General features: G+C 47.6%; 5 protein-coding genes and 1 long non-coding RNA gene across 12 annotated transcripts in view; 4 read left to right on the top strand and 2 right to left on the bottom strand.

Annotated features, from left to right (window-relative positions):
* Positions 1–57,775, bottom strand: part of LOC125946933 (uncharacterized) — a 127,180-nt gene extending 69,405 nt beyond the window's left edge. The window contains exons 1-5 of one of the 3 annotated variants that reach the window (XR_007468004.1): positions 57,644–57,775; positions 45,702–45,838; positions 45,565–45,632; positions 35,506–35,616; positions 27,493–27,701 (exon numbers count right to left, since the gene is read on the bottom strand). Coding sequence is in view for 2 of the 3 variants with exons in the window: in XM_049671133.1 (XP_049527090.1) it covers positions 27,553–27,701; positions 35,530–35,616; positions 45,565–45,632; positions 45,702–45,838; positions 57,644–57,745 (543 nt within the window). In the remaining variant the exon portion in view is untranslated. Of the gene's footprint in view, positions 1–27,492; positions 27,702–35,505; positions 35,617–45,564; positions 45,633–45,701; positions 45,839–57,643 lie in introns of those variants that run through there. The other 2 variants (XM_049671133.1, XM_049671134.1) reach the window with 2 other exon arrangements.
* Positions 57,776–70,044: 12,269 nt separating this feature from the next.
* Positions 70,045–116,493, bottom strand: LOC119458367 (uncharacterized). Of its 2 annotated transcripts, none has more exons than XR_007468005.1 (5): positions 116,357–116,493; positions 108,589–108,725; positions 108,453–108,520; positions 77,891–77,977; positions 70,045–70,297 (listed from the first exon to the last, which is right to left on the bottom strand). It is a non-coding gene; the product is annotated as an uncharacterized LOC119458367 (long non-coding RNA). The 2 variants fall into 2 exon arrangements; XR_005193491.2 differs by having other exon boundaries at positions 70,045–70,222; positions 116,357–116,492.
* Positions 116,494–126,051: 9,558 nt separating this feature from the next.
* Positions 126,052–160,518, top strand: LOC125947185 (uncharacterized). Its single transcript, XM_049671576.1, has 6 exons — positions 126,052–126,056; positions 132,766–132,798; positions 137,086–137,198; positions 139,319–139,456; positions 146,747–146,842; positions 160,123–160,518. Exons 1-5 carry the CDS (start codon positions 126,052–126,054, stop codon positions 146,839–146,841), a joined length of 384 nt encoding a protein of 127 aa, XP_049527533.1. The 3' UTR covers position 146,842; positions 160,123–160,518.
* A 3,229-nt stretch (positions 160,519–163,747) lies between these two features.
* On the top strand, positions 163,748–207,217 carry LOC119458366 (uncharacterized). 4 transcript variants are annotated; one of them, XM_049671129.1, is made up of 4 exons: positions 163,748–163,963; positions 173,175–173,338; positions 184,711–184,970; positions 199,076–207,217. In XM_049671129.1, the coding sequence occupies exons 3-4, from the start codon at positions 184,728–184,730 to the stop codon at positions 199,454–199,456; spliced, it is 624 nt and encodes a 207-aa protein (XP_049527086.1). In that variant the 5' UTR covers positions 163,748–163,963; positions 173,175–173,338; positions 184,711–184,727; the 3' UTR covers positions 199,457–207,217. The 4 variants fall into 4 exon arrangements, with proteins under 4 accessions (XP_049527086.1, XP_037576128.1, XP_049527085.1 ...); XM_037720200.2 differs by having other exon boundaries at positions 163,748–163,970; XM_049671128.1 differs by having other exon boundaries at positions 163,748–163,974.
* On the top strand, positions 171,299–181,052 carry LOC119459088 (uncharacterized protein C14orf119). Its single transcript, XM_037720920.1, has 3 exons — positions 171,299–171,339; positions 173,175–173,338; positions 180,826–181,052. Exons 1-3 carry the CDS (start codon positions 171,299–171,301, stop codon positions 181,050–181,052), a joined length of 432 nt encoding a protein of 143 aa, XP_037576848.1.
* Positions 207,218–220,694: 13,477 nt separating the features above from the next.
* On the top strand, positions 220,695–225,126 carry LOC119459087 (putative nuclease HARBI1). The gene is made up of 3 exons (XM_037720919.2): positions 220,695–221,226; positions 221,300–221,441; positions 221,939–225,126. Exons 1-3 carry the CDS (start codon positions 220,771–220,773, stop codon positions 222,430–222,432), a joined length of 1,092 nt encoding a protein of 363 aa, XP_037576847.2. The 5' UTR covers positions 220,695–220,770; the 3' UTR covers positions 222,433–225,126.
* Positions 225,127–225,863: the final 737 nt, after the last annotated feature.

Raw genomic sequence — 225,863 nt, 5'->3', positions numbered from 1 at the left:
TATACCGATTCCTATATAGAGGGATCAACCACATTTTTTAAAAATCTGCGCACTGCAGCGAAAGAAAAACGATGACCAAAACTGACTAATATTACATAAAAAAACAATAAATGGCAACAGGTGTCCGAGTGCAGTTCGAAAGCGGCCAAATTCGAATTTGCAATCGTCCATAACGGGCTATAGATGGCGATAGGCACGGACAGGCAAGCGTTAACCATGTTGCATTTGCCTGCAGAATGAATCAGCAATTTGGCCCATCACGTGGATCCGCCTTTAAAAGTTAACTCACCGGTTCAGCAGTCTTCACAGGTTCAGCAGTCTTCACAGCTTCAGCATACTTCAGCAGTTCATCAGGGTTCACGGGTTCGGCACGGTTCACCTGTTCAGCAGGCCTCTTGGTCTTCGCTGATAATGGACGCAGTGAGAGGGCGTATGGTTCAGTGAGAGCGCAGAGAGCCGTGGTGACTTGCGGATGGCACTCATGTTCCACTTCGGAGTGGTACGGCCATCCTGACGTCGCAGTGGTGATGCCGAGGATGGCGTCTTGCGCAATGTAGGCCAGCTGGCATTGGCAACACGAACGGCACTGCGGCTAACACTCGGTGGTTGTGCTCCGTTCGCTCGAGTCGGTGTATTGGCACACTTTCTGTGGGATGCAAGATAAAAAAATGTAAAAAATTAAATTAAGCTATGAAGTCATGCTTCGAAGAACCTTCAGTCATACCATAGAGCAAAATATCCTTTCCGGTAGTGCTCGTACTATAGCAGCATACAGTCTCATTCACGGAAGGACTTATCAGCTTTTATTAGGTGACAATATTGATTGCCACTACCTTTGAGCACCTTCCTCATATGCAGCATCAGCATCAGCTTCACCATATGGTGAAGAAAAAATGCAGATACCACACACTGTGGAAATTAATGTTATGCGGAGCATTTTGGAGGTAACCAACTATACAGCACTGTTTAGGATTCTGTGAAGGGTTACCAGGTGAACCAACATGCTTGTGCAAAGCGAGCAGTTGTCGTGTGCAATGCAAGTGTGCTTAATGCGTGACAACGGTAGCAAGATGACGGCAACGACTGTAATATCATGGTGATGGCACGACTACTAACGTTTTCTGGCACTTTGGTGAAGAAATGTTACAGCCTACACGCCGTGGTTGCTCAGTGGCTATGGTGTTGGGCTGCTGAGCACGAGGTCGCGGGATCGAATCCCGGCCACGGCGGCCGCATTTTGGTGGGGGCGAAATACGAAAACACCCGTGTACATAGATTTAGGTGCACGTTAAAGAACACCAGGTGGTTCAAATATCCGGAGTCCCCCACTACTGCGTGCCTCATTATCAGATCGTGGTTTTGGCACGTAAAACCCCATAGTTTAATTTTTTTTGTGTTACAGCCTGTTTCATTACAATCTAGGCCAATCTCGAAGGTGGTACAATGTCGCACGGTGTCTACATAGCATTAGCTGTTACAAAGATGGTGGCTGGGTAGTGTGAGCCGATCCTGGAAGTGGAGCAGTCTAACACAGCGTCTCCAAGAGCTAGCTGTCATGAGTGCAAAATGGGAAAAACTGGCCTGCTTCCACTTTTATAAGCAACTTCTGCAACATGATACAAATAAAAGACACTGGCAATTCTGTAACCAAGTGGAAACTGGCGCGCGCACACATTCTCACTCGTGCTATGGGATGTGACGCACGCGCACGTCGTACCAAAGAGCTGGTTGGAAGTGGCACGAGATGCGTATACAGTCGACTTCCATTAATTTGGCCCTGATGGAACTGGCGAAATTGATCGAGTTATCCAGTGGGTGGAATTACAGAAGCTGCAGAAAAAAAGCCAATACATTGCAGACTCACTTGGCAGATTTTCCCCTTTGTGTCCAAAGGAGAAAACTAATGTATGAATGACATTAAAGCTCCAAAACAAAGTATAACCCTTTCAGCCACGAATTATGATCGACTGTCGATAAATGTATGAAAGTTACATAATTTTATGCCAAGTGTGCTAGCACGCAGACTCCATTAAGGGCAAGTCAAGGTGGTAGAATCACCCTTTCTGCATTTTATGATGAGTGATTAAGTATCTAATTATTGTGCACTCAGTAATGACGTGTTTCTTCAGAACTACAGTTGATTACTTGCATAAGTTAATTATTAGTTGCAAGCATTACTAGCAAGAAAAATATTATTTCTCACTTGCTCCAGAAACGTCCCACGTCACACCTCCCATATAACCCTGTAGCGCCTTCCCCAAAGCAATCTTGGCTAGCGATACATTTCCCTCATAAGTAAAATGAAGGTAGTTGAGGTAAGCAGACCGTTCAATTTACGCTAAGCTTAATATTTGTGGTCTAATCTTTGCCACAACTGCACAGAAATGGCAAAAATAAGTTGCGTGCACAAATGTGTACACCGTGACTGAAGGGAATAAATCTAACATGCACCCAATTTTTCAGCATCAAATATTGCTGCACAAAGGCAGCCGGTTTCCTAAAGTCAGCTTTGCCACACGCTTTTTTTTAGTCAGCTCCACCGCAAAACGTCCGTATTATGCAGTAAAGCATACGACCATTGGAAAGGTGGCTTTGGTTTCATGCCCGATTAGACTGTGCAGGCAATTTTCGGCCCAATTCTCTTTGAAAAAGGCGTGCATTAGAATCAGGTAAATCATGCATCCCCACAAATAGACATTCTTTTGCCACCAAAATAAGTCTTTTGTCACCAAGATCATACTCAAAAGGGCAGAACTCTCGTAAACCCAAGTTTATCTCCACACTACAAAATAAACCCTTACAGTTTTCTCAGAAAAAGGAAGCTGGACAGATTTCAAAATGTATATATATATATATATATATATATATATATATATATTTGGCCTGGTGTGGAGATGAAACTTTCTGCAGCAGTCGCCCTACCATCGCAGCTAACCAGGCCGCAGTAGCTCAGTGTCTAAGGCGTTGCGCTTCTAAGCACGAGATCGCGGGATCGAATCCCGACCGCGGCGGCCGCATTTCGATGGAGGCGAAATGCAAAAACGCCGGTGTGCTTGCGTTGCAGTGCATGTTAAAGAACCCCAGGTGGTCAAAATTAAACCGGAGCCCTCCACTATGGCGTGCCTCATAATCAGAACTGGTTTTGGCACGTAAAACCCCAGAAAGAAAGAGAAGGAGGCTAGTAGAATTTTCTCCAGAGAACGTGGAAATTGAAGAGCACTAGCCAGCGGACACTGTTCACTTCCACTGGTCTATTACCTGGCGGGCGACGACACGTCAATGTCCTGTGTTGCAGCCACCAAGATGCTGTCGTCACCTATAAGCCACTGGTCGTAATCGTCTTCTTCTTCAATAGCGTCAGCCACTGACTCCGCTGTTGCTGTGTCCTCCGCAACGGTGTTGGCAGCATCCATTCTGGGACACCACATCCTCTTCCGCAGCAGTGGCATCCACTCTAAAGGGCCACAAATCAATAACGACGTTTTCATTGCTAACAGTGGCGTAACACCAACTGGAAGCAGACAAGCAACATCAACAGTAAACCGTACCAAGAGCGGGAAAGAAGACGCGGCAACAGAGATAAAGACTACTATTCTGTCATTCTATAAAACCTCAACCAACACATCCAGACTAACAACAAACATTACATGACCTTCATGTAATGCATAGATAGGGTCCTTTGTTTTCAAGTATTATATATATATATATATATTAACTCGGGGTTTAAGAACCGGGCATTATGTTTAAAGAGGAATACTGGGGAGAAATCTGTGTTTTTGCTGTCTGGCAGGCTAAAATTATGAATTTTCCTGGTAACCTTCAGAAACGTTTAACACATGCAATGGTCACTTTTCAGACTCAAACACATTTAAACAAGCAAAACCACTCATGGTAACACGTAATGAGAAATATAGCTGTATGCAAGTGATGTGACGAACTCATTTATGCAAATCCTCGTTGGCAGGCCTTATTTGAAGTTTTTAACGAAACTACATAAACAAAAACAACAAATAGAGACGTGCTTTTGCAATCCCTTCTTTTGTTTTTTTTCAATCAATCAATCAAAGGGTAATTTTATTACACAATAATATAAAAGATGCGTACAAGGATATTTGGTCCCATAACCTAAAGCGGCTAGTGATGGGTCCAATACAAAAAAAATGTATTGCAATAATTAGCAGTGTTATACAAACAAAGTAGCGAAAGTATCATACATAAGCGGTTAATACTATATATATAGCTTGATAAATTTAGCAAGCAAGTTAGACAAGGGTGAGTAGCCGGAGCGTGTTAGAACAGAAGCCCACAGATCTTCAACACTTTGTTCCTGTACAAGACCACAATTGTACAAGACAAGTGTGCCGTAAGTTATAAGAAAAATTATATGTATTAGACTTGAGGCATTCTGTGCCTTTCGTTTATCCGAAAACGGAAGAAGACACTTTCCATACATCGAAACAACTTAAAGAAAAGAAAAGAGTCAACCAAGCAGTGTTGCCAGGTCCAACGAGGTGGCGTAGCCAAAAGCTAGAGAGGTTGTAGCCCAAATGTAGCCAAACAGAAAAAAAGTACAAAATATTTCGTAGCCAAATATAGCCACTTTTATTAGCAATTTTATTTGTGTATACATTTTCACATTCCACTACGCTAATCCTTTTTTGCACAACCCGTTGTAACAAAATGTCCGTGCCGCCGTGATGGTCGGCCCTTTACATCAATAACAGCGACATCATGCTTACGCAGAACACTTTTTGGTTGGCCCCGGAAGCTCCCAAGTTCCAGCGAATCGCTGCAGAGAGCGAATCAGTGCTTTTATTTTATGACAGATAGTACTAAGTTATTGATTTTTAGTTATTTACAGTAGTATTAACTACGAACTCTGCTTTTTAGCTGTCGTGAACACAAAATAATGTTCAGCGTCATCGATCTCTCACGTTATCTCTGCTACGGCGTAGAAGTTCAGCTGTCCAGCGATCTGCGAGGGTGACGTGCTCACGGGTTCTTTTTTGATGAGCTATAAGAAGTCTTTCGCGCTATGATATCTGGCGCTATTTGTCTAATCGTCATATCTTGTTTAGGGCTTTTTTTTTCAATTAGCTTGGTCCGGATTAGCTTGGACACATCTTAGGCCTCTAGCACGCCAAGAACATGCATTAAGAAAAGGGACAGGCAACAGATTCCACTCAATGTCTGAATCATTGTAAGCGGAGCTTTAAAAGATTACTGCGCAAACCGGCACACTAGTGTAAGAATTAAGACTTAGAGATTGACTCCAACCAAATAACGAAATTTACTAGCCCGACGTTTCGGAACCAATTCGGCTCCTTCTCCAGGGGGTATTCTTCGGAGGTGGCGGTGTGCCATTTTAAAAGGTCCGTCGTAACAAAGGAGAGGAAGGGGGAGAGAGCGTAAGGTGCGGAGACACTTGGCAGGGCACCTGTTCTAGACAGACAAAATAGGTGGTGGGGGTGGGGGTGGGAGGGGGGGCTTCGGCGTCGCTGGTCGGCTGGGTTGACCGATGCTGGGCGCCCTTTCGTCGCGAGATTGCGTTGACGAGGGACAGGGGGGGGGGGGGGGGGGGGAGAGTTGTTTTGGTGTTGCTGACCTAGATCAGGGGGTCCTTTCTTCCCTTCGTCGCGTCTGCAAGGCCATGAACATACAAAGAAGGAAGAATGCCCTTCCCGCGGTTTATATCACCCGCCGTGTTCTGAATGTGCCAAGACTCGAGTAGTAGCCTTTTTCGCCAGTTTGTCTCTGTTTGAAGGTTTGTCTCTGTTTGAAAGCGGCACACCGGCACCTCCGAAGAATACCCCCTGAAGAAGGAGCCGAATTGGTTCCGAAACGTCGGGCTAATAAATTTCCTTATTTTGTTGGAGTCAATCTCTAAGTCTTAATCAATTTTCCCAACCAGACAGGTAATTCTGTCGAAATGTTTAGCTACTAGCTTAAGAAGCGCGCAGTTGTTTTCGGCGACGAGCACGTCCCGAACTAACTCGCTCGAAATGGTATAAAAGCCGCGACGGCTTTTAATTGATAACAGTGGTAATGCTGTGGAAACCGGCTACTGTCAAAAAGCAAACCAGGTTGATGTCTAATAACGTTTTAGAATAGGGGCCCCTAAAGTTTGGGGCCCCAAGGAGCTTTGCAGGTGTTAGCGTTGCGGCATGCAGGAATGAAGAGTTTTGGAATAGGCCTTTTGCGTTTGCGAATAGCGTGTTGCATTTGCAGCGTCACTACGGCGTCAAAGAAAAGCTGTTATAAGTATTAAAATAAAATATACCATTTTATGATAAGAAAAGTAATTTAAACTTTCGTGTGCTCGCCTTTAATTACAATTTAGAACTTATTCTATTAGCAGCATGCACCTTATTGCGCTTAGTTTTGAGTAAACAACACGTGTTAGTTGAGAGAAAGCGATAACCACAACTTCACGTGTTACCACGAATCGAGCACAGTTTTGTGCTAGGTTGGAGCCATCGCTTCGATGGGTGCCGCCATGCTTGTTGACGAAAGCTTTTGGAGTAGCTTTTGGGGCTCCCGCTAAATCGATGAAATAGCGTGCCCGACGCAAAACCCAAACACAGTTTCCGTCGTGCTCATGCGCAGTGACTTCAACGCTATTTCTTTGGGGCTCCAATACACTCTAACACTCTAATAATTGCTGGGGTTTTACGTGCCAAAACCACGATATGATTCGGAGCATGACGCAGTGGGCGACTCCGGGTTAATTTTGGCCCACTCGGGTTCTTTAACGTGCACCTTAATCTAAGTACACGGGTGTTCCTGCATTTCGCCTTGATCGCAATGCGGCTGCCGTGGACGGAAATCAAACCCGCGTCATTGAGCCAGCAGCACGACACCTCACAAGCTAAGCTAACACGGTGGGTTAAGTTCACGTGACGTGGTTCACTGATGTCATCGTGGCAAACATGTTGCGATATTGGCAGAATGAATATCTGCATCCATGACGTTACGGGCAAACCATCTAGAAGTAAAAGCACTAGAGCCCACCTTTGACTCGGGGTCTTGCTCCCATTCTTTTTTATACGTTCTCGCATACTTGGCCCACTTCCCCATGTTTGGATTCTCCTCTCCGAGGAGGAACCGATCTTACGACCAACCTATCGAAATGAATCTCGAACCTAAGCACGAAGAAAAATTCATCTAGCAGGAGAAGGAAAATGGCAGGAAAGCTTCGCGCGAGGAACGTGGAGTAGGTCGGAAACTGTGCCCAGCACTATACTTCATCCGGAAGACATGGCCATGAACACACTAGAGCGTGTCATAAACCCGTGATTCCCTTCTTTCATGTCGGCGCCATGATCACCCGACGGCCCCGACTCTATGTTATTGCTCTCTTTTCCTGCGCATAGCCATGTTAGTACAGTGTACTGTGAAAAACCCACTACTCCCAGGTTCATCCCGATGTCCGGGGATCGGGTGCCTAACGGTCAAGCAGAATGTAAGTGTAAGTGCATCAAAGATCAAAGCCACCAGCTCAGATACCAGCGCAGAGAGGGAAGGAAAGGTGGGGGGAGGGCTCATTTCGCGCACGCACACACGCACAGCCACGCGGCCGGCTCAGCCAGATAAAACACAGCCTTCTAGATTTGCTTCTACCCGATCAGAGCCACCTTTGGAGCGTGGATTATGGCGTCACTTATAGCCCAAACACCACCAAGTCGCAGATTTTCAGTAGCCCAAATATAGCCACATAGCCAACTCATCCAAGTCGACGCCAAAAAAAATTTATCGTAGCCCAATTTGGCTATATATAGCCAAACCTGGCAACACTGATTAAACAACGGTAGATGCTCACAAGTGTGTGTTATTTTGATAATTGTGTTCGACTAATATCAAGTGTAACTTTACTTTCCCCACTGAGGGTTGCTTTTATCCATCAGCACTTTGACCGCGCATGTACAAATTATTATGAGCAACCCTTCCCATCGTGCAGGGTTTTCAGTCACGCAATAGTACACAGTCGATTTCAGACCGACCTTTGACCAAAGCTTGACTAGTTTTCTGCTCGAGCAGAAAACTGCTCGAGCACATAATCCTAAAACACATAACGAACCACCTTGAAGAATATAATATTTTATCTCCTTTTCAACACGGTTTCCGCCAGGGCATGTCTACGGTAACTCAACTTACCGAATTGGTCCATGACATCTCCTCAAGCATCGATCACCAAAAACAAATTGATCTCATTCTCCTGGATTTTCTAAAGCTTTTGATCGGGTCTCGCATAACAAACTTATTCTTAAACTCCAATTTACCCTCGGCAAGGGACAAATTCTTGACTGGATCACCAACTTCCTCACAGACAGATATCAATACGTAGAACTTAATCATGTGAAATCCTTAGTCGTACCGGTGACCTCAGGTGTACCACAGGGTAGTGTCTTGGCGCCGGTATTGTTCTTACTCTTTGTGAGCGATCTGCCTACATACGTTAATGCTGGATGCAGAATGTTAGCGGATGACTGCATTCTGCATAAAGAAATCAATACTCATGATGACCACATCACCTTAAACACCGCGTTAGAGACAGTTTCAATGTGGTGCAGAGATTGGCAAATGCATATCAATGAAAAAAAGTCCGCACTGTTATCCATAACTAGAAAAAAACATTCATCCGAATTTAATTATACCATTAATTCAACCACCCTGTCCAAGGTTAAGGAGCATAAATACCTAGGTGTCATATTGTCACAAGACCTACGATGGGATTCTCATATTCAATACATCACATCATCTGCACTAAAAAGACTGCTTTTTCTAAAAAGACGATTGCAGCTAGCACCACCCGACACAAAGTTACTGGCCTACAATACACTTATCAGACCCATCCTGGAATACGCAAACACTGCTTGGTTTCCGTACACAAAAAAAACTAACCAACAAGCTCGAAGGAGTTCAAAGAAAAGCACTTAGGGTCATCTTTAACAAATTTAACCGAACAGATTCGCCTACAGAAGTACTTAAGAAGGCCGGATTGCTAACCATAAAAAACCGGGCGAAATTGGCACGCTTAAAGGTAATGTACCAACTCTTACACAACCACATAAATATAGACAAGTCCCGTTATATTAAGCAATCCGAAGCAAGAACTACCCGCCAGAAACACTTTCATACACTTGCTCCTTACAGATTCCACACAGATGCCCTCAAATTCTCGTTTTTTCCCCTGGCGATCAGAAAATGGAATAACCTGACCCCCTCCATTACCAGTAGCACATCCTTAGCCCATTTTTCTAAACTAATCGAAAGCGATTTGCTAGCGTCACAATTTTAAAACAGTTTTATAGTTTTGCCTTTGTTCTCATTTACCTCAAGTGCCAGTGTCTTTTTGTCATTTTGTCTGTACAATTTACCTTTGTAGAACTTGCGGTATAACTTGCACCTGTAGACTGGACGACGTCTAGTTGCACCATGTTTGCTTGTTGTTGTTTTTTTTTTCTTTTTGCCTTGTACTAAATCCCTGTCTCCTTTTGCCCTCCTGTTATAATCCCTATTGGGATTGACAGTATGTATAAATAAATAAATAAATAAATAAATAAATAAATAAATAAAATAATCTCCTACATTTTGGAGACAGCCTGTGCAAGTGCCCTTATTCATGACTGTCCAATATTGTGCAACACTACTACAGCACAGCACTGTACACAAGACCACCTTGCTTGCACAGAAAAGCTGATCGATCGCAATAATCAAGTATGCGAAGGTTTCTGCATGTTCCCTGACCTGAGAACCATTGTTTGCGAGCCTCAAGAATGCCATAAAAAACAAACCAGGTGCCTGCTGCAATGAGAAAAAACAAATGCTCCCTGTACAATAGGAACTTACCGATCTTCATATTTGCAAAGCTAATGCTTTCCCGCATAGCATGGACATCGCTATGGCTAGTATTAACGCCAACAAATCTTCACAATAATGTTTTTGCATGATCTGATTTACAAAAGTTGGAGACTAGGAACCAGGCACATATTTTGTATATTTCGGATTTCTTTTACTCTTAGTACTTGTAATAAAAATAGCAAATTATTGCTTTCATTTGTGTTCCTTGAGGTGCTTCTTTGAAGTTTCACATATGAATTCTCAAAAATTGTCTGAGCAATTATGACTGCCATACATCCATTCAGAACATCGGTGATCAGGCTATAAGTTTATGTACCGCAGTATACGTTATGGCTACAGGGTGCGTACAGGTTTCCAAGGCAAAAATTAAAGGATATTCCAGGACTTTCCAGGACCTGCCCCAGGTTTTTCAAGGACTCAAAGCGGCATCCAAAGTAGGATTTCTTTATTCTAAAATTCCCAAAAATGACTAGTTTTATTGCACTGTAATGAAGAAGAGTAACCTGTGCCTCAGCAGCATCGCCACCGGCATGAGCTCGTGGTTGCTGTCCTTGGCCGAACGCTTGTGAGTGCTACCCGTTCGCCTGCATCCGTTGCTAATAAACCTCTTAGCAAGTGGTGGAGTCAACTGGGTTTCGACCACCCTGGAACTTCGGAGTCGCACTCTACCCCCCATCATGCCCGAGGACGCAAGCGGGACTCCTCCAACTCCTCAAACGGCGCCGCCCACCCTGGTTTGTGCCGGCGCCTTACATCTGCGAGATCCCCCTATCTTCTCCGGCACAGATGAAAAAGACGTTGAAGATTGGCTCTCCTCATACGAGCGAGTGAGTGACCATAACCATTGGGACGATGCTACCAAGTTGAGAACCGTAGCCTTCTATCTCTCGGGCGTTGCGAAACTGTGGTTTCTAAACCATGAAGGCGACCTCACTTCGTGGTTGGTCTTCAAAACCATGTTTACCCAAGTTCTCGGTCGGCCAGCAGTAAGAAAGCTCCGTGCAGAACAGCGTTTGCACACACGATCTCAAGAGATCGGGGAGAATTTCACGAGCTACATTGAGGACATTATTGACATTTGCAAACGGGTGAACGCGTCGATGTCAGAAGAGGAGAAGATCAAACATATAATGAAGGGTATTGAGGACGACGCATTCCAAATGTTATTATCGAAGAGCCCTCGCACTGTCGTTGAATTATAGAATTGTGTCAGAGTTACGACGAGTTGCGTAGGCAACGGCTTCACACCAGACGTGCCCCTGCGCCCGCCGACTCTGTGTCCAGCGTTGGTGTCAGCGACGACCATGCTACCCTGTTTCTGAAGATTCAGGAATTCGTTCGCGCAGAGGTCGCTCGCCAGCTGTGTGATGTCTTGCGTCCCGGAACCACCACCCGCTTTGGCACCTACGATCCGCGACTTCATCCAGGAGCAAGTTTCGCAAGCCATTTTTCCAGCACGTGATCCGACGCCAGTCACTGCACCTCTCACGTATGCCGAAGCAGTTGCCCGACCTCGCCCACAAACGCTCTCGCCGCCCACTATGCATCGACCACCGACTTTTTCGCCGCCTCCTATGCCGTTACCAGATCGACAGCATTTTCCGACTTCTCAGCCACGAGTCGGAGCTTACCCCCAACAATGGCGCACCTTCGATGACCGTCGAATGTGTTTTGCTTATGGTGGTGCTGGTCATGTGGCGCGCCATTGCCGTCGTCGCATGCTTCCTTTCCCGAACATCTGGCGAGCGCAACCGTTCCCCGCTCAATTGTCATCTTCGCCTTCCAGCCTTCCTACCTCTTCCTTTTGTCCTGATCGCTCACCCGCGCCTACCCGCCGCTCACCATCTCCACGTCGTCGCTCGCTTTCTCCGATGCGTCGCCGTGCCGGACCCACCGAGCAGGAAAACTGATGGCCGCAGTTCCCGAGGCACGAACTGCGTCTACGTCGAAATGCTCAAGTCCTCGTCCCTCTCCAGCCAACGTAATTGAAGTGTATGTCGAAGGAGTCGCCGTCCTGGCACTTGTCGATACAGGAGCCGCAGTGTCTGTAATTTCCGCCAAACTCTGTCGCATACTAAAAAAAGTTCTGACGCCTTTATCCGACCTCTCCCTTCGAACCGCGACCGCTCAAAACATTACGCCTCTCGCTACCTGTACTGCGCGAGTCTTCATTCAAGGAGTTCTGTATACCGTCGAATTCGTCGTGCTGCCCTCGTGTTCCCATGACATTATATTAGGCTGGGACTTCCTTGCAACTAACAACGCCGTTATTGACTGTTGCCATGCCAAACTTGAACTTTCTGCGCTTCACGATTTCGAGTCAATCGACGACCACCCTTCTAGTGATAAACTGTTTGTGTCCGAATACAATGCCGTTCCTCCATGCTCTTCCCTGCTTGTCCCTGTATCGTGCGCCGCTATTTCTGAGGGCACCGTTCTCTTTACGCCCTCTAAAGTTTTCCTTCACCGCAAACTGTTCTCCGCTGCCCTTTGCTCTCCTTACTCTTCGCAGTGGCGCCACAAAGATGCTCGTCGACAATCCCACGGCGTGCCCTTTACCTTTATTTCATGGCGAATGCCTAGGCCTCATTCAGCCGGTCGACACCTTTTGCACCTTTGATGTTCCTGCGGCTTCTGCTCCTACGGACCTTAGTGCACTTTCTTGTAACCCCGCGCTTGATCAGTCTCTCCTCGACGCTTTCAACCGCTCCATCGACGATGAAACGTCGTCTTCACAAAGAAGCCAGCTGCTCACTCTGCTGCGGAAGTTCCGCGCCTCTTTTGACAGCCCTGCTCCCGGTTTGGGTCGCACATCAACCGTTTTTCACCAGATAGATACCGGCAGTCATGCACCTCTACGGCAACGCCCTTATCGGGTTTCCGCCTCGGAGCGCCGTGTAATTGATGACCAGGTTGATGACATGCTCAAGCGCGGCGTTGGACAGCCTTAGAACAGTCCCTGGGCGTCAGCGGTCGTTCTTGTTAAGAAAAAGGATGGCTCTATCCGGTTCTGCGTCGACTACCGACGTCTGAACAAGATAACGCGCAAGGACGTTTACCCGTTACCGCGCATCGACGACGCCCTCGACTGTTTGCAGGGAGCGGAGTTCTTTTCTTCGCTGTATTTACGTTCCGGATACTGGCAAGTCCCTATGGAACCATCTGATCGACATAAAACAGCATTTGTGACACATGACGGATTATATGAATTTACCGTGATGCCTTTCGACCGGTGTAACGCTCCAGCCACTTTTGAGAGGATGATGGGTAATATTTTACGCGGTCTCAAATGGAACACATGTCTCTGCTACCTGGACGACGTCGTTGTCTTTTCCGCTGATTTCCATACACATCTCAGCCGTCTCGAGCACGTTCTGAAATGTCTCACTGACGCGGGACTTCAACTCAACTTTAAAAAATGTCGTTTTGGTGCCCGAAAGCTCACCATTCTTGGCCATGTTGTCTCGCGAGACGGCATTCTCCCGGATCCAGCCAAGCTCCGCGCCGTCGCTGACTTTCCAAAACCGACGAAGTTAAAGGAGCTTCGAAGTTTCGTTGATTTATGCTCGTACTTCCGACGTTTCATTCGAAATTTCGCATCCATAAGTGCACCCCTGACAGACCTTCTAAGCGGCGACAACGAACTTTCAGCTTGGTCACCCGCCTGCGATGACGCCTTCACGAAATTACGCCGCCTGCTAACCTCGCCACCTATCCTCCGTCACTTCGACCCTGCCGCCCCCACCGAGGTCCACACCGATGCCAGCGGCGTCGGACTCGGTGCCGTACTCGCGCAACGAAAGGCGGGGTTCGATGAATATGTCGTCGCCTACGCGAGCCGAACTCTGACAAAAGCCGAAGCTAATTACTCGGTTACAGAGAAAGAGTGTTTAGCCATTATTTGGGCCCTTGGGAAATTCGGCCCTTATTTGTATAGTCACACTTTCGACGTCATCACTGACCACGATGCCCTTTGTTGGCTGTCCACCCTCAAGGACCCATCTGGCCGACTTGCTCACTGGGCCCTTAAGCTACAGGAGTACGACATCCGCGTTCTTTACCATTTTAACACACGGACGCTGACGCCCTTTCTCGATCACCGGTCGCAGCTGACAACGCTTGCCTATCCGCCCTTGAGCCCGCACTTACATCACATGCACTGCACAACATGCCGTCGGAGCAGCGCAAGCATCCCTGGATCAGTGCTCTCATCACCATCCTTTCTGATCCATCCACCTCTTCATCTCGCGCTCTTCGCCGCCAGGCTGCCCACTTCTGTATTCGCGATGGCCTTCTTTATCATCGTAATTACCTTTCTGACGGGCGCAAGCGGCTTCTTGTGATACCCCGACATCTCCGTGACCTTATCTGCGACGCTTTCCACGCGGACCCGCAGTGCGCGCATGCCGGCCTCTTCAAGACCTACGCTCGACTAAACCTCCGATTTTATTGGCGCGGCATGTATAACTACGTGCGAAAGTTGGTTCGCTCCTGTACTCAGTGCCAACGCCATAAATTACCTCCCGGACAAGTCTACCCGTCAGAACCCCTTCCCTGCCCAAGTCGTCCCTTTGATCGTGTAGGTATTGACATATACGGACCGCTACCATCCACTCCAGCAGGGAACCGCTGGATTATTGTTGCCGTGGATCACTTGACCCGTTATGCTGAAACCGCCGCTCTGCCGACTGCCACCGCCCGCGACGTTGCATCGTTTCTGTTACACCATTTCGTCCTGCGCCACGGTGCCCCTCGCGAACTTCTGAGCGATACAGGCCGAGCCTTTCTTGCCGATGCTGCCTTTGGTCCCCTTGCCTTCTTCTTCTTTCTGGGGGTGTTACGTGCCAAAACCAGTTCTGATTATGAGGCACGCCGTAGCGGAGGGCTCCGGATTATTTTGACCACCTGGGGTTCTTTAACGTGCACTACAACGCAAGCACACGGGCGTTTTTGCATTTCGCCTCCGTCGAAATGCGGCCGCAGCGGCCGGGATTCGATCCCGCTGCCTCGTGCTCAGCAGCGCGACGCCTTAGCTGACTGAGCCACCCCGGTGGGTATGTCCCCTTGCCTGAAAGGCACTCATTGGAAGGGGTACACAGGTTGAAGGCACAGAAGGACAAAATCGCTCCTATAATCGTTAGATTTACAGAACAAGCAACCAGAGACTTGTGGCTCTCCAAGAAAAACGTCCTTCGAAAAAACAAAATTTTCGTCAATGAAAATGTTAAGAAAACGCAAAAAGAACTTTTTGCGTTTTCTTATAGTCGAGCTCTTAAAAAGAGCTCGACTATAAGTTTGTCTGGACGCGAAACGGCAAGATTCTAGTTCGAAAGGCGGAAGGCGCGAATGTGATAAGCATTACCACTGAGAATGATCTTGCAAAATGTACTAGATGGCCTCGTTCGGATCTTTTCATGATTGGGACCTTCATATTACAAATACCTTAGCTGATAACAAAATAAAACAAGAACTTGGCTTAGTACACATAAATGTGCACAGTATAAAGAAGAATTGGGATCAATTATGCGCATATTTACACGCTAGACTCTTTAACATCGACGTAATTGTGATCACCGAGATTAATCTGAATGCAAGCGAACAAGGCAGATATAGGCTCAGGGGTTATTCCCAGATTGCTGTATGTCGAGAAAATCGAAGGAGGAGGAGTTCTGGTATTTGTAAAAGATAACTGGGTTTTCAACAGGCTCGAAGTAGCTTTTGATTATGCAGAAGTTATTGTTGTCACCCTAAGTAAAGTAGATGTCACCTGCACCGTATGTGCGATATACAGGCCTCCCAACATGGACACAGATTTGTTCCTAGAGGAGCTAAACTCTCTGTTGAAGAAGTATATGAATGAGTGGCAGCTTATACTGGTAGGCGATTTGAATATTGACATAATGCAACTGTCGAGGAAAGCGGTGACAGATTATCTTAATTTACTAGTAGAATATGGACTAGTAAATATAATTAATGAATACACCAGAGAGGAATATTTGGGTTCAAGAATAACGAAAACCTGCATTGATCATATTGTCATTCGGCTCAGACAGCAGTGCTATGCAAGTGGCGTAATTAAAGTCAGATTAGCAGATCATTACTTTATATCACTTGTAGTCATGTCCGATAATGACACAGAGGATTGCAACGTAAGAACAAAGAAACAAATTATAGACAACAGAAAAAAGTTGACATGTACATAAAGGACACGGACTGGATTTCACTTTTACATTTATACCAAGCCAGTTTATATGCCAAATTTGTTGAAACTTTCAGGATGATATACGTAAAGTCGTCTAAAATCATAACAATTAAGCAAAGAAGTCATAATACGAAATGGATAACGAGTGATATTATTGAGTTGTGCTTTCGAAAAGACAAAGCATGGCAAAGGTGTAGAAAATAACAAGGCAACGAAAAACACAGAGCGGAATTTAGAACTTTACGAAACGCGGTGACAGCTTAGTTACGCCTGGAAAAAAGAAAATATTTGATGTGCAGATTTTCGGAATGTAAGAAGGACGTGAAAAAGACTTGTACTGCAGCAAACAAATTAATGGGCAGATCCAAACGATCTAGCGTCGATGATACGATAAAAAAAATTCTCAAATGAAAACAAACAAATGTGCGATAAATTTAATGAAACCTTTATTGGTGCAGCAGAGAAGCTGAAAAGAACGGAGTGACAACATTAAGAATATGAACCGAAACGCACATGCGCGAACTCAGCTTATCTTCCAGCGATGACCGAAATTGATCTTTCGACGATAATTCAAGACATGGTAAAGTTCAAGTCACCAGAGTTTGATAAAATTCGTCCTCGAGATTTGTACTTCAACTTTCACATACTCAAACAAGTACTTTTAAATATTCTAAATGGAATTTTTTAAGCAGGCATAATACCAAAATAAATGAAAATTTCAATCGCAAGACCTGTCTACAAAAACGGAAAGAGAAGTGATTGCGCAAATTGCTGACCGATAGCGATCCTGTCTATACAATAGCGCATATAATGTAAAAAAAATGTAAAAAGTATGTGGTCTCTGTAATTCAATCATTCTGCGAAAAGTATTCGCTGAATAATATGGCGCAGTTTGGGTTTACAAAGAATAAAAACACAATTTCTCTGCTAGAAGAATTCTTGGACTATCTTAGTACATCAATAAAAAATAATAATGTACTTTTAGCCCAATTTTTAGACCTATCAAAGGCTTTTGATACGGTAGTACATGAAATATTACTCAAGAAGCTAAAGAATCTAGGATTCTGAGGACACTTCTATAATTTTTTTCTAAATTATTTTACTGATCGACTACAATCCCTACTGAAAATTCCATATGCCCCTTAACTCCCATATCCAATAATCCGATATGAAACATATAGGATCCCATACAGAAACTCGTTTTTCCTATATGCCATGTGATGTTATTGGATAGGAGTTATGGGGAATACGGGGTTTTTTCAGTAGGGATGCGTTAAACTAGATGATAGCTACAGCAATCTCCAATTAATAAAGTGTGGTCTGCCCCTAGGGAGCACGCTAGGGCCAAAACTCTTTAATATATATGTCTCCGATCTCGGCCTCCTGCAACTGAAATTAAACTTTATCAGTACGCTGACGACACTGCGATAGCGCTACAAATGAGTGACTATAACTCGGAACGTCAAATATTCCAAAGGGACGTATCAGTAATCGTAGACTGGTTCGCACATAATTCAATTTTCATAAATCATCAAAAAACTAAACTTATCTGCTTCAGTAATCCACATAAGAGGCTTTCATTTAACATGAGTGTATATTTGCACGCCCCACATTGCAACGCATGTATTTGTCAACCATTACAGTTCGAGCGTGTAGTTAAGTATTTAGGAATTTTATTTGATCAGCACCTTACCTGGAATAACCATGTGATACACGTTTGTGGAAAGCTAAGAGCTGTCGCGGCCATGATGTATAATCTGCGCGGGAAAACGCCTATCAACCTAAGAGTTACTATATATAAGGCATTAGCAGAATCAGTAATTACATAAGGTATAACGTTATATGGTACATGTTCTGACTATAAAAAGCAAGCTATTGATGGCGTAGTTAAAAGAATAGTCATTAGCATAACTTATGGAACCGGACTAGAACAATCAGACAGAGGAGAAAAGTATAATATTCTCGGAATACTTCCAGTACAGGAGCTATTTAAGTATGTGGTTGTAACACGACATTATTATTGTAATTCTTTTAAAATATTGGTAGAAAAAAGATTTCGCGTTACGAAAAACAGAAAGGTATTTTAAGCCAAGAGTGTTCACAAACTATGGAAAGAAAACAAGAAATTATGTCCCCGATATTTTTAATGAACTTGAAGCAACACTGTATGATATAAATTCAAAATGTAAAATGATGAAACAAGTGATGAAGTGGTATTCAACTGTTTATTGTAATACAGTATAGACGACTTATAACGTAACCGCTTATAGTGCAGGAACGGATATAGTGCGGTCTTTTCAGACTCCCGTTAATTTTCCCATAGCACTCTATGTATACACATATCACTTATAGCGCAGTTGCGGGAAACGAAATACCAGTTACAGTGCCGCTGCCTGGGAGTACGGAAGTCAGCGGAGACGGCGAACGCTCCCCTCAAACGGGCGCCCCAATGAGTGCTCGAGGAAGAAAGACGAAGTGGAGGAGAAGCGCACGTGGTGCGAACGAACGGCCAGTGAGGCTGAAACCAGAATCTTGAGTGCGAGTCGTGAAATATCACGGGACGCATAGCGAGCGAGGGCCACGAAACTGCCAACGCCGGCAAACGCTCGCTTCACAATAGCGGCAGTAAACGAAACTTCAGAGAGCGGGCGGCGCCGGCATGGCACTGCGAAGGGCGCACGCGGAGACCGTGGAATGTGAGGGAGAAGGGCGGCAGGGAAGCGGATTTCGCCTCGGCAACTCCGCCGCTTTGGTGGCTCCCCTCGCCCTCCCTCGTAGCTCCCTCACTTTCAACTGTCAGTGACCCGTTCGCGCCTGCCGCCGTGCAGGCGCCGCCGCTCCAGCCGGCCCGGCGCCAGCTCCCCGAAGTTTTGTTTTCTGCCGTTATCGGGACGCGGGCGTTTGGCGGCGTGGGCAGTTTCGTTAGCCGGCCTTGGACCCCGCCGCTGCTTCCCTCTGTACCGTAGCCGCAGCGTGCAAGGTCAACACGTGACTAGAACGTAGAGGAAGCATAAAGGAGGAAGAAGGGTTCACTGCCATTTTAGACGCGTGACTACGTTAGCGTGGCTAAGGCGTCGGCACGTACACGCATGTTTCGGCGCAACGCAGAATCGGCGACCTTGCCATTTGAGAGCGGGTCAAATTTCCGCCGCGTTTTTTTTTTTCTTCTTGAAACGGTGAACAAGCTCGCGGGCAAAGCGGCCGCGGCAATGAGACTCATCAAGAGGGTGTCCAACAGAAGAGCGGGGATGAAGGAGGAGAGCCTGACTAGGCTCGTTCAATCCTTTGCAGTTAGCCACATAACGTCGTCGCCGCCTTCCACAACTGGAGGCCGAGTGAACGTAACAAGATAGACGCCACCATACGCAAGGCGTATAAGGCGGCACTCGGTCTCCTCGGGAGCACGAGCACCGAAAAATTCATGGCGCTGGGAGTCCACAACACGCTGGACGAAATAGCCGAGGCACATAGAACAGCGCAACTCGAACGTCTCTCTGAAACGAGAACCGGAAGACAGATACTGCGGGACCTTGGCCTCGAGCTGAGCGAAGGCAAGCAGCAGAACAACGTACCTATACCGGATAGCATGAATAGAAAGCTCAGGGTCTGCCCGATCCCGAAGAACGTCAACCCCGAGCACAACAAGGAGCGGAGGTTGGCGAGGGCCAGGGCTCTCGTGGACCTCCACGCCAGAGAAGAAGGCGCCGTCTACGTGGACGCGGCGGAGTATCGAGGCAGCAGCGACGCATACGCGGCTGTGGTCGTCGGAGCATCGACGGGTGCAACGAAGACCGCAGCGAGCGTCCGGACTCGAGAAGCGCACCAAGCGGAGGAGGTGGCTATCGCCTTGGCCGTCTTCGACCCCGGATGCACTACAGTGTTATGTGACTCTAGAACGGCAGTGAAGAACTATGCCAAGGGTATGGTATGTAGTGAGGCCGCGCGCATACTGCGCAAGGTCGAAGACATCGGGCGCAAAAGTGCTGCTGTGATCAAGTGGTTTCCGGCCCACATGGGCAGTGACGTGTCGGAACGCGGGAACGCGAACCACAACGAGACGGCCAACGCGGCCGCGCGAGGACTAACCAACCGCGCGGCTGCAAACACGGCCGACTCGGAGTGTTGGTCGCGGTACAGTGCCAAGGACAAGATGACCACCTTCAACGAAATAGTGAAATGGTACAGACTGAACAGACAGACTATGCCCCCACCTCACCCGGGCCTTACCCGGAAGGAGGCAGTGTTATACAGACAATTACAGACAGGGTCCCTGCTCACCCCGGTGCTAGCTAAGCACGTGTGTCCGAGTGTGTACACGAGTGACGTGTGTAGACTGTGTGCGAAGGAGAGAGCTACCGCGGCTCACATCCTTTGGGACTGTGGTATAAATCCGAGAGAAGCCAGTGAGAAGACGACGATCCCGCCGCAGCTAGAGGCTGCAACGAGGATCTACGATCAAGAGACACAACTCAAGGCCGTCCAGCAGGTCTCGGCAGCTCTAGGAAGGCAGCAACCTAGCGAAACCGAGGATAAGGGGGGCGGCACCCCCAGGAAGGGGGCGGCGGCCCTCTCGGACCCGCGGAAGTAGCGAGGGAGCAAGACCTCGAGGAGCAAACGCACGAGACTGACGTAGTGGCCGCGTCGCGATGAAAGCTCGTCCTCCCTGCGTGGAGGGAGCCTAATCGACTCTGCAGGCATTCTCAATAAAGTTATTCTCTCTCTCTCTTTCTTTTTTTTTTCGTTCGCGCGCGACATTGAGGGGTCTCCTAAGCTTTTACTCTATGGCGGTGCCGGAGCAATGCCGGTCGGAGGCGCCGCCGCGTGATTTGGTTCGAATTAACGAGATTCGACTGTAAATTGAATGCAAACGTTCTAGCCGCATTCCTCGACTGTCGCATACACGTGGCGGCTCGGTGCACATGTTTTGCATATGTGCAGGCCTTCAAAATTGTTGCTTTGGTTATAGTGCGGTACCGCTTATAGTGCGGATATTTGCGACTCCGGTTTACTTGCGTTATAAGCGGTCTACACTGCACGTGATTTTTTATTTGTATGCTTACGTGACTGGAAAACGTAGCATTTATTCTTTGTGTGCTTGAATATTTTCTTTGCAGTTGTATAATTTTGAACTGTAATTCTATAATGATTCATATCTCTATTCAAAGGTGTACCACCTGCTGCCTGGTCTTCTAACAAGCACAGCGTGCTTAGATTGACCAGCAAACATTATCTGTGAAAATGTATTTGAAATAAACTTTGACTTGATTTGATTGATTTGATCGCATGTGCGCTTGGATGGGTGCTAGTAAGTTTAAGTATCTCAACTAAAAGCTGTCACTGCGTCAGGGACGCTTAACAGGAAGCTTTACCTCAGGTCCAACTCCGTTGCCGCTTAAGTATATATAAAACGCGGAAACGTTTGTCTGAGATAACCCCTGAATCGATTTTAATGAAATGTGTTGCAAACAAAATTTCGACTAAGGCCCTGAATTTAAAAAAAAAATTGTAATATTTCCTCGCCTGTATTCCGATGAATAAGGTACAGGTGCAGCAATATGCAAGTTTGAGAAAAATAGAAGCACGAAGTTTACAAACTCGTAGCTCTGCGCCAAGAACAGGTATCGCGGTTGCAACAAACCTCATCACATTTGGTGCAGTAGCTGCCGAGAAAACCGGTTTCTCCTTTTTATGTATTTAATTAGGAGCCCCTGAGACCAAAATCGACAGTGCGCAGTAGACACAGCAAACGAAACAAAACAGGAATTTAATTATGAATGTGCTGAACATTGTGCTTACCTCTACCTCCACGTCACAAACAACGTCGTCTTTGACTTGCGAAACGCACTTCCTCTTGGCGAGGACGATGTCGTCTCCGGTGAACTCAACCTCGTCAACTACATGGCTAAGGAGAAGCTGCCCCTTCGCCACATTGCAGCCGCGAAAATAGTTGTCCACCGCACAGATCCTCTTGAAGGCCGATCTAAGCGTGAACATCGTGCACGTGCGCGCTATGAGACCTGCGCAAACACGTCCAGTACAGCAGGCAATCAAGGCGGTGGGAAGAAGACACAGGAGAGGGTGTACACCCACTCGTTGAGATTTTTCGCCGCACGCGGCGCTCACGCCGGCGCGCCAGCGCCACTCGGCGGTGCCGTTGTGCCTAGCGTGAAACACGCGCAAGCTGCCCGTCCGCACGAGCTCAAGGCTGCGGCGAGGCGTCTGCAGTGGAGTGATGATGATGATGATGATGATGATGATGATGATGATGATGATGATGATGATGATGATGATGATTTATTGGCATCCCCTTTGAAACGGGGTGGCGACAAATAGTCACCTAGCCTGCTGAGTGCGATGGAACGGCACCGCCATCTGGCGGCTGCCCAAGGAGCGGCGACAGCGGCGGTAAGCGCACGGGCGGAGATTTTTACAACTGAAGCTGGTTTAGTAACGTTGGGCTGAGGATACCGGAAAGGCCACAGGAGGAGGACGACATTGCTTTTTTTTCTTTTTTTTTGTGGCGCGCCCGCAGCGCGTAGCGCTGCAGCATTTGCCATCGTTGATCGTGTGGGCATTCTGAACTCGATGCACGTGTTTACTTTAAATGTTCAAAAAATATCTGGGGTGGTTTAGGGGCACTTTAAAGAGACCGCAAACATTCCTCGAAGATCATGAAGATTTACCCTCAACAGTGTTCGGATTCTGCTCGCACATGTCTTCGCAAGACTTTCTTCTCGAGCTCAAGGAAGAATTAATACCACCCGCCAGGCGCAACTCATCCACAGCCATCCTTGCTCTGGACCTCAAGCGTCGACCTCAACCGCATTCTCTTGCAACTTGATACCCTCGACTGGGGCCTGAGCCCCCAAAAGTACATCAAAGATTTTCCTCGCAGGTCACAGGGCAATACTGAAGGTGGGACAGCTCGTCAGATCCGATCCTTCTCGGCAGCCGCGGCAGCCGTCAAGTGACCTTACTTTCTACTTTGTTATTTAAAATGAACTCATCCGTCGCCCTCCTGCATTGGACTCGATTCCTGGCCGATGACATTACGTTCTGGTCAGGCACGAGATGCCCAGCAGAAATGTAGCGCCGCCTGCAAACCGGAGCCGCGCCTACGTGAGGGATGATTATGTCACGTCCAGCGGCCTCCAATGTGCTCCACGAAAATCCGAACTATCTATGAAAGAAGGAACCTTCCGTGCTCACTCACTGTCACTATTTTCATCAAGGACCACATCATCGTTCCCTCTCCGCATCTCAAGATCCTCGGTATGACCTTTAGGGCTAACAGCGTAATCTCTCTCCTCATAGATGAAGTCAAATACACCACCCGCAACACCCGCCACAATCGAGTCACCCTCATAGCCCGACGTACGCGTATACGCACCAAAACGGATGGAATGCGCAAGGCAGGCAAGGCTCGCCTAGTCCAGACATTTATGATGTTCCAAATGCATTCTTCATCGACATAGAAACCGAGAAGGTGGATGCTACGATCAGGAGAGCTTACAAATAGGCCTTCGGACTTCCCGCCAGCTCAGCCATCGACAAACTTATAAAACTCGGCCTGTTCATAAAAGCCGATCTTCTGAGTGAAAAAATGAGTCTGCGAGCCACAGGTGCAGGGAGGATTGTCCTCTCTCGTCTTAAGCTCACAACCCCTCTGCAGCATCACCCTTCCGAAATAATTAGTATCTCTCACAAGATCAGGAAATAACTTTCCATCTCACTGCTCCCCCGCAACATGCACCCCGAGAACACGGCGGGCGCAGCGAAGTGATAGCCAACGACACATGCAAACGCAACCGCAAGGAACCAACCACCGCATATACGGACGAGGTAAACTATCCCGACATAAAATATCCCGGCCATAATTGTCCGACACAATCAACATGTCCCCAGACTAACGCTGCCTTACAAGCGGGAGAAGCTGCCATGCCTCTCGCCATCGTGCCAACTAGAGCTGAAGTAATCATTACGGACTCGCAGGAAGCGTGCCGGAACTTCTCGTGCGGACGAATTCACTAAACATCACAACAGATCATTTACCAACACCCGCCAGACAGACCTATCAGGCTCACATGGGTACCCGCTCACTCTGCCATCTCGAGCAGCAAAACCTCCCACCTTCTGGCTCGATAGTTATTCTATCGCATCCTGGGAGGCACGCAGTAGAGGATGATCCCCATTGATAACGTATCAAGAGATCACGCAGCACTATAGGTTAGAACGACTCACCTACCCACCTGCGCACAAACTATCGAAAGGGCAAGAGCGACAGATATGTGCCCTTTACCCGAGAACCTTCACCCATCCCACTAAATTCCCCACCTTATCCCCGACCCTATATCCCCGCTATGACGGATGCCCCGGAGCGCTCTTTAATATGGTAGGGGGCTGTGACAAAACCAACTACATCGGCATAATTCCTTCTATTCTCCCCACGAGCTTTGGGAGAGAGCACTGACGAGCTCCAACCTCGGTGATCAGCGTCTGCTGGTCTTGAGGGCTGTAGAAACAGGAAGAGATAAAGGCGTATAGGACTAAAGAATCCTCTCCGTTGTTTTGTCTCAATACACACGTTTATTCTCTCTCTAGCTTTGTGCAGTGCCGGCCATTGTCTTAACATTTATGATCGTGCGGGATTTTGATCGTGACGATAAAAGTGGTTACTTGCGCTGGACGCAATAGCCAATCGCTTTCTTGTGCGATGGGCACCCAAGTTTCGTTGTATCGAAACCAATTAGGCGGTACCCAATTAGTAGTGATTATGCATCTTCTCATAATCTTAGTGCATTGTGCATTGAGAAAAAAATTAGAGGCAGCTTCACACTAGTGGTGCGAAGACTGGGCAAAGAGCGAAGCTGGCAATCCCACATAGCCTTATCTCGGTTCGCCCAAGTTTTTGCGCGGTTATGCTTCGAAACTCGGCCACGTTTTGCGCAAGATCACCCCGGAATCATCGACAGCCTAAGGAGCAACGAACACTCGGTCATTAAAGTATCTGGACGCTCAAACGCTTTTGCTCTGTTTCGCGGGCTCGTAACTCCGGATCTTCTGCGAATCGCCAGCGTTTCGCCGCCACTTCGGCGGCGCGATACTCGGGATTGGACCGAAGTCTTCTCACTCGCTCTCTCGAGTTCTTTTTTCGGCCGCCCCATCTTCGCGGCGATGTGCTCGGTGTGGAGAGGGCGGGGTTGTTCTGTCGCCATGGTGGCGACGCGGAGCTATATATCCCGTGGGTCGGCGCAGTGACGTCACGGCTTAGGTCCGCCTCCACGCAGCCGCGGCAACAATTATGCACGGTGTGGCGACGTCATGGCTCAGCAAAGCTGCGCGCGCGATGATGACATGGCTCACGCAGCTGTGGCGAGGCTCGGCGCGGTCGACGCAGCTGGAGCGAAGCGACGCGAGGCGACGCAGGGTGCCGTCATCGCCAGGCGGAGGTTTTGTGGTGTACGCTCGATGGACTATCTTCGAGCTTAAATAGCTTCGCTAGTTCACAGGAGCATGTGCCATTGGGCTTGGACCCTTTCTGCACTATCACCAGGATCGGCCCACATTTTGGCGTTACACCTGACGGCAAACGTCCAGGTTAGACAGCTTCGCTGTTAAAAGCGTTCCCGGTAGTACCAAAGGTGACCTACCAGCGCAACGGAAACATTAAAGACACGTTAGTGCCCCCAAACGTAAGAAAACATTGTTCCTCCGTAATAAAAGCATGTTCTCGCCCCGGGTGCACAACCTGCAGGCACCTTCAAAGTGACCCTAAAATTAAGAGCCCTGCAAATAGCTATACATACTATAAGTGAAAACTAGCTTTACTTGCACTAGTCCCGATGTAATTTATATGCTTGAATGTTCCTTCTGTAAGAAACAATATAGTGGTGAAACGGGACAATCAATGAACGTCAGGCTAAACGGACATCGCGCGGACACAGCTAAAAAGCTTCCCAAAGCCTTCGCTGAGCATTTTAATCAACCAGGTCACAACTTCGATGAACCTAAACTCTACATCCTACAGTCAAATTTCTGTTCTGCACGGGACAGAAAATGCAGAGAATCATACCTCATCCACAAGTTGAATCCTCATCCGCAACCAATAGGCATAAACTTTTCAAAGGGAGCTTTAGAATCGTTTCGATATGCTAAATATCAAACTATAGGCAACAGCACTTAGTTAAATTCAATTGGGTTGCTTCAGTTTCCTTGTTATTGGGTTGTCAATACTATTCCAATCTCCCACCTCCCTTTTCTTTCATTCATTTATATGGATTTTTTTTCCACGGGTACCATGTTCTGTCACTACTTTTATTCTCTCCTTCAGAGAGACGATAGTTCACTGACCTCCGGGAAGGAGATAATCTCCCCCCCCCCCCCCCCCGATGTCCAGGACCCTTCCACGAAAAGGGGAGCCTACATTGATACGTCAACTGGCTGACACAAGGCGCTACCTCACATTCCGCCACCGACGTTGAGTAGCAGAGCTTTTCTATTTTACAACCTCGCCGTTAACGCACCCTCGGTCGCTGCCTCGCCCACTCACCTTAATCGCTCTCTCCTTTAGAAGAACCGTACTTATATACACTGCGCCGAGGAGAGCATATATGTCGCCTTGAAAATACGAGTCCACTTGTCGAAACGTTGGCTCCGGCTTTCACCTTGTTCTCATTCCTCTCATCGCATTGAATGTCCATCTCCCTCCTTCCCCGTGTTTTCTACGGCCAATGAGAGGCATACAGGCGTTCCGCCTCTTGGCCCGAGCATCGAACACTCGCGCCAAGCACTGATGACCAGGCAGACTCAATTGCTGTACTGCAAGCATATACGGTTTGGCTAGGCCTTGTCTGTGCACTCCTCCGCTTATCACGATTGCAGTCGAACCCGGATATATCGAATCTGAAGGGGATCACAAAAAAGACCGACATATACGCAATTCGATCAATAAAATAAACATTATATGCAAAACTTTTCAAGGGGACTTTACTGCTGTTCGTTATACAGAGTAATGCGTTACATGTGGGTTCGGTATATCCGGGTTCGACTGTATCCCCAAAGTACTGCAATTTTGAAGACAAATACTACGCTATAGTGGCGTAAAATTAAGATTAACTCAAACCATTTTATATTCCTCTATATTCTATATTCCTCCTTACAGAACAAATTTACATAGTTATTGCACGCAACGTGAAGTAATGAGGAATGTGAATTTAGTCATACATTTAACAATGATTTCACTCGAGTTTAAATGCACAAAATCAAAATTTATTTGAGGGAACATAGTCAACCAGTTCAAGTAGTTCCAGCTGAGCTTAATACAGCTTTCAGAGAGGAGGCACTGCACCTCTTTTTAGGGTTCGATGCGTTGAATCCTTTCATGACTACATTTTTAATGTAGACACGTCCTAAATATTCCCGGTAACCAATCAAACTTTGTCAAATCGTTTTATTCACGGCTTCCTCCTCTGTCGTAAAGAAAATTACTTTTAGTTGTGACCAAGTCTGCCGTTGCAATTCGTTTTATAAATCGTTTGTTCTTGAATCCTATACTTTACAAACTCCAGAACACATTTGGCACTAGGGCCTTGGGTTATGTAGGAATCCTTAACTCGAAGATCATAAACGGGACGTCCATCTAAAAAAGAAAGAAAATCCAGCAATAAAATGTTTCAGTGGTTTAAAATAAAGGCGTGCGAAATATCTTTTTAAAATATGTGTTTTATAGTTTTATAAATTACGACATTACCGCTTCCTGCCGTTACTGCTCAGGCGCAAAGAGATCCTTTCACAAATGCCTGATCGTAAAGTCAAGGCTGTCTTCTACATGAAATTCCTTTGCATCGCTATGGCAAAAGCATCAAAAGTGGTTAGTTCCTAGCTACCAGGTTCAATATTTCATTGTACAAAAAAATTCCGGTCTATCAACGCGAAGGTCGCCACAAACGTGTCTACATTTAAAATATATAACATACTATTAACGTGGAATGATATCCTGAAGAATTGCGAATATACCAGTTCGCCATGCGCTGCACCCACTTCATGTGTCATTGGCTAGTATACTGTAGCAATTCCTTGCACTTCAGTGTGTGCCGTTCCAATCATCCGCTGGTCAGGACCGCCAGATTCTAGTGATAACGTGGGCAAAGCGCCGCTCAGACACTGACGAAGCGGATAAGCAATGACAATGCAAAGAATCGTTACATCATCTCGGTCCTTCTCACAGTAGTTGACCTTCTGTGAGCGCGGCCGAAAATTCAGAACATTGACAACTCCTGTATAACTTCAGGGAAAAAATAGGACACGGAATTACGCTCAAAGCCGGTTATAGAAATTGATCCACGCTGCCGGAATATTTTGATACATCACTAAATTCGATATATGTAAAACCGCGGGTATAAAAAAATTGCCGCAGTTTCACCCGAAAGGCGAAGCACCAATTGCAATAGCAAATTAGTAGAGAGCTATACGGAGTAAGGATAGTAGTTTTAATCAGCTGTATAAACTTGGACATGCAGCAGCAACAGCAACGCGCAGAACTGTTGTCGACGCCGTCGGCGTTTTGCCCGCGTTCGCACCGAACGCGCGCGGCGTTTTTACTATAAATACGTATTTGGTGCCGCAGCTAAACGTCGCCTCCCCTCCCTCCCTCCCGTCCCCCACAGCCTTTCGCGCGACGGAAAAAGTTGCGTTTGCTCTCTATATATGGAAAGGAGGAAAGAAACGCTTAATTCTGCAGCTTGGCGCTGAGCCGTGCTCCCTCAAGGGCTGCAGAAGATAGCGCCAACCTTTCCCTTTCCCTCAAGAACCACTTATCATCATCATCATCAGCCCTTCAGGGAGCACGGCGCAGAACGCGCGTTTGCTCTCCGACGTGCGTTCGCTCCCCGTGAAAGCGCGCGTCCCTCGCGCCCTTTCACTCGCACATACAGCGTCCGGAGCGCGGCGACGATTTCATCGCCGTTGACGTCATACGGAACCTCACGGTGACGGCGATGGTGACGAGGACGGTGACGCCGACGGCAGAAATCTGCTTTGGAGTGTCCATATAATTGCTATCGCAATAAAATAAATACATATTCAGGTTGTACAGCTACAGATGAAAAAGATTAGCACGAGTGGCCGATGACCTGACCAGGGAAATTGCGGTACGCGGCACTCTTATTTCAGCGCACACTGGTACCTAAATTTCCACAAGATTCATGATTCAAAGAGGGGTTGCCTGTCACTCTCGTTTTCGGCGTGCTAGGGCATCATAGCGTCGCATGCCGCAATTTCTCTGATTGGGTGATCGGTGACTTGTGCTAATCTTTTATTGCGAGAGCAATTATATGGACACTCAAAGCTGATTTCTGCCGTCGGCGTCGCCGTCGTCGTCGCCGTCGCCGTGGCCGTGAGGTTCCGTATGACGTCAATGGAGATGAAATCGTCGCCGCGCGCCGCCGAACGCTGTATGTGCGAGTGAAAGGCCGCGAGGGACGCGCGCTTTCACGGGGAGTGAGCGCACGGCGGAGAACAAACGCGCGTTCTGCTCTGTGCTCCCTTAAGGGCTGCAGAAGTAGGCGTCTCTTTCCTCCTTTACTATCACCATATATGTAGAGCAAACGCGCCTTCTTCCGACGCGCGAGAGGCCGTGGGGGAGGGGAGGGGGAGGGGGAGAGAAGGGAGGCGACGTTTAGCTGCGGCACCAAGTGCCTATTTATATCAGAGGCTCCGGTAACAGTCACCAACGCCGCACGCATTTTGAGCGAACGCGGGCAAAACGCCGACGGCGTCGACAACAGTTCTGCGTGTTGCCGGTGCTGCTGCATGTCCAAGTTTATGCAGCTGATAAAGCTAATATCATTACTCCGTATAGCTCTCTACAAATTTGCTATCGCAATTGATTCTTCGCCTTTCAGGTGAAACTGCGACAACTTTTTCTGCCGCAGCTGTACGTGGCAAAATCTAAGATACTGGGTAAGCCGTAGTGTAGAACTCCGATTCTTTTCACCACCTAAGGTTGTTTACTGTGCGCCCAACGCCAGGTAAACGAGCGCTTCAATGCTCTTAAAATTCTTCGTTGACATTACCCACTTTGTGGTAGGTCACTTTGTATCGACCTTCTTTGGCCCCGTGGCCCCATTTGTCTACTAGTTAGGGTCACTAAGTAATTTATGGTTGCTGTCTTGCCGAGCAGACAACATTGGTCAATGTGTATGTGTCCGATTAAACAACTTGCTACTGGCTACTGTCCGGCTTACTGCACAACTTTGGTCACTTAGTGTGTGCCACTGGGAATGGGGCCCGAAGTTCGGCACTACGCATGTAACGTTAGTAGGCGCCCATTGTTGGCCAATCCACCAGAATGGATGAGACACAGTGACACAATGGCTTTGTGTCCTCAAATAATAAAAAATCGATAGCTGTGAAGTTTTCGTTACTAACACGTCACGGAAAGTTATTGTTTCTTTTGTTTTTGAAGGCCTTCTTTTGAAACAAAGAATTTCAGCACCTTTCTGGATCTTTCTTTGCATACATGCTTGTTTTAACCAATGAAAACAATCGCAAAATGTTGGTTGTTTTTGCCGAGAGTGCTCGATAACAAAAGCACTCTACAAATGACGGAGTTTTCTTTTGGGGTGCAGTGACCACCACAAAATATGCTATGTCGTATTATATTTCGGCATTGTGTTTTATAGCCAGGTTGCCACCTCGTGTGCCTAGGGTGGCAATATGATTCGTCTCTACATTGCTTTAATACTAATGGCATTAACGTGAAGATGCATTTGGTATAAGTTATGCTGGATTTTCTCGCATTCTGCTCCCACCAGGTCGTGGCTACCTTGACAGACAACGATTCCGCGACGTCGTACTCAGTACTCCGCAATGATATACCTTAGCTGGTAACCGAGGGTAATAAACTTGCATGAATGAATATAGTTAGTTCATCATTCACAACAGAACGAAGGTGAGCGACAGCGCTAGAACACCATGTGTGCACCTCACTCTTGTAGCAGCTCGTGCAAATAAACACAGCCAACCAGGAAGGATTCATGGCGTTAGGCAGCTCTATATTTGTTTGCGTTGTGAAACATTGGCCTCTTTGCCAGCCTTTTTTGAAAGTAATCTTGTCTCGAGTTCCCATTATTAAACTGACATTTTAAAGCGCAGCTTTTCATGTCTAAATGCACTGCAGGAAAGCCAACTTGAACAATGGAACTATCTGCGCATCTGCGCACGCAATCGTAGAACACTACAGTTTACATTTGCAGTTGTACCGATAAGAACAAGGCTATCTGCAAGGCCACGCTACCCGGACGAACTGTTTATATATGCATTGAATTGCGCGCGTCACGCAATGCATTCCCGGCCATCGTGATGGGTAGGGCGCGGGTGCAGCGCACGGCAGAAGAGGAGGCTGCCGTACACCAATGTAAGCGCGAGCGCGATCGTGGCCGTAAGGCCGATCCCGTGTATCGGCAACGGCATGCAGTCCGTGAAAGTGAGAGAGAGAAAGAGAAAGATGCTTTGATGAGATGCTGGAGATGCATGTAATCAACGGCTACATGATAAAAGCTATGCAATGTAACAAAATGTTTTTTTCATTCAACGTCAACGTTCAAAAAATACAATCCTAAACAAGCAATCAAATCACATATGGATCGCATCGGGTCGCTCAGCATTTCTTCTGTTCGTTGCGTAGTCGTTGGCTTTGGACTTTGACTTTGATTCAGTTTGCATGGGCGAAAGCTTCGCGTTCAACCTTATTTCCATAAGAAAGAGGCTTTGATTTCTTTGTCCACTATATCATCGAAAACGTTTAAGTATGATCTATGATGGCTTTCTTGTCGTAGGATTTCATTGACGAACTAAGAACGGAACTTATGCTATGCCTCTTTCCTCAAGGAAGGGGAAGAGGTAGTGGGGTGTTTTAATGAATTGGGGTGGCGAAATTCGCAGGGTATATTTCGAGCTGTTAAACGTACAAAAGCTACGGATTTTCTACAAGGCGAAATTCGCAGCGTATATTTCGACCTGTTAAACGTACAAAAGCTACTGATTTTCTACAAGGCTTTCAAAAAAAGAAATTTTGGATTAAGCGTAAAAGAAAAATGCTACAGAAATTCTGAGAATTGTCTGCTAATGCGTAAGCATCCTTGGGCCAGGCTGTTACTCTGATTTTGCTTACTTGCTTTTATAGCTTATGCATGTCTACCCATCGGTTTTCCGGTGCAAAAGAATGCTTATGCCTTAGTAGAGAATTCTCAAACTTTCTGTAGCATTTTTGTTGTTTATCATGTCTATCCACCTTAGACCATATCATAACGCTCCAAACATAATTCCATTCCACACAACCACGGGATTTCAATCTAGTTTTATTGATACGTTCTGTACAATTTTACTACTGTAATTTTTCTCCTTTTATTTTCTTTTTTATGACCTTAGCGCAGTGATGTCAGCATTTTTTTAATTTTTAAGGCTACCGATCATCTACTATTTCACTATTATCCCATGTACCCAATCAGATATTCTATAATTTTTTATACTCCTCAACCCGAAGCAGGCTTCTTGTACGTACACCAGTAATGCGGGAAAGTAAGCTGTGAAGGGTGTGTGCCGAGAATGGTTTTCTCTAGGGGTGTGCGAATATTCGAGTTCCCAATTCGAATCGAATAATATCTAATCGAATAACTCGATTCGATTTTCGAACAGCTAGTATTCGAAGTTTCGAATAATTTATCATGACGAATATTTAAAACGCGACAAAGACCAATGGTGCAACTTGGTTAGGGTGGTGTGGTTAAAACTAATGCTAACGTCGTTACAGTAGGCCTTTCGTTAAAAGTTTCACCGGTATCCTGGTTCAAAAGCGGCCGCTTGTGTATATTAAATGAGATTTTGTGTCATTTCAGCACGTACAAAAAGAAAAAAACACATATGAGAAACCTATCAAGCCCTTCACAACTTCGCTTCCGAAACAAAGTCACGGACTTTTGCATAGTTCGGTCGCGTATGCCGCAAGCGCCGTAAAACACTTTTACACAAACATCTTCCTTCACATCCTGTCATAACTACCGTCGCAGCGCGCTTATATTGGGTTGCATCCGGGATCAGGAATCAACATGACTCAGCTGCTCACAGCACAGCGAAGGCTTGCGGAAAAGACGAGTTCCTCCTCCCCAATTGTGCCGTTTATTTACGGGACAGAACCGATCCTTAAGAGGCACACCAACAATTAAAACGAAGCAGCTTTGTTTAATAAGAACTTGCTGAACAGCTTGGAGTCACGGTTCCCTCTTTGTGCAGAACGAAAGGAACTGGTGCTTGCAACACTATGTGATCCGAGGTTTAAATATATTTGCTGCACAAATTCATTCAGTCAGTCACCCGCTGCTGAGCTGCTGGCAGCCGAAATTACTGGTCGACACGCTCGCATGAACTCTCCATTGCAGCACTCTCAAAATCCGAAGCCAATGACAAGTCACGCCGCAAGCAAAGAAGACAAGGGAACAGTCTGCGAGAGCTCACACCTTATAGTCAAGAAGTTAAAAAATACTATAATGTGCCGCTGATCGCAAGAAAGGATGACCCTTTGAAATATTGGAAAGAGCATGGAGCTTCACTGTATCCAGGAATCTCCAAAATTGCTTTGCGATACCTTCTCATCCCTGCTACAAAGATGTCCATTGAGCACATGATTTTAACTGCAGATAACACCGTAACATCGCAGCGAGACAGCCTGAAGCGAGGCCATGGGGAACAGATTGTGTTTCCGCATGACAATTTGTAGCCTTTCGGTAACAGTCACTCACCGCTTTGTGTGCTCGAGGACATGAGCAGACAACATTTATTTGTTCTGTCTATAAATTTTCAATAAAATCTTGTGTATTCAATATTCGGTTCGATATGCGATATTTTTGGCCACTATTCGGCACTATTCGACTCGAATTTGATTCGAGATGAAATTTCACTATTCGCACACCCCTAGTTTTTTTCTCTTTTTTTCCATTTTGCATTCCTTCGTTATCAATTCTAAAGCGACCACTCATCTACATTTACAATATTATAACGATTAAATGTCTTAGCTTCGCCATTTATGCATTTATTTTGTAAATAAAGAGTGTGACACTTTTCGCGGTACCAACAGACTTTGCGGGGGGAACTCCAAAGAATGCTTACGAATTAAAACATTGTACAGAAAAAGCCATATACGTGCTTCTGGACATAAGTACGCGTACATGACTAAATGACGGTGAAATCATGTAGCAAATGTTTGCCTTTAAAAGATACCCATTAATTTTTCCCCCATTCATCTGTAACCATTCACGTAGCTTCCCCTCAGATGTCTACCATTTATTATTGCTGCTGATACCTCCTGATAGATCATCAATCATTATCCATATAGTACACGTTAAGCTGATCTTTCTCGTTTTACGTCATTTTATTTACGGCTTTACTAACATATTTTCTTTTGCACCACTTTGCCAGCACAACATACCGCTTTCATTCTGCAAAACACACCTTTGTTACTTGTCGTCTGTGTTAACGCGTCCTCAAAGGCTTGCATTTTTATTAAATAAAAGCCTGCAAGGCGGAGGAAGTTACATGAAAAGCACATATGCGTAGTGCATTGAAGGTAGTGTAAATCGACTTGTCAAAGTAGTCATGCGAATAAATTGTACTGTGCGAAAGCATAAAGCCCGAGATATGTATTAACGGAAGTGGAGCAAAATAGTGAACAAAAAATTATTTCGCGCCATGGCACTGAAATTATTTTTCGAGCTTCTTAATTACCACTTGCTACCACTTTCTAATAAAACAACAATAGAGCTGGATGCGTCACCATTTTGTATAGGTTGAAACAAATTATACAGTGTATAAAATTTTGCTAAGCCGTTATCAGGACTGCGATAAAAAAATAATCAGGTATATTGCAAATCCTGTGGCCTGATTTGCTATATAGGCTGAGTGGTATAAGTTCAGTGTAGTACATTGCATAGTGAACTGGTGATTCAGTCACAAGCATCTTAATGATGAATACTAAAATAGATTCACGTTTGTTTTAAATATATTCATGGCTTTTTGAAGAGCGCGACAGGCCTTTTTAGAGTATTATATTTCTTTAAATTATATTTTGACTTCCATCACAGCTAATGCACAAATGAAAAGATCAAGCAGGCACATATGCAAACACTGATTTGAGGTTATGAAATACAGTATATTCCTACAGAAGATTACTTCCTTAAAGTTTCTGTTGTAGAGGCTTTGTGCAACTTTTCCTCCTATAGTCGGCCATTAGCCCATATTGAAAAATTATGACATGCGAAATAAAGGTGTTGGCTAAATATTGTGAAATGACCATAAAACTCGTCGCAATTTACATTTTTCTTTGACAAGACCTACGTTTTCCTGCCTTAGCAGAAAATAAATGATGAGTTTTGAGACTTAATGCAGCTTACGCTTTCAAGATCATAGAAACGCACCGTGGTTTTGCGTCTTCACTCTAAAAACCGCGCAGCCGCCATTCTTATGGTAATAAAGCATATACTCTGACTCCATGAAACTGCCACCTGTAAAGAAAGGGTGCATAATTCAGGCCTGTATACTCAGCGAGTATGTCATTGTCATGGGTTATGCATTCAACTCAGACAGGCCGGGCGTTGCCCACAAACTTGGTTTTTTGACGTGGTGCAATACGCATGGTAATAGACACATTGGTGCGCATCGTACAGTGCTCAGCGATTGAAATGCGATACTCGGACCCCATGGCAACGGACGCTTTAAGCGTTACCGGTGAGCGCTGGGTGATCGCTGAAAGTGCTAATGCATGTTACAATGCATCGCAAACACTCTCGCTTTCACGTGATTCAAAAATGCATCAGGTTGGTGGCGCGAGTGCCCGCCGGTGGTGCAAAAATTGTCAAGCAGCCACGCTCTCCGAGTATCGCGTTTCAATTGCTGAGCACTGTACACTCCAGGTCGCACAGCTAGCACCTAGTGCGATCAGCAATCAGAAAAAAACTTTGCTGATGTATGCGAATTCCAGGAACTCATACCGTATGTCCCAGGTAACCCGGGCCAAGCTGTGAAAAAAATGGAGGCGGGGGGGGGGGGGGCTACGAGATACGACCATTTAACCAACGGTGCTTCGTTAGCAGTGGCCTTGAGCATGCTGGTGAATTTTGCGCTTATGACTCATTAGGAAATCAGCCAACATTATTCCTCCAATTTTTAAAGTATACTTGAATAATTGCATAAGCTCGAATGGCAAAGTGTACATCGTGTTTCTGAACATCACATTTAACATTCTTCAACTAGATAAAGTTTTACCTGTTATTTTTTTCCGTGTTTCAGTGTTGTTCCTCAAAGCGCAAAAAAGCAATAATGCCAAGTAAAGGTGGACGCGCACGGTGCGCGCGCGCGACAGCCCCACTTTTAAAACGGGTTTCAAAGAATCAACACTTCTCAATGGCTGAGTTGGTGACCGCGAAAAAGTGACAATGCGACGGCGTGGCTGTTGGCTACTGCCACTAACAGGCAGCTGCTTTACGGTGTTTCTTAGAGCATTTCATATCACTTGGGGGCGGCGATAAGAAATAAGATACGACTCAAGCGAAGCCAAAAATACAAAGAGTATAAAGCAAGCCGCGGCTGCTTGCTAGTTTGTTTTGTTTTTTTACGAAAAGAACGTTCTTTATGAAACTCATACATGTCTCGTTCTACTCCTTTTAGGTGCATGAGAAATCAAGCGCAATATGTGGGAGGAGTCGAATGCCTCATTAATGGTAGCCCGGGCCCCATGTCCAATTCCTTGAGTTTCCCATAATACTTCTCGCGAAGCCTTAAACGGCCGAAATAGTTATCCAAATCTGTATGCAACTTTTTCCCGTGTATACCTGGGATACAGGTATAAACATAAATATATACAGTATACGGATGTTTATCGGACGGCACTTGAAGCAGCGCAAGGGCGACAGTCCAAAAAGCGCAGCACAGACTCTCAGTACGAGCGGCTCTCGAGACTTTATTTATTTATTTATTTATTTATTTATTTATATCGTTAGAAGCCTACAATACAATGACACCAAGGGCAACATAGGTCAAATTCCTTGTAGTCCTTATTTGAATTAAAGAAATGCTAAATAAATGAAAATGAAAACGGATGGCCGTGAGTGGTGGCGCTGTCTAACACTCCTAGGCTTAGTTGCTCGATTGGTAAGAGCATTGCAAGCGTGATGCGGAGACATCGCTTCGTATATGCTGCTTGCGGTCAGTTATTTTATTGGGATAGCAATTATATGAGCACTCCAAGCGGATTTTTGCCATAGGCAAAAATCCGCTTGGAGTGCTCGGAGTGCTTCGTGCTTGGAGTGCTTCGTCGTCGCCGTGATGTTCCGTATAAAGTTGAAAGGCGATAAAATCGTCGCCGCGCGCCGTATGCTGTATGTGCGACCGAAAGTGCGCGAGGAACGCGCGCTTTACCGGAGAGTGAACGCACGGCGCAGAGCAAACGCGACGTCTTCCGTCGCGCCAAAGGCCATGGGGAGAATGGAGGGAGGGGGCCGACGTTGTGCTGCGGCACCAACTGCGTATCTTGCGACCGGGCGCAAGGCGAACTGGCGACTCAATATCGCACGCGAAAGGAGGAAAGCGGGAAGGCAACGCGAGAGGGAGGGAGTGCGGCTTCAACTCTGGAAGCAACCGCGCACTTGAACTTTGCGCATCTGCGGGCGGTCGCGCCCACCGTATCTTGAAAGCTATCTGCACACGGCTTCTACCTTTGTATGCGTTGTGCTTTTCGCCGCTCAGTTTCCGTTGAAGCGATAGACCGCACGAACCCTCGCTCACTGCTGCTGCAGCGCTTGCTCACGCCAGCGTTTTGACAGCGGTTCTCTGCGGTCATCGACTGTGATCTATTCACGTTTGCTTGTGCGCGCTGACACCATGCTTGTTAATTCAGTCAGTAAGCGAATGTGTTCAAGTTTATACAGCCGATAAAGCTACTATGCTTACTTCGTATAGCTAGCTACTAATTTGCTATTGTAATTGTTGCTTCACCTTTCGGGCGGTACTGCGACTTTTTTTTCGTCCACTTTCATTTCCATTTATTTACCATTTCTGTAAATCACTTAAGAACTACAAGTAATTTTCTCTATGTTGTTCTTGGTGTCTTTGTTTGTTGGCTTCTTATGATATCAGTAATAAAAATCGGGCCCCTCGGTTTCCTCTCTTCTCATTCATATATACAGGGTGTTCATGTTTAAGATATACAGAATTTTTAAAAATCGCCTGTGGCAGGTAGTATAATTCTTATCGTTGTGAAAGGTTATTCGAAGAGGCGAAAAATAGTAGCACGAAAAATCGAAACACATATTCAACTAATTAACATAAAATTGACTACTGAACTTCTTAGTTAATTACTTTACGACACATATTGCAATTTACGAATAGCAAACTAGCAAAATAGCAATTTACGGGAGCAAACAAGGCGGCTTGATGAAGTTAGGAAATTTGCAGGTGCAAGTTAGAATCAGGTAGCACAAGACGGGTAATTGGAGATCGCAGGGAGAGGCATTCGTCCTGCAGTGGACACAAATACATGCTGATGGTATATACAGGGTGTCCCAGCTAAAAGTAGCCAATGTTTTAAAAACGACGGAGTGTGCTAGGAGGCTCACACCAACTCAGTGGTGTTGAGGATCGCGTGACCTAGTCTGCGTTATTTTTTCCGGTATGCAAAGTCAATTAATTAGCATAAACTAATTGCCAAACTTCCTAAATATTGGCTTTACCACGAAACTGCCAAAACAAAATTGTAGATCACATTTAAAAATGGCCGACTGAAGTGTTTTTAACTAAGTACCATTGATGGAGCTTCTTGTAATTGCCTTTAAGGAACGCCCGCGAAATACAAATACAACCGCGTGATAGCACCCCTATAGATAGTGTTCATGTGACGTCACGCAGCCATACCTCACCGCGCTGGTACCCAAAGATGGCGACTACGATGACGTCTGTGCAACGTATTATCACGCGCAAACTGTTTTGCTTTTTCACGGCGATTGTTTTTCACCGGTTTATCATTGTTATCATTCTGACGTTAGACGCAAGACGCGCTTTTTGTTGCTGTCATGCTGTCATGTTCTTTGCTTACGCCCCTTCTCGACCTGCTGGTACCCAAAGATGGCGTCCGCGATGACGTCCGTGCTACCTATGTATTCCAGCGCTCCCAGACGACTGATCAAGAAATGAAATCCGCATATCTGTACAGCTGTTCCGGGACGGGCTTGGCGTTTGGAGTGACCGCAAAGTGCACGCCAGCAACTCTGGCTAGTAAGATATGATCGCGAACGAATCGAATAACATGACAACTGCATTTTCCTTCCCGATTAAACAGTTCTGTGGTCAACATTTGCTCAATGCCGAGCTCCTTTTCTTTTTTCTTGCCTTGTGTGTTCGGGCTTCATTCCAGAAGAGGAGCGAATGATGTTTGTGCCACGTCACGTCGAATTGTGACACACTTTCATCACCGCCGCTCGCTCTGTGCGCTCGATCGCGACAGGGCACGCGAGTGAGTCTCGAAAAAAAGCCATGCAAACAATGCCCTTTACTGATCTGTCGTCTGGGGGTGCTGAAATAGTGGTGCTATCACGCGGTTGTTTTTATATTTCGCGTGCTTTCTTTAACGGCAATTCCAAGAAGCTCCATCAATGGTACTTACTTGCGAACACTTCAGTCGGCCATTTTTAAATGTGAACTACAACTTTCGTATTGACACTTTCATGCTAAAGCTAATATTTACAAAGTTTGGCAATTAGTTTATACTACAGCTAATTAACTTTGCAAAACGAAAAAAATACCGCAGACTAGGCCACGCGATCGTCAACACCAATGAGTTGGTTTGAGACTTCTAGCACACTCCGTCGTTTTTCAAGCATTGGCTACTTTTAGCTGAGACACCCTGTAAATATTGTTACGGGGATAACGTTTATTTAGGGAGTGAGTACGGCTATATACAAGGTTTGGGACAAGCAGCCGCGACGGATGCAAGGCTGTCGCGCGCCTCTGGCCACTTCGTCGCCGTCGTCTTCGTCCGACCGACAGTAGCAGCCCCTTCACTGTCTCGTGGCACTACCCCCCCCCCCCCCCCCCCCGGGGCGAGAGCGCCGACCCGGTGTTTGCTACGACGGACCAGAGGGTCCAGTTACGTATGGCTTAAGTCTCGCAACGTGCACGATAGCAGAGGGTGGGGGCGTAGACGGCGCTGGTGCGGTGACTGGCTCGATCTCATACGTAACGTCGGTGACTTGACGTAGCACCCGGTAAGGACCATCGTAGCGGGACAATAGCTTTTCGGAGAGACCGATGCGGCGGGACGGAGACCACAGTAGCACGAGAGCGCCGGGGGAGTAAGAAACGTCTCTGTGGTGACTATCACACAGGGCTTTCTGGGAAGCCTGAGACACTGTGAGCCGTTCACGTGCGATCTGGCGAGCTGTGTCGGCGCGCGCTAGGGCGTCGCGAACGTACGTGGTGGTTGAGCTGACAGGAAGTAAAGTATCGAGAGGCAGAGAAGGTTCGCGTCCATACAGGAGATAAAACGGGCAGTAGCCAGTAGTGTCATGTCGGGACGAGTTGTAGGCGAAAGTAACGTACGGCAAAGTAGCGTCCCAATCGCGGTGATCGGCGGAGACGTACATTGAAAGCATATCGGTCAGAGTTCGGTTCAAGCGCTCTGTGATGTCATCGTTTGGGGGTGATCAAGCAGTTGTGATTTGTGGGTAGAGCAAACGAAGGATGTTCTGACGCGACAAAAATGGCGTCTTGTTCTCAGAAGCTTCGAGACACACGATAGGCATGCTGTCATGAAGGATGGAAAGTCGGCTTTCGGCGGCGCAACTGGTTGGGAGGGCACGGTTATAATGGCGTCTCGCGTGCGTAGTCGGTCGCAACGGCGACCCACTGTGTCTGCTTGATTCGAGGTTGGAAGGGACCAAGAGGTCGTGGCCCAACACAAAGCAGTTGCTAAAGGAAAGCAAGGGTGAAGAGACCGGCGAAGACTGTCTTGCGGCGCTGCATTTTCAGCTAGCGATAGTTGGACGGAGCGATAGAGACCAGGCCAGAAGAAACGGCGCCTGACGCGATCATAAGTGCGGGTGACACCAATTGTAGACCGCTTGCTCATCGTGAAGTCGAAGGACATCTGTGAGATGGGCGGACGAAAGGCGTTCAGGGCCCCGGATGCATATTATGGCGGTATAAGGTGCCGTCCTGAAGGAAGAACAAGTGGAGGGAAGGGTCGGGTGTGGCGGAGTTGAGACTGTCGATGATAGACCGTAAAGCCGAGTCGCGGCGTTGTTCGTCCAGTATATTAACGAGGTCCGAGATAGACAAGACGCAGGCGTCGGTGTCTTGCTCGGAGACGTCAGGGGAATCTACGGGATGCCGTGAGAGACAGTCGGCATCTTGATGAAGCTGACCGGACTTGTGCACACTGAAAACCGAGTATTCTGGGAGGCGCAGAGCCCAACGACCAAGGCGTCCTGTAGGGTCTTTGAGCGAAGAAAGCCAACAGAGGGCGTGATGATCAGTTACGACGGTAAAGGTGCGGCCAAACAGGTAGGGACGAAATTTGGTGACAGCCCAGACAAGAGCAAGACACTCTCGTTCCGTGATGGAGTAATTCTTCTCCGGTGCGGACAGGAGGCGGCTAGCGTACGCAATAACACAGTCGTGGCCGCTCTGACGCTGAGCGAGGACGGCACCGATTCCATGGCCGCTGGCATCTGTGCGAAGTTCCGTCGGTGCAGTCGGATCAAAATGCGCTAAAATAGGGGAAGTCGTCAGGGCATCTATAAGCGCCGAAAAGGCAGCAGCTTGGGGTGAGTCCCATGTAAAAGCAACGTCTTTCTTGAGGAGCGCAGTAAGGGGACGCGCAATGTCGGCGAAATTACGAATAAAACGTCGGAAATAGGAGCACAATCCTATAAAACTGCGTACGTCTTTGGCCGAACAAGGTACAGGAAAATGCTTCACGGCGCGAACTTTTTCAGGATCGGGCTGAACACCTGTCGCGTTGACGAGATGGCCAAGTACGGTTATTTCACGGCATCCGAAACGGCATTTTGAGGCGTTGAGTTGGAGACCGGCATTGCGGAATACCTCGAGAATGGTGGAGAGGCGCTGAAGATGGCTGTCAAATGTTGGCGAAAAAACAATGACATCGTCAAGGTAGCACAAGCAGGTTGACCATTTCAAGCCACGAAGAAGCGAATCCATCATGCGCTCGAATGTGGCCGGCGCATTGCAAAGGCCGAAAGGCATCACTTTAAAGTGATAGAGCCCATCGGGAGTTACGAATGCGGTTTTTTCGCGGTCCAGTGGGTCAACAGCAATCGGCCAATAACCTGAACGAAGGTCAATAGATGAGAAATATTGGGCGCCGTGAAGACAGTCGAGTGCGTCGTCGATACGGGGCAAGGGATAGACGTCCTTTTTCGTGATCTTGTTGAGGTGTCGATAGTCAACACAAAATCGCCAGGTGTTGTCCTTTTTCTTGACCAGCACAACAGGAGCGGCCCAAGGACTCGAGGACGGTTCGATGATGTTCTTGTCCACCATTTTATCGACTTCCTTTTGGATTATGGCGCGTTCCGCAGCGGAAACGCGATAAGGGCGCCGGTGAACCGGTTGAGCATCACCGGTGTGGATGGAGTGCTGAACAACAGTTGTCTGGCCTAAAGGGCGAGTTTCGAGATAAAAGATATCGGAATACGACAGCAAGACCCGGCAAAGATCTTCTGCTTGCGTATGCGAAAGGTCGGCTGATATCATTTTCTCGAAATTGGCACATAGCGACGAGGTGGCTGTGAGAGAGCCGGAAACAGTTCGAGGGCCGTCGACGGCTAACACAGAAATCGCGCATTCTTGCAACGACGACATGGTGGCAAGCGCGATGCCAGCAGGTAGCACGTGGGTAGAAAGACCAAAGTTCAAAAGCGGCAGGCAGGTTTTGTTGTCGCGTACGGTAACCACAGTGTGCGGGAGAACGACAGAGTGCATCAGGACCACGTCGAGAATCGGGGAAACAACGTATTCACCATCGCACACAGGAGGAGAGGGACTTAATGGGACGTACGTGGAGGCTTGCGGTGGCAGGTGGAGAAACTCGACAGAACATAAGCGGCTGGGAGTGTCCGATAGTACGTGGGAGTCGAAAGGGAGCTCCAGTTGAAGTACACCTGTGGAGCAGTCGATAAGGGCTGAGTGCGTCGAGAGAAAGTCTAGGCCGAGGATCACGTCGTGGGGACACTGCGCAAGCACGGCTAAGAAACCAATGGTCTGATGGCCAGCAATGCACACTCGTGCGGTGCACATACCAAGAACGGCAGACGAGCTGCCATCAGCGACCCGTACTGTGCTCTGAATTGCGGGAGTAATCACTTTGCGGAGCTGAGTACGGAGAGCAGCGCTCATTATTGAAATCTGCGCTCCGGTGTCTATGAGGGCCGTAACGGTGACGTCGTCCACTTGAATGTCCAGAAGGTTTCGGCGCGTAGGTACAGTCAACAGAGGATTTGTATATCGGGTCACTGATGCAGCGTCACCTCCGGGAGCTGCACGGCTTAGTTTTCCGGAGCGTAGGTCCCAGTTGGTGCAGGGGACGATGACCGGTATGGTCGCGGCGATCGAGATCGACGGCCTTGTGGGGACGGTGAGCGGCTGAACCTGGAGTGTGGAGCGGCGGCATCGGAAGTATCGGAAGCATGTGGATCAGAGCGAGGCGGAAAACCGTCGAATGTTGCCTCCAGGACGACGCCAAGATCCAGTGCTCCAGTTTGAAGGCGACGACCAGCTACTGTGGCAGTGACGGGCAATGTGTCCAACGCGAGAGCAGTTGAAACATATGGGTCGGTTGTCTGCCGTCCTCCAGTCAGCTGGGTTTCTGTAGCGCGAAGGGTAGACCTGGTTCTGGGTGCATTTGCAGGGGTACGTTCGGATGTACGAATGGAACAGACGGCCGATGATAATCCCATGTTCGCGAACTCCTGGCGGACGACTGCTTTTATGAGTGACACGGTGGGCAGGTTGGCTGACTGAACGTCTGGAAGAACAGCCGTAGGAGCTAGAGCTTCAAGTTCGCGGCGGACAATACGCGTTACATCTTCTGACGCTGTAGCCGGTACAGGCGTCGGTGGGTCTTCGCATGATGATGTGGCGGCAGTGTTAGGTAGCCGAAGGAACTGGCGGGTGATGCGGCGACTCTTCGCTTGTTCAAAGCGCTGACATTCCTTAACTATGGCGTCGACCGTCGTACAGTCCTTACACACCAGTAGATTAAACGCGTCGTCGGCTATTCCTTTCAAAATATGCGAAATCTTGTCATCTTCGGCCATTTGTGCGTCAACTTTTTCGACAAAAGCCCCAGGACGTCCTGTATGTACGAAATGTACGATTCAGTGGTCGTCTGGATACGAGATCCCAACTCCTTTTTAGCGGCCTGCTGTCAGGTCAAATGATCTGCCGAACAACTCACGCAGCTTCGCCTTGCAAGCGTCCCACTTGTAAGATCTCTTCATGCGTCCGGTACCACACGCGTGCCGTCCCTTTCAGATAGAATATCGCGTTGGCTAACATAACCGTGGGGTCCCACCTGTTGCGGTTGCTGACGAGTTCGTACAGTCGATCCACTCTTCGACATCCATGTGCCATAGAAGGTTCCCGGGTCTTCTGGGTGCAAAAGAATCACAGGAGCCGGTGGCTGCTGCACCGTCGACACTTCACTGGTCATCGCGGAGCAACCAAGACGGCGACCGCTTCGAAGTTCCGTGCTTGGGTGACGGAGCCGGCACGTTGACAGGTTTACCCTGCACCTCCACCAAAGATGTTACGGGGATAACGTTTATTTAGGGAGTGAGTATGGCTAATACAAGGTTTGGACAAGCAGCCAGCGACGGATGCAAGGCTGTCGCGCGCCTCTGGCCACTTCGGTCGCCGTCGCCTTCGTCCGACCGACAGTAGCAGCCCCCTTCACGGTCTCGTGGCAATATATATATATATTATCATATATATATATATATATATATATACAGGGTGTTTCAGCGAACACTTTCAAAATTTATCTAAGGTTGCTGTGGTAGATAGCCCAATTCTGGTTAACGAGCTGGTCTACTCTAAGAGGCGGGCATTACTTGCGCAAGACATTGAAATGCATAATCGAATAATTAACAAACATTCACTAAGTTTTGCCCCTAATGACCTGATGGCCCATATTGTCACCGCAATAACAGGACAAGCAACAGCTGGCAACACAGCAGAACTGCTCCGATCGAGCAGCACGTCTTCATCGTTCTCTTCGTCTCCCCTCACAGAGTCCTCCGCGGCGCGCAAAATAAAGCGCCAGCGAACGGGAACCGCACAACACACGTAAATGCACTGAATTGACGTGTCAATGTATATATATATATATATATATATATATATATATATATATATATATCCACGTCTATTTACCATACCTCCACGACGAATAGCCATGCGGTCCTTTTGCTTCTCAAAAAACTGTCCTTCTAAGACATCATGAATCCTAGGAGGAAAAGAAAAATAAACACTTAATTTCTCTGTTTAACTCGCGAAATTCAAGAAAACATCGTACCTTTCTGTCCCTATGTAGTACGACCTATTAAAGACGAGCGATGTCTTGGTGGCTGATACCTTTGCGTCCATTTTGCACTCAATTTGTCTGCAGTCACTCGTACTGTATGTCCAGATGTGTTCTGACGTATTAACGAACTGAAATGAGAGCGGAAAATAAATATAGTCGTTGCTATACTTCGCTACTACGTTTCTAGCTCTCAATACCACCTTGTGGTCATGGCAGCGCATATGAGACACTTATCACGCGCTTTTACAGTTCCTATGAAATTTATTTTAGCGAAGGTCGGTGCAGTAAAGAATTTTTTTAACGACTAGGGGTAAACCTGTGAAAGTTTCACCAGCGAATTATCATATAAATTGAGCAGCTGTTATCTAGCAGTATTTTATTCTGCAACAATATTCGCCCAGACTGAGCAGTGCTTTTGCCTATGTTACTCCGCAGAACATTTATAAAGGACGAGCGATGGTTTCACACTTTCCCGCACGACCGGGATCAAGCTAAGGTGGCAATTTCTAAACGCGCTCGTGACTTATTTCACCATTGTCCTTCTCAAACATTCCCCAACCTCATCTGAACTGGACAGACAAACTTACAGATGCGCAAGTAAACTAAATAGACGGAAGCACGAGACGTCTAAATCTAGAGGACTCGCATGAAAAGAAAGCAATCTCTGAGCTCTATCGCTCTTCAGAACACGCTGGGCTACAACCAAAGACTCACTGTTTATTCACGAAAAAACGCCGTCCACTACATAGCCAGTAAAGATGGCTCCTCTGAATCGATGCAAGGCTTGGCATCCCCCAGTATACACCAGAGATACTGAGATTACCCAGGCCGTCAACACGCACTTCGATATATCTTAACACACTACATCAAGGCCCCACACACATGAGACTTATCCAATACCTGCTGACGCAGTCATGTGATTCCCCAATACACCCAATCCATACCGAGATTGCCCAGGCAGTCAATATGCAAACTAATCCACCTTTAAGACCAGACCTATAGACGTCTCTATAGACACATCTGCTGATATTGACCCAATATCAGCAGAGGTGGTCGCAATAAGTAAGCCTTACCATGGTCATTTGGCTCACAATACCAGAGAACAGCGACCAAGTCTTATCCAAAGACTACGCCATCAGCTTGGTACCCTCACCCCCGCCTCGTGTTACCGATCATGACGCAGTGGCAAAGAACAGGGGATAGAGTCCAATTTGTGGTTTGTATATATCTTTAGTACTTTAAGAGCTTCGCTTTAAAATAACATTCATCTTCAATTCGGCGCATCAGCTCTTGGCTCTTTTAAGACTTTCCCGTGAAGTGTAATGTCAGCTGGAACGAGTTACCATCATTGCTTCATTGCATATGTGAAGGCGACTGTATTTTCAGAAGAAGGAGCAGGCTTCATTGCAGGGTACGGGAAAGACTTCGGAAATATAGACAGAGAGCACGTCACCTCGTCTTCGCCTTTGTGCCAGAACTCGTGCGCATGCAGCGCACGGTGCATTGCCCAGGCGCTCCTGTTCACCTCTTGTCCAATTCCGTTCGTCACCCATATAGCACACGATGCTACTTCACAACCTGAAACAAACATTTTCAACACTCCCGGCCCCATATGTGTTAGAGGCGCATTTATAAAGTTACAAACGCCTGACCCGTCGCGAGACTACTCGGCCGTTCGACAATTTCAAGCTATAAGTACGCAGTAGCTCTTTGACAACCGGACAACTCTCCATCACGGTTCTTAATTTACCCCGCACTTTTGGTAAAATGTCACCTGGTGTGATAACCGTGTCATTTGTTCTCATTTGAGCTGGAGCCATAGTAGGTCTTTTTTGGGCACTTCCGGAGCGAAACCAGGTACTCGTTATACCATAAGTTTTCTTCAATTTCTCGTCGTTGAGTCGACGTTTCAAGCAGCTTCCCTATTGCAAAAACCAGCGTCTTCCACTGCCTAGTAAAAACTAGTACTTTTTTTTTTTACACTGCATCGCACTGGGAACGCTGGCGCTCACTCGGAGTCACTGGGACACCAGTGAGGTCGCTGGATGTGAGTTGGCTCCTAGTGGACGAGACGCTGGTTTCCCTGCTATGACGCTGCCACGCAGTGGTATGTGCTGCAAACGCACTGGTTCTCGCCTGAGTTCGCCGGCTCGTACTGGAAACGGTGCTGGTTGCGTTTGTGCGCACAATGGTTCAAGTATGCAAGGAGTATAGGCGCTATTGAATATTAAATGATGATACACTTTTATTGGGAGATACGAGTCTCATGCTCTTTTCGAGGTCATTATTGTTATTTTCGTGTCGCAGCTTGGAATAAAAGTGCGTGAGCTGCTCCTTTTAGGCATGTGTATGTGACACTGGTCAACGAAGGCTCATTGCTCAGCAGTAGTGCCTCCTGGCCTTTCGTTCAAGTTCGCCGCACTTCTTATGTCAGTGTCCGTGACAGTGTTCCTGTAATTCTTTTATATTTGTTTATAAGCGATGAGACAACCGATGACTGCGAGTTGTCCGAGTGTTGTGTAGTCGACAGGAAATGAACAATCCCAGCAATCGCACCAAGGAAGCCTGCCGCTGATTAATATTATCGGAGCGATAACAAAGCGGGGAAACTCGAGCGCTTCCGTTTTTTGTTAGTGTACTAAAAATTATAGCAAGGAAAGTTGTGAGGCTCACATACAGACCCGTAATTCACTAGTTATCCAGGCCGAGATTGTTCCCTTCCACCGAAGAATAGGTCCCGCATACCCACTCAGTCCGTCTAGATGCTATCGGCCCGTCTGGGCTCAGGGATAAACAAATCTAACAAGGAAAAATCACTCCATATTTCAGCTTTATCGTCAGTGTTCTTAAATAAAAATTTGTTTCGTGTCAGCCATGTAAGCACAAGAAGCGATGAGCGCCGATGTGACGCGTTATTAGCATACCTGTATGTGCTGCCGCCTTCTGCTGCCAGCTGTATAGTAACCGACGCTTCGCGGACGGAGATATGTGACTACACAGATGGGTCGATTGAAACGCATTGTTGAACTAAGAAAATATTGCATTTCCCTCGCGCGAAGAACACGAAATGGCTCCTGGCTCCCGGGTCAGTGCTTCATCTCAAAGATTTTTTTGAAATTAGAATTCTAATTGTAACCGAAAATCAGTGTTGCGGCACTTGTAATACCTGTTGTTTAACACGGACAACTTTTTCTTTCTTATAGAGGCATCAGTTTTACTTGCGGGGTTAAAGCAAGGTAGATATACCTGGTAGCGAAGCTTCCATAGAAGCCCATCCGTTCAAAACATGGTTGCTTACCGGCGGTTCCTGGGGCTTAGCGCCATCTGTGTGAGGAGAGAACACTTCCGGCGGAAGAAAAAATAATTTGACGTCATATCCGTCAAAAACAGAAGTGACGTCATTTTGTTCTCATAGGTGCGAAATTTGTTTTCGGAGGCCTGCCACTAGAGCTGTATATTCAAATGCCCCGCCATTCGACTTCATGGGCGTTCCGAGTTTTCAGCGCCAAAAGCGATGCCGGAAAAGATCAGCCGTACGGGTGTCGAAGTCGCATCGCTGTACAGAACATACTTTCTTTGGAGGCCGACGAACACTTTCGGCGTAGATTGCGTAGAGTGCTCGTCCTTTCGTCGGACGCCAAGCCCGTCGGCCAGCGCTGTTGCACGAAAAAAACTAAACAAGTATCTGACGGTCGCAACTCACTACTTTTGACTGCACAGGTTAAGAAACAATAAAACTACCCGCGTCACCTAATTCAGACAAACGTCGACATGCAGCACAACACATATGAGGGGGGCGTATTGTAACAGGTGAACTTTACGAGCGCGCCTTTCCACGCACTCCCAGAGTTGCATAGCATTGCAAGTGATAGCGGCGTCAAACGCCCGCCGCTATCGATGGGCGCTCTCACGGTGGGCCCTGAAAAAAGGTATATATTGATAATGATCTAGTAAAATACAGTTGTATCTTTTCTCGCCATGCATATATAAAATGAATTAGGAATTTTATTTTCGTTGAATGAATCTAACTGCGTCTCGCTTTATTTTAAAAACGATTTTTTTTCTTTCCTAGTGTTTATTCCCTCCAAACATAGTCGCGCTTCAATCGCTGCTCCCATAACCACCCTTGCTGATGTCAGTGACAATTGGTTCTGAACCGCTTTTCGCCCGAAGCTTCGCGACCTATGTGGATCGACCTTGGTTAAAGTGCATCTGCCGTGGGTGTGCAAAGCAGCATCTAAAACTGCCGCATTGGAGTTAACATGGTAAATTATTCGTGAGTCATCACGTGTTGGCGTGGCATAGTCGCAACGTACGGCTTGAGATATCAATATTGCTCAAAGGATCGAATCCTGGTTGTGGTGGTAGTTTTTTTTTTTTTCTTCTTCTTTTTCTTACAACATTCAAATGCGTTGTGTTTTCTTTTTTTTAATACACACGGTAGCCAGGTACCGCATGTTACTCGCTCTAGAGCTGCTTTTCGCACCCGTGCTCAGCGCCTTCCAGTATGCCGCACCGGCAAGGTGCTCCAGCACCCAGCGCGTCACACTGGGACGCGCTGGATGCTGCATGGCGCTGGACACCGAGTACCGGGTTTTGCAATAGGGTTTGTATGCGTCGTGTCTTCTGTCTCGAGCGTTTTCAAGCTCGGAAAGACAGAGATCCTCCGACACGGCAAGAAAGGAGCTGGATTTACTTCTGCTTCCTCAGATGTTATAAAAAGATAGGTTAACGGGTGACTGTTTATGATGGCTCCAAATTTTGTTTCCAAATTCAAATATAGCACATGTACCAAGTTGCAATTGAATGGCTCGTACTACGCCACACGTGAAGGGTACATGAGCTTTCTCAACGAATTCACCCCCTTTTACGTATATTGGCCCAGCAAAATCCACTCGTACTTTGTCAAAAGGCTTGGCCATTTGCGCGCGTTCTGCCGGCAGTGTTGCCATTGGGATTCTGGGAGGTTTCACATGGAAACGAGCAACTCACGAGCACTTTCCTGACAATTTCTCCACGCACTGCTTGGCGGTCACACTCACAATCCGAAGATCTGCAGCCGTCATTGGAATTCTAGCGTGGAAGAGTCCCTTGTGGGCACTCTAGACGATCTCCGTCATCGGCATCACTTCATGATCTTCACGAAGAAGTAGAGGGATCTGAACTCTAGGCGGGACAACTGCGATCTGACCGATGTCGCCTCAAACCAAAGGATGCCATTGTATTCCTTACCTAAATCAATGTAATTAATGCTATCAGCGCGGTGCCAGCGCGTTCGCAACTTGCTGATTCTTCAAAGGCGAATTGGTAAAACGATGACTGGTAAGATAAGATAATTCGTCCCGCAGCTAAAATATGGCACTGCGTCCATCTATGATTGCAGGCGTGTTCTCAACCGACCGCCTAGCAGCAGCGCAATACGCTGCACCATGGAGGCAAGGGAAGCTTTCTTTCTCCATTTACTCCATCCATGCGCTGCGCTCACGACCGGTTGTGCTGCGCTTCGGCTATAGTGTACTAGAACACGGTTGAGTGGGACGAGCGGCTGGGGCACCACATGCTTTGCAGTGAGGCGCCCGACGTGGAAAAATACTGTGGCGGCGCTGCGATATTTATTTATTTATTCTACCCTCAAGACCGAGGTATTACAGAGGGGAGTGGGTAAAAAAAAGCAAAAAAAACATACAAAAGTAACTAACAAAGCAGCAAAAGTGGTTTAGTTATTACAGAAAAACTGATTAGTTAATAGTATCAAGGAGCGATTATGTCGGATATGGCCGAACGAAACTTTGAGTTGTCCTTGATTGCAACAACTGCGCCGGGAAGGTGGTTCCATTCTTGAGAGGTCCTCGGAATAAATGATTCTTGACAGGTTGTGGTGTGGCAATGAATTGTTCAAACCTTATGGCTATGGTCAATGCGAGAGGAAGTGTAGGTAGGAGATGATATAAGATTATCGCGCAGGTAGGAATTATGGAAATATAGTTTATGAAATAAAGCAAGGCGAGAGCACTTACGTCGGGCGGAGAGTAGAGGAAGTAGCAAGGAATTTTTCATCGAAGTTACGCTTGAGGTGCGACTTTAATTACTACAAATGAAACGCGCAGCATTGTTTTGGATTAGTTCAAGTGATTGAATAAGGGTTTGAAGGCGAGGGTCCCAGATGGATGAGGCGTACTCCATTTTGCTCCTAATAAGCGTTTTGTATAAGATTAACTTCAATGACATAGGAGCAGAAGAAAAATTTCGGCGAATATAACCTAGCGTGCGGTTAGTATTGTTGATTACCTTATCGATGTGTAATGACCAGGAAAGTGTCGAGGTTATATGGACGCCTAGGTATTTATAGGATGTTACGGCTTCTAGGGGAGTATTATTAAGATAATAGTTCTGCGGAGGAATATTGCTACGAGTTACACGCATACATTTACATTTACTTACGTTAAGTTGCATTAACCATACGTCACACCAGTTAGAGATAGCGTTAATATCGTCTTGTAGGAACTTGTTATCAAAACTGTCCGAGATTTCACAGAGGATAACACAGTCATCTGCGAAAAGGTAAATGCTAGAAGAAATATCATTGGGTAAATCGTTAATGTAAATTAGCAAAAGAAGAGGGCCTAGAACTGATCCTTGGGGCACACCAGAGTCTACGGGGCTAAATGGGGATATATGGTTATTTGACGCAACCTACTGTGACCGATTAAGAAGAAAATGTTCGAGCCATGCAAACAGGTTAGGATCAAGATTAAGTTTGGTAAGTTTAATAGAAGCAATCTATGACACACTTTGTCGAAGGCCTTGGCGAAGTCAAAGAAAACAGTCAGCGAATGAACCTTTGTCAAGAATAAGATGAAGGCTGTGAGTAAAAGAAAGAAGTTGAGTTTCGCAAGACAAGTTTTTTCGGAAGCCATGTTGTACTTTAGTTAAAAATGAATTATTGTCTAAGTGCTTTGCTAAATGCGAGTAGAAAATATGCTCAAGAACCTTACAAGGAATGCTGGTGAGGGAAATGGGGCGGTAGTTGAGGGGCGAATTTTTGCTGCCGGACTTGTGAAGTGGGACCACCTTCCCGACCTTCCAATCTGCAGGGAGCTGATGGGTGTCTAGAGATTGCTGAAAAATTCTTGAAAGTAGAATAGATGAATAAACAACAGTATTTTTCAGAAATTTTGCGTTAATCAAATCAGCACCAGGACTTGATGACAACTTTAGACCTTTAATTACATTTTCGATCCCAAGAGGTTCAATGATTATAAAATCCATAGCTGGGTAATTGCAACACTCAAAAGTTGGAAGCACAGGATCAGTACATGCGACGAAGTTGTTACAAAATACAGAATTAAGTACACGGGGACATACATCATCGGGTACCGGTGAACCACTGGAATCGATCAGCGTGACCGCATTATCTTTTGAGGGGTTAATAACACGCCAAAACTTTTGGGGGTCATTCGCAAGCATTTTGGGCAATGTGTGTACGTGGAATGCCTGTTTGGCAAGTTTTAAAGCCTCTATGTAGGTATCGTTTGCCTCCTTATAAGCATCCCATTTCGAAGCCAGCGCACTTTTATTTGCTATTCGATACAGTCGTTTTTTTCCGGTTGGAAAGCCTTTTTAACTGGGAGTTGAACCAGGGCTTCTTAACATTACATGATATTTCACTTGATGGAATAAACTTATCGGTGAGCTCGTATATTTTATTTTTGAAAACGATCCAGTTCTCATCAACAGTGCGATCATCAAATTGGCTGAAAAAAGGATCAAGAAAGTTAGCTAGCTCAATATTAATATCGTCAAAATTTGCCCTGTCATGTGATAAATTACTTTTTTTTCAATAACTGGTTTTAACACAGGAGACAATATGTTGAAAGAAAGACCCAGGTGATCGCTTAAGCCCGGTAAGCATGAAACATTGGTAACCATGTCAGGATGAGAGCATAAGATTAAGTCAAGGATGTTAGCAGCGCTGGCTGAGAGCCTTGTTGGTTCCAGTACTAAGTGCGATAGGGAAAATAAAGAGCAGAGATCAAGAAAGTCATTACTTTGCGAAGAAAATGGAGAACAGCGCGGAGGATCAGTAGTCCAGCATATGTTGGGGAAGTTGAAATCCCCCAGTAATATAATGGGGTTTGAAGGATGCCGCAAAGTAAGTGTGTTAAGCACATCGTGAAGCTCAGCGGTAAAAGTGGGTGGGTAGGAGGAAGAGCGGTAGCAAACAACGATCGTAATTTTACGATGACCGATATCAACGCAAGCACACACAACTTCAAGGTTACAGTGAATGTGGACTTGATGACACAGCAAGGACTTTGAAATAGCGAGTAGTACGCCTCCGCCTTGGCGAGCAGTGCGATCGCAACGGAAGATACGGAAACGGGACAGGTCAAATATTTCACAATCTTGCACTTGAGGTTGTAGCCACGTTTCTGTTAATGCAATAATACCAGCATCACAGCTATCGACGAGCGAGTCAAGTGCTTCGCGCATGCTAATAACACTTCTGGCGTTAGCAACGAGCAGTGGATTGGGCCGCACCAAGGTCGCGCCCTTGGAAACTGCTGGCGATACTGCTCCTCAGGGTACTTCGTACTACTTCGCGCGCTGGTATTGCATTCAGACGGCTCAAATGGTGTTCATAATTGCATATGACATGTGTTTATGCCTTAAGAATCAATTCCTTTCATTCTCTTCTTTATTCAATTTTTTTTATGCTGCTCGGTGATCTTTTTCGGTCTCGCCCCGCGTTCGGGCCGGTTTCGAGCCGGGCTCGGGCTTAAGGTAAAGGGTGGCGGGCCGGGCCGGGCGGGTAACGTAGATTATTTCCGGGCCCCGGCCGGGCCCGGGCTGAAAACATAGGCCCGTGCAGTGCTCTAACATACATAGCTTCCGGAAAGTGCAGAGAGAATGCCAAAGCACTAGAAGTTACAGAAGCAATTATTGCGTATCTCTGAGGAAGTTCATAGGCCACATTTCCTATTTTACCATCAGTGTCCACTGGGTTCACAGTGGCGGTCACAACCACAATAATATTGTATTCGACATCTTCACCTGGTAGCCTCCTAATTCCGTTCCCTTCAATGCCCGCCCCATCTTTGCAGCCTAAAAATTTCTTCTCCGTCAGCCGGTACATGCTCAGATCTACTAGTGTGTCTCCTCTCGTCTTCATAAGCTCACTCGGGTGAAGGAAATTCCTCGACGTAATCTTTGAGCTGGGAAGAGGGGTCTTTAGACCACCTGAAACCTGGGGCAGGGGTGGGCCCCTGAAGGCATGGTCACATCCTGATGTGCTCTGCCCCCACGTCTGTATCAGGTGCTCACTGTCGACTGTGGTTCGGCACAGGATCAATGACCACATCAAAGTGCTTAGAAGTGCCGGGATATTTACATGTCATCTCAATGACTAAGAGTGGTCAGTTACGAACAATAAATTTTACAGGCACCTTTTTTCACAAACAAGGTCTCCACTCTTTAATTTAATATATGTCATGTGGTGACCCACGTGGTCAAACCAACAGTGCCTTCTATGAGAAGTAACCTATGCACCTGCAATTTAGAACATAACAAAGACATTTGTACGGAACCTAATGACAATTGAAATGGCGGTGCAATCAAAAATAACATGTGTAATGATAGAGCTAGGTAAGGGGCAGTAGCATGCGCGAACCAATTGGGTTAGTTGATCTTTCAATTAAAGGTTAGACCAAACCGTGGAGTGGGCAGGTCATGCATGACGCGAATTGCAGACACCCTGTATCTTTTCGGAGTATGAAGATAGGTGTCATAGGAAAAGAACGTGGTGGATTGCGGCAGAGAATTAGATGGTGTGAAGAGATGAGGAAATTCGAGTGTCCATGATTGAGTACCCTGGCTGAAGACGAGGCAATTGGGAAACGCTAGGAGTGACCCTCATCGTACATGCGACATATTGTCACATTGTAGGGACGATGAAGGCGACGCAGTGTCGAAAATATGATTTACAAATAGAATACCCGTGTGGCACGGACAAAGTAAAGTGCACTTTGAGCGAGTGCACTTCGCGGCTAGTGTCATTCGCAAGCTGCCACACGGGAACGCTTAGTGATACTCGCTGGTGACTGTGTTCGGCGAACTCACTTCGTGGCGGCGAAGTGTATAGCCTCGTTAGCAATGAGTAAAAAGTAGGTAAAGTATTATTGAAAGAAGAGACAGGAGTAATTTTTAGTAACATTGTTTTGAATTGCTAAGGTCACAAGTAGATAATATAATGTGCCACACCGCAAAAAAAACAATAACAGCAAAAAACTTCTCTCATACTCTCGCTTTCGGGCTGTTCACGACCACGCCGGGTAATGGCGGCGCAGTCGTTTGACCGATCGAGTCGTTTTGTTTGACTGTTGCTGGTCAAGTTTCCGTCGCATGCCGGCGCTTGTAAAGGTGGATTGTAAATGTTGTTTCTAACAAGAATAAACTGTTTTCGTGCACACATTTTTATATTAACAAATGTATGCTTTCCCGTCTGACTCCCGATCCCCATGGCCATCAATTTGAAAGAACACTTTTCTTTCTCATATATAGCAGCGCGAAGCCAAAGTGACACTCAGCGCGCTGAAGTGCACTCGCTCAAAGTGAACTTTACTTTGCCCGTGTGGCACGGTTATAACTCCTTATTCGGCGAACTTGTGCCCAGCAACAAAAGTAACACTCAAGCACAACGATAGCGGCGAGCAACGTCGGCGATCGTCGAAAATCTAATCAGCGGGTCATGCGTGTCGGCCTTCATACATGACTCGTCGAAGGTGCCACATAATTTTCCGCGTGCATGCCATAAAGTGCTACACAATTCGCGTCGCGTATACAATCAGATTATACAAGGTTCAGTGACAACGGACAACGGATAGAACTATCGATAACGTTCGAGAATCTTCCCATCGATGCGGGCGTGTCCTGCGCCGAGCGATTACGTTTAACATTTGTTAAGGTACGTTCAGACTACGTACGTAATGTGCAGATATTTCGCAAGAAACGGAAGCGCAAACGCAAAAGGCGCAACTAAGTTGTTAGGACTACAATCGTATACACGAAGCGTTAAGAACGCAACAGTCGTCACGCACGCGAGCGTAATTGTTGGAAGGCCCGCTACTTTTACGTTTCATACAGATACGACAGTTACGGCGTGGCCAGTAAGCGCCGCAGTTTCAGTTTTAAATTTCCGGTGACGCGACTACCGGCATCCCCAGTTAGAGCAACGGCCCAACGGACATGGCTGTGTGTGTGCGTAGTAGCTTGTGTGCGTAGTTCGAGTAGTGTGCGTAGTTGTGTACGTAGTCTGTTTACAGGCGCCATGTTGAAATCCACTGAGACGCCACTGACAATGTGAACGACCAGCATTGTTAACGATCTTAACGCTTGTAACACGCAATACTGTTTTTATGACAGATGCGTGCTTTGCTAACGTTACGACCGCAGTCTGAACATACCTTTAGCCAGTGAAAAGAGGTCAACGGAGAAAGATAAACAAGTACACGTGGCGGGAGTGTCCCTCATCGCACATACCACACATAATGCGCAGATGATGATTATAATCATGGGGATAATAAAGAACCTATAAGCAGGCAGTGATGGGATGATCACTGAAGCGTTCCCATCAGCCCTAATATGGAACTTCCCTCGCTTCACCAATAATTACATGTTTGTGTTCACTCCCTTGGGCCATAATTACACGTTTATATATCAGCCCACCCTGTTTAACGTTTAATGTGGTACCAGCTGAATACGAACGCATGTATAAGAATGACAACACATCGCTGAAACGTACGTGAGTAAGCTATATTCAACCATTGCGGTAAATTACCAGCGTCAACGAGAAGCAAGTCATCAAAAAGACTTTAAATCGCAATCGAATAAATTATTCTGTGAAGCTAATTTGAAAGTGAAATAGAAAAATTTACCTTTCTTATATTCCAATCGTTTTTTCGTTTTGTGAAAAATGCACACTCCAAGCCTATTGAAGAGGCAGCAAAAAGAAAGGCTGCGAGAAGCTTTTTGGTCATCTTAATTTCGCAGTAAGAAACGTGAAGGACAGTAGCCTATAGACCTTCACTACCACTTATTTGAAGCACATATTTCTCATTTCTACGAATTACTGCCAACACTTGTGGATATCAGCGAAGACTATAGTGCAGCATTTTTACAGGTATGCTGCTCAAAAAAAAACATAGACGTCGGCATAGCTTGTATTGTGCATTGTTATAGCGCCGTTCGCCTTGTTGTGTTATTCGAATTTTCGAAATTACGCGATTGTCAGAATATCTCATAACAAGCCACAATTTTCAGGAAAGTAGTCTATCGTCGGAGTAGATTTTTTTTAAAAAGCCAAGGTGAATTTTTTTCTTATTTTCACTGGATGTAGGTGACGTTAAGGTGCCAAATATTCGAAAGAATTCAGCACGTTCTCTATGTGGCAACTTTAAAGAAAATCATCCCACGGCTAGTTTGATAATAGTGTAGAACTCGCATTATACAGGTTGTTTCGGCGAACACTTTCAAAATTTATTTAAGGTTGTCTGTGGCAGATAGCCCGATTCTAGTGAATGAGCTGGTCTACTCGAAGAGGCGGACATTACTTGCACAAAAAACTGAAATGCATAATCGACTAAATAACCAAAATTTACTAATTAAGTTTTAAACTAATTACCGGATGGCCCATATTGCAATTTACAAATTGTACCCGTGGAGTTAACAAGGCGGATCCGCTTAAAATTAATTTTCAGGATGACACCAGTTTCGAGATATTAATTCCCGAACTTTGCGGAGAAATGCATTGGCGTTCCAGTTAATTTTGTGCTTCAATGCAAAAAGCGACGTTTTGTTAAGAACCTAACTTGAACGCCAATGCATTTCTCCGCAAAGTTCGGGAAATAATATCTCGAAACTGGTCTCATCCCGAGAATTTGTTCCAAGTGGATCCGCCTTGCGAACACCACGGCTACAATTTTAAATTGCAATATGGGCCATCAGGTAATTAGTTTAAAACCTAATTAGTGAATTCCGTTAATTATTCGATTATGAATTTCAATTTCTTGTGCAAGTAATGTCCGCCTCTTCGAGTTGACCAGCTCGTGAACTAGAATTGTGCTATCTGCCACAGGCAACCTTTAAGAATTTTTGAAAGTGTTCGCTGAAACACCCTGTATATTCTGCGCTAAAGTTTGAAATGACCGACGCGCCGAAGGACGTAGACTACAGTGGGGAAAAAAACAGCAATTGAACCCCTTCGTCCGTTTGTGCGCGTTCTCGTACACAATGCGTGTGTCCCAACCAACGCAGCTTGCAGTAGTACTTTTGCACCTGAAAAACTCAACTTGCATTGCCAGTATTTCGTACTTTTCTGCGAGTTTTGCTACTCACGTACAGGACAGTCGGTCAATTATGGTGCGTCAGCTCAAGCAATGTTATCACTTTTAATTTGGCATCACAGTAAGAAGAACACCAAGAAGTTAAAGCTCACGAAGGTTCCTGGATCGAAACAAAACAGCGCATTTCTTATCCATGCAAAGTAATGAAGTGCCGAGCAGGTTCATACCTTCATGCCAGATTTGTGCTGTAACATCGACCGGTACTCCTCGCAAAGCTTTCCATCTTGCACGGCACGGCGCAACCGAAAGCTCAAAATATGTTTAGGCAGTTTTATTTGATATCAAATCAAATGAAATCAAAATCACTTTATTTCAGGGCATTTCCTTTGCTCAACAAACCATCCCACGACCACGTTGCACAAATTCACAGACAGCACATAAATCCGGCACTGACAACTGCCAAAGTTTTGTTGTCGGACTCATCGTGTGCACCATATCCCCTATAAACAGCAAGCCTTGTCTAGATGGCCCATAGATTTTTCAGCTGTATATTCAGAGCATGCCTCCATAGACCTCAAAATATACTCCGTTTACTTAGCATAAACGTTCACTCTACCGGGGGCGTGCATGTCCCTATAGACCTGCAAATACACCCTCTTTACTTAGAATGAACGTTGGCTCTACTGGAGGCGCAGCGACCACTCACTGCACGTGCAAAAAAAATTAAGTGCATACATGCTGCATACATGCAATCTTGCATGAATATAATCACAGGTCTAAAAGTGCTATATACAGTCGAACCCGTTTATATCGAATCTGAAGGTGGGGATAACAAAAAATGGCGTAATGTGGAGCACTAGCGCGTCAACGCTAGATCGGACTATAGACGATTTGGCTCGCGCGATAACAGCATGCGATAGTGCGCTCCCAAGAAACTTCCGGTCACGTGCCTTATCAGTCTACTTTGCCGGATCACAAAGCGCACTCCTGCTAATCTATATCACCGCCACTGCCTTTCTCGCTCGCTATAATTAGCGGACTACGTCATTGAGCCAAACCGGAAGCCGCCCAGGGCGCACGTTTGTAAACAGCGAAAAGGTCTATAAAGTGGCCTTTAGAAGACTTCGCCAAACTCCAGTCGGCTAAGTTTGGCTATGAACCAGCCAAGCCAATCCATGTTAAGCAAAGTTAAAGCTAAGAACCAGCCAAGCCAAACCAAGTTAAGCAAAGGAAATCAAAGTTAAAGCTTGGGAAGGGCCACCAGCTTCGCTGTTTGCCCAGTCTTCGCACTACTTATGGCGAATTCCATTGGGCGAACAGGAGCACTCAAAAGCACGCTGAAAGTGCTCGTTCCAGAGGCGACGTGTTTCAGTGGCCGAACAGGAGCGGGAGAGCCGTCATCCAGCTGTAGAACAAGAGCAGTTTCGCTGCGCCGAGAGGTGGCCGAGAGCAGCCGGGAACAGTCCGGACTGCTCTCGCCTGAAAAGCGGAGTACGAAGAAAGTCATGTGACTTAAACCGTCATATCCTCCTCATTTCTCTTTATTTTGCTTCAGTCGGCACGCGCGGCGGCAATGGCGGCAGCCAAGCGTATAGTTGGTGTTTTGGCGCCGCTGATTTTGACTGATTTGAGCCATTGCTGATTTGATCCTCAGCAATGGCTCGAGCGTCGGCGTCTTCTTCCACCGCAGGCTCGTCGGCGCAACCGCGCGAACGCGCTCGTGCCACTTTTCTCGCGTTCGTCATCATCCTCTTCTTCCACAGCTGGCTCCGTTGCCGCTCATCATTCCAGTGTAGAGTTTTATTTCTCTTCTGTCATCGTAAAGTGGAGGCCGCGTTTACGGGGATATGAGCCATTGCTTAATGGGGTACGAGTCATTCATTGTCTTACGTGACGGGCAGATTCAATTTTCAAGCAATCTCATTTAAAGAATCTCAAGCGGTAGTGCGACAACGGCGGACTGTGGGCATAGCGATGTGACGTAGTTTCCTCAGCCGCAGCCGAACGTGTATGTAACCTCACTAAAAAACACAAAGACGTAACAAATAATTGAGAACGACTTTAATATACCGTCGGGATTAACCCAGTGATAAACACCGGGGCTGCACGTTTCAGCGTCGCTGGTTTACCATCTGTAGGGAGTGCTTGGGCGGTGATTTTTCTCTTTGGCTTTACCGAGGCGCAGTTTGAGCGCAGGCGAGAGCTTGCGCGGACAAAGAACATGCGGAAAAGGCATTTCACCAAAGGGAGTATAAGGTTTTCGAATTCCCACGCGTAAGCAGTCTTAAGTGTACTGCCAAATTTTTTTCACGCCCACCACCCAAATATCTATGCTCGCCAATGTTGCGCACACAATGTGTTATCAATTAAGAATGGTGAGGGTTCCCACCTGTCTTTCTACGGTGCTTGATGCGGCTGCGCACCGGTGTTTGGTGACATGTGTTTTTTTTTTTAGGAAGAAGCCGGGAGGCACTGGCCAAAGGCGGGCTCGAAGCCTATCAACATTAAGAAGGGTGATCGCTGTATCAGTCTTCCATACATCTCTCTTTACAAGAATGAATGTGAATTTTTAGATACTCTGCATTAAGATAGCCTGTCTGCTGGTACTACGCCTTCGTTGTGTGGGCATCTTTTGCGAACATAGATATTTGGGTGGGGTGCTTGAAATAAAATTAGATGAAAATCAGGCGCTGGTTTCTGTCCTCTCCTTTTTCCAGCTTATGGTATATTACATTGCGCTGCAATGCCTTTAATAGGACACGGTTTCCTTTAAACCATCAGCAGCCTGTCAGCTGGCCAGCAGCAGAAACAAAGTTCATTCACAATGCCACGCAAGAAGGACACTCGCGATTGCTACGCCCGTAATTAAGTTATTCAAAAATTTCCGCGTAACGTATTTCGTACACTGATTATTTCATTGCATCAGTAACCCAAAGCCATGATCAACGTGGCGAGCTGAGCAGACGACGGTACAAGGTATTCGCACAGAAAATATACACCATCAATTAATTCTTGTTCCGAATCCTGCGGTAGACTAGAGAAACATGTCCGAGTGGCATCAAGATATTCATAAGTTGCTCAGCCGGTCGGCCATGAAACGCAATGAAGTCAAAGGCGTGGTCAAAGATGGCAAAAAAACTCAAAAAAGACATAGCAAAAGTCTGTTCGTACAGCTTGTCCCATCGTCTGGGGTATTGACCTTGTTCAACGCGAACCAACTAGCCCAGCTTACACCTGTCACACACCTATCAAGCCTGCTTACAGCCTGCCCCAGTAGGAAAAAATTTTATTCAAGTGCCATTTCTGCAAAAAGGTGCTGCACAAACGCCATCGCTCGGCATTCCGCCATGACATACCACAACTAACTATTCCTTATTTTATACGGCTGAATGGTGTTCACCACATGGCGTTCTGCAGGGTACACCTCCTCAATTTGGCATCACCCACCGCAGAAAGCCTGCATATTTTTCTCCTTCTGACACCTCACCCCTTCTAGAGTGCATGTTTAGACTAACAGCAAATTACTTCTTTTGCGCGATCAATTCTCAAATCTATAAATTGGAATGAATATTCATGGTAGTTTCGGGCAAACTGAATCATTTAACCTGCATTAAAAGCAACTTCCCTTTCCGCGACACCTCTCTGCGTAATGGGGACAGCATGACGCTTTATGATTTAACTTACCCATCTGCTTTATTCAAACCCTGCGATCGTGTGTAGCCACATCTTATAGTCGATTTACGAGTCTTAAAATAACATAGCTCAGGAACGGACTTGTGGCGATGCACATGCGGTTTTGCTCATCTACAGCGACACTCGATTCCATATTGTATGTGTGTTCTGTACATTACAGTGCGTGGATCAGAAATGTTTTTGCATTATTTGAGTGGATGGCTTGAAGTGCGGGCCCGAAAAGCTTTGAATCGCCATTTGACATAAACAATTTAGCTTATAAAACAGCGGCTACACACGTGGCAAGAAAACTCAACTGATGGTGGTCTAATAGTATATGGTGAAGTTTCTCGTATCGGCCAATGTGACAATTCTGCGCCTCTTGTTATGAAAGGTTTAATTCCACGCTATAATAAACATGTTCGCTCCACGAAAGCGTGAGTGCCACACATAATCTGTGAGCAAAACAAAAGAAACCAGAAATGGAGCGCCATTGCTCACAAAACTATCAACCACGTTTGATAAACACGAGAAAATTCTGAGCCAGTAATGTTCCCTTTGAGATGCCGAAAGCTCGCGGGCGTTTGGCAGGAAGTATACATTCCAATACGGTGAAACTCGAGCCAAACAAAATTACAAAAAAAACGTCTTTGGCCCCGTGCTCTTGCACAAAGAGGGAACTGAGAAGGCGAACCCAACAATATTACAACGACAAGACACTTCTACGTGTAGTGGGTAGGCGAGAACGGCAGCTGAACATTGTATCTCACACGTTACAGGTGCGCGGTGCACAAGCACCTCCACAGAGGCACCTATTAGTGTATTGTTCCGCAGTACGTTCCCTGCAAAAACTTCACGCGTCCTTATTTGGACACAATATCACACACGAGCAGTATCTTTCGTTTCAAATTTCGAAATTTGCTGTGCGCATTTATTTGTACTTTCTTGTGACATCAAACGCTCGCGTGCTCACCCTGTCTGTGATATATACCATGTGCATTTAATTTAAAACTATAACTGTCAGCAAGGGAAAGTGTGCTTGAATGAGAAAGCTAAGCATAATGTACCAGTTTCCTTTCACGCAAAAGAAGCCCACTTACATGGAAATATCTTGGAAAAGTTCTCTTGATAGTTCACATCACGTTGAAGAGGCACAGAATGATGGCGGCAGTTTAGCCCTTGTTAACAATCCCCGGAGGCCAAAAAGAAATGTTCGTGTGGGCATGCGTATCGGAGCGTGCAAATGTCGTGGGGCCATTACAGTTTTTCAAACCACGCGGGAACCATTGCGCAGAAAACGCTGCCAATTGCCGGTAATCTCTATTTCAATTAAAACTTTCGGCAGAACCCTTCTCACGGTGACTGTCGACACTACTGCGTTATCATTGAATCAATACAGCGACACAGCGCTTTGGCACCACGGAAAAACGACGTGGATGAATCCGCAAGTTTCTTGAATGAAAAGGGCAGGTTCTTTTTTGGTAAGCGTGCTTCAGGGGGGCTACGACGCTCAGAGCAGAATAACGGATGGTGACTATAGCACCTGCAATCCGTCAGTAGAAACTTTCCGCCATGATCAAGCTGGCGAGCGACGTTCGAATAGGGCCAAAGCAGAGAAGAGCTGCTTTTTATGTAGGCATAAATGAAGATTCTTCACGGTCCTCTAAGTTTTTCACAGTGATTTCCGAGGATCAAACCACCGGCAGGATGACTTCGAGCGCTGGTCTTGTAATTTAACCATGCAACGCTAAACTTCCTTTTGTATGCGTCGTGCAGCCTTCAGATCGAAAATGGATTTTCTGTGCCGATACCTTCTACCCGGCTGGCGACGAGCTGCACGCAGCTGCTTAAGTGCTGTCACAAAGACTGTTCGCCTTGATGACATTGTAAGCGAACATATAAATATTTTCGTTGCCTCCACGCTGGTATCTTCAATATTGTGCGAAAGGTCTCTACATGCATCATTTATATCTTCATTACACTGTTTCTTTACTTGCTCCTCGCTTTCCCTTTCCTGTGTTTGTGTTTTCAAATCAAATAATAATAATACACTTTGAGCAATCACTGTAATCAATAGCACGCATTACAACAGAGGAGGATCCGCCAACGCCACTAATCTTTAAGTCTGTCGAAATAGGGTCGCTTCTGTGCGTTTCCACGTCTTCAGCTCATTGTACTCTCACAATGACCCGTGCCGACACCAAAGTCATGTCGAGACAGCTACTATACGTCAGACCTCGCAGATATGTAGGGCTGCCATCGTTCACAAAGCACAAATCATGATCGGAGGTGAAGGTTGCAAGTTTCCTGCTTTTTGAGTCAGTCTCTATGCTTACCCACAGCTGGTGATGCGCGTTCAAGCCATCTGTAATTACCTAAGGACCAGTGGTCTTTGTGAATATGTCTTCAAGCCTCTTGTCAACGCCGCCTGTTGGATTTAGGTCTGCTACGTATAAGTGCGAAGGACGCGCGGTTCTTCTTTAAATCGAGGCGGACGAATTGCTTGTCGTCGTGAGGCTCTGCAGCTCGTGTGACGTATGTAAAATCGGTGCAAATGTACACGATGACTTTGCTCTGTGCACCGCACGTGGAGAGACACAATGTTCGTATCCGGACAGCCTGATCAAAGCTGGAGTAATCGGTCCACAACTAATCAGTATGGTCAAGCGATTCCCAAAAAGAAATCTGCAGAAGCCATGTCGTGATGACTATAGACGGTAATCCGTTTATCATTGAATCAATACAGCGACATCACGTGTTATCACCGTCGAAACGAGTTACGAGGTGTGTGCTGCAACGGGACTCCTATATCATGCTTGAAAATGACGATGGTGATAATTTATTGGCATTTGCACAGGGTAGCCGAGGCCTTCGTCAGGCCTTCCAGCCTTTAGCCCCGGCTTCCTCCTTTGTAAGAAGGAAAAAATAAACTTCACTTCACTTCACTTCCCTTTGAAACGGGCCGGTGACAAACATCCACCTATCCTGCTTGAGTTACTAAGGCATGCTATATTTGCTTTTCATTCTACATTTTTGTACGCATCTCTTTCATCTTTTTTCTCTTCCTCAATACTTCTCTATCCACCTTGTACCGCTACCTGTGTCTATAACAGATCCGGTCGTATCAATCTCCAACGCTGCTTTTATTCCACCAATACTATAAACGTTTCTTGCTTATCTACACTGCTGACCGGGTGATGCTTCCGTCCACTTTAAATTTTTGGTACCATGTTTTGGTCAACTGCCACCGGATTTTCGCCAAACGGGGCATATAATGTTTTCGCATGAATCATTGCTCCGGTATGTTTTGGTCCTTAGGTAACCATCTCGATCCTCAAATAGCAAGACACTGCCCTTCATTTTATCGTACAGATTTTCCCTTCTAGTTTCTTCCCATTCTTGTTAATCTCCATCGTCTTTTTTTCGCTGTCTCTGTTTCTCTCACTTTCTTTCTGATGACACCTGGTTGTCTTTTACACTTTCAAATATCCTATACCTGGTTGCCACCTTTCTTGACCTCTTCCTTTATTCTATGTCGACGCTTTTTAGGTACAGATACTTGCGCAATTTGGCCACCCATTTATTCTCATCTGTGTTCTTGGTGCTTTCTTAAACTAATTTTGCTCTGCTCCTCTCGGAGCTCAAAAGAGGCCCAAACCATGTTACCCTGCACTGCCTCATTTGTAGTTTAACCGTCGCCCCCAAAGCCAACCGGTCTAGCGATCTTTAGTGAACTTCGAACCCCGACAAGATGTCCCATTCTAAGCATATCATTTTCTAACGTTAGCGCTGGCGCCATTACTCCTTTCCAGATTCAACGCACCACCTCATATTTATTGCGGCCCCAAAGTGATCTATGTTCGAAGCTTCCTTTAAACATTCGGTGTCTTCTACGGAGCCGTCCCGAAGCCAGAACGTGGCATCCAAAATGCATAGCGCACCCGTGTGTGCGAACGCTCAAAAATGCGTAAAAGCTGTTTCATATATTCAAATTTTCATCGCCCCAGAAGCGCTATTTCGCGCGTAAGTGGCGTAGGTCTCAGTTGTCGACCTGAGACTGCGACGTGCGACCAACCGGTTGGTCGCACGTCACACCCATCGCGGCGACTTTTTGTCGAAGTGCGCCGACAGCCGCGATAGCTATTTCGCGCTTTGTCTTGAGAAATGGTGTCGGTCGTCCGACAAGCCTTGAAGAGTGCAGCTAAATGAATGGAGCCGTGGATTGCGCAAGTGGTCACGCGAAGAAGCCATAATGTGCTGAAGCAGGAAACTAAGCGCATGTCAGCGAGATTGGCCGACAGTTCCGATACATACCTGCTTTACGCTTACGCCTACGAACCCAAAATTCTAGCGCTCTGTTTTGTTATTAAACCAACAAATGTACTCCTAACAACGTGATTTTGGGAGCTCGAGGCCAGTTGGCAGTGGTAGTGGTGGCGGCACCAAGAGCGATGATCGGGATCATCTGCGATTTTCTCCTCCTGTGACCTGCGTGCTGCGGTGCGGTGTGGTCTCTGTGACGGCAAGGTATTGAGCGGCGCCGGCTCCTTCCGGCGACCTACTGCGTGCGTTCGTCAGAACGAGGTCAGAGAGGAAAACCAGACCAGGTGTGCGTCAGGGGACTGTTTAGGGCCTTTAGGTTCCTGCAAGACCTCAACTCCTAAGCTGCACCACCTGGTCTGCCCAAACTTCGCAAGGAGTCCGTCCTGGAAGCCAACCAGGTTTAGGGCCTACGGGTTCCTGGAAGACCTTGGTGACTCGGACGTTGCCGGCTCCGCCGATCCTCGTTCGGTGCATTAGCAGTCTACAAGGTTCGCCCGCCGGTAGGGGTGTCATGCTGTCGCTGCCAGCCACCATGGGCCAGTGCCGTCAACAGATTCGCAGAGGGCAGTGTGGGAACGCCGACATGATTAGCGGCATCAGAGCCAACTGCGGACGAAGAAGACGAGGGACGCGCGAGCAGTGGCGCGAGGGACGCGAGACCTGCGGCTGGGCGTCCTTGGGCGTGGCCGGCCGAGACTGGAGCCTACTAGCGTGAACGGCGGGATCGATCCGTTTCCCACAACGCGTAGCCTCCGAGACTAGAAGCGTGCCATGCCGGTGCCTGTGAACGCTGAGAATTGTTCTCTCGTTTGCACCACATCCAGTGGCACCTACTCAGTGACGAAAGTTGGGGAGACGTTCATCGCAAAACGGCCCATGCCCAGTGCACTTGTGGCGCATACTGATAATGCATCGGGTCGCTGTCCTGGAGGAAAACTGGTGACGTGGGTCCACCTCCACTCTGCACCGAACAAATTTAAGGGATCTTTTTCATCATTGTAGAGCGGCGTATTCCCAGTGGCACATGCTTACCCAAGTTGGCGTCAGCGACATTCAATGAACAGCAGCACGCACCCACTGGCATATATCCAGTTTGCGTCAAAGTTTCTTTAAAGACCAGCACATAGACAAGTCGGTGTCAATGAATTTCTTCGAATGATGGTGCCTAACCGCTCCCACGTGTACGGTGACCCATGTCGGCGTGAAAGAAGTTCGTTGAAGAAGGGTACGTATGTGCACATTACCACATACCCAGTGATGCAAGTTGGTTCGATGGTTGGTTTCGAACCTTCTTTCCTTAGTTCGGTAGCCCGATGCGCTACCCATTCGACCACTGACTAACCAATCGCCCACGAAGGCGGCAAAACGGTAAACATACATAGATATAAACATAGATACATAGATAGCTACGTAACCACCGGAAAATGCGTGAAGTACCCTAAGCATGCTAACATCATTAACAAATTGAAGTAACGCTGACATACGGGGATTCAGCCTTCAGGCATTCCGCTGGAAAATCGCAGCCTGTCGAACTTCCGTGCGAAAAGAGGGCAGTGGGCGAGCCATGGTATTTACTGAAGGCTTGCAAGCACTGGATTAAGATCACCCAGCCCTTGCAGAGCACTTCGGATGACGGAGTGTGCAGCGTACTTAATAGTATGACCGTATCCATAAATGGGCGAACCATCGCTACTACTTGCCGGTCTTCCTCAGCCATGTTGTCGGGAACCGAAACGGTGTTCCACTATGCTGAAGGGTGCTGCGTACCTTGAAGTCGCTGCGGCTTTTGCTGAGGCTTTGTCTCTGGCTTAGGTGGTGGCATTGCCTGCAGCTCTGACTGCAGCTTTGGCTATGCACGCCACTGTTCCATGTTCATATCCTCCGGTGCATCCTGGTTCTCAGAGTTTGACTACTACTCACGTGGCCTAAGGCGGGAGAGGAGGAGATGTCATTTGATGTGGCGTACCCTTCACAGAGGCATCGGCGTTGTTTGAAGTCCGATGGCGTGGGAAGCGTCACTTCCCGACGAGACAAACAGTATATCACCATCTGCTTGAAGACCGCCTTTTCCTTCTGGATCTTGGGTTAGACCTTCGACGAAGCCTCAGGCGATCCAAGGCAAGTTGGACCTTTAAGAACCGTGGCTGAACAAGAGTCTGCAGCATGAGGCTCGCCGCAGCGTGAGCAAACCCTCGTGTTCTCGCGCACGGCAGTCACGTGTCCTAGCTTCATGCAAATGCGGCATCGGAGTGGCCTTCGTCGTATGTGGTGTCTAAATTGACCCACCTTGACGTGTGAGAGATTCAGCTTGGAACTTAGAACATCATCATGTTGCCTGGGAAATTTATTTGTCGTATTCCACCCCATAAAGACACATGCCTGATGACAAACCAGGACTATACGTGTACATGTAACCACTTATGACGGAACCCGCAGTGGTGGTAATGACTACGGCGTTCTGGTGCTGAGTGCGAGATATTCTGGAGGCGGCGGTCTCCAGAAAATGCAAAAAGACGAAGTGAAAAAATGCCTGTATATTTAGATTTAGGTGTACATTAACAAATTCCAGATGTTAAAACTTAGTTCAGAGTCCTCCTCTAAGGCACCTCTCGAAACTAAAGCGTTGCTTGCTGACGTTGATACCACGAATGAATCAATCATTTATAACGCCGGGTAAACGTTCACATCAAAAAAGAGGAAATAATTGGTCTTTTTTATTGAAGAGGGCCGGAGATTATTTGGGACGGAAAAGAAGAGCCGATGGCACATACCCGGTCACGTTACGTTCATGCTGCGCTATTTCACGGAACGATATACAGAAGTAAACTTGAAAAATCCCACTAGTCAAATTGCTGATAGGCCTAGCTATTGCTGAAAGAGATGTTCTTTATATGTTTCTTGAGAGGCCTAAACGTTTACTGTCTGATTATTGATATAGATATTGTAACACTTTTCGTTGATAATGACACACAAAAACACATAAATAAATTGTGTTTTAACGATATCTTTATTTATGCCTTACATTCGGATACTTGACAAATATGTTCTGGCATGCGGGTGAGTACAAAAGTTGCCCCTCTCTTCGCTCATACTCACTGAATTTCACTTTACAGTCAGTGATATCGCCACATATCATTGAAGAATTTCTTACTCGCAGGTCATATGTGATGAATTTACCTGGAGTGAAAGTGAAGCCGAGATCATCTCACGTGCGTTGTGAAATACGTGTATTGACCGCATTGGCATTGTCTACTGAAAGAATAAATATATCACCCACTCAAAAACAGCGCACAGCAATAAATGCATACTGAAAACAACCAAAAACGGAAAAGACATGATCGATGCAGCACACCATGCAAGCGCGTCGACTGCTCACTCGTCTGTCTCGTAAGTCAGCATGAAATCTAGCCAACTACAACACGGGTGCTCTCACATTTTGCCCCCATCGAAACACGGCAACCGCATTTCGATGGGGGCGAAATGCAAAAAACACCCGTGTACTTCACTTAGGTGCGCTTTAAAGAACCCCAGGTGGTACAAATTATTCCGGAGTACACCACTACGGCGTGCCTCATAATCAGATAGTGGTTTTGGAACGTAAAAAAACATTTTTTTAAACTAGTCTCTACCAATACCGTAGTCAGTTGTAGTCACGATGTGTAGAAACCACTCATTGCACTACAAAAATGAAAAGACCTCGTGCTTTTTTGTGGACTGCTTGTATACTTAATAAATTTTCACAATACCATAGCCTTCTGTGATTTTTTAAATGAGTAGCGCGGCATTCCCTTCTCCCCAAGAGGCCTGTGTTTCATGAGCACCGTCATATTACGTACGCGGTGGCGCTATCTTTGAGCAGTCGGCATGCTGGCTTGGGAGAGAGCTCCATCTTATATGCTTGGTATGCGCTCGGCGGCAGTTTCTTGTGGTGGTTTTCGTGTCACGCGGTGTATTTAGTATGACGTGGGGAATGGTTTATGAGACGTACTGAAGTGATTTAAGTCGGCATGGCAAGAGTTTCTGCAGCGTTGATGAGGACGAAGCACCCAGCGCCATGTGTGTGCGCATGTTTGAGGCTACAACCAGCCTCGGAGATCGGTCTTGTATTTCTAAAAATTACGCTCGCTATTGCGACCTCACTGCAGCAGTCTCCCTGTAGTTCTAAGCTGTGGTTTAGCAGCAATGAGTAGATTGCACCAACTACTCACCAACAATTTTGCTGGTGCGCGGGTCAAGCAAGCAACGCTCACGTAACAATTTCGATGGTGCGCGGGTCAAGCAAGCAACGCTCACGTAACAATTTTGATGGTGCGCGGGTCAAGCAAGCAACGCTCACGCAACAATTTTGATGGTGCGCGGGTCAAGCAAGCAACGCTCACGCAACAATTTTGATGGTGCGCGGGTGAAGCAAGCAATGCTCACGCAACAATTTTGATGGTGCGCGGGTCAAGCAAGCAACGCTCACGTAACAATTTCGATGGTGCGCGGGTCAAGTAAGCAACGCTCACGCAACAATTTTGATGGTGCGCGGGTCAAGCAAGCAACGCTCACGTAACAATTATGATGGTGCCCGGTCAAGCAAGCAACGCTCACGTAACAATTTCGATGGTGCGCGGGTCAAGCAAGCAACGCTCACGCAACAATTTTGACGGTGCGTGGGTCAGCGTCTTCACCGTGTTAATTAAGACAGAGTTAATTATGCCACTCGAACTTACGACCTTCGGTGGTAATCGAACCCTCGAGCTTATGCGAGAGTCGGGCCCACCGCTTTGGCGCTAAGGCAAAGTCAATTAAGGCAGAATTAATTAATATAGAGCTTATTAAGGCACTGGGACCCACGGCCTTTGGTGTTAATTATGACGAAGTTAATTAAGGCACAGTTAATTAGGGCAGCGTAAATTTAGGCACTCGAACCCGTGGCCCTTGGTCACAAAAAACAAGCAATACGAAGTAACAATGCATTCGAATGAGAATGTTAAGTAGCTTAATTAATGTCTCTTGAGCGCGGAGGCTTTCACCTTCGCCCTCTTGGGCGTATACTAAAGTGACTGTCAAATTTTTTATTACGCTGCCCGCAGATTAGAAGAGTGAATGCGTGAGTACATCCATTATGACGCCGCGTGAGTCATTAGTGATCACGTCACGTTACTGAGTAACATGAGCAGCTACCTGCCCATTGCAATTAAGTTCGTTTGATATGCCTGATAAGCAGGTTAGAGTGAATGCTTGAGTACGACCGTGGTGACGTCGTGTGAGTCACTACAGATCACGTCATGTTACTGAGTGATAGAAGCTACTTGCCGTTTGAAATTAAGTTCGTTTCATATGCATGTCGGCATGTTAGGAGAGTGCATGCTTGAATATGACCGTGGTGACGTCGCGTGAGCCACTAGTGAAAACTTCATTCTACCGAGTGGTAGTGAGCAGCCTTTTTCAAAACATTTCATTTCACATGCATGCTAGCAGGTTAGGAAAGTGAGTGCTTGAGTACGACCATGGTTACGTCGCGTAAGCCACTAGTGATCACATCATGCTCCTGACTGATAGTGAGCAGGTAACTGATTTTTGAAAGCTATTTCCTTTGATATGCATTAAAAGCAGGTTAGAAGAGTGAATGCATAAGTACGATGGTGGTAGCGTCGTGTTACTCACTATTGATCACATCATTTTACACAGTAATAGTTAGCAGCTACCTGCCCTTTGAAATTAAGTTCGTTTGATATACATGTCAGCATGTTAGCAGAGTTCATGATTGAGTACTACCGTGGTTCTGTCGTGTGAGTCACTAGTGATCACTTCTTGCTATTGACTCATGATGAGCAGCTAACTACCATTTGAAAACAACTTCCTTTGATATGCAGTTTGGCAGCTTAAAGAGTGCATGATTTCGTACGGCCGTGGTGACGTTGCGTGAGTTACTAGTGATCACGTCATTTGACTAAGTCATAGTGAGCAGGTTGTTACCCTTTGAAAGACATTTCGTTTGATATACATGTTGGTAGGTTATGAGAACGCAGCTTGGGTACGATGGCGGTTAGGTCGAGTGAATCACTAGTGAATCAAGCATGTGACCTAATAATATTGAACACACAGTTACGCTTTCCCAACCATTTTGTTTGATATGCATGTCCGGAGCATAAGAGTGCATGCTACGGCACAAGCTTAGTGACCTATCGTGCGTCACTTAGTGATTATGTTATGCGGTTGAGTAACGGTGAGCAATTTTTTACCCTTGCAAACCATTTCGATCAGTGTGCATGACGTAGGGAAGGATATCGTACGTCATGATACAACCAAAGTCGCGCAATGTGTGTCACAATTGTCTCTTATGCAAGTCACTCTTGTCACTCGGAAATGTGACTCCAAAAGAAGCAAATGAGTGATATACCCGATGAAAGTGCTTGTGAAGCGCCCCTGACGACTATGGTAGCCTGGATACAGTTATGACGTAACTAAATAAACGGCGTTCATCACGCCTGGTACGACCTCTTGTTGCACTATTTATTCGCTCCACAATCAATTGTCAAGAGTATTAAATTGATTGGCCCTGGGATTAAAATGTATGGCTCTTGGAATAAAGTGGGTGACGTAACGATTAGATCGGTTGGTACGCAGGTGAATTTCGATGACGCGGAGGCTAAATCTGGTGGCTCCTGGATTAAATTGTTGGCAGTTAGATTGAAAATGCTGGTGCTCAGATTAAATTGTCTGGATCATTCCAATGGCGCCTGGACTAAACTGAGCGGGAAAACCTGCAGTAGTGTGCCACTCAACCACATCGTTTTTAAGGCGAAAGACTTAGGTGTCTATGTTGGAGGTGACACTGTGTTGCGATAACCTTGGTGAAACTGCGCCGTTACGAAAAATAGCCGATGCCGCCAACGTTAATTAAACATGTCAGGAAATGCTCGGATTCACGCCACATTTCTCAGGGAGGCTCCTGTAAATTAGTGCCTTTGAAAGTAAAATTTCGTACATTTCGGCCTGGATGGGAGTCGAACCCGGTACACCGCGGTGCGAGACTAGCACGCTTCACTGAGGCCATGGCTGCTTTTTTTTATTTATTGCCGGTCCTGAGGCCATGGCTGCTGCACGGTTGTGGCTTACTAAAGGTGTGCCAAGTGCGTACCTGATTGCACACGTCACGTGGTCACACAGACGCGCTCGTGCCACTGCTCGCACGTTCGTGGTCGTCTTCTTCCACAGCTGGCTCCAATGCACGGTGTAAGAATATTCAGGTGTTGACACTGCGCGCGCGCGAGCGTCCAGATTATGTTCGGCAGCGCGCGGGCGCACCGAGTAGCTCTGCTGCGAGCCGATAGGATGGCGCTGCGGTCAGCGGTCCCAGCTTAGCGGCGCCGGCGGCTTGACATTGCTCTGCCTCCCCTAAATTTTCGTTCATAGTGGAGTCAGTAAAACTCAAAGCGCGAAAAAAATGGTTATTTCACATTGAATAATGTGTACCAGGCTTCATGCTTCGATAACATGAAGGTTCCTTGTGCAGGGCGTGGATGAAGTGAACCCGGAACAATCGGGCAGTACTCAAAGTCCACTGAAGTTACCCTCGCGCGCACAATTTGTTTCGTCCGGTCTAGCCGTTCATCCAAGCACAAAAAAATGGAAGTGCTGGCCCACGTGCTACCCCTCAATCAGAAGAAAATAGTGACTGCACCAGAAAATGTATTTCATGCTTATCGCTGCTTCCATTCACACTCAGAAAACCGTTCAATCATCGTTGCGCGAATTCAATGTGGCCGCGATATAAATTAAGAAATGAAACGGCGCAAGCTTGCGATATGCAATGCACTAGAGCAAAGTGGCTGTTCGTGGCTAGAACTTAAGATGAGAATGCACATCAGCTATATGTAAAAACTCTTTCAAATGGGAATTTATTAGGCGGAACAAAGGCAGGCGTCTATCTTGGATTAGAACATCACTACCACAGTTTACTGATGAAAACCTGAACAAATGCCTTTTTTATTCCATTTGCACTTAACATAGACCGTGTATATTATTCATTGGGCTTTCATCCATTGAGGACTGAGTGGCTCTTGCAAGATCTAAAAGAAGAGATGACTTTCTCTTTTCTTAAATTGCATATGAGAATGTGCCAATGTAAGCGTGTTCGACAATGCATGCTACAGCCTGTCCACAAATACACTTACACCCACCACACAATAGTCCCATAGACTTTTTTTCTTGCATAGACACAAAATGAAAAAACTTGTGCATGAAGCAGCTCGATAATTTTAATAGGGAATAACCATCCCAGAAGCTTGCGGTCTCGTACACTACGACAATGGAAAAATGTTGCATAAAAACATGCAAGCGTGTAATATACACCGCACGCGCATTGTAAAGAAAAAAATTCAGTAGCCAGGATGGAACAAATTTGAAAATCAGGCACACATCTACACAAAAACAGCAGTATTTTACCGGGTGCACAATGTCACGTAGCTGGACAGAACCGTAGTAATGTTGTTGCCGTCCCTTGGAGATACTCAATAATTTTTTACATTCCGCGTAATTAGATAATTAGTCTTATTTATGGATCAACTTCTGAAATATTATAATTAGATTAAAAGTGTCAATGAGAAAACTGAAGAGCAATATGAAAGACTCCCGATACAGCTTTCTATTTCTCAATACGCGCTACGTAGAAGTGTTTTTCCGAGCATGAAAGAAGCTCACGAATACACGCAAAGTGCCTCGAGCGGCCAGTCACGCGGCAATATTGAAGTATTCGCGGGTTTCATTCACGCTCGGAAAACACTTTTATGTATCACATATTGAGCAACAGAAAGCTATATTGGGAGTTTTCCACGCTGCTGTACAATTCTCTCGTTCACAATTTTTATCCAATTATAGCATTAAAAAGTTGATTAATCAAATATGAAAATAATTATGTAATTAGGCGGAATACAAATAAAATTATCTGAGTATCTCCAAGCGACGGCAGACAACATTACCTTGGTTCTGTCCAGCTACGTGACATTTACATATATTTAAATCTTGGTGCATGATAGTAAACCACCAAGTAGATATCTTGTACATGCCGCAAAATTTGCACAAACTGCTGTGGCATGCAGGGGGTTCTCTCTTCCGCAGCGGCTTTCGAGGTTTATTTGACCGTTTGAGGTTCTTAGGGCAGTTCGGAAATAAGGTGGGAATTCTTTTATCGAGCGCTCCGCGCAATATGCCGTCGCTATCGTATCCTCTGAAAAATGGTTGGTGCAGACATGGTCGGTAGGCATTAGAGTTGGGTCTGCCCTCAGATTTGCACGGCGCCACTGCTCTAGACAACTGCTGTCGGACGGCGCTTTGAATAAAGGCACACGCTCCGCACAAGTCAGGTATCCAGAATTGCAGTTCGGAACGAAGCACTTTCTAGCCGTTTCAAACGCCCCTCAGAAGGCCGCTGCCGCCTTTGTCGGGGGCCCGTGGCGACAATACTCAAGCACAAGCTGATGAAACGCACGCGAACAAAAAAATAGTTGCAGTGGCTTAGCTCGGCTATGCCGGGATATACGTAGCGTTAGCAAAGGTTCAGCTGAAGGTCCGAGTCGCACTGGCGCTTTCGCTGAGTTTCACCGTATATTCAGTCGATCGGCGAGCCTTGACGTCATCGACGGCGTTTTGTTGTTGCTGCAGGGGTGGTCGGGCACGTCGCTCAGCCTCCTGGCGACGCCGCTTTGCTAGACGTTCGTCCCTTTGCTCCAGTGTCTCCGCAGCACGTTTAGCCTTCTTCTGTTCATTCCTCCTACGCTCAACCGCTAATTGCCAGGCAACTACTTCGGGATCCGATGAGTCAAGCTTCTCCGTTCTCCTGCGCTGTTGAGCAGCATTTGCGCTCTCCTTCTCCATGGCTATACCACACTGGCAAACGCCAGTCAGAAGCGCAGCGGCTCCAGCGCAGTGTCAGACGGCGACTACACAGCGAGCGCGCGCCGGCGCCAGTGCGTCTACCACGGCTACGACGTCACTCCTCTGGAATGCGCAGACAGGCGGCGGTGAGTCGCGCGCGGCGGCGGCGGAGTGCGCGAGAGGTGCCGGCTCCGGTGGCTCCGGTGCGCAAGCCGTGTGACATCACTGATCCTTGCGCATGCGCAGCACGGCTCTTGATGTGCCGCGCGTAACGGGCTTGGCTAGGCCAGTGTAGCTAAAGCTACAAAATAGTGCCTTTAAAACAGCGCGGCCGCACTTGCAAGCAGGAAAACGAAGCAGCGGCAGCACGCGCCTTGCCGCCGAGGCTGGGACCGCATTCCGCAGCGCCCTCTACGACGGCGCCGACCGAGCTGTAACCGAGCCGAACATAATCTGGACGCGAGCGGGCGGCGCTTTCGCGTGCGTTGTGGGGAGAGTGTCAGCACCTCTCTTGCTTATTCTTACACCGTGCTCCAATGCCAGCGTTCCCATACGGGCACTCCCTCTGCGAAGGCGCTGAAGGCACTTGCCCACTACCAGTAGGTGCGATGATTTCAGCGAGTTCTGTCGTGCGCTCTCATGCAATCAGGCTTTCGCCTTCACGTTTTACAAACGTGTAAGACTTGCTTAATTTTTATCTATGCGGTTTGATTGGTGTCAAAGGTAGGCTCCTCGAGAAGGGTATGCCGATTACTTTGTTAACTTATCCCTGGTAGTTTTTCAAGGAAAAGCTCACTGAGGGAACTTCGCAGTTCAAGATGCCTTCTTTAATCATGCTCTTAAGTATATCATAATTTACGAAAAACACTAACGGACTTGTCACTGAATTTAAAAATCAAATTTGTTGTAGACGACAATTACGCCTGCAATGTCGTCACCACGAACGCTACGTTTTGGCAACGTATTAAGACGAATACTAACTCTGCCTTTTCGTCGTAATCATAATCACTGCACATCCAAAGTTTTCACTCATGTAAAGAATATCCTCTTCGACAGTGTAATTATGACCTGGAAAGAGAAAAATATACATATTGACAGCTGTGGCATCACTTACAATGACTATGCCAGAAACATTGAAATTTTATCTCAGGTAAAACTAAAATATGAGAGCAAAAAATGTATTTCACCTACACTGATCTTATTAAGTTGAAAATTACATTCTGCGGTTTCACGTGCCAAAGCCACCATATGATTATGAGGCATGCCGTAGTGGGTTACTCCGGTTTACTTTTGACCACCGGGTTTTTTTTAATGTGCACCACGTCCACGGTACAGTCTTTCTGCATTTCACCCCATCAGCTCATCTTATTAATAGCCAGGTGCAGGCAACAGCGATTCAAGCCAAGAATATTGACTCCAAGAATATGAACCTTATCGCTAATTTGACCTTCTTTCATGTGATGAATACAGCTTTGTTGAAACATAAATTCCCATAACATTTCTTTCACAACATTACTGTTGCCTTTGTGTCGCTGTGACCAATTATCAAGCTCTTCCATTTCCAAATTTCTTCCTGCTAACTGGTACCCTACACAAATAAAGATACAGGGAACTAGGGTCGTGGTGTAAGAAATAATTTTGGTGAGAACGCCACTGCTCTCCTCTGTGCGCCAAGTTTGGCTTTTCAAGCACTCCGATATGGGGCACTACCAACGTGACAACCTGACAAAAAAAATCTCAGTTGCGCCATAAGGTCGAAGCAATGAATGCGATAGCAAAATGTTAGAATATTGCACGAAGTATAAAACTCGTATAGCTGTAATGGCAGTATGAATTGAAGTAAACGTAAGCTGACTTAGTAAAAAAAGTCTGGGTAGCTTGCACTAGTGGCGCAAGGCTAAAGACACAGCGGAGCTGATCGGTTCCAAGCTCGTCGTAGCTATACGAAGTGATGCTAAGTTATGCGAAGTAATGCCACGTGATGCTAAGTTATACGAAGTGTATAACCGCTTCCTCGTGTTCCATGGCATCGGGAAACGTCTCGCGAAGCACTTGCAGTCCGAGCCCACGTAGGGGAAGTGCGGCGAAAACTATCCACAGTGTACGGGCGGTGCGCAGCAGACAACACGCCGGGATAACGTCACGGCGCATGAGCAGTAGCGCGCTGCTGGCGGGAGCTCGGCGGAGCCGTGTCTGTGTCGGGCGAAGCGGGCGCGCTCCTTCGTCGGCGGTTACTAGGCAACGTGAGGTGACGTCATCGCTACTGCTTCGGCGCATGCGCAGCTAGCCGAGGTTGGGCAAGGTGGTGCGCAGCTGTGGCTTGCTTGTTGCTAGGCAACGGCGCGGAGTTTTCTGCGGACTTCGGACGTTTCTCCTCAAACTTTAACAGCTTCGCTGTTAAAACGAGGTGTTGTGCTAGGGGTCCTCTGTTTGAATCGTGCTATCGGACAATTTCATTGATGTTTAATAATTAAGCCTGACGTCTTTCTTGGCGGCTTTATCACTTATCCGTATTGAGTATGTTTCAAACTTCTTTCCTGGCCCGATCCCAGACATCATGCACAACCGCGCCAATGAAATTACATCATTTTCAGGTTTGAGTTGTTACTGCATCGCATTTCTCATATTTTAAGTCTGAGAAGATTTAGATAAAGGAAATGCTCTGTCAGTGTTTTGTTTCATGACATTTGTTTGTCTGCTGCCATTCTCAAAATTCTGAGGAATAATGTTGTCAAGGGTGTTAGACCTGGTATGAGCAGCTTTAGTGATAGAATTGGGTGGTAATATACTCCGCACGTACCGCAAGTCATATAACATGTAATGGCATATAGCATACAATATACATAAATATGCACGGAACCACACGGCGATGCCGACGGCGACGACGACGGCAAAATTCGACCGCAAAAATCTCTGCCCCGGTGGCCGCACTTCGATGGGGGCGAATTGCTAAAAGCGCCTGGGCACCGTCATTGAGTGCACGTCAAAGAATCCTAGGTGGTCAAAATTATACGGAGTCTCCCCTACTATGGCACGCCTCATATGATATCACGGTCCTGGCACATAAAGCCCTAGAATTTTATTATTTATTCTAAGTGCGGCGAAAGTTATCGTTTTTTTTTTTTTTTTTGTTTGCTTGCGTCCCCATCCAAATGCAGCAGCCGCGGCCGAGGTCGAACCCTCGAGTTCAGCAGCGCAATTCCATCACTGGCCAACCACGGTGGGTCTACAAGCCATAGAGCCTTTGCTTCAGCTTGTAGCGCCCGTATCTGCTCGGATGCACACGGGCGCTCACATCAAGCTAGGAAGGAAGCAAAATAGAGATGGGCAGTGCACGTGGGCTCATTGATCAGTTCTGCTATCTACTGGTCGGTCGTCTCTGCTTTCTTGCTCTACAGTGGTGACATAAGACTAGAACATGACCGACCCTAGCAACAATTATCTGGATTGAAGCACATCAAGCTGACGCCTTCCCCATATTCCAGAGCGGCTATTTCAACTGCCACCGTTTTGCACGCGGGATCCCCATGTCTAATTTCTGCAGGTCGAAGCGCAGTTCCACCTGCACCGAATCACCTCCCAGACTACCCAGTACTACAATGTTCTCTCGCCACTATCAACAGGAGAGGTCTGCAGGCTCACCGACGTAATCGTCCAGCCTTTAGGTGGAAACACGTATGAGCGCCTCAAGGTAAGGATCCTAACAAGTGGTGTACCTTCGGAACGTGGCCTACCGCAACATTTTACTGGAGAAGCAATCGGTGACAGACGCCTTTCCCAAACTCTCCACAGGATGTGGCAGCCCTTGGGCGAACACAACGTCAGTTTTGTTCACAGCGCTCTGCTCAGGGAACGTTTCCTACAGTGCCTATGCTAATCTGTTCGCCTTGTCCTTGCCACCTCTGACCACACAATGCTAGACCGCCTGGCCAAGTATCGCCGATAAGATCCACGAGGCTGCTACTCCTTCGGTCTGTACCGTCGCCACCACGCCTGAGAGCTCAGTGGTCGCGCAGCTGAAGCGCATTGACAACGTCACGCGGCCGTCACTTCTCTCCACGCGTCTGGACAGCACCAGCGTTCGTCCAATGAGCGTACTTAGTCGTCTTCTCACAGCACGCGCTCAAGGATGCCTTAGCGCCAGCGAACCTGCTGGTGCCACATGCATCATGCACATCATCCTAGCAACTGCTTCGAGGCTGCCAATTATTCCTTCAAATGATTAGTCCTTCGAGGCTACTAATTATTAATAAAAAATTTTCGGGCTACGTTTTCTGATCGACACAGGCGCTCGGGTGAGTGCAGTGCCTTCATCGCGGACTGACCGTCATTCCTATCCTCACGGACAGCCTCTGCGCGCCGCTTACTCCTCCACCGTAGTGACGTACGAGCTTCGTTCACTACCATCGACCTCGGATTGCGTCGCACATTCTGCTGGATTTTCGTCATCTCTAACGTCGTCCATCCCATCATCGCGTTGTATTTCTTGTCCTTCTATGACCTCGTCGTAAGCATGCTGTGCCAACTGCTCATCGATGGCACCACTAGTACGTACATCGTTGCACTCTGGTTCAGCGTCGACTTCTCCCTCATTGTCTACAATCTCGTGCCATCAAGCCCTTACCAGAGAATTCGCGCTGAGTTTCCGGAGGTTACAAAAACCTTGTCACTTGAGCCAACCTGCCAAATACACTGGTACCCACCACATCATCACACGTGGTCCTCCAGTATCTTCCCGTCCTCTCCGCTTGTATGGCAAGCGGCTAGTCATCGCTACACTAGAATTCTAGCGCATGCTGCCACTCAGCATTATTCGTCCTCACCTGCCACGCGGGCATCGCCGCTGCACCTTGTACCAATGAAGGATCCGGGTGACTAGCGTCCATGTGAAGGCACAGGTACACTCGATACTCGAAACATTTATTACAGCTACCCGCTTCCCCATATCCAGGACTACATGTCTAATCCGGTTGGGTGTAAGACCTTTCGCTAAGTGCGTCTCGTCCCGGTGTACCACCAGATACCAGTGGAGTCCAATGACGTTCTGAAAACTGCCGTCCCGGGGACCTTCAGTTTGTTCGACTTGGTGCGGGCATGCATTTTGACATAATCAATGCCATACAGACATTCCAGTGCTTCATTGCTGATATGACACGTGGTTTCCTTGCGGTCATCGCGCACATCGATGACATACTAATCGCCCCCGCCACTTCGAAGGACCCCGAGCGTCTCCTACGTGAACTTTTGCAGTGCTTTCAATATTACTATCTCGTCTTGAAGACACATAAACGTACTTTCTCACCGCCGAGCTTGACTTCTTGGGCCATCGCATTTCAGCGCTCGGCATGCTCCCGTTACCGTCCCACATCGAAGCAGTCAAGAATTTCCTGGAACCCGGAACTCTCCGCCAGCTTCCTGAGTTCCTGGACCTCGTAAACTTCTATCGCCGTTTTATTGCCCACTGCGCGGACTTACTACAGCCGATCACCGACCTATCGAAAGCACCACCGAGCCCGTCTTTGGCAATAGCTTAGTCCCCTAAGGCTCAGTCTGCCTATACGGCTAGCAAACAAGCCAATGCTGAGGCAGCTCTGCTGGTGCATCCTCGTTCGGCCGCGCCAACTAGAGCGCTGGTGGATGCCTCCAGTGTTGCCAACGGCGCTGTTTTGCAACAATATATTGCCCCTGAGTTTTGTCTTTGAATATTTTGAATATTGCCTGTAAATATTGCCTTTGAGGTATTTCTCTCGGAAGCTACAAACTGCCAAGGGACGCTACAGCGTTTTCGGTCGCGAGCTGCTGGCCATCTACGCTACCATTCAAAACTTCCACCGCTTACTGCAAGAGCGCAAGTTCCACGTGATGAAGTGATTTCCCACTGACTTATGCGTCCAGCACGAACTCCTCAAAGTACGTCGCTCGGGAGATTCGGCATCGTGCGTAAATCTACAACTTCATCATGGAGGACATACGGCGTGTCAAAGGAGCAGACAACGGAGCAACCGATGCCCACTTTCGTGTTGCGGCGATTTGTTCCAACTCTATGCTATCTGAGTAGAACTTGTTGCGGGGCGAGTTGTTTGAGATCTGAGGAATACATGGTTGCGCTAACAGGAAAACATCATCATCAGCAGCAGCAGCAGCAGCAGCAGCAGCAGCAGCCTATAGTTATGTCCACTGCAGGACGAAGGCCTCTCCCTGCGATCTCCAATTACCCCTGTCTTGCGCTAGCGTATTCCAACTTGCGCCTGCGAATTTCCTAACTTCATCATCCCACCTGGTTTTCTGCCGTCCTCGACTGCGTTTCCCTTCTCTTGGTATCTATTCTGTAACTCTAATGGTCCACCGGTTGTCCATCCTACGCATTACATGGCCTGCCCAGCTCCATTTCTTCCGCTTAATGTCAACTAGAATATCGTCTATCCCCGTTTGTTCTCTGATACACACCGCTCTCTTCCTGTCTCTTAACGTTACTCCTAAGATTTTTCGTTCCATCGCTCTTTGTGCGGTTCTTAACTTGTTCTCGAGCTTCTTTGTTAACATAGACTTAGAAAAAAAAAGTAGGAAACGATATTTCTGGCGCTGAACTTCAGCTGTTTTATTCTTACAGCAGAGCAAGAGGGATTCAACGAAAGCGCATGCGTGTGTCTGTATCGTCTAAAGCGATTACAGTGACGTTTTTTACAGCTGCATCTCGTTGTCAAACAAACGTATCACTAATACAACTCGTGCCTCTCTCTTTTATGTGATAAGCCTCCAAAAGTTATCTTGCTAAGGTATCACCACTCCTGCCAATTATCTTTTTTTTTCTTTTTAACGTTTGCCGGCCAAGCAAACCATGCAATGCGCAGGTAAGTTCGCATTACCTTTGTTCATGATGGACAACTCATGCTCCCGTGCCCGTTCATTGACACATCTCCCCGTTTGGCCCACGTAGGACTTCCCACATTTCAGCGGTATCTCATATATAACGCCAGTCGCACATTTCACGTAAGGTCTGCTCTGATTTTTCTGGCATCCTGACTTTCTGTCAACGCGGCTAATTTGGGAGCATAGTCAAGCCAACTTGCGCGGTGCCGAGAGAACAACAGGTACACCAAACTAATTTGCGACTTTGTTCAAATAGTTGGAAAGTTTGTGGACATATGGCACCACTGCGGGCTTGCATCCTTTTTGGCTAGGGCTAGGCATATGCTTTTTGCCCTTCACCTTCTGGAGCAATGTTTTTGAGACCACCCTTACGACCGAGAACGGGTAGCCGGCTGTCAGTAGCCTCGCCAATTGATTGTCACAGCTAGCCTGCATCGCGTGAGGGCACGACTTGATGAGAGCAGACTCAAGGCAAATAGTGGCTATTGCTCTTTTAACTAACATTGATTGTGCCGAATTGTACGGCAGCAATTCCTTCTGTGCACGTGGGCTATACTGCCAACAGACGTACTTGTTGCCAAAAACTAAAAACAGATCTAAAAACTGAAGACTACCATGGGAAGGAATTTCATGTGTAAATAGCATGCCCTTCCCATGTAGCCTAAAATCGCCTAAGACCTCGTTAATGCACTGGTCAACGGTAAAATCATTGTTACTTTTTAAACAAATAAAAAAATCGTCCAGGTATCTAAAAGCCTTAAGGTAGAACCTATCGTCAAAGGAACAGTGCAGGTCGCGGTTAATTGACGCCAAAAAAGTGTCACAGAGCACAGGAGTGACGCAGGAAGCAATGCATTTTCCTTGTCTTTGAACATATACGTCGTCGTTAAAAGAAATAAAAGTAGAGTTTAAATAAAATTTCAACAAAACCATAAAATTGTCAATAAAAACGCCCACTAGATTCTCTAAATCTATTGCGCCGTTACGGTTATGAAATCCCTAACGGAGGCGCACATTTCCTGTTGAAGCACTGAGTAGAACAAACACACTACTTCTACAGAAAAAGTGTATGTGATAAAGGAGTTTCCTTTCAAGATTTATTTACATCTTTAGAGCTTTTAGTCGTGGAAGGATTTGCAATGATTTCAAGTTCTTTAAAAGAAACTGGCTAACTGCTGCCAAGAACCTTTCTCGCTTATGATGGCACGGAACGGAATTCCTTCCTTGTGTGATATTGCTGTAAAAAACACTCCTAATGAAACACCTTTACAATCACTTATTGCTATCGACTGGGACCCCTTTTGGAGGCACAGTGCAACCACGCTCGAACTGAAAGCGCTCTGGCAACGCCGCTGCTCCCTACGCCTCAAGATTAGTCCCTCACCCGCCTTCACCATGCTGCCACTATGAGGGGAAATGTCTGCACCTCTTCCGCGCCCTATTAAATGCGAAGTATTTCTTCGCGAATAATTGCCACTTTGAAAGTATCTATCTATCTACCTACCTATCTATCTATCTATATATCTAGCCGCCTGCGTCTTGGTGCTCTCATGGTCGTTTCGTCGTTAATTTGTGTACCAAAATTGGCATAGTATGACAAGAGTGTATGACGAACATAAATGATAGGTCATGACATGCGTGTCATGTAGGTCATGAAACAGCCGCCTACGCCTTGGCGCTCTCATGGTTGTTTCGTTAACATGGTAGGCTCCCCGCACACTACTTCGCATAACATCGATTCCCACAGATCGTGGGATCAGTCGGCTTTTTTTATGTATTTGCTTATTCCCGCATTGTGCCGGTGGGCCAGCTTCCACTCATTGCGCGGCATTGCTCATTCTGATATACGCGCCACTCAACACATCGTTACTCATCGCTACGGCTGGCCTTATGTCAATCCAGACGTTTGTGCACGGTCCGGTACCTGCATTATGGGCCAAGTGTCCAATGTAAACCGTCACACTATGAGCCCTACCAACGGATCCTGCCTACGGACAAGCGCTTCGACCATGTGCACTTCGACATAGTTGGACCGCTTCCTCTTTCTCGCACCTATAACTGCGTGTCGACCGTAGTAGACGGTTTGACACGCTGGCCCGAGGCTGGTCCCCGTCGTCTACACCACTGCGGAGGATGTGGCACGTGCCTTTGTCTCTGCTGGGCTTCACGTTGGGCTGTCCAGTCAATTTAACGCCAGTCCGCGGACGGCAGTCTGAATCTGCGTTTTAGAGCGCAGCTCTTAGGAGCCCGTTCCTACGGCGAGCGTCTGCGTCGGCGTAACCGAGCGAACGAGCACTGCAGCGAAGGATGAAAGAGCGACCGCGGAGATGGAGATGAAAGATGCGAGCCGCGAACAGCAGAAACCAATGAGAGCGGCCCCTTCAGTGACGTGCGTGTGGGAAACAGTTGTCATGTGGACCCGCCCGAGCACTCGATGCGTACTTGTATCTGGTCTCAGCCAGACCGCTCGTTTCGTACTATCATCTGCTCGCGTCAGCTCTCGCTCGCGCCTGTTTGGGTTGCTTGGTTTGGTCTCGTTCGCGCTTGTTTCGATTGTCATGGTTCGAGATTGTTTTTACATTGATGAGTGTAAACTGAGACGTTCTGATGGAAAGGCTGTTGAAGACAGTGCGCCACATCCGATTCTATACGACTAGACGAACCCTGAATATAAGGACGCGGAGGCTACACCCAGTACCTCATTCTTCATGTCATCGGAACACGGTGACGCCACAACACGACAGCACAGCAACATGATTATGATCAGTGGCAACGACATCGTCATCTTCATAAGACATGGCTCGCGTTGAGAACAAAGGACGAAGAACGTAAACACAGCGCCGACCTTTCAGCAGACGAAGGAAAAAAGTCGATGCCCCTTTCTTAAAGAAATATGGTTGAACACGAAGCTTTCTCCCATGCAAACTGAATCAAAAAGTCCAAAGCCAATGATCATGCAACGAACCCAAGAAATGCTGAGCGACCCGATGCGATGCATATGTGATTTGATTGCTTCGTTAGGATTGTATTTTTTGAACGTTGAAGTTGAATGAAGACACATTTCGTTAAGTTGCATAGCCTTTACTTTAGATCAGGTATCCGTTGATTACACACAGACACACTCATACTTTCACAGACGACTCTACACTTGCACAGTATAGCCTTGTGCTCGCTGTGGTAGACGGTCAGAGGCTCTGTCGTTGCCGATACACGGGGTCGGTCTCAAGAGCACGATTGCACTCGCGCTTACGTTCGCGTACGGCAGCCTCTTCTGCAGTGAGCTGCACCCACAGCCTACCGATGGCGACGGCTGGCAGGGGCGTAGCCAAGGAAGGGGGGGGGGGGGGGTGGAGGTTGGGGGTGTTCAACCCCCCCCCCCCCCCGAAATGTTTTCCGCAACTCCCCCCCCCCCGCCCCACTTACCCACCCTTTGTTCACGTCGCTTCGCGCTGACATAATTCAAGGAACCGGTGCTACTATATCACAATTTCATTCCTGGGCGCTTCCGTTTGGGTTGGTAATTTACAGCGAATCATTTCTGCATATGGAAAAAAACTGTCACGGTGTTTGTCAAGGCTTTGACGCTCTCTGAGGTTTTGGGCGAGAATGTGGCGGCCGCATTCTGAAGCAACAAATGCGGCAGCCGCATTTTAGATGAAGGCGAAAATGCTCGAGGCCCGTTTACTTAAATTTAGGTGCAGGTTAAAGACCCCAGGTGGTCGAAATTTCCTATACATTTCCGCCGCTTCCCTTCAGGTGCCGGTTAGGCCGCGCTCGCGCAGGATCTTACGCTACGTTCACACTTGGTCTCGGAGCTGTCGGAAGCGGCAAAATCTTGCAAAAATCCACCCGCTATAGGCGGCAAAACAGGTAGAAAAACAAGCGGCGAGCCAAATCGGTCTCGGACCGATTTTTTCGCTATGGCGAAGCGGAAACGCGGCGGAAAGTCGTTCTGCTCGACCGGAAGCTACGCTAGCATCTAAACAACCGGTCGCAAAATTGAACATGGAACCAAAAGTGTAGGCTGAAATGCTGATCGACGCGATCAAGGACCACCCCTTGCTCTACGACAAGAGTGGTACTAAAACGTACTGTCAGCAATACTCGCGATAGTATGTCGCGCGACCGGAGGTGCGGCAACGAAGCCTTGGCGTGACCCAACTTCTCACGCTTTTGCAAAGCCAGGCGAACCCACCACCACCGTTTCCAAAGTGTCCGCGTCTTCCGTTTATTCATTGTCCATTTCTAGAAAACAAGTAGGTAGAAGTATAAAAGCCATTTCTTCTTACACTTTCATGGCAGACAATAGTTGGGCAGATTCCTCGTTGGCGCTCCATAATTCGTGCACGTGCACGGTATGTTGCAGAAGTCGCGGGGTGCTTTTCTCGTCGCGACGATAGATTGGGAGCGTAGGTATCACGTAGGACGCGCAGGCTTCGACAAGCCCCAACACAAGGGCCAGCCCGGGTTTTAGCTTTGGTGTTCCCGTTGCCGCTTTGGTGTCCTGGAGGCGCCGACAATAATACGAAATGATGAAATGTTATAACAACTTGTAAATAAAAGCTAATAAAGAAATATAATCACGCCTAGGCACCAACCTGTGACTCAGCGCTACCGCGCCCGTGTGAGGAGAATCACGGAACGCCAACGAGGAATTTACCGAAGGTCACAAATGACACGCGAAGTTGCACAAAATGATCACTTTTGATGACGGGTGGGTCAATGAATGAACATACCGCTCGAAATAATGCGATAATGAGCGCCGCCACGCCGACAAACGTACGCAGACTAGATGGATGTGGACGAAAGCGGGATGTGGACGAAAGCGGCAGCGGCGGTAGCAAAACAAATGTGAACAACTTGGACATGCGCGGAAAAGATTTTCCGGCCGCTTTGGCCTTTCCGCCCGCTTGCCGCTTCCCAAGTGTGAACGTAGCCAGTCTGCGCGCGAAACGTCTCTTGTATGCGATTGCGCCCCTACGGAAGGCTGGTTGTTGCTGTTGTGTTGTTGAATCCCAAACCAGTAATTGCGCAAGGCTGGTCGTTGCTGTTGTGTTGTGGAATCCCAAACCAGCAATATACACATGAAGGGGTTGATGCCAGCAGTGAAATTCCACCGACTCGCAACAGAATGCACGAAATAGACAGCCGACAAGCATGGATTACTGCTGTGCGCAGTAAAGCGTAAGTAAACTCTTGTTGCAGGCGCTGACAGTTCTCGTCGGAGTTCACGCGACATGAGAAATTGATTATGTGCACTATGCACTGAACAAGACCGGAGTTCATTCCTGCATCACTAGTAGAGCACTGCACGGGCCGATTTTTTCAGCCCGGGCCCGGCCCGGGCCCGTTTTTACGTTGGGCGGCCCGCCCGATCAAAACTTTTATGGTGAGACCCGGGCCCGGCCCGGGCCCGGAAATAATTTACGTTACCCGCCCGGCCCGGCCCGCCACCCCTTTACCTTAGGCCCGAGCCCGGCCTGAGCCCGACTCGAAACCGGCCCGAACCCGGCCCGAGACCGAAAAATAATGTTTTTCAGAGTTGAGACGCCCGAGATTAACACGCTGCACGTTACATGCACACCACCAGAAAGCCCGAGCCCGGCCCGGACCCGCGTCAAAAAACCCGAGCCCGGCCCGTGCCGGGGTCAAAAAGCACACGCCGTGCCCGAGCCCGGCCCGAGCACGTGAAAAAACTGTTCTGCCCGACCCGGCCCTGCCCACGGGCCCACGGGCCCGGGCTTTCGGCTAAGCCCGAGCCCGTGCAGTGCTCTAATCACTAGTACACCAATCAGTCGAGATCCTGTGAGGTACAAGGCCGCTTCCTGTTTGCACCGGCGTAAGTGAAGCAGAAATTAGTTGCACGCACTACTTAAAATGCGTACACATGCCATATCTATGCTGTGCGGTGAAATATTCTGTACAATTCTGAATCGGTTGACGCAAAGGCAAATGACGGCTGCACACTCGCACACAGCGGAAGACACAGTGGCCCATGCACTTGCCGCAGGAAATGCAACCCTCTCGTATGAGGGAGCACGGCGACGAAAGCTTCGAAAAAAAAAGCCTTCCCCATTTTTGCGCTTACTTAAGTTTTCTAGCGCAAAGACGCAGCGAACAAGTTATTGCTATGGGAGTATGTATAGCCTGGTCACGCATGCATTTTCACGTGTATAGCCGACCTTGACTTGTGAAACGCACTTCGCCCCGACGAGGACGACGCCACCTACGCTTAACGAAGATTAACAATTAATGATGACTTCTCCGATCGGGTGGGTCGTCTCAATGATGCGTTTTCGAAGACTGGTCCATTCAGTGGCGCGATGAGAGACCGTTGCTCCAAACGCCCACAGTACCTGTCGTGCTTACTGTGTTTTACTGAGCTTGCTTTACTTTTATTGCGATAGCAATTATATGGACACTTCTACCGGATTTCTGCCGTCGCCGTCGCCGTGAGGTTCCCTATAGATAAAATCTTCGCCGCGCGCCGTATGCCCGAGCGGAAGCGTGCGCGGACGCGCGCTATCACGGAGAGCAACGCACTCAATCACCCACGCGCAAGCAAGGAAGCGGGAAGCCAACGCCGGAGGGAGCGCGCGGGGGGGGGGGGGGGGCGCACTTCTACGCTGCCAACAACCGCGCTCGTCGCTCGTCCGCACCGTCTCTTATCTCCACACGGCTCTGACCTTTATGCGCCGTGCATTCGCCGCTCAGTTTCCGTTGAAGCGATAGACCGCACGTACCTTCGCCCGCTGCGGCGTATATACGCTCGCTGCCAGCGTTTTGGCAGTCGTTGTCTTCGTTCAGTGTGATCTTTCCTGTTTGTTTGTGCGCGCTCACACCACGCTTGTTTATTCAGTTAGTAATAGTCGGGACACATTTTCCAACGCACGCTACACATGCAATGCTGCCCGGATTGGCAGTGCAGCACTACAGGTGTGTCCCTTCGCACGCGCTGCCCACGGGAAGCGCTTCTCATCAACACCACGGTTTCACACGCGCCTTCTCGTGGTCATCGAGTCTCTCTTCATGTCGGTCTACTTACGCCGCAGCACACCTGCTTACTTAATCAGCTCATGTTTACTACAATTCATGTTGCTACCAAAGCCGCTCACCATACTTCGTATGACATTGCGGTGTTGCTATCGCATTCATTGCTTCGCCCTTAGGGCGAAACTGTGACATTTTTTTTACTTAATTTCTTCGCAAGCACATGCGAGGGGGGGGGGGGGGGGGGGGGTCCCAAAGTCTTTGATATACATGTATAGAGTCTGCTTAAACTACCGATATGTATTATCGATCACGCCACTGGCTAAATTTCTGGCTACGCCCCTGACGGCTGGGAATGCAATATGTGACGCGCGTAATGCAATGAATATATATACTGTTCGTCTGGTGTTGCGTCCCGAATCGGCCAGGCGCATTCTTTGATTGTTTCCCATCGAGGCAGGCCATTTCATCAGCGTCGCCCGGACGGCGACAGTGCCTGACACCGACGTTGACGGGCAAGCATGTGCCCCAAATCGGCAGTGCGCATCGTTTGTGTGTTTTCCCCGATGCCACCCCCTTCTTCAACGGTCGCCTACCTGGCGACGCGGCGCGACACCGGCTGGGACGCCACGACAAAGAAGCTCATGAAGCGACCACAACCGCCACCCTTCGTGGAAGCGGGGGCCAGCGCGAAGGTCACTCTCCCGACCCTGGCAAGATGAACGTCACTGAGAGATAGAAACCAAGGAGACGACTTTCGTAGAAGGAGTGTGAATCCCCGGTTTCCAGATTGCCTCGTCCTTGCTTCTAAGGTGCAACATTAGAGGCGGAGTTCTGTAAACAATACGACCCATCTCATTGGCCGCGCCAAGGTCATCCGATTCCCTAGTCGGGTCAACTAGGGAAGATGAATGTTTTATAAGGAGACACCTTGGGTGCAATGGTATGTCCTGACGTGTTCTGATATGTGCTCAGACATGTACGGAGCTGAGACTTTGGAAGTGCTCCCCCATGTAGTGGGCTTCCATATTTGGAGCCACTGTAAACATGTAGAATAAACCCTCTTTTTCTATCGCTCTTACTCCCGGATGTACTCAACCCTATGGCTGAAGGATCACCGGCCCAAACGCTACCCGAGTCCCAACAAACTGGATGGCCGCGGTGAGATCGACCCTTCAGCCAACGCCGATGGAGCGTGTACAACTGCCCATTTTGATACTGTGGTTGCTGCGCATCTCAGCAGAAAGCAGCTTTCAACATTGATCTGAACCAGCTACTAAAGCCAGATTTCATATTTTTGTGGGATTAATTGGGACGTAGAGACCTACCAAAATTGTAATCAATTAAAGGCGACCCAGGATTTACGTCTTCTTGGAATTGATTCGATGCGGTGGCGGAGAACTTGGGGACTTGGTGCTACTTCTGTGTATAGGCGTTTGGGTTCTGCTGTATTTTCCAGGCTTCAAATTATCTTGAGACAAGAGAGTTGAACCACTGGTAGTTTTTTTTTTACTTGAATTGCAATTTGTGCTGATTTCGCAGGAAGTATTGTGGAATAGCTGAGCCAAAGCCTAAAGTAGTTACTATGAACCTCATGAGTTTGACGAGAGCTAGCTTGTTGCGGTTGTATGAAGAGCTCGATGTAGAGGTAGAGGAGGACAGGTCAGAAGCCGAAATTAGAGCAATTTTAGAAAGCAACAAGGATCAGGAATACTTTGAATACTTTGGCAACCTAATTCTAAATGAACAGGAACAGGAAGCAATTGAGTATGAGAAGCAGTTGAAAAGACAGGACTGCATTAGGCAAGAATACGAAAAGATAGAAGCTCTCAAACGAGAGATTGAAAGATTGGAACAGGGTTTTGAAGTGGAGCAGCATAAATATCAGGCACCCGTAGAAGTAGCGCGCGGAAAGTGCAAACAAGTAGCACACACGGTTCTACCGCTGGTAGGAAGAGAGGCTGATCCCAATGAACCTAAATATACGTTCATAGGTGATGCCAGATCCGTAGACCATGACGCAGTTGATGAGGAGCCCGTTAATGGGAACGGTATTGAGCGCGACGAGGTATTGTGCCAGTGGAATACTAGAGAAGCAGCTAGGCCAGCTGTGGACGATTTGGCACAATCATCCAGGGAGTACGGCGCGAAGGTAGCTGTTGCAGAAGTCCGAGGTGACCGCGATTCGTCAGACAAGAGCACCAGTGCAGAGCTCAGTCGGTCAGTAAAGTGCTCTAAAGCACAATGTAGGCAAGGCAATGCAGTTGGGGACAGTTCCCAGGTATACGAGCAAATAAAAATAGCTGCATTGTCCATAAGTGATTGAAGCTCTCCGCCAGTCGAGGTAGCATTGAGAGGAATGATTTACCCGCAAGTCACTCAGACTCTGTGGTTGAGATGGAAATAGTGACTGATGAAATAAGTGCCGGTCAGCACGAGATGCAAGCGCAAGGCTCAAAAATGAGCACTACAAAACGTGATATCGGATGAAGCGGCGTCGCAAACTCAGGAATGTGGCAGACAGGGCAACGCGGCCGAATAAAGCCACTAAACCCAGTGGGGAGCGCAGTCAAAGAGTTCTAACGGTGCGTTTGTTCCTTGTAATGTTTTCAGACAGGGCGCGTCCGAACCGCCGGATGAGAAACAAAAGAAAGGGCCGATCGGCTGGAAGGTGAACAAGAGCAAGAGGGCAATTATGTTCCCCCTCGTTCGGTTCTTATCGAGGTGTGACAAGAGGAGAGCGAGCCGGTCAGGCGATGCGAATTAGTCATACGCTTTAGTGAAGTCGTAGTGCGATGCCAAAAATGTATGATTCCTGTTTGTAAAGTGCCAGGGGTGGGCAGTGAGGAGTATGATCTACGTGTCCTTTGTATGCCCTCGTTGACAGGACAGGCTCTCAGACCGCGCCCGCCTCGAGTACGGCTTAAAAATATGCTGCAACCGTAGGCTTTTCGGAACAAAAAGCGGCGATACAGGGTTTTTGGAAATATTTTCTTTGTTTGTTTCTTTATTTTTTGTGTTTGGTTAAATGTTTTGAGATCTCCGAGACTAGAGATCATTTCGATATGCACGTTTGGAGCATTCTTTGAATTGTTTGTTTTAGAAGCTCATTGGTATTCTGAAAGAGATGGTTTGCGCGCGTTCAAATGTTTGAAACTGTTTTTTGGCGTGTCGTTCTTTTTTTAAGCAGGTAGTCAGTCTTCTTTTCTTTTTTTTTTTTTTTGTATGTGAGATACGCTTGCAGTGTCAGGTCCAGGCCATTTGTTTGAAGCCTGTAGTGGCACGCTTGATTATCAGTTCACTTTTTGGAAGTGTTCGCGACAATTATTCTTTGAAAGTAAAACGCGTTAGTCGAGGATCCGTTGGGGGGGGGGGGGGGGGGGGGTCTAACTGCACAATTTTAGAATGTGTTTGTACCGGTCCTTTATAGCGTGTCATGCGCGGACATAACGAAGCAAAGCGTTGGTGTGTGTCTCGCACGTGTATTTGGAAGACGGCAACAGTTTCATTTACTGCGTGAAAGTACTTAAGAATAGGCGCGATTCTTTTTGTGGTTTTCAGCGCGTAACTTACGCAAGATCTGGTTTTGTTGAACTCAGAGCTACACGCGAGCTCGCTTTGGCGGCACAAAATTTTGGGTCCAAATTATTGGGCCTGGTGGATTTAAAAAGATTTCGGGCGCTGGCTTACCGTGGTGTGCTTTGGCACTGGGAATGACTCTTAGGTGTCGGAGGTGGCGAGAAAGTTGTGAATCCTGGTCTAATCTGAAAATTGTGGGCTTTAGCGAAGGGTTAGTAATTTGACGGCTGCTTTGGCGCTATTATTAGATAAAGGCAGGTACGTTGATTTGTTCGCTAGACCCAATGGCTCTCGGTGCGAGCAAGGCGCTTTCCTGTGCCCTGCGGTCGTGTTTTCTTGTGTATTCCCAGGGAGAAGGCCAAAATCAGGTTAATGCTGGGACTTTATAATGCTCGAGTGTGTCATCGGCCATCATTTCAAGCAGAAACCCCGAGTTCACGACTGACCACCGACGCTTCGGGCAACCTAACAGCTGGTCACCCTCAGGTCGGATCTTCCGGCGGGGGAGGAGTCTGTTGCGTCCCGAGTCGGCCGGGCGCATTCTTTGATTGTTTCCCCTCGAGGCAGGCCCTTTCATCAGCAACGCCCAGACGGCGACAGTGCCCGACACCGACGTTGACGGGCAAACAAGCGCCCCGAATCGGAAGTGTGTTTTCATCATTTGTGTGTTTTCCCCTTCAGCGGTCGCCTAACTGGCGACGCGGCGCTACACCGGCTGGAACGCGATGACAAAAAAGCTCACGAAGCGACCACAACCGCCACCCTTCGTGGAAGCGGGGGTCACTCTCCCGACCCTGGCAAGACGAACGTCACTGAGAGATAGAAACCAAAGAGACGACTTTCGTATAATGGGTTTGAACCCCCTGTTTCCAGATTGCCTCGTCCTTGCTTCGAAGGTGCAACATTAGAGGCGGAGTTCTGTAAACAATACGACCCATCTCATTGGCCGCGCCAAGGTCATCCGATTCCCTAGTTGGGTCAATTAGGGAAGAAGGTTGTTTTATAAAGAGACACCTTGGGTGCAGTGGTGTGTCCTGACGTGTTCTGATATGTGCTCAGACATGTGAGCTGAGACTTTCGAAGTGCTCCCCCATGGAGTGGGCTTCCATATTTAGAGCCACTGTGAATATGTAGAATAAGCCCTCTTTTCTATCGCTCTTACTCCCAGATGTACTCATCCCTATGGCTGAAGGATCACCGGCACAAACGCTACCCGAGTCCCAACACTGGGTAGCGTGGCGTTGTAGTTCCCATTGTTCTTATCGATGCAACTGTGAATGTAAACTATAGTGTTCTATGGTACGTATGTCGTGCGTTGTTGTTCTATTGAGTGAGCAGTTACGCAGATAGTTTATATTGTGACAGAGCGATTGTACGGCCGGCAATTCACAGTCATCACTGGCCACCATGCTCTGTGTTGGCTTTCATCTCTGAAAGATCCTTCTGGGCGCCTTGGCCGATGGGCTCTGCGCCTTCAAGAATACAACTACTCAGTTGTCTACAAGACCGGCCGGTTACACCAAGATGCGGACTGCTTGTCGCGCCATCCTGTCGACCCACCTGACGTTTTTATGGCCGGCATTCCTGGCACCGTTCTCTCTTTGAGTGCTTTTGACAATATCGGAGCGGAACAACGGCGGGACGACTTCTTAAAAGACCTTATTCAACGGCTGACTTTAACGACGCCCGACCCTTCCCTTCGAATGTTTGAACTCCACGATGGCATCTTGTACCGCTGTAACATGCGCCCTGACGGCCCTGACCGCCTCTTAGTTGTCCCTTCGCATCTGCGCCAGACTGTTCTCGCCCAGCTTCATGATGTGCCGACTGCCGGTCACCTTGGCGTGTCACGGACTTACGACCGCGTTCGTCGGCGCTTTTTTTGGCCTGGTCTTTACCGTGACGTCTGCCGTTATGTCGCTGCGTGTGACCTTTGTCAACGACGAAAAAAGCCGACCACACTCCCTGCTGGCCGCCTTCAACCACTTGACGTGCCATCAGAACCATTCTTTCGTGTAGGCGTTGATCTTTTAGGCCCTTTTCCTACGTCTGTTTCGGGAAATAAGTGGATTGCTGTAGCAACAGATTACGCCACCCGATACGCAATCACACGGGCTCTTCCGACAAGCTGTGCAACCGATGTCGCCGATTTCCTACTAGAAAACGTCATCCTTCACCACGGTGCCCCTCGACAGCTCCTTACCGACCGAGGCCGCTACTTTCTTTCTAAAGTTGTTAATGACATTCTACACTCGTGCGCGACTAAACACAAACTTGCTACTGCTTACCATCCACAAACGAATGGTCTAACCGAGCGTCTCAACCAGACCCTCACTGAGATGCTATCTATGTATGTCTCCGCTGACCATCGCGACTGGGACGTTGCATTACCATTCGTTACCTTTGCCTACAATTCTTCTCGCCACGATACCGCAGGCTTCTCTCCATTCTTCCTCTTGTTTGGCCGCGACCCTACACTACCTTTCGACACCCTCCTGCCTGATAGCCTGCATTTCACATCAGAGTACGCCCGGGACGCCATAATCCAGGCACAAGAGGCACGCCATATTGCCCGACGTCGACTTGTGGACTCGCAGGAAAATCAGCGGCGCTTATATGACACCCGCCATCGTGACGCCCACTACACACCGGGCGCCCTGGTTCTCCTTTGGTCTCCGTCGCGACGCGTTGGCCTCTCGGAGAAGTTGCTTTCACGCTACTCTGGTCCTTACCGCGTCTTGCGTCAAGTAACCGACGTCACCTACGAAATCGCCCCTCTTGACCCCACCGTGGCTCAGCCTCGTTCCGACGTAGTCCACGTTGCGCGTCTTAAGCCGTATCACTCGACCGCCTCCTAACCAGCACCGGATCGCACAGCACCGGGTCGGTGCTTCAGCCGCCGGGGGTCATGTGACAGAGCGATGAGGAAGACGTTTTGAGAGCACTTTAAGAAGACGAAGCTCGGGACTTCGCGTGCTTTCTATGATCTTGCCAGCCGCTGCCAGTCTTGTAAATACGCTGTAAATACATTTCTTATTTCTTTTCCCCGTAACAATATTGGGTGAGTTGGCTTTCCTGCAGTGCGTTTTCGGCGGCTCACGGACGAATCAGTGAGACATAGAAAGCTTCCCTTTAAATGCGTGCGACATCTCGCACCTACAGAGAGGAGGCAAGATTTGCATGCTGTCACGTGACTGCCGCAGCGGCTCGCCGCCAGTTGGTGTGGCCGCTCTGCCGCAGCTGCAGTTCAACGCCGGCGGCGCGCCGCGCGCGTTTGACCTAAAATCCCTATATAAGAAAAGTACCGCCATCCTTTGATCAACGCCGCTTCTCTCTCTCCTGTATCTCTGATTGGATGATGATAGCGCGCTCTTTCACTTCTTTATATTTTTTTTCCGCATGAAAGCCATGTTGAAAGTCTTCTGCGCAGCCGCAGTCGCCAGCGGCGGCGGCGGCGCGCGCCCGGCCTGAAAGCTTCAACGTGGACTTTCTAGGTGCGCCACCGTCGACTTGCTTTCGCAAGCAAAAAGCAATGAATGCGATAGCAACACAGCAATGCGAAGTAAGGTGAGCGGCGGTCGTTGAGCTGATTAAGTAAGCAGGTGTGCTGCGGCGTAAGTAGACCGACATGAAGAGAGACTCGCTGACCACGAGAAGGCGCGTGTGAAACGGTGGTGTTGATGAGAAGCGCTTGGGCAGCGCGTGCGAAGGCACACACCTGTAGCGCTGCACTGCCGATCCGGGCAGCCATGTGTAGCGCGCGTTGAAAAGTGGCCCGACTATTACTAACTGTGGTGTGAGCGCGCACAAGCAAACATGAATAGATCACACTGAATGACTGCAGACAACGACTGTCTGGCAGCAAGCATGTACGCCGCAGCGGGCGAAGGTACGTGCGGTCTATCGCTTCCGGAAACTGAGCGGCGAATGCACAGCGCATAAAGGTCAGAGCATGTGGAGATTGCGAGCGAGCGACGAGCGCGGTTGTTGGCATGCCCCCCCCCCCCCCCCCCCCGCTCCCTCCGGCGAAAAACAAGCGCTTTAGGAGAGGAGACGGCGGAGAAAGAGTAGATGGCGGTACTTTTCTTATATAGGGACTTTAGTTTTACCGCTAGCGTGTATGGGACTTTTCTGCGGTGACTATCGCTCCGAGATAGCGCCAGAGTAGCGGGCATCGTCTGTTCACCGATAACGCCATCGATAAGGCATGCGGCGAGCGCGCCGAAACAGCGCGCTGCCTTAGCTAAGGTCTGTCTGCGGCGGCTGCTGTGAATCGCGCCCACGCGTCAGCCGCGCGCTGGCTCTCGCGATCTCCCGATTAGCGAGGCAGTCGTGCCACACTTCGCTCATTTGCAACGTGCCGCACGAGACAAATTGTCCGCGCCAGCCAATATATAGCGTAATGAAAACATCTATGAAACTGCCCTCAAATTTCGCATTAAGAAATATCGTAATCGTCGGTGACTTTTTTGGACTGATAGTGCAGTTGAAACGTCTTGCAAGCTTTAGGTGTGAGAACAACACAGGTCGCTATTTGTTCCCCCCACCCCCATTCCACTACGCCTTCGCGCCGACATCTTTTGCACAGAGAAGGCACCACTTCTATAACAAATCCTGTCGTCAACGTCTCCGAGACTGCTTCCACGACCAGCAACCAGTTCAACCTAGGTCTGCCAAGGAACACTCGAACGTCCGGAAATCGCGTCGGCCAAACATGGTTTTCTTAGATTAAATTGGCATACGGGTGCCCATAACGCTGACCTATAACGGACCCTTCCCGGTTCTGCGCCGTTCATTCAAGGCTTTGTAATTTTGCACTATGGACGTAAGGAGACAGTCTCTGAGATCACCTCCTCACGGCCTACGTGGAGACACGTATTACCCATCTGCATCTCCAGAGCACAAATTTGTCAGAGCCCGACATTACATTGAATACTCAAGAGCGTCAGCATCGCGCCCATTTCACGCTTGCGGCATAGCCGGAGGCCCTGTGACACCAGCAAATGCTAGGATGCCAGGGGACGCTCACGGCAAGCAAGGAACAAAGAAAAAGAAATATGGGCAGTGGGCGGGTGCTTACTTTTGCGCAGTCTACGTGTCGATCGCACGTAGACTGCATAAATCTGTGAAAGGCGGACTGCCACTTATCTCAAGTGGCAAAGCTCCTAAACGCTGTGTCTTGTGCAATGAGTACAACGAAAACATGCGGTAAAGCTGCAAAATGGTATCTGAATTATGGCTGTCTTTTTGTCTAGTTATCTCAAAGAAGGGTCCTCCATGGCTCATTCTTTTATTGCAGCGCATGCTTCCCCCGCAGTTTTATTACGATTAGCATTCTTTGGGAACATTACCCACTTTGCAATTATCGTTGCATCTAACCTCTTTATCACCACAACTTGGGTCCCTGTAAGCGCCACTGGGTCTGTGCCTGAATACACAACTTGGACCACTGGGTATGTGTAACTAATATGTGCCAGGGCGCATACCCAGAGCGGGTGTATACCGTCCATTAACAAATCCTCTAAAATATCCCTGGCGCTGACGGCATCGAACCCGCGCCGCATGGGTTCCTCGAGCACGGCAGCCCAGCGTTCAACGTTCGTACGTACTGGCGTCCCACGCATCCCGAAAGTGACGCGCCAACTTCACGACTAGATGGTACAGTGCGTCAAGAAGAAAATGCGATAAAGCAGGCGAGCTGCAGCACACTCCTAATACACGACGCGCCTCCCGCCTACTGGTTTGCCCATGTACTGCCAAAAGTGAGGGGTGGGCGAGGGACAGTATGTTTTTCCCCCTTGAAGCGTCTGTCTTTATGGTAATGCATGGGATATATATATATATATATATATATATATATATATATAGGTTGATATATGAGGTTCGTCTTCGGCCGAGACGTCGGCACAATAAACAATTTCCTTTTAAAGTGCATGACGTAATATATATATATATATATATATATATATATATATATCGACCGAAGACCAACCTTTGTCAAGACAGAAAACGGAATGTTCGTATAGAGTTTGTTTTAGATGCGAAGCAGCTTATGGTCGGGGCTATATCACTCTCTCCCTCCCTCCCTCCCTCTGTCCCTCCATCCGGCGTGTGGCGTCCACACCCCCCCTGCGCATGCGCATCCTCCTCCCTCCCCTCTCCTTGTCTCAACTCCTTTCCTCTCAGCATTCCTCCTCTCCTCTCCGTCGCTCCTCTCCTCTCCGGATTGTGCAACGAATGGCAACAACTAAGGCTCCGCGCGCGAAAATGCGAAGCAGCTTTGGTTAGAGGCGCGACGGTAGGCGCTGCATACTCCCCTGGGGGGCGCCACTGTAGCTCGCGGTATAATGACGCGCGCGTGCGCTCCACTCCTCTCATTCTCCTCCCGCAACTCTGCGATGAGTGCCACGGACAGCGCCAGCGTCGACGCCAGTGTCAGCGCCGTGGACAGCGCCGCGGAGAAGAGGGCTCGAGCCACTGCCACGAAATGGCAGCGGCGACAGGCCGATCCAGAACTTCGGGCTCGCGAAGCCGGTAGCTACGTACCTCAACCTAACGGAAACGACGAACTAAAACTAATGGTAACTTGAGTCGACCCCATGGCTGCTTCGCATACTACTCAGGGTTCCCCTACGGGAAGATGGTCTAATTTTTTTATTTATTTATACCACTTTTCAAAGATAAGAAGACATAGAAACTGTTTGTGAGAGAAAGTAAAGACAAATATTCATACCAATAGCCACGGAAGCGTTTGTGTAGGAATGGCTTACTTCAAACGAGTGCGCGATATCAGGTTACCAGGGCCACCAATTCGGTGAAGCGGGAAGACGCAGCGCAAAAACCAATTTCACGTAAAAAAGTGAACAGGGTCAGTGCACGCGGTGCCTTTTGTTATCTGATAAGGTGGTCAGTCTTCAGCCGCGACACCCGTGAAGGCGTTGTGATAACCCTAAGTAGGCTCCAGTTGATGCCGCGGTGCGCTATTGAATAATTTTTTCTTCTTAGTTGTTACAGAGAAAATGTGTAAATTGAGCTCTGGGTGTTTGCAAATGCACTGATGATGAACGCCGAATCCCGACCGAAATGTCAAAATTAGCTGTTCGTTTCGTGTTTGCTTTTTACGTACCCCTGCACTTCTATTTAATAAACACCGAATCCGAAGAACTACTTCCTTCATATATATTGTTACGGAGATGTTGGGAGTATAAACTGTATGTATTTACAATATATACACAAGTAGAGTTAGTGCGGTCAAGATAGCTGACCAGCAACAACACGCAGCAGCCAGTGTCTCTCGATCTTCTTCTTTTCTTTCCTCCTATCCTTCCGTAACAGGACCCCCAGGGTGCTGAAGCGCCGTCTCGGCGCATGTCAGGCGAATAACTGCGAGCGAGGTATGTCTTCAACCGCGAAACGTGCACGATGTCAACTGGCGTCAAACTTGAGGACGGATCAAACTGTAACGGCGAGATCTCGTAATTGACGTCGTTAACTTGACGTAGGACTTCATAAGGCCCTGTGTAGCGAGAGATAAGCTTCTGGGAGAGACCGACATGACATGGCGACCAGAGGAGCACCCAAGCACCTGGGGCGAACTTAACATCGGGATGGCGGCGATCGTACCGCTCTTTTTGTATATCCTGCGATGCCAATAGACGAGATCGGGCGACTTGACGCGCCATGTGAGCGCGATCGATGACTTCACGAGCGTACTCAGTTGTAACACGTGGCACACAATGTAGGATGGTGTCAAATGGCAATGTGGGGTCGCGACCATACAAAATATAGAAGGGTGAATATCCGGCGGTGTCATGTCTGGACGAGTTATACGCGAATGTCACGTAGGCCAGCGTGGCGTCCCAGTCGCGGTGATCATTGGAGACGTACATCGACATCATCTCTGTGAGTGTTCGGTTGAGGCGTTCGGTAAGACCGTTCGTTTGTGGGTGGTAGGCGGTGGACAGCTTATGCTCTGTGGCACAACAGCGTAGGAGGTCGTCAACAACTCGGGACAAGAACGAGCGGCCGCGGTCGGTAAGTAACTGTCGAGGTGCACCGTGGTGGAGGATGACGTCATGGAGGAGAAAATCTGCGACGTCAGTTGCGCAACTAGTCGGCAACGCCTTGGTTATCGCATAGCGTGTCGCGTAATCAGTAGCGACGGCGATCCACTTATTCCCTCGAGTCGTTGTCGGAAAAGGGCCAAGCAGGTCAAGGCCTACGCGATAGAAAGGTCCAGAGAGAACTTCAATTGGATGGAGTCGTCCGACAGCTGGCAGGGGAGGTTTTTTCCGGCGCTGACACAATTCCCAAGTTGCGACGTAACGACGTACAGAGCGGTAGAGTCCCGGCCAGAAGAACCGGCGTCGTACGCGGTCGTATGTGCGCAAAACTCCAAGATTACCCGCCGTTGGTCCATCGTGAAGTTGTTCGAGGACGACGGATCGTAGATGACGAGGAAGGACAAGGAGAAACTCAGGGCCCTCAGGGTTGATATTTCGGCGGTAAAGGACGCCGTCGTGCAGCACGAACATGCGGCACGGGCCGTCGGTGCTGCCAGATTGCACTCCGGCGATGACGGCTTGCAAGGACTCGTCCCGATGTTGTTCAGAGCTCATGTCGCACATGTCAGTGAAAGCCAACACGCAGGTCTCCGGATCATGTGCAACAGGATCAGGAGGATCCACAGGATGACGATAGAGGCAGTCAGCGTCCTTGTGCAGACGTCCAGACTTGTAGATGACAATAAAAGAAAATTCCTGGAGCCGCAAAGCTCAGCGACCAAGCCGTCCTGTCGGGTCCCGGAGGGAAGACAGCCAGCAGAGGGCATGGTGGTCTGTAATGACCGAAACCAAAACGTGCGGCCGTACAAATATGGCCGGAACTTGGCGACAGCCCACACTAAAGCCAAGCACTCACGCTCGGTGATGGAGCAATTCCTCTCAGAAGGTCACAGCAGGCGGCTGGCGTAAGCTATCACGCACTCGGTACCATTCTGCTGCTGGGCGAGAACAGCACCGATGCCGTGGCCGCTGGCGTCAGTGTGGACTTCGGTCGGTGCAGATGGATCAAATTGGGCAAGTATGGGAGGGGTGGTCAGAAAACCGATGAAAGCGGCGAACGCGTGACCCTGCTCCGGCCCCATGAGAAAGGCGTGAGCTTCTTGAGAAGATCTGTCAAAGGGCGAGCAACGTCGGCGAAGTTTTTTGACGAAACGCCGAAAGTAAGAACACAGGCCGACGAAGCAGCGCACGTCAAGAGCAAAATGAGGGACAGGGAAACTGCGAAATTTATCCGGATCTGGTTGCACACCGGTTGCTTTAACGTGATGTCCTAACACGGTAATCTGACGGCGCCCGAATTGACATTTCATGGAGTTCAGCTGAAGGCTGGCTTTTCGGAAGACCGCAAGAATTGCAGTGAGTGGCGTAAGGTGGCTGCTGAACGTGGGAGAAAAAACAATAACGTCGTCAAGATAACAAAGGCAGGTGGTCCATTTGTAACCTCGCAGAAGAGAGTCCATCATTCGTTCAAATGTCGCAGGAGCATTGCATAGGCCAAAGGGCATTACTTTGAACTGATATAAACCATCAGGTGTTATGAAGGCAGTCTTCTCGCGGTCCATTTCATCAACAGAAATCTGCCAGTAGCCGGATCGAAGATCAATGGACGAGAAGTATGTAGCTCCGTGTAAGCAGTCCAAGGCGTCATCGATGCGTGGTAATGGGTAGACGTCTTTTCGCGTGATCTTGTTTCAATGGCGATAGTCGACGCAAAAACGCCAGGTACCATCCTTTTTCTTCACAAGGACGACTGGCGAAGCAAAAGGACTTGCTGAGGGTTCGATGACCCCTTTGCGAAGCATTTTGTCCACTTCAGATTGGATTACTCTACGTTCAGCTTGTGATACACGATATGGACGCCGACGAATAGGATTCATGTCTCCAGTGTTTATACGGTGGTGAACAACAGATGTTTGGCCGAAAGGGCGGTCGCCGAAATCAAAGATGTCACTGTACGATTCGAGCAGGAGACGGAGGTCCTTGGCCTGAGCAGAGGTGAGGTCAGGTGCAATCATTTTCGCGAAGTCATCTGTGAAAGAACCAGAGCTGTGAGCTGCAATTGGTGCTAATAATCCACTCTCGGCATCCATACTCTCAATGTGAAACTCGGACGTACTAGAAATGCTGGCCAAGAACATGCCGGCCGGAAGCACTTGAGGGCACAGGCTGAAGTTCAGAAGCGGGAGAACGACGTCATTATTCGCAAACGTGATCAGCGTATGCGGAACAGCAACGTTTCGGTTCAAAAGCACATCGACGATGGGGGGAAGCACATATTCACCGTCAGGAACCTGTGGCTGTGCGGTCAAAGCGACGTAAGCAGTGTTGCCTGGTCCGACGAGGCGGCGTAGCCCAAAGCTAGGGATATTGTAGCCCAAATGTAGCCAAACACAAAAAAGAGCAAACACATTTTGTAGCCCAATATAGCCATTTTTATTTGCAGTTTGATCTGTGTAATTATTTTCACATTCGACTACGGCAGTCCTTTTTCGCCCAACCCGTCCCAACAAAATGTCCCTGCCGCAGTGGCGGTCGACTTTTGACCTCAACAACAGCGACATCATACTGGCACACAGATTACTCTTTTGGTCGGCTCTGGAAGCTCTCAAGTTCCAGCGAATCGCTGCAGAGGGCGAAACCACCGTGCTTTTATTGTATGACATAGTACTAAGTTATTATTTTGAGTATGATCGAGTAATATTAACTACGAATTCTGCGTTTAGCAGTCTGCGACGGAGATGCGCCCATGGCCACTTTTTTTATGAGCCATACAGAACGAGTCTTTCGCGCTATGATATCTGGCGTTATGTGTCTGATCGTCTGATCTTGCTTTCTCGTTTTTTTTCTTTTTTCTTTTTAGTTAGCTTGGCCCGGATTAGCTGGTACACACTCTATATAGCGCCCATTTACATCAACCGGGACGCCATTTTAGGTCTCTAATGGTAAAAGCCGCGACGGCGCACAAAGAGCAAAGGTAAACGACAAATTGATAACAGTGGTAATCCTGTGAAAACCGCTTACTGTCAAAAAAGCAAACTATGTTGATGTTCTAATAATATTAATTGCTGGGGGTTTACGCGCCAAAACCTCGATACGATTGGGAGGCATGACGCAGTGCGGGACTCCGGATTAATTTTGACCATCTGGGGTTTTTTAGCGTGCACCGAAATCCATGTACACGGGTGTTCCTGCATTTCGCCTCTATCGGAATGCGGCCGCCGTGGCCGGGTATCAAATCCGCGTCCTCGAGCCAGCAGCGTGACCCTCCACCTGCTAAGTTAACGTGGTGGGTGATGTTCATGTGGCGTGGTGCACTGATGTCATCGTGGCCAACATATGTTTCGATATTAGCACAATCAGTACCTGCATCTATGACGTTACGGGCAAACCACCTATAAGTAAAAGCACTAGGGCCCGCCTTGGAGCTCGCGGTCTTGCTCCCATTCTTTTTTATACTTTCTCGCATATTTGGCCAACTTCCCCATAGTTCAATTCTCCTCTTCGAGGAGGATCCGATCTTACCTCCGTCCAACCTATCAAAATGAATCTCGAATCTAAGCACGAACAAAAATTCATCTCGCAGGAAAAGGAAAATGGCAGTAAAGTGTAGCGTGAGAAAAGTGGAGCAGAGAGAAACGTGAACACACTGGAGCGTGTCTTCTACACGTGCTTCCTTGCTTTCATGTAGGCGCCACGATTTTCCGACCCTATTTTGCTGCACTCTCTTTCTGAGCATAGCCATGTCAGTACAGTGCACTGTGAAAAAAACTCTACTCCCAGGCTCATCCCGATGGCCGGCGATTGGGTATCTGACGATGAAGCGGGGTGTAAGTGTAAGTGCATCCAATGTCAAAGCCACTGGCTCAGACAACAGCGCAGAAAAGGATGGGGGGGGGGGGGGGGGGCGAGGGGGTGCATTTAGCGCACGCACACAGGCACAGCCGCGCTGCCGGCTCATCCAGCTAAATCATAGCCTTCGGGATTTCTTTCTGCTCGATCAGAGCCACCGCTGGAGCATGGGTTAGGGCGCCACTTATAGCCCAAACAAAGCCAAGTCGCAGATTTTTAGTAGCCCAAATATAGCCACATAGCCAACTCGTCCAAGTCGACGCCAAAAAAATTTTTGCAGTAGCCCAATTTGGCTATATATAGCCAAACCTGGCAACACTGGACGTAAGTGACTGCCTCGGGTGACAGACGCACATCTTGAAGCGAGCACAGGCGCGGTGGCATGGGCGCGGAGCACAGGCGCGGTGGAGTTGAGGCAGTTCCAACTGAAGGACGCCGGTTGCGCAGTCGATGAGAGCATAATGGTTGGATAAAAAGTCCAACCCAAGGATAACGTCGTGAGGGCAGTTGTCGATCACAGTAAAGAGAACAGATGTAGGGCGGCCGGCTATACTTAAACGTACAGTAAACATTCCGAGAACAACCAGCACGCCACCGTCGGCCACACGAAGCACTTGTGCAGCTGCTGGGGTGAGGACCTTCTTTAAACGTCTACGCAGGCTAGCACTCATCACAGATATGTGGGTTCCAGTGTCGACGAGTGCTTGGACAGGTACGCCGTCTACTTTGACGTCAATTAGACTTCACTTTGTGGGCACAGACAGAGGATTTACTGCAGTAGTTGTCAAAGCAGCACCACCTCCGAGGGCTGCAGTGCTTAGTTTTCCGAAATAACGTGGTCAAAAGCCACATGGGACGAAAGGTGACGTGGCTGCGGCGAACGGGAAGATGGGCGACGTGTTTGTGGTGAACGAGACTGGTGTCCGCGAGGCGATGGTGAGCGACTAGTACCACGTTTTCCTGGCAGAGTTATCGGCACTGTTGTCGGACTCGGTGGAGGGCGAAACACGGCGGGAATTTCCATAAAAACGGTTCAGGTTGGTCGGCGTGCGAGGTGTTGAGGGCCACGAGTTGCGACAGTATCGGGCGACATGACAAATACGGCGACAGGTGAAACATATCGGCTGGTCGTCCGCAGTTTTCCACTCAGTCGGGTTGCGATAACAGCGGAGGGAAGCGTCGCGGTGGATCAAACAGAGTAGAAGGGCGTTCGTTGGCTCTGAGGTTGGCGACAGCACAGACAGAATGTAAACCAATGCTTTCAAGTTCCTGGCGAACGATGGCTTGAAAGAGGGGAACTGAGAGAGGGGTAGCGTCATTTCTAGCTTCATTTCTTGCTTTTTTACTGAGCCAAATAAACGCGATAAATTTTAAAATGCATTCAGTTATCACATTATATGAAAGAAGGATTCCCCTAGAATGCTCTAAAATAAACTTTGTTATTACACCTAATTTCAGACTTGAATAAAAAAAATTACCTCCAACCAAAAATTGCTTCTTCGCGGAAACTTTAAATAGCGCTCACGTGATCAAACCATTTTAGTCGACCAAAATACTTTGCTGAAACCTTATTCACACAGTAGCCATCTAGCCCAATTTTTTTTCATGAATTTCAACGATGGTCGGTTTTTGGGCTGGGACGTTTCGCGTGGAATGACCCCATGACAATAAAAAAATTGGGGAACGACAGGCCGTCCAGAGGGCCCGCGACGTCGCCGAGAGCCACCAGCTCCCGGTTCCGTCATGGGCGGAGCCACCAACTTGATCGCCAATCTTTTTCCTCAGTACCTTTCAATAAAGTTCTTTTACCCCTTTCCCCAGTACAGGGTAGCAAGCCGGTATTTACACTGGCTAACCTCCTTGTCTTTCTTTCCCTTTCTTTCTCTCTCTCTTGTCAACTGTCAGGGGGGTTACGTACCAAAACCACGATCTGATAATGAGGCACGCTGTAGTGGGGGATTGTGGAGGATAATTTGGACCACCTGGTGCTATTTAACGTACACCTAAATCTAAGTACACGGGCGTTATCGTATTTCGCCCCCACCGAAATGCGGCCGCCACGGCCGGGATTTAATCTCGCGACCTCGTGCTTAAGCAGCCCAACACACAACACGACAATGTGACGAGGACATGTGTAAGTGCATCGTGCGGCAAGAGTGAAGCGGAGGAGTTGATCGAATGTATTACGATACCTGGAAGATCAACCACCATGCGTTTCTTGCGGTTTCGATCGAACTTTCCCAAAATATTGCTGGTTTTCCTGTGACAAAATAAAAACCACGTAAGTATCACGTAAGCACCCTGTAATGCACCGTAAGAGAGTATTACTTTTGATGGTTCAAATAGTACCATCGCTTGAAATAAATCGAAGTATTTTTCACATCATTCGTTACGTCCACTTGACATCGATGAGTTGACGGCTTTGTTGCGTTGTATGTCCAGATAGGTTCTTCCGTCGATAAAAACTGAAAGGAAAACAAGACATCGCGTATCACAGCTGCCATTCTTTCTTGCGTCCTTGACAAAACGTAGCATTGCTGCCCATTTTATCCTTTCGAAGGAGTTACCTCAATTGTGAACCATCTCTATGTTTTTTATTTCTAAATTTTATTTGTTATTTAATTGTAATTTAAACGCGGGCTTACAGCGCGCTGAAAGATGCGTAGTCTGCTATGTAAAGCCTGCTCTTGTTAGCCAGGATTTCATGATGTGAAGATCCCGGGCAGAAGTACAGACAAGACGGCACGTGAGCTGTTCGAAGCGTTTATAAAAGAGCTATTGGAAGTGTTTCATACAAAGGGGGCAGGACAACGCCGGCAACATAATGCTTCACGTCCTCCTGACCTTCCAGGTGCTGCTGGCCTGCCGCCTCCTACCCTGGCCGGCTGCCCATGCGCGCATATTCCCGGAATTTCAGTCGCCGACCAGAGGCTTCGCGCTCTGCACCGAACCGGACCTATTTTCAATTGAACTGAACCACCTCCTGTGCCCGATTATCCGGGACTAACGTACAACAGCGGTTTGGCCTGGCAACCGATGCTACGTTTCGCATGGCAACCTACGCAGAAATCAACGCAGCTCAAGTACAACTGGAACTTGCCGCGCTCAAGGCTGCAAGTATCGATGCCAGTAATCGAATGCGCCGAAATAATGCGCTCTTCTTGGGCTTGGACGATACCGAAAACGAATCATGGAAACAGCCCGAGGAAAAAGTACTAACGCTATTCAAAAGCAAACTCGACTTAAAATTAGACCCCTGCTTCATCGAACACGCACATAGAATCAGAAAGTTCAGCGAAAAAAAAAGATCCATTGTTATTAAACTAGCGCACTTCAAAACCAGCGAAAGTATCTTGTCTTGTGGCCGAATGCTAAAAGACTCAGGCTACACCATCAGAAAAGACTTTGCTACGGCCACTCGCCAAGCTCGTAGAAAATTGCTGCAGTTCATCCGGACCAAAAACTATGCTTTCAAACTCAAACTAGACCAACGGCACGGGAAGAAGACATTTTATTTCTGTGATGCCTATTCAGATGGCGTTAAAGAATTTATGAAATCAACAATAACCTTTTCCAGCAGTACCAAAGCACTGGACGTAACAACTATAAACGGCAAATGATCGACATGGTTCTAATCCTTCTGTGCATTTTCCACGGCGCCGAACTACATCGTTCATGCTCTTTAACATCGCTTTTACCAACATTCGCAGCATAATACGCAAAAGTTATCAGATTAGCAGCTTCATCGATGACACCAGTGCCGACATTATCATGCTAGCCGAAACGTGGCTGAATCCATATATTGCAGACCACGAAGTTTTCCCCACTTATCAAAACTTCACCCTATATCGCCACGACAGGAGTGGTAGCAGAGGAGGCGGAGTCCTCATTGCTGTAACAAGCACATTGTCATCTTCACTTATCTTCCGTGACGATTACCTAGAGCTTTCATTTGTCAGCGTACAAAGCACATCACCGAAATTGGTCCTTGGTATCTGCTATCGTCCCCCCCTATAGGCAACTGTCCTTTTTTTGATAACCTTCCCAGCAGCCTAACTAGAATTAAAACGCTGTTTCCCAACGCACCACTCTACCTATTCTGTCACTTTAATTACCCTGGCATCAACTGGACCTTGCTCTCAGTCCCAAAGAGTTCACCGTCTAACGAAGCGCAACGATTCCTCGACGTAGTTCAAGACTTCAATCTGCAGCAAGTCGTAACACACCCTACTAGAGGCGAAAATACCCTGGACCTTTTAGTCACATCCAATCCTGATGATATTAGCAGAATCAACACGTTACCAGGTATTAGTGACCATATTGTCCTTGCACATCTGTATTTCACTCCCAATCAAAAAGTGATCGTCTATGAATAACCTAATTGTTGACTACAAGAGAGGAAGTTTTGACACTATTAACCATGACCTTGCAATTTTTCTCGACAGTTTCCAACACTCGTATCTGACTCGAACCGTAAATACTAACTGGGACTTATTCAAGAACGTGCTCCTCGACTTAAAAAATAAGTACACCCCAACAATAATTGTTAAATCCGATTGCTGGTTTTCCAAACTGTCTCAAATCTCTCTTGAACAGAAAACAAACGTCTATATAGAATGTCATCATGCAATAACAATCTACAAAACGTGGGAAAAATATCGGCCGAGTGTTACCACCTATCGTCAGTGAATTAAAGGACGCAAAAGACAAGTTTGACTCATCCGACCTTCTTTCAATACTTCCATCAAACACTAACAAATTCTTGCGTGTCAAATCAGGCACAACTAAATCACGCACCAACACCATAGATCTTGTTAACGCCGACGGTGAGCCAATTAAAAGTGAAGAGTGTGCTACTTCCCTCAATGATTATTTTTCATCGGTGTTTTATAGCTTCAAATCTGTTCTGTTGAAACCACCCCCAAATCCCCCTTAAATGAAAGGCCTGAAATAACGATTACCGCTCAGGGTACACATTACCTAATAGACTCAAACTATCTTCGTCGGCTGGCTGCGACTAAATTACCAGCAAGCTTGTTAAAAATACTATTTCACCATCAGCCAAAATTTTGCACTGAATATTTACGCAATGATTAAAGTCAGGAGAAGTTCTGCCCGACCACTAGAGAAAAGCGGAAATAATCCCTATTTTCAAAACAGGTGACCGCACTAGCGTTAGTAATAACCGCCCGATTTCTCTGAAAAGCATTTCGTCCAAATTACTGGAACACACCTAGAACCAAATAATCTATTTTACCCCAACCAGCACAACTTTCGTAACTTTTTATCATGCGAAAGTCAGCTCTCCAAGTTCACTCATGACATATTCCATTACATGGACGCTCACTACAAGTAGACGCCATATTTTTATACTCCTCGCAGGCATTCTATCGTGAAATTATTTCTCTATTGCTTAGTAAACTCTGTCCTCGGCTTACCACGGAACCTAATCTCATGGATCGAGCACATTCTCAACGGGCGCAAGCAATTCATTTCAGCTAACAACAATCGCTCGCCGCTTACCGACGTCGCTTCAGATGTACCCCAGGGCACTGGGTTATCGACACTGTTATTTTTTATATATATTAACGACCTACCAGCGGAAATTACTACAAAACTGCGACTATTTGCTAATGACTGTGTCATTTCGATTCCAATTAACTGCTATGAAGACTCCTTGCAATTACAACTTGACGTGCATATCATTGACGACTGGTGCAGCAAACGGTATATGCCGCTAAATCTCAAAAAGTGCAAATCAGTGACATTTACTCGCACGCACACCCTCATTACTAACACCTACACGATGAGTAATGTCTCTGTTGAAAACACATCAGCATACAAATACCTCGGAATACATATGACTTCATCGCTATCTTCGAAAAGCCACACAGAAATTATTTCCTCCAAAGCTTCGCGAAATCTGGGTTATTGACGTCGTAATTTCAGCACTGCATCAACAGAGGTTAAAAATTGGCATAGCTAACGTTCGTCCGTCCACAACTAGAATATGCATCATCCATTTGACATCCCTCACAAGCAAACCTATCCGCGCATTTGGAATCAATCCAGAACCAATCCGCTCACTTCATCACCTCAAATTGCTCGTCTTACGCCAGCGTTTCGTCACTGAAGCAATAACTTGGTCTGTCATCGCTCGCATCACGCCCTGACATGTCGCATTTGCATGTTCCACTCTTTCTTCTATTACCCGAAATCTCGCCACGTGCTGCTAAAATCACAATCTACAGCGTCCTCCCGACTCAGCCATACCAAGGCAATAGCGCGTGTAAGCTGCCGCATGGCATCTATGAACTCATCTTTTTTTTTAATGCAATAGTGCTGTGGAATTCCCTCCCAGAACACATAGGGGCATACACCGAACGCAAAGAATTTCGCGAAAAACTAAGAATCCACTACACAGCCTCAGACGACCACTGTTCCGTATACCCTAACTCATCTTAATAAATGTGTACCTGCTCTGATATTTTTTTCTACTGTTCACCCTTGATATTTTAATTTTATTCTCGACTTTATTTTTTACTTGACTGAGTGTACTTCTGGTGTATTTTTGCATTTTTGTTCAAATATTTGAAGTTTCCATCTCTTTACGTCCCCCTTTATGTAATGCCTCCGTGCCCTTAATGAGAAACAAATGAAATGAAGAAAGTAGCGCCTGTGTAAAAGTCAGACTTCTGTTGTTTTGTACAACGCGGAGCATACATTCTTTAGGTCTTCCAAATGAACTTGCTAGTTCTGATAATCGCCCTCTGTAGTATGCCCGAAGTGGCTGGTGTGCCTTCGCGTTGGGAGCAGTATATGTACTGTATAATGCAAAAGGATGGAAAGTTGGGCGAGTTGGTACGGTAACAATATTTCTAGTTTATAGCGCGAAGGGACGCAGACGAAGACCAGAAGCAGACAGGACGAGCGCTAACTTTCAACTAAGTCTTTATTGAAACGATCAACATATATAAGTGACTGCAGAAAACCATAAGCAAGGAAACATCACATAGTATTATAGAATGTTAGTAAACAGATTAACATATCAAAAAGTAGGAAAGCCATAAAAACTAAACAAGAAAATGCATTACTTGGGATGGACGCACGTGCTGAGAAAGTATTCAGAGAGAGAGAGAGAAGTTTAATGATGCGAAATGCCGAGAGGTCGGCCTGAGGTAAATTCCTCTAGCCAGCTACTCGGCGTTGGGGGAAGGGGAAGAGGGAAATAAAGACGGAAGAAAGACGCGCATCATGGGTGACGATGATGAGAGAAGGAGGATGTAAAACATATGGCAAGAATTTGGCATGCTCAAAGCCTACAGTCCAGGCCCGTACTTTTTAAAAAAAGTTGCAGTGGCTTAGCTCGGCTATGCCAGGATATACGTAGCGTTAGCAAAGGTTCAGCTGATTATTCTTAGCTTTCCTGGTTGTCTCCTACGCTCAACCGCTAATTGCAAGGCAACTACTTCGGGATCCGATGAGTCAAGCTTCTCCGTTCTTCTGCGCTGTTGAGCAGCATTTGCGCTCTCCTTCTCCATGGCTATACCACACTGGCAAACGCCAGTCAGAAGCGCAGCGGCTCCAGCGCAGTGTCAGACGGCGACTGCACAGCGAGCGCGCGCCGGCGCCTGTGCGTCTACCACGGCTACGACGTCACTCCTCTGGAATGCGCAGACCGGCGGCGGTGAGTCGCGCGCGGCGGCGGCGGAGTGCACGAGAGGTGCCGGCTCCGGTGGCTCCGATGCGCAAGCCGTGTGACATCACTGATCCTTGCGCATGCGCAGCACGGCTCTTGATGTGCCGCGCGAAACGGGCTTGGCTAGGCCAGTGTAGCTAACACTACAAAAGTTCAGTAGCGCCTTGATGACCTTGAAACTTGATTGAGCGTCTAGCCAAGGGCCTAAAATAACGTCCTCCGACAACGGTGGGCTGTGGAGACGCGTAATGTCATCGACGCTCTTGCACGTACCTAGGGCAGTCACAAAGCACATGGCCTATAGTCTCATTGACATTGCACAATTCACAGTCTGGAGACTCGGTGCGTCGCATGAGGTGAACGTATCCGCGCGTAAACGCGGATAATTCACTGTCTAACTAGGATAATGATGCCTGGACAACGCAAGTCTCTTCTAATCTTTTAATGTGACAGGTCTCAATTATTTCTCGCGTAGTATGGTATTTGTGTTTTGAAACGACTTGTGTGTCCACGAACAAAGCTGTGCAACCGCAATTAAAACAATGCGACGTTAGATGTGACGCGAAGCATTAGGGTTGTTAAGTGAATGATTATGTTCTTTTAGACTGATATTGAGGCATCTGCCACTCTGTCCAATATAAGATTTCCCGTACGTGAGTGGGATTTGATAAACAATATCCGTGCTACAAGGTACAAAAGAGGACACAAGCCTAACGCCGCATTCATTTTTTTTTCTTTTACCGTGCCCCTGCTCAAGTTTCCTTTTTATGACAGGACACCGGTGCTGCACGTTTCAGCTGGTTAACCATCTTCACGGAAGTCTTCCCCAGCTGGCTCATAGTGTTGTAACGAACCGAGCGGAGATCGCCGCTCCTATATACTAAGACAGACCTCGAACGGCAGCTAAAAGGGTTTTATGTTTTAGTTTCCACGTAATATAATTATGTTTTCTCGTATATTCAAATTAAGGTCCGACGCTATCATGTCTGCAGGTTGTGTGTAAGTCGTAGTTTACGAATTTTCTGACGCATTTTATTTGAAGAAATTCGATTAATGCCGTAACACCTAGGCGCCACGCGGAGGGCCTGCGTTGCTCGGGATGAGTTTTCTCTAACGAACAACGACGCCGGCGCCGACACCAAATTTTCTGCGACACAGGGTCCTTAATGCTATCGCGTCCAAACCTTTATTCCTTCATTTCGGTTTCGCGCCGGAGCGAAAAAGAAAATTGTAACGTTCTGGTTCAGTTCCGGCTCGAGGTAAAATAAAGTTTTTTTTTTAGGTTTTCGGTTCAGTTCCGGTTCGATACCCTGTCAGCGCCATTTTGACAATCGGTACTCCACAGAGAAATATTCCGTATGATGGTGCGCCGTCGAGCTCGATTCTCTACCACTATGAATCATTCCTTAATATGCACGACGCACTGAAATTCATAATACAAGTTATTTATTCAGCTCCTAAAACGAGGAACTTAGCCGAATAGGTAATGGTTAATTTGGCGTCGCGTGCGAACAGGAAACCTATTTGCCTTTTGACATGCCACCACTTCCAGACAGTGTGGCTACGCCCACATCAATCAACTTTTTTTTTTCTGATCGCTCACCAAATGTCTGATAATCTTCAAACTCAAACTGAACATCATTTCACAGTTACCCATAAACTGAATCTATGTATCTTGATCTAAAAAAATAGCTCCTTATATTTTTGCGTCGCCTGTTTCAGTAAACTGTTCCGGGCCAGTGTTATTTGCCTAACGCAACTATACTTCTTTGCGCTCAACGATTATTGCGCACGCACAGGCCAATTCCTCTCATCTATCTCTATGAAAAAACTGTTTCAGCACCTCATTCCAGCGACGGCGTGCGTTGCATTTACGGTAGCCGTGTCTTGTAGTCCCTTTTGAAGAGGTGTTAGTTTCTAGGCTCAAAACACCCAGAAGCAGACTTATGGCGCTGTACCCACCTAGGGCAACAATTTATTCGCTTCCTTGAAGTGTGCTCTCTAGACTATGCGCGGATCAGAACTGTTCGCGCATTTATGTCAGTGGTTGACTCCAAGTGTGTCCACGATGAGAGTTAAATCCCAATTCGACGTAGAGAGTCAAGTTCGTTAAACGGCAGCTCGACCAACGGTGAAATATAAGAGCTTATTGCGTTTCATTAGCACGCGATAGAGCGTGATTTTGTAGTATTAATCACTGTAACTATTCTGCAATTGTAACTAGACAAGGTTTCATTCCGCATGCAGTATAGAAAAATAGGCTTCCTATATGACAGCGTGATTGCCACGAGTGTTTTGTGAGCACAATTCATGAATGCGGAACTCTAGCTGCGGTGTGGCCATAATTATCAGCCTTGCTTGATGAAACGTGCATAAATTCTTAGACGAGATTGTTACCTTTCGAATACTGTAAGCTCGCCGGTGCTGGACAGGATGTTTGCATTCCAACACGGTGAACTCGAAGCAAAGAGAACTACAAAAAGCGCCTGCAGCGCCATGCACTCGCTGCCAAAGGGAACCAAGAATACGAAACCGACAATATTCCACAAGACACCTCCACACGTAACAATAAGCCGCTAACGGCAGTTGAATATATTGCAGCTCCTACTTCACAGGTGCGCGGAGCTAGGACACTTCATCATAGGCATGAGCTTCATCCATTGTTGTCGAGCAATACGTTTTCAGGAAACGACTTCGGGCTTCTCGATTTGGGCAGAATACAACCACAGTACCTTTCGTATGAAACTAAATGCGCGCATTTATTTTCTCGAAATGTCTGCGGCATGTCCACTCGCCCTCTCACTGATCCACCGCCTTTGCCTTTTGAAACTCATTGTCTTTAGAAAGAGCCTCTTTTAACGTTACTGCATTGGATAATGTAGCAGTTTCCATGCAGTGACAAGACGCTGCTTTCAAAATGGAAGAAATAAGTCGCAAGTCCAACGAGCTGTAGGAATCTATGTATTGCGAACCATTTTGAGAGCTGCTGCTCATAAAGCATTGTTTGAGGATCTGCCGAGCATTACCAGACGGCCACAAATGTTTGTATAAGGCAAAAAACGGCAAGTTTGGCGTGAACGTGTGCGTGCCGACAACAGCAGGACTGGTCAAGCATGGGAACGTATTCAGTTGCACGAGAATGAGGTAGCCGAATTTTATGAAATTTAATCAAATAAGCATTAAAGTGAATGTCATGCGCCATGCCATTAAGATGCTTGCGTGCCGTGCAGTTGCCTAGGAGTCAGTATTATAAGTACTCGCTTTGCGTCTAGATACATCGTTTGGTTACGAAGAACGCAGTTGAGCTGAGTCGCACTACAAAGTTGGTCCGAATTAGGCCATAAAAACCGGCACACCACAGAAAAAAAAGCTCAGCAGAAAAAGCTCGATTTTGTATCGAAATACTATATTAACAAGCCTGTGTGATATTTATATCATGTTAAGCAGTCTGACAACTGTCCCGAGGCGCTTGTCGAAGGGAAACTGAATCACTTTTTGTTAATTAACGTTTCAGCGAGTTATTGTAGTTATTCAGCCCATGAATACATATAATCTACTTTTAAAAGGCCATGAATTACCGCAAGTCACTTTAATTTAGCAAAAATTAGCGGTACCTGCTGCAGGGGACGCCACTGAGTTTAAAACGGAATGTTAGGCGAATATTGTATTGGGCTTCTTTGTAGTAATAACGAAAAGCTGCGTTTGTGAGAACGCTCTCAAGGACTTGATGGGGATGTTTCCTGCGTTAATTTTACGCGAGATCCCACGCATTATGAACAACAATGAAGACATTCATTATTAACAAGAGCACACCTTATGGCACGGTCACTCATGTAAGACAATAAGGAAGTTGAGTTTCAATTTCAAACAGTCTCAGCAGGAAAGACAACCGGTTTCTGCGGCAACTTGTATGTCGACGGGTCGTCGGCACGGAAAGGTAGTAATCGCATCAGCTCGGCGAGGAATTGTCTGGGACTAAAACGGCTGCTGCTTAGGTCTAGCTCACTGATCTCCACTATAGTTTGCTGGATGCCGCATCGCCGCTCACCGCGGCGGGCGCAAGTGAAGTCACCGGAAGTAAGGAGAGGCCCGGCGGCTTGTCCCGGAAGGAGGTGTCTGCTGCCTTTACCAGTGCGCGTTATAAGGGGTTAAAGCGGCGTTAGAATGGCTTTTTCCCGTTCTTTTCTGCGCAATATAGATTACTGTTTTTGTGTCTGTCAGGAACACGCCTTTTTGACAGTGTGAACGTGTATTCTCGTAACTTTATTTACTTAAAACAACAATCTTGATCACCAGCGTTCGAGTGTCCATCATTTACAATAGCGACGCGATCGCCGCGGGATTCCAGTTCTCGAGAGCAGTTGCATTGAAAAACGTGAAACATGGCATCGCATTAGGCACTTTCGATTGCAATAGAAACATTTCAGGATCGATCGCGATTGGGCTTACCCAAAACTGCCAACCACATTCGAGAAATTTATTCCCGATCGGGCTTGAACGCGATCGAAAATGCTTGGCTGCTTACGCGCAGACAAGAAAACATTTTCTAAATTGGATATGTGCTCTTAATTCCGCTTTGCTGTTTTCTGACGTAGTTTATGTATGCTCGTTACTGGTATAGCCAGTTTACAGTGGATGGTGTTATAACTCTTCACTGACGTCCTTCCTTTAACACACATATATTTAGCAAACACGGAGTGGTGAATAACAAAAAGTTTGAAGAAAATTCATGGATTTATTTCACATCATGCGGTAACTTCATTAACAGTGCAAAGAAATCTTACAAAGGATATAGGCTAATGCACAAAACATCTTGTTTATTATACAGAAAAAACTGCTGGCACCTTTGTGCACACACTTTAGCAATGCTGATGACTATTGGTTGTTAAAAAGAATGAGCTTGGTCAGCCGTTTTCGAATATTGGGACCAGACAGTTTCTCAGTCGCTTTCCTTGCCATGTGGTGCATCCGTACCTTTACATAGCACCCAATAACGCACTTGACAAGGCGCACAAAGTGGTTTGAGTCTGCTGCTGACTCGAGCATGTGTTCGCAGAGTTCTGGATATAGTTTCTCAAGCTGTCCTGAAAGATGCCTCATTACTTTCACTGTAAGGACTTCAGCAAAGTGTCCATTTTTAGGGAGCTTTCCCCCAAGTAGCTTTTCTTCTTGTCGAATTACCTTCTCTGTGAGCTGACAGATGTAAGAAGTGGAGGACGACGGCTTTATGAGACCACCATTGTTTTTTCTGTTCAAAAGTGCTATTGAGCACGTTTCTGAAACTGTTGCCAGCTGGCATGCAGAGCAAGTTATTCTTCGCTGCACCATTCGACACACAAAGCCAGCAATATAGCCAGCAATATTGGCCACATAAATAGATAGAAGTGGAAGACATTCCAGCTCACTTTCTTCCAAAAAGTCGACAATTTCCAGGGAATCATTGGTGCCATTTGTTTTTGCTGTTGTGACATCAAGTTCATCTGGAGCACCGATATGACTGCTTATATATAAAATTCGAGTGTCATCAAGCCATGCGCAATTCCCTCGACCACCCTTCACTTGATTATGCACAACCAGGCGCTTATAAGCTGCCACAAACTGTGATGCTGTGGGGTTGTTGTTGAACCCTCCTTTGGAACGCACAGCACTAAAGAAGAGTTCAATATGGTCTTGAGAGAGCTTGTATGTAAGTAGATAGCGCAAGAGAGGAGCTTCTCCAAGGAGGAGTGAACGTGCCAGGCCCATGGTACTCTCAATGGTCACCAGGAATCCGAGGAAAGCGGTTTTCCTATTTGTCTCACAAATAGGTTTTCCCAGGACGTCAGTAAGGCCACTGATGTAGTGTTTTGCCTTCTCAAAAAAAGCAATCCATATGCCTTTACTCCCAGGGCGGAGTGGTGCATTGAACCCCTTAGCAATAGGGTTGCGAGAGTTAAGACTGTCAAACAACCGATCAAACAATCTAATAAATTTCACCGTCGCTTCCGATCCTCTGAACTGAGGAAGCCGAAGGTCTTCCCGGCAGAAATCAATCGCATCATCAACGCTCGAGCTTAACGTTTGGGCAGCGAGGTTCACCTTCATTTTTGTTTTTGCCAGTCGATATGAGCCGCACGCAGCTTTGTAGCAGCATGAAGACCTTCCTTCTCTTGCAGCTCATGCAACAGGCGAATGTGATTCCATGCTATTAGTGACCCAGATGCATCTTTCAGGCACTCAAGTGAGGCCAGGCTATTTCTTACCAATTTCATCATGTGGCAGGCATCCAGTAAGCAATACACATTCTCCTGGGTAGTTGGGTGAGGAAATGACGGCTTTCTCACACAATCATTTTCAAATGATGCACCCAATTCTGCAAACATCGTGAAATTGCTTCGCAGTCCATCACATGTTAGTGATGCCACACGCACTCCTGCATCATGCAGCTTGCTTAAACAAAGCTTCACAAGGTTTGCTCGTTCTTTTCCAGAAAGCTTATTGATTAAAAAATAGCCGCAAGGAATTTTCCAATGGGAGTCGAGGGATACGACCATGAAGACAATGGCTTCTGTTGCGACATTGTTGCTGTCGTCATCCATGTTCGTCCCTATGTCGACATATCCCCTGAAATTTTTGCCGTCCCATTCAACGTGCTTCCTTATGGCCATCTCGTCAACAACGAGGTTGCAAAGAAGCTCCTTGCCTTGTTGCCTAGCTTCTTTAACCTTTGCTTCAATAGCATTCATAGCTTCACCTGTAAAACCAGGCTCCCCATTTAGGGCACTGTACCACTTTGTTAATGTTGATGGATGAGGCAACGAGCAACCAAAGGTTTCTCTAACATAGTTGTAGGCTTTGCTTGAGTAGAATTGTAGTGTCAGAGCAAACATACGCAATATTGGGGAATACTTCTCTCTGCTCAACTTCTCAGACTCACTGGGTCCAGTTGGCGTTTTCTTGAGCAGACGCTTCATGACCTCTACGGGAACACCTGAAAAGCACTTTTCCAGCATAGCTGAAGCATCCTCAGAAACAAGCTGTTTTTTCCTGAGGTCGTTGATAATCTCGCTGAACGTTTGCACTTTAACTTTGAGACGACGCTCTCGTTGCTGGCTGAGTTTCAGCCTTTTTCTCACAGTGGCTGCTGATGCTGAACAACAGTCTAGTTTCCTCTTCAGCGTGCGTGGTGTCTCCATGACAGCATAGCTGTGTTCAGCAACCTGAAAGCAAATGACATGGTACATCGACCAGTTAACAAATGTTTCAACCAACACTACTAAAGTTTTGATGTAAAGGCTCCTGCATTTAAAAGCAGCAAACACAACTCTGCCAGGAAGTGAATGCTCGCTCACTGAATACCGGCAGTATTCAGTTAATAAATGGAGAAGGAGCAACATAGCACGAGTCAAAACAGTGAATAACAATAGTATACTAATATATCGAACAACTAAGTTGTGGCTCAGTCGGTGTCTCACATGAGGTACTTTAAAGAATTTAGCACAGATCTATTGGTGGATAACTGTCCTTGTTTTTTGTGGTGCGGGATAGAAAAAGGATACACAATGCAACAACATGTCGATACACACATTAGCCAGCACCATCCCCTTCCAAATCACAGCAACTATTTTTCAATAAAAGCATGCCAATACAGTTTAGCCTCGATTGTGGCTAAAGTATACTGCTCTGTACGGGTGGCTTTCAAAATACTTACATTAGCGGAAGCTTTCTGTGGCGAAGCTTCCTGTGGCGAGTTTACACTGTTCGTCACATCTTCAATTGGAGCTCCACCCTGATCCAGATCTCTCCGTTTTGGTGGCTTCCTCGTTGCAGGTTTCTGCAATAGGTACATTTAATATCGAGGATTAGCACAGTGCTCACCTGCTGCACGAAGTGCCGCGGAGGGTTAAGTAAAAAATTTCTATGCACTGAATATCTACAACAGTTCGGCGTGCCGAAAGCAGCCCGAGTCATCTCATATGTGCATTTATTTATTTAGTGCACTTCACAGGCAGGTCCAAGGCACACTCAAACCACATGATATGTAACACTCTGCTCTATACAGAAAACAAACATTTTCCTATTGCGACTCTCGTTTACACTTCGCGCAGTTGAATAATTAGTCGTAAGCTCGGCGATGTCATGCCAATGAATACTTTGGGCTTTGCTGAATGTGAACGGGAAATAAACCACCCAAGATAAACACAGACTATTAATTACTCTATTAGCGTCAATAGGAACATATCAGAACATCACGTCCTTACCTTTTGCAGGTGTGTGGGAAAATTGAATATCGTAGGGACAGCATCAGGTTGTAGCCGCGTTCGTGCTTGCGTCCGGTCGAAGCACGACTCCGTGAAGTGGTCGCTGCAAAGTCTGCTTCCCGGTGATGGCCTCCACTTGTCTCGCTTTAAGTTTGCAACCCATCGACTGCACAAATCGCTCCGAGACCACGGGAACCTATGCATAAAATGACCCAAATTGTAGTGCTTGTGGTCCGCAGTGTGTGGCTGCACGCCAAAATGTCAGCGGTACAGCCTTGGTTTTACGCAGCGCACAATGCAAATTACACTGATTTGAAAAATACTTACGCGTGAAACGTCTTTCCAGAAGACTTCTCCGGCCTGCTTGTGCAATTCACGGCACAACAAGCAGGCATTTTCAGTCAGAAAAAGAAAAGACGTCGAGCGCAAGCGAGCTGCAAAGCGATGCGAAGCCGCAAGTGGCCGACTTCCGGGACAAGGCCTCTCACTTCCGGTAGCTTCAGCTGCGCACGCTTGAAGCGCCATCCAGCCCCCTATAGTACAGATCAGTGGTATAGCTTAAACGCGGAGGAAGAGGAGCTTGAGGTCACGCGAAGCCACGCGCTCCTACTTGTGGTCCTTGTCTGGCTGGTCAACACCCGGGCCTGGTCATCCGGCCGTGTTGCTGTTGGTACCGGTGGTCTTCTGAGCGCTCCCGGGAGAAGAGCGCCGAGACATGAGGTCACGTCTAATCTCATTCTAGGCAAGGTATGTGTCTGTCTGTCTGTCTGTCTGTCTGTCTGTCTGTCTGTCTGACAGACAGACAGACGACAGACAGACGACAGACAGACAGACAGACAGACAGACAGACAGACAGACAGACAGACGACCGACAGACAGACAGACAGGACAGACAGACAGACAGACAGACAGACAGGGACCAGACAGACAGACAGACAGACAGACAGACAGCCAGACAGACAGACAGACAGACAGACAGACAGACAGACGAACAGACAGACAGACAGACAGACAGACAGGACAGACAGACAGACAGACAGACAGACAGACAGACAGACAGGACAGACAGACAGACAGACAGACAGACAGACAGGACCGACAGGACAGACAGACAGACAGACGACAGACAGACAGACAGACAGACAGACAGACAGACGACAGACAGACAGACAGGACAGACAGACAGACAGACAGACAGACAGACAGACAGACAGACAGACCAGACAGACAGACAGACAGACAGACAGACAGACAGACAGACAGACAGACAGACAGACAGACAGACAGACAGACAGACAGACAGACAGACAGACAGACAGACAGACAGACAGACAGACAGACAGACAGACAGACAGACAGACAGACAGACAGACAGACAGACAGACAGACAGACAGACAGACAGACAGACAGACAGACAGACAGACAGACAGACAGACAGACAGACAGACAGACAGACAGACAGACAGACAGACAGCAGACAGACAGACAGACAGACAGACAGACAGACAGACAGACAGACAGACAGACAGTTTTGTCATTTTGTTTGGTTGGTATGGTCTCTATGTCTGTCTGTCTGGGCTGTCTGTCTTTCTATGTCTGCGCAAAGAGACAACACTTCTCAAGCCAGCACCATAGCAGGGAGCCACACGTGTATCTTAAATGTAGCCTCAACTCCCATCTCTCCAAGGCATTGCAGTAGAAACCACTAGAAAACTGTTTCCTTTTTCCCAATTAGTTGGCATTTGATGCCGAATCTGCAGATTGTACCGGTTTCTGGCAGAGACACCAAGGTAAGTAACGTGGCATGTGCCAAACTTTCTTTTTGTCGAAAGCTACCCGTTAGTGTGAGAAAGATATTCATAATAACACAACCAATATTAGGGGGCTTGGGAGCCTCTTTCAAAAACATCAGGTTCCAGCAAATGTGGCGTTCGTTTTGCTTTCCCAGGGGACTCAGCTATAGTAATGCCATTAGCTGACTTTGTTGCAGCATCTGTCGCTGTAGCTCTTCAAAAACTTGCAAAGCGCAGCTCACTTTCTCCACTGACGCATCCTCTGTTGGGTAACCATGTAAAATGGGTGCCAAAACAAGCTCTTCTATTTTCGATAGCTGCAAACTCATCTTGGCTGATCCTGTGGCAAGGTATAAATATGGTCACGTTCTTCTCGCAATAAACTGTTGATAGTTTGCACTTCGTGTGTGTAATACTTGTTCCCTCTTTTGTCCGTGTTGTTTGCGCGAAATGCTACGCGTTCTTAATGGAAAACCAACAAGCCCAAGTGGAAACCCTACTGACTGATCCTGTCTACAAAAGTTCCTCACGGCATGTGGAAGCTTTCTTGAACACTGTGTCGTTGAGGACGGAGGAACTGACGTGACTTAGGAAACTCGTTGACGGCTCATCTTGCACTTTTTTGTTACTCGCTTGCGCTGCGATGCGGCACAACTTCAGTATGAAATCAAACATAAGCATGCAGGCCCGTTTTGTGCAGATACTGAAAGAGTGACTTATAGAATGTGTTGTCCGTAATTCTTTGTTCGTAGTCCTCAGGTCGATCACCGTTTAATTTCACACCTCTAAGTGCCCTTGCACTTGATAGCCAGTGAGGATAATGCGCTGCGACGAGGTATCGTCAACAAACGATGTAACCCACGTTCTGTCGGACTGCGCCAAATTATGTAGCGTTCCTAAGCAATACATATAAAGGGAGCACACAGCTTAATACAGACGTTTATATTTCGCCATTTCATTCTACTTACACTATTTGTTGTTAGTTTTTTGTTTTTGTTTTTTGCCCTGTGATAATGGCTCATGCCCCTTCCTCTCCTTTCGTGGCTTAATTGCAGCACGCTTCATTCAATTTGTCAGAAAATGTTAAGTCAGGGGTATGATGAAAACTAATCTGGTCCGGAATAATCTTATTCTAAGGAAAAATGGACGCCGACCGCAAACTTAAGTAATAACAAGACATAGCTCCATACGGGAGCAGAAATGTCTGGTTACTATTTATGTTCATGGTGGAGATCGATTTTATTTTTATTTTTTGCCTATGTCGCAGCCTTTAACAACGAGCTGGTTCAATGACAACATCTATGAAGAGGTAACAGCGAGTGTCTTAACCTTACTAAGAATACTGACTGCATCATTTCCGATGCATAATGTCTACGTTTCCTCTTCTTTTTCTTTTTGACAGTTGTTTGTTTAAAGAGACAAAACAAACCATAAATTTTCTGCACGCTAATTTTGAAGTGTTTCCTCTTGGAGTAATCAGATAATCGTACCAGTGCTAGTTTGCCAAAAAAGACCATTTCATCTGGATTTACATCCTGAAGAAAAGTGACCTGTGGTCTGCATAACATACCCATTTTACATCGGATGTGACAGAAAGGATGTCATTTATGTATAAACGATAAACAGGAGCTGCCTAGGTATGCTGCCCTGTGCGACTCCCCGAAAGGTGATAATCTGTTTGTGTTTTTTTTTTTTGAGCTCGTGTTACAATCACTGACAAACTGACTGCGGTAATACACGTGAGGTCTCAGTAAGCCGTACGGGGGGCAGAGAGTATTCCAGCACCGATCTTGCCACCCCGCTGGGAGAGTAGATGTGGAAGCAGCTGTGACGAACAACACCTTAAAAACAGCTGCCAAAATATGCGACCAAGGCACTCAAGCAGTGCAGCGCCAACCTTTTTCCGAATCTCAACACTCTCTCTAAGAAACTTGCCACACTTGCAGTCATCACAGCGACAGTTCAGATAATCTTTTAGATGTTTATACGCGCTTGAAAAGCTGTGTTGAGGAACGATTAGAACGGGTTGGCTCTGATGTCGCACTACCGAAGTGTGCGATGACGTAAGTTACGTAATCTCGGCGTTTACGAAGTAGGCAGTGTTCTAGTCCACGAAGTCGACTTCCGAACTGAAGTGCCGAGAAGGACTCTGAAGCAAACGGACGTGTCGTGCCGCGGACTCTTCCTGTGTTTGTGCGTGTGCGTTTGTCTGTATGGACTCAACGAGTGGGCGTGCAAAGCCACCGGCCCTCGTTACGCGGTCGTCGCCGGGCTTCGCCCGCTCTAGTTAATAATTGTCCTTGTCAAAAATTTTCGTGTCGTGGGTTGTCTACCGGGCCCGAATCCACAAAACCTTCTTACGCCAGAATTTTTCGTAAGAAATAATTTTAGCCAATCCGCATGCCAGACATATCATTAGCGAAGGCGGTAAACGAATGGCAAAGCGAACTTACGAAAGAAAAGCTTTGTGAATCTGGCCCCTGGTTCTTTACCAGATTCGTGACAATGTGTACTTTGGTCCGTGAGAGATAGCTTCTGCGAAGGCGAATCAGGAGGCGCACTTGTAAGTCCTTGCGTAAACGGTATTTTTCGCTCAGATACGAAACCTCGAAGAAAAAGAAATGTATACAGTCGCAGCTCGTGTGCGGCTTGCCGAAAGATGCTTTTTGCTACGTATAAACCATAAGAAAACATTTTTTTATTCTTAGTTTTAGTTCTGAATAACGTATTCTTATATTTTTATCAAACATGATCAGGCCAATAGGGAGCAATGAAACAAACAAAATTTCATTACGCCGCATTTTTACGAAAATAATTACTCAAAATTAGGTACTCTACTCAGACAGTTGTGGCCTTCACCAAGTGCCCCCACCCCGGAAAACATATCTGGTTACGGGCCTGGGCGAAATGCAAGAACGCCCGTAAGCCGTGCATCGGGTGCACGTTAAAGGTCCCAAATGGTCAAAATTAATCCGGAGTCCCCCACTACGAGATGCCTCACAATCATGTCGTGCTTCTGGCACGTAAAAGGAAAGAATTGAAATATATTTCTTACATGACGTTCTTTTGTTCGACCTTCTTTCTCATTATGCCTTGCGTCAAGTTCTCCGAACTTAAAAAAAAGAGTCTTACTAAAGGAGGATGTTCAGTCACCGCGAAGACGACGATAAACGACGCAGCAGTGACCAAGCTGTCTTTACCGTATTTAATTTATTATTAAATTCATATTAGTATTCCTATCCAGGCAAGGCTGACTAACTTAGTATAGACTTCTTGTATCTTTTATTATCGCTTTCTGTCTAATCTTCAATTATTCATTTATTTTCATTTTCATTACTTAAATATTTATAAATCAATTTATTTTAAATTTCTATCATAGTACCACCCGACCGGTTCATGGTCTATCCCCCACAGTGGGTTGTGCCATTGATTGAGAATCATCACCATCATCTTCTTCTTCTTCCATGGTGGACGAGGGTTCTCCTGTAACCAGATTGTCTAAATTGTCCTCGTGCAGATAGCTTTTGTTTCTTTTCACGCAACAATAATTACCCTTAAGTGACGGCCTATCATCATTGTCGTCTTTTTTTAACCTCAGCTCCCATTGCTTCTTTTCTCCTTCGTTTTTGTTTTCTTTTTCACCGACGAAGCAACCGAACTTGGTTATTTACTGTCGCGTGCCAACGCGCTGCCTCACGTGACAAGTAGAAGAAGAAGAACTTGCTACTGTGACGCCCATGCACAAAGTCGGGACCGCTAGCTTTCCAGCATGGGTGAGCAACCTACCTTTCGTTTTTCTGCGTGACTGAGCCCAGTTTTGTGGTGTGCTTCGTCCCGTTCACTTTCTAAAATGGCTGTTAGAATTATTGGCCCTTTAGCATTAGCACGATAAGCGGCAGTTAACCCCGACGTGCCGCAGTAAGCTGTTCATTCTAGTGCTTGGTGGTTTGGTTCACGCCGCTCGATGGCAGCGGGCGTCAAACTGAATGAGATAACTGAAGCTAGAGGGACATCATCAGCATGTCGCGTTAATTACGCTTTACTAACAGAGCTACGGGGAGAACAATTGTCTCGTAGCATATTCTTCTGCATATACGAGTGAAACATCCTCTGTTGTGTCAGCCAGCGTTGTTCTGTCAGCAGCTAGTGCCCACACTTACGACTCCGTGAGCTCGGTGCTACAAGTCTACTACAATTATATAAGAGCCGAATGCATCATAAAATTGCATTTTTAGTCGAAACTGCAAAGCATGAAGTAAATCCTGCACAGCGCGTAACGCGACATCATGAATATTGGAATGTTCCACGTCCGAGGACCCACTACGCAATCCAAGGACGAACTTAACGCATTGCCGAAAGCACTAAACAGGTCTAATTTCACTCAATTATCAATAAAATGTATCTCATACAGGGAAATTAAGAAAATATTTCACTAGAACATCTTCTTGATAAGTGTTTTTTTTTCTTACAGGGTGGATCTCGATTTCTTTTACGCATTTGGATTCTTGAAATTCCAGTAACTTGTGTATTCTGTTCATTTTTTCTACAGCGATTGCAACTTTCTATTATTATTACTTTGTGTGTTTCCTCTCCTTGCTTGATGTATTTTTTCGGTCACGGGAACAGGACCAAGCAGCATAACAGCTGCTTTTTTTTTCACATCTCCTCAGTCATGCGATGTCGAAGTGCTATTGTATTGTACCTTCCATGTCTGAAATAAGAAAGAAAGTAAGAAAGAAGGGAAGTCGATAGTATCTTGGGTATATGATAACAAACAAAACTCAGCGCTAAGATGAAGGATTATCTCGGGTAATTTTGAGTATTGTTTTGGAGTTCAACGCACAACAGTGGCTCATAATGAAAAAAAGGTTACACCTTCACCCGTCTTAACACGGCCCCAAGCAATAATTGTTATCTATTTTGCGGAAGCCTAATTTATTTGACGCTGCGCTCCCCGAGTGAAGCTGATGCATGCGCTTATCAGCTTCACGTGGCGTTCCTGACAGGAAAGTGGAGAATGCAGAGTGTTAATGGAAGTGTACGCAAGACTGATAATAATTATGGCTATGCGATAAGCCACGAAGGGCGCAATTTTTTTTTTATTGTTGTACTACTTATTGGAGGCAATCACACCCGCCGTGGGGGCGTAGTGGGTTATTTTGGCGTTGAGATGCTAAGCCCGAAGACGCCGGATCAAATTACGGCCAAGCTGTGCCCACAAAGCCAATAACACTCAAGCACAACGACAGCGGCGATCAATCGTCGAAATCTGATCGGCGCGTCAAGCGTATCAGTTTTTATACATGACTCGTCGACGGTTCCAGCCGTAATCGCCGGTGCCCGAATGCCTTTCAGAAAGTACTACACAATTCGCGTCGGGCATATAATCTGATTGCACATGGTCTGGTGACAACAGACCACGAATTACCCGCCGCGGTGGCTCATTCAGCTAAGGCGTTGCGCTGCTGAGCACGAGATCGCGGGATGGAATCCCGGCCGCGGCGGCCGCATTTCGATGGAGGCGAAATGCAAAAACGCCCGTATGCTTGCGTTGTAGTGCACGTTAAAGAACTCCAGGTGGTCAAAATTAATCCGGATCCCTCCACTACGGCGTGCCTCGTAATCAGAACTGGTTTTGGCACGTAAAACACCAGAAATATGAAGATCATGAGACAACGAATTAGAGCAGCTGTAACGCTCCACAATCTTCCGATACAGGAGGGCGCGTTTTGTGCTGAGCGATAACATTTAAACATTAGTTAGCTGGTGAAACGTGGTCATCGGTAAATGACAAACAAGTACATGAGTCGCTACTTACAAAATGCTATTCTTGTGATCAGCGATAAGCACTTTCATGCGGCTCTTTGTCATTTCACCCCAAATTCAATAATTGACTTGTAAGGTAAACGGAGCTTGATACACTACAAGCTTTAGTGGCTGTAAGTGTTCTGATATGGTCCATCGCGCCGGCTATGACACAAAGTGTTTACGAAGCTTCTCCCGGTGACTTTTCCGACTCAAGTGCGAAGAAAATAAAACACTTAGAGTTTTAAAAACCGTCTCTTATCTACGTTTGGAAGTGATGCGCATCGAGTGTTTCGCGTGTGTCAACGCGCATCGGAAGCCAAGCCTGCTGGTAGTGCCAGCGGAAGCAAACTATACCTGACGTCACACCAATATTCACACTGGGCGCGAGAGGATAATCACAGTCTAATCGAAGTAACACTGGTAATTTTCGCTTAGTTCTCTCTTATGTAGCGTCATAGTTTCGAAATATTTTATCTTTAGTATAGTTTGCTGCTCATGGGCAGCTTCCACAACCTGGTCGCGTGCACGAATTGACCAGAAATCACCAGCAAGCTAGAGGTACAAACACACTCAGAAGACAAGCAACGAAATATCTTTTCTTGAACCAAAACAAAGAGCACCAAGTCAGCCTCTGGTAGTAAAATATGACAGTGAAGGTTTAGTGTTCCTGCTGAAATATCTCTGAAAAAAAAAAGATTGAAAAAAGTGTTGTTGAGATGATTCCATATCGCCGGTGTTTTACGAATTACTCAAAGCAATCGCAAAGTAAAGACTGTCCATGATAAACTCCGACTTTACAATGCGCGGATGAGATTTTGCATCCGGCTCTTGAAGATGCTTTGTACACTTCACGGGAACGTAAGCCGATGTTTTGTCGTAAGAGCGGTCTCGTATAGGCGCGAGCTAAGGGCAATAGCAGCACAAAACAGGGACCGTATAACATAAAACTATACCATTCCGGTTTTATTCCAATCTCCTGACGTCAAATTTACGTAACCGCCGACGCGAGCATCGGGCGTTCACCTGGGCCTGATATTTTGTAGCAATGCCTTTCCGGTGCTAATGCCTTTTGTCGCTTTGTCATCAGTCAGAGCGACGGTCCGCTCGCGTTATCAACGGGATAAGCCGGTCGTGAGCGGTGGATGAAAAGATTAGTATAGAATAAGTAATAAGGCATCGCTACAAAATACCGGCCCTGCAGCGTTGTTTGAACAGTCGAATCAAACGCTATTCTCAGTTATAGGAGGTCACTTTTGTATACTTTCAAAGCGAATAGCAGTGCCGAACTTGTCAGGTTTTCCTTATCTAATCTGCTGACAAGAGGCGAAAAGCACGCAGAAGGGGAGAGGGTTTCGGTCAGTCCGAGCTAGCACAGTGAAAGTAGATAACCGCGTGAGGAGAGGGGTGCCTTCATCTGCGATTGGTCCCCGTCCTCGTGCTTAGTTTGCGGTGGCTGGTCAAAAATGGCAGTGGCTTGCAACGGAAAGTTAAAAATGCCTCTAGAAAAAGTTTGCAATGCGATATTGTATACGTGCCGAAGGGGCTGGCCAACGTTGTACCGCAACGAAAAAATATCATACGCAGAAGGCTTTATACTCCCTAGTAGCTTCGAGTAGCCAGTGCCAGAGCGATCAGTGGGCCGCCATCTTTTATTTCTTTCAGAACGGAGCCGTCTCTGGCCATCCCGAAAAAAAAATCAGTTTTGTTCGGCATATTAATGCATCTTTATTGCGTACACGTTACTTCGACGTGGTGATTACTAGCGCTTTCGCGACGTGATGTGACAGATAGGCGAAATGAGCACAGCCTGAAAATTTTTTAACGATAGTGGAGGGCTAGTGGCAAGAAATGCGTACAATCAGGTAAACTCTTTATTCTTTTGTTCCGCCTAATGACGCATATTTAGTGCGTACACGTCATATGCATTTAACGCCCTTTGCAGTTTTCGTGACGTCACATGAATGACAGGAGAAGTGGGGGTAATCCGAGCAATTTTTTACCAATAGTGAAGGGCTAGTGGCAGAAATGGAATATAACAGACGGGAATAGCTTTACGTTAGAGCAGCCCAGAATTGTAAAAAAAAAAAAAAAAAAAGGTGGGAAAGAAACGAGTGGTGGAAGCAAAACTGGAGAGACGCTGTGTACATTCGCCGTGACACTCTCGATCGCTTATCACGGGGCAAGAGTGTCCGAGTTGTGAAAACGTCGAAAGTGCGCATGCGCAAGGCATAACACTCAGGCTAGCGACTAAAAGTGACCGCTATCGTTTGGTAACGGCGTATCATTTGCACCACCTCTCTAGCGGCCGGTGTGGGCGACGCTGCAGGGGTGAAAAATGAAAACGTCGTAGCGACCTTTGAACAGAGCAGGGTGCCCTTATATCTTGCTGGTGCCAGTGATTGAGAGAGCCTCAGTTTACCAAGCCTAAATGCTTAGGTGCGAAGCCGAGTTAAGTATCTACTTTCGTATGTAATTATTTCCTTATAATTTCTTCGTTTAATTATGGCGCCTAAATTTTTATGACAGTATGTGTGGGCATTAGCTTACACCTATACCATCGAACGCCTATACTAATCATCCAGCAACGCAACGGTCTCTGGAGGAAAAAGATCTGATCCTTTCTTTTGGAGCCTTTAGCCCGAGTATGCGCTTTAAGAAGGTGCGTTCGTGGCATGTATACATATTAACAGCGCCGATGCTGCCTCTATAATCAGTGTAAACGTTTGGAAACTATGCCATTTACCAACTCGAAATACATAAAGACTGCTAGTCTTACAATGAAATGGACGAGGTCGTTATTATCGCAGTTTTGCCCACAAGAAGTTACCTAAACGCAGTAATGCTTGTGAAAAACTATTCTCCGCGAATCATCGTATAAAATTTGATATGAACAGAACAACAGTTTCCCAGCTCGTGACGCGCTTCTTATATTCACGTTTTTTTTTTTCTTTTTTTTTTTCTTAGGCGATGCAGCACCCATTCTGAGCCCTGGTACAGGTGAGTCCTGAAACTTCCCTAACGTTGCAACTGCCACTCCCAAGAAGGAGATGCCGCAGAAAAAAAAAAAGCTTGGTGGTGCCGAAAAACGCTTGAAATGCACATTGTTTGGAAGCAGGTTAGGTCAGGATACCTCCGTCAATGTTGTGGCTCCCTAACAAGTTTCCTAATACTGGTTTCGCGCTAATAAAAAATGCGAAAGGTCAACTATAACGAAATTTCACTTTTGTTGGTTCGTTATAATTCGTTATAAATCTTAATTGCAAAGCCACACCGCGGCCGGTTGTCGTGGCATTCTTGTTACGAGCCTTTAAACACCACCTACGCAGACGACGCGTGCACCTGGTGGTTGTCGCTGTGACGTAGGTCGCAGTATGCCAGCTCGCTACATTTCTCAGCGCGCCTGCGGGCGGTGCCTCGCATACTAGGTCGTGCGTCCTTTCCGACGGGCGTTAATAGTGACGTTATTCTTCTTTCAGTTTTGGTAATCAAAAACGGCTATATTTTTCGTACTTTTTATGACTCTTCCGCTCAACCTTAAAACACCCAATTTTCTACAGAAGCTCTTCTATTTCTACATTTTCTGAATTACGCGGTCCGACATTTCATTGCAGTTGGCGTTTACCGTCCTGCCGCTGCATGCCATATGCGAGGTGATTCGTAAATGACCCCTTGCTAATAGCGCAACCGCTGTGCGCCGCGGCACACACTCGTTCGCTCTTTCGTCCCACTTAGTTTAAAAAACTTCACCTTTTCGGACTTATCTTGTCCGCTAAGGATAATTGTCAACCATCTTTCGTCATCTGTCATCTGAGACAGGAGTCGGGGTTGGAAGTTAACCACAGATCAGTAGGCTGGTTGGGTTCGGGAGCCGATGGTAAAACCACAAATGAAGCAGTGCAGGGTGACATGGGTTGGGCCTCTTTTGAAGACAGAGAAGCACAGAGCAAAATTAGTTTTGAAGAAAGACTCAGGAACATGGATGAAAATAAATGTGCGGCTAAAGTGCACAGAATGGAGGAAGAGGTCAAGAAAGTTGGTAACCGAGTACAGGGTAATTGAAACTGTAAATAGAAAACCGGGAGTCATCAGAAAGAGAGACAAACGGAGACGGTGAATTGGATGCAAAGAATAGAAACAAAAAGGACCATGGAGATTTACAAGAATCAGAAGAAAGAAATTAGAAGGGCAAATCTGTACGATAACACCAAAACATACTGGAGCAAATATTCGGAACTAGATGAGGCATGTGTATGCTGCAGTAAAGGTCCAGAGACCACCCAGCACATCCTAAAGGAAGGCGAAGGAATTCACCCAGCGAGAAGTCGAGGTAACGTACTCGTACACCTTCCAGAAGCGCTTGGATTTAAAGTGGACAGAAGCATTAACCAGCAGTCGAGATAAGCAAGAAGCGTTTAGAGGATTGTTGAAAAAAAATAAAACTGAGAAAAAATTGGTACGACGGTTCTCTTACAGTCATTGGTAGCGATACAAGGTAAGTTTTGAAGAAGAAAAAAAGGATTAAGGATATGTATAGAAAAATGCTAGATAAAAACCGTGTACAGCATACTCGATTAAATCAAGCAGGCTAGGTGACTATTTGTTACCGCCCCGTTTCAAAGAGGATGCCATTAAATCATCATCATCATCATCATCAACGGTAATTGGAGAAGGCTGAGAGAGGTCTTCGTCTCGCAGTGGACATAAATATGATGATTATGATGTCTTTGCGTTTATTTCTTTTCTTTAGCCTTACACTGCCGGTACTTTAATCCTCCGCAATAGACCAGTCGCTATGACATTGCGACTCCTGCGGTCACAGGTTTAAACCGGCGGCCACGTCCGCATTCCGATAAGGGTGGGATGCAAAACCACTCGAATACCCTGCATTGGGTGCACTAAAGAACCCCAGGCGCTTAAAATTATGCTGGAGTCTGCCCACTAGGGCAAGCCTCGTAATCAGATCGTGGTTTTAGCACGTGAAGCCCCCCCCCCCCCTTTTTTTTTTCACTTACTTTGGGGTCACGAGCGCCATGCTCGTATCAGCGTAACAAGCGTTCCTGACAGGAAAACAGCGAGCGCAGGGTGTTAAAGAATAGAAATGCACACAGGATAGAGAACGATTATTGCTGGGGGGCTAGATAAGTCCTACAGGGTGTTTAACTTGTCTAGAGTGTACCCTGCTGCTACTATGGAACTGCGGGCGCGTGTTGTTCGCAGCGCTATCAATTGGCAAACAGGTCATCTAAGTCACACACTAAACATTTTAGAACCCCTGCGGGTGTACAAAGAGTGTTTGTACACACTGTTAAGGTGTAAGATGCAGTCGCTGATGGGGACAAAGATGGTCTTGTTTTTCTGCGATTTCTTTTTGGTAAGTTAACAGGAGGATGCACGTTTCCGGTAAAAGAACCACACATAAAGCAGTAACAGCCTAAAACAAGTGTACATAATTCGTATAGACGTATATAACTTTAGGGTATGGTGTGCGCGAAACCCTCTGCGAGATGGCGGGATTGCACGTTGCCGACCAGAGCCTTCTATATACGGAGATAGTGTTGATCTATGTCGAAACGTTTATTAAACGTTTTTTTTTTTTCAAAAAGTCGAGAGATGCATTCTCTACGACATTGTGACTCGGTGTGCGCAGTATCGAGAATTCCGCCATCAAACTGTTCATACAGAAACCTTCTATATTGCCCTCTACCCAAAACTCACACGAGCGCTGGGCCGTTCTCATTTTCCTTCACTTTCAGGGGAAGAAGAAAAGTAAGTACGTTCAAAACGCGTCGCTACAATATTTCCAATTTATTGAAGTCAAATTTGTGTTCTTTCATTATTCGTGTTTTGGAGTAGGTTATCAGAGCACATCCTTGGTGGTACCCGACTCGATGCGGCACATGACGGAGCCTCTGCCTTTTATTACATCGGTAGATAACTATAATATCATCTATTTAGGGTGCACTGAAGGATGACATACAATCAAACGAAACGGCAGTGTCGAAAGATCCACCAGTGTGCTTCATTTGGGACAGGTGCTGAAAATTGTCTGCTCCTTGTAGGAGTGCTAGAGCTTCGATCACGTCGCCATCTTGTGCAATTCTCTCCGCTTTATGTTTATTTAGTTCTTGACAAATGGCGCTGCATATATTTTAACCTTTAAGTAAGAGTCGATCAGAGTATTGGTGTAAAAAAGCAGGGAAGAGATTGACGGAACAAGAGTAATTGCAAGCGTAAGTAATGGCACAATTAGGTTTTAAATACGAAAGTCAATATTGAGATCAGATGGGCAAAATGCTAGATGGCGATAGATATAGTAAAACCTGATTAAATCACTCCGTCTAGATGACTCTGTTTTTCTCCACCCCGTTTCAAAGGAGTTGTCAATAAACATCATCATCATAATCGCATACGAAAGAGGGCGCGTTCTAAGATGAGGGGATCACGAGTGTGTGACCTTAGGCAGTTGCCACAGAAATACTTGGGGTTGAATGTTAGTTGACGTGTGAGGTCGCATTTTTATCCTCTTTACTTCGTTTCTAAGTGACTAGGGTTTCAATAAATACCTGGCTCTCGTTATTTCGTGTCTCTAAAAACCAGGACCCAGCCATGTAAGAACACTACATGCTCAATGTCCGGTCGTTTGTGAATTAATAAAACTACAAAAGATACGCACGGTCGCACCATCAACCGGTATTCGCGGTGCTTTATATATACAGTAAATAGAACTATTTTCTTGTCGAAGAGAGATTTGAAAAGTTGTATATTATAGAAGTTTGACAAAATGATAGCGCACAATGTACACGAGAAATAAAAAGAACCGCGCAGCATCACAAAGAAAATATATGGCGATTAAGGGAAAATAAAGAGACTTTTTCAATATCGTCGGAAGACGGCAGTCATCCTGTAACGCTTCTCTCCCATGTCATTTCTCTCGTGTCAGTGGTTTAACAGCAAACCCACCGTCAGCTTTAAAACACCTTCATCCGCACTCGCCGCTTGTTCGAACATTCAGGGCAACGGTCTTTCGTGAGAAGTCGCTACTGGCAATACACGCGCTGACAAAGGCTATAGGCTAAAGATGGCACGAAGTGCTCAAAGCTAACAGTAAATACATTGCTACCTCCGTCGAGGCGTCCCAATATTTGCTCTGTCACCTTTTTGTTTTTACTAGCCGGGGCACTATAGCCGTGAATGTATGCTAAATTACAATTTCTCTGTATTTCTTCTCAATTATTTTTTTTTGGTTTCCCTTTTTCTTTTCGTTCAACTTCCACTGCCCTGCAGCACCGAACAGCGCGAGGCTGCGGACACCGCCATCAAGCGCTCGCTCATTGCAGGCTCTCTCATGGTCCTGTTCCTGGCGGGACTGTTCTCCTACATAGTTCTCAGCACACTCTGTGAGTTCTCTAGTTCTATGCGTCCACTGCGTGCGTGCGTGCGTGCGTGCGTGCGTGCGTGCGTGCGTGCGTGCGTGCGTGCGTGCGTGCGTGCGTGCGTGCGTGCGTGCGTGCGTGCGTGCAATTCGCTGTTTACAAACAGGTCATGGACGGCTTGCGGCTTCACCAACTGACATAGCCCACGTAATTTAGTGGGGAAAGGGCGAGTTGCAGCAGTGCGCCAAAATGCAAGCCCCCAGATTTTCAATACTCTTCCCTTTTGCATGATCAAAATTTTACAAGCAAAGTTTTCCGTAACGCATATGAAACATTTTAAGTTGCAGTCTTGATGCACTATGCGCCTTTCGTTTGTACGAAAACGTTAAAAGAGACTTTCTGTGCATCGAACAACTGAAAAACAACGCTTTTTTTCTCTCTCTCTCTTTCTTCCGGCGTAGTAGACTTATAAGGCACGGGAGCTGAAGTTTCGTGGGACCGCAGGAATGCTGCTGTTATTACGCACGCGAAACCGTCTATAGCTGAAGCGGAGTTCCTTCCAAGAAAATTCGAAAGATAATCTTTAAATTCCAGACTACTCTGATTCTAGTCAGAGCGACTCGAGCGTAGCTATTATAGTTCCCAAAAATGTTATTTCTTTATGCAAACGAACGCTTTGCCGCAGAAGATACACATTTTCATGTGGCCATGCGACGCTTCGCTTAAATGGTCATTGGACAAAAGATTTGCTTTACATCTACGTGAATGTACGTTGTGACCGTATATATACGTATACTTTGTGACGTTATATCCTTTTAAACGTTACCCACAATAAAATCGCTGCGAACATCAGGTATGATTCCTTGACTCCCGGATATGTTGAGAAATTGCCACCTAACTTTCTAAAGAGCCCCACGGTTATCGAGAAAAACTTTCAGAGAGCTCCAATGGTAACGTGAAGAATATCTGAAGGCTCCTCGACAGCACTAAAAACAGCTTGCCTGTAACAGCGGACGCGTGCTGTCCATGGCGACATCATTGCCGAGTGGGACATGCAAGACACGCCCCGCGGTGAGCCCTCCATGAGTTAGCTTTTCATTGGTGTGCCTTCATTCACGACGCACTTAGCATGCGTGCGATCAATGACAACCTGCAGCCGTGACCGCGGTTCGATGCAGTACAGCTAAACATTGTGCTACAACATTTCTAGACGACATTTAGGGCTCGGAGGCGGCGATGAAGAGAAGCGCAATCAATCTGTCTCTCCCTGCATATTGTCACCGTCTCCATTCATCGCCTGCTAACGAACTTGCTGGAGATATTAGTGGGCGCCTAACGGTACAAGTGCGTTTAAAGTGTTCCGTGCCACGTTTCGGCATTCAAAGAAACAAGCGCAGTGCATGAAACGAATGGGGACAAATAAAACGACAGCATGAATGGACGTCGCCTTCATTTCGTGTCCATTTTTTTTTTTCTCGAATTCGTGAACATGTTCCAGAAGGCACAACAGTTTACGTTTTCCCAGCACAGTGTATAAATTGAGCAGAGAAGATCGCGTCTGCAAAATATGCCAGCGTGCGCTTCGAAAATTGAACACCTTAGTACTGAAGCGAAAGCCAACGCGTGCCTTAAATCACAGAGCAGCCAGCGTTTCGCCACCGGTCACGACGCCATAACTCTCACCTATCACGTGACGGCTGCCGCCTGCAGTGCACACATCGCCAGCACCAAGGCAGACACGGGGATTCCCACGAAACAAAAGACCTGTCACTGGCATGTACTGGCAATGCAGCGCACGGTCAATGAAGGGTGAAAGGAGAAGAAAGCGGGGTTCGTGACGTAAACGTCACATGGCCCCTCAGCTACGATTTGGCAAGCAAGAGATGATGGCCTCCAGACGGTAATCTAGGCAGCGGAAGAGAACCTCTGCATAGGAAAGGGTAGCTCGCCTCCTCGTGTGTCATCATTGCGCAACATTTCCTTCGCTTTTGTGCCCGCTACCACTAACGCTTTCTGAAAAGTTCTTGTGGTATAGAACAGCCCTTGCGCGATGCTTTACAATTTTCAATGCTCTGCGAAATTTTTCCACTGGGAAATATGAAGACCCTTTGTCGTAGATCTCCCTTCTGTCTTCCACGTCACAGGGTCGCAATCACGGCCAGGACCTGTGACCGAAAAAGAGGACGACAGCACGCCGCCGGCGCACTACGATAGTTACCAGCTTTCCCAACCGACACGTTCATCGAATTCGCCCCCGACGGACGTTTCCTCGCCCAACAAAGGTGAAACCTCGCTTTAACAACTCCGTGCAGTGCTGCGAACGTTATGGTCCGCGTCAGCGAATCAGTACCGACAGCCGGCCGCATGTTCTGAAAAGGTCACTCGGCTCGCCCATTGCGCGCAACTGATTCTTCCATGAAGCTTCCATTCAGTCGGCGTTGCGCGGAAATCTCAGGACAGCTCAGGACAGCGCTAAGTTTGTCGCGCGGGCAGGATGATCAGAGGAAGACGGTGGAGCAGCCATTCTTCTGACTCTCTGTTCTGGTTGGCTGACGCGACTCAACACTCGCTGCCTCGCACGTAGTTAGTCATATGAAGCATAGCATCCGCTTTGTTCACAACGAGTGGACGCGCGCGGTTTCCACAGTTACTCCAACTATACCGCAGTTGTCGAGCGCAGGTATAGGAGAGAGGTATAGGAGAGAGGCGGCAGGAACGGGACTGCTTTTCCATTCAAATTTTTCCCGGTATTTTTTTTTTTTTTGTCGTATAGGTACAAGTAGAATTCCGGTAATATTACACCAGATATTCGGCTAAAATAACATGGACATTCCTTCTTCGATCACGTTCCTGGAAGCTTCGCAGAAGAAAGAAATTGAAAACAGCGATATCTCTCAATCCACCCTTTCTAATTGCGAGGAGTGGTGCATCACACTGAAGAAATCGTACACATTAAATATGACCCTAGAATTTGTCTGCTTGAACTATTAACCTGGAATGTTAATACTGAACCCTAACAAGTACTTCAGTTTTTTTTTCCCCGCTACCAATTGTCACTCGCAACTTTGGCGCGATGTCTTTGATTAGCACTAAACGTAAGTCTGAACCGGTACGTAAAGACAACGTTCATGTTTATCATCTTCCTTTCACGAACTTCACAACTACATCCATTCCATCAGAGCTCTCGGACTCGCCCTTAAAAAAGATGACTGGAATTTATACCTCCAAAATTGTGCATGCACAATCGCAAAAAGAGTCATGTCTTTTTTTTTTTAATCTTCACTGGGACCCCTTGAAAGTGGATTGGTGAGGCTCTGTGGCTCAATATCAGGGCGGATGAATTCATGCTCCAGCTCCGGTTTTTCCGGTGTCAAACAAATGGACCTTTCACTCGATTTGCTGGCTGTCTCCGGGCGCTTCTTTTACACGCCTTTCTTTGCCCCGAACCCTGTGCAGTTTGCTTATCCCGCTGTACGCTTGCTGACACGTCGTTATTCTATTTAAAAAGTATTTATGAGAACGTTATCAACACGCCACAATAAATAAATGATTACATAGATTAAATATGCGATTAAAATGACAACCAAAGCATGTAGCACAGTTAGGCAAGAGTGGGGCAGGCATCCCATTCCCTGCCTCCGTCGTTCCGTCCCATTCCTCCGTAGGGCACAGGGCAGAGCAAAATCCCTTTTCAAGTAGAACAATTGTTGACTAAGCTTGACTAAGCCTAAAGGGCCGCTCACCAGGTTTTGTCGTTTTTAGCGAACAGGCGTAGTGTAAAGATGACGATCGCGTCTGCAAAGTACTGCGGCGCAGCGCGCCGCCCCCCGAAAACAGCTGAAATTTCAAACCACACGCCACGCTCCTTCCCTCTCGAGGACGCTCGTCCCCAGCTAGAGGGTAGCGATCACACGCAAAAAAAAATGCTTCTTTGCTGTGCATGTTTCGACACGCTTCACGACTGATCAACCATTGCGGAAGGCGCCTACGCGCGCAAGAAAGTAAGCGGGGCTCGACGCCACGGTACGTGCCTCGGCTGCGGTATGCGAGAAGGAACACCGCTTGGGACATGTAGTATAGCATTTATATGGATTGGGAACGCTATTCTTACAGAGGCAGAGGGAAAGAACGCCTACCTTAGCAGAGACACTCGCTTCCTGGTGGCATGGTAACAGGGTAGTTAACTTCTTATATCTCCTCCGTAAACGAATTGATTTGAAAATGTATTTCGGTATAACGCTTGTTAGATGGTGTTTTACAGCTCACGGCGTGTGATAGGATAGGAATAAGCTTTATTTGTTCAACGGTTATGGCTCTTGGTGCCCGGGGCTAGGCTGCCAGGGGTCCATCGCCGGAGAAATATCTTCCGAGATCCTCGGCAATGGCCCTGGCCCGCTGGACAGCCCACTCCTGGTTTGGCGTAAAACCAAAATTTCCAATGGGGCCTGGTGAGCGGCTCTTTAAGATCACCGCGGCAAAAGGCACTGCAAAAATGCAAAATTTGAGCGTTTTTGTTCATGCACACATCAAGCACCTTGGTAACTTGGTAGGTTCATGCACCTACGAAATTAACGAAACGACCGTGAGAGCACCAAGACGTAGGCGGCTGTTTCATGACCTACGTTGACCACATGTCATGATATGCATGTCACGATCTATCATTTATGTTCGCCATACACCCTTCTCATACTATGTCAATTTTGGTACCTACCAAGTGAACGAAACGACCATGAGAGCACCAAGACGCAGGCGGCTAGCTAGCTAGCTAGCTAGCTACATAGATAGATAGATAGATAGATAGATAGATAGATAGATAGATAGATAGATAGATAGATAGATAGATAGATAGATAGATAGATAGATAGATAGATAGATAGATAGATAGATAGATAGATAGATAGATAGATAGATAGATAGATAGATAGATAGATAGATAGATAGATAGATAGATAGATAGATAGATAGATAGATAGATAGATAGATAGATAGATAGATAGATAGATAGATAGATAGATAGATAGATAGATAGATAGATAGATAGATAGATAGATACTCACCAAGTGGCAAATGTTCGCCAAGAAATGCTTCGCATTTATTATTTGCAGTTCCCCACCCGTCCAACTGTCGTGCTCCTTACTGGCCTAAATCCCCGTTGGTCCACGCTCTCGTGACCAGCAGGTCAGCAAGGAAAGACAAAGAAAAGTGGGCATGCCCTGCCCCCCCCCCCCCCCCCCCCGTTACCCTGCAGACGCATGGCCATTATTACTTGATCACTGCTGCCAGATGCGCACAATAAGGATGGTCGCGACTCGCAAATTTGGCCGTTCAAGAGCTATTGTAAATATCCTCACGACCTTTGCTGAGTAGTCTGAACGGCTGCCGACAGGTAACAGGCCGTCGTAGCAAGCCTGAAGGCTGTTCGGTGCTTTAAACAAAGACGAAAGCATGCGAGGACGCTTGTAGGATGGAGGGCAGGAGGATACTTACTCATGTAAGCAAAGTTTTGTAAAGGATGCAGCGCCTTCATACGAGTCCTAAGACGTTGGTTAAAAAAAGCTGAATCGGCTGCTGACAGCGCCGGAGAGGCGGGAACAAGGTTGGCTGGCAAGCGAAGCGTCCAACCATTAACCATCTCCATGACAAAGCAAGAGATCTCTCGTAAGAGAGTAGACCAGCGATCGAGTAGCACGATTAGCAGGTTGCTTAAATAGCCCCGATGTTACAATAAAATAGTCATTGCACCGTTGGCGGAGCAGAGCACCGGTTGTCAGAGTGGAAAACACCACTCTGACATCACGGAAATGCCTAGTGTCCAAGTGGGAAACAACGATGTGGAGGCTTCGTGTAGCGATGAACCTTGAAACGTTCGTAATCTGTGCAAGCTGAACACAGTCGCGCACGTGAGCGCGTACATGGGGCCAGACGTAACTTTCGGTAACAAGAACCTCCGTGCCACCTGCTCCTGTTCTTGCACAGCGAGTACACGGCATCGAAAACAGCACGGTGAAGAGAAAGAATACAAAGGTGTTGAAACGTCGCACCAGACCGCGACACCGCGGTTGTGGAATGCCACATGCTTTAGGTGGAGGAATGTAGGTGTTGGAGTGGGAGCTCCGATTCAAAAGCTTGGGCCGCCGCCAGTGACGTAAAAAAGAGGCCAACGGAGCGTGTAGTGATGTTCTTGCTGATCAGACCCAGAGCATCAGCTGCGCTGTTGAGCTAGCCCTCGACATAGAGCATGTTCATGGGGAATTCTTCGGGGAAAACAAAATGGCAGAGCGCTCATGCGGAGTGGTTGGTGCTGAAGTAAGGAATGGTGGACACGAAGTATTTGTGGTCGGTAAGGATGAAACATTGACAACCTTCCAGGCACTTGCACAAACGCTTCACAGCAAGATAGACAGTCAACAAATCCCTGTAGTCTGTAGTAAGTGCTTTATTGGTGTTCGGTATCACGCAACATAGAGAGAAGACGGGGCCCAGATACCGTTCAGCCTTTGATGAAGGATGACGCCTACTGCAAAAGAAGATGCCTGCACTATAAATTAGTTGAAGCAGATTGTGAAGGCTGGTAAAATATCGTGATTTGAGTGCGTCGGTTACTGCGCAAAGACCCTGACGCGTAATAGAGTCCTACGACCAGACATGGGTGCCCTCACACTTCCAGACGTTTCGTCCTTTCTCACCTTCATCTGCCTTCACCCTCACGTGGTGAGGTGATGAGAGGATCGCCTTCGGGAAGATTGGTGAGGGCGAGGTGAGGAAGCGCGGACTTTAGGAGGTGAGGGCGAAGGAGGGTGCAGTTAAGATGTCAGTGTAAAGGGGTAAAAGTATATTCATTTTGTTGGGGTACAGAAAAGTCACTCAGATCATATGCGTGGTGGGTTTATAGTCTAAAGTTTTGAAGTGCGTGGGCAGTAAGTCTATCTGAGGCAGAAGTACGTCGACGCCCACGTTTAACTGACTAAATTCACAAATGGCTAGGGTTGTGCGAATAGTAGTCCGACTCGAATAGGAATCGAATAGTGCCAGAAGCGAATCGAATACCGAATAGTTTTCGAATATTTATAAGCCGTTATCAAAATTAACATAAAACGATGTTGTCTTCGAGGCATTCTTAAAGTGTCGCCCTTGTGCTTGCGTTGTAGTGCACGTTAAAGAACTCCGGGTGGTCCAAATTGATCCGGAGCCCTCCACTACGGCGTGCCTCATAATCAGAACTGCGGCGCTATGACGAAATATGATTCCAAACTGTTTTGATTCCAAACTCCTCACGTCAAATTTACGTAACCACCGACGCAAGCATCGGGTGCTGACCCGCAGCTTTGTCTGAACAACCCAATCAAACACTCTCCTCGTTTATAGGAAGTCACCTTTGTTCGCTTTCAAAACCAATAACATTGTCTACACTCAGCGGTTTTTCTTATCTAATTGGCTGACAAGAGGCGAGGAGCACGCTCTAGTGGAGAGGGTTTCGATGGGGTCGAGCCAGCACAGTGAAAATAGATGAGGACGTCATGGACCTCAAACATGACCTCTGGAAGTGCTTCGTGGAGTAACACGTGCTCCCGAACTTCCGAGATGATGCTATTCAAGCGGAACGTTTTCTCAGCTTGAACAAACCACAAAGCCGGGTTCTCAGGCCACGATTGCGATAGCCTGCTGTGAGCGCCAGCTCCAACACTCTAGGGAGGCCTAGAGTGAGGTTCGGCACTTGTGCTGGCGCAAGTAGCTGCATCTGCGGTCGGCCGACGGTCCATGTGGCCGCTGGTGTTAAAGGCCGGGTCATCAGCACCTATGAGCTGCAAGGCAGAGTTATAAAATACAGGGATTATTTTGGTGGTTATAAGAAAACCAACAGTGAATCGAGCAAGTAATACGGCCTGTTCAACAAGCTCGTCTCCGCAAGCCCATGTTCGCGTGACCTACAGCTCATTGACAAAAGGCGTTCCGCAAGGGCTTCAATAATTTCTCCAGTTGCATTGTCCCCATTTCTCGCTGCTATCGTGGTGCTGTGTGGCGATATCACCAGCGGCACGTTCTGAGCGCAAAATCTGGCATTAAGGCTTGCGTCTCATATTCCTTGCTATATATAATTTCAGCACAATTCACTTCAGTGCTTTGGCCATAGGACGCCTGGTCTTCCGGGGATCCGATGGTAGAGCTTCGACTACTGATGTTGCTCTCTTGGTCGTTGGCTAGTAAAACGTCGTCGGGGACGTCTTTCAGTGTCTGTAGGAGTTCATCCAATGTGGCAGGTTGTCTCATCATGATTAAACGCTGATAATCCTTTGTCATGCCCAGAACAACCAGTGGCACGATTGATGATTCCCGCAGCTCGGGGTCGGCGCGTTGCAGAAGCAAACGTTTCTCGTAAAAGTAGTCGATAACCGATCCTTCTAGCTGCTTGTATGCAATGGCCTTTCCCCAGCATTCTATTGGGTTCAAAGCGAAGTCTCGCAAAAAGCTAGCTCGCCATTCAACCCATGGTACATCTGTGTTGATGGGTACGCGCAATTCGAACCACTTCTTCGCATTTCCTAAAAGGAAATGGTGCATATTATAGATGGGGTCACAGTCCGTGGTCCAATTGCTCTGCGAACATGCATATTCATAAATGTGAAGCCATGTTGACGGGCTTAACGATGTACCATCAAAAGGTTCTGGCTTGATAAGTGCTTTCACCGCCTGCTTTGTTGATAGTAGTGTTGATGACAATAAGGTCAGAAGCTCTCGCTGTCGCTGTGCTTGCTGTTCCTAATTTTTCAAAAGGTGTTGTATGAGATGGTCGGCAGCTTGAGTTTCGATTTTAACTACCGTTGGTCTACTCGAACTGCCAATCCAGCGTTGGAAGTCAGTCACGCGCATATGCACTCTGACTGAGCCAATGGATTCGAGATTCTCAAGCGATGAATTGGCTCTATCGGCGAAGAAGGCCAAGAAGTCCAGCGTGCTGACCTTTTCAGGTAACTCGACGGCATTGTCTCCACCTTCCTGGTAGTTCCTCACCAGTAGACGACCATCTTCATGTCGGGCGATGGTGAATGACACCCACATGGTTCAAAACTGCGACTGCGCCAAAATGTAACATTCCGTTTAATCAAACATCATTATTGTGGCCGCCCCTTCTACCTCTTCTCTTCTCTTGATCTCCCCTGTGCGCTTCTTCCTTCTCTTTCACGAGCGTTACAAGAAACAGTTTCTTTCCACAATTTCTTTAAAAGCAGCCTACAGTGTGAACGCTTCTACGCTTCTTGGGGCTTATCTTATATTACCAAAGAAACACAATCTATCTTGCGCGCATTTCTCTTCTTTAACACTGCGCGCTAGCTAATTTCCTGCCAAGAACGTCTGTCACGCTTATGTGCGCATGTCGTTAGCGAATTTTAAGTACCGGGACCGCAACTAAACCAGCACGCAAAATCTTATCGGGAACAAGACAAGTCTCAAAGCGTGCAAATGTTTCTTACAGCGTATGCCCCCCTCCTTCAACACTGTTAAGCTGTACTCGGGACGCAGTTCTGTAAGCTTCTTCTGTCGTTATTAAACAATTTCGTGCCGTTCCTTCGCAGACTCCTCGGAAAGCACGGAGCGGACGGAGCACTCTTCTACGGACGAAAGTAGCAAAGCATCGACTGAGAAAGAAGTAACTGTCCTCAACCACTAAGGTACTCCGAGTGTTCACTTTCTTGAAGCAAAGCTGTAGCGCACATTTTATTAACGTTTCGACAACGGAGCACTGATGAGTCCTTTGATAACGCACAGAGAAGCCGGCTACAGAATTGTCCGCATCATGGAAGCGACATATATTTTTCGCTACTAGGAAATATCTGGATTAGACATATAAGTGTGGCGGTCGTGCGGCAAACCACATCCCTCAAGTATAAACCCCACAATACGAACGCTGGTTGCGAAAATTTTGCTTTCCTCATTTGGGTGCACTGAGTAACTGTGAAGTCTTAATGCGACGAGTATGATACAAACAAAAAAATGAGTAATTTCTTTTACATTGATAGGTTACACCAACCTTCACACCCCTCACTCTTTCAGGCGAAGCATTGTTTCCGTCAAAGAGAGCTTTAGATATTTGACGCGATAAATTTATCAACCATGCTCTTAACCTCACCACCTGCGTTGATGGTAGTAGGGCTCGCAGATGTCACGGACGCTATAGGTTACCAATCGCAGCGCTTGTCATCGCAAGAGTCGCTATTGCCTGACTTGAAATATATTTTTCTGCTCCTTTAGTGTGCCTGCAATATGAAAACGCTTGCAATTCTAATATCGTCGGATTGTGCTCTATAAATCATAAAATATGCAGTATTTGAAAACAGTTTACTTATCTATCTTAAGTAAACCCTACATGTACTACGTAAACTCCACAACACGTTTAAGTTTTTAGTCCCGTATTTGTACTTCTACCTTGGCCCGGCGAACCCTTTATTTGTTGACCACAGTATATAGGGTTGTTCGTTTTCGGCTTTTATATATATTTAAATTCAGGAGGTAAAACTCGAGTGCTATATTTCAAGCTGATAATCAGGGGGAAATCGGGTTTTTTGTGGAACCATTCCGTAATTTGGGCTCTTTCTGGTAAAGTTTACAAATGTACTTATTAATACATTAAATCTAGGCTTCAGATCTAGCCGACCCTCGAGAGTGAAATCAGCGGAGCGTACAATGTGGAACGCGGATTAACGGGGAAGCAAGCATATTTGTCACAGCACCACGGATCCGAAAGCGCATGTCTCTATAGTGTTTTTCATACGACAAATAAATGTTATATGATCGCTTTTGTTCAGAAATGGTTATCTCACGATATTTTTGTCTTTTTTTTCCTTTATCTTACGCTTGTTACACGTACATATATAGTGACACGTGTACTTGTTTATCGTTATACGGTGACCGCATTAGACTGGCTAACCAATGTTTCTCGAATTTTATCGCTGGTTCTATATATTGCCTATATGTTATCGCCAAACCCTGCGTAAGCAGATTACGTGCGCGACGCAAACAACGTTGTACGTTCTGGAAGGCGTGCGAGCCCCAGCGATGACGCTGGAATCTTCGACGAGTCACGTATAATTAACAGACGCACTTGACCCAGAGAATCAGATTCTCGACGATCGCCGACTTCGCTCACCGCTATCGTTGTGCTTGAGTGTTAATTATTATTGCGATAGCCATTGTATGGACACTCCAGGCACATTTCTGCCGTCTCCGTCACCGTGAGGTTACGTATACTACCTCCACCCGGTTCAGCAAGGCTTCAGGGGGGGGAGGCACGTTTTACTCCGGGCGGTCCGGGCCGCTGTTTCTTGTAAGCGATGTGTGTCGGGGACAGAGTCCACTCTGCGCTGTGTTCTCACGCTCGCTGCTGCTACCGCGCTTATTCACTCCAGCGTTTCCGCGGTCATCGAGTGCGGTGTGTTCATGTTTGCTTGTGCGCGCGTGACAGCACGCGTGTTATGTGACGTCTTGGTTGGAACGACGTTTATTAGGCCCGGGAGCTCGTCAGCGAACCAGCGCAGCACACAGGCGATGATGATGAACACTTATACAGGCGAAGAGGAGGATAGGTAAAAGTGCGAGGATGATGATGATAACATACAGATGAGGAAGATGTGCGTAATAAACGCCCACACTAATTTCCCCCCGACGTGAAAGCGGCCATCCTGGCCGGCCGTCAAGGTGTCGAGGCACGCCGCGTGAAGGGCTTTCATGCGGGAGACGTGGACAACCTCGGTATTGCGGCAACGGCGGTCTGTGGGGGCGTCAAGAGGAGTAACGCGATAGTTGACAGGCGAAGTCTGTCCAAGGACTATGTACGGCCCGATAAACCGTGGCTGGAATTTTTCGCATAAACCAGGGGTGCGAACAGGAGTCAGGAGCAGGACCTCGTCACCAGGTCGAAAAGATACAACGCGATGGCATTCGTCGTAAATATTTTTCCGATCTTGTTGTCTGGCCTCTGTGTTCAGGCGAGCAAGCTGGCGACAGTGGTCGAGTCGGGAAATGTACTCTTCGCACGATGATAGAGATGTATTAGCCTTGTAGTTGAAGAATGAAACGTCCAGAAAGAAGTAGGGTAGCGTCCATAAACGAGGTAAAATGGCGAGTAGCCAGTTGTGCGCTGCACGGCCGTGTTATAGGCGAAAGTGACGAATGGTAAAAGAACATCCCAGTTTTTGTGGTCTGGTTGAATATAAGCGGCGATCATGTCGGCAAGGGTGCGATGAAACCGCTCGGTCAGGCCGTTAGTCTGGGGGTGATAGCTAGAAGCTGTCTTGTGGGCTGTGCCGGAGGCTTGAAGAACTTCGTTTAGCAGTTGGGAAAGGAACGCCTTTCCACGGTCACTGAGCAGTACACGAGGAGCACCATGGCGTAGAATAATGGCTTCAAGAACGAAGTGAAGCAACTGCCGAAGCAGAGCCAGTAAGCACAGAAGCTGTCTCAGCGTAGCGCAGTCAGATGGTCGACGGCAGTCACTATCCATCGATTGCCAGCAGTAGTGACCGGAAGGGGCCCGTAAAGGTCGATCCCAACAACCTCGAACGGGGCTGCAGGGCACGGAAGCGGCTGTAATTGGCCGACAGGAGCAGATGTTGGGAGCTTGCGACGCTGGCAGGGAGAGCAGGAACCGACGTATCTGGCGACGCTAGCAGAAAGGCCAGGCCAATAGAAACGACTTCGAATGCGGTCATAGGTTTTATGGAACCCAAGGTGGCCAGCTGTCAAATCATCGTGAAAGGCGTTGAGGACACGAAGTCGGAGAGAGCGTGGTAGAACTGGCACCCAGCGTTGCCCGTCAGGATGGTAAATACGGCGATACAGCACGCCATCGTCCAGCTTAAAGTGCGCGAGCTGGCGACGGAGGCGCGCGTTAGGTGGACGAGAAGCCCCAGAGAGGTGATCAATGAAGCGTTGACAGTACGGGTCAGCCAGCTGACGAGAGGCGAGTGGCTGATCATCGTCGATAGGCAGTTGGTACATAGAGGCCAGGGAGGAAACCGTAGCAGTGTCGGTCGAACTGGTGACGTGCGAAGCGATTGCAGAGGCGTCGAGCGGGGCCGTAGAAGCGGGCAGCGAGAAAGAGCGTCGGCGTCTTGGTGTTTCTTCCCGGACTTGTATATGATTTCGAAATCATACTCTTGGAGGCGTAAAATCCAGCGACCCAGGCGTCCAGACAAGTTCTTGAGCGTGGAAAGCCAGCATAAAGCGTGGTGGTCCGTAACGATGGTGAAATGGCGGCCGTGGAGATAAGGGCGAAACTTCTGTATCGACCAAACAATAGCCAGGCACTCTTGCTCAGTGATCGTATAGTTCTTTTCGGAAGCGCTGAGTACACGGCTGGCGTATGCAATGACTCTCTCTCGCGAAGAGTTGTCGCGTTGCAGAAGAACAGCACCTATACCGCGGCCGCTAGCGTCTGTGTGTAGGAGAGTCGGTGCGGCCTCATCAAAATGGCAAAGCACAGGTGCAGAGGTGAGGGCGTCCTTCAAGCGTGCAAATGCCAATTCGCATTCCTGAGACCACAGAAAGGGTACACCGGAAGCTAGTAGCTTGTGTAATGGAGCTGCGATGGAGGCAAAGTTCTGGATAAAGCGACGGAAATAAGAGGCGAGGCCAAGGAAACTGCGCAAGTCTTTGGGTCTGTCAGGACGAGGAAAGCGAAGAACTGCAGCAGTCTTATCAGGGTCCGGCTGAATGCCATCCCTGCTCACGACATGACCCAGGATCTTAATGGCTTTGCTGGCGAAACGGCATTTCTTGGTGTTCAGCTGAAGACCAGCGCGGGCGAGGCACGTCAAAACTTCATCCAAGCGTTGTAGGTGCTGATTAAATGTGGATGAAAAAATGACAATGTCGTCCAGATAACACAGGCAGGTCTTCCACTTCAGGCCACGCAACACGGTGTCAATCATGCGCTCAAAAGTCGCAGGCGCGTTGCAGAGCCCGAAAGGCATTACGTTGAACTCGTACAGTCCATCGGGGGTTGCGAACGCCGTTTTTTCTTTATCGTCTTCGTGCATGGGGATTTGCCAATAGCCGGAACGCAGATCCAGGCTGAAAAGTATTCCGCACCTTGGAGGGAATCAAGGGCGTCATCAATGCGCGGCATAGGGTAGACGTCTTTTCGAGTTATCTTGTTGAGCGCCCGGTAATCGACGCAAAAGCGCACGGAGCCATCTTTTTTGCGGACCAAGACAACAGGAGACGACCAAGAACTAGCCGAGGGGCGAATTACCTTGCGTTCCAGCATGTCTGCGACGTTGTCTTCGATGATTTTCCGCTCGGCTAGAGACACACGGTATGGGCGGCGCCGTACGATAGATGTTTTGTCTGTCAGAATGCGGTGCTCTGCAACGGTTGTTTGGCCCAACGTTGACGAATACACGTCGAAAGAATTGGCGTGCTTTTTCAACAAAGCCAGCAGCTGTTGCGTCTGCGCGGGTTTCAAGTCAGTGCTGATGACTGCTGTAAGGGCGGCGGCCGAAGAAGAATCACCATAAGATGGGTCCCCAGAAGAGACTGGTGTAAGTGGCAAGACGCAGACAGGCTCCAGATCGGCGACGGATGCAACGGTTGTGCCTTGCGGAAGGAGGATTTTTCTGGAGTTGCGTTCGTGGCAGTGACCAGTGCAGATCCATTGTGGAATTCGAACAACTCCTGATGTAAATGTTATGCCTTTAGTAAGGCAACGTGAAGAAGGGAACACCAAGACGTCACCATGGTCAATGTTGTCGGATAGGAGAGTAACTAGGTTGGATTTGTCCTGGGAGTAGTTCCGTATCTTCCGCAGCGGTCAGGTGAAGTGGCGTGTGGGTTTCTTCGCCAAGCAAGTGTTCGGTGTCGGTAAGGTGTATCACACGCTGCCCACAACAAATAGCAGCAGAGGCAGAAGATAGAAAATCCCATCCCAAAATCAGCTGGTGAGAGCACGGGTATAGCACAGCAAACTGTATGTGATGGAGAATGTCATCGATAAGTACACGCGCAGTACAGAAGGCAGCAGGTCGAATAGTGTTCCCTTCGGCTGCAACCAGCGTGGGACCATCGTAAGGCGTCATAACTTTCTTCAGACGGGAACACAAATGAACATTCATAACCGACAAAGCCGCACCAGTATCCACTAAAGCATCCACGGGCACCCCTTCAACGTACACACGAATCATATTGGATGGGCGCGCTGGAGGAATTTCAGTCTTGTGTAGTGTATGCAGTTTTTCCTCCGGAAACTGCATCGCTTAGTTTTCCGCGCGAACGGTAGAGGTAAGGGAGGCAGGCCTAAGTGGTGACGATGAGCGGCGGTAGGGTGATGGAGAACGGCGTCTGGCCGAACGGTAAGCGCCTCGTGCATCAGGTGATGCAGGCGGAGATGGAGAGCGCTGCGAAGGTGAAGAGTAACGCCGCCCTTGGTAAGAGGCCCCACTGTAAAAATCGCGCTCACACATATCGTAGCCCCGACGCTCGTCTTGCTGGCGCTTGCGGCAAAAGCGTGATATGTGGCCGCGATAGCCACAATAATAGCACGTAGGACGAGACGGACGCCAAGGGGGGTAGTAGGGGGTGTTCGGTGTACCGTGTGACAGGGAGGTCAGATGGGCCGATGAAGGCTCTGGCGGTGATGACGGGAAGTGAACCGTGGGCGCAGTAGCAACCGACGCGTAAGTTGGTAGCGGCAACGGAGAAGTGACGTGGCCGACAGGCTTGGCAGCAACTTGCGCGTATGTCGGTCGTGCGGTAGTTGGTAATGCTTGAGGGACAGGAGCTTGTGCTGGCACAGCGCAGGTCAAGGACGCCAGTTCTTCCCTGATAACGTCACGCAATGACGCACCAAAAGGTTGGCTGGGATACGTCGAAGGTGAGGTTAACCCCATCGATTGTAACTCTTCGCGTATGAGCGTGCGTATCAGTGTACGTAGGTCATGGTCCCCCGTAGAATGGGCATCGTCAATGTCGGGCTGTAGGCGGACAGACTCGAGCTCATCGAGGCGCTGACAAGTGATTACGACGTCAGCGACGGTAGCCGGATTCTTAGTGGCGAGTGCATTGAAGGCAAGAGTTCCAATGCCTTTGAGAATGTGGCGTACCCTGTCCGACTCCGACATTGAAGAATTCACACGGCGGCAGAGTGCAAGGACGTCCTCGATGTAGGAGGTGTACGACTCACCCAGGTGTTGTTTGCGAGCATCGAGGCTTTTCTTGGCTAGAGTGGACCGAACAGCCGGTGTGCCGAACACTTCACGAAGCTGGTGCTTGAAGAGAGTCCAGTCGGTCAATTCGGGCTCGTGGTTAAAGAACCACGTCTTCGCCACGCCAGACAGATAGAAGGAGACATCGCGTAGCTTATTAACATCATCCCAGTGATTGGCGGAACTGACTCGCTCATAATCGTCCAGCCAGTCTTCGACATCCTCTCCGCGAAGACCAGCGAAGAGATGGGGGTCACGCTGGGCGCTGTTGATGATAAAGGAAGGAGGCACTTGCGATGTCGGAATGGAGGCAATAGGGGCGCCAGGCTGCACGTCCTGCGGCATGCTAGCTGACGGTGGGCGCAAGCGGCGACCTGAACGAAGCTCCAGGAGGCAGACCGGACGGCCAGAGGACGTAGGACCGAAGAGCACACTCCACCACTTCTGACGTCTCGGTTGGAACGACGTTTATTAGGCCCGGGAGCTCTTCAGCGAACCAGCGCAGCATACAGGCGATGATGATGAACACATATACAGGCGAAGAGGAGGATAGGTAAAAGTGCGAGGATGATGATGATAACATACAGATGAGGAAGATGTGCGTAATAAACGCCCACACTAATTTCCCCCCGACGTGAAAGCGGCCATCCTGGCCGGCCGTCAAGGTGTCGAGGCACGCCGCGTGAAGGGTTTCATGCGGGAGACGTGGACAACCTCGGTATTGCGGCAACGGCGGTCTGTGGGGGCGTCAAGAGGAGTAACGCGATAGTTGACAGGCGAAGTCTGTCCAAGGACTATGTACGGCCCGATAAACCGTGGCTGGAATTTTTCGCATAAACCAGGGGTGCGAACAGGAGTCAGGAGCAGGACCTCGTCACCAGGTCGAAAAGATACAACGCGATGGCATTCGTCGTAAATATTTTTCCGATCTTGTTGTCTGGCCTCTGTGTTCAGGCGAGCAAGCTGGCGACAGTGGTCGAGTCGGGAAATGTACTCTTCGCACGATGATAGAGATGTATTAGCCTTGTAGTTGAAGAATGAAACGTCCAGAAAGGAAGTAGGTTAGCGTCCATAAACGAGGTAAAATGGCGAGTAGCCAGTTGTGCGCTGCACGGCCGTGTTATAGGCGAAAGTGACGAATGGTAAAAGAACATCCCAGTTTTTGTGGTCTGGTTGAATATAAGCGGCGATCATGTCGGCAAGGGTGCGATGAAACCGCTCGGTCAGGCCGTTAGTCTGGGGGTGATAGCTAGAAGCTGTCTTGTGGGCTGTGCCGGAGGCTTGAAGAACTTCGTTTAGCAGTTGGGAAAGGAACGCCTTTCCATGGTCACTGAGCAGTACACGAGGAGCACCATGGCGTAGAATAATGGCTTCAAGAACGAAGTAAGCAACTGCCGGAGCAGAGCCAGTAAGCACAGAAGCTGTCTCAGCGTAGCGCATCAGATGGTCGACGGCAGTCACTATCCATCGATTGCCAGCAGTAGTGACCGGAAGGGGCCCGTAAAGGTCGATCCCAACAACCTCGAACGGGGCTGCAGGGCACGGAAGCGGCTGTAATTGGCCGACAGGAGCAGATGTTGGGAGCTTGCGACGCTGGCAGGGAGAGCAGGAACTGACGTATCTGGCGATGCTAGCAGAAAGGCCAGGCCAATAGAAACGACTTCGAATGCGGTCATAGGTTTTATGGAACCCAAGGTGGCCAGCTGTCAAATCATCGTGAAAGGCGTTGAGGACACGAAGTCGGAGAGAGCGTGGTAGAACTGGCACCCAGCGTTGCCCGTCAGGATGGTAAATACGGCGATACAGCACGCCATCGTCCAGCTTAAAGTGCGCGTGCTGGCGACGGAGGCGCGCGTTAGGTGGACGAGAAGCCCCAGAGAGGTGATCAATGAAGCGTTGACAGTACGGGTCAGCCAGCTGACGAGAGGCGAGTGGCTGATCATCGTCGATAGGCAGTTGGTACATAGAGGCCAGGGAGGAAACCGTAGCAGTGTCGGTCGAACTGGTGACGTGCGAAGCGATTGCAGAGGCGTCGAGCGGGGCCGTAGAAAGCGGGCAGCGAGAAAGAGCGTCGGCGTCTTGGTGTTTCTTCCCGGACTTGTATATGATTTCGAAATCATACTCTTGGAGGCGTAAAATCCAGCGACCCAGGCGTCCAGACAAGTTCTTGAGCGTGGAAAGCCAGCATAAAGCGTGGTGGTCCGTAACGATGGTGAAATGGCGGCCGTGGAGATAAGGGCGAAACTTCTGTATCGACCACACAATAGCCAGGCACTCTTGCTCAGTGATCGTATAGTTCTTTTCGGAAGCGCTGAGTACACGGCTGGCGTATGCAATGACTCTCTCTCGCGAAGAGTTGTCGCGTTGCAGAAGAACAGCACCTATACCGCGGCCGCTAGCGTCTGTGTGTAGGAGAGTCGGTGCGGCCTCATCAAAATGGCAAAGCACAGGTGCAGAGGTGAGGGCGTCCTTCAAGCGTGCAAATGCCAATTCGCATTCCTGAGACCACAGAAAGGGTACACCGGAAGCTAGTAGCTTGTGTAATGGAGCTGCGATGGAGGCAAAGTTCTGGATAAAGCGACGGAAATAAGAGGCGAGGCCAAGGAAACTGCGCAAGTCTTTGGGTCTGTCAGGACGAGGAAAGCGAAGAACTGCAGCAGTCTTATCAGGGTCCGGCTGAATGCCATCCCTGCTCACGACATGACCCAGGATCTTAATGGCTTTGCTGGCGAAACGGCATTTCTTGGTGTTCAGCTGAAGACCAGCGCGGGCGAGGCACGTCAAAACTTCATCCAAGCGTTGTAGGTGCTGATTAAATGTGGATGAAAAAATGACAATGTCGTCCAGATAACACAGGCAGGTCTTCCACTTCAGGCCACGCAACACGGTGTCAATCATGCGCTCAAAAGTCGCAGGCGCGTTGCAGAGCCCGAAAGGCATTACGTTGAACTCGTACAGTCCATCGGGGGTTGCGAACGCCGTTTTTTCTTTATCGTCTTCGTGCATGGGGATTTGCCAATAGCCGGAACGCAGATCCAGGCTGAAAAGTATTCTGCACCTTGGAGGGAATCAAGGGCGTCATCAATGCGCGGCATAGGGTAGACGTCTTTTCGAGTTATCTTGTTGAGCGCCCGGTAATCGACGCAAAAGCGCACGGAGCCATCTTTTTTGCGGACCAAGACAACAGGAGACGACCAAGAACTAGCCGAGGGGCGAATTACCTTGCGTTCCAGCATGTCTGCGACGTTGTCTTCGATGATTTTCCGCTCGGCTAGAGACACACGGTATGGGCGGCGCCGTACGATAGATGTTTTGTCTGTCAGAATGCGGTGCTCTGCAACGGTTGTTTGGCCCAACGTTGACGAATACACGTCGAAAGAATTGGCGTGCTTTTTCAACAAAGCCAGCAGCTGTTGCGTCTGCGCGGGTTTCAAGTCAGTGCTGATGGCTGCTGTAAGGGCGGCGGCCGAAGAAGAATCACCATAAGATGGGTCCCCAGAAGAGACTGGTGTAAGTGGCAAGACGCAGACAGGCTCCAGATCGGCGACGGATGCAACGGTTGTGCCTTGCGGAAGGAGGATTTTTTCTGGAGTTGCGTTCGTGGCAGTGACCAGTGCAGATCCATTGTGGAATTGAACAACTCCTGATGTAAATGTTATGCCTTTAGTAAGGCAACGTGAAGAAGGGAACACCAAGACGTCACCATGGTCAATGTTGTCGGATAGGAGAGTAACTGGTTGGATTTGTCCTGGGAGTAGTTCCGTATCTTCCGCAGCGGTCAGGTGAAGTGGCGTGTGGGTTTCTTCGCCAAGCAAGTGTTCGGTGTCGGTAAGGTGTATCACACGCTGCCCACAACAAATAGCAGCAGAGGCAGAAGATAGAAAATCCCATCCCAAAATCAGCTGGTGAGAGCACGGGTATAGCACAGCAAACTGTATGTGATGGAGAATGTCATCGATAAGTACACGCGCAGTACAGAAGGCAGCAGGTCGAATAGTGTTCCCTTCGGCTGCAACCAGCGTGGGACCATCGTAAGGCGTCATAACTTTCTTCAGACGGGAACACAAATGAACATTCATAACCGACAAAGCCGCACCAGTATCCACTAAAGCATCCACGGGCACCCCTTCAACGTACACACGAATCATATTGGATGGGCGCGCTGGAGGAATTTCAGTCTTGTGTATGTATGCAGTTTTTCCTCCGGAAACTGCATCGCTTAGTTTTCCGCGCGAACGGTAGAGGTAAGGGAGGCAGGCCTAAGTGGTGACGATGAGCGGCGGTAGGGTGATGGAGAACGGCGTCTGGCCGAACGGTAAGCGCCTCGTGCATCAGGTGATGCAGGCGGAGATGGAGAGCGCTGCGAAGGTGAAGAGTAACGCCGCCCTTGGTAAGAGGCCCCACTGTAAAAATCGCGCTCACACATATCGTAGCCCCGACGCTCGTCTTGCTGGCGCTTGCGGCAAAAGCGTGATATGTGGCCGCGATAGCCACAATAATAGCACGTAGGACGAGACGGACGCCAAGGGGGGTAGTAGGGGGTGTTCGGTGTACCGTGTGACAGGGAGGTCAGATGGGCCGATGAAGGCTCTGGCGGTGATGACGGGAAGTGAACCGTGGGCGCAGTAGCAACCGACGCGTAAGTTGGTAGCGGCAACGGAGAAGTGACGTGGCCGACAGGCTTGGCAGCAACTTGCGCGTATGTCGGTCGTGCGGTAGTTGGTAATGCTTGAGGGACAGGAGCTTGTGCTGGCACAGCGCAGGTCAAGGACGCCAGTTCTTCCCTGATAACGTCACGCAATGACGCACCAAAAGGTTGGCTGGGATACGTCGAAGGTGAGGTTAACCCCATCGATTGTAACTCTTCGCGTATGAGCGTGCGTATCAGTGTACGTAGGTCATGGTCCCCCGTAGAATGGGCATCGTCAATGTCGGGCTGTAGGCGGACAGACTCGAGCTCATCGAGGCGCTGACAAGTGATTACGACGTCAGCGACGGTAGCCGGATTCTTAGTGGCGAGTGCATTGAAGGCAAGAGTTCCAATGCCTTTGAGAATGTGGCGTACCCTGTCCGACTCCGACATTGAAGAATTCACACGGCGGCAGAGTGCAAGGACGTCCTCGATGTAGGAGGTGTACGACTCACCCAGGTGTTGTTTGCGAGCATCAAGGCTTTTCTTGGCTAGAGTGGACCGAACAGCCGGTGTGCCGAACACTTCACGAAGCTGGTGCTTGAAGAGAGTCCAGTCGGTCAATTCGGGCTCGTGGTTAAAGAACCACGTCTTCGCCACGCCAGACAGATAGAAGGAGACATCGCGTAGCTTATTAACATCATCCCAGTGATTGGCGGAACTGACTCGCTCATAATCGTCCAGCCAGTCTTCGACATCCTCTCCGCGAAGACCAGCGAAGAGATGGGGGTCACGCTGGGCGCTGTTGATGATAAAGGAAGGAGGCACTTGCGATGTCGGAATGGAGGCAATAGGGGCGCCAGGCTGCACGTCCTGCGGCATGCTAGCTGACGGTGGGCGCAAGCGGCGACCTGAACGAAGCTCCAGGAGGCAGACCGGACGGCCAGAGGACGTAGGACCGAAGAGCACACTCCACCACTTCTGACGTCTCGGTTGGAACGACGTTTATTAGGCCCGGGAGCTCTTCAGCGAACCAGCGCAGCATACAGGCGATGATGATGAACACATATACAGGCGAAGAGGAGGATAGGTAAAAGTGCGAGGATGATGATGATAACATACAGATGAGGAAGATGTGCGTAATAAACGCCCACAGTTAATTTAATTAGTATACCTATGTTTACAAGTTTACATGGCCGACAAAACTACTATCCTTACATTGTATAGCTGTCCACTAATTTGCTATTGCAATCGATGCTCCGCCTTTTGGGCGAAACTGATACTTTTTTTTTTACTGGGCACAAGTTCGCCCAATAAAGAGTTAAATTCGTACCGTCACAGTTTTCACACTCAGTCGTTGTTCACCGTCACTACAACGTGACGATAGCATTGTTGCTTGAGTTTTTATTTTTCTCTCGCTAGCCTGCATTTTAGAGCAGTCTGTTTTTATTCTGCCGTGCTATTCATGTGATGTATTTTCCTTACGCACTTGCATGGCTAATTGTGTTTACGTTCCCATGTGACATGTGATATCATTGCTATCTGCTTGAGCTAGATTTGTTGCAGATCCATCGTTGATCGTAAATTGGTTGCTAACTTGATCGAGGAGCATGCGCGACAGCGCATGAGCGTGTTGGTAGAGTTATTTGAGAACCTGCCACGTTGGCTCTTCTGCGTTGCCAATCACGTGGTCTTTGACCTTTCTGTTCACTCGGAGCGTTGACTAGACGGAATTCCCAGCGGCGTGAAACTACACACTGAGCTAATTAGAAACACCGAAAGGTATCCGTGAATGCATCATTGGTTTACATCGCGAATAGCCCAGCTGGTACGTGTGTATAATAGCTCATAAATACCGTCACTTTTGATGACAGTGTGGAGCTTTCAGCAGGTACAGACAGCAGGTTGCCCTGTGCGTTTATTTTTCTTGTGCTCGCGCCTGTACCCGCTCGAACCACCACACTTTCATCATGCACCAACTGGCCCAAAAAAACACACTACTATACGCCACTTTTGAACCCGTTTCGGTTTCAAAAGTGGTGTAGTAGTAGTAGTGTGTTTTTCCTTCGCGAGATTTAGTGGTTCCTCTTTCCCTTTCCCTTTTTTTTCGTTTCGTGTGCAGGAAAGGCAGGCAAGACACCGGTCAGCATGCGACTTCCGATTGTGCATACAACTGCCCTGTCTTCCCGTTCGTGCTCAACCAGCCGCAGTCGTGGCCGCGAGCTTGCTTTTCAGGGGCTAGGTTGTAGACCACGCAATCATCAGGTCCTCTGCAACGGTCGGCGAGAACATTCGTGCCTCATTGCCAGCTGACGACATTATTCTCTCGGCGCCGGCGTATTACGAGCGACAGTGGGATGTGCGATAGGATTTCGATTTTGCGTGTGGACACAGCGGGAACGCGCGAATACATTAGAATAGCTCAACAAATGATCTCGCTCCATGCACTGTGACCGGGGCAAACATGTTTATAAACCCGTCGCATAATTTTATAAATTTCTTTCTGCTTCGATTGTGTTATGATAAAAGCCACCGCCGTTTGTACTTCGTAATGGCCTCACATCCAAACCTTCAAGCCGAATATAGGCGCTGTGTATGCTAACAAGTGCGTAAATAAAACTAGCTATCCTTCTGTGATGCAATACTCAAAAGTTGGTCGCGAACTAATGGCATTAAAGCGCAGTAATGTGCTTCCCACAGCTGAACAACGCACCTTTGAAGCCAATGGACTGTCATCTCACGAGAAATGCATGCGTTTTCCGAGCTTATTAACTCTACCAGAGTCCGTTAATACCTTTTTACGGATATCAGAGGACCCTGACTCTACTTTCGTCTGTCGGCAAAGCGTTTTTATTTCTTTTAAATTGCGAAGAAAGTGGTGTAGCTGCCTTTGGGGCTTGCTCTCGTCTGGAGAACAAGAACAGGAGGCTGGCATCGGGCTCACTCTTTTAAAGTATGCTAACACTAATGAGGACCTTATATGTTCAGACTGTGACATGAGAATTATACAAAAACAGCAGCAGACCCTTTCGTATACGTTGGGTGTGCTGAGGTCACGAACCGCAGAAACGCTGACTCATTGCTTCTGAAAGGCGCATGCACGCTCTTCGGCATGTCAGCGTGTTTTGAGCAGCTACCACGAGCCAACGCGTTGGTCGGTCTATGCGAATACGTAACGGGAAGTGGAACCCAAGGTGCATTACTGAATACTTATATGTTTAAGAAGCACATTTGTAGAAGCACACAAATTTTGATAGAACGCCAAAATTTAGAAGAATTACGGTTGCCACTTCCGTGTTCTCTGTAGGCACATTGCATTTACGTAGGTTCTCCTTTGCGTTGTATCATTTTAAAGGAAGTTTTCTTTGCCTACCTATCTGCGAATTTGTGTGTGTCGTCGTGATGGTGATGGTCGTCGTCATCTTCGGCTGTCTTGCTCAGTAGAAGTTGTCGCAATAGGAGACATCGGGGATGCGATGAATTCCGCGAAATTTCGCACGACTCGGCACCGCAAACGCATCGGAGTATACGGTCGACAGCGTTTCAATGTAGCCCTGTGCCACTTAAGCTCACTATCTCTATACACAGTAGCAGGGACGCTTTCGATCGCGTACTTCGACGTGTCCGGTGCCAATGTCGCGCGAAACCTTACGAATGCGGTAGAAGTTGGTATCCTGTCAAATTCCTCCATATACTGACGAAACTACCATCTTGTCAGTTGTGATTGGCGCTCAGGGCTGCTACGTTGTCTCTGATTATAGTGCAAAACTCCGCAAATTGATAATACGACAATATGGCAGAATTTTACGGTGTCCGGAATAGCACCCCGAAAGCAATCGCTAGAGATATCGCCCCTTCATATAAAGCTTACATTCGCGCTGCATGGAAATCCACCTAGGGTTGCCAACGATCCCGAATTTAGCGGGCAGTCCCGACTTTTGAGTCAATTTCCTAAGGACCGACTTGGTCCAGTCGGGACTGCCAAATGTCTCGACGTTTTCATTGTTTTGTTTTTTTTTCAAGCGAAGCGAGCAGGTGCGCTTAAAGCTGCGCCTGTGCCGGATCACGTGATGCGCGTGACCAATCAGGGTCGTTTGGTGTGTCGCGGGGTGGGAAAGGGAAGGAAAGGGGGTTGGCGCGCACTCCACCTTGCTTCCCTCGCCTCAGATCAGTTGGCGCTGAGCCGTGCTCCCTGAAGGGCTGCAGAAGATAGTGCCAACCTTTCCTTTCTCAAACGAACCACTTATAGTAGTAGATCAGCTTCTGCGCCCGAATGGGAAGTCCGGGCGCAGTACGTAGCCCGGCGAAGTCATGTACATTGATCTTCAAACGAATTGACTTTGTCGTCTGAGGTCATCAGACATTTGTTAAAATATTTCTCCAGTGTTGCTGACATGTTCCCCGCCGGTCCTCATACATAACCCTTCTAAGTATAACAGTCTGCAATACGTCTTCCAAACATGCAGTGAATAGCACCGGATCAAGTGTCCGTGTCTCGTTACCTGACATCCTTCTTAATCCGTATTGCTACGCTTTTCTTGGGAAGTATTAAGATAGCAGTAGAATCTTTTGTACGTGTTTTCCAAGATATTAGTGTAGGCTATCTCTGTTCCTCGACTACGCCAAGTCTCCACGACCACTGATGTGGTTACTGTATCTAAAGTCTTTTTTTCGTAATTTATGAAGGTCGAATGGAGGTTGGTTTTACTTCGCAGAATACGTGACCGGTTATACGGATGTCATCGATTGTTGAATATTCTCTCCTAAAGCCAGCCTGTTCCCTGGGTTCTGTGGGCGAAAACGTTCATTGAGCACAAAATCGCAGCAAATATGACGTCATTGTGGCGACAAGTTTCCCTTTAAAGGGCAGTGTGACACCATGAAGTGCCGGGATATGGAAGGAAGGTCCGGTTAGCATGAACGCGGTTATACCTAAAACATGATTATGGCGGCGTGGATAGGTGATGTCCGCATCCCATCCAGCGAACTTTACAGCTCTGCGACAAAGTTGAGAACACGCGTTAGCTTTTGCATAGCCTCCGAGAGAGTGGCGTTCCGCTGTCTGTGTATCGGACACGTTTTTTGCGTACTGCTATGTTCGTAGCTTGTCCGCTGACAAACATACAACGTTAAAGACGTGTGTAATGAAGAGTCAGCTAGAAAGCTTGGCATCAGCTTACAAGGACGCCAGCACTCCGCCGAATAGGCAATATTCAAAACGTCTGCCATTACGTGTTTTCGGCTACTGCCTTCCCTTTTGGCGCATGCAGCCAGTAAAGCAAAGCCTTCGAGATCAGTTTTAAATACGCTGAAAAAATATTTATTTGTGCTTGAATTTGATCACCCCCTATAATTGGAATATAAAATCTCCAGTATAAATGAGGTTTCCTACATGGTGGCTGTCAAGTGGTTTTGTTCTGCGATCACTTTTGGCTGTTGCAGGCCACAAAAGCATAGCCTTTGAGATCTGTTTTTGTTGCTCAGAGGCAACGGTTGTTGGGGCATGTATTTAGAAATCACCTTTGTTAGACAAAACTCTATCTTTTGAACACTATCTATTTACATTAATTTACAAGGGGTACTAATATGAAACAGTTGGTCTCAGAAACAGCCCGTAGGAAATTTTTTTTTAATGTAGTTTCACTAAGCGTAGAACTAAAGTTTATGTACCTGGCCACAATGGCTGTCTCCTAGCGGCGAAGAGCAGAACGACACTGACCACCTCAATACATTCTTTCTACCGACGTGCTCTCGGCACGACGGATTTCGACAGGCCTTCACTGATGTGTATGTAGGTCGGCGCATTCGCTGACTCTCGCTTTACCGTAGCGGGCGTAGTAAACATATGTGGTAGTACGTTGTGCGTGTGGCGTCGCGCTGACAATCGTGAAACAAAGTTTAGCTCCCGGTCTCCGTCTCGATCCGATCGCCTGCGCCTCGTCCAACCGATCAGTGCTCTGAAAGTTCAAGGTAAGTGTGTGATGCCAGTGCTAGGCGAAAAGCGTCTCGCTTGGAAAAAAGCACACCATTGTGACTGTGTGTTGCTCACTTGACAGGATTCGTGCCGGCATGGAAGAGCACGCGTTGGCCCCGGCTCATTTTTTAGGCCTAATATTGTATGTTTTGTCGGCACCTCTTCAGACATTACGACTGTAAGTCGCAGAGCATTAATCGTTGCTTTGGTTCGGCGAGTCGACCGGCTCCGCTAAATCCGGCGAAGCTGGATAAAACACGCCCGTCTCCGCTTCGGTGCGCTTGCCGGCTAGACATCGCTCAAGCCGTTCTTTCCTGACTGGCTTTCCGGCACGGCGTCTACGTTACGTGGAAAACGTGGGTGCTCCGGTTTTGGTGGCCTCAGACGTGGTCACCTCGTTAAAGGAAAAAAAGAAGAGAACGATCGCCAGCGGCCATCCCGATGTTAGCCACGTCGCTCCGGCGCCCGGAGGAAAGAGCTCGTTCTCGCCGCGCTATCCGTCGATCCATTTCGATGCAATCTCTCCCTTCGTCAGTGGAGGTGCGACTCGGAGTTATGATGGCAAGATTCGGGTTGCGATTAGCGCTGTCAAAAGAAGCGCGGCGATGTTGATGTACCATTGTGTGAGCCTGAGAGCTTGTTGACAGCTCGAGATCCACTCTTTCCGCGCGTCTTTGCGCTGACGCCGGTACGCGATAAGAGAGGGTCCTTTGTTGCCGGTGAATCCGTGGCCTTTCGCTGAAGGCAGTCGGAACTGCACGTTAGCTGTACGATTATTCATTTTATTTCGCTGGTGTGCTTCTTAGGTTAGGTCATTGTTACGTGATATGGATCGGACCATAATTTTGTTGAGCTGTATGCGTATTGCTTCGATTTTGTTATTTCTTACCAGTATGCGTACTAGTGGCTTCGAACAAACTACTAGTATGCTGTACCAGTGACGACTGCATGTGCGCTGGCTGCTTTGGCGAACGAATGTTTTGCGCAAAGGCCTGGCAAATGCACATTCACTGATCACAGGCTGGTATATGTTTGTGTGGCATACTTAGTGTGTGCTCGTATTTTTTATTTTTTTACTCGCAATCTGTTGCTGCATATCAGCCATTTTGCAGTTCTCAAACCGCCATCTCGTGTGTTTTTTATTCGTTATCTATTTCCGCTTGCTACTGCAGACTCGGTTGACAAGAACCGTCGTTGAATCCTAGATTGAACGGGAGACTACTCTATGTCCATTCACGCGGATAGTAACGATAAAGCGTGCCACGCGTTTATGGCTGCTTTCTCCTGTCACGGCCGCGTTTCGGTCCTCGTTAAAGTCGGTGGCATCAGTCAAGCGTGCTTGAAAGTGAACGTGTAGCAGTACTCGATCTCCATTGACACGAGCACGAGTGAAAGTGCAGGCGTGACAAGAGGCGCAAATTAATTGCGCGTCTTTACCGTACAAACGCAAAGCGACGATGGCTGATTTCGTGACAAACTGTTGAACATATCAGACAAGGAAAATAATATGTGATGTTAGAATAATCACCCAGCCTGTTGATTGTTGGTGTCCTGCTCTTCTGTCAAACAAGCCGGTATAACGTAGGCGATTTCTGTAGCATGGAGTCTCTGTTCGCGAGCAAAGCGGGTGATAGCAGGAGCTAGCCTGTAGTCGTCATTAGGAATGTGATCGATACCCATCACCGGATGAGAGGGAAAGAATGCATGGTCGGCTTAAGCATCATGCGATTATTTTTTATCTCGTACCTGTAACGAACTTAGATCGTGCCTTAGATATATTGTGACGCAAACATATCTTTAGGGCTTTAGTTCTAGTGGTACTCCTTGGAATGCGTTCGGAATGAATTTGTTTTTAGTATTTTTTATAGTTGAAACGGATTTTTTATTGTGAGCGCATGGCGCAATTTTGCCTGTGCAGGTGGAACACGCAAGGCATGTTGCAAATTGAAGCCGTACAGTAGTGAAGGCATCTCAGATGAGCAGAAAATCCCAAGACATGAACTTTTCAAGATATCAGCCCTCAAATTCTGCTAAAATATTCATCGACGTTCCAGTTAATTTCGTCCATAAGCCTATCCATGTCTTCTGCAGGAGGAAGGTCTCTCCCAGCGATCTGCAATTACCCATGTTAAGGCGCCAGCTGTAGATTCAGTAGATATACCAGAAGTCTTGCATGGAGGGCCTGCGTCGTCAAGGGGTATAGGAAACATATGTGAATACCTTAGCAAATATCTATTAAGATAGCACAGCTACTCTAATTGTCCATAAGAAGAGGGGAAAAATACCTATCACTGTTTCCATTGCGCGCGTATTTAAGCTACTATACTGTGAAGGATTGGGAGTGAGGACCAAAGGCAACGTACGGTTTGGGTTTTCCTGTTCATCAATGCTAATGACGCGCAACAAATGACTGAGGACCTTAACCGAGGAAGTCTTGGCAGTAGGGTTGAAGACTAATATGCAAAGACAAAGGTGATGTTCAATAATAGCCAGGCAAGGAAACAAGAAACAGACAACAGTTAACTAGAACGCCAATGTAGTATTTCGTATATGTGTATACGTGGTGTGCGTGTTGATGAGCATATCGATCGGATTCGTTCTCATTACCGGTACGCGACCATGGCGCGATTCCTCACTTTGGACACGCACTGCAGCAAACTGCGTATCACATTGCTTGACTCTCCGAACTGCGCATCAAATTTGCGTTTTAACGCTTCCTTCGTCGCCAACCGCTTTCCCTCTTTCACATTTGTGCGCAAACAGTCGTCTACTGTCACTGTTGTCTGCGCTTTGGCGTCAACGAAAGCCCGCCTGCAGCCGTTCGTTTCCCGGAGCTTCGGGGTGATTGCCGACTGCACGCAATAACCGGTGCTCGTAAAGCGCTCTGCCGGCGCCGATTCTCCGCTCAGTTTTCGGAAACTCGGGCACGCGCCACCTGTGTTCGTATCGAGCGCGTCCATCACGCTTTCGCTCTTCCGGCGCCGCGACGACCGAAAATCCGTGCAGTGCTGCCAAAAGTACTTCAGCTGAGCCGACCGGGGTCATGTGCTTGAACTCGGTTAGAATGTCTTATTACTTTTTTTTTAACTTTTTTTTTTTTTTTTACTTCGGCGATGAAGAGTTTAGCTTTGCAAGTTCAGTGCGAATCTGATAATCACGCGTTAGAACTTAGATCACGCAGTCGACCAAACCACGCCTTCTGAACTGCGGTGCTAAGGACTCGGTTCTCCGTCAGTGATCGCAGTTGCCGTATCGTAACGCTGACACCGGCTCCTGAACCCTTTCTTACGTGCGCCCAGCTTCTTTCGCGCGAATTTCGCCACCATGTGACGCTTGCGCCGTACCCTGAACAACAGTGCATAGTATTGGCGAGATCTGGCTTCCCTGCCTGCCGTGCGACGCCGTTTTTTCCTTCGTTCGTCGCATTCGAAAAAAAAAAAAAAAAAAAAAGAATGAAAAAAAGAAAAAAAAAAAACCCGGCCTGCTTTTATGCTGGAATCGCACGATAGCTTCGTGCGGCGACGGCCTCCGTTTCTGCTTGCGCGCGGAGGCGACATGCCGACCGACGTATTAGCCCACACACTGTACTGCCGACACAGATCGAGGTCGTCGAAGCGCGCGCAGATCTGGCTGTATCTTTCTTTTTTAATGTCCCCCTACCGTGCTACCTGTGCTCTGCGGTTATACCGTGTCCCGCGAGCTTTTTTTTGTTTTTTCTCGCTGAGCGTCGTTCGACGCGCGCTCCCGTCTTGTCAAGGACTCGTCGCGTGTTCGCCGTGGAAACGCGCTCGCGTCGGCTCAGCGGAACGCGCTCAATCGTCACGTGCGCGTGCGAAGAGAGAGAAAAAAAAAAAATTGGAGCAGACCGCCGCTGGCAGATAACGCGATACAACGGAGGTTGCCGGGGGAGACTGCATTTTCCCAGCTGTGCTCTATGGGGTTACATGAATTAGTGCCAGAGGTCAACTCGCAGAAATGTTTTCTTCGGTGCCGAGGCGGTTGGTTGGGCGCGGCCAATTTGGTATGGGCGAGGAAAGCGACGGGGAAAGGAGGAGTGAGGACGCGGAAATTGGCCGAAATGCGTGCCGCGGTCGCCGACCCCCGCGCGATGTACCGGCGCGTTTAGCGCGTCCACAGAGGCTAGCGAGAGTTTTAAGAAACGCGTCCATTGTCGTAGCTGGCTGAAAGGAAGAAGTCGGGCGTACTAGAGCTGTCTGGCTTGCGAGTCGATTGTCGTCGTCTTGCGAAGGAGTTGCAGACCGCGATTCTCGCTAAGGCATACCTGCGATACAGTAGTGGTGCAGGTCGAGGCATCTCTCCTTTATGCCTCTCTCACTTTCTGTCGCTAAGGCAAGGTAGAACGTGAAGCAGAGGCGGTTGCTCCTTTGAAACGTCAAAACGTCGCCTGTGTGTCACTCAGTTCGCTGTGCTCTGGGCCAACGCTTCGTAGTCACGGTGATTACCGACGCTGCCACGACAGAATGAATGTATAGGCAGCTTTGGAACAACAAGAAGGGCTAGTTGGTGGATGTTCATAATGGACTGATCTTGAAGCGCACCATCACACACGGAAAAACACAACAGGAAAAAAAATGCAGCACATCCAACGAGTTGGCATGTATATACAGCGAAACTTTGTGCGAGTGCATTAAGAGTCGAAACACGAGTTTTCTGTTTAGTGAATGTCCGCAGGAAGTGACACAGAAGGCCTTATTCAGGCATTGTAGAGAGGCTAATTCAATGCTGCCACGGATGAGCGAAGGCGAGATTTCTGGTTCTTTTTTTTTTTCCCTTTCCCCCTCGCAGCCGGCGCCGCGGTTGATGATGATCATGACATGATGCTTTTCCCTTTGTATCGGACGGACGAACAAGTTACACCCTAGCAATAAGGAGAATAAAAAATAGAGGAAAAAAAGGGGAGATAGGAACACAGGAACATAAAGATAAGTGGGGAGAGCGAAAGATACACACCACTGTCACAGTAGCAAAGCATCCGATGTGTCTGCACAATGGTCCTTGGCGTCTTATCGCCGCCGTTTTCCAGTATTCGAGGCATGCTTTGACATCACTGCGATTATTGCTGACTGTAACCACCCTCAGGCTTCATTAAAGCCGAGTGGTTTCGGCGGGGGCCTCCCAGGATGGTTCGTTCTGACATGATCACATTGTAGCACAATGTGCTCAATTGTTTCTTTTGCGTTCTCACACACTTGGCGCAACACACTGCACACCCCCTCGTCAAATGCTCTCTGTCGTACCAGTATGTGCAGAGCTCCGGCTCTCGACTCGAAAAGCAGCGAGCTTCCAACACTGTTATCATGCAAGTGGACTGGCCCGATTGAGCTCTTGTTGCTGTAAATCACCAAGGTGTCCTTTTGGGTGAGCACCTGCCGCCACATGGTGTTTTCTGTCTTATGCACTCTGTGGCGCACTGCCTCTGCATATTCCCTAGCCAAATCCGCTTGAATTGGGTCCCAGAGGAGGCTGTACTTCTGTTCTAGGAAGTGTACGTGCCTGACCCACTTAGTGTGGAGGCATGTTGCTGACAGGTATTCAAACACTCATCTTGCCAATCTGTGCCCAGTCTTGCGTTGTAGGCGATTATAGTATGCCAGCTCGTGCTTCAAAGCTTGACCAACCTAGGTCACCCTGCACTGCTTTGTTGGCGACAGCTCCATGACAACGCACAGCAATGTGGCCTACTTCCTGTTGTCGACGTTCTAGTTGATCCCGATATTTCGCTGACATGCATACAAGTGCACTCGCGAAGGTTAACACAGGGAAATGGACAATTTTCCACAGGCCTCTGACCATTACGTAGCGGTTGCAGCCCCACAGGTGTTTGCATCGTAGTATGTTCGGTGATCAAAGGGCTGTTTTTGCTGTCTTCTTGTGTACTCTATACATTTCACGATCCGGGCAAAAGTGTACGCCTAGATGCTTGAGGGATGAGTCCATGCGCGATACTTCCGCACAATCGCAGGGCCACACCATCCTTCACATCGCCCATGTGATTGCACACTGCGAGGCAAGGATGAAGGCATTATCTGACCTTTGTCGAAGGAATAATGGTGAGGAGAGGCATACGCAGAGACTCTGGTAAAGTTGACTCTTATTCACCCGGGACGTTCACACGTCTGTAGCCAAATGGAATCTAGCACACACACATGTGCTTTAGCGCAAACTTGCTCTGGTGGACCTGTGCTAAAGAATATATGGAACACATGTCAAGCGTCTGAAAAAGCTACTTGGCACTGGCACGGTAGAAGTATGTGTGCAATTGTGGCCTAATGGTTAGAGCGTTGTGCTGGGACATTGTGGTGCGATCCTATCTTGTGGCTCATATTTCTTTCTTTTATTTTCTACGTGTGAGCTATTCAGAATAGCAAGACAACAGCAGCAACGATTAGTAAGGTCTGGGAGGGTTTAGTAAGAAAGCATCACTTTAAAAGTGAAAGTACCTCTGAAAGTGAGCGACCGAAAACACCTTCAGGGTCCAGCCGTTGCGGCCACCAGTCGGCAACCTTTACGCCAGCTAGCACACGAATCATGTTGTCTTAAAGTGCATAAAATTTGCTTTTGTTGGATTCCCAGTAACTTCCTAGACAGTGATGTCACTGTCTAGGAAGCTTGGTCACATGGGCCCCCAAAGCTCTGACCCACACACTGCTGCATCATCTGCTATTGCACATGCGTTCTGTACCAGCGCAGGTGAACAAAACCATGCCGAGAGTTGTCACGGCTAGCTGCAGCAACTCGGATTCCGACTCTACGTCTGTGTCTGATGTGGCTCACTGCACTGAGCTCTCTAAACTTGCCTGATGCTGTGGGTCACTGCTCATCACTCTAATGTAGTGTGACGTCACTAAAACTTACGTTACGCTTTCAACACAGTGACGTCGGTGTCAATCGCGCCAGCAATGAGTTTCGATCGCGACAACGAGCATTCAGGCACTTTTTGGAAGTGAATTACAATATATTTTAAACGTTTGCTTTGTCCAACACTTCATGTTGGAGTGTTCTTGCATACAGAGGAAGCCTACAGCCGGCTTTTTGTAGTCAAAATTTGGTGCCACAACCCCTCTAAGGAAAAAAAAAATCCAAGGGCACCTAAGCACTTATTATTAGTGGTGAATGCGAAGGCATTAAAGTCCCATGAAATGCTGCTGAGCGGTGCATTGAGTTATGCACTCCTTGCGGGCAAGCGAGTGCGTTGAGACGCTTGGCGTATTTTGATTTGGCCTTACCGAGGAGAGCTTGCGCGGCCAAGGAACGTGCGGATAATACAGGCATCCGAGAGCGAGGGTGACGTCGTGTCACAGCGATGGCCCCTCCCCTCACGCTGGCGCGCTACTGCAGCAGCAGGTCTGTCATTTCGCCCGCTCTGCTCCGTCATGGCAAGCCAGCAACCACAAGCTACCATCACTGAGTGTGCGAGGCACACTAATGACGTGGCGTCGCAGCCAATGGCAAGTTGGGTGCCGTTTCACTGCTACAGACGCCATCGGCTCTTTTACTCACTGGGCCAGTGGCGCTTTCGCATCAAAATATTTTGTAGAAACTTTTCCAACTATAGTTTTGTTGCCTTTGGCCAACAAAAGGCAGAATACTGAAAGCGAGCTTCACACCAAGCCACGTAAGGCTTTGTGCGGAATTTGCACAAACAGTTCTCGTCGGGTGTGACACAGAGGTGTGCATTGCATTTCCTGTGCATGACCTGTGAGATACCACTGCAGCTGGTGAATTTGCGTCAGTGTTTCTGCTCTCACTGTGCATTCAAAAGAAAGTCGCACACCCAACTTCATCTTCTTCCTCCTCTGTTCCTGCTCTAATCCAGTAAAGGACACTTGCTGCTGGCCGGCACTGTTTACCTGTTGGCCAAAGACATTTAGCCAGAAAATCCGTATTCAAAACCGACATTCGGCAAGGAAAAAAAACATTCACCGGCCCTTCCACTCTATGAAGATGGTTAACCAGTCAAGCTGAAGCGTGCGGCCCCGTTGTTCATCACTGGCTTAATCCCGAGCATTCATTAAAATATTTCCCAATTAGAGGGTACACACATTCGGCTTCAACGGAGAGAATGACATCGCTGACGATATGCCTGCAGGCCGCCGTTGTCGCTTGCGTTCGATGTGTAGAGCTTACTCAGTGGCATGGTTAGAATCATTCTACCGCCATTGCCGCTTGCGATTATTCGAAATTGAATTGCTTCAAAATTAAATCTGTCCATGACGGTAAGACAGTGAATGGCTCATACCCCGTAAGCGCGGCCTCCCCATTACGATAACAGAAGAGAAGTGAAAAATTCTACACTGGAATGATTATCGGCAACGCGCCCAGCTGTGGAAGCAGGTGACAACAAACACGGGACCAGTGGCACGAGCACGTGCCAAGCACGAGCGCAAACCGAGGGGCGCCAACGAGCCAGTTACAGAAGAAGACGACGATGCTCGTGCCAATCTGATGATGATAATTTCCTGTACACAGGCGATTTCGCATAGCCATATACGATTTTGCTTAGCCTTATAAAGTTTTGTTTTACAATATTTTTCTGGTGTGTTGCTTGTAGCTGGCAACAGTCATTCATAAAGGGTTAATGTAAATGTCAATCTAAACTCCCAGCCATATTCGCATTCTACCCCCATTAGAATCTAGCCATGATGTCTGGAATTTGTAACCTGCACCCTTCGGGTTAGCCAAATAATTTAGACACATAGCCACCATGGTCTCATAGTTAACCTGCACCTAACTAATGGCGTTTTTCACTGGTCGATCTGGAGCAGGATTTTTTGCTGCACGGCTGCGAATCCGAATTTCACTGGTCGAGCTGGAGCGGGTTCGCACTTTTCACTGGTCGTTTCGGATCAACTCGCTCCGCGCCGGATCGCTCTCACTTGCTCCGCTGCCGAGGCGCGGATTCGGGCGGAAATAGGACAAAAGTATACGTCACTTCCGCTCGCTGGGGGACGGAGATCTTGGTGGCCATAGAAACGCAGAGCGGGAGTCGATTTTTGTGACGTGCGTGCGCAGACTTTCGGTACGATCCAGCGCGGAGCATTTTCGCTCTCCGCTGGCAGATTAGGATTGGTGAATTGCGAGCGCTCGCTCGACGATTTCGGCGGCCGCTCCAGATCTACCAGTGAAAAACGCCATAAGCATGAGATCCATGTCAAAACCAGGTGTTTGTGTCCTTGCAGGAGAAGATTCCACCTGGTGCCACCCTTGATGAGCCTGGATGGCACCAGCCGGCTCGAGCTGAGCTGTGTGCTGCACTGGTTCTCACTGTGGAACGCTGACCAGAAGGAGGCCTTCTCTGACACGCTTCTTGCTCATTTGGTGCCCCCCAGGGAACCTCCCACTTGTGAGTGCACACCCGGTGGACGCTGCCTCCGACATTGTTTTGATTCCAAAAAGCCTTCCGTTCCCCCCTTTTACAGCGAAGCTGTTTATGGCTAGGATCTAGCGGATCGTCTCCAGCTATAGACTGAGCGTAGACCACTTTATCCTCCTCTCCGCTGCCGCCTCTTTCCCGAGTCGTGTATACTCCTCACCACGCATGGTGTCTCTCCCCCCTGACATTGCGCAATGCCACTCGCTCTTCGGCGGCGCACTAGAGCCTGCGCTGTGATTCGCGTAGCCTCGCTATAATAAATTGTTATTGTCTTTACCCACCAACTGTATGTTTCCTTTGTCTGTGATGGTCAGACACTACACACGTGGCACCGAAGGAGTTTATCAATGAACTCTCTCCGGAACCTCGAGGTCGTGCCGGAGAAGCGGTTCGATGGTTTGGCGCAGTGGTGATATGTGTCACACTTGCGTTTTACTTCTCTTGCTCAATCACTGGCTCAACGGCACCGGCTGAATTGATGCTGTTGCTTGCGTCGACGCTCAACGCGGGTGAGATCTTTTTCGGGGGGAGCATGGTCGGCAATCGATGTTGTTATCGGGATGGGAGCAGCGTTGGTGGCGTGCCCATTCTCGCTTCTGGGCGTGCCGACACTCCTCGTACTCCCGCTGCTCTTCTTTGTAACATACGTCTGTGTACATCTCCCCTGCCACGCCAACATAGCAAATCCCACCAGAGCACCAGCTTCACTGGACCTTCCCTCTTCACAGGGGGGAAGGCATCTGAATTTTTTTTTTAAGCGAAGCTTTCTTTGCCTGTTTCCCTTCACTTTTCGGGTGCCGGCTGTTGCTGTCTTGAAAAGTACACTCGCTGATCAATAATTACCAAAATTTTCGACATCTTACAGCGCACCATCCCATAATTCCGGCTTTGCCTGGATGAGTCGAGCAGAAATGGAGATATTTTGGTTTAGATACGTCACTGGCATGGTCGTCGACCTTGTTGCCGGCACCTCCTTGAAACCATCACTAGCGAAGCCTGGTTGATCCAGCACTGACCACGCCCAAATCATAGAACAAGCTACGCCCAGTACGAATTCTGCTGGTGTTGGTTACGCAAGTCCTGCACTTCATTCACACGTTGCAGTGACACCTTTTTAATAGGTACCTGGCGGGAACGCAGCATAACTACGCACTAAAAGGTAGTATGAACCACTGAGTGCTAATTTCCATTTCCTGAAGTCTGCCATGCTGCTACTAACAAAGAAATAAATGCGATGGCACAGTATATGTTAGCAAAAATACACACGACACAATTTTTTTCTTGCTTTTTCTATGTGACTAAAAAATTATGCCTCTTGCATGACTGTGCAACAGTGCAAAGCTGAGCAGCATTTCAAAACTCTGGCAGGAAACACAGCAGTACTGCGGATGACTCGTCCGGCCTTGCCCGTTGTATGTGTATGCAACGATCTGCTACTGAGCAAAACGTGCACTGCTTTATTAAAACACGGTACCTGCTGCCACGTGGTGCCGATCGTCCTCTGCAATTTGTACAGCGTGTCTCCTGCTTAGCGCGTGGCATCATTGCGCCAGTATGCTTGCTGTACTGTACGCACGCATTTGGCGGCAGACTACAGCATATGTGCGGTCGGCTTTCATCGTGCCTGCACCGCGCCTGGCCATGCACGCATACCGTGCATATCGTGTTGAGCCAACACGGCAACGGCAGGCTGCTTTCGTTTCTGCAAGTGACACGCATTTGATGCCATCCCGCTCAAAGAGGTGCCAGAGAATGGCACTGTGTTTCTGTTAGTGCCTATTTAAAAGTGTGCATTATGCTTGCAATGGCACTACGCCACACGCACTGCTGAGCAAATACTGAAGAAGCCTATCGCAAGAGGGTTGTCGGTGATAAGTCATACTGCCACGCATATCAGTGGTTTGTCAAGGCCAGCTCCATGCATTCGTGCATTGCTGATGCTTATCCGTATAGGCATCATTGAAATTGTGCTGAAGCAGGAATCATGGTTAGACTGCTTTCTACACTTTCCAAAAAAAAGTGATACATCTTTTGCAGTACAGCGTGGCACATGTCTTCGGGCACTTGTGGAATAAAGTGACTTATTTTCTGGTGAATCCAATATTTCAGATTCCCAATTATTCAGACTTTTAGGCTGCCCCTATCAACGCTGAATTATTGGTCAGTGAGTGTATACACAACCACTAGGTATGTGTCCGAATAGACAACACTGGCCAACGGGTATGTGCAACTGAGCAACTAGGTGTGCGAACATTTTCTTGTACCGGTGCATATGGGGCAGGAACTTGAAGGAACAAAGGAGCTCGAAGGAACAAAGAAGCTCGAGAACTAGTTAAGTACCGTGCAAACAGAGATGGAACAAAAAAACATTACGTTAGGAGATGTAAAAAGAGTGGTGTGGATCAGAGAAAACGGGGATAGCCGATACTTTTTATTTATTTATTTCAATACCCTAAAGGCCCTAGTGGGCATTACATAGTGGGAGATTTCAGGTGAGTATATAAATAAATCGAAGACAGCAATACTTACAACAACAAAAAAGACAGCGAGTTAAAGGGAAGCTGAAGAGGTTTTAGAATTTGAAGATTTACGGGGGTTTGGAAGGCTGACACAGTATAATTAAACTCCTGCAGTTATTTTCTCGATTATGCGCGCAGCAGCGCCGCAATCACGGTTAAAATTTTCGTCGAAGCTCCGCCCCCTTCGCATGGCGAGCGTAGCCGCGAAAGACCGGGCACGAGGATGACGTCAATACAGGGGTCAGGTGACCGCTCTCTTCGAATCACGCTCCTCGCCGATACCTAAGATGATGTCACAATCGTCTTTGCCATCGGAGCCCGTTAAATAACCTGTGGCGTCTCCCACAGACGCTGCAGCTTGGTTTTGGTAAATTAAAGCAACTATTGGTGACTTCAGGCCTGTTAAACTATGAATTTTGTATTCAGCGGGTGAAAAACTATAATACTGTGGAATCTCGATGATATGAATGTCACGGTGTCACGAAAAATATTCGTATTAGTCGAAATTCGTATCATCGAAACGCATTAAAACTAGCTAAATTAAAGAGTCGGATGTGAACTCAGGCACATGCACGTAAAAAGCATTTACAGTATAGATTACTTATAACGTAACCGTTTATAGTGCAGAACTGGCTACAACGCGGCCTTTTCCGACTCCCGTTTACCCTCCCATAGAACTCCATGTATACACATGCCGCTTACAGTGCAGCTGCGTGAGACGAAATACCTGTTATAATGCGGCTTCTGCTGGAAAATCTCGCTGACAAGGGCGGTAGCGAGCACGCTTCTCAACGAGGTGCGCCCACTGACGGGAGAGGAGATCAATGAGGGCGATGCGGAGGAGGAGCATGATACTTGGAGCATGAGTCCAAGGGCGATAAAATCTTCGCTGCGCGCCGTATGTGCGAGTGAAAGCGCGCCTTTTTTCGCCTTCACGCACAGAGAGCGAATGCACAGCGTAGAGCAAACGCGACTTTCGTCACGGCCGGGCGCGCCAGTCGAGCCCGGCCCTTCTTCCGTCGCACGAAAGGCCGGCGGGGTATGGGAGGGGGGGGGGGGAGCGTCGCTGTGCTGTGGGGCACCAAATGGGTATCTTGCAACCGGGTGCAAGGGTAAACTGGCGACGCAATCTCCCACGCGAAAGGAGCAAAGCGGGAAGGCAGCGCAGGAGGGAGGGAAGGAGGGGGGGGGGAGCGGCTTCTACTCTGCCAACAAATGCGTTCTTGTACTTTGCGCCTGTGCCGGCTGTCGGGGTTGTCGCGCGCACCGTATCTTGAAGGCGATCTCCACGCGGCTCTGACCTTTGTATGCGCTGTGCTTACGCCGCTCAGTTTCCGTTGAAGCGATAGACCGCACTTCACCACGCTTGCGTGGGGAAAAGCACAAAAGCAAGAAAAGCGCCACCGTGTCAAACTCTTCGCGCCAAGTCACGACCTCCGCGCTGTTCGGCGCTGCGTCCGCGCCTCCGCACCAAAAGAGAAAAGGAGAAAGCGCGTGACTGCGCGCTGTTCTCTTTCGTGGCCGTTGGTTGGGCGGCGTTTATTCGTCTCACCCTACGCGGGTCGAAAATCGATTCGTAACAACCGTTCTCTAGCACGTTGCAAAGTAATGGGGGCTAGGCCGGGACCACAGAAAAATTCGTATCATCCGGAAATTCGTATTAGCTGTGATCGTATCATCGAGATTCCACTGTAATTTGTTGAAAGCTCACTTTTTTTGAAAAATGATTCAGCTGCCCTTTAATTGGAATCAAGGTGTCCAGAATAACATAGATAAAAAAAAAATCTACCAAATACATTGATGACAAGTACAGAGCAATTTGTTACATGGCCGTTAAAGCACTGATCATGAATACATTGGAAAGAGCACTGCATACATATAGTGCACAAATACCGTATATCAAACAAAGACGGGCAGATGCATGTTAGGAATGTTTTGCACTTTTTAAATAGCCCAGCAGCGTTGAGTGAAATATTGAAACATCTGATATCTAGGCGATGTTGGACGGCAGGGAGTTCCATTCGTTTATGCACAATACTAAAGGCGAATTTTGGTACTTCTTCGCCCGGGCGAAAATGGGTGATACTTTGTGTGCATGATGGAGGCGGGTTGAAGTATGAGGGGCTGGAGAAATGTGCGATTGGGCGAACATTGTGTTGCTGTGGTAAACTGTGGGAAAAAAAACAATAGTCGAGTACCTCACCTGCGCATGACAAGCGTAGCTTGATGATGAAACGTTTATGAAACGTAAATAGGATGACGTGACAAACCGCGCGGATTTGTTCTGTACCATTTCGAGCATGTTAGTAAGACCTATCAGGTGAGGATGCCATATAATAGAAGCATATTCTAGAGAGGGCCGAATCAATGATTTGAAAGCGTGCAGTCTTGTATCTTTATTAACCGAAATGCAACCGTCGTTTAAGGAGACCGAGCTTCTTGAAAGCCTTATTGGTAATATGCTCGATGTGAGCAGCCCAGCTTAAATTGGAAGTATTACACCCAGGTATTTAAATGACGTGACTTTTTCGATTACTGTGTCATTCACTTTATTAAAGTTTGAGCATGCAGAAAAAATGTTAGTAAATTTTAAGTGCTTGGTTTTTTCGACATTAATTTCCATTTGCCAATTACTGCACCATTCCTTTAACCTTGAGAGATCAGATTGTAGTTCTGCGACGTTGGCCGTGCAAGTTATTTTCTTATAAATAACACAATCATCCGCGAAAAGACGGATTGACGGATTCTAGATGGCATTAAGAGAAAGAAAATGGAGCTGGGCAGGTCATGTAATGCGTAGAGTATACATAACCAGTGAACCATTAGAGTTACAGAATCGGTGCCAAGGGATGGTAAGCACTGTCGAGAACGGCAGAAAATTAGGTGCAGTGATGAAATTAGAAATTTGCGGGTGCAAGTTAGAGTCAGCTAGCGCAAGACAGGGGTAATTGGAGATCGCTGGGAGAGGCCTTCGCCTGCAGTGGACATAAAAATAGAATGATAATAATGATGCGAACATTGTTGGCTCCCAGAATGGGTAGGTAGGTAACACTGGCTAGGGGACCAATCAGACAAGCATAACAAGAGGCAAGTAGTGAAGTCGGCAAGACAAAATCAAAGTCAGCAACAGAAGCTACGGAGTGTTAAAAAAGAAAGTACAGAGAATGAAATGGGACCAGAGCGGGCATTGGGTAAGAAGCGTTGAGCTATAGAGAAGCGAGCAAGCAAGTGGAAGTGGATGGAAACATTTCGATAAACATCGACTTCACTTATCATATACATGGCATCTGCCAATTTGTTATTGTCTGAGATGATGCTTCACACCACTGTGCACGGTTTCAAAGAGGAAAACCACGATCTAGTAAAAGCCACGAAGTCGCGCATTCACTGCACGGCAAAGAATCCTTGCCTCACTGGCCTCGCAGAACCCGTCCCACAGCAGCAAAGTCAAAAAGGAGCTAGGTGCATCTATCACTCAGCTGTCATGTTGTATGCTTAGCTGTTGTGTGAAGTGCCCACACCATTGTGGTCCATTGGTTATAGCTTTCTTCTGCTGAGGGATGTCACAAATTTGATTAAAGGAATAGTGGCTTGGTACATTTGTGGCTTTTCATTTTTTCTAATAATTTTAGGGTTAAAGGGCCTAGATAGTTGTCCGATAAAACCATTTTCTACGATCCAGTTTCACTTTCATTTTTCAGGGGTGTCTGCCTTCTGCGTCACGGCACATGCAGCTCTTGGGTTGAGCTAACTTGAGGCGAACTACCATGAGCTTCGTTGCATACGCTGGTTTGACGTCTCGTACGTCAACTAGTTACTTGGAGTTCCGATGCAGCTAGGCGGGCCAGGCGATATTGGACGGCACTAGCCCCCCCGACAGCTTCTCAGTTCCGACGCGACTAGGCAGCCTCGGCGATACTGGACGGCACTATCCCCCCGACTGCTTCTCAGCAGCTCATAGGTTCAGCTTTTGGACTAATTAGCAGGGCCCAAAACCTGTGCTTAAATAGCCTCTCCTTTCCCTAGTTCCCTATGTAAGGGAACTGCCGGTATGCAGAGTTCACCTAATTATTTCATGACTCCTCCCAAAAGTCTTGGCCGCACCCCTTTCACCAGGAGCGAAGGACGGTAGATTCCCCCTCTCCAAGCTCGAGCCCCGGCACTGCACCACACGGATGCACACGCACACACCTGGGTCCGGTAATCGGCGTGTCGCTTTCTCGAAACCAGATGCCGCCCCGTAGGGCCACGACGTTTTTGACGCCCGTTAATCGGCGTGTTGTTTTCTCAAGACTATATGTCGCACCGTGAGGACACAACGTTTTTGATGCCCGTTAATCGGCGTGTCTCTTTCTCTAGACTATATGCCGCACCGTGAGGACATGACGTTTTTTTTTTTTGACACCCGTTAATCGGCGTGTCGCTTTCTCGAAACCATGCCACTCCGTGACAGACCTACAGTTAATGCAAAAAATGAAAAGTAAAAAATGTCACGCAGGCACATCTAAATTTAATGTACTTGTATGCTTTTGTGTGCTGAAGAATGTAAAAATGCTTGTGTAAAAAAGTACCAGGGGGGGGATAAAGTCCCCGTGATAAAGTTGTAAATTTGCAGGCATAGGAAGGAGTCGTCCGACACAGTACTGAGGTTACTGAAGATCACTGGAAAAGACCTTAGCACTGCAGTGGACATATATATTCTGATAAGGAAACAGTGGTGTTTAGTTTTGCACTGCTGTCAGACGTATGCTCTCAAAGTCCCATTACTTCCATTCTGCAAGGTCATGCAAAGGATCCAATGTGGCTCATGGTCTTTGGTTTTGGTGGTCTTTCAAAGAATGCATATTTAGATGGAGAGGGCTAGTACTAGCCAGGTCTTGCCATCTCTACATAATACGTGTGTGTTTAGAAGCGGCATCGCGTCGTCTTTCTGACCAGATGACCTGTGTAGCCTGCTGAACCAACTGTCCCTGAACCGCCGCCACTACCCGACGCTGCTGCGCTGCCAGCTGTCCCTGTGTAAGCTGTACTTTGCCTCGTGGGGACCCGAGGGCCAGCGAAACTTCCTCCAGATTCTGGCACAACGCGACGGCCCCTTTGTGGCCCACTTCCTCGGCTCTCTGGCACAGCGAGACCCCCTGCTGGCTCAGGCACTGGCCCCGTGACCCCCTCTCCCGCCCAAATTATTCCCATCGTGGTCTCCCTGAACAAGAGAGGTACGACCACATTTGGTTCTCTATATTTAACCGTTCTTTATGTATAATAGCAAAATCGATGACACAATCAGAGTGGCGGAGGAATTCATTAGTGATAATATGTGCTGTCAATGTAAAATTAAATGTGACCAAAGGAGTGCATGGATGAAGGCACGGCTTCCACTGTGTGCAAGTCATAGCAGACAGCATATGGTATCCCTGAAAAGTCGTTATAGTGAAAGCCCCAAAATTAACCATCCTGCCCATTATGAACTCATCACAACTTATGAACTCATCAGTTCAAAAGTTGTCACCATATGAGCTATCCACGAAGACTTCGCTGTTGGCTCTCGGCCGGCGCTGTTGCTATTTGCCATAGATTCCAGCCCCACGGACCACCAAAGCACCGTGCTTTAGGAGTGGCGCGCTCAAAACAGACGCTGACGCCAAGAAAACTATCGACTAAAAGGAAGCTTCACGTCGCCTACAAAGCGCAATGTTTCTTGTTTGTTTGTTTTTCACATTCTTTGCCGTTGACACCACAACTGTCTCGCTCGGACACCTACACTATTTTAAAGCGCAAGCGCCATCTGAAAAGTCCCCGAAAAGTCGTTATAATGAAAGCCCCCAAATTAACCGTCCTGCCCATTAACTCATCAGTTCATAAGTTGTCACCATATGAGCTATCCACGAAGACTTCGCTGTTGGCTCTCGGCCGGCGCTGTTGCTATTTGCCATAGATTCCAGCCCCCCGGACCACCAAAGCACCGTGTTTTAGGAGTGTTTTAGACGCTGACGCCGAGAAAACTATCGACAAAAAGGAAGCTTCATGTCGCCTCCAAGGCGCAATGTTTCTTGTTGTTTGTTTGTTTTTCACATTCCTTGCTGTTGACACCACAACTGTCTCGCTCGGGCATCTGCACTATTTTAAAGCACAAGCGCCATCGGCATTTCAGAATGGCCACCTGGTACGCACTTCGAGCGTAGCTGCCATAGCTTCCTCTATGTGCTGTAGTGTGTGTGCTTAAGCATTAGTCTACCGTCTGTCTTCCCGTTTTCTGCATTTGCACTATAAGCATGACGTGCCGAGTTGGTCATGATGCTCCATTTAAATGGAAAGTGATCATGTGTGCAGAGACAGACGGAAATCGGGCCACATCACGGGCGTTCGGAGAATCCGAAACTTGCCATTGGTGAATTTTTGCCAGCGAAGCAACACGAAACGGTTTCAGTGGACCAAAGCAGGACGTATTCTGCGACGATCCACTTTGGCGATACGATTACCTTGACCCTTTCTTGAAAGCGATCTGCAATGGGGAGAGAGACCGTTGCCTGCTGTGTTTTTCGCCGCTTATAGTTCACATTGAAGTGAGAGGTTTGCTAGCACGAAGGTCAATTCGCTCGCCACTGCTGCCGCGCTTTGTCACACCAGCATAGTGACAGCGAGTTTCCATGGTCATTGAGCGAGATGTGTTCATGTTTGCTTGTGAGCACATGACACCGTGCTTGTTAATTTAGTTAGTAAGCGAATGTTTACAAGTATACGGCACGTAATACTACTATCCATACTTTGTATAGCTGTCGACTAATTTCCTATCGCAATTGATGCTTCGCCTTGGGTGAAACTGCACCTTTCTTTTATTCATCGCAACTTTAGTGCATTAGGAGTAAATCTCTGTTTTTCGAAATGAAAGAAAGTTTTATTTCTGTATGAAATCATGAGGTGCGCGGTACTCTACAAGATATTTTTTTCTCTCTTTTGGTCACAGAAAACGGGTGCGCGTTACAGTCGAGGGCGCAGTAGTATATATGTGCCTGTAACGAGAATGTTCCAATAGTACTAGTATATATGTTTACCATATATTATGTTTACTCTTTACTAGAATGCATATCTATTCTTGACGCTTGTACTTAGCTGTATTTCTGTTTTGCTTTGAGAACTTTCTTGTGTGCGCGCTACCTGCTGTATCCGTGTGTGGGTAGTGGGCCAGTCAAGCTGCTTATACAGTTTTTTTCCTCTCCTCCTCCATCGATGATGGCAATAAAGTTCTATTCTCTCACGGTACTTGAGCATTTTGTGGTAGCGTTCGTAAGACTCTCCTGGGTGGAGGCCAGGATTTGGACTGCAAATCTTGCACCATGGCTTCCTTCCCTCCGCCTTCTTCCTATCGCTGCAAACAGTGCAGTTTGATGATGTTTGCTGAACATACTACTGTAAAATTCCGAGCAAGCGCCCCCACCCGTGCAACCTAACTTCACTGCTAATTTCAAACTTCCGCGCCGTTCCGGGAAAGTGCCCCCCCCCCCCCCTGCACCAACACTGGCCTGCCACATCCAGTCCACGAAAATGATGGCAAATTCGGCAAATCGCACCAGTGCATCCCGATGAGTCATTTCATCGAATCATGGCCGTACCCGGGCGCCCCAGTGGGCACACGAGTGCATTGGGGCGAAATGCAGCTGGCGGTCTGTAGTTCACGGACCGCCGGCCCACGGCGAGATCTGCCTCTCGCACGGCACAGAAGAGTTCCCTGCGGCACAGCGACATGACCACTCGGTGACAGAGGAGTAGTCGCGGCTATGCTCTGGCATCGCCGGCAGCTTCACCACTGCTAATCACTCGCCACCGATATCGTCGCTAGGCCTTTTTCAGTTCACTTCGAATCTGTAACAGACGGCGCTTCAGTACGAACCGCCGACGCTCCCAAGCAGCAATGTTTTCGTACTGTCGTTGCCGCTTTACCCTCTCCTCGCAATAATTTCACACGATGAAGAAAACATGCTGATACTTGCGGCGCCACCAGCTGCGATGCGAGCATGGCCGAGCCGCGGTTCGCTGCCTGCCGTCGGAAGCCGTGCACTCCAGCTGAGCTTCACTTGTATCGGAACTCTCATTAGTGCTAAACGTTTCACCGTGGACATGGTTTTTAATAAAGTGAACATTACGCATCACTTTACTCTTGCGGACATAATTTTGCCTGTAATAGAAGCTGCATAACCAATTTTCGTGGTGCTGGTCGCGGCGACGCGCCGGTGCAGCGTCGATGCGCTCTTTCTGTAGTTCTTTCGATGGTTTTGAGTAACGGTCGTGTTGAGAGTGATAAACACCACTAACAAATCTTTGGCTCAATAAAGTTCATGTTCAATAAAATTTTAATGCTAGTCCCACTGTGCTTTTTTTTGCGGGAAAATTTGGTCATGGCCATCTTGAATTTTGGTGCCGTTCCGGGATAGCGCCCCCCTTTGCCGCTAATTTCGACTTGCTCAAGGGGGGGCGCTTGCTTGGAATTTTACGGTAAGGCAGAATATATTCTTCCTTGGCACTAAAACCATCTGATTCACTGAACTCGCCGTTTCGTTCATAAAGCGCATGCGCAGAAGATATTGCCATCCTGCCAGTGCTTCGTGTAACAATTTGCACGAAAATTCCTTGAAGTGCCATTGAAAAAGTGCTGCCATCATTTGGGCACATTGCGAAAGGCACTTAGTAGTTAAAAAATTTTTTCTGAAAGCTGGTGGTACCAACCCAAGTAACTGGCAGACGTGAGCAGGCACATGTGTTGGGTGCTTCATAACATTTGACCAGAACCAATGTGACTGCAAGAACACCCATGTGGCATCCTTGCAGGATCCGGGTGGGCAAAGATGCTGAGCCAGAAGGGCCCCGCGTGCAGCGCTGCCGAGCAGTCTGCTTACCTGCTCAGCTGGTTCGGAGAGTACAGCGACCTGCAGCGTGACGACTTCCTGCACGTACTGGCCGAGAAGTACACACTCCTGGGACCTGCCGGTGACGGTGACCTGGGGCTGTCACACCTCTCCATCGGGAACCCCGATGCCCCGCCCTCACTCTTCCAATGTCGCATGAGCCTGTTCGACCAGTGGTTTCAGGTGAGGATGTCCTGTCAACACTTTGTTCGTATAATTAGTCTAACTCCACTTGGAATGGTCCCACATAAGATGAAATATGAGTTATAACGACAACATTTCACTGCACTTAACGATTTCCGATCCTGCCTATTGAAACTGCATCCAGATATAGCAAACATTTTCAAAAGCGTCATAGTGTTATAACGAACACTTCAAACCCGGTCGTGGCAAAAGAGGCGCAAGCGAAGTTCCCAAGCACGAGAGTGCGACTGAACTGGATGCACGACACTGCAACCTCGCTCCAGTTCTACCCGCAACCAAGATATGACTTTGAGTTAAGTGAGCACTGCGAGTTGATTTCGGAAGTCGTGAGGAAAGTCACTCACTTTCAACCATGCTAGGGTAGCCATGCTTTCGAAACATGCCTCCAACATTCTTCAGGGCGAGGCTGTGTGGCAGCTGTGGCATCCAAGGCGGTACTGGCAGCACAGTTCTCCGTGTGGCACCGTATGCACTACGCCTATTTGGACGATTTGGACAAACAGCAACTCAAGCGTTGCTATCTCACTGTTGCTGTCAATAATTATGTGGCCCGAGTCAGCATGAACATGGCACGATGCAGTACTGCAATGCCAAGTTGGGGAAAATTCGGCAGCTGCTAGGCCTTTATTGTGAGGTTACAATTCGTCGATGCATTGTTGGCTTCGCTTATGTCATTGCTGATAATGGCACGCAATACTTTTCGAACTTCGTACTTTTTTGGCCGAAGCAACATAGTAAACACAACTGCGTGGCTCTTGGTGCACCTGTGGCTAATGCTGCAGACCTAACGGCAACACCTTTGCAAAATGCCAGTGTAGTTTCCACTTCTAGCCCACCAGAATACTTAGCTATCATATGCCGAATCCGCTTGTGTCCCACTGATAATAAAATTCATCACAAGCTCTCGAATAAAGCAATGGCGGCAGTGCTCGTAGTCTCAAAATAGCACAGGCCGTCACTTACAGACAGTTGCAGACTAGGACATACATCACACCAACAGCACTAAATAGAATCATTCCTGACCTTCCTACTGAATGCCCACACTGCGGCCACGAATACAACTTCGAACACATGCTCTGGCTATGCCCTGCCAACGCGGGCGCGGACTTTCATGACCAGTCCTCCTGGGACTCAGTGCTCAAAAGCACAGAGCTCGTCGCTCAGCTCAAGGCTGTCCAGAGCACCTGGGCCGTTGCCGAAGGACTCTGTCTACCGGCCCCGACCTAGGTGGAGCTACCGGATTGATTGGCGGGGCCTCCGGCCTCGTTTTAATTCTTTCTCCTCAGGACCTAAATAAAGTTCGTACTCACTCACTCACTGAAATGATAAGTGATTGGAACCGGCCGGTCGTCATTTGTAAGTAGCTACGACGCCTCATTTCATTCTTTAGATAACGCTTTTTAAGAAAGACTTGCAGCTAGATGGGGTAAAATGCCAGGAGCAAACATTAAGATACTGAAAATGCCATTTTCGGATGAAGGTACTGTGGAATCGTAACTGCTGGTGCCTTGTTCATTTTTGCGTGTTTTGAAGGGTGAGTTCAGTATAACGAACTGTTCATACAACGATCACTTTTTGCCCAATTATCGAGTTCCGTATAAGTTAACCCTGATAGGACTAACAAAATTGGTAGAATTAAAAAAGAAGACAAAAAAACTCCAATACACGCCAGTGATTCATTTCGCAGTATTTACCCGATTCTAATGTGTCACCATATCGAAAGCGCATCCACATTGTGTGCTCATAATAAAACACTAATGTAGAAATGACATTACAGTTTCTAAGCAAAGTAGAAATGTGACGTACCTCTAATGCTTTTGCAAAGAAAATGTTGCATGCCTTCGATTTTGGCAATAGAAGATGAAACCTGTGAACTTAACCTTCACAGAATAGAAATTTACTTACACCTAATGTCCATTGTCATAACACTCAGACAGCACTTTATCATTGTCTGTGAAACACAACATGTCCTCCATATGGTCCATTGAGTGCGTTTGATACTCTGCATTTCTCAATCGACTTCGCGACACTCGCAAATGGGATGGTGGCCCACGCCTAGACCAACCACTTTGCTAGTTCGTCCTGCGCCGCATGTTATTTACCAGAATGTCAAGAACACGTTACTCTACTTGTTGCCGCTTGTTTAGCATGTAGAGCAACTTGGCTTTCGTAATCGAAGATGAAAGTGGTGCGTTGTCATCATACGCTACTTCTGTTCTACATGCTTCTGTTGCTACCTCGGGATGGACATGGCAATGAAGCTGGCTACGCGGCTCCGACAGTAGGCCGTTGTTTGTCATGTTCTTCCTCCATGGTTGTTGTAAATGCAGTTTTTGTTTCGTATTCAATTGCACCACATAGGTAGTAATTTTAGGACCAATTTTATTAGAAAAATAAAGTGTTGCATTAAAATTGCTTAAATGCTGTAATTACGCTTGTGAGAATCTTAATGTCTTTGGTGTGAATTGAAGTCGAAGTGAGTAGTAATTAGTGTTGAATAATTTCAAATCGAATACAGCTCAGACACTTGTACCGTAACGACTTATTGTGCAGAATCGGTAATACAGTCTTTTCTGACTCCCATTTACTCTCCCATAGAACCCCATGTGTACACCGGTGTAATGTGGCTGCCAGAAAGCCCCGCATATAAGCCAGACAGCGAGTGCACTTCCCAACAAAGTACGCCTGCCAAGGGGAATGCAGAGAAGGAGGAGACGCAATAGGACAAACAAGGAATGGAAAAAAAAAACGGTGACAGAGGAGGCGCGTTGCATGTACAGTGAAACTTCGGTGATACGAATTCGTACAGTCCCTGGCCGAACCGTGCTGCATACTATGAGCCAGATTTCGGATGTCTTGAACGCTCCCTCGCATCGGTTTGGGTGATACGAATGAGCAAGCCGTGACCGCCGGCAGCAAAGTGGCTAGGTGGGTCTGCAGGCGGACCATTTCCATGCTCGCAGCATGGTGGGAGGCCGGCAGAAGGCAGCCAATAACAAATCAGCAACTGCGCGCACTGTACGGAGTGGAAACAGGGTCCGGCACTGGCAGCCTGTCCCACATCTCGTAGCTCGTGAGGCTCATGCTGTGTTGTACAAGATTCTCGCGAAGTCGGTTTTGTGCAAGTTTGCATCATCGCCCTAATGGATACGCACACTACAAGTCGGTCGACATGTCCAGGAAGTGAAAAGCACTTTCATTTAAGGTGAAGCTGGAGATCTTGAAAAAGGTGGCCAATGAGGGCCCGAAAACGAAACACGCTGATCTTGCAAAAGAGCTAGGCCTAGTGCCATTGACCTTGTCCACTATTGTTGGTCAGTGGGACATCATCCAAAATGTGCAATGCTTCAGTGTGGACACAAAGGAGGCGACGACTGCGTCTTACCGTATTTACACGATTGTAAGTCGACTCGAATGTAGGTCGACCCCCCCAAAATTTCATGTCTCAAAAAAAAAGGGGGGGGGGGGAGAAGAACCACGCGAGTGCATTCACACAAGGGAAATTTATTGATGGGGTTGCTAAGACTACTCATCGTCACTAGAGTCGACCTCACTGGCACTGTTGCCGTCATAGCTGCTGCGGTCTCACGGCACGTCGTCATCAAGTGCGAGTCCACACTTCGCGAACGACCGCACCACGACATCGCGCGGTACAGCCGCCCATGCAGAGAGGACCCACCTGCACACAGTAGCCAGGGAGGCCAAATTTCCTCACGCTGAAGCCGCCACTGCCGCACCACACGTTCACCGACTCCAAATTTGCGTCCCGCTGCGCAGTTGTTAGTTTCCTCGGCATGGAGGATAGCAGCCCGTTTGAACGCTGCTGTGAACGAGCGCCGAAAGTTCTTGGCACTCATGACAGGCGCGACGATTCAGCACAACAGCAGAAGTGACAGATGAGCGCGGCCGTCGAAAACAATCGTATCTCAAAGAAAAGCTCTTCCACCAACTAATAATACCCCCCCCCCCCCCCCCGAACGACGGCTCATCTGCCAACTACCATACCCCCCTAACGGCGGCTCTTCCGCCAACTACCAATACCCCCCAAACAGCGGCTCTTCCGCCAACTACCAATACCCCCCAAACGGCGGCTCTTCCATGATCGATGCTCCCACAAGAGCCGTGCGCTCGTGGTGCGCGCAATGTGGTGCGCGCAATCAAAATGTATGCAATACGGTAAATTAATACGCTACGCTTCTACCGTAACCATGGAAACGTAAGTGCAAAGTTGTAAACACGCCGTAGCGCCCCTGATTTCTCGTTTTTCTTGCCGCTACTAGCGGTACACGGTTCGGTTTCGATTCTAAGTCGACCCCCCAACATTGGATTGTCAAATTTGTAAAAATGGGTCGACCTACAATCGTGTAAATACGGTATGTTATGGTAGAGGATGTCCTCTTAACATGGATTAGAAAGGTTACTGCTGCTGGGGTGAACGTTTATGACATGGTTCTTCTCGACAAGGCCTCCGACATCACATTATTGCTCGGCGTGGACGATTTTCAGGCCTCCAGTGGCTCGATTCACCATTTCAAGGCTAAGCATGATATTGCCTACAAAACTGACAGCGGTGAAGCAAAAAAGGTTGATGAGTCAGTCGTTAGCGTCTGGATGAGAAGCACGCTGCCATCGCTCATTGCAGGCTATGAAGCTCGCAACATTTTCACTGCCAATGAGGCCGGTCCTACACTCGAACCTCGTTATAACGAAATAATGGATATAACGAAGGGAATTAAATTCCCCTTGAAATTTTCATAGAGATGCGTGATTCAAAACCTCATATTAATGAAGTGAAATTGTCCTTCCAATGGATGTAACGAAATAGATTCGTCTCTGAAACTGAAAAATACCCGACCGTTGCACTCTGAGTACATCACTTTCTGCAGGGTTTGGCATTCGTCTGCCGTGGCAGATCAGAACTGCCGCGTCCCCACAGTTGAGCACGTTGTCGAGCAATATTGGTCTTTCTCAATGCCGCGTGCACCTGCACACAAGTAGCAGCTCATTATCGCACTTCTCCACTGACCTCTGTCTTGCACGAGCCAACCACGCTGCACGGCAATATGTGGCGGTGCCAAAGATTAGCGCATTCATGTCTGTGCAAGTGCGCAGCCCGATAGATTAGTGCATTCACTTCTATCTTTATTTATGGCGCGCCGTGCAGGCAGGCGCAGCTGTGTCTGACCTCAGAGATCCCCCCGGCGCAATCTCGGGCGTCAGCCCAAGCTGTGCACTCACTTCACCCTCTCCCTGGGGCGCGCCGCATAGGCTGGCAGCTTGGCGTGGCCGCCAAGATCACATTGGCACCAGTGCAATCTCGGAGGCCACCAGCCGGCCAAGCCAAGCTGGCGCAGCGAAGTTAGCTTGTCTCTTCAATGACACAGCAGGTGCTGTGTTGTGTGCCACGTGCTGCTCGACCAGGACGAGTCAAGTGGAAAGCGGAAGCGAAAGACCATCACAATGGACGGGAAGGCAGCTATTTAAAGGCTCTCACATCCGGTGCTAAGTCGCGTGTTGCACACGCCGAGTATTTTTTTTCTTTTATTCGAATTTCATCATATGCGTGGCCGTGTAGTGGTTCTGCGGACCGCAAAGTCATCGCCTTATTTCCTGCGTTTACAATTGTACACCTCATTGGAAATATATTGCAGTAAGTGGAAAAATAATTGGATATAACGAAGTAACAGATATAACAAAGTAATTTTCGCTCCCTTTCATTTTCGAACAAGGTTTGAGGGTATTTTATAATCTCCAGCCTGAGAAAAGCCTCTGCTTCAAGAGTGGTGCTTGCCAAGGTGGCTAGAAAAGCAAGCAGCGAGTGACAGTTTTGTTCTTCTGGAATGCCGGCGGCTCGGAGAAAATGCCGCTAATTATAGGCCGTATCAGAATCCCTGCTGCTTCAAGCATGCTGGTCATCTGCCTTGTACTCACAAGGCTAAGAAAGCTTGGATGACGTCGGCAATGCTCAAGGGGATTCTGACCTACTTGGACGGCAAGATGTCCAGTCAGAACAGGAAGATCATCCTGCTTGTCTATCAGTGCACCGCCCACCCAGAGAAAGTGACACTGCAGAATGTGTTGTTTTTCTTCGTGCAAATATGACAAGCCACTTGCAGCCACTGGTTGCCGGCATCATTAGAAAGGCCGAGCGTTATTTGAAAGGAGGACTTCTCTTGTGTCATCTCCTAGCGAAATATGAACAAGAAGATGACAGCCTTCAGATTAGCCTCTTGGATGCCCTGCATTTTGTTGCGATGGCCTGGGATCATGTCTCGGCAACAACCATCACAAATTGGTTCACAAAATGCGGCATTGTGAAGTCAGCAGTTGCCACCTCGCGAGAGTCGGAAGGCATAGAGGACTGGGACTAGCTTGGCGTAGAGTGTTCTGCGGATGACGACCTTGTGGCCTGAGGGCTGCATACAGGCGAAGAGAGGGTGAGCGAAGTCACGACATCGCAACGTCATTCCAAGTAGCAATGACGAAGACAACTGCTGCAGCAGCACGAGTGATCAGCAACCATCGATGGCTGCAACCGTGCATGCCCTAAACATTCTGAGGCATGCCATGGCAATGGGAAGTGTTCAGGAAAACACATCGGCACATTTTTACAACTTCCAGATTTCACTGCAGGTCGATCTGGTAAAGAAAACTCAGAAGGACATCTGGGACTTCTATCGTGAATGAATTTCTTAAAATGAGTTTCTGGCTCTTTAACATGCTGATTTCGTTTGTTTTTGGTAATACAAATTTGAGGTGGCACGAATATTCTACGCAACCCTTTGAAATTTGTATCACCAAGATTTTGCTATAAGCGCTCTGCGGGCACGTGGGTTTCCTAAACCAGCTGGCCATCAGAGAAACGTGCTCCAGCAGCGCGTCTTCTGCACCATACCTGTGCGCGTTGTCGCTCTTTGGCTTTTCCATTTGTATACCAAAAGTAAGTACAGTGTTTACGACTCCAGCATCGCAGAGTGATAATTTCTAGAATTTTGCAGTATACTGTGCTTTATTGTGCATACTGTGCAGTATACTGTGCAGTATACTGTGCTTTATACAATAGCCGACTGATTTTCAGACTTCGCAGGGACTGAAAAATAGTCAGAAAAATCGAGCAGTCCGAAAAACTCGCGCACCCCCCCCCCCCCCCTTAGAAAAATAAATTGTGAGGCTTAGAGCGGCTTAAGAAAAATGGCGCTGTTTCGCCCAAAAGGCAGAGCATCAATTGCGGTAGAAAATTAATAAGGCAGCTATACAAAGTACGGATGTTAATTTTATCGGCTATATAAAGTTGTAAATATGCGCTTACTAACTAAATAAGCCCTGTGTCACCCACGCACAGGTTACATGAACAACATCTAGCTCGATGACCGCGGAAACTCGTTAAAACGCTGCAGTTAGAAAGCGCGCCAGAAGCAGCGGGCAAATTGACCTTCTCGCTGTCGGTTCTATCGCTTCAACGCGAACGTCGAAAAAAAGAAAAAAACAGCGCATACGAAGCTACTGGCACTCGGCACACGCCCTTTGTACCCATCACAGATCGCTTTGAAGATGACTCCCCCGCGGCGCACCCTTCGGCCACATAGCAGATCGCTTTCAAGATACGGTGCCTGCGTGGCAGCTCTGTTGGCAGCCGCCGCAAGAGCTGAGCACAGCTCCCCACCATCTCTGTCGCCTTCTCCATCCCTGTGCACCGCAAGCGAACGAAGTCCAAACGCTTCCGGCCGCCTTCCTCTCTCCCGTGTACGTTGCCGGCTCACCCTCGCAAGCTTTCACCCGCACACAGCGTACGGCGCAACCTAAACTTAAAAAAAGAAAAAAAGAACGGATTCCGCTTAATTGATTATGACGATAGTGCTGAGCTGACCGAAAAAAAAAGCAAGTGCCCCTTTTTGGAACGTTTTGTCATGTCAAGGAAAAGCGGGCATGGCCTCCGAGACAAGAGGATAGCGTGCGTCTACTTATCTTGAAGGCTATACAGGGGGCCACTGGAAGCCAAGCCAGCGGAAAATCCAACATGGCGGCCCTCAACATGGAGTAGCGTGGCTCGGAGCAAGCGATTTTGTCCAGAAAATTGAACATTGGCACCTAGATTCGTCCAAAAAATCGGTCGCAAAAATGCATTAGCTCTATGGGAACCCTAACGGTACATCTATGAAGTCCAGAATATCCAAGTCCGAATTTTTGGAGTCCGAAAGATCCGTCGACTACTGTACTACAGTAATACAGGGAAGTCCCTAATAACTCGAAGTCTCTTGATTCAAATGGACAGATAGTTTGAACTGCTCTGCTGGTCCTGGCAAAGCCCTATACACAAGTATGCGTTTGAGTAGTAAAAATATCCTGCAAACTTGAAGATCAAAAACCATGCAACCATTACTTTGAACACAATTTCTCAATCCCATGGACCACTTTTCGGAGAAACCCATTACCAAAGGTGAAGGTTCAATGCGTCGCTAGCTACCGTAATGTCGCGTGCCGTAAAAATGGCGAGGAAAGATGCGTGCGAAGCAGAGACCAAACGAGAGTGGCGCACGCCCACCTTTCTCATCTTTAAAGGAGCAGGAAGGAGCCCCCAGCAGGTGCTTCATCATGTTGCTGCGCGGTCGCCTGTCCCCTTCCCTCTTCTCACCTAGCGGGCTTGATCATGTTACAGCACCCTCAATCACGTCCTCTCCATCATTGGGCATGCGAGAGGACGGCGCACATCAAGCCAAAGGGCATGCGAGGCACGATCTTATCGCACTTGGATTTCATCAGAACGAAGTCCAAGCGCTTCCGGCCGCCTTCCTCTCTCCCGTGTGCATTGCCGGCTCACCCTCGCAAGCTTTCACCCGCACACAGCGTACAGCGCAACCTAAACTTAAAAGCTCGGGCAATGCTCAAGGGGTTTCTGACCTACTTGGACAGCAAGATGTCCAGTCAGAACAGGAAGATCATCCTGCTTGTCTATCAGTGCACCGCCCACCCAGAGCAAGTGACACTGCAGAATGTGTTGTTTTTCTTCGTGCAAATATGACAAGCCACTTGCAGCCACTGGTTGCCGGCATCATTAGAAAGGCCGAGCATTATTTGAAAGGAGGACTTCTCTTGTGTCATCTGGCACAAAAGAAATTGCTAGAGCACCAGAAAGCTGTATCGGTAGTTTCTCATGTTGCTCTACAATTTTCTCATTGGCACTTTTCATCTAATTATAATATTTGAGAAGTTGATTAATAATTACGACTTATTATCTAATTAGTCAGAATGCCAGAAATACTCTGAGTATCTCCAAGCGACAGCAAACAGCATTACCTTGGTTCTGTCCAGCTGCATGGCATTTCCATATTTTTAAATCTTTCTGCATTATACTAGTTGGGACACCCTGTAATACGAGGTCTGTTAGAAAAGTATCCAACCTTAGGCCAAAGAAAAAAAACTGGAATAACTGGAGCATTGGAAACCTAATAACCCTCAAAGTAGTCTCCTTGGGACTCCACACACTTCTCCCAGCGATGCTGCCATTGTTGGAAGCATTCCGAGAAGGCCTCTTTCGGAATCGGGTGTAGCTCAGCTGTTGTTGCAGCCATAATGTCCTCTCTTTTCTGAAATTGTGCTCCTTTCAATGGCCTCTTGATTTTGGGAAACAGTCAGAAGTCGCAGGGGGCCACATCAGGAGAGTAAGGAGCCTGTTGAACTACAGCAGGGGTTCTCAAGTACGTTCATCCCAGGGAACCCTACTAAGCTCCATAAAGTGCCAAGGAACCCCCCCCGAATTAACCGAATGTCGAATTGTCGAGGGTATCAAGAAAATAAACAATGCTTCACTACGTCAACACGCTTTTATTTACTCTATGAATCGTCAAATCTTGTTTCTATTTCGCACAAGACCAGTGCGGAAGCTTAAATTCTCTTCATCTCATGACTGATTAGCGCTAGCAGCGGCGAACCCTCGTGACATCCTTCGCGGCGCGCGTTTTCATCCGAGACGCGCTTTGCACCAACGGGCGCACATCCCGATTATTTTTTCGCCACTCAGGTGCTCGGCAACAAATTGTCCGTCCATCGCGATGTCGCCGGTGCTTTTTATCTTTGACAGCTTTGCACTGAGTCAATGCGAAACTACTGCTTGCCGCAACCGCTGCGGACGAAACCGCGGCTGCTATCGACGCGATCATGGACGGCGACCTTGCGGTTCAGAAGGCAGGCGGCTGACACACGCACCAAGTCAAAACGAAACTACCTTTCGCTGCAAGACGTGCGGACGAAACTGCGGTCGCTATCGACGCTGCCATGGGAGGTGACTACGCAGTTGTGAAGGCACGCAGCCGACGCGCGCATCGAGTGAAAACGAAACTACTGTTTGCCGCAACCGCTGCGGACAAAACTGCGGAGGTTATCGACGCGATCAGAGATAGCGACTACGCACTTACGGAGGCACGCGGCTAGCCGCCAACGCGGTGTTACGCGCGGCGATAAACCCAAGAATAAAGGCTTTAAAGGCACATTTAGGCACGAAGCGCTTCGGCGTTGCTGTCAGTCACGTGCCGCGTACGATTGCCGCTGAGGACCACAGCGATGCGGACTGCGCCGCTTCGTTTCGGTTGGACGCTACGCCGTTCTTGCTCTCCTGCAGCGCGCATTTGCGGTGCTCCACGTTTTTTTTTTTTTTTTTAATTTTTCCTTCCAACGTATAGGTCAGTGCGCACGCTATCGGCACCTACCCTATCAACAAATAGGAGATAGGCGCATGGTGGTAAGCTACGGCCTCCGAGATTCAAGTGCGAAAGCTTAGGCGCGCTTCCCGGTCTCAGAGGTTGCGTGGCTACAAGCTGGTTGCGTATTTATTGCGCAGTTCCCGCGTTGCTGTTACGCACTGTGACGTGCTTTTTGACACTCAGGCATGGGTAATGGAGGTTCTTTGGATCAAGCGCACCTCGTGTTCGCCGTTTCAGACACTTGTCGAGAGCGGGACCAGGGAAAATTTATCAGTGGCTCGCGGAACCCCGAGCAGGGGCCTGCGGAACCCGTAGGTTCCGCGGAACCCACTTTGAGAACCCATGAACTACAGGACTCAGGTTTTTCGCCAAAAAGGTCTGAATCAAGTGCGAGGAATCTGCAGGAGCATTGTCGTGATGAATGCGCCAATTTCCTGTTGACCACAACTCCGGTCTCTTGCGCCGCACAGCATCACGTAGGCGACGGAGGACATCCCTGTAGTACTCTTTGGTGGAATGGTGGCTTGCTGGGCTAGTCCACTCTTTGGTGATTGTTTGACATTGTGGTGCATACGCAGGGTGTACCACACCGTGGGAGTCAAATAAAGCAGTCAGCATCACTTTGACGTTGCTGCGCACTTGTTGGGCCTTTTTTGGTCTTGGTGACGTAGAACGCTTCCACTGTGATGACTGGGATTTGGTTTCCGGGTCATACCTGTACACCCAAGACTCATCAACAGTGATTATGGTTTTCATGAAGTCGGGGTCACTGTTTGTGGAATCCAGCATGTCCTCTGAGACTTCAACACAATGTTGCTTTTGCTCCACCGTGAGCAGCTTCGGCACGAATTTCACCGCAACTCTCTCCATGGCCAAATGTTCGGTCATAATGGAATGTGCAGAAAAAGTGCTGATGCCCACCTCTTCCGCAATTTCTCGGATAGTCGCACGACGGTCTCGCATCACTACAGCATTCACTTCGGTAATGACCTGGTCAGTTTTGGCATGTTGATATCCGACCGGAGCATGGCTCGCTCTCCACTGATGTGCGGCCTTCCTTAAACCGGTTGTACCACTCCTTAATATGTATACTGCTCATAGCATCGTCACCAAAAGCCCTCTGAATCTTCCGAATGGTTTCCACTTGGCTGTCGCCCAGTTTTTGTCAAAATTTGATGCAGTAGCGCTGCTCCAGTTGCTCCGTCATTTTCGTTGCAATAAAAAAAACGACGAGAGCACTGCGCACTACCTCACTCAAACGTTGCGTCCCAGCGACTGACGCTATCGGCAGGCGGGAAAAAATTCGCGCACGCGCACGAAGTTTCAAGGTCGGCTGGTGCAAGCGCGCTTGTTTCATATCCATCATGTGTTCACAAAAAAAATAAGGTCGGATACTTTTCTAACAGACCTCGTATACATGAGAAACTGACAGGACTGTGCAGTTTCATCAGACTTGGTCAAAAAAGAAAGAATTATCTCCATAACCCCTGTCTCCCCTTATACAGTAATCAGAATAATTTGCTGGGGATTTTTCAGACCTTCATTGATCTAAAAAAAAACATTAATACTGTCTGCACACTGTATATCGCATTTCGTGTAGCAAGGTTCAAGGATATTGTTTAGCTGTCAATAACTACTGCCTCTTCACATGGTGCACAACTCGTATCATACTTTGCAACATCCACTGAGAAGTCGCATTTGAAGTGATACTAGAATCAAAGAAATTTGCTTTTTTTAACACATTCACATACGTATGTAGCTGCATGACAGTGTGACATAATTTAATACTAACTTTTTTGTAATTTCATAATCAAGCATTGTAATAATTATCCACTATGCCGTTTGCTGACAAGTATGCTTCCTCATGGAAGCTCACTTCGTGCTCATTTGGAACATCTATCTGCTTTTTTCTGCTACCTCATCTGGTTACACTGGTGAAACTCTAGTCAGCAAAATGTTGGTTTTGGTCGAAACATTTAAAGCGATAGCTTTCCTACCAAATTCCTCCGACGTTACTGGTTGAGGTATGTAGCCCCAAAGCGCCGGTGCCTTTAAGCACATTGAGGGTGCCAGTAGTGACGTCATAACATGTGAAGACGGCGGCCACTCTGTACACAGTCTAGGCTTGCAGGTGCTGTCAGAAGTGCCATCATACCAAGGAAAAGTAGCGAAAGTATCCACTCGGCTCACTGTTGGGTGTTATTGTTTCTATAAATTCTAAGCATAAAACACAGTAGCAGCGTAGTTTATGTGGCACCCATTCGGGTTCTAAACCATAGAAACTAAATTAGAGGCAGCGGCACTTAGCTGGAGCTCTTTGTCGCCGCCACACTACTAAAACAGGAGAGTGAACAAATGACAGAAGCCAAGAAACTATGGTGGCCAGCATGTGTGCTGAAGAAAATTGGGCAAAAACCATTGTGCGATGAATGTCTCGCTGAAGCGCTAGCTTCCTCCTGTAAGCCTACTGAGACACTCATTAGGTGTCATTGATTGAATTCCAAGGAATATGCAATGGATATCTCTGCAGATTTGCAGTACTAAGCTATCACTTGGCTTAGATAAACATCCCCCGATGGTGTCTGCACAACTTTTTTAGTTTTGACGACAGGCCTCGATAGTCTGCTTATACTTCTCCTGACCTGACTTGTTGCTTATCTATTCTGTTTACCTCATTGAGTTAACAGAATAGCGCTCGGGCTGTGACCGAAGACAGCATGTAGTTAAGGGACACATACTATGTTCAGTGACAGTGGCCCCTTTCCACTCTTAATATGATTCCAGAAATAGTTTTCTGTATGCTTCACTGCATACCAGGGCTGTATTGCGGCAAAGTTACCTTTAGGGAACGGGCAAAAACCGCAATAGTGTCGATACACGCTAATTGAGACTGACGGTCGCATACTTCTGTCATTTTGGAGTGGGGCCACGGGCGGGGCTTGACAGGCTTAACCACAACTTACATTTATTGTCTTCGCAGCAACGTGCGAGAGCGAGTTTGCCTTTGCACCACTAAATTTACGTGACTGCCATGTTCAAACGTAATGTAAGATGTGGGAACATTACAGATTGGCAACGTAGCACATGGAAACGTAATACATAACATGTTCTTCGCCATTGAGTTTTCCAGGTGACTACGTCATGTGCTTGAGATCCTGACCTAAAAAGCCCATCGACTCCCGGTGGGCTTTCTAGGTCAGGACCTCAAGAAAACGACATTATCGCCTGGAAAACTCAACGGCAAAGAACATAACAGGGTTCCACTGTGTTTTGTTTGCCTCAGTGAGGCTTTGGACATAGTAGTGCCAGTATAGTGCACTGACAAGCTTTTCTTTCATGTATAAAAACCTTTTAGAGATGCCTTAGATGTGTCTACTATTCTCCCAGGGCTGGAGCGACGAGGACAAAGCAAGCTTCCTCGACCGGCTACGGTCCCTTGACCCGGAGTTCGTGGACAAGCTCTCTTCAGTTCCCAATGGCACAGCAGACCACAGTCCAACTGCGCCACTGCCGGCGACGACGACGACAGTCTTGGTCAATCACTGCACAAGCGTGACGGTCAATGGAGATAGTCTCAAAGTCGATGAGGATGAAGAGGTGGAGGAGGAGGAAGAGGAAGGAAATCGAGAGGTGGTCTCGCCAACGGAGGAACCGCAGCCTATGCCGAGGAACGTCGTGTCGCCAAGCAGCGGCTCTGTTGAGGAAGAGAGGGTTTCGCCCATGGGAGAAAAGATAGAATTTGAGGAACAAGAGGAGCTAGTGCTCTGAGGTTTCACAATGAACATGCAAAATGTGGCGCTACGGTAACATCAGTCCAGTACATGACTGGCTGTATTTGTGTCAGTGGTACAGGACGTCTTCCTTGTGTCTTTTCAAGTTGTCTGGCTGGCTTCGTAAAGTCAGTGACAAAGCGCTAGTAGAATGTGTAAGCTTTCCTTATTTCGCATCGACGGTTAGGAGATTTTGTATTGAATGTGGACAGGCAGATTCAAACTGCTAACAGCTGCATAGTGGCTTTGACAAGTGATGTGTGAGCTGCCTTCTTTACTTTTCTATTAATTAATGATAGCAGACCTAATTTTGTAAGTTTAATTACATTTTTGGCCAGATTTGGATGACACGATGCACAGCCGTATGAGCCGTATATCAATTTTTGTGACGATAGATGAGGAGATTTTGTTCACAGGCTGAGATGGTTAAAACCAATTGGTTTAATTGTTGGTGAAAATGTATTTTGCATGCCCAATGACAGTATTGTATGTCGGCAGTATGAGCATTCCCAGTTGAAGAATGAGGGACCATCCCTTTTGTATTTTTTGTGGCGTCTAGAAAATAAACCTGTTGCACTGCACTGTGGAAGCAGAGTTGGGTCTAAGCAGTGTTCAGGCCACTGGGTCTCTGTGTTGCTCATTCGTGGCTGATATATTAGGCCGTTTCTGATGCATGTGCCAAGACCATCCATTTAAGGGCAGTCAAATTGTTCTTAGCATTCCACCCGACAGGCCTGTCGGTAAGCAAGCCTTCCGTGGGAAGGACTCGCATCAGCAGAGCTAGAGGACAATGTAGTTGTATGGTTTGGGGTGGAATTCGTGCCTAATGTGTTATCAGTGCTGCCATATTTTTAAAATGCAGTTAAGTAGTGGCTTCTCTCCCTCTCTCCTAGTGAATTGGCATGAGATCTTCCCCTCACTGAAAAATATGTTGAGAGTTCTTTTTGTTTTTCCGTATGCTTTGCCTTGTGGGGCATCCAGAGCCTGTGCACATTTTTTATGGCACCATTCCATTAGCTTTCTCATTCCATTTTTGCAAGGTCTGTACAGCTATGTTGCACGGCCAGAAAATTTTTCCCTCACCGTTTGCTTTCAAGGGCCCCTCACCAGGTCTGGCTTTTTCTAACAGACAAGCGCAGTGTATGCATTACTCGCTGACGATCGTGTCTGCAAAGTATTACAGCGCTGCAAGCCATGAAAACAACTGAAATTTGAAGTCAAACGCCATGTGCCGTTTTTTTCTCGAGGAAGCTCCGCCACCAGTCAAGGTAACACGCACGAGGGCGCCCATGTAAAATGCAGTGTAACCTATGTCACTCACCATGATACGCGAATTGGGTAGTCGTATGCAGAAGGCACCATGCTGCTGCTGTATGGGATCTCGTAGCATCAAAGAAAAGAAAATAATAAGAAAAGTAGGCTGGACTCGACGCATTGACAAGACTTGGTCTCTCGGCTCTGTTAGGGAGAAGGCAGGGAAGGAACACCGCTTGGTGGATGCTAGTCGACGCAAAGGGGGGGAGTGTCACTGCTGGCAGTTATGCGCGCCTTCTGGTGGCATGATAACAGGAGAGTTACTTTCTAATAACAAACCGATTTTAAAGATTATTTTGGTAAAACAATCCTTAGACGGCGTTTTACAATTTCCAGAGTATAACCAAAGTTTCCAATAGACCTTGGCGAGGGGCTCCTTAATTTATACTTCCATGCTTGGCACCTCTGTCGCAATGTGTTTAGCTGAACTTTTCTTATTTTTATATCTTGCATCTGTTTTACTGTTAAATCTACAAATATGTCATTGGGTGCATGTATGCTGCAATAATAAACTACTAATAATAGGAACTAGAGGTGGCCGAATATTTAATACTTTCGAATAACCTATTAAATAGTTTCCTATTTGATTCGGTCTTTGAATCGAATAGTCACTATTTGTAGATGCGAACATTTTTCCAATACTTTTAGGCTATTTCAGTACATCAGCTGCGCCCAGTTTGACAAAACTTGAGCTAAATTACGGTAAATTTTCAACCCTGCGGGCATAGTATAGACATAAAACATGAGAACCTGTGCAATGGAGCAGGCTATGTCGCTTAGGTAGCCATGCTTTACAGGGTACCAGTGATCATTCGCACTCTCTGAAGAGTCGTGTGCATGCGAAGAAACTACATGTTTGCTCCTGATGCTTTATTAGTGCTTTTAATAGGCAATGCTTTATAATGTACTAGACAATCTCAGAAACTTGGTAACTCTAAGAATACTAGGATCTGAACATCATTTTATGTTACTTGTGATAACGGCTTTTCATTATTCGAAAACTATTCAGTCCAATTTGCTTCTAGCACTATTCGATTCGTATTCAATTCTGTCTCAAAAATTACTATTTGCACACCCCTAATAGAAACGATGCCATATTTAATAACAGCCAATACTTAAGCTTTGGTTTGATGATACTATTCATATATATCTCCATTTAGGCATAAAACAAGCTCTGCATTGTGTTCTGTATAACGCATGCTCTGGGAAGTTCGAATAACTTGTTGTATGATATGCTTGTTCATTATGACATCAGCAAGTTTCTCAAAAACACCTCTAAGCCTTTCCTTTCCTCAGTGCAGTTAATATTTCTGTACGAATGTACATCTTGAAACTGCTCAGGTTAGGCACCTCTGTCCTCAAGACACTCGTGCCATGTTCAGAATCTCGTCTGTGTCACGCTTTAAGAATGGCAGCATGTCTATGTGGACAGAGTGCTTTGTCAGTGGGTTGTGATGAGTCGTTTATAACAATGAGTCACTTTGTACTGGCGAAAGCCATGCTCTTGCAAAATGGTTGAATACAAGCAGCACATGTGGCTCATATGCCCACGTTGCAGTGAATTCAACCATTTTGACAGAGAAGGAACACCTACCGTATTTTCCGGATTATAAGTCGCACCTTTCTATAAAACGCACCTCACCCCCCCCCCCCCCATTTAGGCACATTTTGACAAAATTCATGTATGCGCACCTTTTTTTTCACGCGATCAGCACAATTGTTCATGATTAGGCATGCGTTCACCTTGACATGCACAGTAGTTACCTATTCCGGATCAATTAAAACCCAATAATGCGTCAGTCTAAGTTACACAAGTTATGGCATAAAAAATCGCTGCCCCTTTCACTCCGTGAAGGTGCTCGAAAAGTGAAGCTGCGTTAATTATGCATTGTTACACCATGCAAGTCACCATTCTTTCACCTCATTACCGCTTTTGCATGCTTCACGTGGTGACCATGCTTTGGAGTTCTTTTTTGCACTTCTCTCAGTGTGCTTTTTTTCTCGCGTGCAAGTTCCGCCGCCCCTTTTTTTGTGTGCCAGTAATGAGAGCAAGTGACAAGCCCTTGCACGAGCCAACTCTCGCTGAAGCTCACAGTAGGCAGCTTCTTCCTCAGCAGTATGCACTACTCGTGGTCTTCCCATAGTTGTACCTGGAATGGAATGCGCAGTACCACTAATCCAAAGCTTCATATATGCAACTGTAGCAGCGTTTGAATGCAGGGAAATGCAGACGGCGTCGGCAGCAGCTCTGTGCGTTGCCTCGTTGGTGCTGCTACACAACCAACGCTAATGCGAACTCCTCTCACACCCCACTCCTCCACTGACTACTTTCTTACGACACCGCCATTGGTTGGCGCGCCTCACGCTCTCCCCCTCCAACTTGAGTATTGGACGGCGCAACTTACGTCAACCCCCCCTTCTGGTTCTCTTTTTCATCTGCAGCTTCTCAAAGCATTTTCACAAGGGGAAAGGGGTCACTCCAACCCCTTTCCCCCTGTTGAGCTCTTCTTTACCTCTTCCGCTAGGTCACATGGCCCCTTTTAAGAGAAGTCCGACAACGATAGCACAGGGTCCGCATAAACATATTGGCTGTAAAAATTCAGCGAATACTTGTAAGAAGCAAAAATATATATATATTCACTGTGCATTATTCAAACCCATCAAAGGCCTCGTCCTCCGATGCGGTGTCGAACAGTTCGGCCACTCAGTAGGCAAGGTCGCAGGGACATCATCGCCAGCTTCCGAGTCGCTGCTGTTAAGCTTTTCGAAACCAAAGGCCAGCTTTTTGAAACCTTGCAGTTACGGTAGGCACTGAAACTGCAGCCCACGCTTCGTCGGCCCACCTCGTCAAACGTAGCATGCCTCATGCGGTCAGTTGTCGTAAAGCTGTGTTCACCGTCCGTCATCCACCTCTCCCACAAATGCCACAGTACAGCTTTAAAGCTGCGGTTGACGGCAATATCTAAAGGCTGTAGAGTCTTCATCGATCACTGCAGGTGTGCAGTTCAGAAGCTTTACTTTCTTCAGCGTTGCGTCGGTAATATGAGCACGCATACTGTCCATGGCAAAACATCTGTCAAGCTAAATGCCCATCATTTCTTCGTCCATCCATCCCTTCCGATTTACCTGGTTGATGACAGCATGAAGGGAGCTGTCTTTCGGCAGTGTCTTCCCCTTAAATATAAGCAATGGTGGCAGTTTCATCCCGTCCGTGCAGCAAGCAAGGATGACCGTAAAATGCGATTTTTCGTGCCCTGTGTTCGCAGCAGGCACCGACTTGTCGCCTTTTTATGCAACAGTTCTTCCCATCAGAATGTGAAAAGTCAGTGGAATTTCGTCTATGTTGATAATGTGATTTTTTTGTCATCTCATTATCGTCCACTTGTTTCTTCACGAACGCCTTTAAGTTCTCCAACTTTTCTGCAGTGTTCCGGCAGCTTCTGGCAAAGGGTTGTGCACGCTCTGATTGTCAAGCATTTGCGCCTCATAAATTTGAAGCACCAAGGAGGTCCACCGGCAAAACCAACCACCACCATTTCTTTAGCCCACATGAGCGCTTTCAGGCGCAACTGCACCGTAGACAAACCCCTGCCTTCAGCTCGTTGCTCCAATACCCACGCACGCAGACAGGCATCTAGCTCGGGTCATTTGGCTTTTTCATTCCTCGGTCTGATTTGTTCGATTTCTCAAAGCACGTAGCTTCTCTTCGTCCAATCGCGCACAATTTTTTCAGTGACACTGAAGCGTCGTCCAGCGGCACGGTTTCCATTTTCAAGCGCACACTCAACCGCTGTCAACTTGTACTTAGCTGTGTAGCTCCTTCACAATTGCCGAGGCAGCATGGTGAAACGAAACGAACAAAGTGGATATGGCAACTTGTGGCGACTGAACAGCAACACGCTATGCAGAGAATGGCTCGACTCGGCTCTGTGTAGCTCCTTCATGATTGTTGAGGTGGCATGGTGAAACGAATCAAAAGAGAATAGGGCGAATTGTGGCGACTGAATAGCAACATGCTAGGCAGAGAATGGCTTGACTTTGGCTCGGCATCGTCTTGGATTGTGGCCGGCCAGTGCCTGCGGCCTGGCAAGTCAATGCCTCCTTTACTAGATGCCTGCCGCATCGCTCGTTTTCCCATTGGAGCGGAGCTTCCTGTAGTTCAAGGTAGTTGCGGAGAGACAGCGCTTGCTGCCGACCCTACTTACTGTTGCGAAGGAAGTGACGATTACGAGGCTGGCACGCGCTCAACCAATGGCTTGACGAGACACCGCGGGTCCTGCCTCAGGGGTCGCAAGAAACGCCGCTGTAATCTCGAAGGCAGGGTCACGTGATTTAGGTCTGGAGCGGTCGCTGCAGCTAGCGCTTGCAGCCGACCCCGGTGGAGAGGAGGAAAGAGGAGAGGGGCAGGAACCAGCTTCTCGACTCACACAGCAGGCATCTTCTAAAGGAGGCATTGTGCAAGTGCAACGGCTCCTTCAGTGTCCGTCCTTTCGTACAATAAAGGCACTGAAAACCATTTATTATGGAAAAACATCATGACTTGCAAGTTCGAAATTTAATTGCTCAAAACTTTATAAGGTGTGCAAAACATAGTAGCCGTTACTAGTTTATAATTTTTTTTTTTCGCAATTGCGCTCGCTGCTTGCTGTTCGTAATTTCATTGTGCCGGCTTAGCTGCTCGCTCATGGAGTCCAACATCCTGACACCTGTCACTGCAGTCACCTTGTAACTGTTTTAGCGACATAAATCATGCATTCAGTGTTGCCTACTGTTGCAAAGTGAAAAACAATGGGGAAAAAAAGATATATAAGTTACACCTGTGTATAAGACGCACCGATGAAAAATTCTAAAAAAATTGCGTCTTATACTCTAGAAAATATGGTATTTGTGTTTTCAGATTACCATGTCCCTGTAGTCAGCCCTAATTGTGTTTTGTGCATTTGAGAGAACCTAATTTGTGCCAGAGGCATCAGAAGTGCTTGTAGCTGGGTCAGGTGATGTGGTGGGTGAGCAGTCACTTCTTGGTACTGAGCCGCCTGGCCAACTATCTGCAGTGACAGTGCTGCCTAATTCTTCGTAAGGAAAATCACCCTCCCTACCGTCCAGCTCTCCCCTTTCGATGTCCCTGGTTGGCGTGTGGTGGTATCTTCCAAACAGATAGTGGCCTGAAGACGTGCAGCTTGCGAGAAGTCCTCTTGCTTTATGTATTATTGGCATGTGTGCGGTGAACCTTGAAAATAACAATCACAAATGTTAGTTGCTTGAAATGTTTATGACATGGTGGGCCTTGAGTGCTTTTTAAAACTGCTCGCAGCAAGCTATTCTTATGGCCAAATTCGCCAGCAGTGGGTTTTTCGCTAATTCTTTGCATCAAAGTGTTTTGGTGTAATGCATTCCATTGATGCTTGGTACAATTCTGACCACTTCATTGATTTGTTGTTTTTTGTTTTGTGTATTTGTGCATTTGTATCGCATTGATGAGTATGCTAGAGTTGTCTTTGATAGGAGAAAGAACAATTTTTCATATTGCATAATCATCACAGTTGCTCACTTGGACTCTCATGTGCATGCAAGAACTTTGCAAGATATGTTTATTTGTGTATTCCATGCCTCCTGCAAAGTACAGTGTGGCCCGAGATGTCGGGGAACATTCCATTAGAGCTGTGCTAGCAGGCCCTATAGTGCTTGTGCTCAACCCTTAGTCATTAAAGTTTATTGCATCGGGTTCTTCTTATATATGCCTCATAATATCTTGTCTTTTGTAGCTCAGTGCATTCATAAGGGCAGCTTGGCTCTGTAGTGGTGACTGACTGTGTGTTCCTTGTCAAATCAGTCCACACTGTACCGACTGTCTTTGATTATACAGTATAGTTGGAGTTCACACTGAAGCTCTAGGTTTATAAGAGAAGTGGACAACAGTTTATTTCATATAAACAATGAAATTTTTTTGCAGTGCAGCTGTTTATGTGTAAGGGTTGTTGGGTTTGGTACCATTTTACACATTTGTACTCTACAGGAAGCAGTTTTTTCTTAGTTTTTTTTAGAACTGATGCCCATATTGTTTCTCCTCTTGGCACCATGGTTGTGTTGACCCATTCTCATCTCTTTTCATATTGTCAAGCAGGTAGTGAATGTGCGTAGCAGGATAAAAGGCGAGAATGATGAACTGGAAGTATCGAGCTATTTATTAAGCAGACATGTGCCTAAGAAACGAAACTGCAGCAAAGTGACAATGAATAAAGCAAGCATGGTCAATGGTCATTGAATCCAGACATCTTGCTTGAGTTTGTCCACTATTTTGTATACGCTTATATGTACTGCACTTTGGCATCTGTATGCATTCGTCAACATCAGTTTACATCATCATCTCTAGTGCACACTTGGTTTTGGAATAAAGCATTGGCTCGACCATTGTTTCAAAAGTGGTGGAGGTGCTCTAGAAACCTCTTGTCCCCTGCCGCTCACTTCTTCCCTGGAGTTGTACTCATGTTGCCACTTGAGCCAGCTGTCCACCCAATTTGCAACAAAAGCCATCAACATCTGTGCATTACACTTGACACTAAAGCACTGCACAGGCTGTTTTTTCTGGCATAAGCCGCGCCCGACCCCTAAAGTATCATTCTCTGGCCCACCTGAGCCTGGACTCGGTGGTTGTTTCAAGCCTGGCCCATACCCTGCTCGGCACCGAAAGATTGCGGCTTCCAAAGTGCAATCATCGTAATTTTGGGGAATTCCTGTAATGTGCAATATAGCCCCACCTCATATGTCTGCAAAATAAACGGAAATCACTGAGACTTGCTCACAAATTATATTTTGCCTTGGGATTCCCTCGAACTTGCCAAAATTCTACTTGGCCGGGCACAGTCGGACTCGCTCGCCAGAATTAGATTCAGGCAGGGCCACTTGGCCTACTAGTTCTCACTCACTCGGGTTTTCTCATGAATTGAGCACATGAAATATTAAATGCCTTGATATGAGACCACTGAAGTCCCAACCACACTAGAGGAAAAGGGCACGCCGTAGAAGATGCGCAAATTTGTCGCGGCTTGCTGCGGGCCTCAAGCAGAGGCGACCAATAAGCGCGGCCCGGCCCGTTAAATGATGTGCGCGTGGGAGACTTTGTCATGTGGACCAGCCCGACTGCTTGATACACATTCCTGTCTGGTGTCAGTCGATGACTCGTTTCGCACTATCGCCAGCTCTTGTTTGCGCATGTTTTGGTTGGCTTGGTTTGGTGTCGTTCGCGTTTGTTTTGGTTGTTAATGTTTGCGATTGTTTTTACAATGGTGAGTCTAAACCGACACTTCCCAATGGAAAACGTTTTTATAGCCAGTGCGCCATACCCGATTCTATTGCGACTAAACGGACCTTGAATACTAGAACGCAGAGGCGACACCCAGTACCTAATTCTTCTTGTCTTTCGAACGCTGCGACGGCGCAACAGAAGGGAGAACACCAACATGATTATGATCATAGCGACGACGTCGTCCTCATCTTCTGGCATGACCCGCATTAGCTAGGGGCCGAAGAACGTAAACACAGTGCTGGTCTGTCAGCAGATGAAGGAAAAAGCTTGCAACATCTCGCATCTACATGCAGAGTGAAACAGAGGACGTGAGATTTTAATCCTGTCACGTGACTGCCGCAGCGGCACACCGAAAGTTGGTGTGACTGCGCTGCCACAGCAGCGTTTTTTTACTGCCGGCGGCATGCCGCATGCATTTTTTCTTGGAGATTAATATATAATACATGCAGAGGGATTATAAACTTTAAATATTTAAAGGGTCCTCGAAACGGTTTTCTTCGCATGCCTAGAGGAAGACGGTATCCCTCAAGGAATGCATTCTCACAGGAGTTGGGTGTCAGCGCGCTATATTAAAACTGGTACTAGTGGTTAACCATTGCCTTCCTCTCAAGCTGCGACGTTCCCCCTCAACTTTTACGCCGGGCGGCCATTGCTATCTCCTGTGTCTTTCATGTGGCGACGCAAGTGTTGTCTACTTCCGGTTGATTTGAATCGAGCGTGTTCCCGTGGCTTTTCCATATGCAGTTTTTTTTGTTAATCCTAGGCTTCAAGGAGCAAACTCTCACGACGAACTTGCGTGGTGGATGGAGACGAGTCACCATGACGTGTGATTTTTACTGGCTTGCGCTACATGACTAAGAGGCGGACTTCCCCACATTGTTGCGCAAGCGTGTGTCCAATGTGCAAATTACAATGGAACTGCTACGGTGTTATTTTGGCTTGATAATCGCCTGATAACATGTAAATACACAAGTATGTTTACGATTGTCTCCATATCACGCTCGTAAGATTTATTTGAACCGGTCAGCGGTAAAAACAGGCGCTGCCACATGTACTGTTAGGTTAGAGCTGCCGATAACTTGTGAATGTGCTAAAATGGGCTATTTATAATGTGCCCGCTGCTTATAATGTGCCCGCGCTTTAATTTTAAAAAAAGAAGGAACTGGGAAAAAAAAAGGAACGAACATCGAAAATCAAACCCACATGGCCATACCTTTAGAGTGGGAGGCACAGGCCTGTTACCACTGCACTCAAATCAAACTTTTCTTGCATGATATTTATTGTATGATGTATAATACTATAGACTTGCAAGTACTAGCCAACACATCACATAATAATTGATGGCCTAGAAAAGGCCTGTAAATCATGTGCACACCATGCACCACAGAGAAACTACAACTACTTTCGCACTTCAAAAAGTGGTAACGACAGGCAACTTATCAGGAAGTGGTACCAGTCCAGCTGAATCTCTTAGGTTATGTCCTTCAAGTGACCAATCATTTGAGTGTTTTTAAATGTCGACTAAACAATGGGTTCAGCGTTTCAATCTAAACTTCCGTATGCTATGTAGTTTAATTAGGCAAAACATAACATGGCACGTCTTCTTTGTGGGGTGCAATCAAGTATCCTATGGTAGGCTGATTCAAAATGAAGTCTTTGGACCTGAACCACTTTTTATCGAAGTGGAGAAAGACATTTGAAGTTAAAATAGACTATTTGAAAAATATTTTGCTGCGAAAAGTACTTCAATGAGTTCAGAAACGAATGTATTGCCAATCAAACACAACCTTCGTGGTGCTTCCATTCCATCTTAACAAAACAGCGCGAAAAGGACGTAGATCAGCAAAGGAATGACAAACACAGAAACCTTATCAATAGGAATAAATTCACTGATCTGCGAGCCTCATCTGACGCTTAACTTACTTTTTGAGTTTGTTGAATGCATTTGATACTCTTAACGTAAGCAGTAGTTGGCAAGCTCGTTAAAAGTTATATCTATGCGACTTCTACAAACTGCGCTGCCACCCTTGAATTTCGTGCTGCATCTGCTGAAAATACAGGAAGCATAGAAATTTGTAACACATAAGTGTTACACTCCCAAAACTGTATTGTTCTGCTAGTCACCTGTAACGGAAGCCGTGGCACCATAGGCACCTCTGAATGAATAAGGAGCGAATAAGTGCTAATTTCCTCTTTCTTGATGAACAGAAAACTTGGGCTGGAGCGTTATGGCAGCGTTCAGCAGCACGTTCACGACATTGATACAATATCAATCCAACGCACTGACCACGTAATCAGGGGTGACGCCATTCGTACTCAAAGCTGCAGATGTATGGTCGGTGTGCATGGAGGGTCGACTTAAGAGCGGTGCGGGGAACGTGGCAGCCACGATGACATCGTCTTAATTTGGGCTGGCCAAGCGGTGAAGGTTGCGGTGGGGTGCATTGGCGCTGACAGCAACATCGAATCTGGCACCTGCTGATGTGACCGTGATGACAAGCTCGCGACGAGATCCGGTCTGCTTGATCGAGGTTGGTGTGTTGCCAACGTCTGAATGTTAGTCGGACTTGTGAACATTGGTTTGGTGTTGATGGCGGGCGCTTTCGAAGTGCGTGATAGCAGCGTTTGGCCTGGCACCTGTGAAAAATTGGGTGGATGTAGCAATGAAAAGTAGGGAAGCAGGGGGGCTGTTGGTTGCGCTGGGCAAGAGTTTTCCGACGCCGAGTACCGTAAGTCGAGGAGGCATCTTTGTAGGCAAACATCAAGGCAGTGTCGTTGGGGAGTGCAAGCCGAGACACTGAATGTGCACTGTAAGTGGGGGCATGCGACAAGGGTTCTACGGGAAGAACACCGGCGTAGCTAGGAAATGCAGCGCACGTGATAGCTGGCGGACCAGTCTCACCACAGTGTTGCCGCTGGATCTCACTCGAAGCAGGTGCACTGATATGCGTCTTGCAGCCGCCAAGGCACAGCTCACCGCTGTCACCTCAGCATGGCTTGGACTGGGGAGGCCATGTAACTTGGGTGGCGTGCATGCCAACTCTTTGGCATGCTCAAGTGTGCATGCGAGGTCGTCGTTGCTGAGAGGTAGCGGGTTCACCGGTTGTGTAGTTCATGAGGCGGGCAGTGGGGCGGGCGGAATTGTTCGTCGTCGTGGAACGAACGAGACGCGGGAGGCGCAGTTGTCGTATTGTCTCCCCACAGTGGCTCCTGTAGTGTAGGTGCAGCAGAAGATTTGTGAGCTGTGGCGCAGTTCTCACCAGGCACCGATGGTGAAGAGGACAGCGTAGGTTGAGCCACTCCTTCAGAATTAAGCGTCAGCCGTTGAAGGAAATTGTGGCGTGCTGCGTAGTCGATGGCGAACTAGTACCCCAAAGTCTTGAGGCCCTAGTACATGTTCTGGTGTGGTGGCAGAAGGTCAAGATGAGAGAAGTCGGCGGGAACTTCTCGCTTGAGGAGCAGATACCGGCAGAGCTGCGCCGACACACCATTTACGTATAGCTGTGCGTCCACCTGCGCGAACCACATGATAGGGCTGTGCAAATTGTAGGGCCATATTTGCAAACGCCAAGGGTCGTCCAGCTTCGGTGGGCGCTACTCTTCTTCCAGCTGGTCCATGGCTGCAGGCGGGGCTTGGTAGCTGGCGATGCTGAATCGGTCCTTGTTGATGCTCTGATTATCACGTGCGGGTCACCAATGTAAGGAACCACGGGTCGCCACGGAGCGCCAAACCAAGAGGACCAGCTCAGCAGGCTTTTAGATCGGACTAGCGCATACTAGCGGCGCCGCTAGCACGTGCTGCCCAACTTTATTTTCATCATCTGTCAAGCCAAGAGCGCCGCTCTTGGTGTCCCTGCATCGAGGCGTCAGTTGGCGCTACATATTGTTACAATGCTGGGAACAAGGTGGAAGAAGAAGGGCACGAGCTGGTGTCGGAAGACAACGTTAGGGACTTGCCTGCGCTGCCTGTCTCTTGTAATATCAGCTGTAAATAGATTTCACTGTTACTTTAATCCTTGTGTCACATTTTGGTGGAGGTGCGGGGTACATCTCGTGCGAGACGGAGCTCCGAAGCGGACGTAGCCTGGCCATTACCACCATGCCAACTGACCAGGCGGCTACAACAATGGCGACCACAACGGTGCCCACCATGCAAACCATCATCTTGGCTCAGCCCCGCGACCCTGGCACGTTTATTGGTACCAACAACCTGGACGTCGAAGATTGGCTCCGGCTGTACGAACGTGTCAGTGAAAGTAACAGGTGGGATCAGACCGTTATGTTAGCCAATCTGATCTTCTGCTTGAAAGGCACGGCAAGGGTCTGGTTTCAGACACACGAAGAGGAGCTAACCAGTTGGGAGCAATGCAAGAAAAAGCTCTGCGACCTTTTCAGGAGGACAGTTGGGTGACAACGAGCCGCAAAGAGGGAACTCGGAACTCGCGCCCAGACATCAACCGAGTCATACGTGACGTATATTCAGGACCTTCTTGCCCTTTGCCGCAAGGTGGACGAGCGAATGCCGGAAGATGAAAAGGTGAACCATGTGCTGAACGGCATAGCTGACCTGTACAAGAACTGCACCAGTATCGACGACATCATAAGTGAATGCAGACATTTCGAAGAAGCTAAGCGCCGTGGAATTGTCCATCAGTATACTCGTCTTCCAAATACAGCCACTACATCATCGTGCGAAGACCATTCCGTGCCTCAGCCGACCACATCTGAGAGCATTGTCCGCATCGTTAGCCGAGAGATAGATGCCGCATCGCCGGTTAACTCCCATATGTATGTCCCGAACGATTTTCGACCGACGGTTTCCCTAATCCAGTCTGTCGTTCGCGAAGAATTGGCGAACCTTGGTGTTCCCTCCGTTTGCCCCATCAACCGATCCGACGCCTTTACTACTACTGTCCCGGCTTTGCGGAACCAGTACCTCTCACGGCCCTATCGTAACCCAATGGAATGGCGAACACCAGATGACAGGCCTATTTGCTTCAACTGCCGACAAGTTGGCCATATTTCTCGTCACTGCCGCAACACCTGGACACACTCATTTCGATCTGCATTCCAACCAGACCATCGCTCACAAGGTAGTCGCCCGCCGCCGGAAGAACCCACAGATCCTTACCGCCGTGCTGAGGCCTCGCCACCTACACGGCAGAGTCGTTCGCCTTCTCCTCGACGGCCCCTGCCTCGCCCAGCTACTCTTTGCCGTTCTCCGTCGCCCATGTACCGGCGCTCGTCAGAAAACTGACGGGTGCAGCTCCGAGAGGTGACGCTGCTACATCGACCCGGACTGAAATTCCTATGCTGACCCTGCTGACGGATAGTAATTTACTTCAGGTGTATGTGGATCGCGTCCTTGTAATGGCTTTAATTGATACCAGCACGCACATCTCTGTCATAAGTGACCATCTTCATCGACGCCTGACTAAAGTCATCACACCTGCTGCGTCCTGTGTTGTGCGGGTCGCCGACGGCAGAACGCCGACCGTCATAGGAATGTGTGCTGCTCGTGTCAGTGTCGCCGGCCGTCAGACCTCTTCTTTTCGCTATTCTGGAAGAATGTCTCCACGATGTTATTTTGGATCTCGATTTTCTATCAGTGCATTTGGCGTTGATTGATTGCTCCGCGGGACTTGTCAGCTCGATTTGCCCTGCTCTTCTGACCCTCCTGAGGAAGTTTCCAGCAGATTGTGTTCAACCGAGCACATTCGTCTTGCCCCCCAAGCTATGACGTGCGTCGTTCTTTTGCCCTCCCCACCTGTGCCTGACAGCGATTACATCATCTCTCCTATTTCGGACGTCCCCCTGGCCCATAACATTGCGCTTCCTCACTCTGTCGTCAATGTTACGAACAATTCTATGTGCCTGCCTATTCTAAACTTCCGACCATTACAGCCACGATCTACCGCAAGACATAGCTTTAGGCACGCTGTCATCTTGTGAAGACTACCACCTCTCAGCCTTGACGACTGAAACGGTCGTCTCAAGCGGCTTCATCGCCTTCTTCACCAACTACCTTATCCGACGTCTCCAACATGATTTCTCCTGATCTCGTGCCTCAGCACGCCGACTAGTTACGTCGTTTGCTCGCCTCATTCAGCGATATTTTTTACTTGGATGGTCGCCCTTTAGGTCAGACTTCCATTGCGAAACACATCATTGACACTGGCGACGCCCATCCAATTCACCGAAGACCATATCGGTTGTCCTTGCATGAGCGACAAGTTCAAACGGAAGTCGAAAAAATGCTTTCTCGGGGAATAATTGAGCCGTCTTCAAGCCCGTGGGCGTCCCCTGTAATCTTAGTTAAAAATAAAGACAACACCTGGCGTTTCTGCGTGGACTACCGGCATTTGAACAATATAACTAAAAAAGATATTAATCCTCTCCCCCGCATCGATGACGCGCTGGACTGCCGTCACAGTGCGAAATATTTTTCTTCCATCGACCTTCGGTCCGGCTACTGGCATATTGTTGTAGACGACATGGACTGCGAGAAGACAGCGTTTGTAACACCGGATGGCCTATACCAGTTCAAAGTCATGCCTTTCGGCTTGTGTAATGCCCCAGCCACGTTCGAATGTATGATGGACGCACTTCTGCATGGACTCAAGTGGTCCATCTGTCTTTGTTACCTAGATGACGTCATCGTTTTCGCTCCTACGTTTGCCACACACCTCGAGCGCCTTTCATTAGTTCTTTCTGTATTTCGAAATGCTGGCCTTCAGCTTAATTAGTCTAATTGTCACTTCGGTCACTGCCAAATCACTATCCTTGGCCATCTTGTTGATTCATGTGGTGTGCGCCCAGACCCAGATAAAGTGCCGGCTGTGCAGAATTTTTCTGTACCGACCAGCGCCAAGGATGTACGAAGCTTTGTGGGCCTGTGTTCTTGCTTCCGCCGCTTTGTTCACAACTTTGCGGAAGTCGCCTGACCTCTTACTGCGCTTCTGAAAGCTGATGCTTCATTTTTCTGGGGCCCTGAGCAAGCGACCGCCTTCTCGAAGCTCATCTCCCTGTTGACATCTCCACCTATTCTGGCGCACTTCGACCCATCTGCGCCTAGGGAAGTCCGCACTGACGCCAGTGGTCATCGAATCGGTGCCATGTGGACCGATTCCGGGAATGACCGTGTGATTGCATACGCCGGTATTTCCTCTCCCGAGTTGTGGACGACCTACTCCATTCCTGCGCCACCAAGCACAAGCTTACTACTGCCTACCATCTGCAGACGAATGGCCTTACTGAGCGTCTTAATCGCATCATCACCGACATGCTATCAATGTACGTTTCCGATGACCACCGTGACTGGGACAATGCTCTCCCCTTCGTCACATTCGCATACAATTCGTCGCATCACGACACAGCCAGTTACTCACCATTTTATCTATTGTAAGGCCACGACCCCGTATTGCCTTTCGACACCATCCTGCCCATCGCTCAGGATTCTACGTCGGAATACGCCTGAGACGTCATTGCCAAGGCCGAACAGGCACGTCAAGTTGCTCATCGTCGCCTTTCTATTACCCAGAACAAGCAGAAGAGCACATATGACAGTCGCCACCATGACGCTAATTTCCTTCCCGGGGACCTTGTCCTTCTATGGTCTCCCAGCCGCCGCATTGGCCTATCAGAAAAGCTAATGGTCGCGCTACGCTGGTCCTTACGGGTCCTCCGCCAGGTGACAGCTGTAACATATGAAATCCCACTTGCTCCCACTCACGACTCCCACTTGCTCTTCCCAGCCTCCCCGTGAGGTCGTGCATGTTGGCCGCCTCAAACGCTACCAGTCTTCGTCTACATAAGACGCACCGGGACGGTGTTTCCACATCGGAGGGCCATATGTTACAACGCTGGGAACAAGGTGGAAGAAGAAGGGCACGAGCTGGTATCGGAAGACAACAACGTTAGGGACTTGCCTGCGCTGCCTGTCTCTTGTAATATCAGCTGTAAATAGATTTCACTGCTACTTTAATCCTTGTGTCCCAATATTCTTTGGATATCCCAGCATGAATTACAGAGATAACCCTTACTAGGAGCAGGCATTTTCTACATCTGTAAAATTTATCTCATCAACTAATTGGAAAATGCTTCCTCAAATCACTGTAGAACTGCCAAAGTCAAGGTAAGAGTCACAATTTTCCAGAGTGGATATCGAGGTTTGCCTCCACCATAGACTTTATACGAGTGTATAATCATAATTTCTATAGCATACTGCAAGGGTAACTTGGTATTCATTAATTGCAGAAACTTATCTCGCATACTTTGGCGGATTTGTAGAGATACCACCCAATGTATCTGTTGCAAAGAAAAATTCTAGAGGCTCACGATATATCTGCTATCGGTGAAGATGATACGGTAGCAATGGTTGAGCTATGAAAAAAATAATTGTGCTTTTGATAGAGGTGCATTATTAAATGTGATTATATATAGGCATGCCCAACTGACAGCACTGCAAACCCTTGAAATTATATTTGCTCGAAAGTTTATGCATTCTAGTAGTATTTACATGGCCGTTTGGTGTTACACATATATGAAAATGTCAATCGAGAATTGGTCAGAAAAATAATTCTTTTGCGTATATTTATTGCGTATCTTACTGTCTGTACAGGCAGCTGATATGTCTTGCACTATATTGTGCCAAATCGCCCTAAGGCTCTATTGTCCATCGCATAGCGTATACATGCTCACTGTAAGTACAAGTGAATAATGCAAAAGCTGCCGAGTATTTCATAACACTTTTTTATTATGACTATGACAGCAGGATAGCACCATGCATGTCCAGTGCGCAGAGGTCCTCGAATACAAGTCACAAAAACTAATAATTTTCTAACAGCCGGTTAAGTCTCAAAATATTCCACAAAAGTTCACATTCCTCACACCTATCATTTAAGCTTAGGCTGCAAAAAATTAAGTTTGTATGCTTGCGACTTACTGCTCGAAAAAATTGTGTGTTTAGCTGCATGTGCTGCCAAGAAATTGTTTAATAGCCAACGTCAGCTGCTAAGAACAAATGCTAGAATGTAGGAATATTTTGTGTGCGTGAAGAACATTGGTTGAATTAATATGCATTGATGCACCTTGAACACCAGTGAATATGTCCTAGACACACCTGACTATGCCAAACGATGCATTTATTTATCCTAGCAAACAAATAAGGACACTTAGAGAACAATAACTTTTCTTGCAGAAGTAATGTAAATAGGACTGACACTTAGGCAAATATATTTTCCAAGAAACATCAAGGTTTTTTTTTTTTTTTTGCGTATTATTGCACTCTACTAACAGCTACAACCAGAACCCAATATATGAGGCCTTTCCGTTTAGCTCAAAGTTCAATTTCTGTCTTGCTTTTTGTCAGCTTCTCTTAATTCAATAGCGGAGCACAATTTATACTTCTTAATAGCAACACAAATGCTGTCTTTCTTCACTTTGTAATGCACAGAAAGAGCACAGTACCACTAAGGGTTGATACTATATATCTTCCCACGCGTGTGTTCGGACTTTTTGTCCAATATTGCAGATATGGCAGCAAGTCTGAATTAGTCACCACAGCACAGGAGGTAGAGTAGCATAACAACAGGAAGTCATCCAAACACTGACAGCCTTCACTTTCGCAGAGGGTGGCCAGCAGCCGAAGTTGTGCACATATTCCTTCCTCTATAGCAAATTCCATTGTACCCAGAGACCTCACTGGTTTCCAAGTCAGTCTTGCTGTAGCCTGCAGATCTATGCCGAATTACATCACACTATGAAGTACCAAGAAACTGAAGTAAGCCACATTTACTACGAAAACAGGCTTTAAAACTGCTTACACAGAACTTTAGCTTTGCAAAGCAGTGAAGCATGAAATCTAATAACCTTATGCAGGATTACGACATAAAAAAATCATGGAAAGGGCATTTCAGTAAAACATAACAATCATAGCCATAAGTTTGACACAAGAGGAAGGAAAACAAAATAACAAAAACGCAACTTCTACTTTTCTTGCGCTAGGCAGTTATGAGCTGTGTCTCAGGGTATTTTTTTTTTTTTTAAGTATTCCTCTAACAAGCTTCCTTGCAACATCGCAGCTGCTTGTTACATCACGTTCGAAGTCTCAGAAAAAAAACAACAAAATAAAGGTTCACAAATGTATGTGGGATCGCACCAAGAAACTACAGCTATGAAGTGGATGCTCTACCACTACACCAAAACTGCATTTTATTTGTGCTGAAGGAATGTTCCAATCAGTGATAAATTTTTACGTACATAGAAAGTACAAGCTCGAAAGGTGATACAGTTTAATGGGCTAAATACAGCAGAAAGGGGGAAATCACAAACAATGGTCCATCCCTGCCTTGCGTGCTCCTGGAATGACTATAGAGTCGCGAGGGCTCGATCGCACGACGCTATATTGTCCGCTGTATATTGTCCGCGCTTTAATGTCCCAATGTTCGGCTTCCAATATTTCTAATGTACTAATGTTCGGCTTCAGATATTTCTGCACGATGTCTTTTTAGCCGGGAAACTGCCGCAATATACCATGTTTTGTCATGAGTCCAGTGCCTGTGAGGCACGTTGAGCAGGTGACTGGCGTTGTAGGGCTCCAGCATCCCAGACCGGCAAGTTCTCAGCTTCATCGACTTCCACGATGTAGTTCTGTGGTTCCTCCCTGTTGTAGTAGAAGGTGCTACTAAGGGAGCATTTCTTGTAAAGACGCCACTTGGCCAGCACGTCCTCTATCAGGGCATAGCTGGTGTGTGCATTATGCACCAGCACTTGAGTGCCGCGTGGTAGGTTTAGCCGCAGTGGGTGGGCATCCTTTGGAGGTTGCGCCACCAGAGCATTTCTCCTTTTTTGTTTAGCCATTTGGCACCAGATCTGTGTCGTTTAGTGTGAGTAGAATAAGCAGAGAGGGATGGTGGTGTCTCCTGCCTCGTTCTTGCATGCCAGCGCCTGGGCAACCTCACTTGCTGACACCACCCGTGTGTCCCGGTACCCGGTCCATTCACACTCCCAAGTAATGGTTCCTGTGAAGCCTGCTGCTTCAGATCTTTATGCCTCTTAGTATAATTCCTACTATTGGACTGCCTGCAAGCTACTATGGGCTTGCTATCTAAGTTCTCAAAGTGGTTTTATAATGGGTCACCTAAATATATTATCTGAAAACGCAAAGTTCTTTCTTTTGTGGTTGGAATTAAGTCATCATCATCATCAGCCTATATTTATGTCCACTGCAGGACGAAGGCTTCTCCCTGCGATCTCCACTTACCCTTGTATTGCGCTAGCTGATTCCAATTCGCGCCTGCAGATTTCCTAACTTCATCACCCAACCTAGTTTTCTGCCGTTCTCGAGTGCACTTCCCTTCTCTTGGTATCCATTCTGTAACTCTAATGGTCCACCGGTTATCCATCCTACGCATTACATGGCCTGCCCAGCTCCATTTTTAGATGCGAAGCATCTTATGCTCGGGGCTATGTCACTCCCTCCCTCCATCCATCCGCCGTGCGTCCACACCCGTACTGCGCATGCGCATCCTCCTCCCCCTCCTCTCCTTGTCTCATCTCTCCTCTCGGCATTCCTCCTCTCCTCTCCGGATTGCGCAACGAATGGCAACACCTGCGGCTCCGCGCGCGATAATGCGAAGCAGCTTAGGTTAGAGACGCGACGGTAGGCGCCCCAGAGGCACCGGCAACAGTCACCAACGCCGCGCGCGTTCGGTGCGAACGCGGGCAAAACGCCGACGGCGTCGACAACAGTTCTGCGCGTTGCTGGTGCTGCTGCATGTCCAAGTTTATACAGCTGATAAAACTACCTTGAGTCGACCCCATGGCTGCTTCGCATACTACTCAGGGTTCCCCTACGGGAAGATGGTGTAATTTTTTTCCTCTTAATGTCAACTAGAATATCGGCTATCCCCGTTTGCTCTCTGATCCACACCGCTCTCTTCCTGTCTGTTAAAGGGGCTGAGACACCAAATTTTGAGGCTATAATAAGCCTGCTGTAGGCTTCCTCTGTATGCAAGGATACTCAACACGAAGTGTTGGACACAGCAAACGTTTAAAATATTTTTAATTCGCTTCCAAAGAGTGCCTAAATGCTTGTTCTCGCGAGTGAGACCCATCGCTAGCGCCATTGACACCGACGTCACTGTGCTGGAAGTGTAACGAAAGTTTTAGTGACGTCATATTACGTTAGAGTGACGTACAATGAGCGGTGACCCACAGCACCGGGCAAGCCTAGAGAGCCTCGAGTCGGACGCAGACGTGGAGTCGGAATGGGAGCTGACGCAGCTAGCCATGACAACTGTCGGTGTGGTTTTGTTTGCCTGCGCTGGTACAGAACGTGTGTGCGAGAGCAGCCTGGGACGCTATAACGTAAAATGATTCCAAACTGTTTTGATTCCAAGTCCACGATCGCCGCTCGCCGATTGGCTCATATTTCTGAGGCCGCGCCCACTTTGCCGCTGCGTCAAGCGACGTCACGAAACCGCAAAAACCGACACGTCATAGTGACGTTTACGCATAGATTATGCTAAATTATGCCGATCAAAACTGGAAACATCGTGCACCGGCGAGCGCCCCGTTCCGTCTAGAAAAAAAAAAATTAAGAAATGGCGGCGTTTTTGCTGGTGTTGGCGGCGGCGGCTCGTCAGCTCGGGCGGAGGCGCGAAAGGAGGCAGGCCGAGGACGCGTTCGACATGCCAGACGACGTGTTTCGGCAGCACTTTCGTCTGAGGAAGGAAACTGTGCGGTGGCTGTGCGACGAAGTCGCGGAGGAGCTCGGAGGCGTGCGATCAACAGCGCTGTCGGTGGAGCGACAAGTGTTGTGCGCGTTGCGTTTCTTCGCGACGGGCAGCATTCAGGGGTCCGTAGGGAGCGAGGAGACGATTGGCGTGACGCAGCCTGCGGTCAGCAAGTGCGTGCGACGCGTGGCTGAGGCAATCGTCCACGCCGGGACCCGCAACAAGTGGGTCCACTTCCCGAGGACGTCGGAGGAAAAGGCGGCCGTGAAAGAAGGGTTCCTTCGACGCGGCGGCATTCCCGGCGTCATCGGCTGCGTGGACGGCAGCCTTATTGCCATCATCGCACCGAAGGGCGACAACAAGGCGGCATACATGTGCCGCAAAGGCTTCTATGCCCTTAACAGCATGTTCGTAAGTATCGTCAGGTTTGTCTAATTTGCCCTTCGTAGCAACGCGTGGCTGATGCTGTGCACGCTTTCGTCAGATTTGCGACGCAGGCATGCGGATTCTGGCCGTCGACGCTCTGCGACCGGGGTCGGATCACGACGCCTACATCTGGAGAACGACGTGGTTGCGTCGTCGGTTCCAGGAGGGACACATTGCCAAGGCTGGCGAGCACCTCCTCGGTGAGCAGAGGGAAAAATTAATGCAGTTGCCTAGCAGCACACAATAAAGTGTACTCCCGCCGTAAGAGTATGTTGGAAACCCTAACCGTTTATATTATAGTAGCATGTTAAGTATAGGTGACATAGGCGGGATGTTAAATTTTTTTAATGAGTATCTGCTCGCAGCAAAATCACATTTAACTGCTGTATTGCAACCTAACCTTTATCAGGTGTGTACATTATGGAGCACAGAATGTTTGTCTTGCCACATTATTTTTTACACTGGCATTCATTCAAGAATGCAGACCACAATTCGGCCACCTTGCTGGATGCTAATAATATGAATTTTACTATTTAACACCAACTATTGTTATCTGTGCTGATCACAGCAGCATCAAGTGCTCAATCTGTACATTCTTTTATTACAGCCTCTGTCTAGTGGGTGTATGTCACATGACTCATGCTTCACTAGCTCAACGATGCGCATTTGATTTGATACCATTTTTATGCTCATGCAGGTGACAACGGCTACCCCCTCGAACCATGGCTCCTGACTCCGGTCCCAGGCCATCCTCCCACTCACATTGCAGAAGGCAGGTACAACACTGCACACGCTTCCATGCGGTCTGTAGTGGAGCACTGCATTGGACTTCTGAAGAGCCGCTTCCGCTGCCTTCAGAGGTACCGTGCCCTTCACTATGAACCAGACCGCGCAGCCAACATCATTGCAGCGTGTGCAGTGTTGCACAATTTGTGTCTTGATGAAGGTGACAGTGCGTTTGATGAGGTTGATGGTGATGACAGCAGCTACAGCAGCAGTGACGATGCAAACAGTGGCCCCTTCCCACAGGGAGTTCCCCGAGCGAGGGCAGCACGTATATTGTATCTGAAAGGATGTGCTGCCCGTGAGAATGTAATTCGATTATTCGGAACCACACGGCAGCAGCACCAGCACTACCTGCGAAGGGTGCGAAGGCGGCTGCGTCAGCAGCAGCACCGACAGCAGCAGTAAACGTGCCTGCAGTGTCAAGCACATATGCCTAATAAAGAGAAGGAATCAACGTGAAGGCGTATTGGCAATGAGTGGATAGTGCGCTGTTTTTTTATAGAATCTGCTAAATTACCACCATTGCTTTCACGTAGCCTGTACCAATGAGCTGTCACTACTGGAGATTATTGCATCATTCCACTGCGACACAACATGAGCCTTTCACTTAGTAGCTGTGGATAGACAACATTGTGGTCATTAGCAGTATGTCATAGCCACTTCTCTGGGCAGCAGGAGCTTGCCGGTTGATTTGCTGCTGCTGCTACTGTCACCTTGATGCATTTATCTACTGGCATCACCGCCACTGTCACCGCCGTCTGCACTGTGCATGGGAGGATATTGGACTTCGTCTCCTCGCTTCCTGCTTGGGCTGCAGCAAAGCACAACACTTTTCGCTCCACCATATGTACTGTTCTCGCACACCTTCCAGGCCCTGCACACCTTTGCCACACAGCCTCTGCACAGTTCCTTTTCAACAGGCCAAGTCATGCTGACACAGATCGCCTGGCATGTCAAGCACATGATGTGCTTGTTGGATGTGCATTCATTTGTACATACTTGTATAATTGTACATATATTTGTAAAAAGTCATATCAAGTGCCAGTTATGTTCTTGAAAATCATTGCTGCACGTCCCCACAGTGAATGAAAAATTGCAACACAACTTCAGTGTCATGTTTATTCAAAGTGAATAACAGTCATCATGATACAAATCAATGCACACAGGGTACGAATTCACGGTGCCAAAACCTAACAGTACGGTTTCCACTACATGGCACCTAATACATTGTGAAATGCCGCTGGCACACATTAAATCACAGAAATGTCTGACATTAATAATGTTTTTCTTTGGGCTCATCCACAACCATTTGCATTCACCCAGCAACTTCACAGTGCAAAAGGTGTTGCAAGTCTTGCCTGTTATGCATCCGCCATATTTGTAGCACAAAATAGATGTTATTTTCAACGACTACTGCCATAATAAGACCACCAGTGTGAAAGTGCAGTCACACAGCTTTTAAAGAATGACACATGTGCGAAAATACTGTGCACTTTGATAATCAACCATTTAACAATGCCAACAAGAACAGCCTGGCAGTAAATGTTGTAAAATAATGGCCACATTGATGGCTACATTGGGTGTATCAGAAATTGTTCTCAACAATGGGGACTAGATTGCATTGCCATCACCGATACGGCCACCTGATATATCACAATAACTATTGCAAGTAACAGGCACTTGTTGGTAAAAGAAATAATAGTATGTACATTTGTGCCCTCCATTGGGCAACAAAATTTGAAATTGGAAACACAACATACATATAGCATGAAAATCATAACAGTGGATTTCAATACCTGTTATCACAGCATTTGTGTGCGAAACACTGTTGTGGCTAAAATAAAAGTGACCACATAGTCAACATGTTCCTTGAAAAGCAGCAAATACTTAAATAGCACATAAACAGCAAAACGAAAGCACACACCTAACCAAAAGGATGAAACAGACATACGGTTCACTCCCTGAGACAAACTTGCTCAGCAAGTGAAACTACACATAACAAAAAAAGTTACAATAATTTAAACATTATGCGAAATGCAACATATTAAAAAAATAACATAATAAAAGAACATGTAATGATGACACCTGTCACCACTACGGCTGAGGCGGCTCGCGGAGGCCATGGGCGAGGGCAGCCATGAGTTGGCGCAAGGTGGTTGCGATGAGGACAGTCGCCTCCCGCAAGCCCCTCCTCTCCACCGCCAGCTGCTGCTGCACCGCGTGGGAGGCCCTCTGCTCCTCCACCAGTTGCTGATGATGCTGTGAAAAAAGTGCACTTGCTGCAGCTACAGGATACGAAATTAAATTTTTCGTTTCACAGTGTTTGCAAGGGTTACACTTTCAGCTTGGTTACTCTAGAGGGCAGTGAGAACGTATGCATATGACGGGAGAAATTGAAGTGCAAACTGTGTATGATCTGTTATGTTACAAACATGTTCAAAGACAGAAAATGCTACCAAGCCACCTTTGTCACTAAGAAGTCAATGTCGGTGATAAGCTGAATTTACCTACAAAAGATGAACATGCTGTGGGGGTACATGCAACCATGGAAATGTTTTGTAACTTGCGAAGTAACAGAATGAGAAAGCACCTCACAGAGGGTACATAAGTACACGAACCAATGAACCCAAGGAATACAGATGCCACTCATGAATAAGCAGGTTGTAAGTTACATTAACCTGCACACTAATTCCTTCTTAAAAAATGGAAACCTGGGCGAGTTGTACGTACCTGCCTGTTTTGATCAAGCAGTATCCGGTGGAAGCTGACGGCGTCCAAGTTTGATGCCTCTGCCAGCTGCTCTTGCCTGGCGTATTCAGCTGCTGCCCTGAAGGCCGCATCCTCCAGTGGCTGCTGCTGTCGAGGTGGCCTCAGGGGCTGCTGCTTAGCTGATGGTCCTTAAAAATTAAATCGGCATAGAGGATAAAAAATTTGTTGTGTCCTTCTATGTTGAACATTCACTGGTTCATTTTCATAGGTCAAAACATAGAAAACTATTCCCGGCAACAAACTGTAGGCAATATAAACCTTACATTTGGATAGATAAAGCGACACCATAGCACTACAAAATGCTGCATCAATATTAATTTCTACACAGCAACTTGAACGCTACAGAAGCTGCATCACAAGTGGTATGATTAGTCAAACAGACTATAGTTTCGTCAGCCACATTATGGCAGGGACTAGCTGTGTTTCTTTGTAGGTGACTATGTGAAATAAATTTTTTCTGTTTAAAAGGTCACAACAGGCAGTACTTCGTTCTGAAGGCTTCGCATTGCAATTGCTGTTAAAGTGCCTTACGTGCAGTGCCGCTCATCCCTGGCTCTGTGCTCATGGACACATAGGGCGGGGCTGTCGGGAGAAGCACGCGGGTGGCAGCGGCCTCCTCCTCGCTGGAGCTTGCCTGCTGCAACAACAAAGCGTAGTAGACTGAGCATTGCATCCAATGAATATGATTTCAATACTGTTATTGTTGCTTCAGTTGCATGAACGGTTTGCCAAGTCTATTCATATTTATTCACTCTGTACAGAACATGCTTGCTGCATCAACTGACTTACTCGTGACTAGACATGCTTCACGGAGTAACGAACCATATAATCAATCATAGGACGTTTCTGAACAGCATTGGTTTCTTATGTTATTCTAGTGGGGCCAAATTTTCATTTCTGCAAAGTATAGATATCATATGCTGGCATGTGTTCTTAATTGCAAGAAAGCAGACAAGCACACAGCAGTGAAACATTCACCAGCTCTGAACAGTGTAACTTAATTCTCCAAACTGGTCCACATAGCAACAGAAAATGCTACGCACCTCGGCATCATCCTCAAAAAATTT

Source organism: Dermacentor silvarum, chromosome 7, assembly GCF_013339745.2.
Source record: "Dermacentor silvarum isolate Dsil-2018 chromosome 7, BIME_Dsil_1.4, whole genome shotgun sequence".
Taxonomy (NCBI): domain Eukaryota; kingdom Metazoa; phylum Arthropoda; class Arachnida; order Ixodida; family Ixodidae; genus Dermacentor; species Dermacentor silvarum.
This window is presented reverse-complemented; position numbering and strand designations above follow the sequence as displayed.

Bases quoted from the DNA above. Each gene is read 5' to 3' on its own strand.
- LOC119459088 (XM_037720920.1), top strand. From the start codon at position 171,299: ATGGCCCCTCCCCTCACGCTGGCGCGCTACTGCAGCAGCAG. The intron at 171,340-173,174 runs GTCTGTCATTTC...GTGTCCTTGCAG, and splicing joins GCGCGCTACTGCAGCAGCAG to GAGAAGATTCCACCTGGTGC. The intron at 173,339-180,825 runs GTGAGTGCACAC...CTTTCTGACCAG, and splicing joins CCCCAGGGAACCTCCCACTT to ATGACCTGTGTAGCCTGCTG.
- LOC119459087 (XM_037720919.2), top strand. From the start codon at position 220,771: ATGCCAGACGACGTGTTTCGGCAGCACTTTCGTCTGAGGAAGGAAACT. The intron at 221,227-221,299 runs GTAAGTATCGTC...CGCTTTCGTCAG, and splicing joins ATGCCCTTAACAGCATGTTC to ATTTGCGACGCAGGCATGCG. The intron at 221,442-221,938 runs GTGAGCAGAGGG...ATGCTCATGCAG, and splicing joins GGCTGGCGAGCACCTCCTCG to GTGACAACGGCTACCCCCTC.
- LOC125947185 (XM_049671576.1), top strand. The intron at 132,799-137,085 runs GTGAGTCCTGAA...ACTGCCCTGCAG, and splicing joins CATTCTGAGCCCTGGTACAG to CACCGAACAGCGCGAGGCTG. The intron at 137,199-139,318 runs GTGAGTTCTCTA...TCCACGTCACAG, and splicing joins CATAGTTCTCAGCACACTCT to GGTCGCAATCACGGCCAGGA.
- LOC119458366 (XM_049671129.1), top strand. From the start codon at position 184,728: ATGCTGAGCCAGAAGGGCCCCGCGTGCAGCGCTGCCGAGCAGTCTGCT. The intron at 184,971-199,075 runs GTGAGGATGTCC...CTATTCTCCCAG, and splicing joins TGTTCGACCAGTGGTTTCAG to GGCTGGAGCGACGAGGACAA.